Source organism: Semicossyphus pulcher, unplaced genomic scaffold, assembly GCF_022749685.1.
Source record: "Semicossyphus pulcher isolate SPU_LCO1_2020_fin unplaced genomic scaffold, fSemPul1.0.p SCAF_24, whole genome shotgun sequence".
Taxonomy (NCBI): domain Eukaryota; kingdom Metazoa; phylum Chordata; class Actinopteri; order Labriformes; family Labridae; genus Semicossyphus; species Semicossyphus pulcher.
This window is the reverse complement of record NW_027211698.1, coordinates 4,266,336-4,511,246: the sequence shown is the minus strand read 5'-3', so window position 1 is coordinate 4,511,246 and position 244,911 is coordinate 4,266,336. Positions and strand designations below refer to the sequence as shown.

The 244,911-nt window shown below is 44.1% G+C and overlaps 11 protein-coding genes across 14 annotated transcripts; 3 read left to right on the top strand and 8 right to left on the bottom strand.

Annotated features, from left to right (window-relative positions):
• Positions 1-1,285: 1,285 nt before the first annotated feature.
• Positions 1,286-4,064, bottom strand: cpb2 (carboxypeptidase B2 (plasma)). Its single transcript, XM_069675679.1, has 11 exons — positions 3,988-4,064; positions 3,758-3,833; positions 3,546-3,670; positions 3,336-3,444; positions 3,122-3,223; positions 2,946-3,050; positions 2,734-2,844; positions 2,552-2,642; positions 1,799-2,001; positions 1,579-1,663; positions 1,286-1,500 (listed from the first exon to the last, which is right to left on the bottom strand). The coding sequence occupies exons 1-11, from the start codon at positions 4,062-4,064 to the stop codon at positions 1,286-1,288; spliced, it is 1,299 nt and encodes a 432-aa protein (XP_069531780.1).
• Positions 4,065-4,447: 383 nt separating this feature from the next.
• On the top strand, positions 4,448-7,939 carry alg11 (ALG11 alpha-1,2-mannosyltransferase). The gene is made up of 5 exons (XM_069675476.1): positions 4,448-4,518; positions 5,599-5,820; positions 5,916-6,287; positions 6,444-7,009; positions 7,086-7,939. The coding sequence occupies exons 1-5, from the start codon at positions 4,457-4,459 to the stop codon at positions 7,367-7,369; spliced, it is 1,506 nt and encodes a 501-aa protein (XP_069531577.1). The 5' UTR covers positions 4,448-4,456; the 3' UTR covers positions 7,370-7,939.
• Positions 7,940-11,869: 3,930 nt separating this feature from the next.
• raph1b (Ras association (RalGDS/AF-6) and pleckstrin homology domains 1b) lies at positions 11,870-66,758 on the bottom strand. The gene is made up of 17 exons (XM_069675221.1): positions 66,552-66,758; positions 46,027-46,105; positions 29,946-30,065; positions 29,526-29,631; positions 29,220-29,408; positions 28,523-28,950; positions 26,533-26,607; positions 21,589-21,666; positions 18,849-19,008; positions 18,433-18,554; positions 18,048-18,113; positions 17,825-17,968; positions 16,330-16,440; positions 15,982-16,080; positions 15,770-15,890; positions 15,539-15,675; positions 11,870-15,457 (listed from the first exon to the last, which is right to left on the bottom strand). The coding sequence occupies exons 3-17, from the start codon at positions 30,063-30,065 to the stop codon at positions 12,776-12,778; spliced, it is 4,638 nt and encodes a 1,545-aa protein (XP_069531322.1). The 5' UTR covers positions 46,027-46,105; positions 66,552-66,758; the 3' UTR covers positions 11,870-12,775.
• A 3,260-nt stretch (positions 66,759-70,018) lies between these two features.
• On the top strand, positions 70,019-76,515 carry LOC138603725 (T-cell-specific surface glycoprotein CD28). The gene is made up of 4 exons (XM_069675622.1): positions 70,019-70,276; positions 72,578-72,910; positions 72,991-73,139; positions 74,266-76,515. Exons 1-4 carry the CDS (start codon positions 70,195-70,197, stop codon positions 74,377-74,379), a joined length of 678 nt encoding a protein of 225 aa, XP_069531723.1. The 5' UTR covers positions 70,019-70,194; the 3' UTR covers positions 74,380-76,515.
• fastkd2 (FAST kinase domains 2) lies at positions 75,421-81,887 on the bottom strand. Its single transcript, XM_069675621.1, has 11 exons — positions 80,857-81,887; positions 80,665-80,768; positions 80,468-80,576; positions 80,082-80,205; positions 79,842-79,981; positions 79,561-79,733; positions 78,806-78,969; positions 78,481-78,717; positions 77,616-77,721; positions 76,075-76,189; positions 75,421-75,837 (listed from the first exon to the last, which is right to left on the bottom strand). Exons 1-11 carry the CDS (start codon positions 81,484-81,486, stop codon positions 75,715-75,717), a joined length of 2,025 nt encoding a protein of 674 aa, XP_069531722.1. The 5' UTR covers positions 81,487-81,887; the 3' UTR covers positions 75,421-75,714.
• A 335-nt stretch (positions 81,888-82,222) lies between these two features.
• On the top strand, positions 82,223-84,572 carry mdh1b (malate dehydrogenase 1B, NAD (soluble)). Its single transcript, XM_069675678.1, has 10 exons — positions 82,223-82,244; positions 82,349-82,461; positions 82,541-82,675; positions 82,748-82,890; positions 82,977-83,145; positions 83,218-83,554; positions 83,630-83,771; positions 84,046-84,215; positions 84,309-84,448; positions 84,534-84,572. The coding sequence occupies exons 1-10, from the start codon at positions 82,223-82,225 to the stop codon at positions 84,570-84,572; spliced, it is 1,410 nt and encodes a 469-aa protein (XP_069531779.1).
• A 2,139-nt stretch (positions 84,573-86,711) lies between these two features.
• On the bottom strand, positions 86,712-95,615 carry retreg2 (reticulophagy regulator family member 2). The gene is made up of 9 exons (XM_069675148.1): positions 95,339-95,615; positions 94,752-94,855; positions 93,362-93,392; positions 92,896-93,025; positions 92,011-92,095; positions 91,574-91,711; positions 90,134-90,222; positions 89,525-89,660; positions 86,712-88,641 (listed from the first exon to the last, which is right to left on the bottom strand). The coding sequence occupies exons 1-9, from the start codon at positions 95,590-95,592 to the stop codon at positions 87,830-87,832; spliced, it is 1,779 nt and encodes a 592-aa protein (XP_069531249.1). The 5' UTR covers positions 95,593-95,615; the 3' UTR covers positions 86,712-87,829.
• Positions 95,616-96,743: 1,128 nt separating this feature from the next.
• prkag3a (protein kinase, AMP-activated, gamma 3a non-catalytic subunit) lies at positions 96,744-102,980 on the bottom strand. 2 transcript variants are annotated; one of them, XM_069675150.1, is made up of 13 exons: positions 102,866-102,980; positions 102,703-102,742; positions 102,466-102,566; positions 102,286-102,367; positions 100,538-100,596; positions 100,297-100,357; positions 100,148-100,202; positions 99,947-100,073; positions 99,701-99,866; positions 98,332-98,369; positions 98,100-98,246; positions 97,825-98,018; positions 96,744-96,932 (listed from the first exon to the last, which is right to left on the bottom strand). In XM_069675150.1, the coding sequence occupies exons 1-12, from the start codon at positions 102,881-102,883 to the stop codon at positions 97,902-97,904; spliced, it is 1,011 nt and encodes a 336-aa protein (XP_069531251.1). In that variant the 5' UTR covers positions 102,884-102,980; the 3' UTR covers positions 96,744-96,932; positions 97,825-97,901. The 2 variants fall into 2 exon arrangements, with proteins under 2 accessions (XP_069531251.1, XP_069531252.1); XM_069675151.1 differs by having other exon boundaries at positions 100,312-100,357.
• Positions 102,981-104,752: 1,772 nt separating this feature from the next.
• On the bottom strand, positions 104,753-110,420 carry cnppd1 (cyclin Pas1/PHO80 domain containing 1). The gene is made up of 8 exons (XM_069674996.1): positions 110,258-110,420; positions 109,598-109,700; positions 108,832-108,913; positions 108,623-108,743; positions 108,327-108,455; positions 108,177-108,238; positions 107,452-107,569; positions 104,753-106,117 (listed from the first exon to the last, which is right to left on the bottom strand). Exons 1-8 carry the CDS (start codon positions 110,318-110,320, stop codon positions 105,470-105,472), a joined length of 1,326 nt encoding a protein of 441 aa, XP_069531097.1. The 5' UTR covers positions 110,321-110,420; the 3' UTR covers positions 104,753-105,469.
• A 602-nt stretch (positions 110,421-111,022) lies between these two features.
• On the bottom strand, positions 111,023-125,256 carry abcb6a (ATP binding cassette subfamily B member 6 (LAN blood group) a). Of its 2 annotated transcripts, none has more exons than XM_069675155.1 (20): positions 124,989-125,256; positions 122,764-123,287; positions 119,622-119,762; positions 119,351-119,540; positions 119,101-119,193; positions 117,643-117,835; positions 117,410-117,531; positions 117,210-117,319; positions 117,048-117,113; positions 115,794-115,919; positions 115,551-115,627; positions 114,005-114,068; positions 113,826-113,911; positions 113,693-113,750; positions 113,507-113,611; positions 113,080-113,254; positions 112,740-112,852; positions 112,461-112,555; positions 112,295-112,363; positions 111,023-112,209 (listed from the first exon to the last, which is right to left on the bottom strand). In XM_069675155.1, the coding sequence occupies exons 2-20, from the start codon at positions 123,277-123,279 to the stop codon at positions 112,056-112,058; spliced, it is 2,553 nt and encodes an 850-aa protein (XP_069531256.1). In that variant the 5' UTR covers positions 123,280-123,287; positions 124,989-125,256; the 3' UTR covers positions 111,023-112,055. The 2 variants fall into 2 exon arrangements, with proteins under 2 accessions (XP_069531256.1, XP_069531257.1); XM_069675156.1 differs by lacking the exon at positions 124,989-125,256 and adding an exon at positions 123,711-123,783.
• Positions 125,257-147,337: 22,081 nt separating this feature from the next.
• Positions 147,338-232,098, bottom strand: nrp2a (neuropilin 2a). 2 transcript variants are annotated; one of them, XM_069675025.1, is made up of 18 exons: positions 231,308-232,098; positions 220,020-220,197; positions 204,462-204,643; positions 195,490-195,720; positions 192,482-192,637; positions 191,852-192,021; positions 190,979-191,134; positions 179,232-179,376; positions 176,018-176,193; positions 174,406-174,585; positions 174,183-174,327; positions 165,917-165,997; positions 165,601-165,705; positions 158,882-159,147; positions 158,168-158,264; positions 156,610-156,642; positions 150,919-150,981; positions 147,338-149,569 (listed from the first exon to the last, which is right to left on the bottom strand). In XM_069675025.1, exons 1-18 carry the CDS (start codon positions 231,381-231,383, stop codon positions 149,265-149,267), a joined length of 2,745 nt encoding a protein of 914 aa, XP_069531126.1. In that variant the 5' UTR covers positions 231,384-232,098; the 3' UTR covers positions 147,338-149,264. The 2 variants fall into 2 exon arrangements, with proteins under 2 accessions (XP_069531126.1, XP_069531127.1); XM_069675026.1 differs by lacking the exons at positions 147,338-149,569; positions 150,919-150,981 and adding an exon at positions 151,213-153,747.
• Positions 232,099-244,911: the final 12,813 nt, after the last annotated feature.

Sequence of the window (244,911 nt, the reverse complement as noted above, 5' to 3'; positions counted from 1 at the left end):
ACACGTCATCAAAGTCGAGTGGAATGTTGTGACGTCAGACGATGTTAAATGGATGTAAATGGAACGCATGCGCAGCTGCAGCAGGTGTGGAACGTAGCGCAGGCGCCGTTGGCGCTTAGAATCCAAAAGAGAAAGCAGTGGTTTCCAACCTGTTTTTGAAAAAACATTGCCAAAAACATTTTTAGTCATTTTTTCCCTTGAGATACACGAAAGTCTCCCTGAGATAAAAGCAGCATTCAAACAACAGCAACGATATCAGAATGTTTACTTCATCATGTTTGTCGTAATTCCCGGCCGGTAAGAAATCTAGAAATAGGGATTCAAATATTTGATCATGCGTCCAAGGAAATTTGTTTTGGTACAGGTTTCATGGTAATAAAATAAAATTTGAAAACGTATTTATTTTTTGTTGATGAAACAATAGAAAATTAGTCTGCGGAAAAAAGAATATTATGTCGTAAATATGTGCGTACTGTGCATGAATATACAGTAAAGCAGGGAAACACTGTGTAAGCAACTAAACAATGTTTGTATGAAGTAAGTGGAATAATAATGGTCAGTGAATGCCGCACAGGCTCACCCACAAGCTGGTTTTGTATCGTGATCGCCTTTCCTTTTTCTTAGGCTTCCCTGAATTTTTACTTTTTATCAGCGAAAAAAAGTCAGAATTATGACGGGATAAAATTACTTTAAAGAGTTTTATATCAGAACGGCAGGAAAAGTAGACAAATAATAACGTAATCTGCTTTTTCAAATGATAGATTGTAGCCATTTCCGGGTAACGCCTACAAAATAAAAGTAGACATGACTCCAGTCACCTTTAAACAGACAAAACATTCACAGGACAGATTCGTTTTTTAATACGTTTTAGATTAAAGTTTTAAACAGGAGTTAACATTGCTTAGACAACTGAATACTTAAAGACTTTACATATTACTAACACCACTGATAACATGACTGTAACATCATTATTGATACTTGAAAGAAAAAAAAAGTATTAATATCTGTGTCATGTATGCATGATGTGGTTAATTTGTATCCCATGTTTCCTTCAATAAAGGATATTTTAACACAGATAAACACAGTTTTACTCACATACCAAATGTATTATTTACATTTGAAAAAGTTACAATAACTAAATTATTACAACACTCATTGGTATAATCCGCCAGTGTCTTATTATATTATACGTAGGATTCATATTAAGGGCGTCCAACCAAAATAATCCCTATAACAGTGACACCCATACTATGGATCCTTCAACCTCACTGTCAGGTGCTGCTGCTCAGAAAGTTGTAGGGGGACTTGTTGGACCTTGTGTTTTCTCTATAACTTTGAGAGCGATTGTCTTGACAGCGGTCAGACCCTCATTGCAGGCCCCTGATATGTGAGACGGGGGCAGGAGGAAGCCATAGCGGCCGCGGTCCTGGAGCTCAAACGTGAAAGAGTATTTGATGCCCAGGTTGTACGCCCAGTCGTCTGAACCACCGGGGGCCAAGTCTGGAGGAAAAACAAAGACACTTATGTGAGTGACTGAATCAAGTGAAGCTAATTCTGCTGTAAGAACCAGGTACTTACATATTGTTTTTGCTCCTGCACCGTATCTGTAGTTGTTTCTGTAATGTCGTCTGATTTTCTGGGCTGCTTCTTGGACCATCTCAAGCTTTTAGAAAGAACATTTAAGAGTCTATGCTTTTTTCTCTAAAGTGACAGTAATTGACAAGCTAAGAAGGGAACTAGTGGTAATAGTTGAAGCATCTTTGTGTTTGATTGATGAGTCATTAAGAGAACCACTCACCAGGTCATTGTGGTTCTCTGCTTCCTCTAAGCTGCAGGAGTATGGGAAGAGCAGCATCTGAGAGTAAGAGTGGATGCTGATGTAGAGCTGGACCGTGTCCTTGTGTCTGCGCAGGAAGTCGGCCACAGCCTGTGACTCTGGTTCCGACTCGGGGAACGCACCGCAGTAGATCTCAGTGCAGGGGTCGCCAGAGGCGCCCTCCGCTGCAACAAACAGTATCACTTTGCAGCAGCAAAATTGGCAATCATTTCTGCAATATAAGGGTCTGCAAACATTGTGGAAAGGATGTTTTTATTTAACCAGAAACAGCTGTTACCTTTACCCTCCTCAAAGCCACCAGACTGCATTGACAAAACCAACGATTTTACCTCACAGAATAAGAGAGTCGATGGTCTTCCACTGCTTTAATTGGCTAGATTGTTTGTGTTGTTTTCTTCCTCATTTGGATCCGAGTGACACAAATGTCACACAACAATGCAAAATAAATAACTGGTACACCACTGAGTGGCAGAGGTAAACCCGAAACACCCTGTTTTCTGCAGGGTAAAATCACTGTTTTTCTCAATGGAGTCTGGTGGCTAGGAATATAACAGCTTTTTCTTACGTTAATGTTAACAAAAATGTCTTTCTCTTCAGGGATCCTTTCTGTAATGATGTCAGACACTTAGAATAACAATCTGAGCATGTCAGTGGTTGAATGCATGCAACCATTACAGCCCCTTTGCAGCTGTCTAATGTGACATGAAGACTTACTGCACCAGTTTGCATCAAAGTTCCTGTTGAGGTCGACTCCAATGCAGCTGCTGCTCCTACTGGCAGAGCGGTTCTTCCTCCACATCCTGTTCTGAGGCAAAACAATCAGGGACGGGTCATTAGTCCAGCTGAAATTGCTTCAGCACTTAAGCGCTTCTCTGATTTGTTTCATGTGTTCTTACTGTCGTCCACGTGTAGTGGTATCCATCAGGGTTCATAACAGGTAGGACGTAGACATCCATGTTGTTCAGGATGTCAGTGATGTCTTGGTTTAGATTGTAAAATGCCAAAGACTGCAGGAGAAAGGACATTAAATCTAGTGTTACAAATAACTGTGGATCTAACCTCATCGATAACAGTACATTTCCTGTTGTACTGGATTAAACATACTCACATGTTGTACAAACCATAAGCAGAAAGCAGGAGAGATCCACTCCCTGGCGTGGATCCCACAGTCAATCCACATTGCTTTCTTATTCGGTCTGTTATTTATAGACAACTGAGAAAGAATGGTGATTAAATTCTGCTGAATTTCTGCAAAAATGGTTAAAATAATCAACAAGAGTGTACCTTCAGAACGTAGAGCGGTCTCTTCTCACTTGAGGAGCCGATGAGAATGGTTTCGACCTTGGTGGGGTTTTCCTGTGTGGTCCTGTTCATCCAATAATAAATCTGCAATATAGACAGTGTTTTATATCCATTAAGTACCACACATCAAGGCATTAAATGTGATAAAATGAATGTTATGAAAAATATAATCTGATAGGAAACATGGAATGCATACATCCTCCAGACTGTGATATGTGTCGTAGAATGTCGTGCTGCTTCTGGGGTCGGTGGAGTCGTTCCTCGTCTGCATTTCAATCAACTCGTTGGTGTTGGCCAGCATTACCCTGAAAGACACATACAATCACAAACACATCTCGCAGCCGGCATGCGATATGATACGATGATTTTTGAGTAATATATGGATGTTTTTAGATAAGTAACATACTTGTGTGTCATGGCGTGTCTCTGCAGCAGATCCTTGACCGTCTCTAAGTTGGCTGCAGGAACAAACAAGTGGACCTCACTTTCTTCTTTGATGTACTGAGGTGAAACAGGCTGCCATAAGGCTGTCTGAGGGAGAATATTTCACATAATTATTTACACAGGATAAAGAAAATATCTATCACAGAAAGAGGTCAAGAAAAAAGGAGTCCCTACTTCATATTGAGCAGACACATTCTTCAAGACGTCCACTTGGTCCTGTGTTTTCGGGGTGATTGATAGAATTTGGTCACTGAATAAAAAGAATTTAAAGCATCAGTAAAATACAACAGATTACAACTGTGTCCAGGTAGCACGACTAAGCATGTCATAACATTTTTCCTGTGTTGAAAACAGTTACCTACCCTTTCCAGGATAACAAATAAATAAAATCCAAATAAACTCACTGTGTCTCAATGCAGTGTCCTGTCCTCAGGAGTCTGTCCAGATTCCCTAAAACAAACAAAATCAAAACAGGCTTCATGATGTTAGTATCCTAACTGGAAATGGCAGAGGTTTGTTCAAAAAACACGAGTAAGGGGAGGTTATTGATCAAAAGTGTTTATTTAGAAGTTAAACATTACTCTTTTGAAAGACGAGGGCATAGATCACACATCATGGCTGAGAGAGAGAGCGAGTAAGTAGATGGCTTATTCTACAGTTTGTTAAATTCAGTTAAACGGTTAATTTTATTCATATATAAATCTTTATTAATGTAGATTAAGCTTAACAACGTGACTTTTGATTAAAAAAGAAAGAGAAATGTAAATGCAATAATACCTCCTCGCCGGAAGGTAGCGCTCGACTAATATAACTAACGGTTGTAAACACAGGAGGAAAAGAAAACTTGGAAAAAAAAGGTTGATGTGTTGCTAAATGACTGTTGGCAAGATGTCGGGCCACGATCAGCTGGTCCTCTGTTTGTGTGAATTAACAAGGTAACGTAAATTATATTTCAAACCACGTATTTAAATTAATGGGACAATATGTTAAATGTCGATTTTGAAGCGAAGTTAGCTTGTTTCATTTCATGTATTAGCAGTTAGCCTTAACGTTACGACTGTCAACGTCATTTACGTTATATACGTCATTCTCAATTTTAAGGTTATTTAGATTGCTAACGTTGAGCTAACTCGTGGTTTTGGTCTTCAAATATGTTAATATGCTATTGCTAACGTTACTATGAAGCTCTTTACTAGCACTACAATTGTTTTGTAATCCCATATAATGTAGTCTATATGTTACTACAGGTGATATACCCCAAAAAGTTGGGATGTTCAGGTTTTTATTCATACATTATGTACGTGTATTACAGTCATTAAAAGGTGCTTTTTCCGTATGTCTCTCATACTACTTTACTTTTCTTCTTTTACTTTGTCATTGCTAAACTCTTTATCTCCTTACCTCCCATTGTCCCTTAAAGCGGTCTTATTCAGAAAAGTGCCACAATTATATAACCTTTATTTATCCAGGAAAAGTCCCATTGAGATTAACAATCTTTATTCAAGGGAGTCCTGGCCAAGACAGGCTGCAGCATAATAAAAACACAAAGTTACAGATAGAAAAACACAAAAGGGACAGTAAAAGAACACAAAAGAGAAGAAGACAAGCATAAGAACCTCACATTTTAAATGATACATTTGTAGCAGTCCACCTCGAGCTCTTTCATTTTGGATTTAAAACCATGTATTGATTAATTCATTGAGTTTCAAGACCTTTTGCAATGTATTCCATGTGGTGGGTGCAGAATACACAAAAACCCCTTTTCCAATTACTGTATGGACTTTGGGACAGCACTCAGCACTTCTTTGTGTGATAAGGACACATAGGTAGAAAGGGAGCAGACCAAGAATTCCCTTATATAGAAATGTATACAATGACAGAGCCTACGAGTGGCCAGAGCAGGCCACCCTACCCGAGAGTGTAATTAACAGTGATGAGTCAGAGCTTTACAGCTAGTAATGAACCTCAGTTTTCTGCCAGTCATACCTCACAGTGTTGTTTCTGCATCTTTTCAGGTTACTGTGGAAGTTGCTCCTGCCCCTGCTGTTTCTCTGTGTGCTGCTGATCGCTGTCCTGGTGCTGCTGGTGCTCGCGGTGCGTCTCTGGCTTCAGAGCAGCAGGAACGCTCGGCGGGCGAGGGATGGACGTCCCACTGTCGCCTTCTTTCACCCCTACTGCAACGCTGGAGGAGGGGGAGAGAGGGTGCTATGGTGTGCTATCAGGTCACTGCAAAACAGGTAAAGCCTTTAACGACTACTTTAATTTAGTTTAGTCTTAATTTAGTTGCAGTTATTAGTTATTACACAGTGTGTTCAAACTGTGCCTTTCACAGGTACGTGGACGTTAACTTTGTGGTGTACACGGGGGACCTGGGTGTGACGGGCCAGCAGATTCTAGAAGGAGCACGGCGACGTTTTAACATCGTGCTCCCCCGGCCGGTCCAGTTTGTGTTCCTGAGGCATCGGCTGCTCGTGGAGCCCGGTCTGTTTCCTCACTTCACCCTGCTGGGACAGAGCGTGGGCTCCATCTTCCTGGGATGGGAGGCGCTGACGGAGTTCGTCCCTGACCTTTATATCGACTCCATGGGGTACGCCTTCACTCTGCCCCTGTTCCGGTACCTGGGAGGCTGCAGCGTGGGGAGTTATGTTCACTACCCCACCATCAGCACAGACATGCTGTCTGTGGTGAGAGAGAGGAACCCCAGGTAATCACTCTCTTTCCTTGCTTGTTCTACTAGTGTCATAGTCCCTCCTACTTGAGATGTGACATCTGTGCTTACATTAGATTTCAGTGCTCTAGTGTCAGATGTAGGTCATCTGATTCATGACCCCTCAAATAACACAAACCATCCATGTTTTAGGTTCAACAATCCAGACTTGGTCTCCAACAGTATCTTCCTGAGCGCCTTTAAGGTGGTCTACTACTGCCTGTTCGCTCTGCTCTACGGCATGGCCGGCTCCTGCAGCGACCTCATCATGGTCAACTCCTCCTGGACCCTGGATCACATCCTGTCTCTGTGGCGCGCTCCCAACCGCACCAACGTGGTCTACCCGCCCTGCGACGTCAGCGCGTTCCTCGACATCCCGCTGGAGGACGACGAGAACAGGAAGTGCCACTCCATCGTCTCCATCGGGCAGTTCAGGCCGGAGAAGGACCACCGGCTGCAGATCAGAGCGTTCAAGAAGGTGTTGGACAGGAGGAGGGAGGGGGCGGGGGGCAGGGAGGCGCTGAAGCTGGTCCTGATTGGTGGATGCAGGAATCAGGAGGACGAGGATAGGGTGCTGATGCTGAGGGGGATGTGCCAGGAGATCGGCGTTGCTGACAGGGTGGAGTTTAAACTAAACGTTCCTTTTGAGGAGCTGAAGAGAGAGATGGGGGAGGCTACCATCGGGCTGCACACCATGTGGAACGAACACTTTGGAATAGGTAATTTATCCGTCTGAGGTTATGTTTACACAAAATATTACTTTAAGATATTAAAATTGCTTCTTTTTTCCTTCAGGTATTGTGGAGTGCATGGCAGCAGGGAAGGTCATCCTCGCGCACAAATCCGGCGGTCCCATGCTGGACATCGTGGTTCCTTTCGAGGGAGGGCAGACGGGCTTCCTGGCCGATGACGAGGACAGTTACGCTGAGGCCATAGAGAGGATTCTGGCGCTGCCGTCTGAAAACCGGCTGCAGATCAGACGCAACGCACGGCAGTCCGTCGCCCGCTTCTCAGATCAGGAGTTTGAAGCGTGTTTCTGCGCTGCGATGGAGCCTCTGATGGGAACGCTGGAACGATGAGAAGGGGACCTTTTCTCTGCGTGTGTAGTTTACATGACAGAGGCTGCACCTTTAATTTGATGCACTTACACTGTAGCACTGACTGGTGACAAAATGGGAATGTTTTGCGCACACTGCCCTTCCTTTTTTTGCTGAATATCTCAGAGTACAGTTTAGATACATGGCCCTGAATTAGACTTATGTTTTTATGGTGAATGGGATGCGATACTGTTTAGGCTGCGGTGAAAATAATCGATCTTGGCCTTGTTTTGTCGGAATGGATCCAGCTGCAGAAAACTTCATAGTTTTGTTAAAGTTGTTTGTATAAATACTAGATTATCCAGGGAATGACTGAAGCACTTATCCCATATTAACAGGAAACATTCCTTTTGCTGGTAGGAACAGCTTATGTTTTATGTTGAATATAGTGTAAATGGCCGAAAGGGGAAGAAATTAGTTTAAAATACAATTTTGTGCTGAAAACATATAACGGTAATAAAGAGAACAAAACAAATGTATTGTTTACATGCCTGAAATGTGAAGTATTTTTGATACAGATGATGAATGTAATAAAGATAAGGGATTATTGCATTGGTGTAAGTCTTTATTATTTCCTGGGATCACTGTACTGTTATCCCTGTTTAAACTGTAATAGTTTTGTTAACCGTTCCTGCTTCAGCGTCCCGACCGTAGTCAGTAAGCACAGGGGAGACCTATCGTTCTGCTCCAGGGCCCAAGCTGTAGCTTTGGGGCTAACTCCCATCACATTAACATACCAGCAGGAAGCAGGACACGGCAGCGCGGCCTGAGCCTTGCGGAGTCGTGGCTTTCTAACACACACTATAAACCTTAACCATACAGTCGTTCTGTTATTTTCTTATAGCTACCGCTAACGCTTAGGGATGGGCGGATCCATTCTGTGTTATCGATACTTTGATACTCACAAGCTACTCATTTGGCATAGATTCATTTAAAAAATATCACTAATAATGTTATATGTAACGTCACTTCATAACGTTTTCAGCCAACATCATCACAGTTTCGTTTAAAAGTTGATGTTGTATGAGGGTAATCTGAATAAAATTTACAAGAAAGTATTATAAATAAGTAAATATATTATTTCATACAATTTTTTTATGCTTATGAGCACAAACATTTTGCTTTAATTATACTCATATTTGCTTTTGTAATACGTGTTATTAACGGCCAATATGTAGCACGTGACTTTCAGTCTAATGATCTTCAAATAAAAAAGACAATTATTTTGAGAAATCACATACACATTTAAGAAACGATCTGTATCAGTATCGTTACAATTGTGACAAAAATTATCGGTATTGTATCGAATTAAAAAAGTTTGGCATCACCCATCCCTACCATCACTTTCCCTCCGCTCTTCCGCTGCTCCGATCCCCGTTCACTCACCTACACTTACGCACTCAGCTATTCCCAAACAGAGCGACGCTTCTAGTTTTAACACTCTGTACACGGGTCCTACCCATACAGTCATTGGTCCTACCACAGAGGAGTATCAGTGTTGGGGTTTCTGGTATTTTGGGAGAAAAGTTCAAACGAAAACTTAAATAATAAAGTTGCAATTTCCAGCTGTAAGAAAAACAACAACCAGGAAGTAGTATTTTGATTGAATAGTATCTAAGTCCAAGTCCCCACTACAGCAAATTAGCCTTAAAAGATAAAAAAGTACCCTAAATATAGGTAAAAATTGTGCTTTCCAATCAATTTAACACCAAAATATTTGGTGCACTGAAATATAAAATGAATGAGATTAATGTTCAGTTCAGTATCCTATTTACAAATTTAGTTAAACATGTTAATAGTACAACCAGTTACTAAAATGTGCATCCACCAGTGTGATACTCATAGTGCATGTGACTGACCAAAGCCCCTATACCTTACAGCAGCAGTCCCGGCTCCTTCTGCACCTCCTACCAGCCTGATCGCTTGCTCCACAGCCCCACAGAGGAGGTCCAACTCAGGAGGCACTTTCAGCAATTATCTGGAGGGAAAATTTAGCTTAGTCTAGAAACATTAAGCTGCTTATTATACTTATTCTATGTGACTATAAAAGGACCCACAAAACGTAAATTATTATATGTTAAAAACTGATTTATTTAGTGTGGTACAGGATATAACCACTAGAGGGAGAGCAAGCTTCACTGACTACACGTATGCACCAATCATGATGCTTCTTTAAAGGTCTTCCATGCTCCACCATATCCAAACAATGTGAACAAATGAGGACTCTGACACAGCTGGAGGTCTGGTTTGAACATTTATATTGTGATTTTCAGTTTAAATGCAAGAGGACACATTTACTCTTATCTGCAACCGTTTTTCTTCATTTCACTTGGCCCCACAGGTTCACGTCAGCACATCAATAACTTACATACTGTACTGTAGCAAACATCCTGTAAAAGACAATGATATTCAGTTAGAAGAAATGGCACACTGCCTGCCTTCAAGTGGAAGTTAAACCACTGTGGCTGAAACAAACGGCGTGTTAAATAGGGGCTTGTGTGGAAACGACCACCTTCATAATAAGCTCAATGTTTGTACACTATTTCCACAGCACACATTTCCACACTAAAGCCAATTTAAAACCAGTTTAAAGTGTCTGAAACATTAATGATATGTCGTCTTAACACCGTGGACATGTTGAGATTGAGCACCCTTAAAATGAAGGCGTTGCTGCCAGAAATAAAAACCCATCATGATGAAATCTGTAGGTACAAAAATCAAGATATAACCTCAGTGGGGCTGTAAGCAGTAATGGCACCATGAAGAAACAAGGATACGACAGACACACAAAGTTGAAAGCAACATTCAGTCTAATGCCAGTCAGATGACTTCTGTTATCGACTACATGATTTAATTCTCTGTACATTAACCGGACAAATGCATCTTTTTCAACAGGGTCACCTTGTGTGGGAAAGATGAGTATACGTCACAATCCAATCTGTACATTCGACTTCCTGAAATGTGATACCATGTGACTTTAGAAGGCGGCGGGGGGGACCGACGGGAGTAGCAGCTGCAACTGTACAGATACAAACTGAAGGATAAGGTCCAAAATCAAGCCAAACGCACGGGGAACTCACACAGTCCACGAAGATGCACCATCACAGGCCTCCCCCCTCCATTTACAGAAGTCCATTAAATAAAACAACTTTTTATTTCCAGTTGCACGGTCCAGACTCTGCTGGGCTTTGACCTCTGTGCAAGACTTTGGGAATAAGGCTTCCTTCTGATTTGCATTTGCAAAGTGTTGAAACAGTCGAGAAATGTTTTATAGTTTATCCATTTTTTTTAAAGTCTTTTTTTAGAGCCCGACCGATACAGATTCAAGAGGGGGAAAATGTACCTATATTTACTGCTATGGCAGAATATATTATGCTGGAATGAAGCGGATCCTTTCTACAGGGATTTTGACACTTCTATGGCTGCGATGAAACTAAGAAGTAGAAGTGTAAATTATAGACTGTATAAAAAGACGAGTGACATGACAGCTCCCTAAAAGTGAGTCCAAACCCTCTCTATCGCCCCCTGCTGACTGGCTGCAGTATAGCTCATAAAGGCCGCCTCCTCCATGTTAACAGATGGGACATGAGTCAAACTATAAAATCAAAATACACTTGGTTTCTGTCATTATAGGTAGTTCTTATCATGCTGATTTACATCCAAGTGAGACGTTTACTTTTAATAAGTTATTTGATGCTATAAAAAGGGGGTGTGACCTCATGATTGACAGCTCTGTTGACAAATGGGGCTCCTGCAGCGTTCTGTTCCCGAGTAGCAGAGTAGAGGAGGAACAGCGAGAGGAGACGTAACTAACACTACAGTCATTGAACTTTCCATAAGCGTGAATATCTGCTTCAGACCGACACAAGAAGCTGTTCTGCTGTTGAATACGCCAACATGCGGGAACGTGCTGTTTTTTTCAGTAACTTAAGTGTTTGTTTTGGTTCGCAAGATGGCAGCACCTCTCACGGGGGCTATTTTGGCTTCAATTCTGTACAATGGGAGCAGATGGAGACGCGTTGTGCATCTTTTTATACAGTCATTAGTGTAAATAATGAGATGATATCATATTGCTTCTTTGGCTAACAATGGAATATTTGCTGATATCTCAAAGTCTGCGATGGTGCGATTCTGATGTTATTAAATTCAGGACCCTGCAATCGATATAAGGCAACATTATAGGCCTATTTGACTGCTGACCAATTTTAATAAAAAGAAAAAAATGTAACAGATATCTGTCGGCCGATATTTCGGTCAGTAGATATAGCATAAAAATGAGGATTGGGAACATATCGGCCGATTGATACACCTCAAAGATGGAAATATGGACCGATGTTTTCTCTTTGTATAAATTAAATGAATTGTTTATATATCAATGTTTTGTTACACCAATACACCAGTGGCTGCTTTTTAAAGTATTGTAAACTATGGGGTCAAAGGGCACGCTCTGCTGGACAAACTGTGTGATGAAGCCATTCTAAATCACCCAAAGCATTATTGTTGTAACAAACAGCTGTAACAAAAAGGTTGAAATATCGGCCCATACCACAAAACGAGCTGTGATATCGGCCTGCTGAGATATCAGTCGGGCTCTAATTTTTGTTTTCTTCATGTGTGTGATTCATGTTCCCAAATATGCCTTCCCATATACATTCCATTGTGCCCGAATGTTTTGTTCCTCTCTAGACTTTGTTGACCAGCTTTTAAAATACAAACTCATAAAAAAATCCTTCCATTTATCGATCATTAAATAATTTCATATAAAAGCAAACCTACCCATGACGGCCTTCCCTAACACTTAACTACATCACCATATAGTCATACATGATGCACACAATGCATGTATGTATATTCAGTCTTGGTGCCTCTCTCTCTCTCTCTCTTTCACTCATGCACACACACCAGAACAGCTTCATGTTTGCACAGCGTGTTCGTACATGAGCTCCATGCAGTACCGAAGCAGAAAGCTCCTCATGTCTGTTTTTTTTTAAGTTTCCAGTACGTGGCACAAACTTATGGCAGAGAAGCGGATACATGGTTCGGCTCAGACCTGGATCCGGTTATATTTGCACGATTCTTATTATTAGTGTTTGTCTGAATCTGCTTGTTGTACCGGATGGGCGGAGTTTACAATACTGGGCATCGAATGTCTCCCAGAGAGTTTGGACCGTAACGTCGATCTTACCCGCTGCAGTCTTAGATTTCCAGCTATTGTAAACCCCACTGATCCAGATGCCAAGCTTTTTCAAAATGCAATAATTAGCAAACACTAACTGATCATGGTCTGGTTTGGGTTTGAGTATATACACAGTCAACTTATGAATTTTAACTTCCATATATTCTTTCATTGTCTTTTCATCCGTCTTTATCGTGTCCTGATCGCCAAACTCAACACTCTCCAGTAAGTTTCGTGCCGTCCCCCCGTTTGGGCGGCGCAGGCGGTGGTCCTCGTCGTAGCGTTGCATAGCCTGAGATGTTTCCGGACATGTAGCCGCCGTTCCCTCCGTTGCTTTGCTTCCCTTGGTCGAGGAGCAGCTCGGGCGGAGGCGGAGGCAGCGCCATGTCGTCCATAGTTCCCGCAGGTTCCAACTTGCCCGAGAGGCCGGCGGAGTTCAGGGAACCTTGGCGACCCACTGATTTACGCTTCAGTGTCCGGTGGAGATCCTCCAGGAAATTTGGCTGGCCTGAGCCGCCCTTTGGGGAGGTGGGTGGAGGTGAAAGCGGAGGGGGCTCTGGCGTGGTGTTGCTACGCCGCACAAGCGTGGGTGGAGCAGTCTTTTTCAGGGAGCTCTTCCCCCATGTTGAGTTGCTGACAAGGGAGATGGGTGGAGGAGGAGGGGGAGCCTGGGGCTGGGGGTTGACCACGGCTACCTTAGGCGGTCCTCCGCCATGAGCGTCAGAACCGGGAGGTGGAGGAGGGGGGAAGAGATCAGAGGGTGGGGGAGGAGGTGGGAAGAAGGCGCACTCGGGAGGCGGAGAAGGGAAGTCGCCGCTTGATTGCTTCACCTGGCTGACTTTGGCCTGGAGTGCCGCAGGCAGGTTGGAAAGGTTAAGCTTGCCTGGTTTTGGGGGAGCAGGAGGTCCATTTGAGGGTTCCTTAGAAGGAGACCCTGTGGAGGAGGAGGTGGGGAATCGGGAGGAAGGAGGTGCGTTGCCCTGAGGGGCAAACTTGCTCAGTAAGTTCCTCCTGGATTCCTCGTAGGAAGCCGATGCATTGAACTTGGCGCTTGAGTTCCTCTGCGGTGCTGGAGGAGGCATCTTGCCTCCAAAGTGGGAGGAGGAGCCACAGGGCGACCTCCTCAAGGGGGAGCCGAGGTTACCAGGAGGGAGAGGAGGAGGTGGAGGCGTTGGTCCTGTGATTGGGGGAGGTGGCGGAGGAGTTGGGCCTGTGACTGGGGGAGGTGGCGGAGGAGGCGGGCCTGTGACTGGGGGAGGTGGTGGCGGAGGAGGCGGGCCTGTGACTAGGGGAGGTGGCGGCGGAGGAGGCGGGCCTGTGACTAGGGGAGGTGGCGGCGGAGGAGGAGGAGGAGGAGGGGGAGCAGCAGCAGGAGGAGGAGCAGCAGCAGGGAAGCCAGCATTGTTGTCTGGAGGAGGAGGAGGGAACTCGGGAGACTGTAGCTGCTGGCCTCCTCCTGGCTGCCATCTTGGTTTGGTCTTGACTGCAGGGGGGGAGAGGGGGGCTTTGGGGCTCTCCGTGTGATTGGCTGCTTGGGATGACGCTCCTGGAAACTGGGAGGCGAGTTGTTTCACTAAAGACATCGCAGGAGGGCCTCCCGTGGAAATGGATGATGGCTTCGACAGGCTGTGCTGCTTGGGGAGAGTTGGAGGCGGGTGGCTGGATGTGTGGCCTGCCTGGAGGCTGAACTGCTTTTTGAGAAGAGTAGGTGGAGGAGGGGGAGGAGGAGGTGGTGGGGTTGGCCCAGCCAGGGCAGCAGGAGGTGGAGCAGGAGGGAATGGGGAGACAGGTGAGACCGGTTTGAGGGCAGCATGAGGGACAAAGCCTGGGGTAAAGGTCTTCGGGGGCGCAGGAGGAGGTGGCGGGAACTGGGCTGGCACTGGGAACTGCTGGGGAGGAGGAGGAGGAGGTGGTGGAGGTGGAGGCGGGGGAGGTGGGGGTGGTGGAGCTGGGGCAGGAGGTGGGGATTCTTCAAGGCCTCCATTAGGGGAAAGGAGGTCCCGTGGCGGGCTGGGAAACCGCTCCTTCAGCACCTGCTTCAGCCCGTTGGGATAAACAGGGGCACTCATAGGAGCTAGTGCAGGAGGGGGTGAAGGAGGAGGAGGGGGAGGAAAAGCTAGTCCATTGGTCTGGGAAGCAGGTGGAGGAGCTGGGGGCGGAGGAATGAAGGAAGGTGGCGCAGCAGGGCTTGGAGGACCTAGCTTCAAGACAGCCATGGCCGACCCTGGAGTTGGCATAGACGGTGGAGGAGGAGGTGGAGGAGGAGGCGGGACATTAGTCCTTGCCGCAATATGATTGACATTCGGTTTGACAGTTGCATGTGCAGCGGGTGGAGTCGGAGATGGGGGTAGGACTTGCTGGCCTAAAGCATGGATGTGACTGGGCAGCTTGTGGTGGTTGGAGGCCTTCTGGTTCTGCAGCCGGGTGATGGTGCTGTACTTGTACATGGTTGGAGCCGGCGAGTGGTGCGACACCACTTGAACTGGGGGTGGGGGAGGAGGGGGAGGCGGCGGAGGAGGAGGAGGTGGGGGTGGAGGAGCCACTTGTTGCTGCTGCGGAGGAGGCGGGGGCATGTGGATGTAGCTGCTGATGGTTTGCGGCTGCTGTTGTGGGGATTGTGGTGTTTGCGGAGGCCGTTGAATCATCTGGGGTGGAGGCAGCTGGGGGGACTGTTGTGGAGACTGAGGCTGGGGAGGCAGGTATTGAGGCGGGGTCTGGGGGTGCATGGGCGGGTGCTGAGGCTGTGGCGGGTGTTGTTGATGGGGCTGAGGTGTAGGCTGAGTTTGGGGAGGGGGCGTCAGGGCGGGATGATCGACTGAATGCTGGCTGTGATGTCGGTGACCGTGGGAACCATGAGGCAGGGTGCCGCTTCTGGACGCCTCCATCCTCATGTGCTGAAAAGAGACGGTGTTAGCTCCTGAATTTAGAGACAAATTCTGCAACAAAGCCGTCCTGTGTTTGAAAGAAAGACATACCTTCGTGTTTTCCTCGATCTGGGTGCCTCTCTTCCAGGCTTCAGAGAAGATGGAGCTCACCACACTTTGGGAGCGACCATGGGAGGAGCCTGTGTCCACCCCGCTGTCTGAATGGCCCGAGTGGTTTGACTGGGACTCTGGAGGATGGCACACAAATGACGGTAAGATTCTCTGACAGACATTTCATACCGGGGTTGGTAAAGACCATCAAAACCGCTGATTTGAACTCACCAGGTATGCTGGCAGAGCTGGAGCCTGATCGGATGCTGGCGGTCGACAGAGAGGACCAATCGTAGGCCGCCTCTGTCCTCTTCATGGCCTCCTGGTAGTTCACGTACAGTTGCTTCCCGTACTAAACAGAAACACAAACATATAAGATTAATAAACATATTTAGGGCTTTTTTTCGACCAGAAACCAGAGCACAAAATCTGATTTGACTCACCTTGGCGATGCGAATTCCGTTCACCCATTGGTGCAGCGTCCTGACATCATCACAGCACAGGTACTTGATGTACTGAGACTTCTTCTGGATTTGTGGATGCTGCACAAAGACACAAATATATATTTAACCGTGCACAAATGCTACGGACGGCCGCTGAATTATAAAATGATTAGGTATGGTACATCGGGCTGCAAGTCCTCTACACAAACAATCGATACATAAAGCCATAAGCTCTGACAGCGTCCGTGTTAAGCTACATATCCACAAATATTCGCAGCCTTCTTCAGAGTTTAAGCCACAGAATACTAAATGTGTCACTCAGTGGGGAATGTAGAAATAGGGCTGTACCTTGAGGGCCAGGCAGTAGTCAGTCGGAGCCTTGTATTTGCTGCGGTAGTCCTGGCCGTAATACACGTTAACATGGTCCAACTGCAGGAAGCACACGAGATCCCTGGACGCCTGCGGAGAGCGAGACAAAGTTGGATGACATTTTTGTTGCGTTTTGGACTCACTAGATGTCGAGAAACTTGCAAGGCAGATTACAAATTAATGGTCTGAGTGTATTTTTGGAACACATGCTGTTTCAGTGCCTGAGTGATGTCGCTCTAAATGGTCTTAAAATAATTATGCTAAGAGGGTCTAACTGCCACTGTAGTGGATGTAGTGTGCATGTTTTCAAGGGTAATAACACAGATCGGAATTAAATGTACAATGCTTTATTCAATGCCTGAGCCTACACTATAATGTACTCAAGCAACTAACCTAGTTCTTATACAAGATTGCAGGATTTAAAGGGCAAGTGTGCTTTTTGTTTTGAAACTGTTTAGTAGATTGCTTCCACAGCTGAGAATAAAAGCTCAGAGTACGTACGTCCACCAAAAGTGTTCATATTTGCAAATGACAGCTACAGATTGTTTTTCTTAGTGTTTGAAAATATTATAAAAAAGATCCCTACAAAATATAGATCTTTTTGTTAAAGTAAGATGCCTTTTTCAACCAGAAACAGCAGAAAAATGACTCCCCTTCAAAGCCACCAAACTCCATTGACAAAAACAGTCATTTTATCCTGCAGAACACAGCAGTTGCTGGTCTACTGCTGCTTAATTGGTTAGTTTATTTGCATTGTTGTGTGACTTTCTGTGCTTAAAAGACTTAGCTTAACACAGTAATCTAAATAAATTAACCATTCAAGTCAGCGACAGAGGAGCAATTCCCTTGTTTCTCTGCAAGGTTAAATTGCTGTTTTTATCAATGGAGTCTGGTGGCTTTGAAGAAAGTGATGTTGACAGCTGTTTCTGGTTTAAAAAATGATCTTCCTCTTTAACAAAAAGGTCTATTTCTGCAGGGATCCTTTCTGTAATGTTGTCAGACACTTCTAGACGCACTTTTATGGGACTTGTGTTAATCTGGGGCATTTGTCCTGAGTGATTGTTTCACGCAGAAGAAAAATCTAAAGATGCAATTCCTAAACTCTGTTACCTATTAGTCATTTAGCTCCGAAAATATGTAAAAATAGGGCACATTTTTTTAAATAAAGGCAGCAAAACGATTAACATTGGTCTATATTGGTTTAAGTGTCTAGAACTGCATCTACTGAATGCTGGTGGGGAGTTTCTGCTGACTCTGGAAGACCGTACTAAAATTAGAGCACATGTGCACAACAAATCTCCCCTACTTAAAAAAACATTTGTTCAGTTTCTGTTGTGTTCAAAGTAATCAGGAACTAAACAGGAAATACCACAGTGCAGAATCTGTTTCTCATAACCCCGGACAACATCTCTGTTCTCCATCATTATTTCCTGAGTGGCTGTAATGACTGTGTGACATCTGATGTCTCACTGACCTTGGCTTTGCCTTTGGGGACGTAGTAGATCCCTGAGGCTCTGAGAAGGAAGTAACGCTTCTTCCACGACTTCTTGCCGTCCTCCTTCAGCCAGAGGATGCCCTCGATCTCGGGCACCGACACCGAGCCGCCGCAGAAACACTCCTGAAAGACAAAAGTTCATCTTGCGTTATCCGAAGGAATGTTGGGTAGGTCAAAAGTTCAAATTTGAGCATTTTCTCACCTCTAACAAGGCTTCTTTATTCCTGTCAGCCATTTCAGATGTTTCCTTCCGCCCCAACAAGTAGTTCTGGGGACGATTGAGAGGATTAGTGAAGTGAATGGAGGACAAGGAGGAGGAGGAAGGGGGAAGTCGTCGGCTCACCTCGTCTTATGTGAAATAAATTATTCACCTTTTACTCGCTTTAGAGCTTTGACCTACTTCCAACTCTCCTACACAAACACGCCGCCTTGTTCGCTCTCTGGGCTGTGCATGCATAAACAATGTGTTTGTGTGTATAGCATAAGCTTTAAGCTTTTACACACTTAATGCAGGGCGCCTATGTGAGAAGATGATCTGTCCTGGATCTCATGTGCATGTGCGTGTGAGAGGGGTAAAGGGCAGTCACCTGAGGGTTCTTGAAGAGAGCGTATTTCTCGATGCGTTCGATGAACATCAGCTTGTTGTGGCTGTCCCGCGTCCAGTTCAAGAGATTCTCCACCAAGTTCTCGTGATCCTCAAAGATACGCTCTGAGAGAAAGAGAGCGAGACGGAGAGAGGAGAGAAAACGGGGAGTAATGAAGATGAGATGCAAGATGTGCAGGTTTTTTGCTGACGTGCAAATGTGCACTTAATTCTCTCCCTCCAGGGGTTTGTGTTTGTTGGGTGGGGCAGAAGCTTTAACTGTAAGTCTGACAATTAGCCTGCAGTATCAAACAGTTACTATTCTTAGCTCACAGATAACATTGCCCCAACACAACAGCAAACGTAAACACAGTTTTATTTTGACTGAGGTTTGGTGGACGGTGTCTTCTTTCTACTTACCCATCTGCAGCTCGTTGATGGTTTCCACCAGAGACCAGTCAGGGCTGTATCCACAGTGGGACTTATCCAGCAGGCTGTCCAGCACCTGCCTGACTGTCTGCCGCTCGTCCACCATCATCGTCTTGGAGCTCTCGTCTGACATGTGGACCCTGATCACGAGCTGAGGGAGGAGGAGAAGGGAGTATGAATTGTGAAGATCGACTTGATGTAGGTTCTACTTCAGTGTTTCTACCATGTATTGATCCGCTTCAGAGTAATTGTTTATTCTATGTTTCTCCTACTTCCACATCAAATATTCTCATTTAGGTTTTTTATTTGCAGAAAATGACGACGATGTTTTTCAGAGCTTGATTAATGCAAAGAAAACAAGTTCATGTTCATGTTGAAACAACAGAATACTAATGTTTGAACTCAGGAAGAGTGCACAGATCAGCGTTTGGTGGAATAATCTGGTTTTTAATTACAGCTTTCATGCATCTCTGCATGCTCTCCACCAGTGATCTTGGAGCAGCTCGGCTTTGTGACCATCCGTCTTCCTCTTGATCACATTCAGGAGGTTCTGACCAGGACATGTAGAGAGAGATGCTGATTTAAGGAACATTTGGAGCGGTCTCTTAATTTCTTCCAGAGCTGTATTTCGGACGATAGAGTTTTGTGCTGGCCTTTACCAAAATTTGCACTTATATTTCTATGCAAAGGTACTCAAAAGACTGCAATAACAATGACAATTCTGGTGCGAACTGGCAGCTGTTATGCTCTACTACCGTTCTGAGACGTGCAAACTATGAACAACTGCATAAACTACGAGATAAACTCACTTTAGACCAATAAACTCCCGTGTTCTGTGAGGTAAAATTACTGTTTTTGTGAATGGAGTCTGGTGGCTTTGAGGAGAGCGACATAACAGTTGTTTCTGGATAAAAGCGCGGCTGTGCTTACCATTTCGGATTGGAGCAGGTAACAGTTTTTACTGTATAACCTTTCATATAATATAACTACCATACACTTATTTCACATTGAACTTGGATCTATGGAGACACATGGCCAATTATTGTCTCTTATCAGCCATCAGGAAGCTTGAACAAAGGCGTAATCACCATATCACCAATATTTTGGGGCTCAATGTTTCTGTAGTCTTGTTTTAAAGTCCCCCTCCAGTGAAAATCCAGTGTTTAACCTTGTAAACATCTCCATGTGGGACATCATCAGCAGTCATCTCCATGGCTGGGCCTGTCTGCTTTTAAACTGCAGTGCACCAAGGACAGGCTGAACAACACGTTTTCAGATCGGCAGGTTTGAGACGCCAAAAACCTAATGAGCCAATCCCGTTAATAGACGGGGTGACGCTACGCATATCATTATGTGTAACCTATGGCAACCCCTTCGGCGTTGCGCGAGCCAGCTGTAACCATCATCATTTCAAGCTAGCTAAGTTTCAACAAGTCGCCGCTAAACGTTGGCAGAGACGTGGAGGAGGAGATGGTTGGGGATCTGCAAAGTGGGCGGGGACTATGCAGATTCAGGATTTTTTTCTGAGGCAGAAGGAGGAGATGCCTTGGAGGATTTTTAGAAAAAAACAAATCAGACACAATTATTTCAAGCAGAGCATTTTATACGTCTTAAAACACGACTGGAGCTGCTCTTTAAATCAAGCCACACAATCTGTTCAGGGATGGACAGCTTAAAAACGTGCTTAAAAAGCTTCTTCCAAATACTTCAAACTAGTTTTGGGGTCACAACACTTACAACACTTAATTCCAATAATCTGGCCAAAGTTGTCTCCACAGGCAACACAAAGTCCTCCATAATAAGCCGGCTTAAAATAATCCGGAGACAAACACACACGTGCCAAATCTGGACTCCCACAATCCGGCCTCCAGAAATCTGGTCCTGGTGTGAAATCTAGTAAAGCCGTCAATTCCTTGACCTCCTGTTTGTCGCCCTCCCGACGTCCAATCAGAGTCGGGGTGCAGCTGATTGACGGGAGGCTTTGACCAATGAGAAAGCAGGGTGAGCTGGGAGGCTAAAAGATGTGGAGTCTGACCTAAATTTCTCACAGGATGGACCCCTAAAACCCCGGAGTGTGCCAGGAGACGACGAATAATCAAACCTAAATCTCAACTTTGTATCCAAATGCGACAAAACCGCTTCGCTGTGCAGTAAAATTTGCTGCCGAATTATTTAGCATTTTCCTGCACGAGCCGAGGTTCTCCTACGTGCCGGCTGTACCATCACTCTTTATCTTGTCGTATTGTGTTCACTTGTCAGCGTGAAGTCTAAACACACTACTTGGTTTCAACTATTCATCGCACATAAAGAGGGCTCCATTCTGCTCTCGTTCACAGAGAAGAGCTCATTCACTGGCTGCAAAAATGGCCTGCTTGTGGAGTCCCTCATCCTCTTCCCAATGGAGACGTGCACACGCTTTGAATGGAGCTAGTCGCCCCAGTTGTCACCGAACATCAGCGCCTGTTCGGGTTTTGTTTGGGTATATAACATGTTTAGTGTAGAACGTGTCTGCATTGTGTTGCAGCGTGAAGCCTCTTTCTGATTCCTTGCTCCCTCCCCGCACATAATCAAACACTGCAATGACCTATTTTCTCTGCGCTTCGCTGCCTCGCCGTGAATGAAGTTCACAAAGAAAACGCAGCGTTACGGAGAACATGACGAGACACTCGCTATTATAATAAGTCAGATGTGTCTTAAAGGAGGGAGTGAGTAGTGCGAGTGTGTGTCCTACCTTTTTGACCTGGGCCTCCTTGATTTTTTCCAAAGCGACTCGGATCTTCTCCGCCTTCAGTTTGGCAGCTTGCTCCTCCTGGATGGACACACAGGAGCGAGGTTAATACAGATATTATTCGCACACACACACACAACGAAAAACCCTGCTTGATTTCACAGCCTTGCCTCATCCTCTCCCCGCGTGTCTTTCATTACTCTCTGGCAGGAATAAGACATCATGCACACTCCACTTCATTAAATAGTAAGCAGCCTTCGAAACCATTTAAACCCACAAGCCTCGGGCGTGATGGCGCATGTTGTCAAGTGCAAATCCAATTTTTTTCCCAGACTATAGTGCTTGCTTACCTGCCCCCTCCAACAAGACGCCATCACCTCCATGCCGCAGGTTGTGAACGCTTCCAGGTGTGCAAGAAGGTGTGTTTTATAACCGCTTGTGTGCAGATATTTTCGCGCGAATGAGGCTAAAACCGCCGCGTTTGTTACATCAGTCCCTTAAATATGGCGTCTATGGCTCCATATTGGATTCATATAGAGCCGCAGCCTTTGATCTCGCTGTATAGCAGAAGGGGGAAACAATAGTAGGAGATCCCCCGAAGGGCGAGAGGCTGCGGATGAGCGAGAGATGCCCTACGCTCAAAGATCTCCAGCGAGGATCATCTCCAGATTTCAAGGGCAAAAATAGGAAAATATCCGGACTCGTCCATAGTTTCTGATTTTTAAGAGCACAAAATGATTTCTCTCTCTGTTGTCTTTCACAAAAATATATCTGTCCACTTGCCTCCGATCACAGGGAGCTAAAAAAGTTCGTCCAAAATGTGGTTGAAATTCAGCGGTGCATCCTCGTCTTCTGACATCAGAGCACTCTGAGTGACACGCACACATGTGCGCCTGAGATGAGCACAACTTCACTAAAACGCCAAGTGAGACAGTCGGGAGGACGATGCCCCTCCCCCCTTCTCCCATCTCTTCCTGCTTCCTCTCTCTCTCTCTCTCCTCCCTTATATATCAGATGCAGGGGTTTGGGAGCGTGCCCAATCGATGGAGCATAATCCCCACAAAAATTGTACTACCCCTACTGCAAGACCTCCGAGCCAATCAGGACGAGGACGGGAGGGGACCGTGACCGAGACCGGCCCCGCAGCTAAACTACACTGACAAGGACGCAGAGTGGAATTTGGGTGAATGAGGAGGTGCTGAATATTTGAAGTACACAGACGGGGTGAGGGGGTATTAAAACTGCTCCCCAAGCCTCCCCAAGCCTCTTATCTCAAGACTCACGAGCCCCCCCCTCCCTTTCCTTGACCCAGACTACCTCTTCCACATGACCGGTTCCAGGGCACATGCACATTAATGCGAACACTCTGTTTGGCCAACACATAGTGGCAGGCTTTTAGTCAGCCGAGGGTGAGCGTGTGAGTGAGGAGAGGGGAGGTCACGGGGGTTTGTGCAGATTAAAGTCCCCGAGTCAATCTGAGTCACGCTGCAGGTTTAGCCCCATAATTGTCAGCGTAACCCCCGTCCACGTCCTCCATTTCTTCCTCTCCACATGACACCTCCACCCTGCTTTTTATTACACATTAGTCTGATTCCTATTCCACAGGCGTCTTTCTCTCTCTCTCTGCCACACCACAGCACATTTTTTAAAAAAGCCTCTTCTTCTGCCGAGCTCGAGAGAAAAAATCTTGGCGCCCGCTCTCTTTGATGTCTCTCCACTCCGAGGCTCGTTCCCAAACATCGTGCGCTCATTCAGTATTCTGATTTTGCAGAGCGAGGCGAGAGAGGGAGAGGATCTCTGGTGAGGAGTGTAACACTGACACATAAACTCCCTCGCAGCCCGTACGCCACGGGCCATCCATCCTCTCCTGCTCTTTAAAAAGCATTCAGATGGTCTCTGCACACGAGGACAGACTGAGAGCTGATTTACAGACTGCATTAAGACATTAAACTTATTGCACTGTGTTGTAATACAAATACAAAAAAGTGCCACTCCAGGCCTTCTGATATTATTAAAACAATCGCTACAAAAATAGACCTTTTTGTTTAGGCGGAAGATGCTTCTTATTTTAAGCAGAAACTGACGTTAAACCGCTTTCATAGCCACCAGCCTACACTGACATATAATCCATTTTACCTTCTACAACATGGGAGCTGCTGGTCTTCTGCTGCCTTGACAGGTACGCAACGCAACACAATAACATTAACTAACTGACGGATTGAGGCAGCGGTAGACCGATAAACTCCCATGTTCCATGAGGTAAAATTACTGGTTTTGTCAATGGCGTCTGGTGGCTTTGAGGAGAGCAATGTAACAGCTGTTTCTGGATAAAATCTTATATTGTTGTCTTAGCAAACGGTTTATCTCTGTAGGGATCCTTCCTGTAATGCTGACACACACTTTAAGGAGCAGTTCTCCCCTGGTAAAAGCCGCTGTCAGTCAAAGCTGGTGTTCTCTGTAATCAATAGAAGCAATAATATTTGAAATTGGTGCCATAGCTGTGGAGAAAGTTGTACAAACAGCTCGTGGTTTCGCCCATTTTACATTCCTACAACACCCAGCATGCATTGGGTCCCTCCCTCTGAAAGGAACGGCCCAGCGAGAGACGCTAAAGTGATATACTACTGTTTCTCTGCAGGCAGTGGCTCAGAGCGGGACAGAATCTGAAACACGACGAGAATATACCGGTGGATCGTCTAAAAAATCTTCAGGTCTGCAGTCTACGTTTCAAACCTGACGATTGTAAACAAGACATGACACCAGAGGCGGGCGCCCTAGATTGAGGAAGTGTAGTTTAGCGAGCTCCCTGGCCTCCCCCAGATGACACATTTTGTGTCGTCTGGCAGACCAGGGAGAAATTGCATTTCTTCTACCATAATGGCATTAGCTCCCCATAATAGTATGATAGGACTGAGGTTGAAAATTGGCGAACTGGCCCTTTAAGCAACAATCTGAGGCTGAGTCCATGTTTAAAAAAATATGGAATCCCCCTTTAATGGCTTGAGTACAAGGATGTCTTTTGTCTTCAAGGAGACTTTTTGAGCCCCAAAATCGTTCTTTTTGATCAATAGAAGGACCCTCATCATGTCTCATACTTCTCTCATTTTTATGTTGTTAAAAAAAGGCAAACCTCAGCTCCCTCTCTTTGAATCCCCTCTTTGCACTCATAAAACACACCCTGTGTATTGAGTAGTGACAGCTGGATAAATCACAATCAACATTGGCCATAAAGTGCACACATCTGATCTGCATAAACTCTGCAGAGGCCCGAGAGCTGCAGCCAACAGTTTTACAGTTAAACTGAGTGCTGAGACAGTTTTTATACCGCCATGTGACAGATAAACAGATGTGGAAGAAACTGCACACTCTCTGTTTCATTGCAATGTGTTGTCATGAACATTGTGAAGTTTGTGCATATATATTTAATGCCTTAAAGGCTCTTCAACATTTACCTGCAGTAAGGATTTGATATTACCAGTTCAACACGAGTCTAAGCATGGCACAAACAAACTCTCAGATAACAAACAGGATGGTAACAAACAATCATTCAGTCCCTCCAGGATTTCGTGGCATTTCCTGTGATTGTTGCGGCCAAAAGCGCCTGATTTCAAGCTTTTTTAAAAAGTTGCACGGCAAGTTGCAACGTTTTTTCTGTGTGACTCATCGCACATCCTCTGTGAGCGACTGGGACAAACGCTCCGATAAAAATGGACTGCACTTATGTAGCGCTTTCTAGCCTTCAGACCATTAAAAGTGCTTTAATACAACATGTCACATTCACCTTTTCACACACTGATAACAAAGGCTACTATGCCGATCTCCAGTCAGGATCGATGCACATTCATAGCAGCAATTTGGGGTTCAGCGTCTTGCCCAAGGACATGTAGACTGTAGCAGTCAGGGATCGACCCACCAGCCATCCGACTGAGAGACAACCGACTCTACCACTGAGCCACAGCCGCCCCAAAGCAAACTACTTGCTTTGGGGCGGGCTGTTTGTCTTCTGACATCACTTCCTGTCCATTTCTGTGTCAAGATGCCAAATAAAATGTGTAAAAAGTGAGTGACACTAAAGTAAACGTGTGGAGAATCTACACATTATTACATTTACTCTGTTCTACTTCTGCTTCTGTGGCAGTATAAAACAATCAATAAGAGACGGGGGGAGTACTATCTCACTGTACAAGGACTATTTGAAATCAACCCCTGACACACACGTCAGTAACAGAGCCTCTGGTTGGTGGAAATTTAGGCACACAGCATCTGATTGGTCAATCGGCTCGACACAAGGCATCAGGAAGAGGCTAAGTGGACGTATGACAGTTTTCAGCATGGATACGTGTCACAAAAAGCTAGCACGGTTTAGGAGCTTGAAGGTTCTTGGTTCGAATCCCGGGTTCAGATGTAGTGGGCCTTTCTGTGTGGAGTCTGCATGTTCTCCCCGTGCATGCGTGGGTTCCCTCCAGGTACTCCGGCTTCCTCCCACAGTCCAAAGACATGCTCGTTAGCTTCATTGGTGACACTAAAATTGCCTGTTTTTTTCAACGGCTCCTTCAGATGCAGTCGACAAACGACTGATTGCAGCAGATTAATATTCTGTTTAATAAACCCCTCACAAAGTTTCCTTTCTAAGTGAAGATATCGTGCAAATCAAAGCCAGTTACATGGAGAAAATAAAGGAATGATAAAAAGAAAGAAAATAGACACATAAAGACAAAAGACCACCTGCCAGGGAAAGACGAGTGTGGAAGCAAAGAGCAAAAAAAAAGTGTATTGAATCGTAGGCATGGTTCAGTGTGCATGGTCGATGATGTCAGGGGAAAAATCTTATATATATCTTGATTTTGGTCAAGACATGCAAAGCAGCAGAGAGAAGCAGTGCACACACACACACACAGAGAGACACACACACACACACGAGAGAGAAAGCGTGTATGAGGAGGTCACCTTGGTCAGGAGGTGAGAAGGCTTTCCAGCTATGCTTTTCAGAATGAGCGAGGTTTCTCGGTCCAGATAGGAGTGCTTGGTTGGGTGAAGAGAAATAAGGAGAGCAGGAGAAGAGACAAAATAGAGAAAAAGTCAGTGCCAGATGATTTTCGGAGGCTTATTAATCGCAGGTGTTGTGATCTGTTTGTAAAAAGAAGCGTGGTAAGCGAGAGGAGGTTCCATGTATGAAGCAGGTGTCATTAGCTGCAGCTGTGGGTAAAGAAGCAATGATTGTTCAGAGGTACTGTAGAAATGTACAGTGAAAACATAATATACTGTTTGGCTACGTCCTAAATCTACTTTCCAAAACATACACACATCCCTCTTTCACACCATACACACGTTTATGCTTATGGTTACATGTGCATGCATTCTAACATAAACCAACGGTTGCACATTAGAGCTAAAATGTTCAATATTATATGCAAACCAATTAAAAACTAGTTATAAAAAGTATAAATTAGATGGAAGGCAAAGTTTTGCAAACTGTGATTACACTCTAAATGATTAAAGGGGAATTTATGTATTTCTAAACCTTTTATTTTACATACTTTGGGGTTTAAATGACTGACAGGTAAGTGTCTGACAACATTACAGTAACGATCCCTGCAGAGATAGACCCTTTTGTTCAGGTAAGATCCTTTTTGTTCAGCCAGAAACAACCATTACATCGACCTTTTCACGGCCACCAAACCCCATTCAAAAAAACAGCAATTTTACCTCTTCATACACAGGTGTTTCTGGCCTACTGCTGCCTTGTTTGGTTAGTGTATTTTTGTTATAGAGTGACTGTTAAAATGTTCGTTCATATCCAAGATAATATATAAAACAAAAAAACCTAACTAATCGAAGCAGCGTTTGACAATAAACTGCAGTGTTCTGCATGGTTAAATTGCCGGTTTCGTCTATGGAGTCTGGTGGTTTAAAGAAAGCTATGCAAGGGCTGATTCTGGATGCAAAAAAGCATCCTACCCTAATAAATAATGGTTAATCTCTGTAGGGATCCTTTCCATAATATTGTCAGACACGTTTCTGCCCGTTTTGAAGCTGCCAGTTTAAGTCATTTCTATTCATTTTGCACACATTACTGATTAGACCCCAAAATATACAAAAAAAAGGTGCCCAGGTTCAAAATACTGGAATTCTCCTTTAACCTGCAGCCTTACTTCACACAGGTAAACATCATAATGCATGCGTGCACACATGCAAGCTCACACACATGCACTTACAGTGGCCCGATCCACTTCACCCTCCCGTGAGGTGAAGTCAAGCTGCCGCCTGGCTGCCTTACCGTTGGCCCGTCGCATCGTGACATGCTGGGAAGGTGCAGACAAGGTGTGTGTGGACAGAGACCACAGATTATAGGAAAGGATGCAAACACAGATAACATGATGACATGCAGGGGGGGAGGGGCAGGGGACATGCAAGATAAACCTCTCTGACTATCCTCTAGCTTTGTCCCTTTCCTAAACATCCATGTATGTTTACTTTTACAGTTTTAAGCTTTAAGTGTCTGGCTTAGAAAAGAAATCTCAGAGGATATTTAGCTTTTGTTAGAGAGCCAACATGCTTGGTGAGTGAACAAAGGAACTCAGAAATGGTAGATGTTTACATTGTAATCCACATTTAGGAGCCTTACAGGAGATTACAATGTATTCATTAATGCGCAATCCAATGCACAACACACGGGCTGTATTGTGCATCGAGTGTGAACACGCTTCAGGCATGCAGTTTTTTTTGCTGTGTGGTTAAACATGCAGGATCAGGGCCGGATTGAGGTCAGTTCCGGGGGTTCAGTTGTGAGTTTCTTAGAAGTTGACCTCTTTTTAGACACAAACTGAATTGACCCCAAACCTGATTCACACACTTACCATATGTACACAACGTCTTTCAAACTCACACACACTCTGTCTACCTCCTGTGTTTGTGTTTCTTATCATGTCAGTCATACCTCGGTGCTGGTCTGGCTCTGCCCCTGCGAGCTCGGGCTGCTCTGCCCCTCCACCTCTCCGCCCGCCATCACTTTATCGATGTCCAGCGAGTCCATGCTGGACGCGGAGGCGCATGCCGAGTTCACACTGGACCGCTGGGATTGAGCTTCCTGCTCGCTGACGGCGCCCACCGAGCCGGTCCTCCTGTGCTGCCCGCCGCCGGACGACCCCGACGATGGCCGCCGCAGTGTGGTGGATGAGAAGGAAGAAGAAGAGGAGGAGGAAGAGGAGGAAGTCTGACGTGCTGCTTCGTCCATGCTGAGGGAGGCCTTCTCCAGCTGGGAGGTGATGTCGTCCAGGGAGATGTTGGAGGCTGCGGGGCGGGCGTTGACGCTGCCGCCTCGGACTGTGTTGGCCGGGGATGCCCTGGTGCTGCTACTGGCACTTCCTGTTGGGGGGTTCAAAGTTTAAACTGAGCACATGGAGGAGGAAATGATGGACTGCAATTTAAACGATATGTGATCCATAGATGATGCATTCGTTAAGAGCCATTTGAATATTGCTGCAGTGGACTTTATGGACCTTGTTGCTTGTTTCTCTCACTAGACCTGGCAACATTGATAACAAAGCCTTATTATTTTAACCATGTTTTTGAAGGGGTGGAGTTATCATTTTATTAGAGCATCATCATGAATGCACATTATTCAGCAGGGCTACCTCCGCTGCTTCCCCCTCCACTGGTGCCTGTGTGCTTGGTGCTGGCACTGCGCCCCCCGGGGCCCCGCTGCTGGCTTTTGCTCGGGCCGCGAGAGTTTGGTTTGGAGATGGTGCTGAGCTCCTGTTCGATGGAGCACAGGTCGGCCATGAGGGCGTCCAGGTCCACTGTGTCGCCCTGGTTCAACGCCTCTGCAGGAGGAGAGGATAAAGGATGGAGGAGGAGGGCAGAGAGAAGGGGGAGGGGTTTAATGATTTAATTTATCTGATATATTTGGGGATTTATAAGAGTGATGACTGAGGTCTCACCGTTTATGTTATACATGGAGAAGCGGTAGGAGAAGTTGGCCATGTTTGTCTCCTGCCTGAGAGGAGGCTTCTGCAGCGGTTTCTGCGGCCTGCCGTCATCCAGGCTCTGCAGAACACACACACACACACACACAAATGATGAGATGCACATATGCAAAACACACATTATGACAATACAGTCTAAAGCAAAGGATCTAAGCAACATGGAGTCCCTGCACACACACACACACACAAACCTGCACAAATACACAAAGTGATGGTGGGAGGGGAGTTGCTAGGATACAGTATAGGGAGACGGGATTAGCAGTGTAAAGGTTGCTATGGAGACAGCCCCTTCCTTTCAGTCTGCTTTTTCTACCTGTGTGAGTCTGTGTAACCATCCACACTCTCTTCATGTATGTGTGTGTGTGCGTGATTAACCTGTGTGAGTTTGTCCAGCTCGCCCAGCCACGCTCCAAACATCTTGTCCAGGTCCTGGTCCTCCTTATCGCTGTCCTCCTCGGCTCCATGGTCCAGCTCGTCGTCTGATACCTGCTCCATCTTTACACACACAAAGAAGACACAAGAGGAAGAAAATGTGAGATGATTCCACACGTGTACACAAATTCACACACACAAGATCACACCCACACAGCAGGGATGATCTAAACGAGAAAAAAAAAACCTTCAGCTCAGCTCATGCCAACCTCACTGCCTGTTACCATGACAACCACTCATGGACCCTGTAGTGTCTCGTGCGCTCTGAGCCCGCTGACACACCCAACACCTCTAGCATCAGAAAAAAGGGGACGCAGGACACTTACATTGACGTATTAAACACCTTTGGGGTCAATAAAGCTGCACTGAATCACTAAAACAGAAGATTAGATGTCAATCAAACCTCTCTGAACAACACTAGCATGTTCTGTTAATCGCTAAATGGGGCAGTGAAGGAAGGCAAAGCAAGCTGGTGTTATGATCCCAGCTGTGTTCTGTCAAAGGTGAGGACAGGGCTCCCTCTAGTGGAGGCAAAGGGGAGTGGTGGAACTGCAACATGCAGCTGTGTGGCTGCAACAGAGCCTCAGTCACAAAGTATAAAACATTCTGGAGGATCTTTAGTAAACACGTCGTATCTTTCTCGTCTGGCCTTCAAGTATTGAGTTAATATGGCTTGAACGTACGAGAAAACAGCAAACTATCTAATCCTTTTAGTGAATACAAGGACACAAGCACGAGTCAAAGCACAAAAACATCAAGGACACAGAGGTAGACAGATAAAAGTTGAAGAACAGAGCGGTCTAGTCTGAGGTGTGTAACAGCATAAAGCATCAATGTGCACCCTATATCTTCCCAATGATGCATCTTTTCAACAATAACCATTGAAAATGTGTCTAATGCTGCAAGTCCCATGAGTTTATTCTGAGCGTAGGACAAAAATGTGTATTTAATTAGAACACATGTGGATGTGTTCTTGTGGATAGTTCAAGACAATTATAACACCTCAATGTGCGACTGTTTCCACTTAGTGTTGTCCTTGTTAAATTGGTTTAAGTCCTGCATTTCTTTGTATGTCGGCAGCATTGTAAACAAGAAGCTCAATGATTTTCAAGACTTTAATATAAAACCTTTAATGCAGGAAACAATGCCTGGGGTGGTTTGGAAAATGTGTCGTGACATAGTTAGTCCAGCAGAGGGCGCTTTGACCCCATAGATTACAATCCTCACAGCACTGTCTGCAGCTCATGGAGCAGAGCATCACAGGTTTGCAGAGTCATATGGTGCAAAATCAACAAAGAAAAGGTCTGCTTTCCTTACGGCAAAAAAAGGATCTTTATCGGCAGACATATTGGTAATCTGGGAAATTTAAAACGGGTCTAAAAGATTCTATCGAGGTCTACCAAAGATATCTTGTCTCACACCTCAATTAAGCCTGTTTGGTTCAGTATAGACCGGAGTGGCACGACTGCAATTAATCAATTTATTAATGTCTATGATTGCAAGTGGCTGCACTCAGTTTGTCAATAAATGGGGAACATGAATGCACATATTTAGATAAAAACAATCTATAAACTTCACTTGTTTGTGGTCTTTATTATTTTCTGGAAGCATTTATCTGTCAAACATGAAACAACACAGATATTATAGGTTACTGTGGATAATAGGTCTGCGCAATTAGTCGCAATTTCATATTTTATTAGGTTATAATATGAGCATTCCCAATTAAAGTTATAATCTTGAAGATCTCAGTTTCGTTCTTTTTGGCGGCACCTATGGTGATAAGCGGTAATTGCGGGAGCACACTTCCCAGATATCCAAACAGTGCATGTGTGACGTCCACGGTTGGCTCCAGTTGTGTGACGGTCGCTTTCCTTTTCAGACTGTTTGCCTTCATCTGTGCGTTTGTTTCTTTTTCTTTGGATTTTCACTTCTTGTTGAAGTTGTATCTGTAGTCATCCATCTTTGTTTGTTCAGCCATAGTAGATTACTGTTTACTCGCAACACTTGCAGAGAGCGGAAAAGCAGCCGCTTAGCTCCGCCTACCCTCTCTGGCAGACCAACCACTGCTGGCTGATAGAAAAAGGGTCACAAACTGGGCACCACTTATGATTTTTTTCCACGAATGTCGCCAGACAATGTTACCTCATTAATAACAGACATTTATTTACATGAAAATCTCTTACATGAGTACCTCTTCATGGTCATATTATTGAAAATTCAGTTCATATTAAAGCTATAGCGGCAAACAGATACCTATAATCACATGTCGATCGGGCTCTAGATTCTTCAAAGTCTTTCTAGGCCAGTGAGAAAGGTCAAACGTAGGTTGGGTAATATGATATTGTCTGAGCAAGAATGTTGTCTAATCTAGCAATGAGTGTCAACTGGAAAAAACATACGCCTGGGATAACTGGTCAGCTGCAAGAGCACACAAAACACACAGAGCAAATATTACACCATAAAAACGTAACAAAAGGAAAGTTAATAAACTAAATCAGACAAAGAAAACTTCCCCTAAAGGTGCCCCCCATCTTGGTACAGTCCATCCCCTCCTGTACATCCCTCTCAGATGGAATATTCCAGAGTAATCCCATTGATGTTTTCACATGGTGTCATTCCTTCCCGTTAACCACGCTGTGTGGTGTCAGCCACTAGTAGGGACTGTACCAAACCAGGATTAACCCCTCTGACGACCCCGCTTCTTTTCATGCTGCATGTGTGACTTTGCGTGTGTGTGTGTGTGTGTGTGTGTGTGTGTTTAAGCTTTGTGTTGCTACACGGCATACTTGAGAGCTATCTGACAGTCAAGCTTTGTTGTTAGAAGGCGATAAAAGCAGGCAATAAAACAGTCAGTAGGTGCAGAGGCAATAAAACGGGCTTCGTTTGGCAAAGCAAACAGGAATATGATCGCAACGCCGTCGAAAATCGGTCAGCTGAAGACAAACACTCGCACAGAGCAGCCGAGGGGCGCTTGTTTCTCATCACATTCCAGACAGCACACATGCTCCGCTCCTTTAAGTACGCACAAAATACACTCCACAATCTCTGCTAGTGTGCGTGTGCATTACAGCGCTGATGATGGATCACTTCCTGTTTTACATGCAAATCAAACGCACAAGCAGGAACATGGACTCGAGAAAGATGGAGCCCAAGTATGTAAACAAAAACAACTCATTTAAACATGCAAGAGATTATCCATGCGCCCGTGAACGTGTGTGGGAGTCGGAGCAGGAAATGGCCAGGATGTGCAGAATTCCTAATTTCCCTCGTGGCCTGTTTCTTGTCAGGAAACTCCAGCTGTCCTTCGGTTATCCGTGCCATATATTGGGGACGGGAGGGGGGAGACCTCTGCAGCTGCTTACATGACAGTTTTTTTTCATTTAAATGACATGGTGGCATACTTTTGTCCATTTTGCTACCCTTACACGTTGCTCCATATGGAGCCCTAAAGGGAGAGACGTAGCTAATGGGGGTTTTCCACATGTGGGAATTCTGAGACCAACAGGATTAGGGTTGTCACGATACCAGAATATCAACCGTCGATACAATAGTAGTACGATACTCGTTACTTGTTTTGTTACCATGGCAACAAATATAGAAGCCCTAGAGACAAAAAATGATGTAATTTCCCACCATCACACAGACCAGCTCATTTGACAGACTGTTAACAGTAATTAAAGGCTAAATGAGCAGGATTTTCCATATTAAAATATTCCCTCTTAATCATCACTCATCATCCGTCGTCTGTGTTTCTATTCTTCTTATCATTCCGCCGTGTTTGGGACGTTTCTGGACGTCCATCACTGGGCAGGAGCTCAACCAGCAGTCCGCAGGGTCCTCGGGAGAATCTGTACATCATCTCAGCGATGAGCCTGGAGGTAGTCCCGAACATGTCGCTGTGCCAGAAGAGATTGATAGAAAAGACATCGTGCTAAAGACACCGCCCCTCCATCGATACCCCCGTATCTGCCGGGCTCTAATGTAAAGGGTTGATTGTCATCGCTGTGATGCACGACATCATGGCTGGCTGGAGGCAGACGGAGGAAGAGGAAACGGCTAAAATCAAATAAGCTTCTATTGTGTTTGGCGACGCTCTCTGGAGGTGCTTCCATATGTAAATAAGCGAGAGAGAAATGAGCTGAACTGCAGGACACTTTAACAGCTGTGTTTGAACAGCGATGAGCCTGCGGGTCCTGCAAAATAGTGAAACACATTTGCAGATAGGCGGCACGCAGAAATATGAATATGCTGTTGGTGCAAAGTCGCCGTCGCTGCAAGAAGGAAGCAAAACAATGCACTCAGAAAGAGAAGCTCTGCTGCTGTCATTCTAATGGAATCAGAGCCCCAGCTGCGGATGATGGTGCAGGTTTAAGTGAATTACCACCTGAGGCCCTGCTTTTAAGCTTATGGAGCATGACCTGAGACAGGCACAGTGTGTGTGCGTGCAAATACACTCCTACAAACATCATCGCAAAGCCAAACAACAGCCGTGTCCACCCCCCCTTCCCGATCCTGCACGGTCCCCTCTCTGTTGTCTGAGCATGACCAGCTCTCATCTGTCTCCTGCGGCTGCAGAGGCCTCAGAGGTCCGAGGGTGAAAGGGTAAAGGTCGAAGGCGACTCCCAGTGGCGTCTCGCTTTGCAGCCTCTTTTCGGGTCCCTCGCAAAACACATGCAGCTCAGACGCAAGGGGAGAAGGGAAGATGAAAAGTGGCGCTCTGGGAAAAAGAATCTCTCTGAATGTAAGAGATGCACAGAAAGCATCCGGCGCCGAGGAGGATGAAGAAGAGAAGGAGGAGGAGGAGGACGTGTCTATCTTTAGAATAAGTCGTATCATGTCAGAGAGAGTCGGGAGGATTGGAAAAGGGAGCGGTATGAAGACGGGATGTTGAGTCCCTGTTTTTCTTACATTTTTTACAATTAATTTAAACTATCTTCAGTGATTTTTTTACACTTGTCCAGAAAATATTTTCATCGTCCGGACTCAAAAAAACAAGCCGGAGACAGCCTGTTATTAATATTTCTAAAAAGCTTTTAAATTGGAAAACTTTTAGACTGCGGACGAACTAAACTGCTCACAGTAAACACTGTTTAGGTCAAAGAAAGTAGGCTAATAAATAAGATAAATAACCTTCCCTTGAGGCTGTATTGGTTCAACTACATGTCACATGTTAGGTCACACTCCCTGAATGACTGATGCTGCCTCAGAGCTATTTTCACACCGACTGTGACAAACAAATGTAGCCGCTGTCTGACTTGACGCCGGACGAGGATGGGGAGCAGCTCGTTCTTCCTCTTGGCCTGCACACACTCATCATGCTGCACTTTGTGATGTTTTCTCAGCTGCTTGAACAAGTTAGTTGTGTTGCTTTGCGGCGCAGACGCAGGTTTCATGACCTCTTGCTGATTATTTCTTCTTACCCTAAACGTGAAACACCTCCAAACAAGCGATGACGAGCCGTTTCAGGTTCTCTGGGTCCACAAAAAGAGCCAGAAGAAAAGACAGAGAGGGATCGGGGAAACAGCAGTGTTTGGGTGTGACAGAAAGAAACAGGGAGAGTGCAACATGACATCATAGGTCAGAGTCTGTCTCCATGGTTCGCTCCTTCTTAATTCAGTTTGCATGGTGGGAACAGACTTCTGTTGTTCGTTTGCTTCACACATCTCAATCTGGGACGGACGAGCACAACTTTTACGGTCCAACAGACGAGCTGGAGGAGTAGCACTTGTGTTTATGGGTAGAGCTTTTACCGACAGAGTTGCATTACATCAGTCCACTCTGCACTTTTGATGTGTATTAAGTTACTACAGATGCTCATACATGGCTGCTTATACAAAGTGTTTCTTCAGACACTGCTGTGCAACATCCACACGATTGTTGCCTCGAGTACGCCTCGTCTTCAGACTACTCCAGCGAGACTTTTGGAAACGCTGCTGACCCTGTGTGAGTTTAAAACAATCCCACTAAGTTGCACTTGAACACACCGCAAAGACCAGAGCTGACGGCCAACTAGCATGCACATTCTGCTCCCAATATTTGCCCCAGCACTCTCAAAGCTGCAGTGACAAAGTAAGAGTAGCTGGTGCATGTTCATGTCAATGCAATTTTTATTTGTAAAGCCCAATGTCTAATGGTGTTATCATCCCTGCACGCACATGCCCAGTGCACCTGAGTGGTCATGTGATATGAGATGTGAGGGGTGTTAGTACGAGAAGGATTACTTCAGGAATGGTGCTAAAATATTTGTCTGCTTGGAGATTGTTTTCATTCATGCGGACGAAGCTTAAGAGTGCATCACTTCCTGTGTGCTTTGGCAATGCCGACTTGATATTCTCTTTCTCGTGTGAATGTTTGCTTCCTGTTTGTTCGACCAATTGAATCGATACCACCTGCAAGTACAGGAGAAAGGAGAGCATGCGCGTTCACCGGCGTTTCCAGCACCTGCCTGGCTCCCAGCTGACGCTCAAATGATAAACGGCTCATAAGAAACAAATAAAACCCTTTCATATTTCAGTCGCACAGGAAGCAGGAGGGCTGGGATGTGGAATATGACCTTCGCTGTGTAAACACTATTGTGGCCAGATGCTCCCGCCGCGACGATGGTTGGCTGGATGTTTCCATTAAGGTCTTTGAATTAGACTATTTTTGGACTGAATACTCCACCTGGCAACTTTGTGAGCGTGCTAGTTAATGAAATTTGGCGTCGGTCGTTTGGCTGTCATCATTTCCACATTAGAAAATAAACACACAAACTTCCAAAACCACCATTTTCTCTTGAGAAATATAAACGTCTGACACTTCTCTTCCAAAAATGTACTCAACAGGTCATATAATCCTAACAAAGTCAGCACGTTAGGAAGAAAGATCTAATGGGATTTGGCATAGGGTTTTTAAAATCTCACGAGGCATGAACACATTGCTGTGCCTTAGGATTAATCTGCAAATACAGTCAGGGGGAAGTCTTAAGAGTTTAGTGGGACACAAGCGCTCAAAGTGACAAGAGTCTCCAGGGGCGGATGCAGACAAAGCTCAAACAGAGGTAGCAGCTAAAAAATTTAGCGTGCACGTGGCTGGAAATAGCTGCAAACACATTCATTCAGCAGTCAGGCCCTGCGTCAGTATTTGCCCCAGCGCTCTGACACAGTAAGAGAGGCTGGTGCATGTCCAAGTCAACGCATTTATATTTGTAAAGCCCAAAATCAACGTTAGCATGCATTGCCTTATGTTGCCTGTGCCAGTGTGAAAAAAGACGCACCTGAACACACCGCAAAGACCAGAGCTGTAGCCAACTAGTGCGTACTTTTAGTTCCAGGAACTTCACTTGCAGGAACTAAACGGTTCATGTGGCCCTTAGTTGTCTGCATTTCCACAGCGTTGTAAGGTCCCGGGAAGATTATGCAAATCAGGCCAATGACGTATGAAGAAGCAATTAAAGTAACTGCACTACACCGGCAGTCCAGTAGGTGGCGGTAAGAAGAAGATGAAGGCTGTAAAAGGCGACGAACGGGCCGGGATCATCATTTGTGTGACACTACAGTTAGCCTGTTAGCATGGAGGAGATCCAACATGTGCTGCTTTTGATCGTAGGCTTTAAAAGGATTCATTGAATCAACACTGGAAAGGAGGCGAGCGCTCGTAGAAAGTGGATTCGAAATGACTGAAACAATCTCAAAGCACGGTGATAACAGCGAGCTTGCAGCTGCTGTCTTTTAAACATGGCGGGTGAAATAAAACGCGGCGGGTACTCGACCAATCAGAAGCGATCAGCACTGCAGACCCGGCCCTGAAAGTTACCGGACCTTTGGAAAGTACTACCCCCTGAGCAGGGACCAGAACTAAATTTAGACTCTGGTTCCTGCTGACGAAAAGCACCTTTAGACACTTTGCTAACAAAGCTGCTTCTAACTGAGAACACGTCTGATTAAAGGCTGCAAAAGGCTCGGGTGCTGGCAGCACTCGGGGCTTTGCTTGTGGAAGGAGAAAGGCATAGTCGCTTGGCTTGCTTGCTTTCCTGGCTGCCGTTTCTTGTCTCGGGCCCTGATTTGCTCATCCAAGGAGTAAATTTTGGTGATGCCTTTCATAGACGGACTCTTGATTTGACTTCCTCCATCGCCCGAAACCCTGCAGACGAGGGCAGACTAGAGCCAACGGTGCACGTTATATCTGTGCACAATCCATGAAGGAAAGGTCTTTACTACAGCTCGATACGGCCACCATAGCTGGACTAAGTGAATTTGTCCTCTTTCCTCTCAAAAATGTTCAGTATTTTCAGTATAACATGCTCGAAGTTTTAAATAATGAAAGTATGAAACTGACCATCTGCTGCACTAAAATACATTAAACACCTCCTCTCTCCTCCTGACCTCCTTTCTCTCTCTCCAATGTCATCCCATCATCTGGCCCGTCAGACAGTGAATCACCTCTTACACATACATGTGTCTGATTGTCATCACAGCCTTCACGGCCTATAAACTCAACCATAAAACACACACAGGCAGCAATGACAAGTGTCGAGAGATGATAATGACATCCTGTGTCACGGCGAGGCCGCGTAAAGCCACAAGCTCGGCCTATGGTCTTTTATGTGGCGAGACAAAGAAAGGCGTCTGTCAGGAGCGAAGAAAGCATTTATAGCCGCTCTGAAATGTTTAATTTCGCTGCGTTTGAGACATAAAACAGTCTCATTGCTAATGTGCGAACATGTCATGCAGGTTATTTCCAGCGTCATGTTTTCATGCAGCTTGTGGTTATTTGCTCATTTCCGCCCCATCCCTTCTTTCTTTCCGCTGCCATGCCCTTCTTTCCAGGTCGACTCCCTTCATTTACAAATGAAACGAGAGAGACCAGAAACAGACGTCAGTTAAAAGTGGAAAGAGGAAACTGACGAGTAGCTGTAGCAACAAGTAAAAGAACTCTTTGAACAAGCGAGCAGCTCAAAGTCCGACTGGGTGTGTGGGTGGCTTCTCAACCTCAGCTGACCTGTAGTGGCCGCCGACTTCTGGCAGTAGAAATTACATAATGCTCTGCATGTTTGTTTCCTCCATGAATGGGAAATGTAGGGTGGATGCAGCTTTAAAGGTTAAAGACGTAAGCCTGCGTCAGTGGCTGCTGTCTTATGGATTTCAGATTTGCCCGAGCTAAAAAGTTAGTTACCTCTAAATGTCCTCTATAAACTTTACCGTAGAAGAAAAATACACCACAGAACTGCCGGATCATTTTTGTTTACCAGTGTTGCAACCTGCAAAATATTCATCCATAACAAAGTTAAAAGAAGCCAAAATAACTGCACGGAGATGCAGATTCATTAAATGAAAAATTCAGATTTTGTCAGGTCTGCACGCAAGACAACGAGCAAATAAGTTTTAATTGCTTGTTTTTTGAATGGAGTTTGGTGACAGTTTCTGACACTGTTTCTCAGGGCTTTTGCAAAACAGCAACACAAAAATTTGCATGTTTGCATTGACGTGTATTAGCCTGAACAGTCCTTAACACCACTGAATGATAGAAGAGCTCCATATTAGCAGCTAAAAAGCAGAAGAATACAGTGGTTTGCATTAATGTGCTTTTTGCTAATAAAGTCGATATTCATTATTTTGTTTTCTTCACAGCTAATGAAGCAATGAGTTCATTTAAGTCACTGTAAATGAAACCAACCCCATCCATCCATTGCAGCAGTGTGAATTTCATCAATGCAAATTATGGCGATAAACAACCTTTTTTCCACAATAAAGACGAAACGTTGACGAGCTAAAAATAGACCTTAGATCTTAAATTCTGAAAACACGCATGTCTTCGTTAAAGGTATAATAAGTAGGATTCTTTCCTTGCACTTTGTCAACAACACATGTAAAACTGGGCCCCTCCTCCTGGGCTTGTCGTCACCAGAAGCTCACTCTCACCCTCTCGTGCGAGAACACGCCCACCCCGCCGAGCTACCACCGACAGCATCACGTTTACCTCTGTGCTAGCATGCTAACCGCCAGTTAGCTTGTCCTATCTGGCTTGGGGCACCTGCCTGTCAAAAACAGAAAGAAGGCCAACTCTGCATGGCTCTTTCACAATGTTTTATTTTTCTAGGAAAATCCGACTTATTAAACATTATACACAGGAGACGAGACAAGACTCAAGTATGCGTCTACTCTGTCAAAATACAAGCAATGCCTTCCTGTAACTGGTGTGTGCAGATCCCCCTGAATCCGACCCAGCCATACAGGTGAGGATGTCCCAAAGCGGCAGCTTGACAACAACATGACGTCATCCACACAAAACAACAGATGGACACACCTTATTTTTAACGCAATGCACTGTAGTAACGGGAAACGCCCTGAGAGAGGGAGAGACGCAAATTAGGTGGGAGAGTCGAGGCTAGATTATCCAAGGTGAGGAATCCTGCAATGTTGCTTTACAGACTCCAACACCTGGTACGACCTGGCGCCTTGATACCAATGTCTGATACCTGTATTAAGCTGATTGCTTTAGTTTAAAGAGACTAAAATGTGACTTTGTATTGACAAAAACTGGACTCAAATGTGTTATGCTCGCACCAACGGGCAATTTTAGAGCAGGAGGGAACCCACACATGCATGGGGAGAACATGTAAACTAATTACTGCAGCAAGAAGCTTCAGAAACAACTTTACTATGTTCTGCAGGGCTACAATCCGAACATGGTGTTGCTGGAGTCAATTCAAGTATTTTTCAGTATTTCATCATGTCTTGGGTCTAAGTATAAAAAAACACAGCCCTCCCACTAGTCTTACTCTTGTCCTACTGGATTCAAAAACAAAACATGGACACAGCTTAACACACATCACATAAAAGAGACGGATTGATGGGGGAAGACCGATGAGATGGGCAACAGGCCAGCGAGGAAGCGGATGGTAGGAGTGATTGATAGCTGCAATAATGGAGGTAGGGGGCCGGCTATTAGGTCGTGAAATAAAGGGGAGGACCTGATGGCCATTACAACAGCTACAGTGTCATTAGTCAAGTGCGACCAACAGCCTGCAAACAGAGCAGCAACTCGCACACATACGAGCTCAGCGAAGCACAGCGTGACACAGCGAGCTGCTCCGGCGCATACAGCCAATTAGGAAGGAGGGGCAGAAAAAGAGACGGGGGGACAGAGAGGGGAGAAAGATGAGGAGGATGTCGGAGGCGGACAGATGGAGAGGGAGAAACTGAGAGGGGGGGAGCGTGGAAATGCACGGTCACTGGTGGGCGGGAGGTGTGAGGGCTCAGATGCTCGCTGATATCAGGGAGACCACGCACATGTCTGCGTTGACTTAGACTGACATGTAGCAAACACAAGGCTTCAGTGTGCGCTGGGGCTGGATCCTCAGCTATAACTGACATATTGATGTGATGTTTCCACATCCTCCCTGCAGGGCGTCCATCTGCTTCTTCATACGACCACAGAGCACACAGCTGATGCATACGTTTCCAATGCATCATCTTAGGCTGCGTTCAGACCATAAACAGGATCATTTGTGTTTCTCTTTCACGCTGGTTGAACACGATTCATGCATGTTTACCCTTGCAGAAACATCCAAAAACAAGCGTCTTCTAGTCTGGGTTTAAGCATCATCTAGAGGTGCAGAAAGCTCTGTTAATTCAGCCTTCTCCAAAACCAGTGTGGATTAACTACTTGAGGCCAGATTGATGAGCTGTTAGCTCGGATCAGCACCAGGATTCCTCTGATGGACACCAACTACCGGCGTTCTGTTTCAGCTGTGGAGCGGCTGTCAATCTGTTTCAGCTGAGTGGCAGTTTTGCTGTATCTAGCAAGTCACACGTCAGCTTGAATCTGGATTACTACAGCGGCATGAACCCAAAATAAAAATACTTTTCTGTTTATTTTAAAGCAAAAAACAGTTTGCTGAAATTACAACATCGTGATGCAGATTTGTTAAAAGTAAGAATGCATGCTTTGTCGGGTTTGTCTGCAGGATTGTAAGCATACAACCTTTAAAATGCTTGTTTTGTAAATGGGGTTTGGTGGAAGATATATGATGCAAAATCAGGAGTATTGCAATGCTTGGATCGAATTTAATTAGCACAGATTCACATCTTTGCATTGACTTTGAATGATGCACCAAAGAATTCACTTCCCTTTTGGTCTGAACACACCTTTATGTTAATGCAAGACAGAAAGCCGAAAACAGCACACTCCAATATAAAAGCAGGATTAAAAAGTTGCACATAAGTCTGTGCTCCTTTTCTTATTTGTGTCTCTCTCCTTGTTTCTGACAGCCGTCCTCCCTCTCTCTCTCGCTCTCTCTCCCTTGCACACAAACACAGCGAGGATGTGTCAGCTTCCCTGCAGGGCATCAGTCCAAATGTGAAATCAATAGTCTTGTCCCTGCCCTCAGGAGATCGGGTTACATCCACATATATACGAGGGGCTCAGGTGGTCTGCTGCAGTGGGTTTACGCACACACACACACACACACACTCGGTTTTAAAACATGATGCAGCACTGCAGCAGCAGACTGCTGAGAAGAAGCCAGACATTAAAAACAGGCACTGGTTCAGAAGACGAGGCTCACCGCTGAGGTACAAAGAGCTGCAATGCTGTGAAGTTAATCCACAACTGACGCTGTTTTTCTGAGTAAGTGAGCTTAACAGCTAAGTAAGGCTTATCAGGTATGAATCTATAGCCCTACAACATTAACAACCAGCTGCGTCTTTTCAACGCCACCAAACTCCATTAACAAAAACAGTAATTTAACACTGCATAATACAGAAGTTGCTGGTCTACGTCTGCCTGGATCAGATAGTTCCGTTGTGTTATTGTGCTCTATTCCTCTTGCTTGAAAATTTTAAGCATGCCATAGTCGCGTCTAAAATGCACATAACCCTCTCATCCTTTGTTTTCATCTACCCTGCATAAATGAAAACATTACGCTGCCAACAGAGTGAATGTTTCATCATCGTGTAGCTGCTCGGTCTTGCAGAACAGAAGGTTTACATCTGCCACCTGTTAGGGAATACAAAGCACAGTGGGTGCAACATATTGCACGGGCAACACATGCACAAACACACACACAACATTCTTAACGCAACAAGCCGAGCGTGTGCAACGCGTGGTACATAAAGGCAACGTTAAATGCCCAAAGCAGCTGGGAATGTCTTTTACTCTTAGCGTACTACGTTTCCCATCTGCCCTCTTGCTCAGTGCTTCACCCATGCAGCTGGCCCCTGATTGGCTGCTGCTGAAAGGCTTCTTCTTATCTCAATTCGGAGCAACTGTCCAAGGGTGTGTTTGTGCGTCTCATCCCCCAAAAATGTGCCAGTCTGTTTCCTGCCGCACGGCAACCTCCTCCGGCATTCCTCCCGTGCCATCCCTTCCGAATTGGAATACACACACACACATAAGTATTTTCTTCCATGCACCCAAAGGTCTTTGTACATCTTTGGAAACAGCTGAGGGAAATCATCTCAAGGACAGTCTCCTTTAAGAATGCCAGTGACATCGGAAATCTCAGCGCAATGACGCGTTAACCCTGCATGTTTTATGTTGAACACAATTGACAGCTGAGTGTCAAATTTAGTAAGCATCTACATGCCACACATGGCACTGACACACACACACAGTCACGCAGCTATTAACCTCTCTGACACATCAGCATCACTACTTCCTGGAACAGTTCACAGGAAGTGGGCTTCCTCCTCTCGGCCTCGGGCATGATACCCGCTGGAGTCCTGGTTTTAAAATCAAGCTTCTTCCTTCCATCGTCACTGCCGGTCTTTGAAGGCAACACAGGCTTAAAGATGAAAGTAATAAAGGAGGCGCCTTGGTTTTTCCTGCCTGCTTTGGTGTTGTCTTGATATTTTTTATTTAAAATCCTTGACAATCTGAGGTCTAACAGTACATTCACTCCCAATCACTGTCATGCCTACGTGAAAGGGCATATAAGGGCTACAACGGCCTGAGAATCAACCAGACCCTCGCATTTTGTCCTTCAAATCTGCATGTTTGTTTTTCAGCTGCATCATTGTTACGTCAAGCTGTAAATCGAAGTGTTTCTCAGACACACACAGGATGTCAGGAGGGGCTGCACGCTGAGCTGCTGCCAACTTGTTTGCAGGCGCTCAGTTTGTTTTTAGATAACGATTCCTTTCGGTTCATCTTTTACGAGGCTTTTACCAGAAGCCGAAGGAGGTCTCCTCCTCTCCAGACAGATGCTGTACTGAATATCGAATAAGCAGTTAAAGGTTAAAAAAGTGTGTTTATCAGGGATGGGCATTTCAAGCAAAAATACTATTCTATATTCACTGAGAACTATTTGACCATTAACAGAAGATCATCCCGTGCATGCAAACACGTGCAGACATAAAGAGACTTACTTTTTCACTACTGCGTTGGCTTTAATTCGCTCTCTACGGACAGTGCATAGCTGTTGTAGACTTATGATGTGCTAGCTTTACTGTTCAAACTTTGCACTTGCACCTGATTTTATTTATTTTTTGAAGAAGTCCCACACAGAACTCTGACAGCTGCAGAAGTCTCTGCATTTTTCTCCGTTTCCGAATCTCACAGCGTCACACTCCTTTTACCGCCACCTGGCACTCATGCTTTCTTCTTCTTCTGTTATTTAATGGCGGTTAGCAAAAACACTTTCACCACATTACAACCAGGCGACGGTAAATAAAACGGAAAAATATATTTTTAAGAGATACATGATCCATCCCTATCCTTTTCGTGTTCATGTTTTACGAGGATTCAACTGGAAGCCGAATTACCCACAGAGGTGTCCTCCTCTCCAAAACAGACAGACATGTGAAATAAAACCGGTTAAATCACCAAATAAGCAGCTTAAGGTTACAAGTCAGTGTTTTTCCCATGCTCTTTGGTAGAACTTCAGGAGGCTGCAAGCCGAGCTGCGGCTAAGTTTGAGTTCCTGAAACAGTTACATGATTGCAACTAGATCAACGGTAAGATGATCCAAATTAGACAGGTGCAGCCCTACTAGGTATGACTTAGTAACAAGCAATAGATTTTTCCATTACTCCTTGGAAACGAGTACACACAGCCTGACAGCTTCCACAGCATTTGAATTAACTCATTTTCCTAAACAAAAACAAAGTCGATATCACGATGCAGCCAGCGAGACTTTTATCTGCTCATTCGTCTCATTTTCTCTTCCGTTCTTACGGCTGCTGCTTTATCATCTGTGTCTTCTTGTGTTGTTCAGCCCTGGAGCAGTTACGTAACTCCCTGTAGCCTTTGTGATTCGCTTCTTTCATTTTTCTCACATGCAGGTTGAGAATAAAGTTCACGGCATTGAATGTGACTCACTTTTCTTGTACAACCATTGTCTGGCAGCCAAAAAAAGAGCTCTAAAAGTAGATATGGTTGCAGGAAATCAATCTGAAAATCAGGAAATTGGGGGATTACTTGCTCGTTGGAAAGGTTGCATCCTCTCCCTTGAGTCAAAACAAGTGGGAACACAGATTCTGGGTTGCTGTAATAGTGAGAAAATGAAGGCTGTACAGTAAGTAGCGCCTCTTTGCTGCAGACCACAGCCACAGTTCAGCCTCACATGTTTCTACTTTGCAGAAATTATCTCCTTCGGCGAGGAAGGCTCGCTCCTCAGAGGCTTCACTCCTCTTTCATTTGCCTTTGATTTACAAGCCCCTCTGACGGAGGCTTTTCACGGGGGGTGAAGCTTCCTTCTGTACGCTCCACCAGCGCGGGATTTACCTCTTTTTTACCAACAACAAACACATTGATCCGCACTGTCAACCGGGGATTCCACCCTCTGAAAAATGACGACACATGAGAGGCGTTTGAGCACATGACGCCTCAGACTCGCATGCAATAAAACCGGCATCCGAGACCACCGTAAATAGACCTTCTCAGGCAAGCAGCTTACATGTCAACACGACGATCTCTGCGGCTTTTGTGCAAAGTTTTCTGAAGCTTACTGGCAGCAGTTCTTCCTTTTACGTCTGCTCAGTATTTATCACCGCAGAAAGTAGCAGTGGCACCATTTACTCACACACTTTACAGGAAGTCTTACCTCTGAAGTGGCTTTCCCTTCTTCCTCCGGAGGTTAAAGGTCAGACGAAACCACCGCTTAACTCTGAGGCTTTTATCCCCTGGAAAACAGAAAAAAAAGGCAGAAAGCAACCTCAGTTTTCGTCACTTCATTAAAAAGTCTGTGAAATACAAAACTTTTGGATCTCTCGCTCCGACTCGAGGAGAACTTGGAGGCTTGGCAGGCTGGAGGAGAGCAGAGCGATTTCACTGTCACAAGAATGCAGAGGATTAACGACGGAGGGTGCTCGAGCGAGCGACTTAACTAAGTACAGACAAAAATGACACGTAGAGGCAGAAAGACACTTATCGCAAAGCTCTGAAAGCAATCAAACGCGGTTCTCCTCTCATTATAAAGTCGCTTCATCATTACAGCGAGATTAAGGATGTGACGTGAGAGCTGCGGAGGCCTTCAAAGACTCAAACACGGGACACTGATTTCAGCAGGGGTGAAAATTACAAGTTCCATTTCTGTTTAATATCATATTGATTGTGGGAGAACAATACAATATTTGCTGGTATCAAATGTCTGCCACAATACAATATAAGATGATATAAGCCTATTTATATCTGCTCACAAAAAGCATCTAAAATATCATCTAAAAATGTAACTACTGACCTCTTCCAGGCGTTAAAATGTAAAATATTACATTTATTTTGATAAAAAGCAAAATAATAAACCTTCTGTCGTTCACTTTAAAGTATCTACCTGGTGAGAAGCTGCGTTTAGACGGAAAAGATGACACGAATGAATGACCCAATATCGATTAATTAATCCCGAGGCCGATCTTTAAAAATATGTGAAACGTGTCTGATCATTCATGTTTCTGAGCGCCCCTGAATGCAGCACGACTCAGCGCATCCCCCAGAAACAGGGCAGTGAGGGAGACATGCCTGGACTTGTTTACTGCAGCTACTACGGAGAATACTTTTTATTGTGCCTGCGTCCATGAATATTTAAGTTAGTTTTGCACTGATGTTTATGTTACTCTCTGTTGGCATCTGCTGTGGCCGCGAGTGTATTTTCGGCATGCTGCTATATAATATGCCTTTTCCCATAACGCTTGGTCTCGTGTGGTTTTGTTCTTTGCGCTATGAGATCTCGTGGCCAAATCTCGCGCAAAAGGCTAAAAATCTGAAACTGGGGGAAAAAAAGTCCGCCATTGTTATTGACAAAGTTGATATCGGAGTACCCACCCCTTCTTGATTTTAATTGGTCGTGAGGGAGAAGTGACATTGATGATGCACAGCACCTGAGAGCGCTGTGAGCGCAGCGACAAAAAAAACTGCTGACTCTGAGGGCGTTTCTACGCTAAGGGCAAAAATGCCGTTAGTGGACACAGGCCTTCAGCTAATCTTTGAGCTGGCATTACATTGACCTTTTCTAATATGATTGTGCACAGACTTTGCACACTAATATGACTACACAAAGGTACTCAGAAGGCTTCTTTCCTAGACAAGCAACTCCATCAAAGATTATTCTACACTACTATACATTGTTAACCCACATAGGTGTGGACCACCGTCTGCTCAGCTGTGATGCTCTGCTATGAGGGGTTTTAATCACAGTATGTAAGGCTGAACATATTAACATTCACCATGTAAAAAGCTTAAATTGTTTCAGATTTAGAAAGACTTTGTGCATGAAAATGCAGTAATTATAACAACAGGATTTTCTGGTTTTGTTACACTCCCGTTTTTTCCTCCGTCAGCAGACTCCAGCAGTGATTATAGTGTCTTTAAAGCCCTACATGTGCTGCGTTGAGTCTGAGCGTGCTCTGTTGTCCAAACTACGTGATTAAACCATTTCTAATGACCCCAAGCATCGACTTCCGCTTTATACGTTTACATATTTGCACAAACCGGAAAACACATACCCTTATATAACAGTATATCTGTGGTATGCCTGATAATATCGTTCAGCTGATATCAGTCTGCCTCTCAACCAACCTCAGCTGATTTAATACGCATGGTGGCCGCAACAGACTGATAATGTCACGACATGAGTCAGAGCAGAAACTCTTGTCAAAACTCTAACCTGTGTATCGCCTGTGACTCAACGCTGACCTGCATTAAACATTTCGACGAATCATTAACTCATCCACAACAGTGCTGACTCACAGCAGCCGAACGTTGCTCTATCTAACCCGATCTGCACGCTGAGTCACAGTCTGGTAATAAAATATAATTAGGGCATGTCAAACAGCATGTTGGTTGTAGGTTACAACATGCTGAGCTGGCCGGGAAATATCAAAGCTATGATTTGGTCGTGGTGTGTGTTTATTTTGTGTGTGAGTGTGCCGGGTAGGCAGCTGATGTTATGGCTAACTACGAGGACGGTATTCCCGCTGGCCTCAGCTGTTCCTGCGTTTTTCTACACACCAACTGTTGTTCAGCCTCAGCATGTGGCCCTTCTCTTGGTCAAAGTGTGTGTGTTTTCACAGCAAACAGACTCCTTGTAGCAGGGAGAGTGTGTCAGGAGGAGTATGACTTTATGTGTCATGCATATATCCGAGCCAAAAGCACACAATTGCCTCCTCCGATTACAGGTCACCTCCCCCCTCCTGGTCACTCCCTCTCTCTCTCTGGTGTAATTTGCACACAGTTAACGTGTGATATCACTCCGTCAACACAAGGCCATTTAACAGGTGTGGCAGTGACACATGGATCCGTGCAGCTGCAGGGGACACAGTTGCTGCAGTCACAACAGCAACAGTGCCGCCCCGCCTGCAGGCAGCTGGTCTAATGTTGAAAACAAAGGCAGCTCAAGCAAAGACAAACAACTTATGAGCAACCGTTGTGCTTATGTTGTCGTTTTTGCAGCACCATTACATTATGAGCAAACATTGTGGTGTTGTCGATTTTAACATAATCTTAGGGCGAGACAGGCTGTAACGGCGGCAATGTATATCCACTTAAAGTTCTTGTTTCTGCCACTGACAGGCTCAGATTGATATTTTAAGTGCCTGCCAACTTTACACAAATGATTGCTACAGAAATAGACCTTTTTGTAAAGGTAAGACCCTTATTTATCAACCAGAAGCAGCTTTTACGTTGCTCTCTTCAAAAACACCAGACCCCATTAAAAAAACTGGTGATTTAAGCTTGCAGAACAATGGAGTTTGCTGGTCTACCACTGCCTCTACTGGTTAGATTGTTTGTGTTGTTGTGTGTTACACAAACATTGTGTTAAATCTGAACTTAGCGTTTAACAGACTAAAGACAAACAATAGTACAAACAAACAAGAGAATCAAGGCAGAGGTAGAACAGCAGCTCTTGTGTTCTGCGAGGTAAAATTGCTGTTTTTCCAATGGAGTCTGGTGGCCTTGAGGAGACCGATTTAACGACTGTTTCTGCTTAAAGAAAGGATTTCTGCAACAATCGTTTCTGTAATGTAAAGCCATTTCATCGTTCTCTTCAAACCAACCAAACTCCATTTACAAAAGTAGTGATTTTACCTCTCAAAACATGGGAGTTGCTGTTCTACTGCTGTCTCATTTTATTTAATCCCTTGCGTTATTGATGGACTTTAGTGTCATCTTAAATGGTAAACTTAAATCCAACACAGCCCAAAAACACTAACAAACTAACCAGTTGAGGCAGAGGTTGATAAGATTCTTCCATGTTCTGCATGCTAAAATAGCTGTTTTTGTCAATGGAGTCTGGTGGATTTGTGAAGAACGATTCAACAGCTGTTTTTGCTTTTAAAAAGCGTCTTATTCTCTAACAAAAACGCATGGGATTCTAGATGCAGGGATATTAAGACACTTTGAATGGCAATCTGAGCCTGTCCCCATTGCACCTGTAGTTTATTCAAAACTCAATAATATGTAAAAACAGGGCCTGGGAGTTAAAATACCCAAATTTCCCTACACAGAGCAGCATGCACTGGAAACAGTAGCTTTTTCATGTATGCTGGATTGACCCCTTTGGCACTATAAAAACGCACACTACCCTGTAAAGGTAGATGGTGGCTGCCTCTACAAAAGTTAGATCACAGACTTTTCATGTGGCCTACTTCGGTGCCCCACTTCAACAACAGGCCGAGGGGAAACACAGGCTCCTGTGTGGTGGACACAGGTGTGTCCTTGTCCACCCACACGTCCCCCATTAACAGCAATCCTTCGGGGCAGCTCATTTCCTGTCGGGGCAGGAAGTGGGAAGGAGGGCAGGGCACTGGGCGAGCAGGGGTGATGATGATGTCACAGCAGGAAAAGAAAGACGGGATTGTTGAAGGGGAAGTACGGCGAATGAGTAAGCAGGGCTAAATGAGAAATACATCCGTACAGTGCGTGTTGGTACTGTAACATCCCAAGATTTCTAACCTCTGCTAATCAGACACAGAATTTAGCGTGATAGACTCACCCTCTATATAAAGACACATACTGTAATATGGGTTTTACACGACCACAGGACAGACTGGTCCCAAACTGACTTCAAACAGGGGCACAGATGACACATGAGCCAATACACAGCGTCTTTGTTACTCACGATGACACACCACATTAATTGGCCGGATCAGTTTACACTTACGTCCCTTAGGCACTTCTGTCTGCCCCCTTCAAAGAGCAGATACCCCTACAGCAGAGTTATGCTATTCATTCACAGCGACAAGAGTAGCACCATTATACCAGAAACATATAATCTTGTGCAACCTTTCCATCCTTTTTATACTGGAACACAATAAACAGAGCATCATAAAGAGACTTTTCGAGGGCTTCTCATGAATGGGTCATACAAACTATGAACTCAGCTCCTTGACCAGTACAGTAGGCTACTACGGTTTATGCAGCAGGCTTCTTTCCGTTCACTCTGAGACAAGCATTTGAAATCATCAATTTAAAGTATTAATTCTACAGGTTAAGAAAGCCTGCACATGACCCAAAGACAAATACCTGTTGCAGAAAGGACAAAAAATTAGATTTTATGGATTTTTTCAGAGAAACTTGGCTGCAAAACTTTCACAAGTCTTGCAGGGATGAAGGTTCCTTACGTAGTTACCGTGTAAAAACATACATTTTACATACACTAATATAAAGACAGCTTAAGGGCCGCCGTTTCCTATTTTAATAAAACCAATCCTCAGTGCAAAGACGCCCTTAGCGTCAGCTGTTTTTTGTCCTTGTCCTTTGTTCAACTTTTGGAACACAGCCGCGCTCGTCAATACCACCTCTCCCTCACCGACCAATCAAAATAAAGAAGGGGCGGGACTTCAGATATCAACTTTGTCAACAACAGTGGCGGACGAGAAGATTTCGAGGGTACAATTTCCAGGTGTAGAGCTGCCGCTAACGCCAGGACACGATTCTTTTCTACTGTTTTTTTATTTTCTTTGTGTAAACAAACAAGTAAAACAGACTTAGGGTCGGATCAGACAGAACGCGTTTTAGCAGCTGGGGGCGGCTTTTTTGTTGTTGTTGTCAATGAGAGGGAAGCTTTTTGCGTGCTGCTTTTGAGTTGCAGAGTGCCTTGCGTTTTTCCGCTCTGAGCGCCTCAAGTTGAAAAAACTTGAACCCAAAGCGGAAAAGTGCCCGACGTCATGGGGGTAATTTCTCATAGTCCAATCAGGGACTACTGAGGGAAGTGCTGGTGAGAAGCACTCTGAAGCTAGTGGACACAGGCTGTAAATCCTCAATTATTTGCATGATACTGTTGTTGATTATCATAAAACATAGCATATGTTTTAAGCACTGAACTGAGATAACTGCCAAATAAAGTTTGGGGTTACTTGGCTATTGGCTATCAGATTTTACCTCTACATGAAAATTGACTTTCCTTAGCTGCTTTTTATATTTACTCCACTAATCAACAAGTACAGCCTTTAAAAAAACAACAAAAACAAAGTTGAATTGCATCTGTAACTATAATCCTGCAGGGTAGTGGGAAGGATTTAAATGCATGAAGTGTTAAAACTTGCGTTATTTCTGTTGGCTCATTATTATGAAGACAAAACATCAGCAAAAAATGTGATAACTGCAGCTTTATCAACAATATTACTGTTACTGAGCAACCAAATCTGTTAGCTGCAGGCTGATCGATGTACAAACAGAACTAAAGTTCAAGGATCTGATTTGCCAAGGTCTTAATTTGAAGACGTTCTGGAGACAGCAGGTTTCTGTGTGAAACGACACACAGTTTAAGATTATAATGACAACCATCTGACAGACAGAGAGGCACGTCTGCTCTTAAAGACACCCGCACAGGACAGAACAAACACCGTGTCGGAGTGACGCAACAGAGAGCACAGATTCATGATTAAAGACACGTTCCTCTCACGCTTGTGTTGCATAACATGATAGCATCTGGAAATGTCATGTTAGACTTTGTAAAGCTATAAGGAGGTGGTGACCTCTAATTCACAACAAAAAATAGGACAACTTCCTAGTTCACCAATAATCTGTGTAAGGAAGGCAGGACTGAGGGAGACTGATCGATCAGAAACAGCATCTTAATCTGCTTCCAGGACAAGATAACTGACCCTGAGCTTCTGTAAGGGCTTCGAGGTGAACCATCAGTCAGCTGATTGATGGGTAGTTACAAAACCGATCCTCTCTGGTGAGGTGCATTAGTATTGATCAGTGTCTAGCTTTTAAATCAAGTGTAGTGCAACTTATAGAAGGGACTGCTTCCATCATGGCGGAGCAGACTCAATGACCTCTTCAGTGGCTCAAAACTGAATCACTTCATTGTTGTCAATGTCAGATTTCAAGTCTGCAAGGCTACCGTAACATCCATGTCATCCATGAATCATAACGGACACTGACATGGTCTTTAGGGGAGCATCTGTGGTGGACACTTTTTTCTTATGGACTTCAGAAGGATCATGCATTTAATGAACTTAATAAAAACTCTACTCACAGCCTTTACTATACAGTGCAGACAGTGCAACTCTTCTCACAAGAGTTTGGCAAAGCAGTTTCTTGGGAAAAGGTCTTTTGCTGGAAGGAATGTGATGATATGTTATTTCTCTACCTCTGGCTGCTGTCAACAGAAGGCAACCAGATTAGCTCATCTTTAATGTAATGGTTCGCTGCTGTGTATGAATAAAGCACCTGTGTAACCACAATGAAACTAGTTGTTTAGTTAGCTTGTTAGCAGCTTCAAGCTAGCCTCTTTTGGTTCTGAGTGACTGAAGCTTGGGGGGGCATTCTCCTTGGTAGTAACACATTCTGAATCTGAACTAGTGGCTTGCTTCTTGCGTGCACTCTTAAAAGTTCCATCCATCCATTTTCCTCCACTTATCCGGGGTCGGATAGGCGGCGGTGGCAGCAGGCTAAGCAAGTTAGCCCAGACATCCCTCTCCCTTGCAACGTTTTCCAGCTCCTCCTCAGGGATCCCGAGGCGTTCCCAGGTCAGGTGGGATATGCCAGATGCCCGAACCACCTCGACTAGCTCTTTTCAAGCTAAAACTTAAAGGAACTTTGATTAATTTAATTCCAATATGGATTCTTAATTTTATTCAGCCTACTTAAAATCTACTGACACCTAAGGGCTTCTTGGTCACATGACAAGTGTGTCTCTGCACAAAACAACCAGCTCTCTCTACAGTATGAGCTTTCCCCTGTGGTGTCGGTGATGTTGAACTGACCTTCCACCATCACTTACAGACTACTTTTCCCATCCCCACTCGCACGGACGGCCAAGTCTGGTTGTGATTACAAGAAGCTGATCTCCTCTCCTCAGTGGGATTCTCCACAGTCCCTGCAGCGAGCGCTCGGCTCTGGAAAAACCACACATGGTGGGAATTATGGAATAATGCTGCGTCAGGAATTTTCCCACGATGGCCAGCGGGACCTCCATCAGACCCCACCGGCTGGCTTGGTGGGGTTTATGGGTAATGTAACACACACATACAGAGTTACATGATTAAATGCCTCTCATGTTAGTCCACATTTGAACCTGTTCCCCTTGTGCTGGATCATAATGGTTCTTTGTTTCAGAACATTTCAACAAGCGTCGATTGGTTTCATATATCTGCATCTTGAGCACAGCTTCCTCACAGATGGTCAGTTTCTTGTTTTTAGCACTGACAGGCTCGTATTATTATTTAAAATGTTGGACAACATTACAGAGAGGAGGATTGTTGCAAAAACCGACCCTTTTGATAAGGAAAAGGTCGTTTCTTTAACCAGAAACAGCCTTTACAACGCTCTATTTGAGGCTACCAGACTCCATTGAAAAAAACTGCTATTTAAGCTTGCAGAACACAGCAGAAAACAGCAGAATCTGGTGTTCTGCTGCCTCAAGCGGTAAGTTTTTTAGTGTTATTGTGTTTTGTTGGATTTAAGTTTAGCATTTAAAAAAGACACCAAATCCAACAATAACACAGGGGATCAAAAAAATTCGAGACAGCAGTAAAATAGCAACTCCCATGTTTTGAGAGGTAAAATCCCTGCTTCTGTAAATGGGGTCTGGTTGGTTTGAAAAGAACGATGAAATAGCTGTACAACATTACAGAAATCAGAAATGATTGTTGCAGAAATCAACCCTTTTCTTAAGGTAAGCAGATACAGCCGTTACATCGGTATCTTCACAGCCACCAGACTCCATTGACAAAAACAGCCATTTTAGCTTGCAGAACACGGGAGAATCAGGTCAACTGCTCCCCCACCAGTTAGTTTGTTAGTATTATTGGGTTTTGTTGGAAACAGTATACCATTTTAAAAAAACACCAAAGACCAACAATAACAGAGGGGATTTTTAAAAAATTGAGACAGCAGTAGAACAGCAAATCCCATGTTTTGAGAGGTAAAATCACTGCTTTTGTAAATGGAGTCTGGTTGGTTTGCAGAGAACGATGAAACGGCTGTTTCTGGCTATAAAAAAGGATCGTACCACAACAAAAAAGGTATATTTCTTTTGAAATCCTTTCTATAATGTGTCAGAAACAATCACAATCTGTGCACTTACAGTGGACGTACTTTGATTTAGCCCATTTGCCCCCGAGGATTACGTTGCACGACATTAAAACCGGTCATGTGGCTGCCAATCTACTGGAGCAATCCCAAAACTTTGTGCCGATTAGTTTTTCCACACGAGAGTTAAGAGCGAAATCTCACTTTTAATTTGCGCTGTTCCCTTCTTACAACTTCTCAACAGGGATCACCAGCAGCAGCGAGGGGTCAAGCTGGCTGCCCACGAATGAATCAGTGACCCATAGCCTCAAAAAGTCGGTCACGGTGCCAAACTCGGGGGCAGATCTCGAGTCAGTCACTGGGTTTAGTTGCTGCGTGGCACGTGGTGCCGAAATAATCAGAAATCACTCGAGAGTGAAGATCAGCGGGGCAGAGAGAGATTAGCAAGCTACTCAGCCACTAACTTAACCCACAGTCTCTGTGAATAGAGGCTCGGGCTCACTCGCAGAGCTACCGGGGTATTAGTCAATGAGATTTGGCAAGAGGCAGCCACACAAGCACACACGCAGCGCTATTTTGTGAGATTAAGCCTGCAGGTTTGAGTGACTGTCAAGGGATTCTCTCGCAAAAAATGTGTCAATCCACTTCCACTACGGCAAGCACGGCTGTTTCCACTTGTAGGTCACTGCAGCAACTGACTGAAACTCTGCATTCCTTCAGTGTCCTACATGAGCCCTGATGGAGAGGAAAAATGGTGCAGCCTGCCAGCGCGCTTCGGTACAGTAGATGCTGAGTGTACGCTTGAAGCCAAGTGTTGTGTAAAAGTGTGAATTCCAGACTTTGGCAGGAAAGACGGAGGCTGACCTCAGTGTTTCCACGCTGTCGTATTTCACATGACATCAGCTGCACGAAGAACATTTTAGTGGTTCTCATAAACCTGTCCTCTCTGTCCGTCTGAGACTTCTTCCCACTCATGAATTCACTGCTTTTTTCCACTTCTAAGTCTTTTTGCTCGGATGACATGGCGATCTGTGGGGCTACACTTGTGGCTCTTGGCTTCCAACCCCCTCTTGTTTCCCTTCGTTGAGGTTTCACCGCACATTTAAGCACCGCCTGGATCATGTAGCTACTTTCTAACAGGCAGGAGCTTGGGTAACTTTCATCATTGCGGGTGAGAGTGGAGTTAAAAAGGACCATGGGTTGCAAAAGTAGGCTGCAGTGCATATTTAATGGCAAAACAAGCCCCAGTATTTGGCTTCCTGCTAGTTTGTGGCTTGAAGTGAGCACAGAAACACTTGAAACAGTTGGAACATTTAAATAATGTAAGAGTGCGCCTGTTTTTGCTTTCAGTGAATGTTTGTAGGGGAGCAGAGTCTCTTTGATTGCTTCAGCACAAGAAGAGGACAACCTAAAGGGGAATTCTGGTATTTTTTAGCCTTAGCGCCCTCATTTTTCTCACAAGTTTGTGTGTAAATAACAAGTAGGTTCAAAATGTTTATGTATTGCTCATGCCTCATTGCCACTGACAGTCTCAGATTGATATTTTAAGTGTCCAACATAAGTACAAAGATGATCCATACAGAGATACAACAATTTTGTTAAAACAAACATAGCTGTTAGCTATAGCTTAGCTTGAAAGCAAACATAGCTGTTATATTGCTTTCTTTCATCGAACCAGACTCCATTGAAAAAATAAGTAAATTTACCTTGCAGAACACAAGAGTTGCCCATCCACGCTGCCCTTTTTAGTGAGCTTCTATCTAATGGTTGGTGTTACACAAATATTGTCTTGGATCTAAACTAACCGTTTAAACCACCAAAGTCACACAATAACGCAAATGAACTCACAAATCTAGGCTACTGTAGAAAAGCCACTCCTGTGCTCTGCAAAGTAAAATGACTGTTTTTGTCAATGGAGTCTGGTGGCCTTAAAGAGAGCGATTCAACAGCTGTTTCTGCTTTAAAAACAAGGATTTTATCTTCACAAAACTCTCTTTTTAGGGATACTTGCTATTAATAATCAATCCCACCAGACTACATTGACAAAATCAGTGATTTTACCTTGCAAGAACACAAGAGTTGCCTGTCTACACTGTGCTTATCAGTTAGCTCTTGTCTGGTGTTAGTTGGTGTTACACAAATATTACGTTGGATCCAAACTGACCGTTTAAACCGCCAAAGTCACACAATAAAACAAATTGAGTTACCAATCTCGGCTACTGTAGACTAGCTGCTCCTGTGCTTTGTGAGGTAAAATTACTGTTTTTGTCAATGGAGTTTGGTGGCCTTGAAGAGAGGGATTTAACGGCTGTTTCTGGTTTAAAAACAAGGATTTTATCTTCACAAAATATCCCTCTCTTTAGGGATCCTTATTGTAATGTTGTCAGACAACATTTGAGAACTTTTAGTGGACGTACTTTGATCTGGCGCGTTTGCAAGGATCTCAAAAATTACGCTGCCGCCTTTACAGCTTATGTCATTGCCAGTTGAAGCAATCTACTGGAGCCATTAAAAAACTATTTTTGTACCTATTAGTCAATTAAATCTTAAAATATCTAAGAATGAGGTGAAGTCATATTGGAATTTATCTTTAAACTAATGCACGCTCAGATCTGGAATCTATTTTCTAGGCATGTAAAGATATTTTTATATTATGATTGAGGCCACTGCTTTTGTAACCACACAAACAAACATGCCGCCCCAGACTGTAACTGCATCCTGGACTTTCTGAATAGTCTCATAATGCCGCTATTGTTTGTGTATTCTGAGCGGTATATAAAACTCAATCCTCAGTGGATTTGACAGGAATTTAACGAGGAAGTTGATGGTTTGAAAGCAACTGCACAAGCAGAAACTCATCCAAACAGAGATCATCTAAACATTCTGGGCCAAGAGGCAGGGATTTCACAGTGTGGTGAGGGAAAACAGTGCACTCCACTCTGTTTGCACATGGGTCTGTGTGGACTCTTTCTGTGATGGACTGTAAGTGCATGCAGAGACTGCAAAACGGCAAACAAACACCATCAAGGCTGCACACATAAACACACAGACACGCATACTGCTGTCACGAGAACCAGCTGATCGAACAGGGATCAGAGAGGGCACGGGAACTGGTGGTTAGGGGTAAAACCAAGCAGCCACTTATGGGGCTAAAAAATGGTAAGTGCCATAAAGTGCAGTTCCATGACTGGCCACTTGAGGCTGGCTGCAAAAGCGAGTCAGCCTCCACAGAGCCCCATGTTTACAGCCAGGTACAAATAAAGTTTTGGTCTCCATTTCCTCAGTCGTGCCAACTTTACAGGAGATTAAAACTTACAAAACACCTGTTTGAATTATATTAAGGCTTAATGTTATGCAGAAATAGGGGCGTGGCCTCTTTTAGTGCCGTCTGCTAGGTGTCTCTCTAGCTAATTCAGTCACTGAACTTGTTTGTGCCTTTTGGGGGATTTTTTTCCCCCTTTTCACACAGTGGTTCCGCCTCAGCGCCGTAACGAAGCTCTGTCGTCATGCTGCCTAAGACCATGCAACGCCGGCATAAAGCCGCCCCACTGTGTGTTTTTACACCGCATTCAGGTGTTGCGGAAGAAAAACATTTGCACACACAGGGCGCTGTTCTGTCCCGCCTCTCCACTGCTCACACAGATGCCGTTACGCCTCTAGGGCTTTTTACACTGCCAGTTCAAGGCGGGATTATTACGCCTATGTTATGTCTTCTATGTAGAACGCACAGAGGCGCAACGGTTGGGCGAAGTCGTTCCGCCTCTGAGCCGGCATTGGAGGTAGCAACAGAGGCAAAACAGAGGCCAAGCGGCGTATGTGTTAACTGCAGAGCTGCAGACTGTGTAAACACCTTGCGCACATTTAACTTCCGTAATGCCGGAACGCTATTTAAAAACACACGCACTAGGGTGGCTTTACGCCGGCATTGCATGGTCCAATGTAGAATGACAAAGGTGGCATGAGGACGGAGCTTCGTTACAAAACTGAGGCAAGAAAAGGCCGATGAGGCAAAGCCCAACCATTCAGCGGAATAATCCCGCCTTGAACTGGCAGGGTAAAAGGGGCTTATGTCTGTGCTCACCATACTTGCTTGGTAGCTTGCTTGTTCCACAAACTCCTCTGTTTTTTGAGTCTGAAAAATAAACTCTGGTCAGCTAAAGCACTAAAAGAGTCTTATTCTGTTGGTAACTAACTGTGTTTTTAGCCAGTAAATACATTAGCTGACAAATCAGCGCATGCTTACCCCTTGCTCCTCTCTACTGCCACCCTCTTGTTCAAATATGGTCACTTCTGGCTCCAAAAAAAACAGGATGGCTGCAGCGATAAAGCCAACTCGAAGTTTCAGAACCACAGTCCACAAACCAATGTGTGACGTCTTGTTGGCTACGTCCACTTCTTATATACAGTCTATGGATTTATTGCATCGCATGCTCTGCTGCAAAGACCGGCCATTTAATTCAAGATGCAAAACTGCACATGTGAAAGCACTACAGCAAGAAGGAAATAAATCCACTTTCTCCTTCTATGTTTACGTCTCACACCAGACAGACGATACATCACGGAGTCGATAATGCAGATTTTCTTTGCAGCAGCCAGACGGCACATATACATTTCCTCTGACTTTGCACTTTGTGCTCCTTTACTCTCTCTGACTCACTCCTGCTGCTTGCCTTAAGCATTTCGTGTTCCCTCCATGTCTCTGCAAGACCCATTATCCACGGCCCGGCTCTAAAGGCTGTCCATCCACGCGGGCAGGCCGACCCATCCATCAACCCGTCCCGTGACTGTTGTGGTGGAGCTTTAGCTGGACTTTATGTAGGCAGGTGGGGTAGAGGAAGAAACATGATACCATAAATCAGCTCCTCCTTCTGCATTCTGCTCGCTGATACCTGATGCAGCTGCTGGAATTCTAGATGAGAATTCCCACTGGGATGAGATTCCCTTTTCCAACTTTGCATGCTTAGATCAGTTACCCAACTGTTTGTAACAAAACTCAGAAGTTAGGCACATAAGGGCCCGAGGCTTTGGAGCAATACAGGTGTTTAACAACAGCACCAACCCAGACAGTACGTTTCAAAAAACACCCAATTTTTACAAGGCCCCACATTTCCTGTCACATGCACTGTAAACTAACAAAGTCTGACCCCCTTCAGCACTGAATGGAGCAGGCCATCTGTAATACAGTAGAAGAGGAGGAGGAGGTGGGGGGAGTGAGAATCAGCCACCTGCCATTGTCAAAGTCACACAGACTGATTAATAGCTGGCTAAGCTGCTTAAACTAAATGTGCAGTGAAAGAGGCAGGAAACAAAAGGGACAATTAATGAATGGACAATACAACAGGCGGGACGTGTATCATAGCAGATCAGATGGACTGCAGGAAAATAGGTCATGGAAGAAATGTCTGGAGATAATGACTGAGTTAGTTATGTCCAAGATAAAGGAACGGCGTGGAATAAGGATAATGTGAAAGATGCTTAACAGTTATATCTCCACTTTTAAAGAAGCAGAAGCATCACTCCCTCAAACTTAAGTAGCCTCAGTTGACATAAAGGTGTACTACAGAGGCTTTAAAGTCACATGCTAGCTAACACACCGTCGGCACCGTCCCCACTCCGTCTCTCCAACATGTTCCTCCGTGCACGGACGTAACGGTCCCGGACTTTTGCAGGTTTCCACGTCGACTTCTAAAACAGAACTTATCTGTCTTCAGCTGTTTTGACAGGCATGTTTGTCTCTGTGCAGTGACAATGACACATCGTACAGATAAATGTGGACTTGGTCTATCAGCTTGTCTTCAGAACTTTCTGCTGTTGTTGTACCTGCTGCTGTGTTGACCCTGGCACAACCCCTCTGCCTCTACACTGCCACTAGCAGAGTTAAGAGCAAGTTTATCTCCGGCTTTACAAGTAAAAGAGAGGCAATGAGTAGTAAAGTTAATATACTTTGCTACAAAATTACCCAGGAAAACTTCCGCCAGACAACATAAAACGTGTCATCTGGCGGAGGCCAGGGAGCTCGCTAAACTACACTTCCTCAATCAAGACGCCCGCCTCCGATGTCATGTCTTGTTCACAATCGTCAGGTTTGAAATGTAGACTGCAGACCTGAAGATTCTTTAGGCGATCCACCGGTATATTCTCATCATATTTCAGATTCTGTCCCGCTCTGAGCCGTCGCCTGCAAAGAAACGATAGTATTTCACTCCAGCGTCTCTCGCTGGGCCGTTCCTTTCAGAGGGAGGGGCGCAATGCATGCTGGGTGTTGTAGGAATGTAGACAGGGTGAAACCACAAGCTGTTTGTACGACTTTCTCCACAGCTATGGCGCCAATTTCAAATATTTTATCGATTACAGAGAAGCCAGCTTTGACTGACAGTGGCTTTTTCCAGGGGAGAACTGCTCCTTTAAGAACAAAACCTGGGCTTACAAAGGAAATGCATAGATACCCTGGCTATGTCACACTTCATAGTGCACCACAACAAAACAGTATTAAGTATGGGGTGTAACTATCATTCGCCCTTCTTACTTACAAATTATAACCAACAGGTAGATGCAGCAAGTGTTTCTAATGGTTGTTGCAAGGTAAACTGAGAAATAAAGGCAGGCTGACAAAATTACAACATCTCATTGCGCTTAAAATATGAATCGATAATATCAATTGTAGTAAAAGTATTTAAAAGTGGGCTTTACCTCAAAGAGTATAAATCCCAGCAGGGCTGACCCGTACTAAAAATGTATCCCTGGTAGTTCAGCGAAGAGCTTCTGGTAAAAAACATTCACCCAGTGGCACAGATCTGAAAACGAACACGGCAAAGACGTCCAAATGGAGGTCGATCTTCTCCATTTATATCTGCGGTTGTCTTTGTTATAGCAGTGTGCGCTTGAGTGCACCTGCTGAACAAGGACCCAGATCATGTATATTGCCCTGGAAGGAGAGGAGGCTGTCCTCCTTCTGCCTACTTCAATCAGCTGTACTGGCGAAGAATTGAGGCAAGGACGTCCATACATTTATCATACATCTCTATACCTTCCATTCTAGCGTTGGTGTACATATTCAGAAATATAGCAGGGAAAGTGAGGCCTTAAAGGGTTAAAGTGTTTTATCCTTACAAATCTCAGGAATAAATCAAATGCTGTATGTGGCTCTGAAACAATTGATTTCCTGCCACAGAGGGCACTGATATGAGTATCTGAGTACGCATGAAAAGGCCAACAGGAAGAGCAACCCTCTATCTGAAACAGTGGAGTTTTCGCAGGCTGCGGGCGGCCTGGTTAGCCATTTGTCTTTGTCTTCAAATGGCAGGGGCAGCTGCCACCAAAGGTCAGCAAAATGTTACCAGAACAAGGCCCTATAGTGGCTGGGACCGCGTGCCTGTGACAGGAGGGGGGACACACCCAGGTGGAGTGACTAATACACACTTTCTCTCTTGTTCACACCCAGAATCAGGCGTCTGGTTTGGCTGGAATCTACAGCAGCTGATGGACATTATCTATATAAATAGTTGCTATAATATGTATTTAAATCATGCTGCCAGTTTAAAGAGCATCCCGATGATGACAGAACCCTGGAGTAACCTTAACTGTCTCTCTGACGCTCCTCCACAGACGGAGCATGCCCAAGCGAGTGCAACCGAGCTGATGCTAACATTAGCCTAGCTTGTTTTTAGCTTATAATTCCTTAATTGTCTACTGATCAGCAGGTTTTTAATAAGCCCAATTATCTTCACGTCTCCTCCCCTACACCTAAACACTAATAAGCAGCTCCAGGTTAAAAATCAGTGTCTCTCTGAAGCTCTTAAGCGGAAACAAGGATGTCTAATGAGAGCGCTGCAAGCTGAGCTACCGCTAAGATTAGCTGAGCTTGTTTCAAGGAGGTTAGCTTGATTTTAGGTTACGATTCCTTCGGTCAGCTGGTTTTCAAAGAAGCCGAATTATCTACAAAGGTGTCCTCTTCTACAAAACAAACATACATGGTAATTAAAACCAGTAAAAACACAAACTGAAGCAGCTTGTGGTTAAAATGAGCGGCTTTCCAATGCTCTTTGGCTGACACAAGATGCTCTTTGGCTGACCTTGGCTGCTGCGGTATGAAAGGCTGTTTGAGCCTTTTATATCAAGCACAAACGACTAACTTTTTGCAACATTATCAAGATCCTTTTATCAGCCCTAATGTTACTCCTTGCATCAAGGAGCTGAACCCTAATGCAGCTGTTTGCCTTTTCCAGTTCATTCCCCTCTTCTAAACCCAAGCCAAGTTACCTCCTATCACTGAAAATATCAGGTTACCCTCTCCCCTCTGGCTCTCCATCACGGGTGTGTTGAAGGCTCCGTTTGAAGTGCCATCCTCCCCATTTACCCTCCTTCACCCCTGGCTGTAACACAACCTGGGTAAGCTTACACCATCGCCACCACCCCCTAGACTCATCTCTGGAGCTTTTGTGCAAGAAAAGTCTTCTGCCCAGGGACATGGATGGGTGGAGGTCAGCCATGGCCCTTGCGACTCACGCGACATCGCTTGTAAATTGCTGACAGACAGACAAACCAGCATTAAAACACACACAAACTAGGAACAGCTTCACTGCGGATCATCCCTCAAGCCAGGCATTTCTTTGACAACTGTTTCTCTCATCTAATCAACGACATCCCAAAGAAATCAAGCGTATAAAAAAGAGATGAAAGGCAGCAAAGGAGTGGATTCAGGGGAGCAAAAGTGTTTTCTTTCCTCCCTCCTTTGGCAAAACATGTCAGAGTGGATAAATGAGAGAACCATGTTTCTGGTTATGCATTTGGAGCTGATGTTTCTCCCCTCCAAGGTTGTCTGTTCAACAGCTTCGAGAAAAAGGAGCTGACAGTGAAAAACTCCTTACATGTGCGTTTAAACAGAGGCAGTGAAATGACACACTCTTCTTCTAACATGTGTTTTACCTCCGTGGCTGGAAATTTAATCCATGACTGAGCTTTTTATGACTAAGCTGTACACCACACAGTGACTTCAGGACTATTAAATACTGTTTAAATGTCAAGCATGATACTACAATACATGAGGTGCTGTATTGTGAAACAGATGTCCACTGCTTCAACTATCAACCAAATATTGTTCTTTGCATAATAAATATGAAAAATGATGCTGAATGAAACATGAACTTGTTGAACTGCTTTAGCCCGCAGCAAGGAGACAGGCTGTAAAAGCTGCAACATAACGTCCACTACAAGTTCTTGTTGTTGCCACTGACAGGCTCAGATTATTATTCTAAGTATCTACCAACATTACAGACAGAAATATCTACAGATATAGACCTTCTTGTTGTCGTAAAATATATTTTTTTAAAGCAGAAACAGCCGTTAAGTTGCTCCCTTTTTCCCCACCAGACTCCATTGACAAAAACACTCATTTTACCGTGCAGAACATGGGAGTTGCTGCTCTACTTCTACCTTGATCAGTTAGTTTGTTTGTCAATTGTGTGATTTCAAGGTTCTGCTTAATTAAGTATAGCCCCCATAACAGTAATTAACCAACCAGCACAAGCAGCAGTTGATCAGAACTCACCCGTGTTCTGTAAGATAAAATTACCGATTTTGACAATGGAGTTTGGTGGTATTCCTCAGAGAGGAATGAAACGGCTGTTCCCGGCTACAAAAAGCAACCTTTACCTTAACATAAGGGTCTCTTTCTTTATCATTTCCTTTCTGTAATGTTGTCAGACAGTTTTATCAACGATCTGACCATGTCAGTGGCAAAATCAAACCCTTTGATGCGACATATTTGTACTGAAAGATTATGTCGCAGCCATTACAGCCTGTTTGAAGTAATGCACTGGAGCGATTCTGAACCTTTCTGTATTTATTTGTCATAAAAATATGTTTGTATTTAAAAAAAGATATAACCCAGGTTTGAAATGCTGGAACTCATTTTTAAATTAAGTGCCATTGCTATAATTAGGATGAGAATAATCATGTTGGAATTCAGCCACAGGAATAAAATAAACCCCAAAAAGTTGCCTCTAACATCAAAAACTGAGCAAACAGTTTCAAGCCTGGCATTTTGCATAACCAGTTGATAATTAAACTCTTAAGAAACACACTGAGCACAGGAAACAGAGACACAATAACAATCCCCAAAGGGACAAACATAAAATATCACTGGGTCTCCAGATGTGCTTGTGGCATCAACACATTTTCTCTCTTTGTCTAGACGTTGAGCGAAATCCAAACCCCTCTTCCAAATAAACATGACAAGCTTTAAGGCATCTGCCTGGAGGGGGGAAGCGACCATAAGGCCAACAGTTATTTTCAACCCATTAACTGCACTGTAAGCGAATGGGTTGCATTGTTGCAGCACTGTCTCCATGCCCAGAATAATGTGCTTCTAGTCTAGTGCTTTGTGGATGCAAATCAAGCGTGCCTTTAGGACACAGACGGTCTATTATAATGCCACTGAGGGGAATAAAGGCCGGGCCAAGTGGCCTTTTTTTAAAGCCGTTTGTTTTGTGTATTCACCCCTGAAGGAAAGAGTTAAAAAAGTATCCTCGCCCGGCCTTGGTTTAGTGTAAATAACAGACACACAGTGAATGTTTACTTGGTGGAAACTCATATGGTAGGCAGCCAGACTGTGGCATGGAGTGCAGCCCCTTTTAAAATGACCTTTGAACCCCACTGTCAATGAAGGGTCATTATCTTTCCAGTGTTAATGTCTGACTGCAAGCAAAGTCTGGAGCTTAAACGTGAAATACAAGAGTATAAACACAATTTTTGCTCCAACTTTGCCACCAGAATTAAGTTTTCTTAACAAATAATCCGGAGTTTTAATACTTAGGCTAATTAATGTGGCTAAAGTAGGAGCTAACATAAATTGGGGATAGCCACTGGTCAAACTGGCTACATGTTATCCATCCTGCTGCCAGCGGCGTCATCCAACAAAGGGAATTATAACAATGTTCACGCGCTGCAGTGCACGAGGCAGCTAATAATAAGCCAAACCCTGCCACACTTTAACACATAACAGCTTAAATGATAGATTTTGAAAGTAATTATTTATATTTTGAGCTAAATTAAGCAGTAAAAACCAACAATACCGCGACAAAACCATCGGCCATTACCAGCGGCTGATAGATAGCCTCCTCCCGCTGAACAGGGTGGAGACTGTGCATCTCCCTTCAGTTTAATCACATGCAAGGGAGGAAAATTAGGTTGAAATACCTCTAGGAAGCTGGACACGACAACAACACTAACAAATATGACAAAAAGCTCGTGTTCAATCGCCTCTCACATGAAAGAAAGCCGCGGCTCTTTTCCAAGTCGGCCCAAGCGCTGCACGCCCTTTCTCCCCCAAGAAAGGGATTGTTCAATGGCCGCATAGGGGGGCTCAGAGACCCCCATTCAAACAGCAACAAAACAGTCTTTTTAACACTTTTACAAACAGGCGACAACATAATCACATTTGCTTGTCTGGTTCTTGTCTTTAAGAGGGGCAGCATAGCTACTCCTTTCTCTGTCTCCTTTCCTTTCCCGAGGACACAAACTAGGATGGGCTGACAAATTAATCTGACATTTATTCATATTTGACAATTTGGTTTATAAAAATGTTTATTTGAGGGAGAGAAAATTGTGTTAGGGGATTAAAACAGACCAGAATAGTAAATAAAATCCACTTACAGTCAAATGGGATTCACAAAGAGGGTCCTCTCCTCTCCGGGGCTCTCCAATGGCAGTAAACACCCCTTCCCGCCGGTCAAAAAAGAGGAAAAACTCCTGATATTAGTTGTGTAAATATTTGTTTTAAATGTAGTTAAAAGCAGCCCGTTGTCCTCATGTTTTCACACGCCGCCTCGTCTACATGCACAGTCCCAGTCCCCTTTCCCATTCTTCTCTCCCGGAGCTACTGAGTGAGGAGACACGCTGCGCGTCTCCGTCGTTTCCTGTCCAGCCCAGAATCCAGCGCTGCATTCATAGTCTGTCGGAAATATCAGAGTTGATCGAAGAGGAGAGGGTTGAATTAGCGTAATTGCATAAAAATTGAGACAAATGGAATGGTGACAAATGGATAAAAGACAAAAAATAAAATGGAAAATTAGCCCTGATAAGCATGAACATATTCCTTGGGTAAATCATAATTATGAAACAGAAGACGAAATTTGAGAAAAAAAGGGAAACTTTTAGAAAAAAGAGCAATAAAAGGATAAAAAAAATACAAGTAGATAAAACTAATGATAAGTTAATTTTAAAAAACTAAATTATGACATGGCTAATCATAATCATTAGATTAAAAAATCGAAATAATGAGATGGATTCATAACAATGAGATTATAAAATCATAATTGTGAGATAAAAGTCATAATTATGTGATTAAAAATCGAAATTATGACAGAAAACCCGTAATTATAAGAGATAAAAATCATAATGATGGCATTACAATTATCATTCATATTATGAAAACAAGTCTTAACTATGAGATGAAAGTCATGAAGTCTGATCTCATATTTACTTTAATCTCACAATGTCAACTCTTATCTGATAAGTTTGACTGTTTATCTCTTTATTGTGACATATAATTCGGATATTTTTATTATTATTATTTCATGTTATTATGATGTTGTTGTTTCTTACTAGCGGAAATGGTTTGGATCTAGGCGAGAGTCGGTTTCTTGGAGGGACAGTGAAGGCAGCATCAGCATCCAGGGGGTAGTCTGTGGCAGTAAATATACAAAACTAATACCACTGATACTACTACTAATAATTCTACAAGAACAACACCTACTATAACTACTTCTACTAGTAATGATAATAATAATAATAATAATAATAAAAATACTGATAATAATAATATGTATTTTATATTACTATGTTGACCATATTCAACATGCTTTACAAGACAAAAATAATAGAAAGAAAAGAAAAAAAAGGGTAAAAAACATTTTGAAAGACATTCAAAAGAGTGAAGCACATTGGTGCTATGCATGGCTTCTCACTGATGCTCACTTAAAACCACCACCAGACAAAAGGGACCAGTTCCAGATTAGGAGATTACGTGTCACCCATATGGACACATGGCATTACTAACCCGTCAATCCCCCCCTCGTCCATTTTCTGAAACAGAATTACAAACATTTTAGAAATGCCATAATCCCCACTCCACAATCCTATGAATCTGTCACCATGTGGTGCCACTCAGAGTAAATATTTTCTGCCCTTTGATGGTCTCTAATCCCAGCTCTGGGCTGTTACTTCTGTATAAAACAGGAAAAGGCTGCGAGGCAAATTCAAATATTGTTGCAATTAATAGAAGACTGTGGGGAATATCGTTTTTTCCTGGCTTGTAGCAGTAAAAAGTGTTAACAGCATGCTTTTCAAAATAAAATGCTTTGTTGCCATCTAGTGGACAAAGAAAGATACTGCAGGTTCAACAGACATGGCCTTTAAACTAGTTTCTTGGTACTTAACCATGGAAGTGACTTTTCTTTAGTTATTTTGCTGAACAGAAAAACACAGAATTATTTTTTTATCACTGATATTAGCTGTGCAATTATCTCTACATGTGACTTACTCAGTGACTCGTAGAAAAGAGACGATTGTCATGTCTCCTATTTTCCTCTGCCGGTCAGCCTTTAGCTACCTCTGTCAAATGTTGACACTATAACGGCCACAAAAATGTCAGTTCAAACCTGTTTGATAAGGCGGTCCCTGCACTCATGGTCACTCACTCTTCCTCAAGCTGTGGCTGCCAAATTCTCAGAGCCATCAACATGCAGCAAAAACTACTAATAGTTACATGATATATTATTTAAAAATCCATCTTGCATTGATTTAAACATATTGTGCATTATTTATACTATGACCACTCCTGTTTCTGCATGCCAATTATCTCAAATCTGCTAAAGGTTTGAACACGTACTTACAGGCAAAAGTGGGGGCCTCTTGAGACTTATGATGCTTTCAAGACAGTAATACTCTTCACTTATTGTTCCGTACATGACATACTGTGTGGTGGAGGTATGGGGTAACACTCACAAAACCAACACTATTTCTATTTTTATGTTACAGAAGAAATGTATACAAATCGTAAATCCATTTAAAGACTATGAACCAACCAATTTATTTATTAATTTACAGGCTCATGTGTGTAAAAAGAGTAGGCATAATAAGCCTTAGCTTCAGCCAACACCTTTTCGGTTGGTTTATCCCCAAATGAATTCACTTATGCTTACATAACTTCCGGTTCTTTTTAAAGGGAAGAGCTATTGTTGCTGCTGACGGACATAAATAAATAGATACATGCGATATGAAAGAACGTCTAATTGTTAATGTAACAGGCGTTAAAACAGAAAGTTGGTAAGATTTATAAGATGTAAACAAGCAGCGACAGATTTTATTCAACGTTGACAGCTCAACTTTTCTGTCCTTTCACCTTATCGAACTTTAATTGACTTGCAGGTAGGAAGGACAGGAGGGCCGAATGTAGATATTACAGATGATAGATGGATTGATGATGATTTTAAGCTCCTGTAATAGAATAAAAGCTATCCAACGTCAGACTCATATATCCCCAACCAAGCGGCATTAATTTGATGCTGAATTGTGCAAAATAGAGACGGCTAATTTCACTCATCTCTGGCTGGAGTTTTGGGATACTTTAGGGCAGGAATTTAATAAAATCATAGGATTTACTTGGAATGGAAACTTTCTAAAATACTTAAATCAGTGCGTAAACTGCAAAGGTCCCTCTTTTTGGTCCTATGGGTTGGATATTTCCCCTTTTTTTGTGTAGTATGCAGTTTTACCACAGCCTATTTCCTGTGTAGACATCTGAGCCTGTCAGCTGAATTTTAACATATTGTTTGGAATTTTGTTCTGCTTTTTTCTCTTTCATTTTTTAGTTTTTGTCTTAAAATAATCATGCAATATTACACGCAATGCATCAAATACACAGCAGCTTCAAAAATACTCCATAGGAACAGAGCTGTTTTTCAACGACATCTCTGACCTAAAGGAAAACATCACCATGGTTTCAGTACAATCAAAGGTCACAAAATATGTGAAGAAGAGGCGTTTCTCTCAGAGGATGTTTTCTCTGTAGAAAGGATGTGTAAATTTCAGTCTCTGCAGCACCGTGGGAGTGCGTCAGTCAGAGGTACACTGAGGATATGATGCAAAAACGTCAACGGCATGAAACCAGGGTTTGATGATATCGCAGCGCTGGATGACATTTTTTTGCAGCATGCAGCCGATGAAGTTTGTTGGAGGAGCTTAAAGTTTTAGGTGATGAGGGAAAGAATCTTTCTGCTACAGGCAAAAGTTCAAGATGAAGGTTTGCTGGATGTTTATGATCCTCGTGGGCTGCAGATTAGCTCGTGCTAAGTCTGAAAACGCCTCCAACTGCAATGGTAAGTTCTGCAATAGATAAATGCACATTTTAATTACTCAGATGCTCGTAGAAACTTGTATTCAGGCAGTTGTATCGTTAAAAAAATCTGTTTATTTAATAGAAACTGGTAGAACTTTACTGTGTATGTGTGGTTACAGTGGGTAACACTGAGGTGAGCTCGCTCATCGGTAGCGCACTAATATTCAACGGGGTGATTGTAAAGTTGTAGCAGCTCTATCGGTACATATTCAGGTTCTGTAGTCTTTCAAATAAGTTCTCAAATTAGATACTTAAGTTAAAGTAGAAATATGACTATATATGAAATATGTCTAAAATAACTCCGTTATATGTTAAAGTCCTGAATTCAAAGCTTGAAGCACGGAAGCATGATCAGCAAGTTGTAACCAAGTGAAAGAACGTAGCATGAAGAATAACACCCTTAAACGCGTTTTATTATTACAGAATATTATGTTTGTTATTCATGTTATTTAGTGAGAAAAGTGACTCTAAGATTAACTGTTTCATGGGTTGAGACTAGAGCCTGAGAGTGAAGAAGATTTTCTCGATGACAATGATGATAAATGAGACTTAACACAGGATCATAGCTGTAGCCTTTGCGGGTTAATTGAAGATGTAACACACGGATCAAACACCTCACATCTCTCACATTACCAAACAGACAGACCCCAACTCCCCATATCCTCATCTAGTTATAGCCCTTTAATGACGTCAACCTCTGTAAGTGTGAACACTTTTGGCCAAGGGTGCTATTTTTACTGTAACCCCCGAGTTCTTCCCAGGTCGCCCTGACATGATCTTTCGCTTGTTGTGCTTTCAACCTCGCTTTTCCCAAGTGTACAATTTCCAACCTTATCGCCCGAGTATATTGTTCCCAGACCACCATATGTGGTTTTACTTGGCAACTGAGCTTCCAGACCTTCCTCTGCTTGGTTGGGTTTCCGTACTCATTTCGCCACGACGACAGATATATCAGTTAGCCGATATCAGCGGCCCGATATGGACCCATCAGGATAATTCAGTATCAGCATTTTTTTTGCAGAGCATATGCTGCAGAAAATAATGCCTGGGGCGATTTAGAAATGGTGCTATCGTCTAGTTTGTCCAGGTGAGAGGACTACAACTCAATATTTAATAATCCTCTCAGCACTGTCTGCAGCACATGTAACAGAGCATCACGGCTAAGAAGGTGGCGTTCGGAACTAGACGATGTTTAGAAATGTTTAGAGATGCACGATATTGGATTTTTTGCCGATATTTTCCATCCCTTTTTGCAGATTTCAATACCGATATATTAGACACGTTTTTTTCCCGCCTAATTGCAGAGAACATCAAGTCTCCCCTGCAGTGGAATTGATATCATGCCTGCTCTTATTGTAGCGGATTCTGGAGATGGGCGTTAAAATTTTGAATGAAGGAGATTTGGCCCCTCCTCGCACGACCGATTCTGAGCACAACCTCGCTGCGCGTTTCGGAAACGTTGAAAAACTGCACCCTTGTTCCTGTTGACGGAAGAGGCGTGGTGCACAAGTTAATGTCGTAGCAGTGCGGCAAGCTTTTTTTAGGGAATCATCGAGCATTTAGGCGTTGTTTTATCGGCAGAAAATATCGGTAGAAAAATGCCATATCGGCATCTCTCAGCAGTATTTTTTTTATATATTGCATTTTCAAAACTCAAAGTTGCCGTGTGCACAAAATCGGTGATTTGTAATTTTATTTCCTCTAAATTGGTGTCAATATTTGGCCTCAAAAATCCCAGTTTAGACGCACGTTAATATGAGTTAATGTCAGCTGAGAAATACAGATATGAAGTGTTGCCTCAACTGGATAATAATTGCTGTCTACATAGCAACCTGCAAAGGATAGTACCTCGTGACTTAGACCTCAACCATGGAAGTGGCAGACTTGAGTCACTCAGAGGCTGACTCAAGTGTGCCACTTTCACATTGGTATACTGACTGTTTTTCATGTGAAGTGCAGGCAGGTTAAAAGAGGTTGAAGTGCTCATATGTGCTGTTTTTGAAGAATTTCCATGTGGGAGTGGAGACGCTGCTAAATGACGAGTTCCACAGAAAAGTGAATTTCAATTAAATGCATATAAATTGACGTTTGCAGGAGCAGCAGCTGTAAGAAGACGTTTCCTTTGCAAAGGTTTTTGGTTACAGACAAAAGCATCCTTGCATGGTTTTCTGCAACCACAAACACTCTGCACATCACAGAGAGATCTTACATTGTACAAGGCGTGTAAAAGACATGTTTAAAACACTGAATTATCATGTTTTATTTTTTATTTTCTCTCCAGATAATGTCAGAAATTTCTGCGTACCTGCTGGAGACCGTGTGTCTGTGCCTTGCCCGGATCTGACCGGTGAAGACTTCGAATTCAAACTTTTCAAGGACAAAAAAAATATTTACAACCACACATGCAGCCACGACAAAAACAAACCAAACTGCACAGCACCATACACCAGGGGGGGTGTGGAACTGCACCAAAAAAATAACTCCATTACTTTTATGCTCACTGGAGTGAATAAATGCAGCCACGGGGTCTACAGATGTGAGGGCAGGCACCTGTTCCCTCCTCCCATCCTCCCACCGAAGTGCGGCGCTGTGAATGTCCGGGTGCTTGTAGAAGGTGAGAACTGCAAACACTTCTACAGCATGTATACATTAAAGTCCAGTACATTAAATACTTCCTTATTATGTTTCTTCCAGGGCACCAGTGCAAGATGGATAAATGTGTTGTGGAAGCAGAAAAGAGAGAAAAGAAAAACGTGAACAGTGCATTTTCCTGGATTTGGATTCTGGTGATTCTGCCCGTTATCTACAGTGTAATCATGACCGTGTTGGCCTCAGTCTTCTGGGTAAGATGGTTTAACATATCACCATTCACGAATACTATCACTACATCAAACAGAATATTAAAATAAAAAAGAGAAACAGTCATTTTTCGCTTCGTCTTCGACCTTTTGGATGTCGTAAAACAATTTTGGGAGACATTTTTTATCTTTTTTCCGGTTGCCAGCTGAAGATGTTAAGTTATGGAGCCTTAAGATTTCTGCAAGGAGTTAAGCTCTTTTTGGGAAAGTAATTGTATTTATCAGTATTAAATGGGGGCTGCATGTTGGTGCAGCGGTTAGCGCTGTCGCCTCACAGCTAGAAGGTTCCCGGTTCAGACGTAGTGGGCCTTTCTGTGTTCTCCCCGTGCGTGTGTGGGTTCCCTCTGGGTACTCTGGCTTCCTCCCATAGTCAAGTCAAGTCCCGAGTAAAGTCACTTTTTTCCCACCCAAGATCCAGCACTCTTACCTGTAGTATCCGGTCTTTATAAAGAGAAAACACAAGGTGTTAGCAGCCCGTTTAATAATGATATTATTGGCCAACATATATAACCTGTTCAGAAAGTATGAAAGTGAATTGTATCTGTGTTATCTTGGCACAGACGCAGCCATGATGATGGTCTGCTCTGAGACCGTATTGAGTAGTAACGAGTAGGACTGATGAGGCTTCTCTTTGGGGGCTTTGATGTTGCGTGTTGCCATAGCGAGGAGTCTGACAGACAGCCAGTCATCCACTCATGACAATCACATACCGAGGAGCTTTTTGAGTCGTCCAATCATGATTCACAGTTTGCGCTGCGTACATACTTGATAGTTAGAAACTTGACAACATTGAATTTTATCATTTTATATTTAACAGCTAACATTCAAACTTATGAACACACGCAAGTCATCTGAGTCATCAGGCCTCAAGTCGAGTCTCAAGTCATTAACTTGCAAGTCCAAGTCAAGTCGCAAGTCATCAAAACAGTCACTCTAGTCGACTCAAGTCCAAGTCACCAAGTCTCAAGTCCACATCTCTGCTACTAGCAAGTATTTCATACAACTTAGCGTCCAAAAATCTGAACTATCCCTTTAAGTACCAAAAACAGAACCCACCCTGAACAGACTTGTTCATGATCCCTGGCTCAACAGTCTACTTGTTGTCTTACAGGTCAAGCTGAAGAAGACGGACACTCAGAGCGACTACATGAACACCAAACCAAGAGCGCCCCGAGACCGCAAGAAGAACCGAGGGGTACAAAATCCGACACCACGATACTTCTGATCACCTGTAAATCAGCTGACCACTAACCCACAGAGGGGGAGACATTTTAGTAGCTAGCCCTGAATGTAGTTTTATACTGAGTGGTTGTTTTGTGTCGGAACAGGAAAAGCAGCACCTCCTTTTACAGTTGTACCTGTAGAAAACCATAGAAAACATGAGCAACACGTTTGGTTTGCTGGCTTCCTGTCTGTCAATAACTCCCTGCCTGTAACACACACACACACAGCTGTAGTTTGACTCCCCTGCTCTGTGGTCGAAACAGGAGGTGGTGTATTATGAGGGGATTTAACCACATTCAAAGGGCTCATGAATCTAAGCATCTTGTGGATAAGAGACCACAATATTTGAGCCGTTGCAGATTGTTACTAAGTAAGGTGGCATGAATCAAGATATCAGGCTGATGAATATCACATTCTCCTTCTGAGTGTGCACGCTCTCGTTTCTGAGAAGTCTCGACACCTTCTCGCAGAGTTAAGATCACAGATCACAAGGAGAGACACACTTCAAACAATAACAATCTGCACCGTTTCCTGTCTTCCTCCCTCGATTTTTTTCCCTTCCTCGTGCTTTTTTTTTTTTTTTTTTTTGCAGATGTGGCTGCTTTACAACCCGTCACTCTGCTCACCTTGCACTTTCTGTGCAAGCACGCACACACTGGTTTTATTGGTTTCATTCAGCAGCATGAGCTCATTCGTCATCTACCGCAAGCATCAGCAAAATCAACATATTGTGTCTGTTTGACAGATGATTCAAACACATGTTTCATGAGACATTTTCCTTCCCCTGCAGACAGATGAACACTCGACCAAAGTGTTAGTTTTTTAAAATAAAAGTATCGCTTTAAATGTACATCCTTTGCCTTCATTAATGTGCAGCTTTTTAAATCTTCCAGCAGACATGTAACTTTTATTTAAGCCACTTTTTAGAAGCTTGTGTCATGTGAGCTTGATGTAAACAACAAGGATGGATTTAAATGACAAATAATAAAGATAATCTGTCTGGGTAATTATCGCCTCGGATCTGATCGGCATTGATGGGAACACAAAACCCGGCATATATAAGCAAGTCTGAAAAACCTGCCCAACACGCTAATTTTGGTGGGATTGGGGTATATGTGTCAGCCCTGTGATTGCCAATCAGTCTAGCTGTAACCCCGCCTCTCACCCAATGACAGCCAGGCTAGGCTCCAGCCCTCCCCTGACCCTGAACAGGACAAGCCGTATAGATAATGGATGGATGGATATTTATTCAGTCTTAATATTTTACAAAGCTTTAAATAAGAGCAGAAAATCTGTGTGTTCATAATCATTGCACATTTGAGACTGACGTTTGTCCTCAAGATTCCTGTTGCTCCTTTTCCGGTTGTGCGTCTGAACTGTGGTGTTCTGGAAAGATCCGTCCCCTGAGGAAGTCCACCCTCTCTTCCCATGACACAGAATTCAGCTCCTGTTCGGTTACCTGGAGGACAACATTAGGGTTATTTAACCGTCGCAAAATATCCCTGACATGCACCAAACAATGATACTTAATCCATCTCTTTAAGGAGAATTTGGAGGAGATTAGTGCATTGTTCAATCAAGGAGACTTTTTGGACAGAGAAATGCTAACAAGGCTTGAGGGAAACTTGTGTTTAAATGAAACATCAGCTGCTGTAAAAGGATCCAAACTCAAGCTGCGATCATCTCCGAGCCTCACCAGGACGGGGTTTAATCCCAGAATCTTCAGATGTCGGATCTTGGCAGCCAGGTGACCGCGGGGACGTGACGTACCGAAGCAGAAACCAGAGTGCGGTGCGCCTAAGACTGCGACACTATGAGATCGAGACGAGACAAGAGAAAGGTCAAAATCTGAATTCAGGTAAACGCATCATAGAGAGGAAAAAACATGAAACCTGAAGTAGAGACTGCGGCTTTCCTTTCACAGAGAAAATGCAGACTTCCTTTGGAGCACACATCTACAGATATGCATCAGTATCGTTATCATAGTCTTTGGTTTTTAAAAAGTCTCTGTTTTATATATGAATCTGTACATGCCTAAGTTATTCAGGACATGATCGGAGCTATTTGGATGCTTTTGCTTTTGCTAAAATAATTGTTTTTGGAGTTATAAATGATGTGTACATTGTGATATGTTCTATGTCTTTTTATTAAAGTAAATACATGGATGAAATGCATTAAATAACTGTTAATAAGTAAATATTAACAATAAGAGTATGTACATGTTATATGACATTAAATGATTACTTACAGTAGCACTTTCTACTCGGCTTACTTTTGTCAATAAATAATAGTGCTATTGTTTTTCTATCAGGCACTGTCTCTTTGCATTTAACCCATATATACTTTATACTTTGGGTTGCGGGGGCTGGTGCCCGTCTGTCTACACCTGCACTGATTGCCAGTCAATCGCAGGGCTGACACACAGAGAAAGACAGCCTTTCACACTCACACCTACACACAATTTTTGAGTCACCAATGAACTTAGCGAGCATGTCTTTGGACTGTGGGAGGAAGCTGGAGGGAACCTCCGAGAGCATTCACACAGAAAGGCCCACTACGTCTGAACTGGGGTTTGAACTAGGAGCCGTCTAGCTGTGAGGTGACCGCTTACCACCGTGCTGCCCTTTTATTTGACATTTTCCTTTTATTTGGGTCTAATGTTTTTGTGTTACTCTTATTTTATAGTGTAATTTTGGAGCAATCAGGTGCTAGAATTTCCTTCAGGATTAATAAGATAAATAAATAATAATGATAATGATAAATAAAGTTCTATCTTATCTTGGCACCAAGAAGAAGGTTTGTGCATAAAATTCAAAGCAGTAAAAACAGTTGATGCAAACTGAATGTTAAAATAATTGAATGTTTAGAGTAGGTTAAACTGCAGTTTCTGCTTCTCAAAAAGTTATTTCAAAACAGAATTTTCAACTGAATGAGGGGCTCTTACCACATCAACCATTTCAACAACACATTAATATCATCTGTCGTCACTGTGGTGTTAAATACAAGTTAAAAGCAGCTTTTAGAGCAATATTTTATGCCTTTAGGAACATTTCACATCGCCGTCTTAGGTTGAAAAGTTGACTGTACGCAATTTGCTCAACATCCTCTCCTTCTGCTTTCACATTACCGAACATGACATAACCACATTTAACGGAAAACAAAGTGCTTACGCTGCAGACGTGTGCATGATTCAGTCTGCTGATTTTTACCAGCTGAAGACTAAAGCTGATGCCTTACCTCTGACTGCTCTCTGCTGGAGAGCTCTCTTCTCCTGCAGGGCTCGTCCCGTCAGTCGCTTCAGTCCCAGAGGTTTGGTTTGGCAAAGGTTTGGTTATCAGTGCATCTGAGTGTCACACACAAACACAGGTTGTTGCTAGCATCACAGCTAAACTAGCTCAATTCTGCTCTGGAGCCATTTTCTTTAAGTTTAAGGGAAGACTGCAAACGGGTACAAAAAGTTGTGAGACCTTATGGGCACCCAATCAAAGTGCTTGTTTTTCTCACTGAAAGGGTCAAAGTGCTATTGAAACTGTCTGACAACATTACAGAAAGTATTACTACATCTGTTTGATTGTGAAATCCTTTGCTCCTCCAGAAACAGCTGTTACATCGCTCTTTTCAAAGCCACCAGACTCCATTGAGAAAAACAGTGATTTAACCGTGTAGAACACAGGCGTTGCTGGTCTACATCATCTCAATAAGTTAGTTGTTTTGTGTTATTGTGTGTTACATAAATAATATGTTACACCCGAACTAACCATTTAAACACCAAAGTCACTTAATAATACAAACTAACTAACCAGACGAGGCAGCAGCAGCAGATGTTAAAATTTCGTGTTTTCTCAATGGAGTCTGGTGGCTTGAAGAGAGGAATAAATAACGGCTGTTTCTGGTTAAATAAAAAACATCTTAACTGAACAAAAATGTCTTTTTCTTCAAGAAACCTTTCCTGATTGTTGTCAGACACTTTGAATAATAATCTGAGCCTGTCAGTGGTGATAAAACCCCTTTTAAAAATACTATAATTTTCCTTTAACTGTGAAAAGAATTCCTGATGTAAGTAATCAGCCATAAACTCTTTCTCCCATGATTCTGTCTTTACCTATGAAGTGGAACTTCTCCACCACCACCGCTTCCTGTAGTTTTGTGTCCCCCTGGTCTCCCAACACATCCCGCAGGCACTGCAAGAGCAACGGGTTGACTGATGGACGGCTGGGGGCCGAGTCTCCCAGGACAAACGAAGGGACGGTCAGAGGCTGAGGGAGCGGAGGACGCTCCAGGCGGAGGCACAAATCCACCATCTGAAACATTTTCTCCTGCTTTGGAAGAAACTTTGGTGCTGAAGAGAAACAGAGGAAAAACAGATGAAAAAACTAAAGTGAGAGGGAAATTAAACCAAAAGACTGGCAAGACTGAGTGAGTCTTACATGTAGTCTTCAAATGCTCCAGTGTGCTGCTCTGCAGGAGCTGCTCCAGTGGTGCAGAGGGGAAGTGGCCCAGTAGACACAGATTGTAAACACTCTTTAACAACTCAACCCTGGAGATGTTGGGCAGATAGGAGTCCAGAATTCGGCTGACACTATCCAGGAACCTAAAAAAGCAAGACAGAGTTTAAGCATCATCAACTGTTTGATGATAATCAGAAAGTAACTATTATAAGAGGAAAGTATCTGCTGCCTAAAAACAGTAAAATTCAATTATATCCTCCTCCGGAAATGTTGTTTAAGGCTAATTTTGTGGCTTTTTCAACAGTTGCATCTGTTCTCCAAAGCCACCTAGATGCCCTCTCTGCAGCCTCTATGGTGGACTCTCCTTTAGGCAGCTCCTGTGATGCCAAACATTGCACAATGGACGGCCTGCAAAGCCTCTACACCCCACCTCGACGGGCTCGCAGTGAGCCTTCCAGCCTCTCCACCGACACTGCTCTACCAGCTCCTAGTACTTAAACGTCCATGTGGGACTGTCGGCTCTATTAAAAGCACCTGTTAGCACCACATCTGCCCTCAATGTTGTAATGACTCATTCTCTGACCTTGCAGTGAGAGATTATTTTGGCGCTTGAGTTAGCATCTTAAAGTAAAAATAGAAGTTACAGCAGACTACAAAACAGGGCTAGCTGTCTAAATTGTTTAAGCTCTCTCTGTTCGGCTAAAGTCTGAATGAAGGAGTCATGCAGGACCTACTGTTGTCTTTGATGCTTCAGATCATAGTTCAGAGAGGAGAACACCCTGATGACGCAGAGGAGGTCTTTAAGCGTCAGAGCATCTGGATCTTCGATCACCTTCTCTGCAAACGCCTCCATTAAGGCGTCGGGACAGAAGCCGAGGTTCTCGAATATAAACAGGAAGAGGACCACCTAAAGAGAGAGATGGAAAAGCATTAGCAGCTCAGAAACAAAGGTAAAGGTGTATTATTTAAAGCACTTAATGATAGATTCTGGCTAAACATTTGTCTGTCGCAGCACCTGCTTGTTGGTCCATATGTATATCACTGAGGCCACGTAGTCTGAAATGTCAGTGAACAGATCCAAGTCTCTGTAGCGCAGCTCCCTGCAGGATTGAAGAATCTTGAAAAAAATGTTGAAGGGGATTCCATTGAGGTTTTCTACCAGAGACGGAGAAGAACCAAAGAGGAAAAACAGGTTGGTTAAAGTCTATTTATGGGATTAATATAATTTCATGATCCTTCAGCCTTGAAATTTAACCTCTGATCTTCTTCGTGCAGACGTCCAGCAGAGGTTTGGAGCGGAAGTGCATTGTGGCCATAGTGGAGATCATGTATACGGAGTTAGGAAGGCTGAACTGTTCCTTCAATGATAAAGCTTTTTCCTGCAGGAAGCAGAGTAGAGAATGAATGTGAGTGTGTTTGAAATTCAGCCACAGAGATAACCCCCTTACAAGTCCTAAACATGTGCATAAAGACGCCAACAAGACCCTTCATACTGGAGTAAATGTTGGAGATGGAGAGTCTTTGATTAAGAACCTTTACAGTGGCAAACATGTTGTATGGAGAAGGACATGTAAACATTAGACTTACATATAGAGAGAAATGAAGAGAAAATATGATCAAAAGCGAGGATCATTAACCCACCTCCAGTTTCTGTTTGAGGACCAGTGGCGCATCTTTCCCCAACAGACGCATAATGGTCTGAAGAGCCATTACATTCTGGATCCCAGGAAGACGGACTTCAACTACCAGTCTAGGTCACAGCGACAACAAACATCAATGCAAAATAAAGTGATGCTTATATTTTTTGTTAAGACTTATGCATTTTTGATAATCCTGACCTCATGCCCTTCTTAAGTGCAGAAACATTGGGGCTGCTCTCCATGTGTTCCAGAGTGGAGGACAAGATGGACAGACCCTTCTCATCGAAGTCATTCAGTTTCTCCTGTTAGCGCAAAAAAAAAAGAATATTTTGACAAATAAAATAACAAAATGAAAACATGTTTAGTTGCTGATCGACTCTCACTGGATACCTGACAGGACCGGAGAAAAGTCTGGACCACTCTGCTGCGTTCGGGAACACCCAGATTGACCATGGCACTGAGACAATAAGCCATGTCATCGCTGCGCATGTTCCCCATATCCTTCATGGCCTTTTGCAGAAGTCTGTCAAACGCATGATGCTCAAACATCAGCTGCAGTTCGTAGCGCCGCTGCTCATCTGCCATCTTCTTAGTGCAGGACCACATGTGGGTGAGGCAGTTGCTGACTTGTCGTGGTGTGGGTGAGAACTGACAGGTGAGGTCCAGCACGTCTGACGGGGAGCGGCAGCGCTGCAGGAGGTCCATGAAAGGGGACGCCTTCTGCTTTAGGGCTAAATCATCAGATTGCAGCTGAGCAGGAGGCAAAGATGAGACACGCTCCTTCTCTTCTGAGTCCTCATTTTGTATCTTACCTTGTGAGAAAAACCTCACTGAACTGACAAGACTCCGAGTGAGGCATGTATGATTTTGCCTTGTACCAAGACTGTGTGTGAGCTGTTGACTAGGTAAAGATAAGTCCTTAATTGATGTCACTAGGAAGCTGCGCTGTTGCCATAGAGACTTGCGGCTGAAGAAGCGCAGGCCCCATCTCATGACCTCTTCTGTCAACAACACAGACATTGTAGTGTTTTATTAGTTACTTCATAAGACAATATGGCGTCTTGAATTTCTGCACTGCTCTTGTCTGAGGCAAATAGCTACTTGCGTAGTTAAAAAGAAAAACGCCATGTAATTTGTATAGTTCAACTGTTTCTACTTAAAAAAATCTGAACAAAATATATATCACAAAGTACAGTGAGTAAGCTGCCAACAAGGTCAACACACTGCCTCTTGCAACCTGTGAAAACAAGGCTAGCTTAAATTAGCTAAGGTTAGCTAAGACATGCCACCTGACGGTGGAAAAAATACAAACAATTGTCCCGGGTTAACATACAGCTGTGGCTGGACCATGTCGACAGAAATTTCTTTATAAACGAAGATAAACAGAGCTACATTACACTGAAAAACAGAGAGTCCAGTCCATATTAACTAGCATGATTCTCACACGCTCCTTCCTGCTGTGTCCGCCGCCGAATTTAGTCCGACTATCAATGATACGTACCAATGACTGTATATATAAGTCAAAAACAATAGACGATATTAATTGTAACTATTAAATGCCTGAATAATCATTATTAAATGTATTACTATTATTATACTTCTACTTATTATTAATAAAACCAAAGTGAGACCGTTATAAATCATAGTGTAACCGAGGGTTTATGAAGGTATGATATTTTTTGTTTGTGTGTTTTCTACACGGACTCGCATTAACGCAACACCCTTGTTGCTCAGCAACCATTGCAAACCGGAAAAAATGGCAAAATTTGTTGTTGCTGGTAAAGTTTGATATCACTATGTATGTTCTAGCGTTTATCTGCATATAAGAAATGTTTAAATATCATATGTACCAATTTCTACCTTTCAATTTCAACCTCTTTAGGTAAAACGGACTGCCCACATTACGCAAAAGCGGAATTATTAGCGGACAGACTGCAGCAATGTCTGCCAAACTTCAGGATACACAAGATCTCCATCCTCCCAGATGAATGGAAGGTAGTATTCTTATTTTAAAACTTTATTTGTGTTTAGTTTTTGTATCATTAATTTATTTCCTTGCATTGGTCTGTAATAGGAATGGCTTGAGGACACCTGCAAAAGACATGGCTGGAAACACGAGCTGTCCCCTTTGGTTTGGAGGGAGTTGGTCTACCAAGGGGGAAGAGGGATGCTCTTAGGGGGCTTTAGTGACTTCCTGGAGCATTGTCAGGTAGGTTTAAATTGTGTTTTTCAAATTAAAATTGCTTGTAAACCTGCCAATTTTTAATAAATGCTTGTGTAGGACTACTACTGCATCACATCAGACATGTCTCCTGAGATAATGCTGAGTGTTGCAGCAGAGAATCAGGAAACCAAGATGAAGCTTATTGCAGAGGAGCAGCATCTTGTCAGTCTTATCAAACCCCTTCATATATGGATCAGCTGGTGGGTTAGTTTGAAAAAACAAATCCCTTGTGCATGGATTTGGGTACATTTTCCAAGAATTAAGCATGTGTTTAATGCATTTTCAGCGCTCTCAACCCAACCTGCCGCTTCCTGATCCCCAATCTGCTCTGTGCTGAGGTTTTCCCCAATGTTTCTACAATCAGCCTCCACTTTCTGGACCTGGAGGGGAACAAGGAGGAGTTACAGCAGCTACAAATGGAGACAGAAGACCTGGCACACCCTCTGCTCCATCAGGTAGAGTATTTTTAAAGGATATTTAAGCAAATCAAAAGGAAAATAAAGCCGTCTAATTAGATTTATTCACAGGTGAGCGTTCACACAGATCTAGAAAAGGCCTTCCAGGAAGCGGATGTAATTCTGCTGCTGGAGGAGTCTGATGACAGTGATACAGAAAATGAGGAGGAGAAGAAGAAGGTAAAGGAGATCTCAGACAGGTACAGAGAGTATGGACAGCTTATAGACATGAGGGCGCACAAAGAGGTAAAGGTGATTGTGTCTGGAGACTCCTTTGTAAACCTGAGATGCTCAATTCTTCTCGACAACGCACAATCCATCAACAGCAGCCAGTTTGTTGCCATGGCAACTCGGCTGGAGACAGAAGCCAGAGCGATCATCGCGAAGAAGCTGAAAGTGAGGACTTCAGGTAGCTATTGTATATTCCTATCGCATTTAAGCACGGTCACTTTACATGCAAGATTAACAGCTTCTTTCTCTCCAGATGTAACAGATGTCATCGTGTGGGGGAACATCAGCGGTAGTTTCTACATCGACCTGCAGAGGGCGAAAGTTTTCAACTATGACGGGGCGATCAAAGGACCTGCTTTCTTTTCACAACCGGTGCTGAAGATTCTCCATGAAAGGTTTGTTACAACACAAAAAGTCAGAAGATTTAAACCTTTTATGAATAAATTATTATATAGATTAATAGCTTAAATAGTCTTGCATTGCATGTAGTGTATTCATCACATCCACCCATCTGGCACAAAATATAAGGCCCATCACTTGCTACCAAACTGTCCCGACTGAGTCTTGATTGCACAGTAATCTACTCCCAGCAGCCCTCACTGATCTGATCAAAAACATCCCTTCCTGGAATATGCCAGAAAAAGCGAATAATCTCCTTATTCCTTCCAGGAAATGGTTGGAAACAGACTTTCAGGACTTGGTATGCCGTCGGCGTGCAGCCGTGGCTTCACAGACCTGCAGGGCTGCTGCCATGTCAGACGCCAACGGGATCCTCACGGTCCTCAAGGTGTGGAATGGCAATCCAGATGAGGTCTTCTCTTTGGGTGTATCTTGCCCAGGTAAAGACACAGCCATACAAAATGTGTAAATGTTGCATGAGTAAATCTGTATTTTGATGTGTTGAAATGTGGTTGTCTTTGGCTACTTCCAAGGCTACTACAATCTCCCAGATGGCATCGTCCTGTCGGTTCCAGTCACATTCACAGGCGGTAAATGGTCCGTGCTGTTTGATGTCACTGTTGGAGACGAGTTGAAGGAGAAACTTCAGCTTTTTGCGAGTGAAGTGAGGCAGGTATGTCAAGTTATTTTCATAGCTACAATGTGGTGTTGTCCTACTTTACCACATGGCGTTTAAAGGGGTTGTTTTTCTCTCGCAGGAAAAAGAACTTGGAATTGAAAACAAACATGATCGTTAAAAGACTTCCTGTGAACCTGAAAAAAGTTAGTCGGATTTCTCAGATAAATTCCAGCCACATCTTCAGTTTGTTTCAGTTTGTTCTTTTATTCTCTGACTTCTTTCACATGTGGAGTTGCAGTTTTATTTCAGTTTAATGACAATAAAGCTTTTCCCGCTTTGTGAAACTCATCCTTTGCTGTTATATATATATATTTTTTTATAGATGTAAAAGATCAAACTGAGTACTTTATGGAAAAAGGAGAAATTAGAAAATATATTCCTTTTTTTAAAATTGTACAGTTCAGTAAGTGCCTTTTTTATATAGTTCAAGAAGCAATATTTGAAGCATATATCACACTACTAACAAACACAAACTAGTCTGTTAATATCCTTCGCTACATCGGGTGTTATCGCCTGCCACCTGTTTCCATTTACAGTCGGGTGGTTTTAAAAACAGAGGGCTTGAACTCCCCTGGTTGGTACTTAAATATTACACAAACTGAATGTAATGGGCTCGTTTAACCTGAAACATTCATTTTTATCCCACAAATTGTGCAGTACTTTGTCAGCTGACAAGGAGAACTTGAACAGAGTGCTGTTTTTACATGCAGAATATACATGTTTCTTTTTTTTTTTGCATTTCTCTACACTATACACAAGGAGGCGCTGACTGCAAAAAGGAAAGGTTAGTACAAATACGATGCACTACGACAAGTCGGGAAATGGACATAAATTCTGCGATGCTATGTTCAATTTGTACAACCCACCCCTGAGATTCGGATTCTGAGTGGTTTAACGGAAAGGAAAAAATGGCCTCTTTATAGAGATTTCTTTTCCTCAATGACGGACAGATTATAATTGAACTATTTTGTCCCTCCAAAAACTGAAGAAAATCAGCTCTGGTGAAAGTAACACTCTTGAAAATTGACCTCATCGTGGTAAATACATGCGTGATGCACAGCATGCGTGGACTTGTCGTGGCACAGAGGAGGTTATTCTGCAAATATACACATCCCAGTGATGACTATACACGTACAAATATATGGGTATATCTCACAAGAAGCCTGTGTTTCTTTTTAAACAATATCAAGAATCGATTTAATTAAATATGCACGTAAGAAATTAAATTCTATTCACAAATCTGAATAAAAACGAGGCATCATTCACAGAGAGGAAAAGTCAGGAACGTTTCTTTTATCTGGCCACATAAAAGTCACTTATGTGTTCATGGGTGAGGATCTACGACTCGGCAAACATCCAACAATGTCAAGTTTCCGTTTCCAGGCAACAAGTGAAAGACCACCAACGCTTCTGTCCTGAACTGTAACCCTGGAGACCTCGGATAACGTGAAGGATAACACTATTGTTTACTAAGACTAACTCTGGGAGTACGTAACTACATCTCAAACCTGCGCGTCGTCCATCATTAAAACAATTATCATACAATCATTATGGGGAACCCAAAGGATTCAATTGACTTTAAACTCCCCCCTCAGCTCAAAAATAAAGTTTCATCGACTGATAATTAAATTAAATAATTTATAGCATATATTATTACTTATATAATCCAACATTTCAACTCTTCCTAACACCAACTAAATAAACATCTGCTTCAGAAAACAAGGGGGATGGGTTTGATGGGAATTACAGTGCTTTGTAACCTGCACCCTATTTTCTACATGTTTACGGCTGCACTAACTGTTTTGGAAATCAGCTCAGCCTGCAATTACAGGCAACAAAGTACGTCCACTAACAGAGCTTGTTTTGACGATATTATGGAGATAGACCTTTTTGTTAAAGAGTAGGATGCTCTTTGAAACCACAAACAGCAGCTAAATCGCTCTCTTCAAAGCCACAAGACTCCATTGACAAAAGCAGTCATTTCTACTCTCTTTTACCTCGGCCTCAATCTGTGCGTTTTTGTGTTATTGCGTGCTGCGCAAATAGTGTGTGCGCCGTCGCCTAACAGCTAGAAGGTTCCTAGTTCGAATCTCGGTTCAGACGTCGTGGGCTTTTCTGTGTGGAGTTTGCATGTTCTCCCCGTGCATGCGTGGGTTCCCTCCAGGTACTGCGGCTTCCTCCCACAGTCCAAACACATGCTCGTTAGGTTAATGGGGACTCCCAATTGCCCTGAATGGTTGTCTGTCTCTAGAGCCGCTTTCCCACTGGTCAAAAAACCCGCTAACACCCAGCTTTTGTTGTTCAGTTTAAAAGGTTCCAATCGGCATTCAGACCCGGGTCAAATGACTCTGCAGAGATCAGTCCAGGGTGTAACCCCGCCTCTCGCCCAATGACAGCTGGGATAGTCTCAAGCCCACCGCGACACTGAACAGGATAAGCAGTATAGATAATGTATGTATGGATGGATGAACTAACCATTTAAAACGCAGTCGCACAAGAACAAACACTAAACAATCAAGGCAGCAGTAGAACAGCACTTCCTGTGTTCTTCAAGGTAAAATCACTGGTTTTGTCAATGGAGTCTGGTGGCTTTAAAGAGAGCAATGTAACCAGATCTAATTTGTACAACATTACAGAAAGGATCCCTACAGACACTTTGATCCTGTCAGAGCAAAAACAAGAACATTAAGAGGACGTAGTTTGATGCAGCTATTACACCCTGTCTTGCATCTGCTGCTAGAAGCATCTACTCAAACAATTCCAAAACTTTTTGTACCTCTCGGGTCATTTCGACACAAAAATGTGTGAAAAATTGGGCCTAGGTTTAAAAATACTGAAACTCCCCCGTCATGCTCTCAGCCAAGGTAGAAAATAAAGGCAGCATTATTGTGATGGAGGCTAAACTTGTACTTGTTTTTCCACCACAAAGAAAGATTTGCTTGCTAATGTTTTGAGAACATTTCAATGCTTGATGATCAAAAAATGTTTTCTAACCCCTAACAAGAACGATGTCACTAGAACGGCAGAATATCACCACAAAAAACAGCTCTTCTGTAACTGCATCATTAATGATATCTGTTTTAGTTTTGAGTATTTAGATGCACAAACCAAAGCTGTCAGTATGACTGCTACGTGATAGCAACTGATGATTTCGATGCTCCTGGACTAGAAGCAGCTACCGAGGCTGAACAGATCCTTGTAATGACAAAGCAGAGCGCCCCATAATTCAACCATCTGCCGCACAATCACCAACCAACCGTGTTAAACTCTTCGATAAATGTTTCGTATATAGTATGTATGAATATAATGTAGTTCTAACGTACAAATAAAAACAAAACAGTAGGAGCAGGACGCAGGGGGGAGGGGACTGGAAAGCTATGACTGAGGTTGATGCTGAGGGGATGGAGGTGTCTCTGAGGCTCCTCCCACCGCCTGTCCGTCAGAGCCGAGGTCCAGCCCCTCGTCCACCTGCTCCAGTTCACTTTGGTCCAGAAGCTCAAAGTCCTCTTCCTCGGTGGGAACCAGTGTGTCGTCAGGGATTTCCTCGCCGGCGCCGCCCTCCAGGTCCTCCTCGGCCCCCAGCGGCCCTAATGTAGTAACTGTAGTGTGAGCGGTTGTAACGGCGGGCGGGGTGGAGGTCTCCAGTGCTTCCGGTGGGGTATCAGTAGGAAGGAACTCGGCCAGAGACGGATCCTCGCTGGCCTCCGTGGAGCGCAGCAGGGCTGACAGAGTGTTCTGCACCACAGTGGAGATGGCCGTGCTCACTATCTCCTCGCTCAAGGCCTCCAAGGACCGCTGTGTTTCCTGGGTAACCGCCTCCTCCTCCTCCTTCTCCCCCTCCGCCTCCTCCTCCTCCTCTCCGCCCTGGCTTCCTGCCTCTGCCGCCGCAGCGCCCGGCACATGCCGCATGCCCTCCTCACCCCCTGGTGGTCGTCCGTGTCCGTTGAAGTGCGTGTTCACAAAATGTAGCGGAGACGCGAGTTGCTGGATGAGGAGGCTGGCGGGGCTCAAAGGTTCCCCCTCTGATGGAGCTCCGGCCTGGGCTCCGTCAGCCTGGCCGGGGCCGCGCAGAGGGAAGTGCAGCAGGTGGTGCTCCATGGACGGGAACTCCTCGACTGAGGGGAACTCTGGGAGATCCCGCAGGTAGGACTCCTCCGGGTCGCTGTGTAAACTCTGCTGGTCCAGGTCTGCAGCAGAGACAGACAAAATGAATCAACTGAGCCGACCAAAATCTACTAAGCAATAAATCACAAATATACAGTTGTCGCTCCGTTTGCTTGAGTGCCGACTTCAGCTGAACATCCTGCATTAACCGAGCTAAAAGAAAACTACTGGTGCACAAGGGCAGAGACAGTTTGTCACCTGCCTGTAAACAAGCATGAAAACTCGCGTCTCCTGCTTCCTGTTGGCACACACAACCTCACACCATGTGTGTGCTGCAAAAAGTAAAAAAACGTAAACACTCGCGGCACGTCCGCTCCTGTTCGTTTGTGTAACCACAGCGTTAACCAGCACCGGAACGAGGTGACACCCCACGTAACGGAGCCTCGATCATCCCGCCGACATCATCTGTGACGGCAGCAGCTCTGTTACACAAGCTGGCTTATAAGCACACACACACACCGCCTGAGGCTGTGTGTGCCGACAGGAACGACAGGAAGCACGATTATTTGTTTCATGAAGTGACTGTTACGGGGCTGATCAGGCTGATTAAACATACATTAGCAATGCCTAAAGTCATCTAAAATCGCAATAAATATCGCAGAACAAAAAGATATCGCAATGCATGTTTTTTTCCAATATTGTGCAGGCCTAATATTAATTATATAACTATTTTTATGAGCAGAATCTCCATGCAGCACGGTCCCAATAAATCTTACAACTGCAAAGAATACACAGGACAAAATACTGCAAGAACATAAAAGCAAATAAAATAGTCAAAAGCAAAGGGATGTTTTAAAAGTTGTGTGCCCTGACTAACTTCAAAGTTCTAGGACAGATTTTAATGAGGTTAATAAAGGTAGGAAACAAACATCTCCTGTATCGTTGTTGATTCGAGCGATCGTTTACCTTCTGAGACGTCGGTGAGCTGAGGAGTCGTCGCTCTGGACACCGAGAACCCTCCGCTCTCCAAGATGGACGCCTCCTCGTCTGACAGCTCCGAGTCTGTGATGGCCATCGCCAGAGCTGTGGTCTTCACATCCACCTGACAGACAAGGAACCACAGCGTTAGGTCACCGCTTAACACAAAGGTATCATTAACTTTTTGTGCTGGCTCAGCAGGCGTTTAATCTCAGTCAGGGTGATATCATAGACATGCAGACACTCTGACTGAATACCTGACATTACAACAAAGTTTTCAGTTCACAACATATGTCCCACACATGCAAGGAATGTCGTAGTACTTGTAATATATTCCCTGAAGGCATTTACTAAACTGCAAAACAAGCTCCTAATATATATATATTAACCGAAGGATGAGCTAGGTACAAAGCATATCCTGCTCGCGCTGCTACTGCTGCTGCTTCTTCTACTGATGTACCAGACTTACGTTAGGGTTGTATTATAGGAATTACAATATACATATCTACGGTATGCAAACCTACTGTATTAGTGTCATTAAAACATTATAGCTCATAATATTTTGTGGAAATATAAATAATAAAAGTGTGTCCATACCGTCGGTGCGAAACAGGACAGCTCCTCCTCACTCTCGCTCTCCGTTTCAGCCCTCGGCTCGTCGCCCTCCTCCACCTCCTTCTTCACCTCTGTTATAAATCAAACATACACACAAATGTCACCCCAGTTCAATCTTAGAGTATAGTACATGTATGTATAGGGGGAACATACTGTTACACTGGGAGATATTTCATATAGGTACAAATTTAACCAGAGGAACTTGTTATGCAACACGTGGTTTGTGTCTGATGAAGGGTAATCTACATAGAACCGTAGAATCTGCAGGCAGGGACGTGAATTTTAGGGACGGTAAGTGTTCGGGCTTCCGTTTGTAGTACGCTTGTAGTCCGAGTAATATTGACCAATCACGTATCAGCAGGCTGCTGCAGGAAAAACAGTCTGTGTGGAGGGCAAAAGCAGGCATTTGCAGGACGCATTTGTCGGCTGCATCTGAAGGAGCCTTCGACGCGCTTCTGTGACGCAATCAGCCTTGAAATACGGCTGCAGCCCCTGGATTGGGACACAGCTGAAATCGTAGTCAGGCTATAGCCGATGGGATCCAAGATTAGATGTAGGGTAATCTCAAAACCCATCAACGATCATATAGCCTCTAGGAAACACGGCCAACTTCTCTGTATTTCTGGTGTAGCCAGAGGTTAGCTATAAACAACCTCCAGCTAAGACTTCCTCCTCCGTGCGCTGCATTGTTTACAGTCCAGTTAGCAGCTTGAGAAGCGACCGTGTGTTCAGATCAAAAGTGAAGGTAAATTCTCCCCTCCTGGTATGGTCTCAGTTTCCCTGTAAACAGGAAGTCACACAGAGTCGGCACTCGGGCTTACTTCAGCGGGATGAAGCCGAAACAGAAACAGATTTTCTTGTGATTGACTTTAATTAACGGCTCTTAAGTAACAACATCATGATGCAGATTAGGAACAAGTCGACATAAAGCTTTGTCAGGTCTGTCCTCAAGAGGAGAAGAAAACTACTTTAAAATGACAAGTTCATTGAACGGAGGTCGGAGCCATCATTTATGATGCATTCAGGGGAGTAGAAGTAGAAATCTAAACCCTTGAAATGTTTGCTTTAGAACATATCGGCTGCACTTGGATGCAGATGTCTGTTTACAAAGGTAAACACATCAGTGTCAGATTATAGCTGATGGAGCCGGGATGTCATTACGGTGGATTTCGTTCCGCCTGCTTTTCCTCTGCATACACCGAAGCCAGCCGATACGTGATTGGTCAATACAACTTGGACTACAAACAGAAACCAGAACACTTCTCACACCAAAGTCCGGTCCTGTGTGTAAATAGAGATTAGAGGTTGGGACACCTCCTCCTCACATGCTAACATCTTGTTTTATTGCTACAACATATTCCTAAGTAGCTAAAGGACTTCGGCCTTAATCTGTCACAGAAAAAGTGTCCCAGCAGCACTCACTCCTCTTGTCGTGCTTGCGGGGCTCAGTGTCTCCTTTCATGCTGTAGTCCAGTTTCATCAGGATCGGCTCCAAGCCCGTGTACATCCTCTGGATCAGCTCGTGGTACACCACCAGAGGCCACAGCAGCACGCTCAGCACTAACAAGAGAAAAATATACATAAAACAAATGATGCTGCAAATGCACACAGAGTTTTGTTACAAGGATCAAATAATGTAAGCTAATAAGTGAGCAGGCTTGCACCAACAGGTTTCCTGATATTAAGTAAATACATTAACAAAGAATGCAAAACCACAAGAAAATATAACGACTCCACCGACGGCTGTTTTTACCTGATATAACACACCCTCTGTTTGTCATGACATGCACACAACTCCACAGAAGTTCAGGGAAAGTACTGCAGCTTCGTTAATGTAAATCAGGCAACAGAGGACTCACCTATGATGTAGGAGATCATGATTCCCGGTACATAATGTCCGACCACGGCAAGCACGAAACAGCCGCTGCACATCATCACACAGAACTGGGGGAAAAGAACAAGTAATAAGAGAAAAACACGACTAATCCTTTAAGCTGCATAGAGTGCAAGATGAGGAAGTGAAAGGGTGTCCTCTCTGCAGGTGCGTTTGTGTACAGTATAAAAGAGGAACTGCAGCAGCTGCTTCATTGTGCCCTGTGCATTTTATCTGCTGGTAAACTCATCTAATGTTTGTGCTGTTTATTCAGACATATTGTTCGCAATGTTGACATGCAGAATTTGGGTGCGTCTGCTTTGCAACAAGGTGCACGTTAAAACCCATGCTTTATAGACTTAAAGGGAATTCAGGTATTTTTAAACTGAGGCCTCATTTTTGAACAGGTGCAAAACTGTTGGAATTGCAAATGCAACCCTAAAAGTGCTTGTTATCACCACTTACAGGCTCATATCTTTGTTAAAAATGCTGACAACATTACAGAAAGTTAAGGTGTAATCATTTTATAACCAGAAACAGATGTTAGCTACATCCCTCTGCAAGGTTACCAGACTCCATTGGGAAAAACAGTGATTTTACCCCACAGAACATTGGTGCGTCTTGTCCGACATTGCCATGACAGATTAGTTTGTTTGTGTTGTGTTAAATCAGAGCTAACCCATTAAAACCCCAAAGTCACACACCAATACAAATAAATCACCCTGCCGAGGAAGCCGCAGACAAGCAACTCCTGAGCCCTGCCAGGTAAAATTACTGTCTTAGTCAATGGAGTCTGGTGGTTTCGAAGAGAGCGCGAGTATGCGACACTCTTCTTAATTCTTTTACAATCCGTCATCTTGAGTCGCCGTACCTTGCCGTGGTTCTGCCTCTTGTACTGCAGCATCTCCTGCAGGTACAGGCACCAGGTCAGGTAGCTCTCAGCCAGGTGGTGACTGAGCTCGGGGACGCTGAGCAGGCGCTGCTCCTCGCCCATTGTTTCACTGCACGCAAACAAGAACACGCAGAAACAAACAAGGACAAAGAGTGACAAAATCAACACTTAAATCTGTACTTGAAGCGCTTCAGGCTGCACTTAAATGATTTGCAGAGAGGCAGTGTAGGATTCCATCATCATGTAATGACTGTGTTAAAATGCAGACACAAACTAGACTGGCGACATTAGCTCTGATGATACGGTGTAGCATAAACATACAGGCAGACTAATGCACCTTGTTTTCATACAACAGATGCTCTTATTTTGAATCACAACAGGATATTAAGACACAAACGCAATGTAGAAAACTATAATACAAGTAATCTGTTTATCATGTACACACCTTTGTACAGGCTGAGCCTCTGCATGTTGAACTGCAGTGGGAGAAAACACACAATTAGCAGCAGATCACCATCAAATGCGTTTTAGGAAACGTCTCAATGAGGGCTTTTAAGGGTTGTGCTTGTGGACTTTGAAGCATGTAAACTGTACTTTCCATGTCTGATAAGATGCAGTGTGTTTGATCACATGTTCACTTAAAGATCTAGCTGTCCTACCCTATATGTGTATTGGAAAACTTGATTTTCTTGGAAGTATGACTGAATAATTTCATGCCCTAACCTGACACCCTACCAGGAGGGTGAAAACACAATATACACCTGTGTTTTAGGATAAATCTTAAAGGCTACTTTCAGTATTTTAAACCAGTAGATTACTACAGCCGTCCGTCTTAAGACTGGCTGGACTGGTAGCAGCGTTATCTCTCAGGGTAATTGTAAAGTGCTCGTTTTTGCTAAGGGCAGGCTCAGTTTGCTATTTAAAGTGTCTGACTACACCACAGAAGGGTTCCTTACAGAGATATACATTATTCGTTAAAGAGTCAGATGCTTCTTGTAATCAGAAACAGACATTGTATTCGCTCTCCTCAAAGCCACCAGACTCCATCTATAAAAAGACTAACTTTACCGAGCAGAAAATGGGAGTTGCTCGTCTACCTTTGCCTCCACTGGATAGTTTATTTGCATTATTATTATCATAATATTGTGGCCTTTTATGCCTTTATTGAGAGAGAGGACAAAGAATAGCGTTGGGGCAGAGAGAGTGGGGACGAACCGCGGTAAAGGGCCGGGAGTGGGAGCCGAACCCAGGGTCCGCCACATCAAGGATTGAGCCCCCGAGCATGGGACGTGCAATCCAACTGCAGAGCCAAACAGGCACCCAGTTTATTTTTATTGTTGTGCGACTTTGGGGATTTTAAGGGCTAGTTCAGACAACACAATAACAGAACAAACTAACCAGTCGAGGCAGTAATCTACCAGCAACTCCTGTGTTCTGCAACAGTAAAATCACTGTTTTTGTTAATGGAGTCTGGTGGCCTTAAAGAGGACGATTTAATGGCTGTTTCTGGTTTACTAAAAAGCATCTTACTTTAACAAAAAGGTAAATCACTGTAAAGATTGTATGCATAATGTTGTCAGACATTATTATTTATTTAAACTGCAAAATGTGTATAAATAGGGCCCATTTCTCAAAAATGCCAGACTTTCCCCTTAAGCAGATAGGCCCACACAGTGTAAACACTAACATTCTTGTTTCAGGCTTCCCCATACAGTGAAAGCACTGTGCTCCACAAATAAAGATTTTAATTCCTTGGCAACTGCGGACATTTGCTTGGGTAATGAGTGACAAAGTCCGGGACCAGATTCAAATTACACAAAAGGGCCTGAGCTCACCAGTGATGATAGGCAACTTGGGCTTCCATCTCTCCAGCAGCATGAGCCCCAGCAGGGACACACTCAACAGGAAGAGAGGCCGCAGGGAGGTGGATGACAGCAGCCTGTGGAGATGGATAAACAGCCTGTCAATTGGCTGACACATAAATATAATACATTTGAATAAATGCCACTTTAAAATTAGACTTTATAAATACATCTCTGCTACACATCTGTTAGTTAGCTGTTGCTGTCAGCTGGGAGGAAGGGCCTCGGCCACTCAGAAGCATGACATGAGTGTTTGTAGGATTAAGCTAAACAGAAGCTAAAGAGTGTAACAACTCAAAATAACTCTGGTTAACGATTTTGTCAACGAAATAATGTTTTTCTACCACTGTTAAATGCATGACACCACATCAGCCCTGCTGAAAATTAGGTTTAAACTGCTTACATGCTGCGTTAGCATCCGGCTAAAGACGTGGGATTAGCTAACTTATCCTGACATTCACTCCTAATATCCTCGCGCACGTTAGCCAGCTAGCTAATGATGTTAAATGCATCCTTATTGAGATATCAAAAACATGATTCAACACGAACTCGACGGTTACCAGAATAATGTGTTGAGCGTCAGGGCGACAGAGATGCTGTACAACGGCCTCTCCCACACCAGCAGCCTCTGCACCCACAGCAGCAGCGGCTCATACTGCGATAGCCAGCCCTGAAGACGCTCTCGCAGGCGGACGAGCTCCGGGTTTACGTCCCCGCAGGCCTGCTCCGAACTCCCCTCGGGGAACAGAGACTCCAGCCCGACCGAAGACGAGGAAACCGAGGGGCGTCTTCTGGCCTCCTCTCCGCTCGCCATGTTTCCCCCACTTTGTTATGTTGTTTTGGATATCACGGGGTATATGGAGAGAGAGGCGTCAAGTGAGACAGGCTTAAAAATAATGCAACTTCCGGTTGTGACTTTCACAATAAGCCACACCACTTTTTTACAATATATTTTATGATTTTTATGTGTCTCAAAACATCAATTAAAATCTGTGCTTTTTAATTATGCCTTTTCTTTTTTAAATACTTCTTATGTAGAACATCTTGAAAAAAAAAAAGTAAAAACGGCCTGTCCTCAGTTTGATTTACTTTCTACTTATTACTTACTTTTACAAGCTATCATGGTCAGAAAAATTAAACTATTATACAAACACTTGAACTTAAAGCCTGGGGCCTTAGAAATAAGGAGGAGTTGAGAAGAATTACTACTAATTACAAACAATTATATTTATGTAAATAAATAGATGTAGAAATGAAAAACACAAAAATCGTAGTTGTTGCGACTTAAAAACAAAAAACAACCAAACAGAAATCCTCAATGAATTGGTGTCAAGAAATTCAGAGTACTAATGTTAAAGTTAATCGCGTAAATTATGATAAAATTTAATAGCACCCATATGAAACCAACACAGGTTATAAAACGAGTCATTTTGCTTTTCATACTTATCAGAAAGTAATGTCAAACCTACACATGCTTTATAAAAGATTTAAAAAAAAATTAAAATTAATTTTGTGTCCGCTACGTTCACTTTACTTTGAAGGGATTGTCAATATCCGCTCTTATTCTTCCACATTTCCGGTAACTTGATGTACCAATGACACAGATGGGCGGACGGATCACAAGGCCCGTCACGGATGAGAAAAAAATATATAGTCACGTGTTTCCTTGTTTACTGTAGAGAATAGGGTTAAAGCCCTACTGTCCTATCGTGAGGCTAATGAAGCATGAAATGTTGTATTACCTGTACTACAACTACTTCTACTACTACTGCAACTATCCAAATTGTATGTTGTATTTTGTTTTCTGTGCGTGTTTCTGTGTTTTTATCCTTGTTTTAACTTACTCTGCTATTATATAACAGACTTAAACCATTGTCCACATGCTGTATTTCTCCGGAAATAACATTGAAAAGACTACACAGCAGTAGGTTTTAATACAAATGTTTAATACAGATATATACAGTAATGAGTAAACATATATTGATCAATTTGATCAAATGCAGCCAATATGGGCATCTTCGTTGAGACCTGTATGCAGTATTAAGGTCAGCTCCATTTTTGGTAATTGAAGACAGAACACAGATCAGAAGACAATGTAAACAGCAGCAGGGCCGGGGAGTTTTTCCTCCTCTTATTTCAGTCACAAGTTGATTTCTGAAAGACAAAAGCTACCGTCATTTAACTCAGCAACTTACCATCATGTGTGCCTCGAACAAATCTACTCTGAAAGACACAGAATAAACATAAAACATGCATAATTAAGTTTCCAAGGTATATCTCTTAACATAAAAAATATAGTTTTGCAACATTTTTGTGCAAAACATCTTGCAAAAATGTGAAAATAGCCCTCCATATTTTTACTAGCTATTGAGCAAAAAAAGCATTACGTGTTGCTGAATATCTCATGATCAGATATAATCTTACTATGTGTAAAATGATAAAAAAACAAGTTTCCGACAGGGAAAATTGGCATGAACGCCGCCTCAATTAGGAACCTATACCGGTTTTTAGAAAGTCAGACTTTAAGTCATATTCCTTTAACCGTAAATTGCTTTGTAAAGTGTATGGACACACATTTTATTCATGTAAATATCCATCATCTGGCATGAATATAATGCAGTTTTTTTACTGTGAATACTGGAAACTATCTACCTCATGTATATTAACCCATTTGTTACATAATTACTTATTTTTTCTAAATCATATTCAGCATTGTTGCACTCCTGATACTTGCACTATTGTCTTTCGCAGGCTTGTAGATACTAGTTGTCATCACACACAACTTAAGGCTTATGGACACACCAAAAAAATCACACCATTCTTGCATTAAAAGCAACTGTCAAGCAGCTTGGGTTGGGGGAGTGAGAGCACGTGCATAGCCTTGTACAAGATTTGGTCATTTGCACAGAACATGGAACAAAGGAGCTTCAGGTAATCTATTGTGGGGGGGTCAATGCCTCTATCAACCAGACAACAGGGTGGGAGGGGGTTGTAGTGGTTTGGTAGTTTGGGGTAGTTTGGGTTGGAAGGAGGCTCCAGAGCCTACCTGGCTGTTACACGACCAGGACTCAAGTCTACACTGGTGGTAATGGATGGAATGGGACCCTCTGCCCCCCCCTGGTGCTAGGACAAAAGGGCTTCAATACCTGCGGGGGTTAAGACCATCGCCTGCAGCAGGTCAGACAGAGAGATGATGCCCCTCACCACGTCAGCTCTGTCCACCAGGACCAGCCGATGGACCTGGGATGAGGAGGATAGTGATAAGGAAAGAGGGTTCTTCCTGATGAGACATTTCTGAGCCCTTTGGAGGAACGTATGTACCTCAGCTTTGACGATACGGTCTAAGATTGTTTCCAAGGTTTCATCGGGGAAGCACTTGATGACTCCCTCGACAAAACAGGTGCGCCTGCGAACCGCCTCCTGCATCGTCATGTCCAGATTGTTGTACATCTTCTGGGCGGCTAGATTCTACGATGAAGGGAACACACGTTCAACAGTGTTAGAGCAGTGTTAGAGATTTCTTAAAGGAACCATATTTCTCTGAAGTACTTACAATGACATCAAATCTTGAGTAGAGTGACACCACTTTGCCTGAGGAGAGAAACGGTTAGATGCTGTTATATCAGTGCTCAAGTTCGAACCTTTTTAATAGGGTTAGGCTAACCCAATCCCAATCCCCAAATCTGGGATGTACCCCTGGTTTTGGAGTAACCTTGACCAGGTAGTGGCCCCTTAAAATGGAGATAAGGGGAGAATTCTTTACCCAGAAATGGGACACCATTTGTCATGTCATATTTTTCAAGCTTCACACATGGGACATGGTAATAACTGCACTGTCAATGACAATTTTTTGCATGAGTAATTGGGAAGATTTGGGCTTCCGTCCAAGCACTAGTAGCCATGTTGCTTGTATTACCGCTTAATTTTGCAAAGGATTCTGGGAATTGCCTCTGTTTGGATTTGTGCACTCCCAGGGAGGGTAGCACGTCCTGTTTCTGTCAGGAATCCAAGGGTCTCCTAGAACGCTAAACTGAGTGTTTTCAGATGCAAACTGCAAACAGAGTGGTAGAAGAAAATTCCCAGAATGCTTTGAGGCATTGTAACATTGGACATGACTACTGGGGCAGGGAAAGAAGCCCATATCTTCACAATTAAACATGCAAATACTTTAGAATCTTCTGAATTTTATTTGTATAATGTTGATGCAAAGGATTATGTAAAGGTTCTTTTCGGCCAAAGGAACTAAACGGTTCCTTTGGCCCTATGCTGTCTGCGTTTCCACAGCGGTCAGACCACTTGCTGGTCCTCCGGTCTGAGACACTGTGGTCGTTGTAGTCCTTTACTTTTTTGTACAGTTTCAGCTTCCTCAGCTTCTCTCGCACTTGTTTGGCAGTGTGGACGATGTTGAGCTCCGACAACCATAGAACTATTATGGCGTGCTCTTTCTCGTTGCAGGTCGCCGTTTCCAATTCCTGCTGAATGTCCTCTTCCGTATAAATGCTCAGCAAGGCCTGCACGTCATTTTCGGTCCATCTGTTGTAGGCTTTCTTCTCTAGGTGTTTTTTCGACAGCAGGAACTTTCCCCAGGAACTAGGAACCTTTTGGAATGTTTTAATAGCAGGAGGGGTCATTGATTTACCCCCTGAAAAGTCCCTGCTTGGGGGGTAGTACTTTCCAAAGGTCCAGGAACTTTTAGGGCGGGGCCTGCAGTGCTGATCTTTTCCGAGTGGTCGAGTACTAGCGGTGTTTTATTTCACCCGCCATGTTTAAAAGACTTGCGGCTGCAAGCTCACTGTTCACTCACTGGATCACATAGAGGGTGCTCCAGAAGTAGGAGTAGGACTAAGGGTTGTGGAACTGGGATTTGGCCTGATTGTATATATAAAATTTAAAAAAATAAAGTATAACATGTAAGCACTAACCTTGTTGGTCCACCACAGGTAGCGCAGACACTCTTCTTTCCACAAAAATAGAGAGAGCATCGTAAAGCGTCGCCGTCTGCTGAACAGTAGCGATGTTCCTGAACGTTCCGATCCCGAGCTCCTGGATCTGCTTCCTGATGAACGCAGGCTTGGGAACCTTTTTCCCCTGAAAGCAGAAATTATTCTGATGTCACCGTCCTTTTTACAGATTAAAATAAATCACCACCAGAGTTAAAGCTTGCTCACGAATATGTGAAGGAACTTGAGGATTCTCTTGTGGGTCAGAATGTGTAAGACGTTTCCAGACTCTGGGTCGATGACCGGGAGCCGGTGGATCTTATATTTCAGTAAGGAATAGATGGCATCAAAGAGGCTGAAAGCAAAGAGGAGTTTATAGCCTGGCAGAAAGACGAGTTAAAAGATTAGATCTGATGTGTGTTCGCTCACCTTGCCTCGGGAGTAATACTGATGAGGAAGTGATTTGAAGACTGTAAGTAGACGTCTGGGCAGAGGAAGAGGAGAGAGAGCTTCAGTGGAAATTCACAGAAACGTGTTTGCAGAGATAACATCATCGATTCTCCGCGTTAGTTATTTACTTTGAAATGAGTCACCTCTCCATGTCTCAATCTTGTGGCTCTCCAGCTCGTACATCTGGACCTGTAACAGGGAAACCACAATGTCAAGTTGTGAGTCAGTTAGATCAGATCAATATTGCAACCTTCTTCTGCTGAAGTGTGGGAGTTTCACACTGCTCTGCAGCCCCAGCACTGAAGAAGCTCCTGTCTAAAACATTCTGTCTATACTAATTGTTTTAAACTGAAGTGTATTCATGCTTACCAAAGGGGACCTGTAATAGCAGTGGAGGATGTTGATGAAATCTGTGATGGTCAGCATACCTGCAGGAGAAAGGGATTTTTAGTTACACTTTAGAAGACATATATATTATAATAAATTCAGTATATTATAAGAAAAAAAATGTAGGCCTTTTGATAAGTTAACATAAGACAGAACTTTATTAATCCCGAAGGAAATTATAGCGCCAGATTGCTACAAAAATACAACATTAGAGAAATACAAAATTTAATTATAAATGAAAATATAGAATATAAAGTGTGTGGGTTACTGCACAAGAGACAGGACCTAATAGAATAACAATATTACAATATGTAATCTACAAGGCAGTATTATAGAAAAACTTCAAAAAATACTGCATGAATGTAATTGTACATAATAATTAAGAACAGGTTATATTACACCTTTTTCATACTGCTAAATGTTGCTGCCATTACCCTTATATGTCACTTTTGTATACCAGTTGTATATACCTCTTATTTTGTTTACTTCCTACTTGTCTTTGTGCTGTTGCAACAACCGACTTTCCCCTCTGGGGATCAATAAAGTACTATCTTATCTTATCTTATTAAAATTAAAAGCTGATGAGAAAAAGTTTATCTTTATCTTTCTGTGCTATCTAGCTTTACCGCATATCATATTATGCATATATTACATGTACAGTTACACTCTATATCAGGTGCTATTTTTTGAATTCATAATCTCGTGCAATAAAACCACCGTTACTTTTGTCTTATTTTTGCAGATCACTTGTTGTAATGATTATATTCGGTCAGGCACGGTCTTATTTGCATTAACCCACACACTTTATATTTTCTCTTATATCTGAGTTGTTTTTTTGTATTCCTCTAATTTTATACTTTATTTTTAGAGCTAAATTTCCTGTGGGATTAATAAAGCTCTATCTTATTTTATCTTATCTGAACAACAGGAAGTCGTGACACATCCTGCATTAAATCATCACCGATTAAGCACAAGTTAAGCATTTCTTAAGAATATTATTTGTACCCTTATTTTGAAGTGTTACCAGATTAATGCTCCTGTTATTATAAACCAAAGTGACTCATATGGAGATAATTCGGCTCTCACTATGAGATGAACAGAGGCACTGCAACAAGATTTGGCATCCCCTTCTTCAATACATTGATGCAAACTCAGTGACATTGATCACCCCTTTTTGACATCTCACACACAGACACATCTCTTTATCTTTCAATCCCTTATTGGACATATCATCCATGCTTAACTGGACCACCGGAACCGACAAAACTCGCTCTACTGTCTGTCTTATGCTTCATGTCCCTCTCTGCGTTTACTCTGAACAAGGAACATCCGCCTTCAGCTTTTGTGCTCCAAACGTGGAATTACTTGCAACACACTCTCGGGATCGACGCTCTAATTTCTCTTGGACAAATGAAGGCAATACAATCAGCTTGCAATTGTTTTTACTGAGTGTTTTGGGGTGTTTTAATTGTGTCATTTTCTGTTTCCTGACATCATTGGAAATTAGGGAAACCTCAATGTTTTTTGAGGATTAGATAAAGGTTTGAATGAACATGAAGTCCCAGGGAGGGGGAGGGTTAAGGGGATAGCTGTGCACCCTACCCTCTTTTCATCACCGTTATTTTGCTTGTTGACTTGTCTGTTTGCTTGTTTGCTTCTCTTGTAACACTGAATGTTTTATTCCCGATCTTCATTAGAAGTTTAAAACAAAAAAAAAATCCTTGTCTCACCCACAAATCTCTGCAACTTGCTGTCCCATAGAGGCGCAGCTCTCAGGCCGTTTGCCACCAGTGCAAAGAAGGCCTTCTTCACCTGTGGATGAAATAATTTCACACAATCAGAGAGAGCATTTAAAGCTTCTTATGAATTTACAAGCAAGTCTTGCTTGCTTCCTTTCAAAGCTGTCTTACTTGTAGTTTGGTATCGAATATGACCAGTTTACAGCTGGTTGGAATGGCGTCGTAGCAGCTGTGACTTTTCATGAAATTCATGTAGACGGTGGCATCAGCATCTGCGAGGGGTCATGTTATATTAGCTGATCACACTACCCACACACTCAAGCACAAAGTCATCTACTAATACAAGCATGAACATCTAACCCTGTGTGCATGCACTTTACACATGCTAATCATCTCACATTATCATACCTTCTTTCTGTATTTCCTGCCTCTTTCCTTGGAATGACACCTACAACACAACAAGCGAAGCATTCACATGAGATTTTCAAGATAGTTTCAAGCCCACACATTGTTCCAACCACAGTTCAAACTCTAACAAACACTTTTCTTTCATTCCAAAGCAGTGTTTCACCTGTGAGAGACGCTCCATATCTCTGAGGTGTGTCCATGAAAAACTTGTTTTCAAACTGTCGGTGCGTCCGATCGGTTTGTTACCCTTTCCCACAAAGCAGTCGGGTCTATATTAGGAACTTTCGAGTGGTATGTGTCAGCCAAGGCAGGGGAGGGGTGGAAGGAGCTGGCACCGGCTCAGGGGGAGGGACTCCGGTCTCCTTCCAGTCTCTGGAAAACGCATTGTTTAAAGGAATGCATTGACCTTATGCACAATCATTTGCAATGATTTATCTCACATGTGGTGCAGAATTAATCCTCGAAGATGCTTTACAAACCTTTATAAGGAAGGGAGAATTTCCCCTGCTATGTCCGAAATAAAACAGCATGAACTCTGCGCTATATAAAGTAAATGTCAAGGCTGTAAAGGTCTCTGCAAGAGGCCAAACATACAAACACATTATTGGCTGTTTTAAATGATGATTCACACGACTTGTAACACAAATAATAAGTAAAGAATGTCTCAAAGAAATGCCTTCTTTATTAGTTCTACAGATTTGTACAGTATTTGTTTTTTACACCATGTACAAAAATTAAAAGGACTTTCAAAGTGTATCAAATCCAGATGCTCCGAGCGGTATGTCAAAAAGTTCACTTACAAAGTAAAAGTCCCGGGGGACCGTGTGTAACTGTGGATATAAAAAGAAAATACATTTTTACATTTCTTCCTGGTGTTTCAAAAGATGCTCGACTCTGCAGGAATAGTGGAGTGAAATGTCCCGTAGCAACAAAACATGCAGCCAGATGTGCAATCAAACATAGAAACACTGCCTGTTAGCCTTAGCATGCTGCACCAAAAGTCTCACTTCAAAAAACCAGAAACCATCCGCTTATAAAAGACCATTAAAGCTCTTCATTTTGGCTGAACTTCACCCGGTCACAGAACAGTGCTTTTAAAGGTTAGCTGACATGCTGTTGCCACCAAATGTGGTTGTTAGCTATAACACGGCCGGAAATGAGGTGATGTTTACGCTGAGGTATGGAGACGACTTCTGCATTCAAACTGATGCTTCCTTCTGAGTTTACAACAAAAGGTGGCAATTTGTTTCACAAAAACTATGCGGTGTACAAAATCAGTGCTTGCTGCATGTGTGTGAATGTAGCTCCGTATGAGTGGATAAAAACATGTGGAAAAGCGAAGCCAAAATTCAGCAGACAAATCCCTTCTTCTCACAAATCCCCATCATAAAAAAACTTGCAATAAAACTTTCAGATATAATGAAACCTTCACACTTTCATCGCGCTGCCAAGTGCTTTAACATTACTGCTGATATAACAATCATAAAAAAAAGGCCCTCCATCCCCACCTTAAAAGGTCTGATCTTTCAAACAATAATAACCGAGGGCTGCAGAAGACAGGGGTGAACTTGGAAGCAAGATCAACAAAGCCAGGCTTTCTTTGAGTTAGCTTGGCTAACAAAACCTAAAGCCCCAACATGTTAACCCAGACTTCAGCCAGGTTCTTATCATGCACATCAATGAGGAATTTCTTTAGTTTTTGGCTCAAATAAAGTGAAATAAATGTTATTGATTGGATGTCATAAATACAAATAGACTATTAGTCTAGTAAAGGAGCAATTCAGTCAAAGCTGGTGTTCTCTGTAATCGATAATATCTGAAGTTGGCGCAATAGCTGTAGAGAAAGTTGTGCAAACAGCTCGTGGTTTCGCCCATTCTACATTCCTACAACACCCAGCATGCATTGTGCCCCTCCCTCTGAAAGGAACGGCCCAGCGAGAGACGCTGGAGTGAAATACTAGCGTTTTCCAGTCAAGGACGTTGATCGCTGCAGGTAGCGCTGCAGAATCTGAAACACTACGAGAATATACCGGTGGATCGCCTAAAAAGATCTTCAGGTCTGCAGTCTACATTTCAAACCTGCCGATTGTGAACGAGACATGACATCGGAGGCGGCGTCCTAGATTGAGGAAGTGTAGTTTAGTGAGCTCCCTGGCCTCTGCCAGATGACGCGTTTTATGTCGTCTGACGGGGGTTTCCCGGGGGCTATAATGACATTAGCTCCCCATGATAGCATGATAAGACTGAGGTTGAAAATCTGCAAACTGGCATTTTAACTGCAGCACCAGCAGTGTGAAAAGGAAGACTGAAGCAGGGCTCTGATTTCTGATAACCTTGTCCCTACCAGAAAAGTTGTGTAGAATCAGCAGACATGGCGATCTACTCATGTCTAAAAGAGTCGCTACATTGAAAACTGTGGCTTTAGGCTCAACATGTCCTGCTAACCTGTTAATCTTGCTTCCTAGTACACCCCTCAGGTTGCAGCCAAGAAAAACATATCAATTATATTCACATTCCTTGTTATCTTCTCAAGCTGCAGAGCATGAACTGAACACTATGGCATTTAACTGATGGCAAATTTATTATGGAGTTGTGAACTTAAAGTGAATTTCCACCCTGTGATGTCTTAAATGTGCCTCACACTCTCACCTCTGGACCTGCATTTAAGATCTGGAAACGTAAACACAAACATGACCGGATGAATCATGACAGTGATGCTGGTTTAAATTTCCAGAATCCATTAAAACAGGTCACAGCAGGAGCATCTCTACCCGGGCATGAGCAGAGCCTGGGCTTTGTTGATGGGTAGAATAGCCTCTGGGTGGCAGGGTCCCATCTGCACAGGGGGAAACACCCCCAGGCGAGAGTTCAGACTCGGTTCGGCCCCTCCGAGAAGGCTCGAGGCGAGCCATGGAGCGTGACGCTGATTGTTATCGAAGGGCCCGCGAGTGAAGAGTGCTGAGGTGTTTCTGAGGCCGCACTGAAGAGGAGGGAGGGCTGCAAGACATCCAGGGCAGAGGTAGGAGGCAGGGGACCAGGTTTGAGGAGCTTCCTTGTCAGAATTAGTTTCAGGATGTGTGTGACCCATTGAGGCGAGAAGGGACCCCCAGAGACACAATATTGATGTCTGTGAGGAAGCAGAAGGGGGGTTTTGTAAGTGCTGCTCGCCGACGCCAAGTGCACCAGTGTGGCGGTTCAGACTCTTGTTGGCTAAAACACAACAGGGGAGGCGAGGGGCTACAGATGGAGCTTCTGAGTTCAGGTTTGGGATGTCAAGGTGGGCGGGGCTAATGTCAGCCGGAGGTGGAAGGAGGGTGTGGCCGCTTCTGGAGAGACTGAGCTGTTGCAGCACGGCGCTGGTGGCGATGAGGCCGGCAACACTGGTCAGGTAGACGAGGCCGAGCATACAGGAGACCTGGGAATAAAATACAGGTTAAGACTGATGATCAAACCGTATATATTCACACATACATCCTTTATTATAGCCTTTCCTGCTCCAGCGTTCCAGAGCCGAAGCTGGCGCTAGCTTCGGGGCTAACTCCAGTCACTTTAAAACACAGCAGCGAGCAGGAAGCAAGACACGGGAGCGCGGAGTCAGTCTTAAGGAGTACGTGGCTTTATTATACACACAGCCTCACTGTACAGTCGTGTTATCTTCAGTTACCGATGACACTCTGATCCGCTCTGATCCTCGTTCACTCTTGTGCACACACACTCACTCCCTGCGTCTCTCACTCACTTGCTCCACCACTTGCACTCTCCTTTTCCCAAACAGAGCTACACTTCTAGTACAACACGAAGCACACGCGGGTTGCCAGGTTTAGGACACTGAACCTACTCGAGTGCAAGACGTGCCCTTTGACAACGAGTCCTGTGTGCCAATCTGTTTCATATCTGGTGAAATGGGCAGAGGGTGGGACCGTGCAGGCCAAAACACACACAGACGGAGAGAGAATAAACTGGCTGCAGCGTTGTTGTCGGAGAAGCCAGTATTTCAACTTACCTTCCTTAATCTCTGATGACTTATCATGGCCATTTTATGATAAATTACAGTAAATATATTACATATTGTTCCTGTAATCCTTAGACAATGGAGGTTAATTAACCGCCGCTGCCTATTCTCAAATGATTTCCCCTTTAAGCAATGAATCAATGTTCGAATATTATCATTACCCCTCTTATTAAAGTCTCTGTTGCATAAAAACTGAATAAAGATGATGTTAACTTGCATAGAGTTAAGTTCGACTGTTTGATTTTCTAATAACGTCACCACTGAACTAATATTTAGTTATTTGTGATGCATTGCACGTATGAAATTCAAAGACATAACGTGGTTCCAGATGTTTGTAATGCTACAGTTTTAAGGCACTCAGGGAAAAGCCATTTTGCAGGCCTTGACCTACAAGTGCAGAGGCAGCTCTGTGCAGGAGTGTGTGTTCAGCTGCATGCCATACTTCTTGCCTTTTTTGGACAAGATGAAGCTCTGCTTGGATGTTTTCTCATGGTGGTAAATGTTTTGGCTGCCTTGCCGACAGCTCCATGAAAAACCTTCAGCTTGTATGACCTATGTATTTTTAGTTATTCTGTAGAAAATAGCATAAGGACAACAGACTAGAAAAACACTCTTTCCACACTTATTCAGACCTTTAAATGACTAAAACAGAATTCTTCACCTTTCCAGACAGTGTAGGAACCCTGAGTATATTACACCAGAAACATCCTACGCTTATAAATGTCCTCCCAGCTCACCTTGGTAAAGTGCTGGTAGATTGCTGTGAGGGCTTGGCTCCATGCTGATTGCTCCAGTAGCACACAGAGGTCAGTGTAGGTGAACCAGCCGCGTTTCATCCCCTGCCGCTCTGCGATGCTGAGGACACAGAAAACTTTTTCAGTTTTGGTTTTTGACAGTGAATTTAAATCAATTTAAACAGACTTGTTTTGACTCTTGCAAAGTCTCTTTTTACTTGAAAAATTCTAGAGTAGGGATGCACTGGTCAGGATTTTTAGGGTTGATACGATCTGCCAATCACAAATCCAATCACCGATTTAAATGCATTTTTCCAACCTTCCTAAGAATATAAAAATCATAACACAGAGAGAAATTCAAGACATAAAAATATTAAGTCTGTTAAAGTGTGTTAAACACACTGCTGTCTTTGGAGCGCATCTGTGTCTGTGATCACTGCGGGTCACAGAGCGGAGACGCTGCACCACTGGCACAGGAGGAGCGCATGCTGCGGGATTTCCTCCTCCTAAACATTCATCTGCTTGGTGTGGTGCGTGAAAGTGGCTCATAAATTTAACATCAGGTAATCGGCAGGAGTGATCGGCACTCTGAAAGGTGATCGGCTGATCACCAATCCCCTAATTAGAGCCTATATCGGACGCTTTTGATCAGCGTCCGATTGATCGGCGCATCCCTATTCTAGAGTATAATATTTGAATGTGTACACGTTACGTAGTTTATCACTGACCTGGTTTCCAGCTGACTTAGAATATCAAATAAGTCATTAGGCTCCGTGAAGAGGCTCCACTCCTATAAAAGAAGAAATAAACAAAAGATTGGACCTGAACCTGAAGCAAACATGCATGTAGACACATCATGTAAACGCACACACACTTACAATGGCATTCAAGAAGTTCATCTCCAGGTTGTTGATAGTTTTGACGTCGAGCTTCCCAGCTGCTCCCCACTCATCGTTAAACACCTCTTCTTCCTCGCCTTCGTCATACAGGTACTTGCTGGCAACCATCTGATTCAAAGGGAGAGATGAGTGTGTTTGTTAATGCAACATCATCTTAGTCACTGTATGTGTGCAGAAAACAACAGCCTGGGAACAAAAGAATGAAATACTGAAAGGAGCTGCAAGACATAACACTGTGACACATTTAGAATGACCTTTGAATCCAGAACACATACCATGGAGATCAGGAAGAGGTCAGAGGAGGAGATCTTTTGTAGGTATTCTGGGTTTCTATGTCGGAGCCTTTCAATGTAAACAAGAGCCAGCATCATGGCACACGGGGAGATGCAAGCCTCCCTGAAGCAACAAAGAATAACAGAGTTTTAGATGAATGAATGGCATGAAAACATAGTGTGTGCATAAATGTAATACAAGCAGTACAAACCTGGAAACATGAGCAGCATACTTCTTTTGTAGCTTTCTTATCGGGCTTGGGGCGGACTTCTGGAAGATTTCGACGGCAATATCTGGAATCACAGAGATAAGAGTGAACTTATATGATTACACCCACTATTTTTAAACTCCTTCTGCACATTTAAGATGTGCTTTGCATACTGAAACAACACTGAAGCTGTCACTAAAGTGTCTCATATATTGCGCCTTGGATAAGTAGTAACCCCCTTTAGTTTTTCTATATGTTGTCATCTTTTACTTATCTTTATCTTTTATTTATCTTCATTCTAGTTCTGCTGTAATTGTTCTGCACCAAAACAAATACCCTGTATGTTAAAACATATTTCGCAATAAACCTGAGGGGTTTTAAACAATGGATTGACAAAAAATAGTCCTTAAATATTAAGTGGGAGGGGGATATTAAAATGAAATCAAAATTACATAAGAATAAAAATATTAAACGCTTTGCAAACTCTGCAACTAAGATCAGGTGCAACTTGATTAACTTGTTTATCCAACAGATTTTGGACTGCTCTCTGTTAATCATACAGTAAACAGCCCAAGCAGGTTGTAACTCTGTAAAATATGTAAAAGGTGAAGTGGCTCAACACTCATGCAAGGCACAGGAACAATGTTATGCGCTCTACTTAAGTCATTCACTGACTCGTCAATGACGAGTCAGAAAATGACACCTGCACATGGAGGAATGTGCCTATTTGTACTGTTTAACCTAGTTCAAAGACTAACTTTAAAATTACCTGTAACAGGGCAAGAGAGGGAGTCTAAAGAAACGTCTTTATCCAGGCCATAATACAGTCGCTTTCTCACTCGTTCAGTCAACTTCTGGTGTCCAGGAAGAAACTGTAAAAAACAAACACTTTAAATAACAGCTAGCCTAATAAAAACGTTACGGAACTAAAATAGCTACAATAAACAAACCAATATACTCATCAGTATTTTTATTAACACCCTGATTTAAATAGGCTTCAATCAACACTATATTAGATTAGTTCATGATTTAAAGAAACTGTCACCCATTAAAAAGCTACCATGCTGTACAACGCACGCTAAGCCAATGCTAGGCCCATAGGAGAGGGTAACATAGCATAAGTTGGCTAACGCTAGCTATCAAACTAGAAGCGTTAGCTATCTATATAAGCTAGATAAACGTTACTTACGTTTATTAGCTATTGTAAAATTGTTAAATGACACATTTTTAATCATCAGGTTGAGACATTTATCAAGAAAACTAAGATAGATAGCCAATAAGCTAACTAAATAATATCCTAAGTCAGCATATTGAGAAAAGGTACACAACGTTCACTTAGCCGAGTGACGTGAACGTCAGCTACATTAGCTAACAGAGCTAGCGCTAGCTTCCGTACTTTGTTGAGTGTTGTCTAACAGAAACAACATACCGTGAACTCCTGGAAGTCCGAAAACTGAAACGTCTTTTCGTTAAATAACGCGTCGAAATCCATATTTACTATGGATTAAACATTAGTCAGCTGAGTGTTGAGAAGACGACTGTCTGGCCTGGCTCCCGCCCGCCTGTCAAGTAAAGCTAAGTCTGAACAACACGCCCTGACCGGGAACAGTCAGAGACAACTGAAGCCTCCAGCTGTTTACAGACTGAGAGGGGAGGGGGCGCGACGGAGCTGTTACACAACATTTGTAAACTGACATATGATACGTTTATTTTTAACTTACTCATGATAGTGTTCATATGATTCCATGCAGACTTTAATGTTGCATTAATAAATGGCATCGGATGCAATGACATGCATGAAATATGGGAAACATCAAATGAAATGCTAATCAAAAATTTGTCATGGAGTTTATTAAACAAACATAAGATCATACTTATTCATGCAGCTAACTCTATACTTTAAAATTGAATTTTATAAATTCAAACCTAACTTATAAACTATTTTTTTGACTCATAAATTATAAATAATAACTTTACCACAGGTATGCAGAGGTTCTGGCGCTGGTATTGAATAGTTCAGCTGGCATCAGTTGTTATGGATTTGAAATGGTCAGACTTCGTATTATGAATGAAAGGTGTAGCTCAGTCTACAGCTGTTTTTGCCATACAAATAGGCTTAAATATAGTATTTAGATAATTTATGCTGCTACCAAAATGTAATGTCACATTTGACAAACTCAAACACGTGCAAAAAACGAACTTTTATTTTTCATATAAACAAGACAAAACAGAATATTTACATAATGTAGTTCTCAAGAACAATACCTTTGAGAGGTAGATATACAAAATCAGATGATACATTCTTATTCATAAATTGTATATACGACTAACGATGCTTGATTATATACCGGTATTACATCAAATAAGAATAAAGATGGCTATCATCACTGTATAGGCGATTGGGTATCTTTCTAAAGCCAGATATTTTGACTTTTAAATGCAGCAAAAACACAGACTAAACTAATTATAAACTTGGCTCCCTCCCATCTCTGTACCAAGTCAAACTGTCTGCCTTAAGAAAGGTATAATGTGCCAAGATCAAGCAGACATGAATTGTAAAACATGTGTTTACCAGCCTGTCTAAAACAGGCAGAAAAGTCAGCTTAACATTTTGTGTCTTAATTAATACCTGCGACGATTCAGAAGACACAATGATCAGCGGAGCCACACACTCCACCTTTAGACTAACGCAGGAAAAGTAAAACTTTAAATATCAGCAGAGCTCAGAAATCGAGTACAAAACTCTTAGACAACTTAAAAGAATGAAACAGCGCTAAATAAAATCCCTGACATTCATCTGATATAATGATTAGCCCCTTAAATCAACAGGCTGCAGTGCTGAGGCTGTGATTAGAGTGATTTTTCTCTTATTTTCTGCAACTCTCCCTTTTGTATCTTTCAATAATTTACATCTGCTCAACGATTATTTAGAGTTCCACAAGGAGTTTTTGTAGACAGCACATACTAACAAAAGTCTGTATTTAAAGTGTAAAATAAAGACTAACCACATTAAAAAGTAGCGGAAGTGCATCTTAAAATAATAAAATCCACAAAAGAACTGAAACTCTCAGAGTGTCACCCTGAGGAAGGCATTTCTCTCTTTCCATTGCACATTCAGTTATAAAATTCTATAAATAAATAATGTTTTCATGTTACTGAGTGTTCTAAAATCTTTGATCAACTTTTTACAATTAGGAACGGACTCAAAATGTAGAGACAAAACACATTCAGTGGTGGCCTGAAGACGTCGATGGCGGCTGCAGCTTCTCCGACGTGCGGTCTTTGGCTTCGGTGTCTGACGCGGAATCGGAGTCCTGGGCTTGCTGCTGCTTCATCCACATGTCTGCGTACATGCCTCCTTTAAGAATTAGTTCCTCATGTCTTGGATGTAAAAAAAAAAAAACAGTCATATGGACCTCAATTTAAAAAAAGGCAATGAATTGTATGTACAACAACGCACACTTACCGTCCTTGTTCAGCAATGCGGCCGTCACTGATAACCAGAATCAGGTCTGCTCCGATGATGGTCGACAACCTTTAATATTAACGACAGAGAGATTCACACAACTCATCGGATGACACCTTTAATTTCCTGATTCAAAAGGAAATCATTCAGTGCACGCATCTCTCACCTGTGAGCCACAACAACTGTTGTACGGTTGGCACAGACTTTGGCCAGTGAGGCCTGGATGTTGCGTTCTGTCTGGGTGTCCAGTGCAGATGTCGCCTGCAGAGACGTTATTAGTTAAAACTGGAAATAGCAGCCATGATGTAGCATGAGGCAACAAGTGTCAGAAAGCTCATGCATTTAAGGAAAACCTGAGCAGCAACTGATTCATAAATAGCAACATGCAAAGAGGGAAACAATGGCTCAATGTTTGTCTTCTGCCTGCACTCATATCATTTCCTACCTCATCCAGCAGAACGATCTGTGGCGCTTTGAGGATCGTCCTTGCGATGGCCACTCTTTGCTTCTCTCCTCCACTCAGCTTCAGACCTCTTTCCCCCACCTGTGTATCGTAACCTGCCAGAGAAAAAGACAAGCAGTGTGTCCATAAAGAGGTCTTACAGTTGCTCTGTTGTACTCAGACAAACCAAAATCCATGGCAGCCACTTGAAGGGGAGTCTCACATTTTAAACCCACATTTTATATAAGATACATCAGAAAAAAATTACATTAAAAAAAGGTAAAAGTCAGAATTGTTAGCCCTCCTATTAAAACACAGGAAGGCTAATCAATCTATCCGTTACCTTCTGGGAAGGTCATGATTTTATCGTGGATGTCAGCAGCTATCGCAGCCTCCTCCACCTCCTGGTCACTGGCAGAGATGCGGCCATAGCGGATGTTGTCCCGGATGGTGTCGTTAAAGAGCACGGTGTCCTGAGGAACCACGCCGATGTGAGCTCGCAGGGATGTCTGCTTCACCTGAGGACATACAATCAAGACTTGCTACTCCAGAGTGTCCGTAATTAAGACAACTTGGTACATGCGCTTCCACTGCACCTGGTAATCTCAAGAGCAACATAATAGGATAGTAAACTACACATATGGCAGATGGATGCCTTCATGTGATGATTAAATGACGTGCAGTGCCTTCTAATGAGAAAGAAGCTCCACTTTTATGACTGTTAACTCAAGTGAACTAATTCAGTTGTAGTTCGGGTGCCAAACGTTTACCTTTGATATATCCTGGCCGTCGATGCTGACGGAGCCTCCCTGCACGTCATAGAAACGGAAGAGGAGTCGAACAATGGTGCTCTTCCCCGAGCCCGATGGTCCCACCTGGAGAGATTAACAGAAAAGTATATATGAGCGAGTAGAGGAGAAAATCGTCTTTAAATTGAAGTCTTTCTTTTGACTTACCAGAGCGACTGTCTGTCCAGGCAGCACAGTGAAGGAAACGTCCTTGAGAATCTCCTTGCTGTACAAAAGTAAGGAAGTTAAATGATCTACATGCTGGTTTGCATGCTGGTTTAAAATCTGAAGTGAAACCTACCCATTTGTGTAGCTGAAGTAAACGTTTTCAAACTCCACTTTTCCCAGTTTGTAGAGAAAGTTTCCTGCGTTTACTTCATCTTTCACCTGCACATGAGAACAAATACAGAACATATGAAACAGTGCATCACAATACCACGTTTAAAATGACAACCGAACATGGGCTGCGATTATAAGTACCTCTTCCTCTTCTTCAAAAAGCTTAAACATGCTTTCCATGTCAATGAAAGAATTCTGGATCATCCTGCAGTGAAGAAAAGACACAACAGGTTACAACAAGAATTAATCCTTTATTAATATGAAAGGAAAATTCTAGTATCTTTAAACCAGAAACAGCTGTTCCATTGCTCTTTTAAAAGTCACCAGACTCCACTGACAAAAACATTCATTCTAACCTCGCAGTACAAGAGAGCTTCCTGCGCAGTGCTGCCTCCACAGGTTTGTTTGTGTCATTGTTTTGTGTTGGACTGGAGCTTGTCAGAGTTTTTCGCTGGTTATCAAAGACTGAAGTTAATTCTGGTTACTCTATATGAGCTACAAAAGCAAACCAGACCATCAGAGACAAGATTGATTCTTTCTAGGTAGTTATTTTTAATGCCTGAAGCTGCTGGCGGGGGGTAGGCGTCAGTCGAAGCGATTAACTGCACGCTGCCTTTGTTTACATTTTCCAGGGCAAATATTTAAAGTGAGTGATACATACGACTATTAAAGAAAGCAGGATGAGATGTTTTGTCAAAAAACACCACTTAAGCATGTACAGGGCAAAATCAGCAAAGAGGTATGGCTTTGGCCACAGGGGGCGCCAAAATCAACACAAGCCAAAAGTTCCTCACAGGAGCTTTAAAAAAAAGTTACTTTCATTAAACCACAGTTCAAGTTCAACGCGGGATTATTACACCTGTTACGTTCCATGTTTTATGTAAAATGCACGGAGGCGTAATGGTGGGTCGAAGTCGTTCCGCCTCTGAGCCAGCATCGGAGGTAGTAACAGAGGCGAAACTGCGTCTGTGAAAACAGCGGAGCCAGCAGGCCGGAACAGCGCCGTGTGTGTATTTGAAGCACGCGCTGTTTGTTTTCACCTCGCACACGTTTCGCTTCTGCAACGCCATAACGCTGTAAAAACAGAATGGTGCGACTTTACGCCCCCGTTGCTTGGTTCAATGTAAAATGGCAAAGGCTGTATGACAGCGGAGCTTCACCACGGGGCTGAGGTGGAACCGCAGTGTAAAAAGGGCTGAGGAACACTCTCTCACTGTACAAACACTCTCAAAGATCAACAATGACTCATCTGTGACGGAGCCTCTGTTTGGTGGAAAGTTAAAGGCTCCAGGAAGTGGCTAAGTGAACTGCTGACAGTTTTCAACATGGATAAATAATCAGAAGAAGACATTGAGTGTTGGATTTGTTATTATGGATTCACTGTTTAGAGTCTCATTAAAAAGTTTGAGGTCGGATCAGGAAGCTCATCTCAACGCAGCTGTCTGTCTTTAGCATGCAGCGTTCTGGAGATATTACAGGCACAGTAAATGATACTCTCGAATGTTTATACAACATTGCAGACCTATGAAGATCAATATTTGGTGGAGAAGTTGCAGAGAATTTCTGTGAATTTACTGAATTGCAACTTCCTGGAGGGACTGACAAGTAATTACCTTCAGGGCTGATGGAGCTTTACTATGCTACAGTCGACCACAATGCACTTTAAGCTGTTTCTGCCTCGTCTTACCTGTAGTAGGTTCCAAACCAGTTGAGAGGGGTGTACAATTGGATGATGTAGGTACCAAAGAGAACAAAATCCCCGACCTAGGATGAGAGAATTGCTTTTACACTCGCCGACCATTTTTATTCTTTCCATTTGGATGAAAAAAATGTACAATACAACTTATTTTAAGACATTTTAGAAGTGTTAAGTTTAAGTGCTTCTTGTTGAGAATATAGAAGAATAAAAGGCCCGTTTATTGATGAGTACCTGAAACTTCCCCTCTGTCACAAAGTAGGCACAGAGCAAGGAGCCGGCCAGCAGGCCTGATCCGATGATGAGGTTCTGTGTTTGGTTGAGGAAGGCCAGCGACGCCTGAGTCTTCCACTCTGACACCTGAACACAAGAGGAGACAATAACCATTAGACACACTCTTATATGGGCTTGTTATATATCTCAATTATTATTATTATTATTATTATTATTATTATTAGAAGCTCCTAAAGCATTAATCTTTTTATACTTTCTAAACAATGCATTATAGCAAGAACAAACAGGCATATTCAATCTTCTATACTTGCCAAAAAGGACTTCATATGTGTGTGTTATTGCTGGAAACAATATTTTTTGCCTTTATTTTGAAGCTAAACCTCACATAAATAATCCGATTTCCAGGAGGGTTTGGCCATCTGCTCTTGGGCAACTTGTTTCCATGCAGGATCTTGTGCAGCCTGGCGCTGACAGCAGCCTCAAAAGCTATGATAATGAGACAGGTTTGAGCTTTCCTCAAGGATCATTTGGCTGCAGTCAAAGTGAGCACACCCAGACATGCTTCTAGTGGCAAAGGTTGCGTTCAGTGTTCTGCTAGAGTGAAACAGCAGAGGGACTTGTGGAGACTTGTCATCGCTTTAGAGAGTTGTTTGATAGCTTTGTTGAGAAGATTTTGAATACCAGACCACTGCTATGGTGTACAGGGTTTGTAAATATGACTAATCCATCCATCCATTATCTTCCTTTATCCGGGGTCGGGTCGCGGTGGCAGCAGGCTAAGCAAGGTGACTCAGGCGTCCCTCTCCCCAGCAACGTTTTCCAGCTCCTGGGGGATCCCGAGGCGTTCCCAGACCAGACAGGATATATAATCCCTCCAGCGAGCTCTTGGTCTGCCCCGAGGTCTCCTCCCAGTTGGAATTGCCCGGTAAACCTCCACACAGAGGCGCCCAGGAGGCATCCTAATCAGATGCCAGAACCACCTCAACTGGCTCCTTTCAATGCGAAGGCTCTACTCCGAGCTCCCTCTGGATGTCTGAGCTCCAAATACTATCTCTTAACATACATTTGAACCGTGTTAGAAATGGTTGATGACATACCGTATAAGTCACGCAACTGCAGCCCACAAGTCTGTGTGTACTTATTTTATAAAGAAGCCTGTCGCCTGAACTCTCTCTACTTTTTCATTCAGGTGTCAGTCACTGAACCAAATGTGGCAAAAGTAAGAGAGGGGTTTTGTTTTCAGATATAGCTTACCTGATATTTCAAGATGGCGTCCTCGAAACGGCTCACCTCATAATTCTCTGCGTTGTAGTATTTCACCTGTTTAACAGACAAAACAATTAAGTAAAACTAAATGAGACACCTTGGAAACTTCTTCAACAAGAAGGCAGGTGGACAACAAAAAGTTTGACGCACCGTCTCAAAGTTTAACAAAGAGTCCACAGCTTTGGACTTGGCGTTGTTGTCCTGCTGGTTCATGTCTCGTCTGTACTTGGTCCTCCACTCAGTGATGATGATCGTCAGAGCTGGAGGAAACAGAAATTGTACAAGTTAAGTTTGAACATTTTATCTTGGGATATGATTGATAGATATGTGGTTACAGGTGCACAACTTACTGAGGTACAAGGTCATGCAGACGAACACGATGAGGCCGAACCAGGCGTTGAAATAAGTGATGAAGTAGATGATGGAGATGACGATGTCAGCGATGGTTGGCAAGATGCTGAACACGATGTAGCTGTGGGGATAAAAGGACAGTTGAGGAGGAGGATCCAATTTGAGGAGACAGATGGATCCAGAATGACTCGCATAACTAATGGCTAAATGTTAATAGAAGATGTAACCGTACCTGAGCAGGCTGTTAATGGAGGAGGTGCCACGGTCGATGCTTCTCAGCACGTCACCGGTTTTGCGGCCCAGATGCCAGCGCAGCGAGAGGGAGTGCAGGTGGGAAAACAGACGCACTTGAACCACGCGGTTGGTGAACTGCTGCACCTTGATCCACAGGAAGGAGCGCAAGTTGCTGACAAACCCTGAGGCACCTGGAGAGGAGGAGATTATGCCGCAGCGTTGCCGCGTGTGCAAGAGGGACGTTATTAACAGAGCGATCAAAACAAACGATCGTTACCCAATGACATCTGCACCTTTTGTAAGCTTTATAAACAGCAACAATCAATTCATTTATGAGTAGGGACAGACGGAGTTAGCTACACAATATCTCCTCATTTCACTACAATATTGTGGCAGCTGGCTGGACCTGGCAACCCTGGCTTTGCATCCCATGAAACTTTGATCATGAAGCCTGATGCCCCTCTAAATCTTTGTGTTTATCAGTGAAATATATGAGCTACACAGCATATGGGCATATGACAGCCTGTGGAGACGAAGTTTATACTTTCACTGTGCGCAGAAATACGGATGGATCGCGACGTTATTGATTCAGGTATTAGCATCAAAACACACACAGGTCTGCATCATATCTGCTCCTCTCCTAATGTCTGTCTCCTCCCCGCGCGGCATGATAACTCTGATAAACTCCGCGTGGATCACCTCCGGTTCATCTCAGTCACAGCATGTGAAGACGTATTTTATGCTTTATAAAGGGCTTCACAGAAATACGGGACTGATCGCAACGCTATTAAGGCAGGGGCAGAGCCTGAGAAACACACAGATCAGTGTCATCACATAAACTGCTCACTGCTGGATCACATCATAAATTCTGTATTTCCGTGCGTGTTTCTGTGACTTATGCGCATGCATGTCTGTGAGCAGAGCTGATTCCCAAGGATCGGGAAGAATACCTCAGACTTGTTTCAAGATATTAATTTGTTGCCTCCCCTACCCTGGTTAGTCAAAAATATTATTGTTACTGTAGAGCAGGGGTGGCCAACCCTGCTCCTGGAGAGCTTCTTTCCTGCATGTTTTAGGTTTCTGTGTACTCTAACACACCTGATTTGAATGATCTGCTCGTTATCAACCAGCTGGAGTGTCTCAGGGGATTGATAACGAGCGAAACATTCGAATCAGGTGTGTTAGAGTGCGGAGAAACCTAAAACATGCAGGAAGGTAGCTCTCCAGGAGCAGGGTTGGCCACCCCTGCTGTAGAATAACAAGAGTAATGTTAAGAAAATCAACTTATCCCATGTAGCGAAAGGATTGTTGATTAGCTAAAAGGAATATATAATAAGCTAAAGCTTCAGCCTACATTGTTTGGGTCCATATTTTTTCTTTTCTTTTTGATTTAATGTAAAATTGTCAACAAAGACCGAAATAACATCTCAGCGTCCAGAACATGAAAGAGTCCTACCTGCTCCGCCGCCCTGAAAGAACTTGAGCAGGACATAAATACACACTGTAGTAGCCAGAGTGTGCCAGCTGCTGCCGTCAGTCAGTTCGTTCACTAAGAGAGAGACAAAGACACAAAGGTAAATCAGACAAAAGTCTGGTTTTAAATTGACTTTAAAGACAGTGGATAAACAAGGAAATAAATAGCCCTCTGGAGGCACTAAGCTATCAGGAGAAGTCTCCAGGGTCAGGTAAAACATGATGCCACTCACCAATATTCTTGTAGTAAATGGGTACAAAGACGTTAATAACTCTCTCGACTCCAAGCAGCCCCAAACAGAACAGGACCAGCACCTGGAGAAGGATGCTTCCCCGGGGCCACATGTAGGGAACGAGCAGGCGGACCTTCTTCCTGAAGCCCTGCCAGGTGGACTGGTTCTCTTCTGCTCGGCCCAACAGGCTCTGAGGAGGAGAAATATAACACATTCCTATTTACTGTTGCCATTTTGTGAGTTTAACCAGTAGGAGATTTGTGGTCCCTACCTGTGCGCTGTTCTCGACGTCCCGCTCGTCTTCGTTTATCAGCAGCATGTACGGTCTCCGTGGCAACCCTGGAGCTTTGAGGCCGATGAAGAAGAGCAGCCCGGTGCCGATGTAGCGCATCAGCCACAGGGCAAACTGCACCTGAGGGGTTCATACACAGTAAGAAAAAGATCAATATGGATACAACACAGCAGTTAAACAGCTTGTGATGCAAGTTTAATGCTCATTAAGCAGCTGTGTGTGAGAAAATGACTCCACTGATGACTGTGTTAGACGTGTCTTGTCTGGGTTACATTCATATTTCTCTTCTGCATTGGACATGGCACCAAGGCCTTTCTTTCAAACACAATGCATGCAATTTATTTGAGTCCTTATGTTCTGTAATGAGCACAGCCTGGGCTGTCTAGTGATGTAACACACGGGGGTGTGGCCAAAGGAGAACATTTCCTGTCTTTTCAAATCGACTGCTATTGCAGTTCACTTTTATGAAAATAAGAGACAGCCTGTCAAAATACACGTTTTAACCAAACAGTTTGACTTTCTTCTTTTCATTTTTAATACTTCAGGAAACGGATAAAGAAAGAAATAAGTGAGGAAAAGTCACATGACGCAATTGAGAGTCATCAATGAGTCTTTGGACTGTGGGAGGGAGCCGGAGTACCTGGAGGGAACCCACACATGCAGGGGGAGAACATGCAGACTCCACACAGAAAGGCCCACTACGTGTGAGGGGTTCGAACTATAGGAGCCTTCTAGCTTTGAGACGGCAGTGCTAACCGCTGCCTGTTTTGGCCAACATTCATTAAATGAGAAACAAATAGAAATGTGTAACATTTATTATAATTACTTGTAATTTATTCTTTTATTAAAAAGATTGACCCACTGCAAGGGATGAAAAATAAATCAATTCATATAATTTTGGAGAAAAAGTCTTTGTCATACGTTGTTTTTACTTCCCAATTACTCAAACTATATTTAAAAAGAGATCTGAATATTATTATGTTTCACACACACCTATTAAAAATGATCCTCCTTCTGAAAAGGACTGAAAATGGGATATCAAGACTTACACACAGGATAAACTCTTTCATGATATTATTATAAAACAATTTTTTTGACTAAGGATGGATAAAATATTAAAAAAAAACCTTTAAGACTAAAAACTTCAAGTCATGCTTACAATTAGACAACCGGCTGACTCAGCGTGGGAGGGGCTAGATTTGGTCTCATGATCTGATTGGTTAACAGCTGCAGCTTTAAAGGATGTGAACGTCAGACCCAGCCATGACTCGGCAAAAACAAACCCTGTAGTCTTTCACGCAGTAATCTCAATAGTGCTGTGAATGTTTTGCATGCCAGCTCGTCTCTATTTGTTGCCTGGGTGTGTACTTTGTTAGACTTAATCCAGGGCAGGCTGCACAACTCTGAGCGGAGTGGCTCAATAGGCACACCTATTACTAACAAATAACTAATTTGTGGCCTATTTGGCTGTTAAAACGAGCTCCATCAACACTATAAAACATCAACAGATAGGAAATAAGTTATACCAGCATGCAGAATTGGGGCATCAGATATCAGCCCATCCTCAGAACAACATGAGAGGAATAAAGTGAGATCCTGAATAGATAGGAATGGAGATAAAGTGCAAGTTGCTACATAGGTCAAGAGTTAAGCAATGCATATCATCTGAAAACACTGTGCAGTGTACTTCAAAAGTGAGCTCCCAAAACAAGAAAAGGAAGCAACAAAATAGGGACACTGATACTTAAAATCAGACAAATTATCTGCCAACAGATATATCTGCTGTATCTAGCCTCAAAGAACCTGAAGGTTCCTTAAAACTGGGTCAAAACAAGCACTTTAGTCTGATTAAAAATACAGGATTTAAGATGTATTTTCTCAAAATGTAGGAAAATGTGCTTAAACCATTACAGCTAGACTACAAACGAGTGCATTGTCAAGATATTAAGAAATATTTATGCATTATTTTCTCATTATGTCGTAAAATGGGCTTTAATTAATCTGCTAATTCAAATGTAATCATCTGGTAATATGATTGTAAACCCAGGAATCCACGTAAATCTTTCTCGTAATAAGTAATCCTGATTTAATGAACTTATACTGGAAGTGAGATTAGCTTCCTCAAAACGAGAAAAGGAAACGAGGCTAAAACATGTTAATACAGATCCAACATCATGACGGACATGTAACTAATTTGAACGAAAGTTGAAATGACTTGTATTGTGTCCTTTTTCTGTAAATCTATAATAGTAATACATAATCGCTGTGGTGCAAGTGTGTGGTGTTATTGGCAATAAAACATTTAATTCATTTGGTCTGTTTTTATATGTGAGGAGATGAAAAGTACGGAAGCCCAAAGCGGACATGCATCCATACATTTTATTTTAGTTCAGTTTTCCCGTGATAACGAGTGACACTGTGACATTACAGTGCTGCCATTGCCCACACTAATTAGGTAAATTAAGCCTGTTTCTATGTTTTTTTTGTGCTTTTGAAACTCTGGGGATACGAGTTATGTGATCATCTGGCGTTGTAATCTCAGGATAACGAGATAAATAAGTTGAGATCTCGAGGAAACGACCAGAAATGACTGGCTATCACAGGAAAACTGAGTAAATATACTGTATGGATGCATGTCCGCTAAGGGCTTCCGTAGATAAACAAGAAATGTTTACTTGTTAAAGTTGATTGAACAGAACTAAATCTTGTTTCAACATTAAGTTACTCAAAACCAGTTGTAAAGTTATATATCGCCACATATGGGCTGTGAAGTGGTGCAGTAGTTAGCGCTGTCCCTGGTTCAGACGTAGTGGGCCTTTCTGTGTGCAGTTTGCATGTTCTCCCCGTGCATGCGTGCGTTCCCTCCGGGTACTCCGGCTTCCTCCCACAGTCCAAAGACATGCTCGTTAGGTTCATTGGTGACTCTAAATTGCCCGCAGGTGTGAATGTGAGCGTGAAAGGTTGTCTGTCTATAGGTGTCAGCCCTGTGACTGACTGGCGATCCCCCTACATATATCTCTCTAAGAAGTTATGATATCTTATAAGGGCCACGACAAAAAAGCTTGAAACTGTCCTTTTTAAAACAATGGTTTGAAAAAATGTATCTTTCATTTTTCCTTACCTGTTCCTCATTGTTATCCAGGCCCCACCACCAGTGAGGACTGTACCAGGAGACGAAGGCCAAGTTCTCCGCTGAGAAAGCGATAGCCCAGAACAGCAGCAGAGCCGTGCTGTGTCCCCTCGTCCGGTCCATCACCAACACCCTGCGTCTCTCCGTCCTGAGCAGAACTATAGCCCAGACCCAGCCCATCACAGAGAAGCAGCCGTACAGCACCACGTAGCCCGGGAGCTCTCCTCCGCTGGCAGCCCGCCACACCATCCCGCCGAGGAACTGGAGCAGGAGGAGGACGGAGATGGCCTGCTGGAGGCCGTAGAGACGGGAACGTGGGATGAACTTGGGCTCCATCATGGTGCCATATTTCTGGTAGAAGATGCAGTGGATGGTGCCGAGGAAGAAGGCGATGGTGAGGAGGATGGAGGGGACCAGGGTGAAGTAGAAGCAGGGGGAGATGCCTTCATCCACCCAGGTGTGGGAGATGGAGGAGTTGGCTTCGCAGTAACTCTGAATAAACACCATGGCTGCAGCTGGAGAGGGAAAGAAATTATTAGAATACAGAGAGGATTCACGTGACACCTCAATGACTTTAGTTAAACATAGGTCTTCATGTAAATTCTTAAAACACAATTTAATGTGTTCATGGATGATCATAGAAACATGCCCAGAAGAGTAAAATAACTGCCCTTTATTATCTTAAATTTGATTTCTTTAGTATTATTATTATTATTATTATTATTATTATAACAACTATGTTTTTTGTTGTTTTGGTTTTTCGTTTATTATTTTTTGGTTTACATTTTTATTTACTGAATTTATATGAAATTTAATGAGTAAGGTTTTTTCTCTTTATTTAATTGCTTTTTTAAATTTAATTAGACTGTTTTTTAATCATATATAGATGTTTTTATTTATTAATTAATGCATTTTTATTTTAATATTTTTCTTATTACCTGTGGAAGGAGTTAGGTCAATATTCTGTATTTTTCCCCCCAAAATGCAACAAAAGTTTTGTATGCATCTGCTGGTTTCACAGTCTGGAAGTAACAGAGGGAAACAGCCAAAACAGTATTATAAAAATCTGTTCTAAGTTTGTCAAATTAAAACAAAGACACTTAATTATTTTTGTTGCAATCAGCAAATCCTCCAGAAAGCAGCTTTTTCCAAACTTGTTCAAAACATGTTCTGGCATGTTTCTCTGTTGCAATCAGGACATTGTTATGTTTGACCTGCTTGTAAAACTTACAGTTACTCTGCAATCATACAACTAAATACTTGTGTTGTACTCAAGATCGATTTGGTCTCAAGACCGATCCCAAGACCACTTTTTGAAGGTCAACTCATCTCGGTTTCAGACCAAGAGGACTCTGAATTTTATTTCCAAACCAGTCAGACCAAGACTGCAGGGATATCACTGAATGAAATGTGCATTGACTGATTCATATTTTGTATTACTATGACTGGATATAAAATATGAACATAAATTATATGACTCGTTTCTAATTTATGATGGTCTTGTCTCTGCCTCAGATACACTGACGTCTTGGTCATGACTTGATCTTGTTTTAGGGGGTCTTAATTTCAACACAACAAGATTCTTAATAAGTTTGTTTTTGTGGGAAAAAAACTTTTTATTTTATTGTGTTATCAAGCGTCTTTATTTATCAGTCTATGGATTTATCAGCATTAAATTTTAGCTTGTATTTTGAGTAATTTATTGTCTGTATGTTGTTGTATTTTTATATTTATATGTACAAGATATTTCCAAACTATTTGCCCCTCGTATGTTTATAAACGTTGTTAGATTAATCTAGAAAAGTATACCCCAATAAAATAGATCCTGACAAAGGAAAATGCCCCCTTAAACAAAGAAAGTACCCCTTCTTTTTGAGTCTCTCAACACACTTGGCTGGCTGCTGGACTCTGCTATATTAAGGCTGTGAACTTCGTGACATTTAATTGCTGAGTCACGGTTCACTCTAGCACCTGTTTTAGCTGCTTGTTATAAATGAACACCACGGTACCCATTTCCAAACATTACCAATATATTTGCCAACTGGCAGAGTAGTTTAAATGTCTCTTACACACTTCATGCTACTGAAAAATAAAGTACCAACTCAAATATAACTCGCATAACTTCGCAAGCAAAGGAATTTAAACCACAGTATTAACATTTATTTTAGAGGGTTTACACGTTAGATAATAAAACATGTTCTCAGCTGTATAATTACCTTATTTGCCAGGCGGTTGCTGTCCACTTCAGGTTCCTCTCACACTCCACTTGTCAGTACCAGAGGTTACTCCACAGAAGCTAGCAAGTCCACTATAAACAATTAGCTGCTAGCTAACTTAGCTTAGTCCGCTAAACACAGCTTTAGCTCAAATGACTAACAATGTAGCGGCTGGGTAAGAGTATGTAGTACATAGTTAAGCTTCTGTCATAGCTGCAGTAAACTGTGCCTTGCACTCATGCTGCTGCGGCTGGTGTTGTCCTTGTTACGCGTGTTAAACAACCACCATCCATGACTCGGCAATCGACCCTTTACGCAACAGTGTTCGACTACATGGCCTGGGACTCAGCGCCCTCTAGAGGATAATAACGGAATTGACTCATAGAGACAGGAAGTATTGAGATAGCAATACAAGAGCATAGAAGTACACAAAAGAGGGTAAAAGAAGAAGTATAGTATTATTTTATTATTTTATATATTATTTTTATATACATTATGTAAATGAACCTCAGTATTTTATATATATTTACGTAATCAGAAATACATTATATATTATATATATTTAGTTATAGACGGGGAAATTCGGGCGTTGCAGTTGCTTTTATACAGAATATAAGTATGAAGAAATATAGGAAATATGTGAATTATATACACAGAAATATGTAAATTATTTATACAGTGAATTATTTATATACATTTAATGTTGCACAGTTAAAAATGAATAGGTGTCTGAGTGTCCTAAATGTTTGACCATAGGCAGGAATGACTTCCTGTGGCGTTCTGTGGTGCATCATGGGGTAATGAGTCTTTCACTGTGCTCCTGCGCTTTACCAGCACATCATGGAGCAGGTGGGAGACATTGTCCAAGATAACATGTAACTTGGACAGCGTAAGATAAATTATTACTATTACACACGCTCTGCTCATAATGTTATATTTCTTAAATATTTTTAATATATATATATTTAGCTCAAGGTGGCGCTAATGTGCCGTTACGTGACGTTTTCTCTTGAAATTGAGTGAAAAGTGACATAAAATGGAAATATTTACATTAATTATAAAATTATACTCGAAAAATTCACAGTTTTACATTTTTATATTCTACCACTGGGTGTAGTGATTTTTTTTTCTTTTTGTCTGCAATTTAAATTACTCATAAAGGACTTACTTTGTCTTGTTTTATTTACACTGTATTTATACTGTATGACATTTGTAATCTATACAGTTTTTGTATCATGAAAAAATAATCATCAAGAAAAAATAACATACATGGATAAAATAAGTTAACAAATAAAATGTTTTTTTAATTAAAAAAAGATGCAAATTTATAATAGATGAATAAAAAAGAGCTTTATTGTACAAGCTGATTTCTGTCTCTTCCAACAGCGTGTAGCGTGTATTTTCAGTTCACATTAGGTTATGTGTTGTACATCATAAATAAGCATGAAGCATTTACACAGTTGTATAATTTAATTCAAAAGATGCAATGTATGTTTTACAATGTGGTGTCTGTCTGTCGCTTGCAGTGCTACAAAATGACCAGTAGATGGCACTAAATACTAAGGTATAACCAGAGGAAACCAGAGTAGACAACAGACTGATGTTTGAACAATAGATCATAAGACCTCCATCACTGCAGCTCCCACAGGTAGGGAGGAAAAAAACTACTTCTGCAGAATAACAATGTCATATAATGGCATGAATATTATTCCAAATGGTGGGTAATTTTCCTGCTATATTTAGGCCGGCGAATGAGTGATTAATGACTGTAGCAACATAACCCAAGTGCCTCTTCTGCTGAAAAGAGTAATTTTCAAGTCAAAGGAACATAAAAAGCAGCGTCTTACAGCGATGAGGGGGTTTTAAGTTAAGAGCTTTTTCCATCAAACTGTAAATTCAGGGCTTAACACAAAGAAGGGAAGTGACTCAAAAGCCAGCTGTCGCATCTCTGCTTCCTATGGGGAGGAATAAAAGACGCTTCAGAATAAAAGCGTGTGTGTACCTGCGTGTGAAAGAAGAAAAAACGGGAAGTATATCCTGACGGAGTGTGTATAAGAAACAGGGAAAAAAAGGACGGCTTGTGATGTCTTGTGAGAGCTTACACCCACACATGCACACACTCACACACCCACACACATACAGAGGCTGGGATGGAAAAAGGGGGTAAATCTTATCATTTAGAGTCGTCACAATGGGAATAAAGAGCTGCTAATCTGCTTCATCTCCCTGGCTCTTTTGTGTGAGTGGAAATGGACCTTCTGTCCACTGGCTGCTTGTCGCCCCGCTCCTTTGTCCCCCGGTGGATGTGATGGCCTGCCCGTCACAGCCCTCATCTCTCTCCCCTTTTGTGGGCATCTCTACCTCAGCGTACAGGCTCAGCTGGAGCCCTATAAGTCCTTTAGGTGGCTCTTTTTCCTTGTATTCCACCTTTTCTCTCAATCTCATTTATGCCTCTTTGTCCGCCTGACACATATGGAAGGTAACAGGCTGCAGGGATAAGACGGATGTGTATGCCAATCTAATCCCTTGATTTAGTGAGCAAAGAATATGGGTGGTGTTAGGAAAGCTACGTCCAATCTCATTAGTACTCAGGGATCAATAAAGCTTTGGGTTCTGCTGAATGTGGTATTCACCGAAGGATCAGGCTTTGTGAATTCAGTTCTTACCGCAAGCTCGCTGGCAGTGCGACCTTTGCTACCTTTAATACTCACAAATCACCCATGATCTTTTGTGTGGTAGAGCGGCTAACAAGTGTGCAGACAGGCTGTTCATATGGATGAAAGTCTAACATTGCTGCAGCAGCACTGAATTTCTAGCAGCTTGTATTTACTATAACCTTTCAGGAAGTTGTGCAAATCATTTGACCTCTCAACGAGAAACCGACCGATACATGACCTGGCCGATAGAGGCCTATCTCAGATATATCAGTATCAGTGTATATGATTTAAGATTGCTGCTTGATAAACAACATGATTCTGACATATGTTAGAGCTTTCGGGAACACTTGGGCCCGGGTCCGTAGCCGTTTGCGTTGTCGAGTTATGGCTGTTTACGTTTGAAAGGTCAAGAGGTCACAATGTAAACTGAACCAGGGCCAGTCGCAGAACATTTTTGGGCCCTGCTTGGCCATGAGACTTGCAACCACTTCAAGCTAAAAAGCTGGCTTCCCAACCATGGCGAGTGTCTGTTTTTGTCCTTGTGGACACACAGGAAGTGCCCTGAAAGTTCATGGCGGTCGCCTCTATTAGATATAATGCAGAAAATAGTGCTTGGGGTGATTTAAAAATTGTCATTGTAGTTTGTCCAGCAGAGGGTGCTCTGACGCCCTAGTCCTCCCAGCACTGTGCAACAAATACATCCGAGTAATGGTTGATTGATTTCTTTCATTTGAACATGTTATTAAAAAAGTAGATAAATAACTAAACAAAAAAAGCAGCACAAAAAATGACTACAAAACAATGTTGACTGATTCAACACAAAGTAAACATACATAAAGAAGCAGGATAATGTTATTTTCTCCTTCCTTTATCTGCATTTTCAACAAGTGTAACACAAATATCCATCTAGTGTCAATAGCAGAGAAAAATAAATACATAAAGAACATAAAGAAAGCAGTTTCTGAGGATCTTTGCAAAGACATATTGGTGAAAAATTGTTGCAGATTCCACGTTTGGAAGGTTAATTTTCATTTCAGCTAAGTCCATGACAAATATGGGATGGACACAATACTGTAAATGATGATTATTTATTGAGATAAAGCAAACTATTTAGGAAAAGTCTAAATTGCAAATATGTAGTGTGTGAAGTCAGTGATGTAAATGTGGATGTGTGACATAATGAAGTGTGAACTGAGCAAACAAATGTGCATGTAATGACTAAGATGAATCCAGGTGGGAATGAGAGAGCAGGAAAAATACTGGGGTTGGACTTTCATGCCCTCGCTGGGAGCGCCAGGCCCAGGTGCTCTGAATCTGGCCCCAGTAATCACTCCTCATACCTTCATACAGACAGAGCCAATCAGAGACAGCCTTTATAGGGAAGGTCAGTTGGTGTCCGTCACAATCAGTGGATGGGATCTATTTCCTGTCCGCTCTGGTAGATACGGAGAACAGTAGTTTTATTCATAACAGGAAGTGAAACCAAAGGGAAGAGGTTAGAATAACTTTTATGTCATATAGCGCTGAGGAAAGATCTTTTTTTTAAAGATTATTTTTTTGACAGGACAGCTGAAGATAGACAGGAAATATTGGGAGTAGAGAGTGGGGGATGACATGCACCAAATCAGCAGACCGGGAGTCAAACCTGTAATCAGTACGACGAGGACAATGGCCTCTGTACATGGGGCCCCCGCTCTGCCAACTGAGCGAAACCAGCGCCTCCTGACACCTGTTTTAATGTCTGTTGAGCTTATCTCGCTAGATCCAACCCACAGTTAAAACCACACACAGAATTCCCTGGAAAAAAAAGTGCACCAAGTTCCCGTTTTAGACATCTGGTTGACTCTTACTTTGGCGGTCTGGAGGGGAAAAAAGGGATTCTCCATTCATGAAGTTTTCAACCTGTTGCATCATTGTGGAAGTGAACAGACCACCAACGGTTTTTGTGCTGAGTTAAAGCACACTCAGACTTTCCATGAAGGGCTTAAAAAAAGAATGAGATGCTCTTATTTCGATGCTTTATTAAAGCCTTTAAACGCTGACTAACTCCTCAGCAAACAGGGTCGATGACCTTCAGTTTAAGAGATGTTTGAAAGAGCTTTTCACTCAGAAAGACTCTCCTCTTGTGCCCACTGACCTTGACATCGCATATCTGAGTTTGAGCTTGAACTGTCCGACCCCAGCAGCAAACACAAGGAGAAGTTCAGCCACATTTTCCCGCTGTGAGGAGAGCAGCAGAGGGGGATAAGATCAGCTGTCAAACCGCTCTCGACAAACACAAAGGGGAACTGAACTGCACCTTCAGTATGTAGACAGATAGAGAGGCTGAAGAGGAGGAGGCTGGAAGGTGAGTGAGAAGTGGGAGAGAAAGAGAAGGGTAGAGGGTGTGTGCATGTAAGTGTGTGTGTCCAAGATAACAGAGGTTACAGAAAGCAGACTGACGCCCCTGTGTGGGCGAACCTGTCACAGATACAGAGACAGAAAGGCTGAGGTGGTGAGGTATTATTTGAAGACACCAACCTAACCTATCTGCACAACCAACCTGTGGGTAGGAATCTGCGTAATAATATGTCTATTTCAAAAATTTGAACTGCCGACATGACAGCTGCCTAAAAGTGAAGCCAAACCCTCTCTATCGCCCCCTGCTGACTGGCTGCCTCCTCCATGTTAACAGATGGGACATGGGTCAAACTATAAAATCCAATACATTTTTCTCAAACATGGTTTCAGTCAGTAAAGTTAGTTCTTATCATGCTGATTTATGTCAAAGTTCATTTTTCTAACAAGTTTACTTTTAATTAGTTATTTGATGCGATAAAAAGGGGGTGTGGCCTCATGATTGACAGCTCTGTTGATAAATTTTGCTCCTGCAGTAGAAGAGGAACAGCGAGAGGAGACATACATACATATAAACATTCATACAAAGTTATGTAAAAAACAAACCTGGTGAAATGTGAAATAAAATCTTGAAATGCCGATAACGAAATGAGAATGAATAAAGTATCTTACTTATATAGCTGGTATTAATGATATTGTATGTATTCCTTGCACTTTATGCGACTTGATTTTGTGTTGTTGTGTATTTATGAACAACATACAGTGTACAGATGTGTTGTGTAAAATCACTCGGGCTATTAAAAAACATTTGCTCACATTCTTAAATGAAACATCAGCTCATATGGCCTCCAAATCCGCCACCTCCGCCGATTGAAGAACTGCGCCTGCATACATGTTATGTATGGTTTCCATCAGTGGATGATGAAGAGGCCTTTTTCATGTCCCGGCATGTAAACATCAGGGCTTCTGAGGTTCGAAGTCATGAACCTGCAGATTTGCCTTGCCTGTTTCCTGCTGTGAAAGAAGAAGTGCCTGGTCTGATGCCCCTCAGTCTGCTAGCAGAGATTCCTCTGCCTCCAAGTCCTACACCCGCTGATGACGTGCTGGACATGGGGTCTGATGAGAAGCTGTACCCTGACATGACAAATACCAGGTTTCCTTCTCTGGATGACAGCACTGATACAAAGCATCCAGACATTATCCCAGAAGATGCATTTCCTTCCAACCTCCAAGAGGACACAAACCAGTTGCCCGAGGAGGTTCAATCGTCTTCACGTGAACCTCCTGCTGAGGCTCTGTCTGATTTGAAAGACACTCAGAACAGGAAGTACCCTGATAAGAAGAGCATTCAGTCTCCTACAGATGATTACATTATGTACATTGATTCTCTGTCTATGGATGATGAGGACATTTCAGATCCTGCGTTGTTGCTGCCTCAGCCTGCAAGTAATTGTTCTGCTGTGGCTGTGTTTCATTGTAAAGACACCCAGGAAAAGAACTATTCTGATCAGATGGACGTTGATTCTCCTTCTACCGAGGATGACATTATGGACATACATTCCCCTTCTATGAATAATTGGGAGATTTCAGATCCTCCTCCTTTGTTCCCCCCGCAGTACCCTAGTTTTTCTTTGGTTTTGACTCGGACGGTGATTCAACAGGTGTTTGCATTGCCTCAGCCTTACCCTTCAACTGCAGGGCCTCAGCGTAATTCAAGAAACACCAGGAAAAAGAAGCGCCCTTATATGAGAAAGAGTGGGTTTCCTTCCCGGAATGTTAACAACAACCATTCCAGGTCGGTTCCATCACCTCGGCCTCATCCCCCTGCTGCAGGAGCTTTTGGAGACACCAACAACAAGAAGAAGTCCCAATGTATGAGTAACATAACAATAAATATTGTTATAATTATTTATTTCTTTATTGGTTGATTTATTGATTTATTTCATTTATTCATTTCTTTCTTTTATTCATTTATTTATTTATTCATTTCTTTATTTTTTCCCATCCAGCCAAGCAGACGGCTGTTCACCATGACTGGTTCTGTTCGAGGTTTCTGCCTGTTGAAAGGAAGTTTTTCCTCGCCGCTGCTCATGGTGGATTCATGTTGGGTTTCTTTCTTAATAAAACAAAAAAATATTTGATTTGATTGTATCTGATTTAAAAACACTTATGCTTGTTTTATGCGTGTTTATGTGTTTATAAATAAAAAGTAACTAAGTGCATTTTTTTTTGCTATCGAATCATTTTAATGATGAAATGTAAATGATTTACGGTTTTCAAAGTAAAACTAAAAGATGTCAAACAGATAAGTTGAGGACAGGTTGAACCTTTCTTGCTGAGGTCCAGGAACTCTTAACCTTTGGAGAGCAGAGCCACCAAGATGGGTTTTAAGTTCAAGCTGATTGTTGCCTGCAAAAGTAGACGTATCGGTCGGCACAGATTAAAACTGCAGCCTTTACTTTTGGTCCATTAAACACAGGTATCAACAGCTCGAGGGAAACAACTTTTCAAGGAGAATAAAAAGTTAAAGGTGAATGTTCAACATTCAAAAACTATGATGCTGTTCTCTTCTTCTCTTTTAAAATCAAAGTGTGGTTTTCAGGGTTTTAATAATTCTCAAGAAGTCATTGTAATGTCGACATTTACCTCGACTTGATACCTCGACTCAAGTGCAGGTTTTGGTAACTTTAACACCTGTGGTAAGCGAAGAAGCGTTTACCAACACTCCAGCTACCAAAGATTCAAAGTTATTGCAAAAAGATTTCCTCCTCCTCGCCACCGAATCATCCAAACCAATTTACAAGAAACAAAAATCTCATGAACAAAAACTTCTTAAAGCAAAAGGTGCAACATCATCACGTGCAGCAAAACATGGTGACACAAACCTACCTAACGCTGCATTCATGAATAAAACAGTTTAGCTCTACCTATGCAGAAACTCCCTCTTTACTGTGAGCACAGAGTGCTAATTAACACCTGTAACACTGCAAACAGTGTTGACTTACTGTGATATTAGCAGGGGAGTTCAACTTTAACATCCAAGCTAAAAAACACCAACAAAGAAACACTGCTACTTACCAAACAACACAACAAGGAAGCAAAGAAAACACAGGTGGTCTTGAACCTTTGAAAACGATGTTATGAGGATACACTTCTTGTGCGGCTAAGAGGGAGATGGAGGAGGAGCCAGGTGCCATGAATCGCACAGGAGCAGTTGATTGGACTTCATCTGCTTAAAACAGGGAAAATGGACAATATAGAAGACATAATGCATCAAAACTCGACTTTAATTTGAACATTTCTGCATGAAATGCATAAAAGCATGGTAACAGTACCACAGGAGATCATCGTGCCATGCATGAAGGCATGGTAAAGGTATGAAATATACAGAAAAGTATGTGTAAAAGAGAATACAGTCGACAAAAAGGACATGTCATATGTGAAAGTGCTTGTATTCCAAGCTAATGCACGTTCACATGCAAGAGAAGAGTATTCACAAAATGTGCGTTAACCTTGACATGAGATATAAACACACTTAGAGTCAAGGAGGAGGAGGAGGAGCAACCTTCCTGTATGAGGAGGTCTGCACCGGGGCTGACGTCCACATGGGCTTGGCGGGGACGCTGTCATGGCGCTGGGTGTCAATTTTAAAATAGCATCTCTTTCCTCTGGGCTGCAGGGTGACGGATAATTCTTCTGTGCATTAGCGAGAGGGGAAGGTCGTCCATCATGGCTGCGTGCATGTGTTAGTCTGCATGTAAGCAGGTAGTGTCGCTGTCCTCCAGGCTTCAGTGTGGTTACAGAAGGGGAGGAGGAGGAAGGAAGGCAGAGCATCTGGAGACAAGGACTCTCACTGGTGTCAAAGCGGGGGCGGGTTATTTATTTGGTTGGGGGTCGTGGGAATACTGGAAGCATCTTCTCGCTGATGAAGAACTGATGCTTTTAGACACATTGCAGTGTCAGAGCTGGTGTGTGTGCTTTGTGTCAAAGGCTACCTTTACAGCACCAGATGTTGATATGAAATAGGCGGATTTGTGGGAGGGAAAAAGGCACAGCAATGCAACAAGAAACATGCGCGCTTATGTATACACTGAGCCGACAGACAGAATATATTAGCTTGTTTTCATGAGTTATGGAAGCTGTTATGGGAGCAGTGTCACCAGTCAAACCTCAGCAGGGGGACGAAAATGTGAAGCAGGAAGGCTCACAATGTCTCCGACTGTTTGCAGGGAAAATATAGTGTTAGAAAAAATATCTTTTTTTGCACAAATGGCTGGAAAATACGGGTGAAAAGCAGTGCAGGAGCGAATTTATATGCGCATAATTTGCAAAACCTTTTGTGTTTTCGCTTCTATATAAATGTGGGAGGCATCCACTCAGTACAGAAGCGCCAGAGTATAGCAGCACTTCTCATGTTTGGGAAGAGAGACAGTTTAACCTTATGAACTCGCTGTTTAGCGCTATACAGCTAATGCTAATGTTCCTGCAGCATGTTTAGGAGGCAGGACCCCGAACTGAAAAACGGGAGAGACACACACACGTTAATGCATCACACGAGCAGGTCCATACATGCAACAAAAACATGCATTTGCAGTCGTTATTTCACACCCATCCCGCTCCTCTTGTTGTTTTCCCTCCACACACAGAGAGGGCAGGTGGTGCACGCTCCCCTGCCTCCGTCCTCCGAGGGTTATTACTGTAACAAATAATCCCATGATGACGCCAAGCTTAAACACTTTCAAAAATAAAGACGGGATATTGATTTGAAATTTGCAGCAGAGTTTGTGAGTGGGCTCGGATGCTTGTTTGTTGTTCTTCCCTGTGTGTACACGGGGCGCTGGGTTCTTTGTGTGTGGCCTCGGTCATGGGAGGAAGGCCTTTTGTGTAGCTTGCTTATTCTGCGACGATGTGTTTACTCGACTCCCTGCTTGTGCCCCAGTGGCCTGATGCTGTTGTGTCTCCAAGGGCCCGAACTGTAGCATGAGAGGGACTGATAAGCAAATCGAGCAGGCTCCCTTTTTCTGGTCACATGCAGAACACTGATTTACTTTGTATATACTCCTCTTTAAATCCCTGCACCGTTTAGGAATATTTCTGGGCGTTTCTGTCCCTTCATGACATCATTCGCATGTGTGTGTGTTTTGGTAAGAACATGGTGTTTGTGTGTGTTTGGTGGGATAAAGAATAAGAGAGAGGGATTGCTAAGTTTGGCGGTTTGAATGATGTTTAACTGCAGCTCAGCACAGCTGAATGAGACTGTAAATCCGCTTTCTCCTGGGTGCAGTTACTCAGAGCGCCGCGCTACAGAAGTATCACAGAGAGAGGGATGTCACCGCATTACTGTCGCGCACACACGCGTGCACACGCACACTATTTCAGCCTCCTACAAGGCATAAAATATAACCCTTATGCCATCAGCAGCACCCACTCAGAGGATTGAGGATGTACACACAGAGCTCTCCTCTCTGGAGGCTTCACATCCACACGAAGCCTCCCTCGGCTGCAGCTCTCTCCTCTCATAGATTACACTGCTTATTATCAAATCATGGAAACAGACACAACAAAACAAGGAAGTCACTGATGGCTGCATTTCAAGACTATCAGGCGTATAAATAAAATAAAGGATGAGATTAGTTGTGATAAGAATTGGACATTGTCCATACTATCAGGCAGATTTCGACCCTTCAGAATATGATGCTAAAGGTACCCCTTCTATCACTCTATTGGCTGCTGTCCTCTAGCTAATTATTTTTATGTCCTGTATGTTGGCCAAAAGTCATAAAATAGTCTAACCAGATGTTGCTTATTCATTATCACTAACATAAGCATTTTATTTTGAAAATCCAGCCAGATTTTGCACATTGTTCATTGCTTACTTGAGCCAAGAGTCCTGTGCACGCAGAACTGATGCTGTTCAGGGTGGCAGGGGGGCCTTGAGCCTATCACAGCTGTCAGGAGGAGGGTTTACACCTGGGGTCGGTTTCACAGACATACTTTAGACTGGTCTGTAGTGTTAGGAAGGTCTTAATTTTGCTCTTATACAAGTTAAGACCAGAGACTGTATAAAAAGATGGACGACATGACAGCTCCCTACAAGTGAAGCCAAAACATTTCGACATACACGCCAAATACATTTTTCTCAAACATTGTTTCTGTCATTACTTAGTTCTTATCATGCTGATTTATGTCCAAGTGTTCATTTTTCTGACAAGTTTAGTTTTAATTAGCTATTTGATGCTGTCAAAATGATGATTGACAGCTCTGTTGACAAACACGGCTCCTGCAGCCGATCAGTTCCGGATTAGCAGAGTGGCGGACAATCGGCGAGAGGAGACGAAACTAAGACAATCACTACAGTCATTGAAGTTTCCATACCTGTGAACGTTAACCTCAGACCAACACAAGAAACTGTTCTGCTGTTAAACACGCCGGTGAGTGAGATCCTTGCTGTTTTTTCGGTAAATTAAGTGTGTGTGTTTTGATTAGCGGAAGTGGCTATGGCGGCGCCACCCGCCGATCTCTACTGCGCAGACTCCAAGCGATCGTCACCCTCGCAATGGCAGCGCCTCTCACGGGGGCTATTTTGGCATGACTTTCGTACAATGGGGGCAGATGGAGACGCGTCGTCCATCTATATATACAGTCATTGGTTAAAACCATTTCCTAAAAATAAAGACTGACTTATTTTTAGCCTAAAAGGTTAGCCACCCTACCCCCAAGGCTAACTCGTACCTATAAGAGCCATGTCTCCAAGGTAACAGTGAGTGACGCCTGCTGACCAGTGGCACCAAACCACAAAAAAGAAAACACGCCAAATACTTTGTAGTTTTCTAACAATGTTGTGGAGCGAGCCATGACAGGGGGAGGATTTTTTAGAAAGCCCAGTAACCTGTTAGAAGACAGCGTCACTTGCACCGAGTCCTGCTACATGAAGAGGTCACAGCATCTCAGCTCTCTCAGCAGGTCTGTACTGCGATGAGATCTTATACTACAGGATGTTGTTTGCATTGTTACACTCTTTGCTTTCCCCGTAAAATGTCCTTGAACTCTTCCAGACGGCAAACATGTTCCGCTGGAGTGAAGAGAGCTGAGCGATTTCATATGAATTCAAAGCAAATGATTCTTATTTAAGAAAGCCAGGAACCAGATGGCTTTGTGCAATGAATGAATTTAGACGTCTATCTGAAGTCTGGCTATTAGTTTGATCTAAGCCATAGTCAAAGTCTATCTTTGTGAAACTGGCTCCTGGACCGATCGCCATTCAAGCACAGGGCTGACACATAGAGACAGACTCTGTGTCTTGGACTGTGGGAGGAAGCCGGAGGGAATCCACGCATGCACGGGGAGAACGTGCAAACTCAGGAACCTTCTAGCTGTGAGACGACAGCGCTAACCACTGCACCACCGTGCAGGCTCCAAGTGCAGAAATGCAGAAGACAATGCTTGGGGTGATTTCAAACTGTTGCCGTCACAAAGTTTGTTCAGCAGAGCATGTTTTGGCACCTACAGCAGAGCATCGCAGCTGAACAGACAGTGGTCAATTGGTTGACAATGCATTATAATGTTATATATTTATTAATAAAGTTATTTTTTAGGAGAGCAAAGTGATATTGGTGCAAAATGCATGTAAAATAAAAGGTATATTTTCATTCCTCATCGGTAAAATCTAACCAGGTTGTCAGTCACTGTTTCTTTTCCAGCCAGGAAATATGTCAACTACATGTGCTAATGTAGGAATACAGATCTGTTCCCATACTTACAACTTCCACAGAATGAAGGTGCATTTAAAGGGCATTAAAAAAACTCTATGCTTTTACAATGTACCTTTTTATTTACTGCTGCCGACATCCTTCTGCTGTGTTCAACTTCAACATCATCAAAGCGAGAATGTGGCTTGCGTTCTTACAGAGCCGCTTCGTAAACACACGTTACTCGTGGAGCTAATTTGATTCAGATGAGGAGATTTATGTGCTGAGCCGAAGAGGCTCGGGAGGTTTTTTCTTTTTTTTGTTTTGAAGGGAAGACTCGTCAATTATTTTGGAACAGATGGGTCTCAAAGTGCAATTGAATTTGATTATCGCCTCAGTGGAATACAAAATGAAAGAGGCCTAATTTGGAGAGAAAGTTATGAGAAGACCATTTCAATTATTCCGCATGCTAAACTTGGGTGCCAGCGTTACAAAATAAGATGATTTCTTTCTTCCTTTCTTCTTTTTAATGACAGCGAGAGTGAATCATGACGAGCGCGCCTGTTTATTTGCTTGTTTCTGAAATCTGCCCCAGCTGCATTCTAAAAAGCACAAAGATGCTTTTGTCATCATTAATTGATTACCACTTTTCATGAAATACAACTTTGTTTTTCCTTCTATTATCGACACACTTGTTCAAATAATAACAGGCCTGGCAGCTCAACTTTGTCGAAGTCTATTGACAGATTGGGAGTAAAGAATTGTCTACGCCGCCAGCGCTATTACAGAAGCTTTCAGATGTTTTGTCCAACAACGATCAAGTCCTGACAACCTGACAAGAGTGATTGCTGCAGTAAGAGCTTTCTTTTGCTTAACTTGTGATTGACAGGTGTATTTCTGTCTCAGGGTCAAGAGTTCACATTCATTAAGGTTTAACTTATCTGATCTGTTTTTAGTTTTGGGTTGCGTTAAAACTTTTCCGAAACATTACTTAATCTTTAAAACACGACACACTATTCAGAGTTTAAAGACTTAATTATTGTAATTAATTTAAAATACTATATGTAAGTAGGGAAACTACATGCTATCATCTGAGCATATCACGTGATAGCATATCTCCTATCAAAACCAGCTGCTCGAAACGAACAAGGAGCCATAATTCAACCTCACATTATGGAAAACTACTCTCACTATGAGTCTAAGTTGTTGATATCTTATTGGTTAACAGACAACAGGAGCAGCCAATCACAAAATATGATGCTGAAACTGCAGGACATCACTTTTTAAAGTGCATTTTTAAACAAGCTACTTATTTTGCAAGAATCCATTAAGTCTTGTCAAAGCTTTTAAAAGGATTTAAAAACATGTATTTAAGGGCCAATTCTAATAAAAAGTCTCCAGCTGGACTATGAAAATTGTACAAGAATCAGATGTTTTACAACCATTTAAAAAAAGGGGGAAGAAATTTGTAGGAAACAAAGAATTTTCTTGTTGTTTTACTTTAGGATTGATAGAAATCTATTGGATACTATGGTGAAAAAAAATATTAAATCCTTTGGGACTATTTGATTTAATGGTTGCTGCCATTTGCAGCACTTTTAGTGCAATATATTTGTATTTTCTTGTCTTTAATGTTGAATAAATCTCTTGAAACAGCTGAAAAAAACAACATTTGTTGTATTTACCGGAGGTCTCCAGCAGGGGGCGCGCCGGACTGCTGAGCTCCGTTAATGGACACCTCGCTTCCTGATTTCAATTATTACACAACTGACGTTAATTAAGTTTGTTTACGTGCGTCTTTCACTCAAATATCCCCCTTTTCAGGTATGAGCCCCTCATAATAAGCGTTTATATTTACTAATGTGGTAGATGAATGTGTTAATATGCTCAGAAAACTATTTGCAAGAAGAGTTGTTAGTTTACCGCGAAGTAATTAATTAAGCTAGCTATATTAGCCGTTAGCAATGCTTACCGTCGTCCAAGGAGGAGTATGCAGTTGAGAAACCGTATGAACGTTATAATTTGTGGTTTATTCTGTATATCTGTTTAAAAGTTAGCACTACCTAGTGAGTTTCTCTCTTCTTCTCATGACTGTACGGGTTAATTTTCATATAACTCGCTGTTAGTAATATTAGGGTAAATTAGGGCCGTGGTTGCTTTGAGTGACAGGTGGTGCTGCTAGCTACCTGCTAGGTGTCAACTCGGCTAATTCAGAGACAGAACTTGTGATTTTTTTCATGGAAATATAAATAATATGGGTTTGTTTGCTTTTTATTTTACTAACAGGCATTCAAAGAAGTTTGGCTCCTGTTTTTTCGGTGAGTAAAAATCTAATGTTATATTATTTGTTACTAATAAGCAGGTATTATAGTCTGCGCTCACTGGCTTGTTAGCTTGTTAAGCTTTTGTGATACATCGATATCAGACGTGCACAACAATTAGAAAGTTGGATAATTATTTTGGTTTACAGAGAAAAATGGTACATGAAAGTACATGTTGGATTGATTACGAAAAACTTTTATTAATCCATGTATTGCATATGAATTCTTTGCTCATGTGTAAGTTGTGATATAGTTTTAGGTTGTAACCATTAATTTGTCCATGTAGAGGGACCCAGACTAGTAAGTAATGTTATTTATTACAATTTATCCTGATAACAATCGGTAAAGTAATATTTTAGTTAGTTTAGGGAATGTCCTGCTGCAAGTCTGGAATGAAATCTCAAAACTGCTCTGGAAACATCTATCAACAAGTAATTTAACTCTGAGGAATAAAATACATCACGTCTTTGAAGCATCCATGTTGTTTGAACACTACAGCCTAAAGCTAATGAACACAGAAGTAGGAAGAACAACTTTCCCAACTTGGGAAATGGGACCAAATGAGGGGCACGTATGGCAAGCCGTTTTAACATTTAATAGCTAGACTGGATATGTATTGCAGATATCTGTAATTCAATTCCTCCTAGTCAAAAAGAACATTTCAGATATCCACAATGACATTCTTCCTATCCACAATTGTCATTTCAGATATCCACAACGCCATTCTTCCTAGGACAAATGACGTCACTTTTGCCATTCATGTGTATTGGGCTTTCAATTTCAGATATCCACAATTACATTCTGGATATCTAGAATGAACATTCTGGATATCTGCAATAGAATTCTTACTAGGAAAAACTCCCATTTCAGATATCTTCAATCCAATTGTTACTAGTCATAATTTTCATTTCAGATATCCAAAATGAAAAACTATTCCAGATATCCAGAATGTAATTTTGAATATCCAAAATACATTGTGACTAGTAAAAATGTCATTATGGATATCCACAATTCGTATTATGACTAGTAAAAATGTAATTTCAGATATCTACGATAGGATTATGACTAGAAACAATACAATTGCAGATATCCATAAAAGTATTGTTGATATCTGTTGACGGGTAGACAGGACGCCATTTTATGAAATGAAAATTATGACTAGTAACAATTGGATTGAAGATATCTGAAATGGGAGTTTTTCCTAGTAAGAATTCTATTGCAGATATCCAGAATGTTCATTCTAGATATCCAGAATGTAATTGTGGATATCTGAAATTGAAAGCCCAATACACATGAATGGCAAAAGTGACGTCATTTGTCCTAGGAAGAATGGCGTTGTGGATATCTGAAATGTTCTTTTTGACTAGGAGGAATTGAATTACAGATATCTGCAATACATATCCAGTCTAGCTATTAAATGTTAAAACGGCCACTTATACTTTTTAAGGATTTTTAGATATCTTAAATTTAGTTTTGACTAGTACAATCAAAGTTGTAGATATCTTGAAATACAATTTCTACTAGTAAGAATGTTATTGCGGTTATTACCATTCTGACTAGTGAGAATACAATTTTGACTAGGAGAAATGCTATTATGGCTATCTAAAATGTAATTACAGATAGGAGCGTGGTTCGATTAAATGTTAAAACGGCTTGCCATAGGCACGTTAATACAGTGTCTGACCATACTGCCCGAGGTGCATTGTGGGCGATGTAGGAGGCAGATATTGACAGGAAAGAAAAATGTATGTTACAAATAAAGACCGTATATAAATAAATTTTATATTATATAATATATAAAATAGATTAGAATTAGAAGCTAGAATAATATATCCAAAAATACTTCTGAATAAATTTGACTCTGCTTAATCTGAACACATACTTGAACAATTCAGATCTTAAAAATTTCTATTGGAGCAATGATTGTTCAGATCTCTGACGTCTTGAGCTGCAACACCTTCACTCAAACACTCCAGACAGATGGTTAGGACCCACTGAGAGAGGCCTCCCACCATGCCCGATAACAAGTTTCATACACTATATAGGGCAACCGTGACTGTAAACACACCAGCGTCAAGTGGAGCGAACAGGTGGCCAACCACATAGGACCACTGGTCATGTTGCGTGTCCACACAAAAGTTAAGCTTTGAGGAAAGGCTCTCGTGTGTTCGTTGCTCAATACCCTGCGATGGAGAATCTATCTGGGGTGAGATGCTTCTGGGAAATCAAATTCAGAGCTCTGCACCCAAACTCTGCTGCCGCGAAATCCCAGCATGAGACGTTAGCCTCCGTCTTGAGGGAGTAGCATCCAAAAAGAATCAAATTTCCCTCAGTATCTTTTGTATCAAGTTAATTTCCTCTGTGCTGCTTCACAATGACAAGAAGCTGGCCTAGTTTGGAGCTTTGAATAGAGTTTTTCTCATTCCAGTCATTTCCCTTCATGTATTTATTTTCTGACGCTGTATCCTCTGGTGGTGTGGAGATGATAATGTCACGCAGGAAGGAAAGTGATGGTCTGCATGGTGTTTATACAAGACTTTGCGGTTTGTTGTCTTTGGGTCTGTCGTCATTGGCAGGCAAGGTGCCACGGAGCCCCTTTCCATCCGCCACCCCCTCCCCACTCTGACCCATATAGGTGCTTTGAACCGCTGGCAGGCCCGACAAGATTACCCGGGCCTCCTTCCCAGTAAGACCACTGGGATGTGGGTGCTTGGTGGTGTGTCTGCATGCATGAAACATGTAAGCTCGCTGTCAGTCTCTGCATGTGCATGTGTAGATGGAAAGCTGCTGCAGTTTGCGACAGCACTTTGGATGCTGTTGAAAGAGATGTAAGGTTTAGTCTCCAGGTGGTTCTCTTCTGCAGACTGTCACTGAGGGTGCACGAAGGAGGATGTGGAGGATTTTTTGAATTCCTGATTTCTCAATGTCTCCTGGGAATTCTTTTTTAGTAATATTCTGTATGGCTGACGATTTTTGCATTCAGTGAAACGCTAAGTCCCTTCCCAATAATGCACAGGACTATTAGCTAGCTTGTGGTTATTGGTGTCACTTTGTGTTTGCATGCTCTGTTATTAGCTCCTGTAAACGCCAATAAATATCCTTACCTAGCCTCTGCCTCTAAAGAAAACATGTAAATATGCATAATTAAATAGGAATCTGCTAGCCGTCTCATGGAACTTTAAATAGAAGTGTTAACTAAAACAGACGTGCTATGATTGGATAATCAGAGGCTTTGGTTTAGAGACATGTCAGTAAGTTAGTTTAGTTGTTTCTTTTCATGTTTAAGGGTGGAAGAAGGAGGTTTTAATTTGTCTAACCAGGGATGAGCTACAGCTGCTGGGTGGTTTGATGAAAGACATTTGCAAAGTACAGCAGAAATATTGGATAGATTGGAACAACATTTTAACTGCACAACAGAAATGAACAAGTCTGATGATTTAACATGATGTTATCTTTTATGTATCCCTGCATTAATGTGCAAGTTGTTCTCCTGACTTCTTTGTGTTCAAAAGCTTAAAGTTGTTATTTGAAAACATGGACACTACTTAGAAGATATGTATGAATTAATATATATTTTATTGCACATAAGTCATTCAGGTCATTCCGGGTGGATGGCAACTCTACAAACTAAAACAATATTACAAATGCATGTGAACAAAAAATTGATATCTTATACTTCAACTAAGCAAACATTAACTTTTTCCGCCATGTTTGTTTAATTTGACATCCAGGCTGTGTTCGAAAATGGAAATCGGCGGTAGTATGTAGTACTGAGCTTTTTAAATTTATTTAGCAGTATGCTACGCCAGGCGCCAGTTTCCGGTTTTGGAAAGCGGAAGTAAACAACAGTCGCTTCTTTAGCTACAGCGCCCCCTCCGCTCTTCTGCTGCCGTCTGCCAGTTCAAATGCCGCTGTGACGTTCCAGCGCTTTGCATTGTGGGATACAGTAGGCGAGGTTGCCTGGTGCGAGGCATACTGGAGATTTTTTCCGAATCAGTACGACATCCAGGTGCTTTTGTTTGCATACTGCATACTACATTTTGGCCAAATCAGTACGTTCTGCTAGTATAGTATGGCATTTCGAACACAGCACATGTCTGCAACTCTCCAAGTTGATGTTCCTACTTTTGAAGGGAATTTTCCCATTCAGTAACTGATTTTTCTGTTTTCTGACGCTGCATTAATACAGTTAAAGTATGTAGTCATCCCTGCAGTTGGTGAACCAGAGGGACTGTTATTGTTGGTGTGACGACACAGTGATTCGGCCTATTTCACAAGCTGTTTCTAAAGGTTAACAACAGTTACATCAAACGCATCTTGATACACCCAGGCTTCACCTTGTAAGGACTTTGTGCAAAGTATTATAAAGGAGAGGAAATGCCAAGTGATTAAGTCAGAAAACCAAACAAACTTTCCCCCCTAACTGTGGTGACGAACATGCCTGTGTGCCCTCTCTTCCATCTTGATTACATAATCCCCAGATTAATTAGATGTGTGTTTGAGTCACTTCCTGTGGCGCGACCCTCGAATCGGCTCCCTCTGCAATCTGGCCTATCGACTTACAGGGTGCCAGAGTTTCTTTCTTTGAAGGCCGCCTCGGCTTCAGAGGCAGAAAACTCTCTGATCTGACGGCTAAAGGAAAGGGCCCCTGCAGTGTGCCGGTACGGCCTGATAAAAACCTACAAAAACAACACACACACTCGCAGGGGCAAGAAAATTAAAAATAATTTGGTTGTGAAAACAAGAGGTGGTATGGAACAATGACAATCTGGCTCCTTTGGTAATTTCCTGTCGGCGTTCATTCGTGTGATGTGGTCGTGACTGTTCTGCCGGGATCAATCAAACCTGCGAGCAGATGGCATCGCGCTACTCGGGCAGACTGGGGATTGTCTGTGTTTTTTCAGAGACGGTAATTGGCCCGCTATGTCACGGACCGGCGCATGCTAACAGCCACTGCCATCGCTGCTTTGCAGCAACAACACGTGTCGTTCTGCTATGTATGGCTCATAATGTGGCACCTACGCTGCAAGCTCCATTTGCTTTCAACTCCAAAGTTGTGTTAAATGTTGCTATAATTAATAAGCTCCGATGACAGTGAGGGAAAACACATTTTAGGAGCGCATACAAGAAAGAAATGCAACATTAACTTCGGCACTCTCATTAATCTTCCAAGACTGTAACAGCGATCACAAGCCCCCGATACTGGCGTCCATGAAACCCCATAGAGTCAAACATATCACATCTTGGATCTGGAGCTCTGTTAGCTGTAGTTGCTAGCTGTGTTTGCATTGAGGTGAAGAAAGCTTATGTGGATAAATGGAACCGTGTGTGGGAGACTCAGCAAGCTGTATAAAAGAGAAGCAGAGTAATTGCATGTGTACTGTATGAGCCTGTGCATGTGTGTGTGTGTGGCTGAGACGGCGGGCACTTCAAAGCTTTGATGTTGAAGCTCCTAAATGAGGGCCACCAGAGGTCCAGACTAATGGGACATCATGGGGAGATTAGAGGCCAAGTGTAGCAGGCTGACAACACAGCGTTATGTATGTGTGTGTGGCAGAGAAAGAGAGCGAGAACACAAGTTTGTGTGTGTGAATCCCTCGTGTGTTTTCTTTCTGCAATTAAAAGTGAAAGTTTGACTCTAAGTCTCAGATGGAGTTTGTGGCTAATTGGCCAGGAAGTGTTTATTTCTGTCCACGAGTAATGCTGGGATGTCAATAGTGCAAAGGAAACATTGCATCAATCAGATTTTTATGTTTTTGTCCCAGACTGTCGCTGTGATGTCACCCATCGGCTTTGAGACTGCCGTTTTGAAGCGTCGAGTTTGGCTTTCGGGTCATCGCCATCTTGATTCTTTGACGCTGGAAGTGACCACATGTGGACGAGAGAGAGGAGCTGGAAAGGCGGAAAGGGTAAGCAAACACCACGTTATAAAAATTATCCATGTCCAAATCTAATTTATTAGTTTACTTATAGAAATTAAGTACAGTGCTAATAGTGCATGTGGAACGTACCTGGAACGTAGTACCTGGCTTGTTAGCTAGTTCAGGGTTTCTTAAACTTGTTTGTAGCAGCCTGTTTATGGGAGTCGAGTTTGTTAATGGCTCTTCCCTGCAGAGAGGACAGCTGGTGGTAGTGATGAGAAGTCGTTTCTTTTCATAACAAGGTGTTCTGTCCTAACTGGTTTCCAAAATACCGTAACTGATTTCTGTAAGCCTCGTGTGTGATGTGTTCGCCTTAACAGCAGCAGTTGTGGTGTGCCTCTGTTTCTACATTCATGAACATATCACTGATTGTTAACACATTGTTTGCACTGTTCACAGAGCAGTTCGCCTCTGGAAAAAGCCACTGTCAGTCAAAGCTGGTGTTCTCTGTAATCGATAGAAGCAGTAATATTTGAAATTGGCGCCATAGCTGTGGAGAAAGTTTTACAAACAGCTCGTGGTTTCTCCCATTCTACATTCCTACAACACCCAGCATGCATTGCGCCCCTGCCTCGGAAAGGAACGGCCCAGCGAGAGACGCTGGAGTGAAATGCTACTGTTTCACTGCTCAGAGCGGTTCAGAATCCAAAATACGATGAGAATATACCGGTGGATCGTCTAAAAAATCCACAAAATACATTTCAAACCTGATGATTTTGAACGAGATGACGGGCGTAGATTGAGGAAGTGTAGTCTGGTGGAGGTTTTCCAGGGCCCATTGGAGAAGCAGATAGCGTCCTCCAAAGGCACAGAGCCAAATTGCATTTTTTCCTACCATAATGGCGTTAGCTCCCCATAATAGCATGATAGGACTGAGGTTTAAAATCAGCGAACTGGCCCTTTAAGCCATCATTTCCTTAGCTGAAGGCCGCTGTGATGTAGTGCTCACTTACACTATCTTTTATTGCAGTTTATGCGAGATGCAACTTCGCCAGTTAAATGTTTTTGAATGCGTGACAAACATGGTGACAGTTGCACATCACAACTGCTTCTGTTAGGTGAACACAGCGCGCGCAGGTTTACAGAAACCAACAAGTGTGAAAACCAGTTGGGATTAACCAGATTATGTAGAAGAAGTCTTCTCTGCAGGAACAGTGAACAACAGTCCTGACTCCTATGCACGGGCAGCCACACAAAACATGTATGAGAAAAACTGAACAGGGTACCAAACCAGATACAGAGAAGGCAGACAGATACCTGCTAATTAGTGCCGACATATTAATAATACAATACTAGAATTTCACTCACCAAACAAAGCTTGACTTCTTCTGATGAAATTAAAAGCACAGCGAGCAATATTTGCACGTCTCCAAAAGAGCAGGTGTCTTTGTGTTAAAGTATAGCAGTAAAAGAATCTTGTCCAGCTTGTTTCTCAGTATGGTATAAATCCTTTATTAAATAATCATAACAATAATTATAATAACAATCATAAAAAGAGCATTTCTGTACAAAGACCCCTTTAAAACAACAACAACAGCAGTCCGAGCAGTGCGAAAGGGGACGCGGGAGAGGGATCATGTCCTCCTACATAGTTTGGTCCTCCCAGGCAGAAGGGGGCGCTGTGACTGTCACTGTCAGTGTCAAATTACTGTTTCTGAAACCGGCTCCAAAGGCAAGCTGGATCCCCGAGGCTCCAAGGCACTTTGAAGAGAGTCAGTGGGGTCCAGTGAAGCGGGCCTCAGAGGAGAGGGACGGCTTGTGTGTGTGTGTGTGTGTGTATAGTGGAAGTGAATGAGATGAAGTTATGAGTGCATATGTGTGTGTAGTGATGCCTGGTGTTTATGTACTCAAATATATAACTTTAGGCGTCTCAGCAGCAGCCATTGTTCCCTTCATGTTTAGGTCTGAGAGCCTCTAAGTGTGTGTGTAAGTCAAAAGCTCCTAGAGACGGTTCTGTATACACATCTGTATATACAAGTGAAGTAATGTGTGTGTGTGCATGTTCATGGGAGTATTTCTCTCACCCATTCCTTCTCATGGCTTATGAGTCCAAGACGAAAAGCCTTTCTGGTTGGTTCAAAACCATCCGACAAAAACAAAAACAAATACAAAAAGGTTGAGGTGGGGGTCTCGTGATGTGTGTGACTGTGTTCGTTAGAGGGGAGTAGGTCCTTTAAATCATGGCTTTTTGAGGTCCACATGTAAGCAGAGAGAGAGACGCATACCTCCTCTCTTGTCTTGGTGTCGCCTCAACGTTCCTTTTTTTAACGTTTCCGAGAAAAGTTTGCTTTTAAGGCTTTTAAGTCAGTCGATCGAGAAGTCCCGGCTGTGCATTTTTGTTTTTGATCCCGTTTTTTTTGTCCTTTCACGAAAGCACATAGAGAACATCGCCCCTGTTAGAGAGGAGAGAGGGCAGGGGTTTTTTAGTGCTCCGTCAGTCAGTCTCCCTCGCTCCTTTTGTTTCTCCAGTGGTTTTCAGTCTCTGCCCTTACCAGCAATCCATAGGTTGCACCGACGAAAGCTCCTTGACCTTTTCACCATTAACCACAATGTAAACATGACCTTCTCTGTGACAGGAACCAGTAACAACTAAATCTAACAATAACTCTCTCTGTCATTTAAAAGAATGTGTTAAAATGCCCCCCCTCCCCGACTCTACACACACATACACTTTCTTCTCCTCTTTTTTTTTTCTACATATCAGCCATCTCACGCTGGCAATAGGCCAGAACGAAAACATTAAACAGAAAGAGAGTGACCGAGCAGACGCTCGATGGACGCCGGTGACTAAAAATACCACAGACTGTCAGGAACTAAGAGGATAACTGAGGCTGATAGGTAGCAGAACAGAAGAAGTCAAAGGGGCCACACAAAGGAGCTAAGTTCTAGGCCACTGTGTTCACATGTGATCAAAAAAGACGCTTTCTACGCTTGTTCCTAACCTACCACCGTTCCATCACAATGTGTTCTGACTCTGTGTAGCTTACAGTCTCCAGTTTCAAAACTAGACCTCGTACAAATCTAAGATGCATTTATAAACACTTCTCTTTTGGTGGAGCAGGAATCTGTAATTGATATGTGTAGATATTTAGTTTTTGAGGCCGAAAACATCCCCACAATGGAACAATCCATGTGGGGAACCCCAGTCTCTCTCCTGGGTTCTTTCCCCACAAAAAATTCCAAGATTGGACCGTGCCACGTTGAGTTCTCATTTGAGCTAAAAAGTGGCGTCGTCCGTTTGTCCGAGAATCTGCACCACTGGGGAAGTAAACTGACACTAAAGTGAACTGGAGGAAATGAAGAAAATAGTGAGAGCTTTTCACAAAATTGCTCGCTTTTGTTCTGTCTCTCCTCACGCCTCGGTGCAGCAGCGCTGTTGGTTCAGTTTGACCTTGTGCTTGAGGCCGTCGTACAGTTCGAAGTTGTAGTTCTCCAGGGTGGTGGAGGAGCGTGACGACAGGCCGCTGTAGGAGCAGGTGCAGTACAGGAGGAGGCCGGCGCACACCGCCCCGAGCAGGACGCCCAGGGAGCTCATGACGATGATGGTGACCAGGATGGGGTCCAGCGTGTACAGCCACGAGTTGTCCTTCTCGGAGACGCGAGTCACCGGAGGATCAGATGACGGGGACGGGGTGTTCCACTCAGGGAACTGTAAAACTGTGACAGGAAGGAGGGAGGAAAGAAGACGAGAAAAGTGGTGAATAGATAGATATGAACTGAACTGAGTAAAAACACTTTGGGATTGAGAATTAAATGAAGCATTAGTTAATTTAACAAAATCAGGTTGCATAAAATTATTGAAGCAAGAAAGAAATGTACTGTAAACAAAAAACAGGAAAAAGCTGCAAAAGTTAGCACTCAATAAGCAATAAAATGTGGAAAATATAACTTAAATAAAATCCGCCAACAGAACAAGAAAATCTAGCTTCATAGATTTTCTTAAATAAGTAAAAAATATCTTGTCTCAAAGCACCCACAGATAACCTAAGGCTGGGTCAGCAGGACTAAAAACAAGGACATTTGTCAGATACAAGGAAAAGATTTGGAATTTATTATAATTATGTTGGAAAATGTGCTTTTATTCAGCAACTGCTAGAACCATTCTCCTGAGATAAGGCGGATAATAATGAGATTGTCTTAACTCAGTATTTAATAGCATTCCATACTAATGTGTGGGAAGCAGGGTCATTACAATAAACGAAACGTAAGACTAAAACTAGCAGTGAAAATATAATTTCGTTAACTGAAATACAACTACATGGTAACCTAAAAACACTTTATATTTTCTCTTATATTTGAGTGAGTGTTTGTATTGTGCTGTATTTGTTGGAGCTAACTGGCACCGTCATTTCCTTCAGGATTAATACAATTTTATCTTATCTTCTAATTTTGGGTAAAATCAGCTTCGTTTTCATTATGAAACCACTTTGTGCTAATCTGTTTGACGAGAGACACCGGCCTAATAAAAAGAACCCAGAATGGAGATGACTTAGTAACACAGACTTCCTACTTTTTTCAGCTTCTTCAAATCGAGGCTTTCCTCTTAATACCTGAAAAACTAAACTAAAACTAAACTAAAACTAGTCAATTTCTAAAACTAAAACTGAACTGAAATCAAAACCAAACAGAATAAATACAAATAAAAACAAATGGAAATTTCAAAACTATAATAACAGGTTCGAATCGAATGGTATTAAAATAGCATTAAAATAAGGCTGTATGTTAACGAAATCTATGTTTAAACCATTAAAACTTGACCTAAACAAGCACAGTGGCAAAAGGTGCTTAAAGTTAGCGTCTAATGCTCGAGCAAATCTCTTGAAATAAGGCTAAACCCGACAAGAAAAGGCATTTTGTGCTAAAAATAGGTGATATTGGTTGAGAAAAGAAATGAATCTCAGGCAAATACATTTCTTTGCAACAACAATGTACAAGTCAAATACCCTTTTGGGGATCTGACAGAATTGTACAACAGTTCAGATGAGTCATAGCTTCTTGTGTCTTACCTCCACCGAGCGCGTCTCTGCCACTGAAAAGTCGTCCATCTCCAAATTCATTGGGTCTCTTAACTGTCGGGGAGAAGCACAGGAAACACAGGCCTTGAGCATCAAGGAAATTCTACATGTAATTACTTTTTACAAAGCTCAGAAAATACACCAAAACATTTAAGACCTTTTGTATCGCTTACAGTTAAATACCCTTTGGATGTTGGGAAATCATAACACTGGTTGTAATTCTGACACTTGACATCCAAACAAACACACAAGTCTTAGAATAATAGAAAAATATGACTTTATTAATAGAGAAACATCATTATGATACATTCCTGTCAAACACACAGTCATCACATAACATACTGATGGTATAAGACTGTTCATTCCCAGTGAGTAAAGATGCAAAAATAATTAACCATCATTATCACCGTTAAAAATCATCGACACTGTTACCGTCAAGTTTAAGAGTGGTGTTTAAGATGAACAAAGACAACTAAACTAACGGGAGCAACATTTAAGTAGTGCCTCTGACTTTGCCTGGCAGAGCGAAAATGACAAAACACAAAGTGAACTGAAAATTGATGCGTATGTTGAGTGTCTGAATTGGAAGATTGTAAGTGTGGTAAAAGTAGGGACGGCTGCAGCACTTTAGCGGAGCCAAATAGCTCAAGTGTACTTCTACTTTAGATGAGTTTCACTTTTTGTGTGTGTGTGTGTGCGTTTGTGTGTGCTGCTTTTGGCAAGCGCGCAGGAGTGGGAGTAACTGCTTGGCAAGGCACACGTCTAGATCTGGAGGTCTTTGATGGCCAATGGCGTTATTAATTCTTGTTTCCAGGGCAACTGTAGTTGGCAGCGGATTGGGTGACGGAGGTGCGGCGGATTGGAGGGAAAAGTGCTTACCGCAGCCTTAATAAATGTTATCTGTCCATTAACTAATTACAACTATTAGAGGCTTGGAGCGCAACGGTGTCGAGATGGACCGAGTAGGGTGTCCAATCCCTCCTCCCCTGCGTGATTTAAAAGCACATATTGCGAGCGTGCCAAAAAGGGCTCTTTTTCCACTCCAGAGAGAAAAGCTCTGCTTCTAAATTGTGGCAACAAATGGAGGTGGTTTCTGCTGAGCTGTGGGCGAGTAGGTGATGGATTCTTACTGGGTGACAGATCATGAAAAGCACGGCCCGTTAAGCCTCAGAGTGAAGACCTCAATTTCATTCAATCCTGGGTGTTAAACTGAGCTTGTTACACAGAGAGAAATTGGTGCCAATTTGTCTTTCTCAGTCAGTTGGAGAAATTTCACCAAAAAAAAATCATCTTTAAGATGTCAGATATTTTAGCAGTGCATTAGCTTTGTCTTATTTTATGTTAAAAGCCGTTCCAGGCGTCTTATGGCACTAAGACTCTGCTCTGGTTTTCATAACGTCTTGGCTCCCTCTCAAGGGTGCACAAATACAGGAAAACACCGCGCTTATGGCTTCCAGCTGGTCCAGCGGCATTGTGGGATTTGTAGGAGTATAAATCAAGTAAGAAGTGGTGATGGCAGACAGCTGTGTCTATTTACAACCCCTAAAACAACAAGCACATATTCCCCCTGAAAACACAACAAGGCTCGGCTTGGCAGGGCTTTCATCTGGGCAGCTCAAAGACATGGGGGAACAACGGGAGTGGGTGGTATGAAGCATAAATGGGAGTGGAACAACGTGCTTTATTACGCCAGAGAATCAAGATGAAACACTAAACACTGAAGACGGCTGCATCCATCACTGACTGATGCCTTTATCAGGGGGAGACAAGACGTTCAATCAAACGAGCTGGTTATCTCCATTTGTGATGCAGGATTTAAAGTATGATGGATTTGCATTCCTTTTGTTTTTTAATGTGCACATGCTTGTTGAAAAGGACAATGGAAGGATTTTTTTCTCCTCACAACATCCTCACTAGTGGTACAGCTCATATCACAGCTATCTCGTGTTGTTATTACAGAAGGGCTTTATTTTCTGGGGCTTGCCAGATCATTTCCACAGCTAGCAGCCTCTCAGCCTAACAGTTTTCTCCTCTCTCTCTCAGCACTGCACAGCTCCTCGTGTCTCTGGGGTCTTGTTTTAGCCTGTGGTTTGGCAGCTTTGGCTGGCTCTCGCGGCAGAACCAGCCTGAATCCCCTCCTCCTCTTCCCAGCCCACACACGTCTGTGTGTTATGTCCATGCTGGGGTCATTTCTGGAGGACCGCTGGGGTTATGAGGAGCCAGACGGCGCTCAATGGTCCGAGGCAAGCTGTTCAGATAAATAACTTACTCAGACTTAAGTCCTCTCATCGGGAGCAGCATAGTGTGAAATGTCAACAACAGAAAAACAGCAACCGAAGCTACATCCATTAGAGACAGAGAGGGCACAGTGTTTCTTTGCAAATTTCCACTCGGCAGTTTAGGACAATGTCTGTGTCGCTCTTTCAGCTAAATGAGGGAAGGGTTCTTCCATGTTCTGTCAATCCCGCAGCACTTAATGCCACTGACATCACAAGTTGGCGTCCGGTTTGGCCCAACACAATGCAGCTAAGTGCTTCTTTTTTCAGCAGAGGGTACGGTGTCTGTCCCGGCTGTCCAGCCTCACTGTCAGGACTGGCTCCACCCCTGGGGTGGCCATACTGGAGGACCAGTTAGAATACTGGAAACACTGCGAGGAGCTGTGATAGGCCACTGACAGCTGGCTCTTCTTGGTGGCCAGGTGTTGTCGGCAGCAACAGAGAGCTCTGACCAAGATGGCCACCGCCAGGAGAAGAAGGGCGCCTCCGGCGGCCATAATGTAATACCAGTGGATGGGCAAGGGAGGCACAGGAACGCCTCCCCCTGGTGGAGAGATACAGAGTAATTGGCCAGCGGGAAAAGAGAGGAGTGGCACTTTTCTACATTAAATTCTCCATTGTCTATCCCTATTGGTCTTCATCATGTGAACAGCAGGCGTGCACCTCATGAGCATGCACAAGCATGCCAGTTGCAAAAAATAAATCTCCAAGACCAAAAAAAGTACAAATTATAATGCATTTATTTCTGTCATGTAGCTCGGGTTGCAGTTGACAAATTTTCACACCAAGAACATCAAGAGATTTGGTTTGAAGTCAGTCCAATGGTTGTTCCAATCAAATGCAATTCAATTAAACTTTTTCAGAGCTCCAATGAAAATAACTTGGTGTGAAACTGAAGCCAAAATAATTAGTTATAAAAGCACCCACACACATTGAATTAAGGAGCTTCCTCTTCCCGTTTCGCACTGGCACAGGAAGTCACAAACAGCCCCCTGATAGCGTCTCAGAACCATGCAAGAATCAGTTGGACACCACATGGGAATCCAATGTTCCAGAGCTCTCTGAGCCCATATTGGAAGAGGATTTGTTATTTAGCTGGCTCGGGTTGGCAGATTTGTTTTGAGTACATAATTTATCCTGTTCTCTGTTCTTCCGCTTTTCAATTTTTTCCTTCTCGCTCATGCAGCAGCCTCCTGGCCAGTCCTCTCCTCCTCAAGCCAAGCTCCTGTCTCCTTGGAGACTATCTCCACAGATCCTCTACACTGCTGCTGCCCCTGGCTTGAACCCCCCTCTCAAATTCTTGGTAAGAACCGACTAAGCACCTTCCAAGAAGCCTCTACTCGACTCTCCAAGTCGGCTATGCAAAAATGAACCCCTGAGGACATAAAATAAGCCCACATGTACAATCTGGACTTGATGTGGAGAGTTGTAGGATTGGGAGAAAGTCATACTGAACTAGGGAAAGTGAAGCAGAGCTGAATACATCCTGATTTTTGGACCATGTCACATAATTACAGAGGGAAATGGTGCGTGCTGCTGCTACTTCACACTGCACACACTCATTAGACAGAGCTGAGTTAGGGAGAGGAGAGAGACACCCGCGCTCGCCGCTGCTCAGTCACTCTATCTGATTGCTTTTCACTGGGGACACTGGTGTATGTGTGTGGTATTAATGTGTGTGTTTGTGCATGTTTGTCAAGGGTTAGAGACTCTGTGCAAGTGTGTGTGTGTGTGTGTGTGTGTGAAGCGCAGGAGTGGAAAAGCCGAAGAAGTGCACACACATCACAATCGCACTGAAACCGCCAAGCTCTTATCTTATTGGGAGACATTATGAGATGCCAAAACACTAACATCAATCTCATAGAGTCTCCCAGGATGCTCTAAATATTTTTCATGATGCAGACAGTTATTTAAAACCCTTCAGGCTGCGTCAGGCAGCCGAGAAGTGAGGAGATGCAGCTCTTTTCAAATATCTGACTCCATGAGGTGCGCTTCATTTAGCTTGTCTGTACAGAGTTTGCTCTCTTGAGACTAATCCATTGTTTCCACTGAGACAAAGTAAAACTAATGCACTGGAACACATTACGGAGATCATCTTTTTATGACTTGTTTAGAGTTTGAAAACATTAATTTGGTGATTGCAGATTTAATAACTCAAATTAGTGAACTGTGTAACTGTGGTGATACAAGAGCTTCACTTGGTCGCAAGAGCCGTGCTGAAAGGTCTTTCTACATGTCCTCCACTTAAAACCAAGAACTTGTTTTACGCTGATGCATCACAGACAGATGTAATTTCTATCAGAACCTGACTGGTGCAGGATTTTTGAGACCTAAATCTATACCCATATCAAACGGGAAGAATTCACAACCTAATGATGATGTGGGCAGAAAGTGAATGTTTGACCTGGAATGAAAATAGACCCTTTGTATTTGGATTATGTGCTAATGTTGCACCAATAAGGCCGTGCAAAGTTACTCAAAATGCAGCTTTTTTAAACCAATAGCTTTATCAAAGAATATTTAACATTAAAGTGATAATCTTGAAGATTGTCAATCACAAGTGGCGCCCAGTTAGTGTTGCGTTTTCCCATCAGCCAGTAGTGGTTGGTCTGCCAGAGAGGGTAGGCGGAGCTAAGCGGTAATCTACTATGGCTGAACAAACAAAGAAAAGATGGATGACTACAGATACAACTTCAACAAGAAGTGAAAATCCAAAGAAAAAGAAACAAACTCGACGCTCAGATGAAACAAACAGTCTGAAAATGAAAGCGACTGTCAGCCAACCGTGGTTATCACAAATGCAACACTGTCTGGATATCTGGGAAGTGTGCTCCTGCAATTACCGTTTATCGCCACAGGTGCCGCCAAAGAGAACAAAACTGAGATCTTCAAGATTATAACTTTAATACCTGTTGTCAGATAATCAGTCAGGCTCTTAATTTCATATTCTTGTCAGGACATTACAAGGTGTAAAGAGTTGTTCCTCATCCTTGAAACAGTTTAGAAATAAAATTTGCCAATGCTTTTAATGTAAGATGGATGAGTAACGCAGTTGGATTATGAATCTTGATATCCATCAGGTGGTGCTTAGGAAGTTTGGTAAAAAGTGGCACAAGGTCTAAAGTTTGGGACTGTCTGATTTTTGCAAAGGCTTCAGTATTTGTTTGGTGACGTCTTCATGCTGCTGACGATGCGATGACTCACTCGTTTTTAAAATGAAAGCATCTTTAATTAATCTGAAACACGGCTCTAGCAGACTCTTCTTCTGTGTTGTCAGTGCTTCAGGCTGATTGTTCAGTGGTTTAGACAACTTTGTGCCACCAAGCAAAACAACCCCAGGCTAGTGCATACCAACGGGCAAGGAAGCAAGACCAGAGAGGAAGTGACATCATAAAGTAAAACTCACCTGGATTTTCAGGAGAAAATGCAGTGAAGGGTTCTGTGAGGACAGAGAGAGTCGGGCAGACAGAGACGGGAGGGAGAGAGGGAGAAATGGAGAGTCTGTTAGATAACTTTAAACAGGAGGGAAAAAGTCAGCCAAATGTCACAGAAATGTCACAAGACTATCAAACTCCTCCTGAGGAAATTTAAGTTAATTCCTCAGATAACTCACATGAGTTATGGCATTTACTCGGCTCCTTTGCTAAAATGCAATTTCAAACACAGTGCATTGTGCGAGCTGGGAATTTGAGATGGGCTGCGCGACGTGTATGTGTTCACAAAGTTCATGCATTTCAAGTTGTTTATCAGCGGAGTCCAGTTAAACTGGTGGGGGCAGAAGGGGTTTGGGCTGCTGCAATTGCACAGAGCAGAACCTTCACTTTGATTGCCTGGAATGCAAACACAAAGAACTGGTGTGTGCGTCTTCGTGTGTGTGTGTGTGAGAGAGAAAGAAAGACGGAAACCAACGTGGGAACTGGCGCCTTTTGGCGTTAACGCCAACGTACTGTGCTAAAACTCAACTGCGCTGGGTGATAAGCAACATCCCAGAATGCTCTGGGAGTGGCGAGGGAGGGGAGGAAGGAGGAAACACAGCAGCAGGAAGGCAGGAGCAGGGCCCTGTCATCTTTGCCTTCCAAGCTGCTGCGCTGCTTAGACTCTCAAGACGCTCATGACACATGCATGAAAATAACAGACACTGTACGCACACTTTCCCTACATTACACACTTCCTGTTTCTCTCTGTGGTCCGGCTCCAAAGCACACTGGACGTCAGTCAGAAGTGATGACGGCAGGTTTTTGGCTCTGAACCCCCCGGCTCGCTCTCTGATCTGTTTAAGACCCTCTCCAAAGCCCCTGCTCGGGCCAGATTAAGGAGGCTCTGCTGGCGCTCGGCTCACACCATGCAGGCACCCAGAAACTTGCTTGGGAAACAGCCTGTCTAGTAATTCCCTTTGACGGCTCGGGAAAAGCTCTGTTTACAAATACGACAGAGCAGTGAGCGCAGGAGAGAGATAGAGGAGAGAAGGAGAAGAAGAGAAATCTAATGAAACATAGATTAGCATCGCCGGGGCCCACGGGGCGTTTATGGCCTACTTTTACTATTCTTCTTTTTCTTTTCTTTTTTTTTGCAGAGGAATAAATGCTGTCCCTCCCTCTCCTTCCTCCTTTCATCTCCGTGTTTGGTGGGCTCTTTGGCAAAGAGGCTTTCTCTGAGACTCGGATGGGAGTGTGAGGGAGGATTTGGGCTGTTTATCACTTCATGTGTGTCGTTCAAGGACCTTAGGGCGAAGAGTTGAGGAGGCGGAGGGGAAATAGTCGGAATGGCAGATTGATGTAGGGAGAGATGACGAGGCGAGAGTTGACGGAGGATGAGAGGGAGCTTGTGGGTCAAATGGATGCGTGTATTTCTTTATTTATTCAGTATTTTTCTGGATGGGAAAGATTTTGACAAACTGAGTCCCTGTCTGTCAAAGTCGTCCTTAGAAATGCAGTGCGAGTGTGTACAGTATGTTTGTAACTTACGTGTACACTCTTTCAGAGGGATGCTGGAGCTCATGTGGATGTTGTCGATCCAGATGTGTCCTCTGGTGCCGTGCACAAAGAAACCCTCCATCACCACCTACCGCAGCCGCAACAGAGGAGGAAGAGAAGGAGGAGGGAGAAGTTATAAAAGAAGAGGAGGAAGAGGAAGACAGCGACAGGAAGAAGGCATGAGGGAGCAGCGGGGTGGGGGCAAATTGAAAACCGGGACAAGCAAGAAGAAGAGGAGGAGGAGAGAGAGAGGATAAAAACTTAATGCTGTTCCTGTGATTTCAAAGTTGCACTCATCACTTGCAATCTTCCTCCCCGTCTCTGCGAGCGTCTTCACTTCAACTTACTTCTTCATGAGAGCATTAACTGCTTGTGATGTCTCTGACAAATGCGGCAAACAATCACGCAGCCAACAGAGACGCCGCGACTTACTTCAGCTGCTTTTGAAGTCAAACCTGGCCTAAGGTGACGGAGAGGTTAAAACTGATGCTTTCATAAGCTTGGAGAGGAATGTATCGCTCTAAAGCAGCCCTGATAAAGACGTTAAAGAAATGTTCCTCTGTCTGGGGAGATGTATAATAAAGGCTCTGACCCAGATACGTATTTATCAAGCAGACATACTTTAATAAAGCTCGCTGATATTGGCCAGAAGCTTCTTCAGCATTTGCACTTTTTCATATAAGCAGAGAGAGATGGTTTTATTACCTGGAAGTCTTTTGGGGAGCGAGGCAGGATGGTCCGACCCTCCTTCCACACGGGGCCCTGATCGTCTTTCAGCGTCCACACGACGGTCTCTTCGTTGTGGGCGTCTCGCAGCAGGACCTTGAGGTGGCCCTGGGCCTCCCCTGATAGCTGGTAGGAGAAGAGGAGGCAGAGGGGCCCGGTGTCGGCCGCCACCACGGGGCTGACGAGACGAGCCTGCTGCTGCTCCGTCTTCAGGCTGGCGTCCATGTAGAGATAACTGTTGAGCTCTGGAGGGGAGGGAGATAAGGTAAAACATGTCTTACTCTGAAGTCTGACCGATTGAATAAGAACACTTAAAACACTGTGATTTGATGCCTACAATAAGACACAATCTGGACCCATTTCTCAGCTCTTTGTTTGCCCGATGAATAGAATAAATGAATTAAAAGATATGGTTTAAATATTTTACTAAATCATCCTACTTTACAAAACCAGGAGTACCAAAGTAAAACTGTGTTTCTTTAAAAAGTTTGATTACCGTAAAATTTGGTGTATAAGACGCATATTTGATAGATTTTTTTTCATCTAAAAATTGGGCTGGGTCCTATAAACCGTCCGGTTGTTAAGTGATGACTCCACCCCTCTGCATTAAACTGTTTCCAGGTCCAAGCCGCTACAACGTCTCCTATTTACAACATGCCACAGTGCTGTCAGCGAGGCAAACTAACTTGATTGTTTCTAACGCTTCGTCACAGACGTGCACCATCATGATCGCCATTGCAGCCGCCACCCTCACAACAATCAACGTCACCGTAGGCTGCCAGCTACCACGAGCTACAGCACCGGGAGCTAGCAGAATTGCAAACTCGACACTGTTAAAACAGATGGTGGGCTGTAATTTGTGTGTGTTTTGAATGAAAATAAATTTAAATAGTGTTGAAATAACGTTTTCATTAATAAATCGCTATAGAAAACATTTCCCCCTCTGTGATATCCCCAAAAACAAACTGCGTCTTATATACCCGTGCCACTTATATTCTGGACTTTACGGTAGTTTATTCCTGAAGAAGAAAACCCTGCACGCTGTATATACTGCTTAATATGACAATGTATTGATCATACTATCTGTGCTTTTTGACAGCAGGAACTTTCCCCAGGAACTAGGAACCTTTTGAGGAGCTCGTTTCGAGGGCTTGTAGAGTTTTATTTCACCCTCCATGTTTAAAAGACGGCAGCTGCAAACTCACTGTTATCAGTCTGAGAAGAACGCCTAACTGTAGTGTCGCACAAATGATGATACCGGCTTGTTGGCCTGATTTGTATAATCTTCCCAGGACTTCAGGCCTCCTTGAACTAAAAGTTCCTGGTACTTATGGTCGAAAAAGCACCTTAAGGCGAGCACCCTTGAGAGAGTATCCTAAACAGTATATGAGCAGGTGATGCAGTGTGCAGGGTTTTCATCCTTCTCAAGACTACTGGCACGTTTTCCAGCGCACCTGCATCCGAGACATTTGGATGCACAATCATCTTCTTTTGAGTAATATGTTCCAAGACGTAATTGGATGAAGTCGGGAATAAAGGGAATCAAGTGGAAAAACAGAGACTTTGATATTTGAGAATTTCAGGTCAACAATGTGCAACCCATCTGTTTGAGTAATTCTACCACACTGCCAGAAATGAGCGGAGCTTTGTTTTAACCTTGAGTTTGCTGGTTGCTGCAGTCAAATGAAAGTTAAAAAGTCAGATTTAATGGGTTTTCATTCGAGCCCTCGGGGCGATAAAAACTCTGAAGTTTGAGCGGCTGTGCAGACTTCTGATATCCGCGGCGAACGGATGCTGCTGGAATGAGTTTGTGGTGCACGTACGGACGCTGTGCGGCCACACAATTACAACCATTAATCACCACTGTTTGCACGTAGAGACAGACTGAGACACATATGCACTCATACAGTGTGTGATATCTCCAACATGACTCACAAACAAAAAAAGAAACTAATCACCAGTTGTGAACAGGAACCGAATCACTACCAACAACAATAGTCGCACCAAACAATAGAGGATATGACAAACGTAAACACGCAGAAGAATGGGCCCCGGTGAGAGCGGTGCGCGTACACGGAGCGCTACCAGAACTCCAGCCAAGACCCCCGGGACCCATTTCTCTTCATTCCCCCTGCAGGTGACTTCAACAGCGGAAAAGTCCAACAAAACGAACGCCACTCCGTTTGTTTACAGCAGAGGATGTTTAGTTTGCAAATTCCATTGTGAGAGAATAAGATTGGTGAGCTTACAGTGTGCACGATTGTGTGTGTGAGAGAGTAAGTCAAAGAGGCGTCTGGTGAAGAATTTCTTAAGTGGGCCCTGTGGGAAAAAGTCCGGTATCAACAATCTGCAGATTAAATCACCTGCTTTATCATGGACAGCATCATGTGTGTGTGTTGGAGCTACTACGTGCCTTTCTTTCTCACAAGCGAGGATGAGGTAGTCCGAAGCAAATCAGGGAGCATTCAGGTGTTTTCCAGGATGTGTGAGTGTGTTTTAGTTTTTCTTTCATAGTAACACATAATTTGTCTTTAAATCCTCCCTCCGGTGGATTTAGTACGGAAGCCCTAAGCGGACATGCATCCACACATTATATTTATTTCTGATCGTTTTCTCTCGACTTATTTATCACGTTGCTCCACCGCAACTTCAGATGATCATAACGCGTATCCTCGGAGCTGCAAAAGCACAAACAAACGTAGAAACAGGCTTAATTGTGTGTGTAGTAATGTGTGTGTGTGTGTGGGCGATGGCAGCATGGCGTGTCCTGCTCTGTAATATCACAGTGACCAGCCTGTTTAGTTTCTAGATCGCCGGAAAATTACGAGAAAACCATCTTCGTTATCTCGAGATAACGAGAAAAATAAGTTGAGAAAACAACCAGAAATGTCTCCTTATCACGGGAAAACAGAGTTATTAAAATGATTGGATGCATGTCCGCTAAGGGCTTCCGTAATTTAGTCTTATTTATCTTTGGCATTTCCTGACCACGTTGATGAGCTACAAAACTTACTTTTATAAGCAGAAGCTGCAAGTCAAACGTCATCCTCTAAACTTTCAGACACTTTTGGGTCAGAGTTAATTAACTTCAGAGGGTTTCTGGGGGCGGGGTCTGGCTGATAAATGCACCAAAATACAACTTAAATCACAGCTTGAGGTGTCCGGATAAACAGATGCTACCTGTTGCCTTTAGCTAGTTAGCTCTTGTTGCGCCGGGCTGGACGCTCTTGTCTGAGATCATTCATCAGTTTACTACTCCCTCCTCCATATCAAATGATTTCTATGCAGAAAACTATAAAGTGAATTTATTGGCAGAATGAAAACACACTTATAAGCTCCTTTAATTATGTGACTGCTCTGTTTTTTTTCCTTGCTGCGCACAGCGTTGTGTAGTGCTTCGTAATTTAAGCATCAGCTATACAGTGAATAATAACTCGACAAAGACTGTTTACCAAAAACACTTAGAAATACTGGCGTGAGTGGGACTGAACGCACCTTACAGGAGCGTCCAGTAAGTGTGTATTTTTCCCAGCGCAGCGAGTCTCAAGTTATTGACTGACTGGGTCGATAACCTTTCGCTGAGCTCGCTTGTGTGTGCGGTCTTTCCAGCAGATCCGACAAGCAGTATCTGCAGGGACAAATCTTCCTGCGACTTGACAGCTCCCCTCTGCCCGCCATACGCCCAGACTCGCCTGTGTGTGACACTTCAGACAGTGTGTGTGACAGTATGTCCCTTGGCCCTTCGCGGCTCTGGAGTGAGTGTGCGTCCTCTCCGTCGCTGCAAATGAGACAGTTTTTCTTGTGTGGTGTTTTTTTTTTACTTCAAGTGTGTGCCTAGAGAGAATGTGCGAGGGGAAACATATTTGTGACTCCACGAGGCATTTTATCGCTCATTTTTAATGTCTCCTCTGCCTCGTGTTGGAGCGCAGCGTCTTGCAGCGAACCCCCCATTGTTGTGCCTCTTGTTCGCCAGACAGCTCATAATCGAGCCTGCCTCGCTGTACGCAGCACAACAGGGCATTATTAATCCATTTCACAGCGGTCTCCTGCAGCGGGAAGCAAACAAGGATTCTATCTGTGAAGCCTAGTTAGCGCTCTTTTACTAGCGGGGGTATATTAAGCCAAATAATACAGTACACACTGTTTAATTCCACCTCTGTCACTAATTACTGGCATCATGGCGGAGGTCAGGAGGTGAGAAGATCATTGTTTCTGGGTCACATGGAAAAGAAATCCAACAGGGGATTAAAGAGTGATTTGATAGCAGTGATATAATGATCCTGTGTTGGCTGGGATTCCTGACCTTTGACCCGTGCAGGCGAATCAAAGGGAGGCGTTGCGTGTCAAAGCGGCTGCATGTGATACTCCGTACATGAAAGCCACAACCTGACTAATCTAAGCAACCAGTTCCAATCCGGGCGTGATGAAAGACGCTGCTTTGAAGCCGTCTGTCAGAGATGGTTACGACCCAAACAGGTCACGCTTCAAGAGACTTTCTGATCCGCTGACCCAGGTGACATCACAAATTTGACAAAAAAGCGGGGCCTCTTTTAATTCTCTCCAGCTGCAGACACTGAATCTTTCATGTAAACTTGCTCCAAAGCATTGAATTTAAAAACAGGGTTTGGATAACAATCCCTCACGCTGAAAAGTTAAAAATAGTGCTCTAAATAAACCCTCCGTAAACCCAGCAGGAAACTTCTTCTACAGCTTTTAATAACACGCCAAAAGCTGCACTTTTGATCTGTATAAAAGGAAAATGAATAATTATTTCTTCAAGGAGTGTGTAAGGAGATGGAAGTCTACACAGCATCATCTGGGATGAGCCCGAGGTAACGGAGGGGCAGGAACGGACGGCTGGGAATAACAGCCAGTCTTCGGAGTCTTTGCTCTGAACTTAATTGGAGCTACTGGGCTTTAACCCCTTCCTGCCGAGGCGTGACACACACTGAAGCAAGCGAGGGGGAAGCGCGGTGAATGTCACATGTCTGACATTTGAGGCTGTATGTGCTTGACACGACAGCAGCGTCTCTTTCCCTCCGACTCCCTCGTTTTCATTCGCTCACAAAGAGCAGCATGGTGCACTGGCAGACAATGTTGTTGCTAAATTGTTTTCAATTTAAGGAATAATTTTAATCAAATTGAAAAAGGACTCAATGAAGATGCACAAAGAGAATGACTCCATTTAATTATAGAAAACAATGTTGCGCATTGTCTAGACCCAGTGCAGTTAATAAAATAAACCTAATGCATTTGTGCTCGTGCAATCTTCTGTGCCCGAATGACATTATCCTTGCAGCTGCAAACATCAAAGCTCTGCAACAAACATCCTAACGACTGATGGGCAAACCCATGCAACAGCAAGAGTCAACTTTGAGCAGCTAACTTCCCTTCATGGGAAAATCATCCAGATATAACAGCAATTAAAGGGGGGCCTTTTTGTTAGAGAGGACGGTGGATAGTGTTGGAAACAGGGAAGAGAGAGTGGAGATTACACGCCGCCAAGGGGCCGGGGTTGGGCGTGGAACCCGGGGCCGCCACATCGAGGACTAAAGCATCTGTATATGGGCCGCTCATTTAACCGCTGAGCTAAACCAGCACCCCAATCCCTGTATTTTCAAACCCAACCTCTAGTGGATTGCTGCAGCCAGCAAACTGTCCTCCCCATTTCCCACCAAATTAGTGCACTGATGTGGGTTTTTCAGACCCGGGAAGACCCGCTCAAAGATGCTGATTGTCTCTTTTCCCATTGCCAGTGAAGTATACTTCTGTCGGTCTCTTTTCTGCAGCGTCACCGTCTCACGTCACAAACGCGCCGAGACAAGGTTAGTAACCAGTGAAGATGTTACGCTGGTTAGGTCTTTATTGTATCTATTACTCATTCAGTCTGTTTATCAAACTCAGCGCTGACAAATTAGGAACAATGTTTGAGCGCTGTTGGACGGAGACGGGCGAAATTTGTAGCCGTGCGTGTCTTAGCATCGCGCTGGACAGGGGGCGGAGATTAGCGTGTCGATCCGGGTTTTATGTTACCATCAATGCTGATCGGAGCTGAGACGATAATTACCGGGTCTACTGCAGAGTCGTTTGACCCGAGTCTGAATGCCGATTGTAACCTTTCCGGTGGGAGTTGAATCCGGGGCCGCCGTATCGAGGACTCTGCCTCTGTATATGGTCACCGATTTAACAGGTTAGCAGGCCTACTGCTGCCTCGACTAGTTAGTTTAATTGTGTTATTGTTCAACTCGTGTTTTAAATGGTTAGTTCGGATACAAAGCTCTTGTCACACACGATAACACAAAGAACTAACAGAACAAGGCAGCAGTAGACCCACAACTGTTCTGCGAGTTAAACTACTGCTTCAGTCAGTGGAGTCTGGTGGCTTTGAAGAACCAATGTAAAAGCCTCTTTTAGTCTCCTGTCGCTCATCTCTCAGCTGCCGGCTGAAGCAATCTACAGGAGCAATGCCCAAAACATTTAGACACCAGAATCAAAGGAAAGGGGCCCAGGATTAAAATACCGGAATTCCCCTTTAATGACTAATTTCAAACATATTCAAAACATCCCCCGCAGGTCTCTGTCCATCAAATGTTTGCTACGTCGAGAAAAGCTCCCCGCAGCAGCTCTGAGTCGTTCTGCTAACCAGACAGCGGCGGTGATTCATCTCGAATCTTCACATGACTGATGAGGAGACTCACCGTGGCTGTGCAGAGACCAGAGGAGAGGGGCGTTGGGGTCATGCGTCCACCCACACAGGCCGTGGTCAAAGTCACACACGGTGTCTGTCGGAGGAGACGTGGCTGCTGTAGAGACGGAGAGCAAAAGAGAAGAGACAGTCAGAGCGAGAGCTAAAGGGCACGAAGGCATGAGAAATCATTTCAGAGAAAGTGGCATTCACAGCTGCTTTAAATAATGTCACGTATTCCTTTTTAAAAGCTTTCATCTTTGTTATAACAGCTTCCTAATGGCGCTATTAAACCTGCTTTCATGTAAAACCCTCTGCTCGGCGCTCACCTGTAGTCGTCACGGGGACTGTTGTGGTTTCAGCGTCGGCAGGCAGAGTTGGCGTGACGGTGTCAGCTGGCGTGGTGATTTCTGCAGACACAAACATAAACACACAAGTAGGTCAAAGGTGGATGTATGAAACAATCATCAGGCATTACATTACCGCAAAGAGGATACATTAATCACCCCGTGTTTGTTCAGGAGATTACTTATGGGGAGTTTCTCCTCTGGACGGACAGGAAACACAGATGTGAGAGGAAGTGATAAGCCACAATGGCAGAAAAAAACTGAAAGTGATGAGGTAAAGTGTCTTTATGGACCGTCTGTCCATCCTGTATCCACATGATCTAGATAGCAAAGTAAGCTGCTGATACCACTCGCACGTCTTTAATAATAATACATTACAGACATGTGGAGTGGAGCTTATAATACAGCTACAGGAAACAGCAGGTTAGCTTAGCTTTGCATAAAACTAGGAAGGTGTAAACAGCTAGACTCCCTGTCTCACACCAGGTTTTAGGGCCAAGCACAAGAAAAAATGAGGCAGAAGTTCATTTTGCATTTCGGGAATAAAGTTCAGCTCTTGTCCTGTAGCATTAAGTTTTATCTCAACATTTTGACTCTGTTCTTAGTATTTATTCTGGACATTTGTTCTATAAATGTGGACTTTATTATAGGGCTGTCACGGTACTGAACTTTTCCAACGCCCCCTTGCAGTTTGGCGGTTAACCGACGCCCCAGCCTGCTGCTGGAGTATGTTTTGTTTATTTAAAGTTATAATCTCAAAGATCTCAGTTTTGTTCCATTTCTCAGAACCTTATGGCGATAAACGGTAATTGCAGGAGTGCACTTCCCAGATATCTCTCTGGCAGACCAACCACTGCTGGCTGATGGAAAACGCGTCACTAACTGGGCGCCGCTTGTGATTTTTTTCCACAAATGTCGCACCAGACACCAAGTCTGTAATACTGCAAAGGCTTTCATCAGTGGGCCCTAGGCTCAATCACCATTGTGTTACCTCATTCAGCGATAGATAGTGACTAAAATCTTTAACTACAGCTCTAAAACATCAGCATGAGCAGTGCAAATGCCAGTTTATTGACCACTACTAAATTCTTATCCTTAACTGTTGAAATTAAATCTGTGGTGACGGGCTAATCGTTGTTGTTGTTGCGGCTAAACAAGCATGACGCAAGTCTGCACACGGGCGCCAACTAGCAGACGGTTCAAACGGCTGTGCTCTGATAGCAAAGGTTTCTTTTGCGGATTACTGTGATCTTATGTATGAGGAAAGACGAGGTGCTTCCCTGGGACGCAGGATAGTGAGTTTACTTATTCCCGACATTTCCAGTTATTTTAAACGCGAAGAAAAACTTTTTTCTTGACCTTTCGACTTTATTCTCATGATGCCAAATAAAAAAATGCCTTCCCCTGAAACTCTGGGTTTATTCATACAAAATTTGGGATAGAGTTTTGGACCGCACTCTTTCTTGGCAGGAATCAATAACTTCTTTTAGTGTCTTGTATTTGCTTTGCAATTTGTCCCATCCAAGAAAAACTGTCTGGCACCTAAAACTCTTATAAAACAGCAAAATTTCCATCATTTCTTTCCAGCTTGTAGCTCAGATAAATCCAATATTTCACCTTTGTTCCCTTTCAAATAATCTCTTTCGCAGGAATAGTTTGTGTTCCCTCCAAAAGCAGCGAGGAGGACGTTTCGAACAGGACATTCAAAAGTAACACGGCTGTTTAAAGTCATTTCTAACCATAAATCAGGAGCACGTTTACAGCATCCTGTTTAATAAAGTGAATTAGAGTGCATGTCATGTTTGGGAGTGTGAGGTCATCATCTAAAACCAACTATCTTCCGTCTCCTGTCTCCGTTTTGCCACCCAGAGTGTCAGAGACAGGCGGGGGCAGGCACAGATAGCCTCCAGAGCACCCAAAGAGGGCCCCCGTCATGTTGTGTCTGGGTGTTAAGCGTCAGTGTCTGTCTAACACACACACACACACACGGATGCAGGGTCACACATATCCAAATGCTAACACACACAGTCAAGCGCATGCCTGTATGCAGAACGCCTGGGCTAACGCTGATGGATGGACGTGTCTAACAAACTCCCCTTGACCTTGGACGGGATGATCACACTCTGGGAACCGCTCGCTGGCTGTCAGGGAGGATACACAACACACACACACACACCTTCCTACGCTGCTTCTTGTGCATGTGAAGGGAGAGATCACAGAGTAAAAATCTCTCTCTGCCTTTAACATCAATTTAAGCGCACATATATCACAAAGAAACACAACACTCTTATGCACAAGTAAGCCAACAATTTGCTCATTAAAACGCGTCCCATGTGCGCGCACACAGACACATGTTGAGCAGGCTGCCGCTGGAATGTGAAGTGGGAGAACAGAGTGTGTTATTAGGAGCAGATGGGTGGATCCTGGTGTTATATGGGAGTTTACAGAGGTTCGGGTCACGTCACAACCAAAGATCCTAAATTTATTATGTGAATAAACTGCGTAAGTTCTTCTTCTCATCTGTATAATCATCGCAGTAAGTCATCGACGACATGTTTACACTGTTTTTGTCACATTTCACAACACTAGATTAATTGTTGTTGCACTTCCTGGCTCCTTTTTCTTATTTATTGACATTTCTGACGACTGAAATAAGTACATAAATTCTTATGAATATTATTTGTCATGTTGCATTGTTAGCTTTCGTGACTTGTGCCATTTAAGCGTATCCAAACAGCCTTGGATGCCTGTGATTTCAGAGCTCATTAGTTGGAATAGAAAGCGTGCAAACATTAAAAAAAGGTCACATGGACTCATCGCCACACTTAACTCAGCTGTACGCCTGTTAGCAGCAATACCACAGCCTCCTACTGCTCTTCCTGCATGACTACCATTATCATTTAAACACTATGAAAGGCGCTAAGAGCAACAAGCGCGGCGTGATACACAATTGATCCGTTTACAGGAACTTCCTGCGGAAGCGAGTGCGACGGCGCCCCAGCTGGAGAAATGGCACACATGAAAGGGCCGCCCACAGCTGGCGACGGCTTCTGACATTAACCCAGCGTTAATGTCATGTCCTTTATGCCTGTCATTAACTACCTAATGAGACTCTTATCGCTGCCGGCCCACTGGGAAGGCACAGGAAGGCAACAGCCAAAACTCTCTTTCTACTAATATTCAAATGCAAGACGTGCATGTCTCTTTAGTCCGTCTCTTATGTTCATTTATCCTGTTTGCTTCCAGTGTAACCTTTGAGTCTTTAAGTTAAAGGAGTATTTTTAAACCTGGGCGCTACTTTTATGAGGTAAGATGCCTTTTTTAAACAGCCGTTACATCGCTCTCTTTGAAGCCACCAGACTCCATTGATAAAAGCGGTTATTTTACCTTGTAGAGCAGGGGACTTACTGGTGGACCACGACTTCAACACGTTAATTAGTTTGTCTTCTTGTGAGAGTTTGGTGCTCTTAAACGGTTAGCTTGACTTAAACTCAACACAACAATGCAAACAGAACTAACCAGTTGAAGCGATGGTTCCAGCAACCTTCATGCTGAAAACGACTGTTTTGTCAATGGAGTCTGGTGGCTTTAAAAGGAGGGATGTTAGCAGCTGTTTCTGCTTTCAAAACAGCATCTTACCGCAACACAAAGGTCTGCCAGCTGAAACAATGAACTGGAGCAATTCCAAACTTTTGTACCTATTAGTCATTAAGATCCCAAAATAAGTAATAATAGGTCACAGGTGTAAAAACGCCAGAATTACTCTTTAAGTCTCGGGAACAAGCGTTACAATAAACCACATTACCTGGGCGCTAGTAACACTCGCACTCCCGCGTAAACACAAGTCCATTAAGATTCCATCCAGCTCCTGAGCACTCTGTGCTTTCAAAGGTCAGGCCCTGTCACAGTGTAAATGTGCTGACCTTTCCAGGGTGTGACAGGAGTGTCGGGGGCAATGGGAATACGACCGATTTTGTGTGGGTGTGTGTGTTTATGTGAGAATGTGCGCAAACGTATGTGACCTGCCTGCCTCGCCCCGAGCCCTGTCCTTGACACGTGTGACACGGAGCTGCACGAGGAGGCCCGCGTTTGCATCGCCAGGCCTTAACGTATGTGCGCAGCGGAGGGCCTTGTAATGCAGGAAAAGTCCCTCTGCAGCAGAGTGTTGTCTTACATAATGTGTCTACTGCTGCAGGTGATGATGCAAGTCATCATCATGCAGGGGATGAGACACCATCACTTAGAGCTGGACCCGGGGGAGCTGCTGGCATAGATAATGGAGACGCACACCCGCACGTACTAATACACATAGCAGCTGCACATGAATATACACCGATCATAGATAAATGCTTCTGCAGACACCAAAAACACACGCCTGCACGGGATGGCAAGGGCCAACTCTCCCCACATAAAAGACATGGCTCAATCCTGAGAACCTGACTCAGCAATTTGTCAGAGAAGAGAAAAAAACCCTTCAATTATGTAGAAAGCCTTTCTGTAAATCTCCGCTTGGCAGACCTAGTTGCACACGCGCACTGATGAATTGATGCACCCGCGCACGTTCACACACATACTCCCAGAAAAGGACATGATGAGAGAGACAAGCAGCCTTTGTTTGATGTTGTGCTGGGTGGGGTTAAGAGCGCGGATCAAGGTTCATCTACACCAGAGCTGTTCCCATACCAGTGTCAGAAATGTTGTCCGGGATGTGCGAGGACACCAGGCGATGCAATGACCCGATACCTTTAAGTAATAATAATTTTTCTGTGATGTTATAAAAACAGGGAACACGGGAAGTCACGAGAGGTTGCAAGACGATCCGTGCTAACGTTAGCTTAGCTTTCACGGTGCTCAGCTTGTTTGTGTTCTGAGCCAGGGAGAACAACAATGATAGTAAACATATCCATACAGGTTTTGTCATATGCAGCTTTGTGTTTTTATCACACTGGAATAAAAAGGGGTTCTCTGCATCGGCCAATACTCGAGGAAAAAATAGCAGCGACTGTAATCCACACAGAAACTCTCCTAAAGGATGTGATGCTGTGAAGACACTGACATAAAGAGCTTATATGAACAGCTTAAAGAAGTATGGGATGCTGAGCTTTAGAGTATTTAGTGAGATTCAAAGGAAACCAGAGAGCCAGTGTGAAGCAGAGACACCTGGGGTTTACATTGCAGGTGTGTGCGTGCATGTGTGAGTGCTACAACTCTCTGCACCTGAGACTAAAACGATCCTGCCTGGAAAACGGGAGAGATGATATTTTGCTTTTTTTTTTTTTCCCTCGCAGATGAGTCCCTAAAATCCTGAGCTCATACATTTTTCATTTCTGTAGCAGGTATACTCGAAAATTCTGTCACTGAAGGAGGAGTGTGTGGCATGGAAAAGAGGTGATGAGTAAGAGAGGAGGAGGGGAGGAAAGAAGGAGGCACGGTGAAGGAAAAAACATTTACGGACCCACGCACCGGGCCTCGGGGTGGGAAAGACAGAACTGCAACCATGTGTAGGATCGAGACAGACCTTATTCTGCCTCGCTGTGGCTCAGCTAAAAAAATATACGCTCATTTCATCAGCCAGAAAAAGAGCTTAACTGAAGACAGAGCAGAAAGACGTGAATAGAGTGTAAGAGGAAGTGAATGATTTACAGGATGTCAGCAGTAGTTACTATTCCTGCTGAGCTTCAGCGGCCAGTGTGTGAACAATGTGTGACCCGTGCCCATAAAGAAACCCTCCTCACCATCTGATACAAAAACACCACCCTACAAAAAGTGGTAATCCCTGACTCAAACTTCTCCCGTCTCCATCTTTGGGGCTCATTGTTTCTGCGCGGCACCTCCCACAGGTCGCTTGTCGATCAAACGGTAAACTCAAAACACACCATTTCCTGTGCGCGGGATGTTTCTTGGGAAAAAAGGCAGCCAGATACCATGTGTTCTGGGCAGAACGCTTTCATGGGCTGCACATGAAATAAAACAATTGTTTTCTGTCATTCCCTGACAGATTATTGCTGACGCACGTACTTTTATAACCTAATTATAACTTAAAAGGGAAGGCATGTTACTCAATAAAGACAGAGTTATAAGGGGAATTCTGCTTTCAAACTAGGCCACATTTTTACATATTTAGGCTCTAACTGAAGAATAGGTACACAAAGTTTGGGAATTGCTGAAAGAAGTCCTCTCTCTCTCTCTCTCTCTCTCTCTCTGCCCTCGAGCATGTGTGGAGACGCTGCTCACGACAGGTGGCCTACGAAAGGGGCAGCGCGAGGGGAGGATTTTTACTAATCATTCAAAAGGTGAATGAAGATCTTGGAGAGATAAAATAAGAAACATGACAGAAGAAGTCGCCAAGCATACGTGGGCGACCTGAAAAGGTATAATCTACAGCTGTGTCCCAATCAGGGGCTGCAGCCTGTGAAGGAGGCGGTCTACGGAGGGTGCGCCATTCATAGCCTGCGTAGACGCTAAAGCCGAACTGAATGAGACAGTCTGGTCTACGGAGGATTTTCCTGTTTGCGTCCTTACCCTTGCGTCTCCAAACGCCTGTTGCCTAGCAACAAGTGGCTAACTAGCTAGCATAACTAGCGCCATGTAACTTACCCTTTAGTTTGTTTGTTTTAAGGCCCTTTGGTTTTTTTCGAAATGCGTATCGCTTTTTAAAAGTGTATTTCTGGCCGTGTAAGAGGCCGCCATCTCGTTTGAACTGGCGCACAATGCATCTTGGGATACATTGGGCCGTGAAGGATGCACCCGATGGATCCTTAATTGGCCTGGGAAAAGGAGGGCGCATCTGAAGGAGCCTTCAAATTGGGACAGCCTTCGACTGGCTGCAGCCCCTGGATTAGGACACAGTTTATATGTGGGAAACACTGTGGGAAGTAAATCTCCCAAATGTGTGTTTATCCCAAGAATGACGGTATTGCAAAATCCATGTTGTGACAGAACGTGACACTGGCGATGCTTTTGAAACCGGTGTACCGCCCACCCCTAGGAGAAAGCGGGCTGAATCCTTGGTCTGTTTGTGTACAGTGTTCTGTCGGACCTTTCAAAACACCAAAGTCATACAGCAAACAAGCTAACTGTTTAACAGAGGCAGCGCTAGGACTCCCATGTTCTGCAGGGTAAAATCACTGCTTTTGTCAATGGAGTCTGGTGGCTTTGAAGAGAGCGATGTAACAGCTGATTCTGGTCAAAAACGCATCATACAGTCTCTCCCTATCGCTCCCCTTTCCTTAATGTTTTCAGACACTTTGAGCCTGTTCGTGGAAAAAACAAACACTTTCAGTGGAAGTACTTCGATTGGGCCCATTTGCCCTGAAAGATTACGCTGCTGCCATTACAGCCCATCTGGTGCCAGTTGAAGCGATCTACTGGAGCACTTAAAAAACTTTCTGCACCTATTAGACATTTAGATCCTAAATACGTAAACAAAGGACGATGTTCTCTTCTCATTGTAGTTAACACTGAGAGTGGGGTTGTAAATGTACAGTTTGTACATCTGTGTGTCTTTAAAAGTGTCCGGACGAGCGCTGAAAGCCATAACGGTGATGCGCTCCTCTTAATATTTGTCATGTCTCATCAGCTAGAGAGCATCGCACACTTCATCAGCACGTACACAAGCACACACACACATCAATCACCGGCTAACTTGTATTTATGGTGCTGTGATTAGTGTGTGTGTGTGTGTGTATCTGCATGTTGTGTTGCTCATCCTGTTCAGGCACAGAGGGAGTGGTAAACAGTGAGAGTCCGTGTGTGTGTGTGTTTCTGCAGCACTGCCTCACATCTGGAGAACAGACCGAGCTGGAAAGTGAACAAACCTCTCTCTCTCTCTTTGTTTCTCTCTCTCTCTCTCTCTCTCTCTCGGGGGACGCATTCCTTCAAACCGAACCCTGTCCAACCCCTGCTGACGCTAACACTTGTTTTAGAAGCTCACCGAGAGCCTCGCTCATATTTTCCAGGTGAAACAATCTCAGAAACTAAATCACAACCTCTCAGGGTCGAAGCTTTCGCTGCTTCGTCTCTCTCAGCCAACGCTCGACGTCTCTTCTCACCTCTGGCAGAAGTCTCTAATGACTCTCATGCATATCTAATGCGAGCCTCACTGTTCCTCCTTCCTCAAGGTCCATTCAATTCTGGTTAATGTTGAGTTCATTAGACTGTGGGGGCAAATAATTCAGCCAGGAATAGTGTATGCAGCAAATTATCATATATAAACTGTCATATAAGCAACAGCTGCAGGATGTCCTACCTGGAAGGTCACAGCCCAGAATCTCCACTCTCATCCCGATCCCAGCTGGAGACCACCTCTCTGGGTACAGCCGGACGTACTGGGCCACGATCTCCTCAAAGTGGCGCAGCTCCGGGGTGTCGTAGTGCGTGTTCCCCTCGAAAGTCTGTCAAAAACACACGGGTACAACGTAAGTACAAAGTAGTTACTTGCAAACACTCATCTGTCTCCCTCCTTCACTCACTTTGGGCAGGCTTGTTTTGGTGTCCATGATGAAATTCCAATCCTTCGCATTAATGCTGTGCGCCACTTTGTACTTCCTGACAAACGCCCGGTTATCCGTGGTCGCCCCGCTTCCTGCGTCTCCGCCCCTCGCTCCCTGCGTGATCACTCCGCGCACCGTCTTCGGCACGCCCAGGTCCACCTGTGGAGATTAGCGTCGGATAAATAAATGTACTCTGCACAAAACAACACATGGATGTGCTTAATTGCAGCTGTGCTCCTCGTCGTTGCTCCTTTGCCTCTGGCAGCTGGAGCGGCAACATGTGGAGGCCAGAATTGAAATGTACAACTTGTTGCAAAATATAAACAAGACATTTCCACTGTGGAAGTAACAGCAATGACCCGGGGATGAGGCTGTTGCTGTGGTTTGTGTTGCATACTTCTCACATTACATTAATGTACTTTAAGCAGCAGTTGTGCATTAATGTCAAACATGCATTAAAGGAGAATTCTGCTGTATTAAACCTGAGCCCTGCTTTTACATATTTTGGGGTCTAAATGACTCAAGCGTTCCAGTCGTGATGGGCTGTAATGAAACGCGCCCAATCGAACTATGTCCACTGAAAGTTCTTGTTTTATCCGCTGACAGGCTGACAACATGACAGAAAGCATCCTGACAGAGACAGACCTTTTATTAGGAAAGATCCTTTTTGTTTCTAACCAGATACAACATTAACATTGCCCTTTTCAAGGCCACCAGACTCCACTGGCAAAGACAGCGATTTAACCTCACAGTACACCGAGGTCGCTGCTCTTCTGCTTCCTCAATCTGTTAGTGTGTTTGCGTTACTGGGAGTCTACACTGACACTGTAGCATCAGACGAACCTGCAGCGATCTAGATTTTGCAATCTACACCTGCTGTGACTACAGCAAAGATGAGTCTCAAAGTTAGCCAATGGCAGTTGCGATTTCTGGCCATAAATATGGGTGGCAGTGACGCCAAAAAGTGTGCACCCTGCCGGAAACAGTAGAAGAAGAAAACTTTCTACGCTCCACTGACGCGCAGCAACGGGGAGAAATACGTGTAAAGCGTACGGAGCAGCAGGAAATTACTCGCGTATTACGCCCGCCTCCGACGCAGCATACGCGGAGATTTCAGGATTGAATCATTTGAGCCTGTGTAGATTCCCCGTTATTGTGTGACTTTGTTGCTTTGAAATTTAAGTTTATATCCACCAAAATATTTGTTCAACATACAACAGCCCTTACTGATAGAGGCAGCAGCTGTTCTGCAACGTTAAATTAGCATTTTTGTCAATGGAGTTTGGTGACTTTAAGAGAATGATGTTACAGCTCTTTCTGGTTTGAAAAAAAGCATTTTACTCCTTCATAAAAGGTCAGTCTCTGCAGGGATCCGGGTCAGTGGTGAAAATCTGCACTTTTCGAGGACGTACTTTGTGCAATTTCCTGGAAAGATTACATTTAAGCCAGTACTGCCCATTTAGAGGCTGCCGACTGGCGCGCAATTCCAAAACGTTTTGTACTTATTTTGTAAAAGAAATGGCCCCGGTTTAGAAATAAAAGACCTGTAATATCATAGTTTATTGTTGGAGCTTGTGTGTATCATCTGTACCTGAAGCCACTCCTCTCCTGCCAGGGGCTGCGCAGGTGCCGGGAACCAGCCGGAGCGACTGGCCACCAGACGTGCGGTCCCAGGGCTCCACACGATGTCCCTGCTGGAGGAGGCGGAGATCTGGGCGTCGGGCAGCAGGCCGGACAGCAGGCCCTGCAGGTCTGAGCACGGGGCATCTGCAGAGGAGAGCGGAGAAAGCTTATAACCTTCACCTCGGGTGAGTTGATGGGGAACGTCTCGGTGGCGACCTAATGTACACTCGCGCCGTTACACACGTTCCCACCTGGGAGCTGTTAAGCCTCACCGCAGGATTGCACTACTGGCCGCTAAGCTTTAAGAGTTTAGACTGGAGCAGAGAGGAGCGGGTGAGGAGAGAAAAAGAGATGTGCAACGCAGCACTATTACATGTTCAAAATGCAATTAGGCTGCCATTAGTGAGATAAAAGCACACACGTTAAGTCTCCTCTGAATGGACACTCTTTCCTGCTTTGCATTCATGCACTTCACATCTCATACAAATACTTAAGTGGCTTTTAATTACATCATTTTCCTGCATTGCATCTTTATATTCTACACAAAGGCTTGTCTGCTCACTCTGCTGCACACTTTTAATGCACATTCCCTGTCTGAAGTTTCACGTAAATGCAAAAAGCCCTCGGAAATGAAACTCATTCAGATACGGATGAGCAAGTAGCATTGAGAGGAAGTTGCTGAGGGAGTGTGAGAGAGGGAGAAATGAGGATTAAGGGGATAAGAAAGGTATAATACGAGGAGTCTGGAGGCAGAAGAGTAGAGAGCGGAAAGAAGGAGGGAAAGAGAGAGAGGACGACGCCTTGGGGAGACTGGGAGGAGAGCAAGATGTAGGGATGAGACTCCTGCAGGGAGAGAGGGAAGGATGGATGAGCGAGGAGGAGGAGAGAGAGGGGGCAGGAGGAAGGGAGATGTTAGTTGTGCTGACGGTTTAAGAGAACGCAGATCAAAGTTTCATGCTGTTATGTCACTGCAAAAGCAGGAGGTGTAAATAATGAAGGAAGTGTGTGTGTGTGCGTGTGCCAGTGGGTGGTGTCTGTGCACATTTCTGCCTGCTTTTGAGGTCATCTGCTATTTTTAGAAAGCGCCCCTGTGTGTGTGTGTGAGGATGTACCTGTACTGTAAGAGCTAATAGTTATTTCAATAGCAGCTGTTGAGGCTGAAGCGAATCACAGTTTCTGATGTAAGAGCGAACAGGGAGCCATGAATGATTGATCGCGACTCGTTTCTCGATATAGAGGAGCCGCGCCGAGCAAAGAGGACACATCAAAAAAGTATCTAAAACCATGAGAGGGAAAAGAGGCGGCGACAGGGGAGACGGAGGGAGAGAACGAGCTCGGAGAAGGAGCGGGGGAGCGTCTTGAGAGGGAAGTGACACCAGTGGAAGGAAGAGGAGAGTAAAAGTTTCCTTTAATTAGCCCGAGGCGTGCTATGTTTAAAAGATAGTGTGGGAGAGAGACTAAATATACATGTATGTGTGACTGAGAGTGCTCTGGGTTTTTACACACATTTTGCTGATGTCGATGTCTTTTTGTTTTTCATGGCAGGACAACAGAAAAGACAGGCTTCTTGCTGCAACTTTTCTGGTTTGTAAAGAGGTTCCGATCAGGGTTAGGAAACTGGAAATGACTTCTTCTTTGCTAATCTAAAGCAGCAGCCTTCAAACCGAACTGCCTCTACCCGGCAACTTCTGTTTTAGAGCGGAAAACACAGCAGAATGAGTTCCCTCCAGGAGATTGCGATGGTGCGTTCACACCAATTGCTGCAACTTTTCCGCAAATCCTTCTTTTCCCTCACTTCTTTGACATTAACAGTATTGATCCCCTGAGGTCTGCAATGTTGCGATAAACATTGGAGTGTTTCTTTAAAGATGTTTGGGACGCTGCACACTAGAGACGCACGTTTGTTTTTGCTATGAAGCAGACAGCTGCACCGTTTAAACGAGGCTCCGATGCGATCGTCTCTCTTTCATGAGTCTTTAAGGAGACTTTATACAATGAATCCATGATAATAAATCCAACTCTTGATGTCTTTATTTATCCATGTTTCTGTGCTGAAAACTGTTGGCTGTCCACTAAATAAAGAGTCGAGAAGCATCGGGCTGAACCACGGTGAGTATGTTTTGTTTATTTCACTACAGCGCATCCCCCAGATGGTAAAACATCATTGACATGCGTGCATGAGCGATAGGAAAGCGAGTTTATTAAACACTACTAAGTTTGTATCCTTGTTTGCTGTAGCTGCTAAACTAGCATGTTGCGAGACTGCACACGGCTTGTCTGCGCCGATTACATGCGCAGAGAGTTGAAACAGCGATGCTCTGACAGCCACGTTTCTTTTCCTGATTTTTTAATTCATTTAGTTCGTAACGCTTCGTTCTGGACGGGAAAGATGAGCTGCTTCCCTGGGGCGTATGGATAGTGAGTTTACTGCGTCTATTTAGAGACGCTTACCGAGCAACATCACTGGGTCTATACTCTGTTGCCGATCATGTGGTTAGCGTCACAGCCCCAGAGCAGCATGAATGTCATTTAGAATCTGTAGGTTCTCCTTTGCACATTTGGATAGCACTGAATGTTTTTACACATTTTAATGTGTTTAAATCAGCCGGAGCTGATGTCAGAAGACAAACAGCTCGCTCAGCCAATAGATGGCTTTATTGCAGCGTTTGTCCTGGTCGCTCACAGAGGATGTGTAAAGTTTTACAGCAAAAAAAAAAGCCTCAAAGTAACGCAAATTGCATCACAACTTTTTGAAATGAGGCGGTGAAATCGGGCATTTTTGGCTGCAACAATCACAGAAAATGTGGCGAAATCCTGGAGGGACTGATTTATAAATCAGTAGGAATCAGTGTATTTGATGCTTTGGTGAAAACAGCATGTTTGTGGAGATGTGAGTTGAGCTTCTCTGTATGCAGTTATTTATGTAACTGACAGTCAAACTCGATTATTAAAGAAAAGTTGAATCTCTGTACCCTGTATTGCCAATCCAGCAATTCAGGAAGCGGAAAATTGTTATCGGGAAGGAAATCAAAACATCTCTCGTGGAAAAATTCATCAAGGAATTAAATGACGGTCTCCTCTGCCTCGTCACTTCTGCTGAACTGGCTTTGAAATAAAACAAACGCACAAAAATGTTTAAGAAAACGTTTCTCTTGCAAAGCAGGAGACACTCCCTAACACACCTGTAATCTGGCATCCGTAGAGCTCGAAGCGCAGGGCGATGCCGTTCCTCCAGGTCTGTGGTCGGATCCGAACAAACCGGGCCAGAACCGGCTGCGGGACCCGGTTCAGAACCACCTCGGCTGGGTCCGTGTTGGCGTGGAAAATCTGTGAAAACAAAGACAAACAGAGCGTAAAGGTTAGTAACCGTCAGATGGAGAGGAACCGGTCATGCTGGTCTTATCACCCTCTTTCTCACACACACACACACACACACACACACACACACACACACTGCTTCCTTCTCCACACCCACCCACAGAGCGCGGTTTCGCTTGGCTACACACACACACACAGTGGCAGGCCGGACAAAGCAGAGACAACCCAAACACGGATCCGATGTCACCATCCCAGCTGTCGGTGTGTTTTGGGGTCAGAGGTTCAGCTCTGGGAGGCTGGGAAAGCCCGATGGATGAGGGTCTCTCTGTCTCTCCTTCCTCCATGCACACACTCATTCCTTCCACACACCTCTATAGGTGGTCATAGGAAGCTGCAGGAGACGTGACCTGACATGATTGGCCGTCACACGCAGGAAGTCAGCCCAGGTGGGCAGGATGCGAGAGAAATTCACTTCCCCAAAGCATCAACAGTCACTCCTCCTCTGCGAACACTCCCTTCCTTCCATGTGCTCTTAAGCGGCGGGGAGGGGCAGCAGGGGTCGCAGGGTGAATGCAACCAGGGTGGTCGAGTTGCTTCCTGTTTTGGGCGTCCCATGATGCTCGAGGGTGTTTAACGGGGGACGTTCAGTGACAGACATGATTCTTCCTTTCTGTGGCGGTCAAGTCTTTCCCAAAACCATAACTGCTTGTTTATAAAACGACTTCCTCTTCCTACGAGGCCTCCTCTTCTCTCTGATGGGAACTCTGCGTCTTTTTGGCCTTGGTACATATTTAATTCATTTGTATGATATAAAATGAAACATTATGATCTCTAACTTGAGTATATTGTCGTGCATTTTGAGGTCTTTAACCTACCAAAATAAAAGCACGACCTCTCGCCCTCTACCTGCTTTTCAACACCTCTACTTCCTCCTTGAAAACTCCTACAGTTATATCTCTGAACACTTCCTCCCGACCCTCTCCTCCTCTTGTTGGTGGCGACAAACTGAAACCACACACACACAAAGATACAGGAAACCACAAACACACACACACACATCTTCCACACTCAGATAAGCAGTCTCTTAACCGACTGTTAAGTGTCAGTCACTCTATCTGCCTGTGGTCGACCGGGTCGGCTGATAGGCGAGCCGCCGCTGACTGACAGGTTTGAACAAAGACCGCACTGAGGAGCATCGCGGCGGCTCGCTGCACACAATGCAGAGATGGAACGACAACCGCTACAAGCAGGCGAATTAAAGATTAAAGACATCATTTCTCAGAAAAGCTTCCGACATGACTTTTCTTTTACTCTGATGTGCGCGCGGAGCGATCAAACCGGAGCCGCTCCTGTTGCCTAAAAGTTTGATTCCCTCTTGTTTTCATCGGGCTGATTTTTGTCACGTATAAACAGGCTGGTTTCACGTATTTCTCTGACATATTAGAATAAAAATGACCCATTTGTGAAATTCCCAGTCTGGCGCATGCCTCCAAAAGCGATATGATATTCCGGAAATTCCATAACCAGTGGGAATATGGCTTCAAAATCCGACTCCTGGGGTTTTATTTGATTTTGGGCATGGCCTGATTTAATCACGCCGGGCTGACACTGGTAATACAAAGCAGCCTGAGTGTTTGAACAGATAAGCGGGTCTATCTGCCGCTGCATCGAGGATAGACAGCCATTATGTTTACCTAAGAGGCCAAACAGTGGGCTCTTATGGGGGTTATGTAAACACCCACGCATGCTCACACAAAGACAGGCGTGTGATGGAACCATCTCTGCCGCTCCCCGAGATTCAGTGTGCGAAACAAAAGAGCAGCAGGGAGGGAGAGACGAGGAGGATGGGAAACACAGAAACATGACTGCAGGCAGGAAGAGTCCTCAGAAGAATAGTTAAAAACAGATGATGAAAACAGAGGAGGTTGGATGGAGGGCAGCAGAAATGAGGAGAATGATCAGAGGGATAAGGAGGAGGAGGCAGGGAGTGGTGGCGCAGAGGAGGGGAACAACGAACAGATTCATCACTCAAACAGGAAGTGCTTATCTCCTGCTCTTTTCAAATTGGGCTTGAATTTCTCTCTGTTTGAAATGATTAAAATGTAGTCTGTACAGAAGACAAAGTAGAAGAGCTTTAAGCCTTCATGACGGGGCCAGCAGGGGGCGACTCCACTGGTGGCAAAACGACGCTCAACAGTAGAAGTATACAAAAAAATTCTCCTTTGATTTATTCCCTCTGTGAACATTTTCCTAATGAGTTTATGGTCTCAATTTGTGTCAAGTCTTCTTCAACACAGCATGATGTTCCTGTAGTAAGTTATGCTCCCATTTAGAGTAAAATAGGCGTGGCTACCTGTGATTGACGAGTAGCTACCACCTTTAGTTGTACGAACAGACTGTCGGTTTGTTTTTTTTCCTATAAGTAAATATCCTTAGAAGGCCTGTTTTTAGCTAACCAATATCAGCATCTCCATTAGGATCACTTACAGGGAACTACCAGTGCACCTAGCTTACAAATGTAGCCCTAGTGTTCAGGCCTGACCCACACTGAAAGATGTTTAAAATCTTAAAGGAGCAGTTCGCCCCTGGAAAAAGCCGCTGTCAGTCAGCTGGTGTTCTCTGTAATCGATAGAAGCAATAATATTTGAAATTGGCGCCATAGCTGTGGAGAAAGTTGTGGTTTCGCCCATTCTACATTCCTACAATACGTGAAATACTACCGTTTCTCTGCAGACAAGAGCTCAGAGCGGGACAGAATCTGAAACACGCTGAGAATATACCGGTGGATCGTCTAAAAGTCTTCAGGTCTGCAGTCTACATTTTAAACCTGACGATTTTGAACGAGACATGACATCGGAGGCGGGCGTCCTAGATTGAGGAAGTGTAGTTTAGCGAGCTTTAGCACACCTTTTATGTAGTCTGGAGGTTTTCCAGGGCCCATTGGAGAAGCGTCCTCCAAAGGCACAGAGCCAAATTGCTTTTTTTCCTACCATAATGGCATTAGCTCCACATGATAGCATGATATGACTGAGGTTGAAAACTGGTTCTTTAACATCCCTCACACCACAGGAACATCTGGAGAGATCATCTGTAGAACCATCAAAAAATCAGGACTTTGCTTTCTCTTGTCTGAAGGGGGAATCGGCCTGATTATCTTGTAGTGTGTACCTTCTCTGGAGCTTCACCTTATATAAACATGGTCACTTCTAGCTCCAAAAATACCAGATGAAAAAAAGCGTCCACAAAGCAATTAGCGTTTAAGTCCACTTCTTATTAGTTCACTCGGTGGATTAGAGAAGATTTTTATGCAAGAAAAAGTGACAAATGGAATCTTTAGGTTTAAAAGTGGAAAGTTCAGTCATGTCTGTTAAATATTTGCCCACTTTAACTTCCCAGAAAGGTCCTGAGATGCCCGCCATGACTAAAAGGCCATTAGCTGGTGCATTACAATATTACCATCTTTGTTTTCATCTGTGGATAAAAGCAGAGATAACGGCCGACATTACTGACACTGAAAGAACGATTTGTTCAGCATGAATCAGCTCTCTGGAGCCTCTTTGCATTCCTCTTTTGGAAAGGAGAGAGGAGAGTCGACTGAGCATTTTCTGTCTCCTCCACTTCCTCCTCTCTATTGTGAGGGCACCTGAAGGGGTCACTCATTTGACCTCTGAGCCATTACTTCCCAGGCTAAAGGTCAACAGCCTTAGGAGGCAGATGGTTGCTCATTGCCCAACTTGGTGATAACGTGGTTACTTTTTGTCTAAATGGGAATGTTGTAGATTAACACCGCTGCCAATCTGTCGTCTAGACCACATCTGTAATCTGCCTGACGACCGGCGTGTTTTTCCCGCCTGTCACGTGACCTGCAGGCGAGGTGGGCTGAATAATTAACGTTGCCATGTTGTGTCTCCTGGCGTGGAGACTCATGAAAATATAACGAAGCCCCGCACAGTCTCGCACACACATAGCGGTCGAGTGCGACGGTCAGACTTGTTAGTGTGGACATTGGGGGGACACAGGCGCCATGGGTATTTAACTATTGATAACCCCTCCGGAGAACGAGGTCACCGTGAAAGACGGGCGTCGATTAGGAGCTAAAAACGCTTCATTTTACTTTATTTTGTTGGTTTAAAGGACAATTATTCCGTAGAAAACAAGCTGTAGATCGATGTACACATCCTATCTTGATTCATTTACCATCCCTCTCTTCCTCTTTGTGTTTTTGGCACACGTCTCCTTCCTCTGCCAGTGTTTTCCTTCAAGCTGATGGCACCGCAGGGAGACTCTGCGCAAGACATTATTCCTTTCCCTGTGTTGTTCCCTCGATCTTTCTCTGTCCATTACACTCGTCATCCTCGTCTTCTTGCTCTAGTTATTCCCTCTGTCTTTCTTCCTAGCCCCTCCTCCCTCCCCTCTCTTCGCTCCAGACGTTCTCCCCCTCCCTCGTTCTCCCTGTATGAAGATGTTGACAGTAGGAACTGGTTCCATCTGGCCGCTATCCACAGCTGCCTCTCAGAGAGGCTAGCTGTGTGTGTGTGTGTATGCAAAGGTGGAGGCAGTGATCCTTTGAAATTGTCTTACATCTCCTTATGTTGAAGTCTCTCTCTGTACCATTGTTACCTGTCTACGTGTGTGTGTGTGTGTGAGACACAGCCCCTTGGTGAGTGGCATAAAGCTTCAAAACATGGCCGTCGAGGTGCCTCTATAGTTGATTATTTTGATGTGCCCTGAAGTCAGGTCGCTTCAGGAGGTGATGGGGACAAAGGTTAGGGTCTTTCCTCCAGGAAATAAGGGTTTGATTCATGTGTGAAACCAACATCCATTGTTTACTTCTTTTATTCCATGCATGATAGTTAAAAACGAGGTGTAGCAGGGCTTTCAATACCCCCCCAAAATGATGTTCTTCCTACATATAACCAATGGGAAAGAGCCTCTTTAGAAGTGATTCTTATTGAACATTTCTTGTGCCAATGACGTCGCCGTAACCGCTGCTTTTACCCAAAGATAAAAAACACAGATGTCTAGATTGTAATGCACCAGCTAATGGCCTTTTAGTCATGGCTGCATCTCATGTATTTAGAAGGATTTTGCTTGTACTGTTTTTTAAATTGACAATTAATTTAACTCCATTGCCTGTGTATAAGAAGTGGACGCACCCATGATGTCACCCAGTTGTTTATGGACTACTTTTTAAGCCTCAAGTTCAGCATTCAGGCCGTCGCCATCTTGCTTTTTATGGAGCCAGAAGTGACCATACATGAACCAGAGGGTGGTCACCACAGACTGTATAAAAAGATGGACAACATGACAGCTCCCTAAAAGTGAGTCCAAACCCTCTCTGTCGCCCCTGGCTGACTGGCTGCAGTATAGGTCGTAAAGCCCGCCTCCTCCATGTTAACAGATGGGACATGAGTTAAACTATAAAATCAAAATGCACATGGTTTCTGCCATTATAGTTAGTTCTTATCGTGCTGATTTATGCCCAAGTAAGAAGTTCACTTTAATTAGTTATTTGATGCTGTAAAAAGAGGGTGTGGCCTCATGATTGACAGCTCTGTTGACAAAAGGTGCTCCTGCAGCGCTCTGTTCCCGAGTAGCAGAGTAGAGGAGGAACTAAAACAATCACTACAGTCAGTGAACTTTCCATAAGCATGTATGTCTGTAGGTCCTGTAAGGTTAGTGTGTGTTTTGGTTAGCGGAAGTGGCTACTGCGGTTCCAACCGCCGACCTCTACTGCGCAGCTCTGGCTCCAAATGATGTCACCATTGCAAGATGGACGCGCCCGCCTCTGAGGTATTTTGGCTTCAATTTTCATCCATCTTTATATACGGTCATTGGTGGATACACACTGCTACGTCTCTATCCTGGTTGACAGGTAGCTACTTGTCAATCACAGGTAGCATATCACGCTGTATTGAAGAAGACTTGAAAAATGTATATTCAGGTAAAAATGATACAGTAATGTTCAGTTTCATTTTAATGGACACTGAGGGGAACCTAAGTTGTCATATTTTGAAGCGTCAAGCGGTCAAGCTGCTTATGTGAGGATTTTAGAGGGAAGGTGTTGCAGGTGTTGCAGCAGAATTATATTTGAATATTTTATCTTAAAAAATGAGGAGGTGAAAAACAAAGTGTGTCTGTGGATGTGTGACAGTGTGATGGAGGAGCAGCTGAAATGCTGCGTGGGCTGTTTTTTCTCTCGCAGGTTACTTTGTCTGCATGTGAGAGTGTGTATCTGTGTGTGTGTGCAGGTTTAGCACATCCTCACAATGCCTTTCAGTAACACAATGCGCTGTTAGCACTGGGGCTGATGGGATTTTGCACACAGACGGATGACAGTGTGTGCGTCTTTAATGTTAATTTGTTTGGGTGTTTATGTTAAATATCCCAAAAAATGAATGTGTGTTTAACGTGCAAGTGTGTGTGTGTGTGTGTGTGTGTGTGTGTGTGTGTGTGTGTGTGTGTGAGATATGCAATTCCTCAGTGTGCTGGCGTCTCATCAAGTAATGAGGTGCATATGTGAGCGGTGTGATTTAGAATTAACAAGTCACATGGGTGTCAAACTGGAAATGTGTTGGCATGCAGAAAATGAGTCAGAAACACACACACGCGCACACACACACGCACACACAGAGCCTGTTTTGCTGGTGTAACTGAGGTGATTGCGATCTGCAGCGCTGGTGTTTTTTTTTCCTCTTCCTACAGCACTTTCATTTCTTTCCAAAAATTTCCCACAATGCCGCTCTGTTCCTTTCTCTCCCTGCCTTTCAAATAATCTTTATTGGCATTAAATCCTCCGCTCGTTGTTAACAAATAAGGACACAAATCTCAACAATAAATGCGCTCTCCCAACGTTGAGGTGAGAACTGTCAAACCGATGTGATTCATATCTGATGCGCAGACACACTCAACCCTCCAAACACACACACACATCGTATGCTACACTCTTCCTCCAAAGCCACATTAGCTTCAAGCTCACTGTTAAATGACAATTAAAAGAAGCAAATCCCAGTCATTACAAGACCCCCTGACGAGAATTGAGCTTCAACCACTTAAGGGCTCTTTGGGGGGCTTAGGACGGGCTAACTGGGAGTCTGTACGACATCACTGGTGGATTAGCAGTCACGGAAGATTCAACAGGAGCCCACGGGGGACCGGAGGGGAACCTGGCGTCGGGGAGAGTAAAGGGCACTCTGCGGTTTCTGGTCAGGCTGAAATCGAGACCGCAAATTGTGCATCAGTTTGTTAAAAGCACTATTCCTGAACCCCGCTAATCCATCATCTCCTAAGGACGGCACAAATAAAACAGAGCTTTTTTTTAATGTAATCTGGAACCAAAAGAATCTGAGCGCTTCTTGGACTCCTTAGGTTAGCTTGAAGTGCTATTAAATAAGTGTACAAGTAGGCATAAATATCAGAAGAAAACACTAATGCACTCGTTTTTAAAACAATTGAAATGCCTTCATTGTCACGCCAAAAAACCCCACCAGGTTTAATGCCAAGACACGTCAAGCCTGGTTGTTTCTTTGGGAGTGTCTACGAACTCTCTGGTCAAGCTACATCCATCAGTGTTTCCCAGAGAATGACAGCTTTAATGTGGCCTGGACTGGAGACGCATTACCCTAACAACAAACCGACGGCATAAGTCGGTCGACATTAAAGTGCCCCAACCGTAATCCTTTACAGAAGGGTTGTAACACCAGAGAATCTCCATCACCATCTCTCTCTCCCTGTTTCAGGTGATTGACAGTAGGAGCTTCTCATGACAGCAGAACAAGCAGGTATGTGAGGGTTAGAGTGAGAGGAGAATTAACAAATATTAATCCCGATCACAATTTTTCCCTCGATTAAATAATTGATTTACGGCGATATTGACGTTTAAAAACAAGCGCTCCCTAAACTAACATCCACTCCCCCAGGGGGCGATGGAGAGGTTGCCTACCTTGCAGCGGCAGTTTAGAGTGGAAGAGTGAACAACAGAGACGGATGTTTCGGTGAGTGACCATGTTAGTTGCCGACTTTCAGCCAAATGCGCCGGTGGTTGTCGTGGTTACAGCTGTTGTTTAAAACAGGAAGAGAGTGAGTCACTCGTGAAACGTAAACGCCGGTCCCCTGAAACAGCTCGTCATCGCTATAAGCAGGTCTACCTGGGTCGGAAAAACTGTGAAAAACGGTGTCAACACGCTAATTTGGTGGGAAAGAGGTATAACTTGTTTAAGTGCAGCATGATGAGTGTATGAAGGACAAGAGGAAGAACGTTGCTACTCCCTGTCCTCGTCCAGCGTCAAGACAGACATCCAGAAAAGAGACGCTGAACAGAGACACCCTATCCACCCAACTCCCAAAGACACACTGACATTACCAATTTAATTTCTGTTCTGCCTCGAGGAGATGCACCAAACTCAGATAAAGAACCTAATTTGAAGTCTTAGTTTGATGCGAAATTTGTACATGAGCTGGAAAGTAGCACAAAGTGTTGCTCTGTTTATTTTAATGTGAAAGTACATTTTTAAAAAACGCCCTTAAAATGAACCGTGATTTCAATATTGATCAAAATAATTGTGATGATCATTTCCTGCACATAATCGTGCAGCCCTGATGGATTGCGATCCCTCAGACTGATAACAATCTCGTGAGTTCATCCTTGAATCCGAGTGGATGTTTGTGCCAAGTTTGAAGACATTCGCTCCTGACGTTCCCGACAGATGTGAGGACAGACAACCCAGAAACACGTCGCCTGTAGCCTCGGCTGTCGCCTGCAGGGAGGCATAAAAAGTGTTTATCTTCCACTGCAGCCGCATCATCACTTCTACTTTTTACCCTAATCGCACAAATCTGCTATCTTTTATTGATCTTTCATCCGACTGCTGGACTTTATTCTTAAAGCTGAAAACATAACCAATTTTATGTTCAAAGCAGCAAATCATCCTACAAGCAGTTTCTCCCCTGAATGCATGTCGATGCATCTGTCAGAAAGAGTGAGCAGTGCTCCTGCTCAGACGGATTAGTGGACTCAGATTACACGGCACACACAGACAAGCACACATCATATACATAGGCGCACGCATGCACACATCTCCAGACAGAGAGATCAGCCAGAGGTTACTCAAAGGGGGGGTCTGTGGATTCTCTGCGTGTGTGTGTATGTGGACGGATTGAGGGGACGTGTGGGGGTTCTAATAAATTGCACAGATGTTGACTTTTTAAGACAAATCCACGTTTCGCTCAATAATCTCCACATCAAATACCCCCCACCGGCCCCACCAAAACCAATCACTGGCACGCACAGGAGGGGGGCCCCAGTCCAAGTGGGTAAGCGTGTGTGGATTAACCCTTTACAAACCAACCCCCACCCTCGCTACTCTCTATTTTTCCGCTTGAAATCCACGGTGACCTTAACCTGAATGTGAGGGACGGAGTTGAAATCCCCTATAGGCTTACTGTAGGTCGCACTGTGACAACAACAACTACCTGTAGTGTACACAAACAAGCCCACCTCACACACCAGCGAAGCACCACCAATACTGTAAATTGGTTTGCTACAAACCTCTTAAAGGGGACATTTGAAAATGCTTCAGTAGACAAGGCAGGCTGTAACGGCTGCAACTTTCTTCTTGGGCGCAAATACGAGCGATCAAAGTACGTCCACTAAAGGTTCTTGTTTTTGCCACTGACAGGCTCAGATTGGTTACTCTAAGTGTCTGACATTTTACTCAAAGGATCCCAACAGAGATAGACCTCTCTGTTGCCTAAGATCACTGTCTTCCAACCTGCCAAACTCCATTGACGAAAACAGATGGAATCTGGAATCTCTGATCTCCCGCTGCTGATTTCGTTGCCGCCATTAAAGCGAATTTCAAGGCTGCAGGCTGAAGCAATCTACTGGAGCAATTCCAAAACTTTTTGAACCATTAAACAAACATGTAGAAATAAGAGCCAGGTGTATACACACCATAAAGTCCACACCTTCTATGACTCCAAAGGTTTCACAACCCCAGCAGTGTGTGTATTTGTGTGTGCGTTGGTCTGAGAGATGATGAATAGCAAAAGCTCAGATAAGGACACATAGAGGACTCCATTGTTCTTGTTTGTCAGCTTCCCCTCCTCCTTCTATCTCTATCTCTTCCTCTCCTGTGCCTTTCTTTCTCTACCTCATGACTGGGGTCATGACTCGGGTTCGTAAACAGTCCTGGAAGGGGGAAGACTCCTGCAGGAATGTAGCGTTCATTGATATGGATGCACACAGCCTGTTCTCTGTTGTTGAGGAACGGATCATGGTGGTGGTGTAAAGGTTAGGGAGAGGGGAGCTTGTGACTGCAGGTTCAGATTCAGGTTGGGGAGAGTTTGCGGAGTCCATTTTTATCTCTGTAGAAACAAGTTGGTTTGATGCATGGATGTATTTTTAAATCCTTGATAGCAACACAAAGATGGCGTCTGCTCTGTCAAAAAGAAATGCTCGCCTGGCGCATATGCAAAGGAAGTTTCCGGTATTTCTCCTGAGTTATGCAGAAGTTTCTCGGCTCAATAAAAGCTTCACAAACTTCTCCTGTTCAATGAAAGAAAGTCATAGTTGACTTGCAGTTCAAGATGGTCTGTGACAGTTTCACTAACGTCTCGAGTGATTAGTACATTTTCAATCGGGGAGAAGTCCAAATGGGAACACAAATTTATGTTGACATCTCTTCCACCAAAAAGACACATGACTGCATGAAGTCAGATAAAGGATCAATGACTTTAGAAGACAAGACCAACATATTCAACTAATCCTCGCTGCTGCCCTGCACTCTCTCTCTCATTCAAACCTATTCTAACTGTGTTTTGTCATTACCGTAAAATCCAGAATATAAGTTGCACCGGAATATTAGACGTACCTCTGTTTTTGGAGGTATCCCAGAGGGGAAAAGGTTTTCTATAGCTATTTATTAATTAAAAACGCATGTAAAAGTTATTTCAACACTACTTAAATTTATTTTCATTTAAAACACACACAAATTACAGCCTGCCATCTGTTTAGCCATGTCCAGTTTGCAATCTGGTGCGGTAGCTAGCAGTAGCTGGCAGCCTACGGTGCCGTGACAAAGTGTTAGCAACAATCAGGTTAGTTTACATCACTTAAAACAGTGAGGAAAACAGCTGCGGGATATTGTAAACAGGAGATATTGTAGTGGCTTGGACCTGGAAACAGTTTAATGCAGTGATGTGACATCACCACTTAACAACCGACAACTTTATCTTGATTAAAGCGCCATTGCCACCGAATTTTACGGTAATTATCTTGCTTATATTTCCCGGATATCAAAGTGGACTTTCCCCTCTAAGCTGAGCACACACGTTCATATAGAGCATATAACATGACAGTCAGACAGGTTAATAAGGGGGATGTCTTCTGATTATTTTGCCAACAAGAGGGCTGGAATCCACCCGCATCCCCCTCATATCGCCCACTGCCTATGGGGAAAAAGGTTTCTGGGCTGCAGGTGAATTCTTAGCCGCAATACCGCGAGTGGCCACTGGGAAAATTGGAAGCACGACTGAGAGGCATTACCATGTCCACACCTTACAGGACACTACATTACATGTTTTAATGCTCAGTATGAACATAAACGCCTACCTTGTGGTTCTTGCCGTGCCGGTACACCATCCAGTCCTCCCCGTTGGTGCTGACCTCCAGTTTGAACGTTGTGACGTAGTAGGACTTCTGGGTCTCTTTGGAAACGGCCCCCTGTGTCGCGATGCCCGTTAATACCTTCAGGAAGTGGAGGTCGACCTGGAGCGAGAAAAAGGAAACGATTCAAGACCGGATTTCCTTTCATAAAGATGTTTTCTTAATAACACAGGGGCAGGATGAGTGTGCAGATTGCTGCGGGGATTTATGGTGGTCAGTGCTGATGTAGATAACAGAGACAGACCCGCTGCGGTGCCGATCCGTCACGCAGACAGCAGGGGTTGAACGCCGACTGTGGCCTGCTGCTGAGGGACGCTTAGGTGCCGTGTGTGTGCGCCTTTGCATTGTGCGTGTGTAAAGGGGAGGAAGGCTGGAGGCAAAGATCAATGGCGGAGTGTTCGGATGCATTCCTGAAGAGCACCTTCATCAATCACCGGCTCCTCGCCGCTCTCCTCAGCGCCGTGTGTGCGTCTGTGTTTGCATGCATTCGCGTGGGCCAGTGTGTGTTCGAGACAGGAAAGATTGAGAGCGCAGAAGCACTTCCTTATCATCGGTTCACAGTTCCTCCATTTCCTCTCCGCGCGTGTGTGTGTCCTGCTGTCCGTCCTCACTGTATACAAGATGCTTTTTACCCGCAGCATCTTCTCCTTTACTCAAGCAGCACTTTTTTGTGTCCTCGGCGAGTGAAAGTGAGGCTGAATCTGATTCTGTTTATGTGGCGTTTTGCTTGGTAACATCTCTTGAAATCGATGTACATTCATTTGACTTGTTCAGTCACTGCTTCAATCTATGAATATGTATAATAGAAAAGCATCTGACCTGTATGTACTCCTTGTTGCTGTCCTCTGAAGGCGTCCAGGCGTTGTCGTCGTTGTTGAGGCGGGCCTGGCGTGGCAGCCAGCGGTTGTCGTAGAAGGACGTTGAAGCTGAGATCTGATCGTCGCTGATCTTCCCCGACTCCATCCCGAGCGCCATGCTGCAGTGGAACGCTGACGGGAGAGAGAAGAGAGGAAGCAGAGTGTTAACTGTGTGTTTGTCGCTTAGATAAAGAGAAGAAAACAGAAGAGAAGGAAAGATGAAAAGAGACGATCTAAGCAGCACATTATAGAGCTTAAAGATGGAGACGGATCCAGACAGAGAGAGGGCAAAGGGAGACAGAAGGCAGCCCAACAGGTGAGCGGAGGTAAATTGAGGTGAAGTTAATTTATATTCCAAAAAGAATCTGTGAAGCAGTGCTCTCTTAGGATGGAGCAAAATAGACGGAGAGAGGTGAAAGAGAGCTTTGAGATTGAAATAGCATTAAAGTAGGAACGGCATAAAAAAGATGGAGGGGGTAGGAGGAGTGTCAGCAGAGACGACTGTTGAAAGAGAAGGAGTAGAGGTGGGAACAGACACAGGTAAACAAACCCGCACAGAGAGCACACTGGCTTAAAGTTATCTGGCACTCACAGTCGCTGACTTCTTTGTGCGTCATGTTGTACCGGGCGGAGAAGCCGTCTTTGGCCACGGCCATGTCGGTGTGGAAGGAGAGCGACAGGAGCCCGGACGACGACTGGATCTCTGGAGGGATCTTTGTGCCGCAGTACCGGCCGATCAGAGGAGCCACTGTGGACACAGATAAATCACACTGATGTAAACATGATTTGGATAAAGGGAACATTTTTTATACACTACTTGGTGGCTCTAAAGATGCATTTTTGAAACCGCTCTCTTATCTTACAGGCCATTGGAAGTTGTTTGTCCATCGGTGCCTTCGCCAGGTAGTTTTTTGTGTTATGTATGTTAACCTGTTGGAGCAAGACTAACCATTTAAACACCCCCTCAATTAACCAATTAAGGCAGCAGTGGACTGTGAATCACAAGTTCCTTAAAGTAAAATTACTCATTTTGTCAATGGAGTCTGGTGGCTTTACAGAAGACGGAGAAAGAGGTGTTTCTGGATTAAAAAACAACTCTCTCTTCAACAAAAGGTCCATTTTTGTAGCGTTTCTTCCCCCTAATGTTGTAAATAAGTTGTAATATGTGCCACTCCTGTCAGCTCAGAACAGGAAACAGAGGCTCACACACAGGCTAGCCAACATTGGACAGTAGATGATTGTCGCCTGGTCTGATGAGTCTCGATCTCTGTACTCAGATGGCCTCCACAGTCACCGCTTGGAATGTGGTGGAATGGGAGATTCGCCTCATGGATGTGCAGCCAACAATTCTGCAGCAACTGCGCGATGCCGTCATGTCAGTATTGAGCAACATCTCTGAGGAATGTTTCCAGCACCTTGTTGAATCTGTGCCACGAAGAATTAAGGCGGTTCTGACGGCAAAATGGGGTCCAACCAGGTACTAGCAGTGGCTGGTTAGTGTATGTAAAAATCGACCCTGTAAAATGCCAGCATTGCCCTTTTATAAGCGTCCTTTTTAAGTTGTTTTCAGGCAGATAAAGCCTCTTTAAACACTTGGTTAATAAGAGGGAAAATGGGTTTTTTCTTTGTCTGGCAGCATCAAACAACAACACATCCCCTCTATTCAAATCAGACAAAGGAATCCAGCTCTGCAAAGAAAGGTTCCCAGTGGCCACGCTGCTTCAGTAAGTGTTGTCTAATGAGTCGCAGCATGCTTTCTTCCTCCCATCATGTCCCTCCCTCCCTCCTCTCCCCTGTCCGTCCCTCCATCTGCCGTGTGTGTCTCAGCCAGCACCCAGCAGGGGGACTGGAATCCCTGCCTTAATGCAAGCTGCACTGGGATCAGCTGCAAACACACACATACATTCACACACACACTAGTGGGGATTACAGCAGTCTCAAGAGTAGCTCCCTCACCAGACGCCAAATTCTTCACCCCTCCGTCTTGTCTTTCAATGCCTGAGGACTCGTCTCCCTGGAACTGGGTTACACTTTAATTTCCTCCTAATTCTCAACTTTAAATGGTATAAATTGTTTTCAGCTATCAAAGCTGCCAAATTCAAGGCTATAATTGGAATTTTAAATCCTCTTTGGATCCCTTTTTAGCAACTGAAAATAGAATAATTAGAGCAAATCCTCAGTTCTCGGCTTAATTTTTTTAAAAAGGGGGAAAAAGACGGAGAGAGAAATGGGAAGTGAGCCTCTCACCACCACTAATGGGGTTTTCATCAGCACTACAGCAGCCAACATTAGCCTATGGCGGTCTCTATCAAAGCCTTTGATAACATCATCAAATGTTTTTTCTCGCCACTTCCTGATCTCGGCTGATAGGCCACTTTCCAAACGCTCCGCGCCTCCCATTGGACGCAAACAGATGCATATCGTGGCCGTCACTCTCACTCGGCCCGGGGGAGGAAGGAAGCTCTAAAGTGATAAGGAGGGAGGACAGGGAGGATAGGAAGGGGGTGATGAAGGGTGTTATTATGTAGAGGGGAGAGGGGCATGGGAAAGGGCTGCTCCTCAGGGGTGTCCGAGCACTTATGGCTCGCCGTGTGAAATAATGTTTCCTCTATGTAACGTGGAGGAATGTAAGGAAAGGCTGCGGACATCAAAGAGCGCGAGGGCGGCTCAGGAAATTGAACAGTGGTATGAAAATGTCTGGGTGAGAATGTGCCGGAGTGCATGAGTCTGAATGTAGATATGGAGGCCGAGTGTGTGTGTGTGTGTGTGTGTGTGTGCGTGTGTGTGCGTGTTATCCCAGAACACATAAAGATCGATTTTCCAAGCATGTTTTCATGCACCTTAAAGGGAATTCCACTTTTTTTTTTTTTGAAGTAGTAAGAGTGAAACTGTCTGACTAGATTAAGGAAGATCCGTGCAGAGATTTACCTTTTTGTTAAAGAAAAAGACCCTTTTTCTTACCATAAAACAGCCGTTACTTTGCTCTCTCCAACACCACCAGACTCCATTGACAAAAACAGCAATTTTACCTTGCAGAGCATGGAAGTTGCTTGTCTAACGCTGCCTCTAATGGATATTAGTTTTGTTATGTGTCACTAAAAGCAACAATTTCCAACAATAAAGTCACACAATAACACAAAAAACAACTCATTGGTCGATGCTGCGGTTGACCAGCAGCACCTGTAATCTGCAACGTAAAATGACTGTTTTTTCAATGGAGTCTGGTGGCTTTGAAAAGAGCGATGTTACTGCCGTTTCTGGTTGAAATAAAATGATCTTACTCTCTTATTTCTTTAGGAAGTTAAACCATGATGTTGTCAGACTCTTTGAATCACACTTTGAGGCCGTCAGTGGCAACAACAACAACTTTTAGTGGACGTTTTTTAAGGAGGTGTATTTTCCCGAAAAGGTTCATTTGCAGCCATTAATATAATTTTGGCAGTTTAAGTTTTTTGGACCATTTCCAGAACTTTTTGTACATTTAGCTCCAAGAAAAGTTAAATAAAGGCCAGTTTTAAAACACAGGACTTCCCCTTTAATACGTGATCTATAAAGGACTCAACATCAGTTTGTGTGTTATTTCTCAGATCGTGGTCTCACCTTGCGGCAGGCCGTCCCACACGTCCAGCCAGTCATACTTGCAGTCGCCCTCTCCCACCAGCAGGGGATCGTTCTCAAGGTCAAAGGTGAGGAATGTGAGGGTGATGTCCATGTGTGGCGGGGCGATGATCATGTAGGAGCACTCCAGATTGTGAGGGTATTTATCCGGGAAGCCCGGGGACTCGATCATGCCGGAGGAGCTGGTGAAGTTGCGGAAGCAGAATTCCGACCCTAGAAAGGATGAGAGGATATTTAGAAAAACAATCGGTCATATTAGGAGGAGATACAGGCAGAAGCAATCGATCACAGAGCGGTATCTCATCTGACTTGCAGAGGGTGTTTCAGGGAGTCGTTCATCACTGACTCGCAGGCGTGAATATACAATCGCTGGGATTATGAGACGCGCAGACACACACAGTTTATGGTTACTGATGGAGGAGAAAATACACAGTGGGCAAATGCTCAAGTGGGCGTGGCTAATCGCTCAGCTCCCTCTCATTGCAGTGAAACAGCCCTAAAAATGCTCCGACCTCTTCTGTGTCGAAAAAATGTGACAAAGATACAGGATGAGTGAAGAGGAAAGTAGACTGTCTGTGTGTGTGTTACTCTCTAACACACACTCACACACACCACAAACGTTGTGTAATGGTTCTAAGTGGGCCCTTTGCGGCGGCTCCTCATTATCCATGTAGATTTATGCGCCCTGGGCGGCTCACCTTGAGCTGCGGCAGCTGTGTGGCTCAGATCATGTACCCATCAGCCACTGCTCCGCGGCCCACTGGGGAGCCTGAGTCACGGACGACTGTTTATGGGCCGGCACATCAATGAGGGTGGTGGAGAGACGGTCCAGCACATGCTCACACACAGACAGGCTCATTCACAAACCCTCTCTCAGCCTGTCCGTCCGCCTTCTCAGTGAACATTTCTATCTTTACATGCCGCCTAAAAACAGTCGTGTTAAGTTAAGTCTTTGTCTATTTTTATGCCTGCCAGAAGGGCAAATATCTTCATGTGATCATTTTGCTTTTTCAATTTGTCTTTGTTCAACTGCACAAGTCACAAATGCCCGCGGTTGTAGACTTCTAAATAAACTGATGGCACTTAAATAACCGCACTTCTGGGGGCTATTTATACGTGGAAGTTGGTTTTAACAACTTCACTGCAGCTGGGCACTATTTTTCCATGTTAGGTTTAAATGAGTAATTGGTACAATTTGTTTAAGAATTGCTCCATTAGGTTGCTTCAGCCAGCAGCTGCAAGACGGCTTCAACAGGGGCAAATGCACCCACGGAAAAGTGCCTGTTGTTGCCACTGAGAGGCTCAGATTGGTTTTAAACACGTCTGCTAAAGAGGTCAACCTCTTTGTTGTGCTGTAATGTTTTTTTACACCAGAAATAAGCCATTTTATTGCTTCTTTAAAGGGGCAATTCTCCCCACTGTCAGTCAAAGCTGGTGTTCTCTGTAATCAATAGAAGCAATAACATTTGAAATTGCCGCCATAGCTGTGGAGAAAGTACAAACAGCTCGTGGTTTCGCCTATTCTTCATTCCTACAACACCCAACATGCATTGCGGATAGCGTCCTCCAAAGGAGCCAAACTGCATTTTTATTCCTACCATAATGGCATTAGTTCCCCATGATACCATGATAGGGCTGAGGTTGAAAATCAGCTAACTGGCCCTTTAAAGACACCAGACTCCATAGATAAAAACAGTAATTTAATCCTGCAGAAAACAGAAGTTGCTGTTAAACTGCTGCCTCCACCAGTTGGTCTGTTTGTGTTATTGTGCGACTTTGGTGTTTGAAATTGTCAGCCAATCCAACACAAACATTTTGGAGACTAATTGATGGACGCAGAGGGAGAAAAGCACCTCCTGTGTCCAGTGTGGTAAAATTACTGTTTTTGTCAATGGAGTCTGGTGGCTTTGAAGAGAGCGACTCTCAGTATGATAATCTGAGTCTGTCAGCTTAGGCAATCTACAGGACTACATTCAAAAACATGTAAAAATCGGCTCCAGGATTTGCCAAGAAACGCATACAACTAACATAAAACAGTCTCCCCCTTGTTGGATTTTCCCATCGTTATGTGTGTTGGAAAGCAGATACAGAGGTCAGGCTGAAGAGGCTCAGGGGAGCAGCTTCTGGTGCATTTCACACAGCGTGTCAGAGAGCTGCCAGGCTGGTTTGATAACCAGCTACATATTCATAAAAGCAGCGTTTAGCATCACAGACATGTTAATAGCACATTCCTGCTGCAGCATTCCTCCAAGGCACCAGTCCTTATTATCAGGCAGCCCTATAAAAGCAGAGAGGTCGGCCGGTTTGCTCCGGCCCTCCCCTGTCTACACTTGGTTAATGGCAGAGAACTGACCCCAATCAGTGTGAGGAGAGAGGGAAAAACTCAGGAGACACGCACCGTCTGTGTCTCTCTCGCTTTGTTTTTCCTCGTCTCCGGCAGCCTCGGTTTATCTCATTTTCCTCCCGCCTTGTTTTAATGCCTTTTTTTTGCTCCTTCAGTCACACATCAACAACGCCTCTGTGTCCAAATATCGATCTACTTTGCATGCATGTGCGTATATATTTCACTTTGCAGAAACATAAGCATGTGCAACCTCTTGTGTCGACTCCCACACACTCTGCAGCATCAAAACAACTAGAGGATCATCTGCCTTCTTGCTAGGAGCCTGTCTGCCTACACACACACACACACACACACACAGAAGTAGTCATGTTGAAATATGACGGTAATTTACAGCAAGCTGGCAGCGATATCTCCGCATCCTCTCGACTACTGCCCTCACCTCTCCGTGTTGTTCTGAATGAGTTCGCAGCAAAGAGTAAATTGCTGTGAAACCATTAAAGCAGGAAGATGCATGTGATTGTAATGTGCTCATAATGAAACAGTGAATGCACTATGCATGAGCCATATGCCATGTGAGTGTGGGTCTTTGCATGTCTTTTATTAGGCGCCTCACATGTGCATCTTCTGCTGCTGGCATGTTTTGTCTCTTTGTATAAGCCTCCCGTGTGTGTGTCTGAAGGTGTGTGTGATCGCTTCTCAGTATGTGTTAGACCCAGTAACACACTGGCCTTGTTTCTTACTGGGTCACAGTGAAGCGGTCGGGAGTCCTCCTGCAGAAAACTTCAATCTGAGCACAGCTTGACTCCATCGCCTCCAAACACACATCAGTCTGTGTTTTTCATTTTACACTCAGTGTGCACGAAATACTCGGCGCCGCCACGTGCCGCCGCCGTGTGCATGCATGTGTTCGGATTCTTGCATGTGCACCCGTGTGCGGTATGCATGAGTACCTTCTCTTTTCGTCAGCACTCATTAGTTCACAGTATATGAACACGCCGAAAACAAGTCACCCCCCTTTTTTTACCTCCCTCCGTCACCCCTCTGCCCGCGACATACACAGTCGCACATGCTTGCCGTACACAGTTGGTGCTCGCAAGTTGCCACGAGCTGTCATTTGGCGAGAGATGTTCGCTGGCAAAGAGGGGGAGGTCATGGTGTGAGTGTGTATGTGTGTGTGACGGCGGGGGGCGAGAGGGTGAGTTGCTGGGTAGAAACCACTCCACTCTTACACATGAGTGCCTGATGTAGTAGTATCTCCACATGTGTCAGGGCATTCCCCTCCTCCTCCTCCTCCTCCTCTCATCCTCTCCTCCGCTCCCTGTCTTCTCAGCAGCGACGCACAGAGTCTGTGTTCATTCACTCTTTTAACTCCGTCTCGTCTGGCGACGCCTCGCTCCTCCTGTCCTTTGCACGCTACTCTCGCTGAGGGCTCACCTCTGCGTTCACGAGTGTCTGCCGCACATCAAAAGCGCCCTCACCCTCCCGCTCTCTACCTGCCTGTCTCCCCTCTTGACATACATCTACTCCTCATGCGCAGACAGATCTCTCATGTAACCCTGCTTGAGCTCAGTTCCAGATTTCCATTGAAGAAAAAGCTCTCTCGGGGCGTCTGTGGAGATGTGTGTGCATGGGTGTGCGGCAGAAGGAAGGGGCGTGATGCACAGTAGGGGGAGGAGCGGGGTAAGGGTGGAAAACCCACAATAACAACATCATCGCAAACAAGAGGAAGACCCAACAGAAGAAAAACAACATTCTTGGCGTGGCGTGGCTCCACACTTTTATGGATCCAGAGAGACATGACTGTACATCAGCTTTATATAGAGAGGAATGCGTGCATCACAGTGACGCCTCTGTTGTGTTGAAGTGATTTTAATCTTGCAGACGTGAAGAAGCCTCCTGCTGTGTTTGTTTCAAGAATTAGTGCAGCTTTCCTGAGTCTTATTCGCCTTTTTGCTGATGACGCCTTATTATTCATTTCCAATCCCTTCATCGCTGATCACTTTTAAGCACTCATCCAGTTTATTTATTCATGAATTTAATTTACCTTCGCCAGTTAATTACTTGTGTGTAATTTCCTCGTTGGGATAAATCGGGTGTCTCAGGAATAAACAGCACATGGCAGTCAGCCATATAGTAACAGCCATCGCTGTCTCGAGGGTCGGCATCCAATCATAGCATCAGAAATACACGCCGGGCCAATGTTGTGACTGGCACATGGGAGGGGGGTCCCGCCTAAGGCTGCGCTCCCGCCGTGACCCCCACAAGATGCCATGGCAGCGGTCATGTAGGGGACCCAACGCCCTCGGGTGCGCACGCTGTTGTTTTAACTCGGGATTGGCTGCGACGCTATTTGCCCCCGCCGCGCCAGTGGTGGGCTTTGGGGATCTGGGTAAAAGGGGGCTTTGCTTGCAAGTCTTCCCCCTGTAGCCGTGGTAACAGCATCAGTATCACGTGACTGTGTAAGTGAAAGTGTATGAAGGATGGATGGAGGGTACGGGGGGCGGGGGGGTTTGGTAGACGTGGCTGAATAAAGGGTTAAGCACGCATGAGTAGGACCAAAGTAGGCCATAACAATAACAGGGAGGAGGGGAGTCGTGCACTTTCATCGTACAGCAGGGTTACTGTATGGGTGTGTGTGTAAGGGGAGGGCACGGGGGGTTGGGTGTGTAGGTGGAAGGATGTTGTTTTGGGGCAAACGCTGACCCTTACTCCCCCTCAGGAGGTGTACAAGAAGGTGGAGGGGTATCAGGATGGATGTGGAGTCAAAGGTCGACTCCCGCTCCTCCTTCCCTGGAAATAATTAGCTTTTCTCTGCACTGTACCCCGATTACACACAAACACACTGACACACAAACAGATTGCCTGTCCAATCTGAAATCCCCCGGAGTTGTTACAGTCATCGCTTATGTAACAGGGTTGACTGAACAAAACAAAAACAAGCTGTTGTAGCGTTAGTTCATCCTTCAGGAAGGAGGCCAAGATATGCTTCACACACGCTCACACACGAGCACCAGACGCACACGGTCTGACTTGTAGACACAGTGTGGCGGGGTCAGTCTGGACTGTAAGCTGTACTGTCTGTTTAAGATGTGAAGGAAGCTGACACACGCACGCACACATCCAAGCTGTGCTCTGAGATCTATATCTCTGCAGGGACGCACCCTTTAAAAACACATCGCACCCATAAACACAATCCCACACACTGTTCAGTGCAATCCAGGGTTACTCTCACACTGTTACAGCTTTGTTAGTGTCTTTAAATGCAGGAAAATACACTTAACTTCTACAATAACTGTCTTAAATACATTTATTTTCCACAATTACCGCCTTCCAAAGCTGGCCAGAAATTACAACAGCACAGAAATATAACTAAAATCCATTAATGAGGCTAAAAGTTGCTCGTGCAATTACTTCCACTCTCGTAAACAAACATATCCGAGCTGGGATCCCTGCGTTCCCCGAAGTTGCGAGCCGTGTTCAGTAGAAACCCGTGGCCCCGGCCTGCTTTAGTAAAGACAAACAGCGATGATGAGCGAGCGTGCAGGCGCTGCAAACGCCGCAATTAACACATGGCCTCAATCACGCATCCTGAATACATTTTCACTCTCTGACTCACTCCTCCTTTGTCGTTCTGTCTCCCTTCACCCCAATCATTTTCCCACCATGTCTCTCTTTCTCACACACACACACACACACACACGTGTGCAGCTATCATTCCGCCTCCTCGTACAAACACACAGACAGAATCTCACACACAACAAGCTGAGTGGAACCACCCACACGCGCAGCGAGCAGACACCTACATGTGCTCCCACTGTGACACAATCTCTTATACCCCCGGAATTTATACCAGGATCTTGTTAATGCCATGGCAACCGCATCCCCCATCCACCCGCCTTCATCCCTCCACATGTGTGTGTGTGAGACAGATGCAATCTACACTATTACATTGCCGGGGTTCGAGCTGGTGGCCTTGGTAACAGAGCTGAACACCGAAAATCTGGGTCATATTCGTTTGACACGAAAAAATAGAGATATTTTTAAAGGTAAGAGGTAATAACTCAACGGATGACTGCTTTTTTGTGCTCCATAAACCCTTACTTTTACTTTCCTACAATTGGTTTTCTACTAAACCACTCTTAAATAAGTGTTTTCAGTGCTCTTTTCAAAGCCACCAGACTCCATTCACAAAAACAGTAATTTTACCTCGCAGAAAAACAGGAGTTGCTGGTCCACAGTTGCCTCGACTAGTAATCTTGTTCATGCTTTTGTGCTGTGTTGGATCCAAGCTAAATCTTCACAACATCAAAATTCACACAATAGCACAAACAACCTGCCGGGTCAATGCAAAAGTGGACCAGCAGCTCCCATGCTCTGCGATGAAAATCAGTGTTTTTATCAATGGAGTTTGGTGGCTTTGAAAAGAGCGACCTAACGGCCTCTGTGATGTTGTTAGACTCTTATAAGGTTTATAAATAGCCTTTAAATTAATGGCGGCTTTCTATAGAGGCCTAAAATGCTGCACAGACAATCAGCTGGTAACTCACTCGGACATAAATCTTTAATCTGCCTCAAGGCCAACTGACCATTTCACCTCTCCTTCCACTACACACATACACACACCTCTCACCTCCGCCACTAAAACAAATATACCTTCCTGAACAACCTCACCTGCAACGAGCACTTCCACGACCTCGAGAAAATTCCATTTCGCCACACACTCCTCCCCATCAATCTCCCCGCCTCCTCCTCCAATCGTAAACCTTTAACCTCTAAGCCCAACTCCAAGTTGCCTTGGAGCTCTCTCCATCATCCCAACACCTCCCTCCCGTCCTCCCCGAGCCGACCTCGCCTCCCCAGAGGAAGCGGATCCTGCTCCAATTAAGCGAGCATTCCTCGCATGCTTTCAGGCGGCTTGAAAGTAGTTTAGTAGTTTTACCCTCCTCTCTTGTTTGCATGCGCCGCTGCCTCCGCTGATGTTGGGAGTGTTGGGGTGAACGATCAAAGGTTCGGGGCCATTAACGCGGGGCAAAGAAGACTAAATCATTAACTTCAGTATTTACGCACAGCAGAGCCTTGTGTTTGGTTCAGAGGGTGGAAAAGTTGTGTAATAATCGGGTTTCCCACAAAAACCTTTGAATACTTTCAGACGCGGAGATAAAAAGTGAGCAGTAGATGCTGTTTTTGGCGTAAAAGAGACGACATGAATCAAATAAGTGTCAGAAGATTAGAACCACTAAGATAAACATCTTAGACACATTTCTCAGTTAATTAACATTTAGCTTTTCATCTAATTTTTGTTTAAATCATTAAAATGTTTCACCAAAATATCAGATGCCTTGACTGTATTAAAAAGAGTAAAACAGTCCCACAACTAAAGACATTTTAGGCACAGATTTCTGCAAAGACTGTGGATCTTTCAGGGTCTCTGAATACAAGACGACAACTTGATTCCTGTTGAGATTATTTCCCATCATGCACCTGAACATTTACAAGCAGAACAACTAACTAAAGAGCAAAAACAGAAGCAGCTGTTTGCCACAGTAGCCCTTATCTGTGCAGAGGTTTGTATTTCTAGCATCTACATTAACTGGGTTAGCATTACGAGTTAGCAAGCCACAAGCATACATTTACTTCCTCCCTACTTTAAACTTTTGTTAGTCATTGGGTTTACAGCCGAAATGAGCTCTTTTTGTTGGCCTTTTACGCCTTTATTTATAGAGAGGACAGTTTATAGTGTTGGAAGCTAGGAGCGGGAATCACGTGGCCCACGGTCACGATAATATCACGATACAGCTATTCTGCGATAACGGATATATTGCAAGATATACGTGTAATGATACATCACGATATCTGATGAAAAAAAAAAGGTGATGTGCAGGATAAATGTATTATTCACTGCAATTTGGTTTCACATATTTTGACACAAATTGAGATAAACAATGAGAGATCTGTTTAGAGCGCAGATTTAAAAAAAAATGTAAATATCGATATTTGGTGCCAACAATACGATAATAATGGTATCACACCAGTGGGGACGACGATATATCGCAATATCGATATTTTGTCCCACCCCTATTGGAAACAGGGGAAGAGAGATTGGGGGATGAAACGCGGCAAAGGGCCAAGGGTTGGAGCTGAACCGGGGGTCGCCGTATCGAGGACTATGACCTCCGGCGTGGGCCGCCGATCTAACCGCTGAGCTAAACCGGAGCCCAAAGGTATCTATTCCCAAAATAAAAAGTAGGTTATTATCTTAAAAATATGAGAAACAAAAAAGTAGGTTTGGTTACAAAAAAATGTTTTGACTATTTGCATCAATAAAATACACAAATCTTTGACTAACCAATCACAAACAACCTGCCAGTCATGTTTCAGGCCCTGTTGAGGGAGGGAAGCCACTGGGCTTCTTCAGGCACACTGGCACCGAGCCAAGAAAGAAGTTTAAGATGCCTTCTCTCCCGGTTTTGAACCTTTTGATTGGGTTTTCCTCAGGGTGTGGCGAGAGTCAACAGTTAACCTTTTAGCCTTCAAGAGCACCTGGCATTCACCTGGACTTTAACACCTTGCTACCGTGAGCACCCCCGGTATTCCAGGCCCACTTCCTCACCTGTTTTGAAGATCTCGTAGCGCAGAGAGAAGCCCGCCCCCTGGTGGGCGTAGTCTGACACGAATCGGATCTGGAGGGAGGCTCCGGAGGAGATGATCGGCGCCGGGGCGATGTTGCTGCAGTGTCGCCCCAGAACGTCAGCGTTTTCTGAAGTCCCGTCGCGGATCTCAATGAAGTCATACCTGATAAACAAAAAGAGAGGGAAACACCGACGTATGAGATTATTTTCATCCTTCAGAACGCGATCTTTACATCCAGTTTATATTGATTCTGACGCGGCAGGAGGGACTTAAGAGAGGAGAAGAGATCAAAGGGGAGCGGCTGAGGGGGGATATAAATAGATAGTTATGGGGTTATGCAACAAGCTAAGCTAATAAAAAACAGACAGGTGTGGAGTGGACAGAACACACAGTGTCCAAGCAAAGCATTTAGGAGCACAACAACATTAAGATGCACATAAATACGTCCTGGCTCGCAGTCAAAGCATCGCCGCTCTATTTTGCTCCTTCCCCTCAGCTGTATTCAATAAATTTAGCTCTTCCGACCCAGTTCTGCTCGGGACAACTGACTCAGATCCTTTTTTACATCCGCTCGGGGCGCACAATCCTCACTTCATTGAGTCTTGAATCACAAAGCTAGAAACGGAGGGACAAAGAGGAGAGCAAGTGGCTGCAGTCGGAGGGCGAAGATGCAGCAAATAGACAGCTGGGTCGACTCATTAATAAGAAGTGCAAAAATAGACGGAGAAGCTCATGAAAAAATAAAGAGGGGAGGGCTGAGGAGGAAAGGTGAGGACACGAGCAGCACAGGACGGCTTAGACGGAGAAATTAGGATACGTAAATGTGAAGACGCCTCGCTTTGCAGCTTCCACATGCTTGCACCCTCAGCTCATCGTGACCTTTGAATGGCCAACTGACCCTGAACGATAAAAGCAAATTCTTCGCTGTCAGGTCAGCGTGTGTGTGAGTATGTTTTTATGAGTGCGTGTGAGGGTGAAAAAGAGACAGAGGGAAAGAGAGAGCCCACCTGGCTGATCCAGAATTAGCTCAGAGCCCTGTGTGTCATTCCTCCAACATTATTAGACACATGCAGCAGCAGAGTCACACACAGAGGAGACACGCACACACTTCACTGTCTGCAGCTGATGTTATTTCAGTCAATCACAGAAAGTGACATCCTTTGCGTTCATGTGTGGGTTGAATTTTTAAGAATTTCTCTTCTTCTTTTCTACTGCAGGAACCTTCCCCATGGACCTCGATTCATCATATAAATTAAGTTCTGGGGACAAATATTCTACCCTTTAACTTCACTTAAGTTGTTATTAAGTGTTTGACAACACAGCAGAAAGGTTTCCTTAAAGAGACAGACGAGTTTTTTACAGAGGAAAATCATTTTTTGGACCAGAAACAGCCGTTACATCGCTCTCTTTAAACACACCAAACTCCATTGAAAAAAAACAGCAATTTTATCTTGCAAAACAAATTAGTCACTGGTAGTTAATTTGTTGTCTTTTTGTGTGACATGTTGTTGTAAACAGTAAGTGGACGTTCAACACAATATTTGTGGAACAAAATATCACAACAAATTAACCCAACAAGGCAGCGTTAGACCAGAATCTCCTGTTTACTACAAGGTAAAATTGCTGTTTTTGCTTGTGTGTGTGTTGCTGCTCTGTGTGCGCATCTGTATTTTCTGCTAAATAAGCATGCTGTTGTATTTGAAGTTGCGCAACTGTGAATAATTCCCTTGTAATTTTTGTTTCCATATTATTCATCCCTGGTTTTCTCTCTCTCTCTCTGCAGAGCTAACAAGTGTCTGTGCGCCCCCCTGACTGTGATTCCCTGCGTAACTAACTGCATCGCCACAGGAGCCCTGCAGCTACACCGAGGACACCCCGTCCCGACGAACACACACTCCTCTCAATTAGCCCATATGACGAAGCTGTCAAAAAACAACAGGGCCGCTGTTGTCTTGATAATTACTGTGATGGGCTCTGTGATGCTGAAAGACCCTTTTTTTTAAACAGCATCTTGTTGTTTCTTCTCACCAAGTAAAAGTAAACCTGAGGTGGAATCGGCTCTCCTCTGTGTTTCCCTGCTGCAGCTCAGCGCTAAGACTTCTTTTGTACTGCAGCTTGGAATAAAACCTGGATTAAGAAGAGTCACTAAGCCTCTTTTTTTTTTGGCAATCTCATTCCTGCAGCGCATTCCTTATACAGAGCATGCAAGACCGAGGCTGCTGATGGAGGGATAATCCCAATCGCATTAATCTGGGTCACCGTGGCAGGTGACAGGTGAGGATTCAAGTGTTTAAACGCGGCAATGAGCCTGCGCTGTCACCACAGCACTGTCAGAGCCGTGAAGCATCTGACGGATGAAAGTGTGGGAGGGGATACCTTTCAGTGACGGAGGCTTTAATGAAGGTTACACATCAGCAGGTACTGTTTGGTGAAATCGTGATGAGGCTAATTTGGAGACGGTAGCACCAACACCATTTCTCTCGTCACGACAAGTCCCCTGCAGCTCAGGCAATGTCAGAGGAGCTTTGACAAATCAGACAAACTTGCACACAAAGTTTCTTAAGTTATCTCAGCGTGGGACTCAAATTTTAATGTTAATGTGGGGAGCTACTTTGAAAGCTTTGCATGCTGTCAAATACTTCTCGAAGGGAAGTTAGAGTACAGAAAAGGTAGCTAGGGAGGAATTTAGCTCTGTTAACTAAAGCTACTGATCCAGTCATCCTCAGGCTCATCCTGCCTTTATCTAACCTATCGGGGCCAAGCCACAACTGCATTCACACTATTGCAAATAGGAAATATTGATCTTACACGAGTGCATTATCCCTTTTGTAGTGTGTGTGTGTGATCTCCTGCTCGAGGCTGGGCATCTTTCTATGATCTATTCCATCACAAAACAATACAAGGTCAAAACCTAGTATGTGGCTGACTGCGTCAGGTCAACATGCGCTTTTGGGGGCAATGTGTTCCAAGGCAGGTGCGCGCTGTGGACGTAGGTGAAGACAGTGGACCAGCAGCAGAGGAGCAGCCCCGCATACTCCCCTAACAAAGTATCCAGAGCCGTATAGACAGAAAGTACCGTCACTCGCTCACTCAGTCAGTCAGGTACAGACCCGTATGTAGGGCTGACCCCGGCGTTCAGCCTAAAACATACTGCAAGTCTTGTATGTACGTGCATTAAACAGATTTTCCTACAAATACGGCAGATATCAAATCCATGAGATGTCCAGAAAGTGTGACATAAATGATCAGGGTGGTGGGCTTCAGTCCACAAACATTTCCTGCATTTTTTGCATCAATTTGTACTTTTTCGGATTATTTGTTGCATCAAGGAATCGGATTTTCAAAATAAAAGTCTGTCTTATTGCAAATGCATGTCATCTTTCCCTTGTGTTCCCCCAAAATCTTCACCTATGAGCTCAGGTAAGATTCTTCCGAACCAAACACCAAGACGACAAATATGTTCACGACTTCAAGGCTCAAGTTTGTATTTAATTTTCAGTCTTAGCATCGTTCCTAATAACGCTCTTCCAAAGAGACATAGTACCTGTAGTTTTCACGCATCGATCCAGAAACCTGGAGATCAGAGAGGTTTATTTTGTAAAGACGCTGTTGCCATGTGAGCGCAGAGTCCTTCTGCACATTGGTACAAAAAGGTCAAGTGTGTAGTGGCGGCGGCCTGACGAATGCATTTGCTGTGCATGCCTTCACAGTGGTCAGGATGAAAGAATACTGGGACTGGTGAAGCAGAAAAATAAGACATCATTCCTCGTCTTTGTTTCAGCACTTTACAGCAGCAAAACATTCATCTTCTTCATTTACAATGCAGATGTAAGTTTAGGTTAACTACCAGCAAGATTATGCAAAACTGCGTCTTTAACCGACTGAAACGACTGGAAAACTTTTGAACTGATGGGGAGAGTGGGAACAAGGGTGGAATCATGTTGGATTATGGGAACTGCAGGCTCCAGCATTTCGCCTAAACGTCAGGACGTAAGCGCCGTTCTGCGCTGAAACAAACGAGCAGGTCTGAAGCCAGTAAAGAAGCCAATTGTCCGGCTCTCCTCGACGCGTTTGGTCGTAATCCAGCATTACAGAGGCGATCGCACAGGCTTTAGCGGCGAGCTCCCACGGTGAGCCTGTAAGAGCCACGGCTATCCCTGAGCACGCCTGCTTAGGGCTGTAACTGACACATGCTTAGGGAAAACACACACTCCAACATGTGCCAACAAACACACACACACACACATGCAGACAGACAGACGTGCGCGCGGGGAGGCGTGCGCGTACACACTTAGCGCCGTATCGCCAACACGGAGGATAAAAGGCCTGCGAAAGAGCTGAGAGCCTAATTAGGTTTTAATTGATTTTGGAGTGGGTCTCTCTCTCTCTGTCTTTCTGTCTCGCTCGCTCCTGTCGTGGATTAGCGTCAGTGAGTGAGTGTTCCTCAGATGTGATTATTGACCTGTTCGCTCAGCCTCTCCCCGGGCTCTCATGAATACATGCATGAGGGCCTGACGTGTGAGAGCCCACTGTCTGTCTCTCTCAGCACACACACACACACACACATTCCACAACACTGCACACATAAATCATTTTTTTTACACACATAAGCACCACATACCGCTCACAACACACGCACGCAGCCCCGATCCAGCTTCCATTAGCGCCCGTTTGGATGCAAACCCCGCCTTTTGTCTGACACCATGCATTCCCCGTTGCCAGCTTTCTGTCTGTCTGTCTGGCAGTCTGTCTGACTCTGCATGACACCAGTCTCACTCCCCCTCCCCCCACATCGCCCACAGAGACTAGCTGGACCAGACAGCGAGGGGTTAAGGGAACTGAAAACCCTAAAGGGACAGTAACTCTCCACCAGTCCAGACACGTCCGCTCTTCCTCTGCTCTCACACGTGGCTCCGCCCCTCCGACTCAACCACTAATTGTGTTTCACACCTTTGCTGTTCGTTGGGACGGCCGACCTGCAGCCTCCTAAACACACAGACATGCTGTGTGTGTGTTTATTTATAGCTCTGTGCCTCAGATGGAGTCGCTCCGTTCTGACACTTGCTATTTTGAGTGCAGACGTGCATGCACAGAATTATAGCAGAGTGCAAAGCACCAACAGTACCTGGGTAATACAGGACTGGCCTCTGCTTGAACAAAGGAGACGGGAGGTGGAAAAGGAGGAGAAGAAGAAAAAGACAGAAAGAAGACAGAAGAAGGAAGAGAAAGAGGGAGTAGGAAGAAGAAGGGGCGAATAACAGAGAAAAAAAGACAAAAATAAGAGAAAGAAGTAGAAGGAGGCTAGAAGAAGAAGCAAACGAGAAGAAGAGATAAGAAGGAAGGAGGGGGAAGAAGGAGGAAGAAGGGAGAAGGAGTAGAGGAAGGGAGGAGGAGAAGAGAGAAGAAGTTACAGGAAGGAAAGAGAAGAAGACAGAAGAAGAAAGAATAAAAATGGAGAAGAGAGGAGGAAGAAGAGAGGAGAAGGAGGAATGAGGAGGAAGAAGAGAGAGGAAAAAGGGAGAAGAAGAGAAAGGAAGAAGATAGAAGAAGGGAGAAGACGAAGGGAAAAGGAGAGGAAGAAGAAGGGAGTTGGAGAAGAGGAATAAGAAAGAAGAAGAAGGGGAAGAAGAGGGAAGATAGAGAGGAAGAAAAACAGAAGGGGGAGGAAGACAAGGAGGAAAAAGGGAGAAGGACCAGGGGAAGGAGGAAGAAGAAAAGAGACTACAGTGAAGGAGAAGAAAAAGAAATGGCAAAAGTGAAAGAAAGACAAAAGAAGGACGAGGAAGAAGAGAGAGAAGAAGAGGAAGCACCCAAATGTTTATAAGTCACGTCCTGACTGGAGACAGCACCACCCTGCTGATACTCACACACTACACTGAGGAACACTTTGTTAGAACACCGTGTGGTATAAGAACCGACACGTCCTCTGAACTGGCCTCTCGTTGCCTTCAGCGCTCCTCTCGTGGTCACTCTCTCCACAAACACACATTTACACAAACCGTCACCACCTTGTTTCATGTTCCGTCAGATCAGCAGAGGAGCTCATCTACCTCCATGTCTCCTGAAGAACAAGCTCTGGATATCGTTTCATTTACTGTGATCTAAAAACCAACAGAAACACATAAAGCGCTCACTGTGAGCCTCAAAATTACACAAAACATTAACACGTAATTTGCTGCGGGTGCTTCGTGGTCGTCTGATTTATTGTGTTTGTGCTGATAAAAGAGCAACAGCTGTTGGAGGATATCAGGAAACAAAACTTGGCTGCTCTCAGACACTCGAGGCCGTCGGCTCCTCTCTCCGAGCTCAGAAAGCCTCCACATCCCGGAGCTGTAAACAAAGAACAACTGCCTGTCGCTTCTCTCGTCTCCTTCCTCGTGATGTACAGAAGCAGAAATTAAGGAAGGCTGGAAGGGCGTACAGTACACACACACACACACACACACACACACTCCTCCCGCCCTGGATGGGGACTCTAATAAACCATAAGTGCCTCTGAAATATTAACTAGATGCTGCGAGCAAAATCCCTGCAGATCTGCCGAGCCTGCCATCTTCAATCTATCCCAAAAAACAAATAGCACTCCTCCTCGTCCTCCTCCTCCTCGTCCTCTCCTCCTGCCGTCCATCACACGCTCATACTTACAGATGACGGGGGCCAAACCACTGACCACAGGCAGTCTGCGCTCGGCCCCCTGGACCTTCTAGTGCCTCATCGATCGGAAACATCAGACTGTAACTGCAGTCTGAGCTGAGGCAGTGACCCTGCTGCCCCTGCTGGACGCCTTTTAATCGACCTCGATCAGCCAATATTTACGGCGCAGGTTTAATACGCTCGGGTGCAGCTCATGCAGACGCTCACGTTTGCTCCAGCAAAGTCCTGTTATCAGTTGTTTTTGTTTTGCAGGTGTAGAAACATAAGATTTGTAAATGTGTGCAGAAACTGTGTCCAGGTTATAGACACACAAATTTCCTACGTGCACGTGTGAACCTGAAGCTACGGGCACCACTTTTCTTTACGCTTCAGCCAATCAGCTCGTCTGATTTTGCAAGCTCAAAATCTTTAAACTCCGTGTGATTCCTGCTGCAATAAACAAAGTCTAAATCAGACTGTTTTTAATGTTATACTGTCAGCTTTTTGCTCACCTGTACAGTTATTAATCACACCTGCTGCACATATTTTATATTCTATACATTGTTTTGATACTGCCTATTTTTCATCTTGTTCAATTTAAGTCTAAACCTGATTCTGATCCTGAAGTCAAAGCTTTGTTTGAGCTTTTAGCCGTCAAATTAGATCCATTTATTTGATCAATTATATTTAAATAAAGACAAATCAATCAATGTAAGAAACAGAAAAATTAAGTGAATGTAGAATTAACTATAAACTGCTGGTGCATCAGATTGGCAGTCGGTGTGACTAAAGCTCGCTTTGTTTTAGACCAGTGAGGACGACTGGCTGCCGGCGTCTTAAGGATTGATGTTGAAGTTATTGTCTTTGTGTTAAAGGCTCTTAAAGGTTTGGGACCGGCCTACATGAAATAATATTTATTTGGAACGTTTCGGTGCTAAACCTTCATCAGGCAAACAGCACCTGTTCTGCAAACTTTGCTCCTGACAGCATTTAGGTCCGACTGGAAATGTGACGTGTGGCGTTTGAGTGACAGAGGAAAAAACTGTGCTTCACAGCTAATATTGGACCTTTTGTTTTATTACAGTTTTACATTTTATGTAAGCATTAGTTCATTTATTAAACCTGGGATTTTAAGTAGGCAAGCTATAGGTCACTGGGTCCACCTTCGGTTGGCGTCACATAACCGCGGCATTGCAGTCATGCGGTTACCGTGACAGCGCTAAACCACATAAATCTGCAGCTCTTTGAGTTCCTCCTCCTGTATTAAATGTGTTAAATAAATAAAGGTTATTCTTATTGTTTTTATTAGAAACTGTAACATTAATGTGTCCTTTATAACCAGAGTTTTCATCCTCCACTCCAGTATGTGCTATTGATTGCTCTTGCCTGGCACAAAACCGTACACAGGCTCTAATATCGCTGCTTTTTACATTCTAATCACACCTGTTACTCATTAAATCATCATTACAGCCCTGCCTGCTTTAACAGTCATGACCGCCGCACGCTGATGACCGTGATCTTGCCCTGAACGCCGCCCATGAGCCGGATATCGACACATCAGAACCTGAACAACTCCCTTCAGTCGTGACCTCTGGCCGCTCATCTGTCTCTGCTTTCATCCTTAACCATCACCCTCCTCCTCCTGCCCCTTCATCTCCTCCTTCGCCCTCACTCCCTCCGGCCTTTGCTGATCATCTATCGATTTCCCATTACAAGCGGAATACAGACATTGATCCCACACCTCTCTGCTCGCCCCGTGGGTAAACGTAAGAGGGTGATATTATGCGCACACACACACACACACGCTCAGAGCTGCTGGATTCATCTCTCACTGCGAACAGGCGTGTCACAAGCCGCGAGGATTTATGATGTGTGTGTTATAAAGTTATACCTTCAAATGCTCACACCTTGGGCTGCGTTCAATAACAAATAACCAAATAAAAAGTGAGGGAATAAAAAGCAGAGGTGGGAGAAATGGATCTTCCTGAATGACTACAGTCTCATGGCGCGTGTGTGTGTGTGTGTGCGTCTCAATGTTTAATTTAAGTGTGCAAAAATAAAACGCTCCCTCCTCGGGCGAGCGGAGGGGGGGAATGAAAGAACAAAAGGGAGGATAAAGAAAGATGAAGGGAGAGAGAGAGAGAGCCGGAGCGAAGGGGAAGGAAGGGAGAAACGCCTCCACCTCTCCCTCCCTCCTCCTCCTCTTCCTCAGCTGCTGGTACATCACTAGGTAGCATCCTGGGGCTCGGAGATGGCAGATTGCATTAGAGATATGGGCCTGATATTTCATCTAGCCTTTATTACATTTACTTCGCATCAATCGGCTGGCAACCTGGAGGTAAGAGCTATTTGGCACGCGGCCGGGCTCCCCCCCCTGAAATGAAATCCTGAATTAAAGTGCCACCTCAGACACGGAGCGCCTGCCGATTTGATTGCTGCAGTACAGCGGCGGTTTGGCCGCGCTGCATCGTCCGAGTACTGACTGTTTGAACCCGCCGGGGGAAAATCTCCAGCTGGCCGAGGATATTAGACGATCAGACCCTTTGCTTGGGCTGACTGAGCACTTCTCTCTGCTTTATAAGGGCCTAAAGTGCCCGGGGGGGATATGATGTCTGATGAGAGCTCCTGCACAGGTTGCATTCTTAAGTGTGGACGTGTGAGTGTTTCTAATGTTTCCATTTGCAATCTTTACCATGTATACGTCTTTTTAGAGCCTTCTTCTTCCAAAGAAATCCCATCAAAAAAATGTATGACACTCTGCACACGCATCACAGGAAGTGAAGAGTTTCATGCTTTATAGGTCTTGCATATGGCTGTTGCATAAAAGCTTCATAGTGCCGCCTTCAAGATTTTAAGGAAGCAGCCCCGGCAGCATGTTTCACCTATTTGTATGAAATTTGGTGTGCATATGCATCATGTCCAGACCTACAAAAAAGTCTCTTGGAGCAAATCCCAAAACCCAACAGGAAGTCGGCCATTTTGACTTTATTTTGAAATTTTGGTGAGGTTTTTTTTGCCATCTAAATGAAACTTTGTCAGGATTTAGATAAGAACCTTACAGATGACAATGTACTCAAATGTTGCCTTGTGTGACTTCATTCCATACATAGTGTGGTTTTACCCATTCTACATTCCTACAACACCCAGCATGCATTGCGCCCCTCCCTCTGAAAGGAACGGCCCAGCGAGAGACGCTGGAGTGAAATACTACCGTTTCTCTGCAGGTGACGGTTCAGAGCGGGACAGAATCTGAAACACGTCGAGAATATACCGGTGGATCGTCTAAAAAGTCTTCAGGTCTGCAGTCTACATTTCAAACCTGACGATTCTGAACGAGACATGACATCGGAGGTGGGCGTCACAGATTGAGGAAGTGTAATTTAGCAAGCTTCCTGTTTTCCAGGGCCCATTGAAGAAGCGGATTACGTCCTCCAAAGGCACAGAGCCAGATTGCATTTTTCCCACCATAATGGCATTAGCTCCCCATGATAGCATGATAGGACTGAGGGTGAATCTCGGCGAACTGGCCCTTTAATGTACAGCAACATAATGCATTATTAGTATGTGTTCTCTCGCGCCAAACAGTGGATAAAGGTGCGAGGGCCCATTCATTGCTCTTCTTTGTTCCCACCATCAGCAGTCTACACCACAGAGCTCTGCGTCTTCAGGTAACACACTCCGCTCCTCTCTGCTCCTGACTCTGTAATCCCAGCTGTCACGCAGATTTTTCAGCCTTGACCGAGATGCTGAGCCCTCCACCACCTCTGCTCTCCCCCCTCCGGCTCCCCTCTGCCCTAACCATCGCGGAGCACCGTGAAAACATTCAAAAATCTCCTCTCTGCTCGCTCACACTGCCGTGCCTAATCATACAGGGGGGTAGGGGGGGGAAGGAAGCTACCCGTAACAGCGCTACAGGGCTCGGATCAATCCGGAGTAAAAAGCATAACGTTGGACGGAGAGAGCAGGAATATCGAGCCGTACTTTGGCTTTTTCCACTTATTTCTGCTGCTTTTTCGGCGCCCAAAAGGGAAATGCATCCAGAAGGGCAAACACATTAGTGCTGGAGGTTATGCATAAATAAATGTTGGCATGATCCCCGATTTCTCTAATGGGCCTTTAAAGCGGGGGTTATCTCGGGGAGAGCGGACGGAGAGATGCATGCAGGGAAGAGCTGCTCTTACAAGCTAACTCGCATGCTTGTAGAGTTACTCACATGTAGACGATTCCTCCCACCCACGCTCTTTGAGTCGCCTGCACACACACACACTCGTACACGCAGGGTGAAGGGGAGACTGAGTAGGAGTGTGTGGTAGAGGGCAGGCCAAGGCCTCGGTCCCTCCAGGCGAGCGTAAAAAAAGGAAAAAGAAGAATAACCCCTTTCCTAGTAAAACCCTCCGCAGAGAGGAGGAAAAGAGGAGGCATTTCAGCTCCCTCCTCCTCCTCCTCCTCCTCCCTCGGCCTCCTCCTGCCCCGCACGCCTCGGGCTGTGAGAAACTGCTCGACACACAGCTTATCAACAGCTGAGCCGTTACTCTCTGCTACTACAGCGGGGAAGTCCAGTGTGCTGCAGTGTTACACTGGTGTACAAGTACAGAGACGCACACTGCCAGCGAGATAATTATGCAACGCTCTGCCTTTGACAGAAACCTGGAGGCACAAAGCCGACGCATCAAAATAACATTTACAGTTGGCTGCGACGTGACACGGGCGCGTGAAAGGAGCCGACAATCGCGACAAAAGGCCTTTCACCACAAGCGGCCATTGATGTCCTCATGAAAGTTACATTTCTCTCCTGGCCAGACAGAGAGCTTTGTCAGCGAACACAAAACAAAGTTGGATTATTAATTCTTCGTTTACACAGAGAGGGGAGGGGCTGCAGCGAGGAGAGGACAAATTAACAGCCATAATTACAGAGAGTTAATAAATCAAGACTGGGATTGTTATATATTATATATATTTGTAATGACCAATATAAAATCTAAGAATAAACCGACACGTCATGTTAGCATGAGTAATAGAATAGCCTCAGGAGGGGTTAGGACACAGTTTATCAACAGCCGAATAAACCTGCTGATGAAATACGGAAGCATCTGTTTTTGTCTTTGTAAAATAAAAACTAATTCATGCTAACGTAAGATACGATAACTTATAAAAACATCACCGGCATGTATTTTAATTCATGGTTAAACCTGTATCGGCTTGTATGAAACAGCAAAAAAGCAAGTATGAAATTTAGCAAGCTGCAGGAAAATGACGTGATTTGGAGAGAAATATTTGTTTCTCTGTGAAATTATATTGAAAATAACAAAAACAAAAATCTCTGCTAAGTGGCCCGTCTTGAACAAAGCGTCATGTTGTTTTGGGGGGATTTTCCTGCTAGCTTTTAGCTTGTTGTTGTTAGGCAACAGTGACATGCAGCTTTAACCCTCCTGTCGTGTTCGTTTCTCCCCCTTACTTTGGTGTTCACGGTCTGTTTGAACTGCTCTTACATTAACACAAAAACCTTTTTAAGCTGTAAACAAAGTCTCAGACTCGTGTTTAACATGAATAACTGCACAAAGAATATACATTGAAAATGTATTCCTCTATCTCTGGTCCAACTTCAGTCTCCTCTTGTGGCTCATGTGGGGGGATGTGTGGCGGTCATTTTTGACCGCGAACACCACAGGTGTTACAAAGTTGACTAAACCACTGAAATATCAATGAAAGTGGTGATCAGCAGTTTAATATGTTCAGATGCCTGGTGTGGACGATATCATGAGACCTCGAGGCGATCAAATGTCAAACACGTTTATGACTGATGAAAGTTGTAAATCGGTCAGATGTGACCCGAACACTACCGAAACAATACAATTATATACAGTCTATACTACTATTATACTATAATTTCACAGCTGTGTTAAATACTTGATTCTGATTGGTTAATTATGGCATTGTGAGGTCTGTTATTTCTCGATAACAGAAGAACAGACTAGGGATGCACAGATACCGATACCAGTATCGGGTGTTGGGCGGTATCAGAGCTTAAGTACTCATAACACCACGAGTACCGCACCTGAATACCACTTTACAGCTCAACGTCAGCCTCCCGTTAGTTACGCAGGTCGGCGGAGAAGCAAAGTTAAGTGTTAAAATGTCCGCAACAGTTGTATCATTCTGTCTATTTACTTTGTTACAGTCAGAAAGTGATGAAAATGAAACATGCTTTTAGAGTCAGAGAACTGTAATGATATTTTGAAGTACTCAGTATCGACGAGTACCCAAATGTAAGTACTTGTACTTAAAAAAGTGGTATCGGTGCAACCCTAGAACAGACCGTTGCTATGAGGAACAGACCGTTGCTAGGGATGCGGCTCAAATCACACAATCCGCCAAAAGAAGTCCGTTAAATTTGACGTCGGTCTGTTTACAGAGGGAAAAGAGAGACAGCGGAGAGAAAGCAAGAGAGGTTTCCATTTAATGTAAGTAAAAACAGCTAGCTTAGCTCATTTTAAGAAGGCTACAGAGTTCACTGTTGCTATGGACGCAGCTCTCATGTGCAGTCTAACTGTTGTGTCCATTCAAGGTAAGACAAATACTCAGGACTCTTTCTGTTTGGTGAAATAAGTGTCAGGACAACATTTAGGTAAAGTCAGGCTCCTATAGTTACACAGGTTTTATTCTGACAAAGTGATAACACTGCTAAATGTGACTGCGGTGCTTCTGGAGTTAAACAGGCCAGAAGAACAATGAAAGTGTTTGCGTAACATCCCTCTGACTCAGTGTATAAAAGTGGATTAAACATCGCAGAGCGTGACTCCTCCCTCCTTCCTCTGAGGTGAAACACAATAGAACAACATATGATTCGGATTATTCCCGTCTCTGAGAAAGGAAATGGACCATCGCCGTCACATCCACACAAACAGCTGGGCCTCGTTCTCCTCTTCTTCTCCTCTTTCCCTTCCCTTGGCCTGTCCCCCCCCGCGTGCGTCAAACATCACGACTCTTTTCTTTCATCTCGTTCGGTCCGTCTTTCCCACCAAACTCTCTCTCCTCCCGGTCCAAACACAGATTTTAAATGTTGCTTGGCATTTGATTATCAGATGGAGGAGGGATTACAGCCTGATAATGTCAGATGGTGGTTCAACACAGACATGAAGGCAGAATTTATTCTCCAAACAGGTCTAAACTTTCTCATTGTGGAGTCTAACTCGATGTGTTCTTCCTCTTTCTGCATGGAAAACAACTCATCTGCATCCAAGCAGAGTGAAACAGTTTGGAAACAAGGCGTTTCAGCCACACCCAATCAATTTAACCACTTAACAAACAGACTCCGGGGTTTCATATTGAGTCAGAATCATCAACTGAAGCATTCTTCAAGATATTTCAAGCGACTGGTGGAAAAACGGAAGCTGAAATTGGGTTTACGTCTTAGGAACGAGTCCTTTGAGGGAAGAACGTGACGGGTTGCAGCCACATTCACGTCCGTGCAGGAGTATGACATCTTTTTAACTGTCCAGATCATTTTACTGTTTGCTAGGAAGTGGCTGAATGCTAACCTATATACCCCTACACACCCCTATACCCCCACCCATGCTCTCAGGCCAGCCAATCAGCTGCTTCTGCGTGTGCCAAAAACAAAACGGAAGCTCAGAGGGGACCGTGCCTTTGCTGTTGCGGCTCAAAAAATGTGGAATGATGGCCTCTTCACTGTCATTATATCAGATAAATTCAATGTGTTTTCATGCATATATAAACAATCATACTTTTTATTATTTGGGACATTTAAAATAAATCCTCTCTCCTTCTTTCAACACATTTGGTTCAGAGACTCTGACACCTCCATGAAAAAGTAGAGAGAGTTCAGGTCGGTGACGGTAACTTCGGCCCACGTCTCCCACTTCCTGTCGGCACGTCCGCTCCGTGAACGGTCTGTTTATGTAGCCCCGTTAATGAGCACCGGGACGAGGTGCCGGGGATAAACTCACTTATTAGCCACCTCGTGTAACGGTGCGTGTCATCCCGCCGGGATGATCTGTGACGGCAGCAGCATCACGTGTTTACAGTTTACAGGCAGGTGAGACGCAGACTCTGCAGCTCAGCGGTCACTTCACTCAGAGCTGCACTAATGTGATCTCAGACGTTTTTGTAGCTGGCTTTTCTTGATGCATCTAAATGATTCTAAGATGTTTTGAATGTTGACGTTTTCTTCTGTAACTTTGTCTTAAGTTTTGAGATGATCGTATGTTGCATTTGATTTCTGGAGCTGTGTAAATGTGCTGCTTCCTGTCTTAAAAAACGGGACTTTCCTGGTTAAAACGGGGTTAAAAACTAACAGAAGGACTAATTGTGAATCACTCTTCCCACTCAGTCTTTATTGTGACCTTCTCTGTGTTCGCCATCGTGAGAATGAGGCCAAAATCTTTAGATGTGGAAACTAAAAAGCTCTCTGGACCGTCATGCAGCTGACGTGCCCTTGAGCAAAGAACTCAACCCAGTAATTGCTGTGCAGAAGCCTTTAAAGGCCAGTATTCAAGTCTGTGGTTGCGCTGGGCAGCGTCGGGGACATAATGTGTGTAAATGTGCAGAAAGGAGCTTCTGTAGTCGCATTAATAATTAGATCCCAGAAAGAGAAACCGCAGTCTGCTTAATGGTTCTGCAGAAATTAAAATTTCCTTTGCAGCTGACCTGCTGCGGTCTCGATGTGTGCCGGGCAGACCGCAGGCAGTAAAAGGGAAACTACTTATTTAAGAAACAAATGCTTTTGCGGCAAACTAATGAAACTGTCAACACAAATCATCCCTCAGCTGGAGGAATGACACACCGGGAAGTTTTATGGGGCTGCTCAGATATAAGAGAGTGATTTATAGACGTCACTGTTAAAACATGGATTCAAAAGGAAGCAAGGATTCTGCTCTGAACGTACTTGCAGTCCAGCCGCTCGATCTCAAAGTGCGGGTTGAAGTTGAGGACGATGCGCTGCGACGGCTCCGGTGCCGTGATGATCCAGTGGCAGTTCTGGTGAGGCGGGTACTCCAGAGGGTAACCCGGGGAGGTTATGTAACCCGCCTCACTGGCATCGAAGACGCCCCCGCACTCTGCAGCTGTAACAGAGACAAACAGTTTCAGGTTATTTGATTGCAATGCAGACAAAATACAACATCTCAGGCCATATAAACCCTCCGTAATGACACCACTCCCTGCATTAGTGAGTCAGAGGACGCTCCTTCGTTTACCTTGTTTCTCTGTATGAAGATGTGACGAGCAACAAATGAACAGTAAAACAAAGAAAGCAATTTAGTCCGTCAGTTAGCAGGAAATTGGAAAAACTTCTCCATTGTGGATTGTCAGTGCGAGTGGGACCACATGGGTAAGCTATTAAAACAATAAAGGATCATCAGTGCTGCATTTGAGTGCACACACACACTCATGCGCACACACACACACACACACAGAGGCTCTTTCACCCTCTTCCACACCCAGGCTCTTATCTCCCTCGTCCCCCCGTTGGGAGCGTTCTCCAAGTGTAATTGTTGCTCCGGCGAGCCAATCTGCAAACATTAGGACACATTCCCCGATCCTATCGCGCTCTCGCCGGAACAATAGCCTGCCAATGGCGTCGCTCGGCAGGCTCGGGCAGGAAGTGACACACAGACGGGCTGTCTAGCGGGGGTTCTGGGGGGTCACCCCGACTCTGTAATGAGAAGCTAACGCTGCAACAAAAGGCTCCATTCTGCGCTCGCACCCTGACAGCAAAGACGCCTCTCACGCTGAGCGTTATCTCCCATAAACACGCCAAACACATAAACTCACATGCACACACAAAGGGAACATGTATATGGGTATTCTGCAAACACGCACACACATGCGCACACACAGAAATGTGCACAATGGCTCTTTTATTACCGTTGCATTGCAATAGATTTGCGGGCATTATTATTCTTTACAGAGGCAAAGGCGAAACGTGTTCTCCATGACAACAACGGGGGGGTGGTTCTGCTACCTACCACTGTATCTGTGTGTGTGTGTGTGTGTGTGTGTGTGTGTGTACCAGGGGGATCTCTAAATGTAATGAACTTGGAGATATTGAACTCAAAGACAAACATGTTTTTTTAATATTGTAGCCGCCATAAGGACAACAACATATGGAGGAAGGAGAGTTGCTACGAGAGGCTCATGGTGTGCTGCCTGTACGCTGGAAAGCTAAATCTAGAAGAGCCTTTTAACTATGTAATTCAGGGTTTATGTGTACATATGTAATGATGTAAAAAGTATATAACTTGAAATATGGTCATTAAAGTTTCTGTTTAATTGTGTGTGTATTCGGCTGCTTACGCCTAGCATTAGCATCGTCTGAGGCCGTGGATGTCCTGTTATCCCAGGTTGTCTATTTTCACCCGTCAGAGTTTAATGCAGGTTGTTGACGAGCTGGTTGTCGATGGTTTGTTGGGGAGCCGTCCCTTAGCATTGCATTCAAAGCTTTGCGACACGAGGAGCATCTCAGCTAACGTTGCACGTGTTTGCTAACCGCTAACAATAGCGGTGTCTCTTTAAGTGGCAGGTTGGTGCAGCTCGGGGTCACATCAGCTTATTCAGACACTTCTCAGGCTTGTTTGTGTTCCTTCCTTTTTGGGGATTTCATGCAAATATTAGACAAATAATAGGTTTCTGTGGGCTTTATTGCAGTTGTAAAAGACGGTCCAAGAAGTCTGCCCTCCAGTCTTCCCAGTGAGTAACATTGCAGTGTGATTTTATGGGTATGTTAGCACTAACGGTGTCTAAAGCTGTGACCAAATCCAGGGGCAGCATCCTTTGAAGGCCGATTGCGTCACAGCAGAGCGATACAAATGTTAAAACTAATCATCTTTAAAATAATAGGTTATGTTAAGCTGGCTAGCTACCTGTTGCTAGGCGATAGGAGCCTCGTTTGGTGACGCAAGGGTAAGGGCGGAAACAGCGGGAGATGCAAACAGGAAATCCTCCGTAGATCAGACCGTCTCATTTCAGTTCAGCTTTAACGGTCGACGCAGGCTACGAATGACTCATCCTCCCTCCTTCGAAGGATGCAGCCCCCGGATTGGGACAGCTAATGATATGGATTGCAAAGCACTTTGCAGTTCCCCATTCAGTGACCATATGAACTGAATATTCTTAGATGTTTTCTGCTTCCTCCTCTGGTTCCGACTCAGACGACTCAGACATAAAGCTGCACGTCTCCCTCGTTTTGACTGACATCTCCCCGGCTCCACACGCCGCAACAGACCACGCCCACACCGGCTGGAGAAACAGCCGTTTCTGAGCCACGTTTCCTCCTACTTATGAAGGTGTAAACTCAACCTGATGTTTGCGGATGCTTCACGAGACTAAACTTTGATATTTCCACTATTTGAAGCCGAGTTTCCAGACACTTTAACAACAATGCTTCTACCAAATGGTGGACTTAACCACCGAGCCGCGGAGCTGAATCTATTCCTGACATAAATGGGTTGATATTCTTTTCTGTTTCTTTCAAATTTCTGTGAAAGCATCAATAAAGGAAGCTGGAAGAAAAAAAAGGGAAAACAGCACCAAAGGCTTGAAGTGTAATAGACCCTTCAAGTGATGACATTTCCACCGCCTATTGTGCTTAAAAGGCACACTTAAGATTCTCTGACATTTGATAGAGCAGCGATGGCTTCCTTACTTTGTTACTGGAGGAGCAGAGCCCACGCACACACACACACAAACACACACCGGGTGCACACAGCTGCTGGTGGATTCATGTGAGTGCACGACTCCAGCCGCCCACACACAAACACACACACATACATACAAGCTGCTGCACAACACGACACACAAGTTCAGCGACGTGCGCACGCAAAAAACGCACACTAAAAACACACTCCTACGCGTTTATGCACGCACACGCACACACAAATAATGCTGCATGTTCAAACGGCCACCCACGCACACACATCCAAACACACACAGAGGGCCTGTCAATCACCAGGGGCCGACAGAGGTGCAGAAAAATAGGCTAACTGAAAAATTTCAAACAGATAGCAGCGATGGCAAAGAATGACAGACAGACAGAAGCCACACACACGCACGCACACACGTCTCTTTATCTGCTGCGAGTGTGCAGACAGACAGTCATTGTCGAGGCCGATGGAGGGAACGGCGTGCAGGAGGCTATCAGCACGCAGAGCCGCGGCGAGATTAAGCCGTTTGGGGAGAATCCTGCAGCCTCGACAGTTTTTTCCCTGAGCTGCCCATTCAACGGCCTTCAAGGGGGATGAAGCGGGAGGGAGGGCGGAGGTGAGAGGGAAGCGGAGGGGAGAAGGATTACAGCGGGAAGAGGCGAAGGAGAGGATGAAAGGGAAGAGGAGAGAGAGCGAGGCGACGGATAAAAGATGGATTGAGGAAGAAGGGAGGAAGATTGATCGGAAAGGGGGGGGGGGAGGAAGGTGAAGGGAGGTGGGTGGGGTTGACGTACGATGGGCGGGTGCCAGGGAAAGAGAGGGCGAGTGACAGGAGGAGAGGGAGGGATAAAAGGTGATGAGGAGGGAGGAATAGAGAGGGAGAGGAAGAGGCAGAGTGAGAGGAGAGATGGAGCCCAGGGAGTGTGTGTGTGTGTGTGTGTATGTGTGTGTGTGTGCAGAGAGTCTGACGAGCCTCATTAAGACATGCCTGCTATCCAGCGGCTCCCTGTAGACACTGACCCCACTGGGAAACCTCTGCCAGTCAGCGCACACACACACACACTTGCACTTGAAGCGTGTGTATATACGTGTGTGTGTGTGTGTGTGTGTGTGTGTGTGTGTGTTTGTTTGCTGCAGCTGCAAAGTAAAAACAGAATGATGGAGGCTGCAGCAGCGATGCATCACGGCTAAATGATGTGTGGATTTTTGGATAATTGCTCGACTGTCCGTTGCAATTAGCTTGTACAAAATATGCATATATGGCAGCGTGTGTGTGCGTGCGTGCGTGTGTGCGTGTGTCACCGTCGAGCAGCATGTTTGGGTGAGAACAGAACTTGTGGTGTTGGATGAGTAACGCGGGGGAAGCACTCAGGGGCTGGCAGCGGGCTTCATGAATTACACTGTCTCTTCTAGTAGAGGAGCCAATCTGTCTACACACACACACGCACATGCACGCACACACACATGCAGCACACATACAAGTGCCACATTTGTCTCCACCATGCAGGCAGCAGAGCCCTACTACATGAGAACAATGTCACTACTATGTATTTGCATGTGCTGTTTGCAAGATCTGAAGTGTTTAACGACAATTATTAATCAAAGCTTTTAGCCGATGGTGAAAGAGAGAGCCCAACGTGACGTCTTCAGATGGCGTATTTATCCATTAAACAGTAACAACACAAAAACTCTTCATTTAATTAACTGAAAATATTTTTACACTTCTTGTAACATAAAAGATGTCTAACGCTGTGATTCACAGCGTTCATTCAGCACTCTCACTGATTAAACGAACTGGGGTTCAACTTGCGCGAGATTTGGCCACGAGATCTCACAGCGCGAAGAACGAAACCACACGCGAGCTAAACGACAACAACACGCCGAAAATACACTCGCGGCCAAAGCCGACGCTAACAGAGAGTAACATAAACATAAGAGCAAAACTAACTTACATATTCATGGACGCACACACGATAAAAAAGAGTCCGTCTGCTTTCACTTCTGTCTCCGTAAACAAGTCCAGGCATGTCTCCCTCACTGCCGTGTTTCGAGGGGATGCGCCGAGTCGCGCTGCGTTCAGGAGCGCTCAGAAACGCGAGCGATCAGACACGTTTTTACACATTTTTTAAAGATCGATCTCGGTATTTATTTAGCCTCTAGCCTGGTAATTTTGGTCTGAAAGTGCACCAGATTGCTCCATTTAACTTTAAAGTGTACAAAAAACACTGTAGAAAGGACCGAGAAAGAAGCAAATCACCACATTAAGAAGCTGAAAACAACAAATGTTGATATATTAGTTAGCGGTTCATCTGCTGATATCTTTTAATCTGTGTAAAGTATTTGAAAATGCTCATCCCAGTTTTCCTGTGCCCAAACTGACTTCCTAAAAAATGCTGTCCGAAACCCAGATTTCTTTATTACATTCTTACATGTAAACGTTTAAACCAGCAGATGTTTGCTTTAAAAATGGCTGAAAGGGGGCGCTGGTTTGGCTCAGAGCAGGCGCCCCGTATTCGGAGGCTGCAGTCCTCAACGAACTGGTGGGCGATCATTTGGTGGATGTCGCCCCCCACTCTCTCCTCCCTAAATTTCCTGTCTATTTTCAGCTGTCCTATCGATAAAGACGCAAAAAGCCAAAAAAATAAAGAAAAGAAAAGATTAATCTTTTACCAAAATATCTTAAGATTAATTTTCCTTCGATCAGCTAATCGACTGATTCTTGCAGCTCGAGTGTTTCTTTTGTGGAGGAAACAGAAGAGCTGCAGGAAAAACAGAAATGTGTGTTTAAATCTGCAAATGGAGCGTTTGTTTTTGCAGATTGAGTCAATGAAATGAATGTTAAGTAAAATCTCTGCGTGTGTGTGTGTGTGTGTGTGTGTGCGCACAGTCTGTAGTCACTCTCGATCTAGTCAAACCCGGAGACGTCTTTGTCCCCGCTGTGAGCGACTTTATCTTCATTATCTGGGAAAATGTGCATATGTCTGCATGTCTTAGCTCACGTTCTGTGTGTGTGCGTGTGTGTGTGTGTGTGTGTGTGAACGTGCACGCTCTCATTTCTATTAGCCTCCTTATCGGTGGAAGTATGGCGTCACGCTCTGGGATAAGCTGCGAGTGTGAGGAGAGGCGCTGATAAATCCCTCCATCATTCCCAGTGTCTCTCCCCCCTCCTCCTCCTCCTCCACCACCTCCTCCTCCTCCCCCACCTTAATTAAAAAGTGCTATCGCCCAGAGTGAGGGAATGAGAGGGGAGAGCGGGCCGCGCTCATCCATTCAGGCAGGAGCAGGGGTTGTCTCTCCGACTGCTTTTAATCTCACCCGTTCCACACAAGACTGGACGCGAGGAGAGGAGGAGGAGGAGGAGGAGGAGGAGGAGGAGAAAAAGATTCACTTTCATCAGCGTGTGCTTTCAGACCTTTATGCTCAGGTGGACGGACTCGACTTTGGGAGAAAAAGCAGCAGTAAGAGCAGGAGAAGAAGTCCCCTCACCCTCACTGATATACGGTTAAGTATCAGTAAGATTGATGCTGATTGGCTGAATCTCTCTCTCTTATTTGAATGATTTTTCAGTAATTTAGAAGAACTCGCGACTGTGGAATATACAGAAAATACAGAGCAACATGTCTCTTGATTCTCAAAGATTAGAGACTTTACTATTACAACTAGACACCTGCAGGTTTAATGCCACACGAGAGGACGACAGTCTTGCTTCAGAAGGGAACATTTGTGCAGCAGGTTTTATTTGCCGGGAAGTTAGAAAATGTTTAAGGCTGAGCTTGAAATGTTTGATAGCTGCAACTGTGTTCGGTGCAGACACTTGAGGGTCCTGCACTTTTTGTGCATGACACGAAAGTAAAAGATAATCATTACACTCTCTGTCTCTATTTCAAACTGATAACTTTTGCACACTCCTGCAGAAACTGCTCATCTCTAACACTTTAAAAACAGCCATACTGTACTTATTTTATACGATTTACTTTCATATTTCTAGTTTATTTAAGTTAAGTGTCCTGAGAATTGTTTGCACCGAAACAGGAAGACAAAGTCCCTGTATGTGCACTCGGCTATAAACCCGATCGTGATTCTGTAAGCCTTCGTCTTCAACAGCGAAACAATCCTGCAAAGTTCTGCACGCTACAGATTTAAAGCTCATCTTATGTGCATTAAGTATGCAAACTATGGCCTTGCATGTGAGCTTGACGTGAACAATCTGCGGCCCTTATTTAGAGCACACAATGTTTCACACAACGTCTCATTTACACGACGCATTTCAGCAGCTGCTCTGCAGGTGAGGTGATATGAATCAGCTTTTTCTAAGGTGGATTTACTCTGAGCAAACAAGAAGTTTGACCACAAACACACCGACCAGCTCGGACATGCAACACTCACAGACAAAAGCTTTTTGTTTAACAGAGTTAAAGTGTCAAAGAGAGGATTTCTCTCCTTAAAGAACCAACAAAAGCCACATCAAAGCCAGATAATGTCCTCAAATCCTCTTTCCCTCCTCTCCTCCCTCCCTAACAGGATAAGTGCCCCATGCTAATCAGCTAAATGCACAGCGCTGGCCGTCCTGATCAATGGTTCAATGGATCAATCGGCTAAACAGATGGTTGCTGGTGCCTGCAGGAGGTGCAGGAGGAGGAGGAGGGGGGTAATGGTGTGGGTCTAATCCTAAACACTACCTGCCTACAGTATCGTGTCTCCTTCTCTCTGGGTGCTTCTTTTGTGTCTGTGCGGCGAGGAGGCGAGGAAACGGCACATCCTGAATCAGCAAACAGAGCGGTGAGGAACTGCTGCAGGAGTCGTGGTGATTTGTCGGCATCCTGGACCCCCCCCCCCCACTCTTACAGCATGTTACCTTTCAGTGGATCTGACTGCTTACAAACCTCCTTTTTACTTATAATTCACACCCTGCGCTCCCTCTCCTCTTTAACCCTGCCTGTGAATTACAGTAAATTTAAAACGCTGCCTCCTGACAACGCAAACCCCCCCTCCGGCTCCCGTTTAAACCCGTCCCCGAGCACCCGTTAAGACCCCCTCGCGCGCCTAATGTGGCAGAGTGAAAGACCCAGCTCTGTTTTATTTATGGGGGTCTTGTTTTTAATTTCACCCCGAGAGCGGTGGGCTGTTCCAAGGCTCCGCGCGTGCAGCCGCTGCCTCTCATACCTGACTGGTATTGAGCGGGGCCCGCTCCGTTTGTCTTTGGCTATGAATGCTAATAGGTGACCTTGTTTTCGCAGCTGATACCTCTGAGGCTGGGGCACATTAAAACACAGAAATGCAAAGAATTGAAAGGCGGGCTGCGGAAGAGTGAGGGGGAGACAAAACAAATAGAGAACAGAGACGACAGAGACGCGGCTCGCATTTGGAAAATAAATGATTAAATTAGAAGAAACTCTGGAAGAAGTCGATACCATAGGTGGAAAGGATGCACAGCCGCCCACTCAATAAACATGCAAATGAGCTGCTTAATGGCCTGAATATTAATGCAGCTGGTAAGGAGTAATTGATGCACATGTCAGAGAGTCAAACTATTGTGATTACAGTACAAGTGGAGTGGAAGTGGCTCCGCTTCGGGTGCAGGAACGAGGAGTCTGCAGACATGAAAAAAGGACCTTTTGTGCTCCGAGTGAGAACAGCAGGACGCCGGTGGAAACGTCCAAGCGCAGAACATCTTTCATGGATCATTTGCCTCGAGACGGTGGAAGGTTTTTACACGTACAGAGGTTTCTGGCTGAGACGCCTCAGGCGGGCAGCGTTTTAGATTTTAAAGCAGCTGTGAGGAACTTTCATCTCGGGGTCGGTTTGGGCGACCCCTGTGGAAAAAGCAGTTTGCTGATCCAGTCCGGTTCGTGTGAGTGTAGTTTGTGCATCTTTCTGTGAGGCATTGCAGGGAGAATGTAAACAAAGGCTTTTTCTGGAGCTGTAAAACACTTCTGATGCTGTGGCAGAGGTTCTGGTCTGGTTAGCTCTTGCTCATATAGACGCTCAGTATTAAAGTGAGACCGTCTCATAGCTGGTTAAACATTACATGCATTTCCAGTGGCTCACAGTTTCCCTTAAACCTGCTGCGAGGAGTCGCACATCTCAATTTATTTCATTATTTGCAGAAAAGTTCCATCGAAACTATTTTGCCAAAGCATCAAAGCCAAATCTGATCAATATACGGGCTCCTTTGAAACCTTTAACGCGCCTCTAACATGCTGAACTCTCACGAGAGCATACATTAGCACCAGTCTTATGTTTCCATCCTCCTTGTTCCCCCCTTTAGACGTCTGTGTCACTTCATAAACCCCTCCATGCGATCTGTTCCCTCTAAGTCCGGCGCCGCTTTAACTTGTGACCCTGCACGCTTTGATGTTGCCCTTTCCTCTCACTCTCCGTTTGATGCACAGCTACCCCCACACCCTCCCTCTCCCTCTGTAACTCGTCCTTTTCCTTCACTTTACGGCATTTTCTGAGCCTTTACATCTGCCTTCCATTCTCCTCCGTCCTCTCTCCTCCGCTGCACCCTCTCCCTCTGTGAACCTCCCCGTTCTTCTGCCTCGTGTTCTGTTCTCTTTCAGTGTCTCTTTCCTCTTGGCATCTGTGTGTGTAATGTGGCTCTTGAGGAGGAGAAAAGGAGGGGGGCATGGAGGCAGGGACATGCGGTGCAGTGTCTTGGCAGGGGGAAAACACAGAGAGAGAGAGAGAAAGGGAGAGAGAGGGAGAGCTTCCCTGATGGCTGCCAAGAGGCCCACATCTGTCTCTGATCAACGGGTACACAGGCAGCCGGGAACACACACACACACACACACTCACAGACAGAGACGTACAGGGATGGCCGTCCTATTTAAAAACAAGTAGCCTAAACAAGAGGAGGAAGCGCACATGTGAAGGGAGCGGAGCAGCGGGTGGTGTTGTAAAGACTCAACAGTCATCATGGGATCATGAACAGCTCGTCACCCGCCTACTGCTGCTGAGACACAACCGCAGCTATCCATGCAGCCTGCTATTAACAGTACATCACTCTGAGATGCTGTGTATTACAGGTTAAAGTAAGAGGAGCATGATGAAGCACCTCGGACACACCACAGTGTCAGTTTCACCCTTTTGCGCACGGATTTCTTTGTGCGCAAAGATAGATTTTTCTTTGGCGCAAAATGTGGATTTAACGCACATCCACAACAGGAGCTAAGCCGCCGTAAAAGCAACTAAATCCTAGAGTACGTAAGTGCCATACAAGGGTGAGTGAGCGCGAGGCCATGTGTCATCCCACGGGTGGCGTCACTTCTCTCCCAGCCACGCATCCAAACCCGTCTCCTCCCTGCACTCTTCTGCTGACATAACGAACAGCTAACAAATGACTCGACATTATTACTGTTTAAACATCTCCGTGCGTGTATCCAGATGGAGCCCCGCGCGCCCTGGTGTTAAATCCACATTTAATGAGGCTTCTAAATAAATCTGGCGCTGTGGCAGGCTCCGGCTCTGCTCTCTCGTTCGCCACATCGCAGGTTTCCGTGCGTTCCGGTGAGTATTAGCCCTGATTAAGTGCCTTAAAGAAAGGCTCTGACTCCCGACCAACTGCTCATCCTGCTCTTTAATCTCCCGGTTTATTGTTATCTGATTGCTGAGAGTGCGCTGAGGTGACGCGGCGCCGCCGCCGCCTGGAGTTGCCTGCGCGCAGCCACCAGCAGCCCCTGCCTTCACCGCGCGCACAACCACAAGGAGAGCGAGGAGATAATAAAGGAGAACTGGCATACTTGCGGTGGCTGATGTAGATAATGATTATACCGGTGATGATTACAGTCCTATAAGCCAGATTTTACAATGGAAGCGCAGCTTTTACGCACGCGCTCTCTCCCTTGGATAATTAGTAAAATAGCAGCTTTCTTCTTCCTGATGTGAGGAAGCGTTTTAATCTGACAGGAGGTCTGTTTATTTCCCTTGATGAATAATTAAATCAAAAGGAAAACAACAGGAAACTCGCGGGTAAACAATGTGTTTGGATTTTCAAGAGCTTCATGCATAAAATCACCTCATCCGCGATCCGCGGGGCTGACGGCAGCTCGCTCCTGCGCTCCGTGGAGCCGGGACAGATCACCGCTTCCGATCCGGTTAATATTTGATGAAGGTGAACAAGTTCTTTAGTTTTAAATGTGTAACAGATGGCCGGGCACGCGGCGGAATTAGCCTCGATTTAAAAGGAGTCAACATTCGCCCTATAATTTGGATTCAACACGCAAACATTAGTCCTAAATATGCACATAGAAACCTTTTCTTTAACGCTTTCTCTCCTATTAAGTGCTAAAATATCCAACAGACCATCATTTAGATCCAACACAACGGCTTCATCGCGTCTTTATATTATCAATACGAAACACATGCAGGACAAGGAGCTGCTAGAAAGCGTGTACAATAAATGTAATGTACAGAGTGTGCGGTGTGTAGACTGAATCTATTCTCCTGTGGTTCAAACTGTTTGATTTCGCGTGTTTTGGTTCATGCAAACCACGCGTGCGTCAAAAATCAAAAAGTAGTAGCCCAAACTCACCCTCTTCTCCTCTCGCTCTTAACGCCAGATGACACAGAGCCATTAAAAATCCAATCAATGATGACACAAAATCCATCTTGGATGACGCAGAAACTCGCGGAGAGCTTTTAAGTTTCGGATGTTTCTGATGTTTCCACCTCGAAGGATAAAAATCTGTTCCTCCAAAAAAAAAAAGAAAAGAATCCACACCCCTTCAGGAGCACAAACCGCTGGCAGCACTTCAGTTATAATCCTGCGGCGCTTATTAAACCATCGGCGGAGGAAAGTACGTGCCAACTACATGTCATTCAAGTGATTCAGATGTTTTCAGTGCAGATCTTTGCCTTTTAAGTCTGTCCACTCAGCGGAACAAAAGCGCATCCAAAAACACAGCGAACAGACAAACTCCTTGATGAGTACAGCGTGCGCTCCGCAGCTGGGAGGCTTCAGGCGGTTTCTGCGCTCCGGAGAGTCCGGGCAGCGGCTCCAGGGCGCGTCAAGTTCCGACTCAGAGGCTCCCAGTCCCCCGTCACTCCCTCTCTGCGTCTCCGCGTATTATGCGCACGAGGGTCGCTTCTCCCGTGGAGGTTTAGCCCAAAGTATCTGCTCTGAAAGCCTCAGTCCGAGAGCTGAAGCTGCTTTTCAGTGAAAGTCACAGAATGATGAATGAGACAAAGTCCTGCTTCCCAAAAAAGCTCGTGCATGTCCTGCCACCTCCTTCTGCACCGCTACTCCTCTCCTGTGTCTCCCTCTCTCTGGTAGCGGCTCCGTACAGCCTGCGCTCCGCTCCCACACCAGCGTGTGTCCCTGTGTGTCCGCGTCCGGGAGGTGTGTGTGGAGTGTGTGTGTGAGTGATGCGCTTTTGAGCTGAGCAGCTATCGCGTTACAGTCACGGCGCCTCGGCTCCGCCCCCTCCCGTCGGTCTCTGATTATAGGGAGGGCTCTCTCTCTCTCTCTCTCTCTCCCTCTCTCTCCCTCTCTCTCTCGCTTTCTCCCCGCTTCTCTCTCACACACATTCAGCTGCATCCCCCCTCCACGAGACACCACAGATATGAACTCCACAGATAAGGCAGAGATAAGACATATTGTGATGGTAAACCAGGCAGCAGAACTTCTCCTCGGGCTCTTTTCAAGGGAGAGAAAATCCCAGAAAGAGTGAGACAGGGAGGAGTGTGCGGCTGCATGTGCCACCACCCCCCTCCCCAGGCAGTCACACGCGCACAAGGCCGCCTTTCCCCACAAACACACATCAAACAGCAAAGCCAATGTCAAAGCCCTCACCCCAACAGAGAGGGAGAGCCCACCTCGGCCCTGCCCAGTCTCAGCCCTACAATCAACAGCCTAAATACAGAGCGCGAGGCCGTGTAATGACACAGTGCCGAGCCCAAAATAATCTGCTGAGAAAGGCCTCTGCAGCGTCCAGCACATGTGCCCTGCCTGTGGCTTGTGTTACCGTGTAATGTAATGGACTGGCTGCATAATGAGGGGCAGTACGCAGCCTCGCTGGCATCTTTATTTGGAGCAGCTAGGTGCATTCCTAAAGGTAGCGGGAACTTTTGGGGGGAATGTAACAAAGTGTACAAAGTGTACACCTCCCACACACAATAGGTGTCAGAGTCTCGCGTACATTTTTATGTTCCACAACGTCAGAACTGCTAGCTTAAAAGGCCAGCAAATTAAGCTAACATTTTATATCTCTTATTTTGTAGGAGCTGGAGCAGGAAGTAGAATCAACAAGGAGGCTCTGTTTGTGTTTATCAGCATAAACAATAGTTAGGATAAAGAGGTCCTGCTCTCAGGGCGTCTTTCCTTTCTAACCAACACAGACGACGACGAGACAGCTGAGTCACAGCCGTATGATCTGCTTCCTGTTTTAGGGATGTCTGACGGGACGCTGGGGGACGGGGAGCAGCTCGTACTTCCTCTCGGCCTTCACACACTCATCATGCTGCATTTTTTCAGCTGCTTCAACAAGTTAGTCGTGTTGCTTTGCGGCGCAGACGCAGGTTTCATGACCTCTTTGTATATTATTTTTCTTCTAAACATCCCTCGCCCTAAACCTGAAACACCTCCACACGACTGATGACGAGCCGTTTCAGGGAGCCGGTGTTTAAGTTTAACAAATGACTCGCTCTCTTCCTGTTTAAGCGTAATAGCAACTGAGCGTCAGTAGTCTGTGCTGTGTCAATTTATCATCACTTTGTCCTTCTGTCACTCATTTTGCACTCATTTACACTGAAAATAGTTGAACTCTTAAAGGAGCAGTTCTCCCCTGGAAAAAGCCGCTGTCAGTCAAAGCTGGTGTTCTCTGTAATCGATAGAAGCAATAATATTTGAAATTGGCGCCATAGCTGTGGAGAAAGTTGTACAAACAGCTTGTGGTTTCGCCCATTCTACATTCCTACAACACCCAGCATGCATTGCGCCCCTCCCTCCCTCTGAAAGGAACGGCCCAGCGAGAGACGCTGGAGTGAAATACTACCGTTTCTACATTTCAAACCTGACGATTGTGAACGAGACATGACATCGGAGGCGGGCGTCCTAGATTGACGAAGTGCATGACAGCATGACAGGACTGAGGTTGAAAATTGGTGCACTGGCCCTTTAAATAAGACTGTCAGCATATTCTGTTCCTCTTGCTGACCGACAGCTGCAGGGAATTAATAATCACATCGGCTGGTTCGACACAGCGAAACATCACAGCTTCTAAAGAAGCTTTTCTTTGTTCCTCTCTTGTATACTATAAATGACTTGCTGTTCAATGTCACACTCTGTAATCATGTGCTGAAAAGAGCTGAAATATATCCGCTCTGTAATTCACACTTTGTTTCTCACCAGGAACTTATTCATTCCTACGACAGCCTACATGTTTCACAAACAACACTTCAAAGACGTAACAGGTGTAACAGTAAGACCAGAGGCGTTCACGAGGACGGCTACGTATTCTCTTCCCGTTTTCAACAGCTGCTGTAACCACGACAACCACAGACGCAGTCGGCACAAGTCACCAGCTAACATGGTCACTCGTCGAACCGAAACATGGTCACTCATTGAACCGAGAAACTGCCGCTGTTAGGTAGGCGCTCATCACGTGACAGACCAGCTCCCCCAAAAGTGAAGCCCAAACCTCTCCATCGCCCCCTGGTGGAGCGGCTTGGTTCGATATGCAGCAGAGTTTTCTACGGGCGGAGCATTTTAAACGTCAATATCGCCATCAGTCATGTTTATTAAATCGTGAGAAAACAAAATCATGATCAGGATTAATACTCGATTAATTGTGCAGCCCTACTTGTACTTATATAAACACACATTAAAGAAACAGCACGGCTCTCCTTGGATTCTGCCACTTAAGTGGTAAACAAAGTCACCAACAGACCCCGGTGCCCTTGACAGAAGGTGGTATGACAGGTCTGGGTGTCACTGCGTGTCTGTCTGACTGTCTGTCATCTCAGTCAACTGTCACCCCCGCTGCTCTGCGCCCCCCCAGGTTGACTAGATGCCATCGACTTGCAGCTTTCTTACAGTCAGTCATCTTTAAGCCCGCCTCTAGCTGGAGGGCGCGGCGGCTGTCAGGCGGCGCCGTGATTGGCTAATCGGAGCCTGTGGGTCCATGCTGGCATTAACCAGTCTGCCATGTGCTGCTCAGGAGAGTTGTGTGATATACACGTGTGTGTGCGGATAAATAAACTCTTTTTGATTAGCAGAGGGTCACTTAACCCCCGCTCTGACCCCACAGATCAAGCGATAAAGCGAGGGAGAGTAAAAAACCTTCAAGCAGCACTGGGTCACTTTCTGTTCCGCTCCCCCCTCCCCGTCCCCAGGGGTCATTTGATACTCCTCTCCCCCATTTGTCAACATCTCGGCCCCCACCGTCAGCCTTCAACCCCCCAAAATATTGGGTCAACGCATGGCTAATGGAGGGCAGCGGTCCACAGGAGAACCTGAGAAAGAGAGGGGGAATGTGGTGGGTGGGTACGTGTTTGTGTTTATCCCACGGGGGGATACGTACATGCACTGTAGCCGTCTTATATGTGCCGTTCTTGGCTGTCATTTATTGGCAGTGGAGTTTTTTGGCAGCACACTACATGCTGCTCTGCACCTCTCAGAGACCAGCTGTCAGTCAAAGTACGGGTCGAACTCTGACGTCTGTTTTCTTGGACTTCCTGCTGATGAAACCGGAGTTTCTGTGTTCCTGTGATTTCATGTAATAGGGCACTTTCCTGGATCATGGTGGCTGGACTCAAGGATGCTGCTTTCTCTCTTCACTAAGAATTGCTTGCTGGGTGCATGCGCTGAAAACAGTTCTGCTGCTCGGCCAGTAATACTTTAATGTGCTGTACAGGAAGGTGCTTTATGGGCTGTAAGAAAGCACCGGTAGGGGTGCAACGAATGGTCGTCTTTGTCGACAGAAATCGGTAACAAATGGCGCCAGTTTAGCTCAGCGGTTAAATCGGCGACCATACACAGAGGCTACAGTCCTCGATGTGGCGGCCCCCGGTTCAGCTCCCAACCCTCAGTCCTTTGCCACGTGTCATCCACACTCTCACTTCCCACTATCCACCGTCCTCTCTATAAAATAAAGGCATCGGGAAAGCAAAACTAGTAATATTTAATATATTGATGTGCGAGGAGGATTTTGAGTTTGTGTTGTTATTGCTGGGTGGGGCTTTGTCATTTATTGTGGGTGTGCATTGTATGTGTTCATTCATTGTGAGGTTTGATTCAAACAAAACTAACTGACTGACTTATCTTACATGCCAGGAGAGAAACCTGGCTGGCACTCCTAACAAAATAAAACAGAGGCACCAAAAGTCAAACTGTCTCGTCTGCGATGTGCGAGCATTTAAAGAGAAGGCACGATGGAGTTGTGTTCTTGATTTAGTTTTTATATCAGCACTTTGTCAGTCGTTGGTTTTATGTACAAAAATTTGATTTTTTATTTCTTTTCTATCAGTCTGAGACAAATCAGCAGCAAAGTTTATTAAAATAAACTCATTTATTGTTTTTATTGTTAGTTAGCACCTGCGGAAAAGAACCGCCAACTACATTTAAAGCAGAGAGATAAATAAGAGACATTAAGTCCTTGTGCAATTCTGAAGTAATCGTTTGAATAATCGATGACTAGTTGACTCTGAAAATAGTCGGTAGTTGTAGCTCTAACCACAAGTGGCCACTAGAAGCCCGAACACTTTGAGAGCTGTGACATCACCATGCTGCTCCGACACTTTTTAAAAATGTCCTCTGTGCTCTGCAAAGTTTCTTAAATTGACGTGAGTGTAACTGAAGAAAATCTTTAAATAAATAATATTAGTTAATATTAAAGTTATAATCTTGAAGATCTCAGTTTCGTTCCTTTTGGCGGCACATATGGCGATAAACTGTAATTGCAGGAGCACACTTCCCAGATATCCACACAGTGCTGCATGTGTGACGTCCACGGTTGGCTCCAGTTGTAACTCTTGATTTTCCTTTTCAGACTGTTTGCTTCATCTGAGCGTCGAGTTTGTTTCTTTTTCTTTGGATTTTCACTTCTTGTTGAAGTTGTATCTGTAGTCATCCATCTTTTCTTTGTTTGTTCAGCCATAGTAGATTACTGTTTACACGCAACACTTGCAGACCAACCACTGCTGGCTGATGGAAAAAGCTTCACTAACTGAGCGCAGCTTGGGATTCCTTCCACAAATGTTTAACCTGCTGCTCCTGAGAGTTTTTGTGCTTCAGGCGAAAATAAAAGTTAGTAACACTGAACAAAAACTGTCTTTAAGTCCTTAATATTCAATCTAGAATAAATCTAATGGCAAGCTCACTTGTTAGCATAAGCTACCTAGTTAATAAGCTAACTCACTTACCCTGCAGTAAGCAGGTGCTAAACCAAAAGGATTAAATGTTAATGACTTAAAGCAGTGGTGGTTTTGTCGAGCTCTACTGCAACAATTTGTAAAATAATTGTGAAGCACAGAGGAGTTTTAAAGGGCTGTGGATGTTTGATCATATGCTGCGTATGACTAAGGTGAAGCTGTCTCAGTGTCCGAGGCCCAGCAGTGAAATCAAACACTTCACCTGCAGCATGTAAACTCCTGTTTCCTCGTGTGTTCTCCCCAGCTCTCACCGGCTGTACTCCCTCTGTCTGCACAAAAATACAGCCGACAAATGGCTGCCGTACTGTCTTTCTCCCCACCTCAGCACACCTGCGCTGTGCTCACTCATGGGCGGCGGAGGGGAACACAACAGGGTCTTTCTCCCCCGCTTTGTGTGTGTGTGAGAGAGAGAAGGAGAGACAGAGAGGGGGAGATAGATACCAACCGCTGCCTCCCTTATCACAACCTGCCCCGCAGACTGACAGCATGACTGATAACTCTCCCTCTCTTTCTCCCCCGTCTCTGTCACACACCTCTTTCACTCTCTCAACACCTCTCCTCCCCCTTTCTCTCTCTCCCTCTCTCTCCCATCTGTGGGTTCAAGGAGGAAGCTGTGTGAGAGTCTGGTCGTGGTTCTGAGAGGCGGAGTGATCCCGGTCGAGGCCTTCAGCTTTCTTCTCTTCATCACCGACAGACACGGCTTTAGATCTAACGGTGGGGGAGATAAGCTCGAGATAGCCTTGACATGACCCCATCAGCATCTTGAGTGAGTGTGTGTGTGTGTGGGAGGGGCTGAGGGCAACGTAAGCACATCAAGAGTGGGGGGTCATGGAGGGAGTTTTGCGAACACCTTTGATATTCATCGGAGTGACACCTCTGCTTTCAATATCAAACGCTTTGCAGGGATGATAAGAACTAATACACAAACATGCCTACATGAAGCGGCTGGAAAATAAAGCCAGAATAGTGCCTGAGTGGCAAAACATGCAGTTCCTCAGGTGGCCACTCGAGGCTGGCTACATAAGCGAGTCGATCCCCATAGAGGAGATGCTCCACATACAGGGGCTACAGTCCTTGACGTAGCGGCCACAGGTACGATGTAATCGCATGAGTCCACATCAGTATTTTAAACCGACACAAGGTTCTTCAGTGTTTTTCTTCTGCATCACGTCGTCTTTGGCTCGTGTCGTCGGCCAGCTGAGCAGCTCGAGTCAACGCAGCAAAGTTTTAGAAAAATGCTGCTGTTGCAACAGCAGAGTCCGACTCAGTTCAGAGGTTAAAAGTGTTTGGTTGAGCAGTAAGCTCTTTCACAGACACATTATTGGTTCCCTCTTTCTTGTGGCTGGCTGGTAGAGGGCGAAGCTTATCAATTAACCCGGTTCCTCAGGTGTATTAAGTTTGCTGGCCGACAGCGTCCAGGGATGAGTTTGGCGCTGAACCGTCATGATGATGGAGACCCGACACCAGGGGCTCGACAACGACAAGGACGACAACAAACGTCTACTGGCGCCATCTGGGCTGGCCGCTCGTTGGGAAATCGCGGTTTGAGCTAGCCACTGTTGCTGACCGGAGGCAAGCCCCACCATGTTTGTCCTCTTAATACACTCATGAAGCCATGAGGTCGTCTGCCTGCTTCCTTTGAAATACCACTGAATAAGTGCACAAAGTTTGTCAAAATAAAATGAACTTTTTGGAGGAAAATTAATTGTTTAGATAATCGACTAATCGGTAAAACAGTCGATAGATTGGCAGCCCTATTCGACTCCCGGCCTCGACCCTTTGCTGCACGTCATGCCCCTCTCTCCTGTCTCCCTTCAGCTGTCCTATAAATAAAACGTCTGTGCTCAAGCCTGTCCAGTAAGGAAGCTAGCCTGTGTTAGCACGTATTAGTAAGTGTCTGTGTCTGCGCTGCGCAGGGATATACTCGCAGTAGCCCGTTCATTGGAGTCAGCACTGTTGCTGCCTTTTTTCCTCTGCAGAGAAGAAAATAAATAGTATCTCATAGTGTGGGGAATAGCAGCTAATTCACATAATAGCTAATGAACTAGCCATGGGACAAGCTGTACAGCTTTGCTAACTTATTGTTGCTCGCTCCTCTGAAGAGCCTCCCTCTCTTCTGGCTCCAATGCAACCACCACAATGCTGACCTCGAGGCTTCACAGAGGGAGTCAACAAACCGACGGGTGACGTCATGCTGGCTACATCTATTATCAAGCCTGTGACCAACGCACAGGTTGGAGGCATTCAAAGAGGAGCTCTGCGTCTTTAATCTTCAGAACGTCCTGTTTGTTGTTTTTTTTATCTTCACGTTCCTTTGCTGCTGCAGTGACCCAGTTTCCCCTCGGGATCATTAAAATTTCATCTGATCTTTATCTTATAAGCACATCTGCACACACACACACACACACACACACACTCGTCTTCCATGCTGTGTTATTCCCAAACACTCCCACACCAGCTCGTCCTGTTGGAAGGATCTCCCCCTCTTTCTCCAGGAGGTGCAGATCTCTCACGTCTTGTGCTATTTCGAAGACTGACTGCCACTGTCGGATTCCTGGATGGGCCACCCAGGCGATGGGCATGCCCTGGCCAGGGTAGTAATTACACACACACAATTCAACCCACTGTACTGCACACACTCATCTCGCCTCTGCTGTGCTGGCTGGTGGGTTGAATCGCATGGAAACATCTGGTGTCTGTCTGCTGCTCTCCTACCACTCCTCCTCCTCCTCCTCCTCTCTGCTTCTGTATGTGCTACCTTCAATCCCAAAAACAGCTCAATCATCAAAACGCTCTCAGCTGCAGTGAGAAACAGCACGCACACCAGACAGACGGAGAGGAAATGCAGTGTTTTCATTTAAAGGAGACACCCTGAAACATCCGCGCTCCCTCTCTCTCTCTCTCCCTCTGCAGGATTTTAACCCTCCAACAGACTTAATGTGACATTTTGTGCAGCTTGTGATCTGCTCGGGCGAGAGAGATGACAAAACACCGACTGGAGTCTGGAGTCATAATCGTGATGACTAGTTTGAGTGCAGGATGATTCACGTGCAGTACGCGGCTGAGCCTAATGGGGGCAGGCAACTGCATCCAGCACAGGCTGCAGGCACCCTCCAGGAACATGCTGTTAACATACACAAACTTCATGTTAGATTACGCATGCATTTAAACGCTCACCATGCAGCCAATCTGCACGTCACAGCCACCGAGACAGATCTGATTTAATCTAAAAGGAGGCCCGTTTATTAATCATTCAGTAAATAAGTCACAGTGGATGATCAGCACGTGCCAAATGCCCCATTTTGATGAATACTAATTTATTAACCTGCTTCAGATATGAGCCTGCATGCAACATGGCTGCGCTCCCGTGTACCCAGCCCATAGCTGTTGTCAGCTCGCTTGGAAAATGTTGTTTGCTCACTTTAATTGCAAAGATGCCGGCTCTATTCCCCGGCCACCTCTTGTTTATGATACAGCATCATTATCCGGCGCTGCAGAGGAGAGAAGAGAGAGAATGCATCCCCTCTGCCTGCTCCACCAGGATCTATTTTACTTCTGCTCGCTCGCTTTCATCTCTTTCCACTGGCCTGCTGTGCGTCTTTATAGTCACATCAAAGTGACCTTCGCCACCCTGGTCCCTCCAACCCCCCCCCCCCCCACCTATCCTTTTAGAACAGAGGGGGGGGGGGTTTACAACACATTTTCCAGACAGCAAGACAATACCGGACATGTTGAGCACTTTCCAATGAACAATGGACGTGCGAGTGAATAAAAACGTCACTCCTGGCGCTGCAGCTGATCTGTTTGCGCCTCGGTTCTGCGGCTGCTTTTGGGATCAGAAAACAATCAAAGAAATCTACTTCTGCTCATTTATTCGGCCTCTTTTTGTGCACGACTTCCTGTTTGCCGTCGTTCAAAAAACCCCGCGTCATCGCGGCAGGAGCGAGCGCCGTCTTAGCAGGCAATAACACAAAAGACAAGAGGCCATTCTCCACGCCTTGTTTACTCTGCGGGGCCTTCAGCGCGCGGCCTCTGAAGGAACGATCAGCGTTTGACAAACCGGGGGGAGAAGACACCGGAGGACAAGTGCATGCTAATGAGAGAGAGTTTTTATGTTGGGGGGGGATGAAAGCGCTGCACGGCTCGGAGCTACTTCTGCTAAAACAATGTGAGGCAGAAAGAGAAGAATAGCGTCTTTATCTTGTGAAGTCAGGCACTTAAACATTATGTATGCATGCTGTAACAGTGACTAAAGACATACTGTAATATTACATCACCCAAGGGTTCCTGTGACTTTACACTTACACTGTTCATACACTAAATAAGGAACTTAAAAGGGTTAAAGGGTATTTTCTATTTTCAGTTTTGGCAGAAACAAAAAATGCACTCGTCTGTTTCTCATGACTTTGTAGTTTCCCCATCGATCCTGTGACGCTGCTCCCCATCCTATTAAAGGTGTAAAGTAAATAATAATGTAGGGGCAATTTTCAGTCGTGAATAAAAGGGTAATTTCCGCATTTTTTGGCGCTAGGATTTATTGATTAATAGGTACTAAAATTTGGGAACTTGCCCAGAGGATTGACTCAGCGTGCAGCCGCAAAACAGGCTTAAATGGCTCCTTGGGAGCAAAAGCACTCGATCAAACTACATCCACCTAAAGTAGTTATTTATATCTGACAAAAACCCGCCCCTGGAAAAAGCCACCATCAGTCAAAGCTGGTGTTCTCTGTAATCGACAGAAATTGGCGCCATAGCTGTAGAGAAAGTTGTACAAACAGCTCGTGGTTTCGCCCATCCTACAACATCGCATTTTGTTCCTAGCATCATGGCATTAGCTCCCCATCATAGCATGATAGGACTGAGGCTGACAATAGGCGAACTGGCCGTTCAAGTGTCTAACATCCTTACCAAAAAAGAAAGAAAGAAAGAGACGTTTACATCGAAGAGAAAGATGCTTTGTTCATCCGGTAACAGCCGTTACATTGCTCTCTCCAAAGCCACCAGACTCCATTTACAACAGCAATTTTACTCCATACAACACAGAAGTTGCTTCTTTAATCGTGCCGTGATGGAAGTTTTTTCTGTGTTATTGCTTGTTACATAAATATTCTGTTGAATCCAAACTAACCATTCAAAACACAGAGTAACATAAGGTGCTTCTCGACCAAAAGTACCAGGAACTTTAAGTTCTAGTTCAATTGTGCTTTATCGCATTGCAAATGGATTCTCGAAGCGTGACGATAACAGTGAGCTTGCTGCTTCAGTCTTTTAAACATGGCCAGTGGTATAAAACGCTGACGAGTACTCGACCAATCAGAAACGATCAGCACAGCAGGTCCCGCCCTGAAAGTTTCTGGATCTTTGGAAAGTACTAGCCCCTGAGCAGGGACTTTTCAGGGGGTTAATAAATTACCTCGCTACTAAATTTGGACCCTGGTTCTCAGTATTGAAACGTTCCTCAAAAGGTTCTTAGTTCCTGCTGTCGAAAAGCACCTAAAATTCAACAACAAACTAACCAAACGAAGCAGAAGCAGACCAGCAACTACTGTGATCCCTGAGGTGAAATTACTGTTTTTGTTAATGGAGTCTGGTGGCCGTCAAGGGAGCAATGCAACGGCTGGTTTTGGTTTGAATAAAGCATCTTTTTGTAGGGATCCTTCCTGTAATGTTGTCAGACACTTAGGAAAACAATCAGAGCCTTTTAAGTTGCAGCAATTACAGCCTGTCTTGCGGCTGTCGGTTGAAGCAATCTACTGGAGCATTTGTAAAAGTCTTACTTATTGGTCGTTTATACCCTAAAATATGTCAAATCAGGGCCCAGGCCTCATCTGTTTATGCACATAAAATGATATATATAATTTCTCCTCTGACGTGTCAGCGTAGCAGAATGTTGGGATGGGAAGAAGAGGAAGTAATAAATAAAATGTTTAATTTTAGACATTATTTATGTGCTTCTGCAGAAAAAAAACAGGCCACTGAGTCATTCCCATAAAGACAGGGACAGAAATAGGGAGACAGATGGGTTGAGGAAGTTAAAGATGTAAAGAGTGACAGAAGAGATTTGCCGTGCATCTGCTGTGGGAGGAGGAGGAGGATGGAGGAAGAGGAAGCATAAAGAAGGGCACACAAAAGAGGAAGAGTCCCATTAACAGAAAGAGGCAGAGAGAGCGGCGGAGGAGGGCACTTAGGATAAGATGGCCGACAATTTAAAAAAGCGAGGATCTTTGAGAAAGGCGGCTCCCTTAATGTGGTTTAACCCGGGTGCATTCACATTACCATGGTAATCTTATCAATATCCTGCATGTGTGTGTGTGTGTGTGAGATCGCGTGCATGTTGGAGGCAGCTAAGCACTCGGGCCCCATTAGTAAAACCTAATTGACTTACAGCCTTCTGACCACAAAGGTAACATCTGTGTCAGTCATGTAAGTGAATGCCCCGAGTCACCTCACACACACAAAGACACACACACATACACAGCTTTAAATGACATTTGCCTCATTGTGCCACTGATTGACCTTGATATGCACCAGTGGGTGCAATATGGACCGTATGTTTGTCTCCTTGAGATGACATGGAGTGGGAAAAGGAAGACGCACTAGGATTTGGAGAAAAACAGCATTTAGGAGCTTTGACACGTACAGATCCCTCCTTTGTTCCCCTGAAGTAGGTTTGAATATTACTGAACTATTAAATTTTGTATATTTGGTCATTTTAGTAACATAAGGTCACCCATACACTTTCAAAGTCGTCATACTGATCACATAACAGGACTGCTTTATAACTAATGATGCAGATTGTTGTTAAAACTGTCTGCCAACATTACAGGAAAGATACCTACACAAAAAGATCTTTTTGTTAGGGAGTAAGATGCCCAGAAATAGCGCTTAAATCGCTCTCTCCAAAGCTACCAGACTCCATTCACAAAAACAGTAATTTTACCTTGCAGAACACAGTAGTTACCTGTTAATCGCTGCCTTGACCGGTTAGTTAGGTTGTATTGTTGTGTGAAATTTGGTGTTTTTAATGGTTTCCTTAGACTGAATACAACACTATAGCAAAAATAAACCAACCAGTCGATGCAGAAGTTGCCCTGAAACTCCTGTGTTCTGCAAAGTAAAATAACTATTTTTTCCAATGGAGTATGGTGGCTTTGAAAAGAGCAATTTAGCAGCTGTTTCTGGTTAGAAATAAAGCATTGCACTCTTTGACAACATTACAGAAAGGATACCTACAGAGATAGCTCTTCTCATTAAAGAGGAAGGTGCCTTTTCGAAACCGGAAACAGCTGTTACATTGATCTTTTCAAAGCCACCAGACTCCATGGCCCAACATTTTACCGCACAGAACACAGTAGTTGCTGGTGTATCGCTGCCTTGACTGGTGAAGTTAGTTTGTATTGTTGTGTGACATTTGGTGTTATAAAGGGTTTCCTTGAGACCGAATACAACACTACAGCAAAAATAAACAAACCAGTCAATGCAGAAGTAGACAAGAAACTCCTCTGTTCTGCAAAGTAAAATTACTGTTTTTGTCAATGGAGTCTGGTGGCTTTGAAGTGAACAATGCAACAGCTGTTTCTGGATTTATCAGAACCTGAGATAATTGCCAAGTAGGTTTACACATACAAGGAATTTGTTTTGGTGTTTTGGTGCAGAACAATTATAACAGAACTAGAATAAAGATAAGTAAAAGACTTAAACAGAACAAGTTAAAAAAAAATAGGCAATAAAAAAAACATTACATTAGAGAATAACCTTGTTGTTATG

Excerpts from the sequence above, each read along its gene's own strand:
- cpb2 (XM_069675679.1), bottom strand. The coding sequence starts at position 4,064 with ATGAAGCCTGTTTTGATTTTGTTTGTTTTAGGGAATCTGGACAGACTC. Across the intron at positions 2,643-2,733 it reads ACCACTACACGTGGACGACA|AACAGGATGTGGAGGAAGAA; the intron begins GTAAGAACACAT and ends GTTTTGCCTCAG. Across the intron at positions 2,002-2,551 it reads CTTTGATGCAAACTGGTGCA|CGGAGGGCGCCTCTGGCGAC; the intron begins GTAAGTCTTCAT and ends TGTTTGTTGCAG.
- alg11 (XM_069675476.1), top strand. The coding sequence starts at position 4,457 with ATGACTGTTGGCAAGATGTCGGGCCACGATCAGCTGGTCCTCTGTTTG. Across the intron at positions 4,519-5,598 it reads TGTTTGTGTGAATTAACAAG|GTTACTGTGGAAGTTGCTCC; the intron begins GTAACGTAAATT and ends GCATCTTTTCAG. Across the intron at positions 6,288-6,443 it reads GTGAGAGAGAGGAACCCCAG|GTTCAACAATCCAGACTTGG; the intron begins GTAATCACTCTC and ends TCCATGTTTTAG.
- raph1b (XM_069675221.1), bottom strand. The coding sequence starts at position 30,065 with ATGGAGCAGGTATCAGACGACGAGCTGGACCATGGAGCCGAGGAGGAC. Across the intron at positions 18,114-18,432 it reads CTCTCTTCAAGAACCCTCAG|AACTACTTGTTGGGGCGGAA; the intron begins GTGACTGCCCTT and ends AATCGTCCCCAG. Across the intron at positions 17,969-18,047 it reads ATAAAGAAGCCTTGTTAGAG|GAGTGTTTCTGCGGCGGCTC; the intron begins GTGAGAAAATGC and ends TTTGTCTTTCAG.
- LOC138603725 (XM_069675622.1), top strand. The coding sequence starts at position 70,195 with ATGAAGGTTTGCTGGATGTTTATGATCCTCGTGGGCTGCAGATTAGCT. Across the intron at positions 70,277-72,577 it reads AAACGCCTCCAACTGCAATG|ATAATGTCAGAAATTTCTGC; the intron begins GTAAGTTCTGCA and ends TTTTCTCTCCAG. Across the intron at positions 72,911-72,990 it reads TGTCCGGGTGCTTGTAGAAG|GGCACCAGTGCAAGATGGAT; the intron begins GTGAGAACTGCA and ends TGTTTCTTCCAG.
- fastkd2 (XM_069675621.1), bottom strand. The coding sequence starts at position 81,486 with ATGTCTGTGTTGTTGACAGAAGAGGTCATGAGATGGGGCCTGCGCTTC. Across the intron at positions 79,982-80,081 it reads CTGCACGAAGAAGATCAGAG|AAAACCTCAATGGAATCCCC; the intron begins GTTAAATTTCAA and ends CGTCTCTGGTAG. Across the intron at positions 77,722-78,480 it reads GGAGAAGTTCCACTTCATAG|ATGCACTGATAACCAAACCT; the intron begins GTAAAGACAGAA and ends TGTGACACTCAG.
- mdh1b (XM_069675678.1), top strand. The coding sequence starts at position 82,223 with ATGGCAAAATTTGTTGTTGCTG. Across the intron at positions 82,245-82,348 it reads GGCAAAATTTGTTGTTGCTG|GTAAAACGGACTGCCCACAT; the intron begins GTAAAGTTTGAT and ends CAACCTCTTTAG. Across the intron at positions 82,676-82,747 it reads ACTTCCTGGAGCATTGTCAG|GACTACTACTGCATCACATC; the intron begins GTAGGTTTAAAT and ends ATGCTTGTGTAG.
- retreg2 (XM_069675148.1), bottom strand. The coding sequence starts at position 95,592 with ATGGCGAGCGGAGAGGAGGCCAGAAGACGCCCCTCGGTTTCCTCGTCT. Across the intron at positions 92,096-92,895 it reads AGAGGCAGAACCACGGCAAG|TTCTGTGTGATGATGTGCAG; the intron begins GTACGGCGACTC and ends CTTTTCCCCCAG. Across the intron at positions 88,642-89,524 it reads GCTCACCGACGTCTCAGAAG|ACCTGGACCAGCAGAGTTTA; the intron begins GTAAACGATCGC and ends TCTCTGCTGCAG.
- prkag3a (XM_069675150.1), bottom strand. Across the intron at positions 102,567-102,702 it reads GCAGGAAATACAGAAAGAAG|ATGCTGATGCCACCGTCTAC; the intron begins GTATGATAATGT and ends GACCCCTCGCAG. Across the intron at positions 98,247-98,331 it reads ACTCAAGATTTGATGTCATT|AATCTAGCCGCCCAGAAGAT; the intron begins GTAAGTACTTCA and ends CCTTCATCGTAG.
- cnppd1 (XM_069674996.1), bottom strand. The coding sequence starts at position 110,320 with ATGGATTTCGACGCGTTATTTAACGAAAAGACGTTTCAGTTTTCGGAC. Across the intron at positions 109,701-110,257 it reads CGGACTTCCAGGAGTTCACG|TTTCTTCCTGGACACCAGAA; the intron begins GTATGTTGTTTC and ends TGTTTTTTACAG. Across the intron at positions 107,570-108,176 it reads CTAAGTCAGCTGGAAACCAG|CATCGCAGAGCGGCAGGGGA; the intron begins GTCAGTGATAAA and ends CTGTGTCCTCAG.
- abcb6a (XM_069675155.1), bottom strand. The coding sequence starts at position 123,279 with ATGGTGTTTATTCAGAGTTACTGCGAAGCCAACTCCTCCATCTCCCAC. Across the intron at positions 117,532-117,642 it reads TCCATTAACAGCCTGCTCAG|CTACATCGTGTTCAGCATCT; the intron begins GTACGGTTACAT and ends TTATCCCCACAG. Across the intron at positions 117,320-117,409 it reads CTGCATGACCTTGTACCTCA|CTCTGACGATCATCATCACT; the intron begins GTAAGTTGTGCA and ends TGTTTCCTCCAG.
- nrp2a (XM_069675025.1), bottom strand. The coding sequence starts at position 231,383 with ATGGATTTTGTGTCATCATTGATTGGATTTTTAATGGCTCTGTGTCAT. Across the intron at positions 204,644-220,019 it reads ATCGAGCGGCTGGACTGCAA|GTATGACTTCATTGAGATCC; the intron begins GTACGTTCAGAG and ends TTTGTTTATCAG. Across the intron at positions 174,328-174,405 it reads CCAAAACAAGCCTGCCCAAA|ACTTTCGAGGGGAACACGCA; the intron begins GTGAGTGAAGGA and ends TGTTTTTGACAG.